General features: G+C 46.5%; 9 protein-coding genes, 1 long non-coding RNA gene, 1 other non-coding gene and 1 pseudogene across 15 annotated transcripts; 4 read left to right on the top strand and 8 right to left on the bottom strand.

Moving 5' to 3' along the window:
* Positions 1–16686: 16686 nt before the first annotated feature.
* On the bottom strand, positions 16687–23455 carry tank (EI24 domain-containing protein tank). The gene is made up of 2 exons (XM_075701538.1): positions 22240–23455; positions 16687–20901 (listed from the first exon to the last, which is right to left on the bottom strand). The coding sequence occupies exons 1-2, from the start codon at positions 23166–23168 to the stop codon at positions 20709–20711; spliced, it is 1122 nt and encodes a 373-aa protein (XP_075557653.1). The 5' UTR covers positions 23169–23455; the 3' UTR covers positions 16687–20708.
* A 164-nt stretch (positions 23456–23619) lies between these two features.
* Sgsh (N-sulfoglucosamine sulfohydrolase) lies at positions 23620–32722 on the top strand. 2 transcript variants are annotated; one of them, XM_075701536.1, is made up of 6 exons: positions 23620–23837; positions 25096–25362; positions 26057–26207; positions 27561–27799; positions 30518–30693; positions 31884–32722. In XM_075701536.1, exons 1-6 carry the CDS (start codon positions 23747–23749, stop codon positions 32493–32495), a joined length of 1536 nt encoding a protein of 511 aa, XP_075557651.1. In that variant the 5' UTR covers positions 23620–23746; the 3' UTR covers positions 32496–32722. The 2 variants fall into 2 exon arrangements, with proteins under 2 accessions (XP_075557651.1, XP_075557652.1); XM_075701537.1 differs by lacking the exon at positions 23620–23837 and adding an exon at positions 24487–25024.
* Positions 32723–35225: 2503 nt separating this feature from the next.
* Positions 35226–75964, bottom strand: LOC142589881 ((E3-independent) E2 ubiquitin-conjugating enzyme UBE2O). Of its 3 annotated transcripts, none has more exons than XM_075701532.1 (25): positions 75696–75964; positions 75171–75344; positions 70640–70737; positions 69571–69631; positions 69160–69312; positions 68688–68806; positions 65077–65230; positions 61659–61887; positions 59372–59541; positions 58034–58136; positions 57281–57425; positions 56419–56524; positions 53222–53457; positions 51104–51388; positions 50044–50257; positions 48920–49135; positions 46097–46292; positions 44797–44900; positions 42261–42323; positions 41247–41450; positions 40759–40819; positions 39663–39864; positions 38207–38313; positions 37608–37858; positions 35226–36527 (listed from the first exon to the last, which is right to left on the bottom strand). In XM_075701532.1, the coding sequence occupies exons 1-24, from the start codon at positions 75915–75917 to the stop codon at positions 37686–37688; spliced, it is 3795 nt and encodes a 1264-aa protein (XP_075557647.1). In that variant the 5' UTR covers positions 75918–75964; the 3' UTR covers positions 35226–36527; positions 37608–37685. The 3 variants fall into 3 exon arrangements, with proteins under 3 accessions (XP_075557647.1, XP_075557648.1, XP_075557649.1); XM_075701533.1 differs by having other exon boundaries at positions 48920–49132; positions 75696–75963; XM_075701534.1 differs by having other exon boundaries at positions 57281–57386; positions 75696–75963.
* A 770-nt stretch (positions 75965–76734) lies between these two features.
* Positions 76735–77371, top strand: LOC142589882 (essential MCU regulator, mitochondrial-like). The gene has a single exon (XM_075701535.1). The coding sequence runs from the start codon at positions 76768–76770 to the stop codon at positions 77056–77058; it is 291 nt and encodes a 96-aa protein (XP_075557650.1). The 5' UTR covers positions 76735–76767; the 3' UTR covers positions 77059–77371.
* Positions 77372–77384: 13 nt separating this feature from the next.
* On the bottom strand, positions 77385–133626 carry fliI (FLII actin remodeling protein). 2 transcript variants are annotated; one of them, XM_075701530.1, is made up of 30 exons: positions 133557–133625; positions 132584–132610; positions 130278–130388; positions 128558–128710; positions 127074–127159; positions 126489–126565; positions 125797–125881; positions 123928–124031; positions 123156–123275; positions 121362–121420; positions 119688–119845; positions 117380–117621; positions 114028–114190; positions 111141–111223; positions 110413–110463; positions 108977–109089; positions 107428–107613; positions 105226–105401; positions 102491–102717; positions 98047–98248; positions 96191–96299; positions 95098–95181; positions 94201–94297; positions 93019–93320; positions 92056–92208; positions 91143–91180; positions 87835–87964; positions 85100–85189; positions 83430–83636; positions 77385–81684 (listed from the first exon to the last, which is right to left on the bottom strand). In XM_075701530.1, exons 1-30 carry the CDS (start codon positions 133617–133619, stop codon positions 81550–81552), a joined length of 3831 nt encoding a protein of 1276 aa, XP_075557645.1. In that variant the 5' UTR covers positions 133620–133625; the 3' UTR covers positions 77385–81549. The 2 variants fall into 2 exon arrangements, with proteins under 2 accessions (XP_075557645.1, XP_075557646.1); XM_075701531.1 differs by lacking the exon at positions 132584–132610 and having other exon boundaries at positions 133557–133626.
* Positions 133627–133871: 245 nt separating this feature from the next.
* On the top strand, positions 133872–134541 carry Dad1 (dolichyl-diphosphooligosaccharide--protein glycosyltransferase subunit). Its single transcript, XM_075701529.1, has one exon. It carries the CDS (start codon positions 134034–134036, stop codon positions 134376–134378), a length of 345 nt encoding a protein of 114 aa, XP_075557644.1. The 5' UTR covers positions 133872–134033; the 3' UTR covers positions 134379–134541.
* An 818-nt stretch (positions 134542–135359) lies between these two features.
* Positions 135360–139868, bottom strand: LOC142589877 (uncharacterized). Its single transcript, XM_075701527.1, has one exon. It carries the CDS (start codon positions 139490–139492, stop codon positions 135593–135595), a length of 3900 nt encoding a protein of 1299 aa, XP_075557642.1. The 5' UTR covers positions 139493–139868; the 3' UTR covers positions 135360–135592.
* A 131-nt stretch (positions 139869–139999) lies between these two features.
* Positions 140000–143075, top strand: ND-B14 (NADH dehydrogenase (ubiquinone) B14 subunit). Its single transcript, XM_075701528.1, has 3 exons — positions 140000–140158; positions 140699–140814; positions 142806–143075. The coding sequence occupies exons 1-3, from the start codon at positions 140032–140034 to the stop codon at positions 142929–142931; spliced, it is 369 nt and encodes a 122-aa protein (XP_075557643.1). The 5' UTR covers positions 140000–140031; the 3' UTR covers positions 142932–143075.
* A 7346-nt stretch (positions 143076–150421) lies between these two features.
* On the bottom strand, positions 150422–185679 carry LOC142590742 (uncharacterized). The gene is made up of 10 exons (XM_075703170.1): positions 185596–185679; positions 182733–183204; positions 179181–179333; positions 177651–177795; positions 173687–173849; positions 167953–168074; positions 163401–163542; positions 160142–160312; positions 157539–157700; positions 150422–150975 (listed from the first exon to the last, which is right to left on the bottom strand). Exons 1-10 carry the CDS (start codon positions 185677–185679, stop codon positions 150784–150786), a joined length of 1806 nt encoding a protein of 601 aa, XP_075559285.1. The 3' UTR covers positions 150422–150783.
* LOC142591791 (U2 spliceosomal RNA) lies at positions 155765–155938 on the bottom strand (annotated as a pseudogene).
* A 1549-nt stretch (positions 185680–187228) lies between the features above and the next one.
* Positions 187229–196882, bottom strand: LOC142590971 (uncharacterized). The gene is made up of 4 exons (XR_012830296.1): positions 196861–196882; positions 191025–191060; positions 190410–190448; positions 187229–187289 (listed from the first exon to the last, which is right to left on the bottom strand). It is a non-coding gene; the product is annotated as an uncharacterized LOC142590971 (long non-coding RNA).
* Positions 196883–219815: 22933 nt separating this feature from the next.
* On the bottom strand, positions 219816–219889 carry TRNAT-CGU (transfer RNA threonine (anticodon CGU)). Its single transcript has one exon. It is a non-coding gene; the product is annotated as a tRNA-Thr (tRNA).
* Between the last annotated feature and the right edge of the window lie 15441 nt (positions 219890–235330).

Raw genomic sequence — 235330 nt, 5'->3', positions numbered from 1 at the left:
CAGCGTTCGCCCCAAGCGTTTCCCAGTAAAGATTACGGTTGCATAAGCTGCACATGCGGGGAAGCTATTTTGTATCCCTCCCCGCCACCATAAGCCGCCTTATTTTTCGCATTTCGCAAACATTCAACAAAAAATGAAACGCCACCAAAAAAATATAATATGTATTATTTATTCAGTAATCGCTTGTCACATGCACTGCTGCTTTATTTTAATGCGCTATAGGCTGTCGTACAATGTATATTTTGTCCATGGCTTATTTTAAATGATCTCCAACCAGGCACCAGCCACTATACGATACACGCTTGCACAAAGAAACAACATTAACGGCTTTTTGTATAAGAAAATACGCAAGGTATTCATCGTGGCGTAGTCATAAATATGTGTAGGTTTCTTTTCAGGACGCTACTTTTATCGCAGAAACAAAGACGCTTAAAAAGTTACATCTTCCTAGAAATGAAAATCAACCTCCACACAAAAAAGTTGTCCTTTTCAAGGTAGTATAGGCATCAACGACTCGGAATGCTAACACACACGAATAATCTGAATAACGGTAGTAGCCCATACCCATACTGTAGTCGCTGACCTATATAAAGTAAAAGTTTGTATTATTTGAGCAAATGCCGAATGATCGAAACATATCTAATAGTCCAATTAAAATAGCACAATTAAAATTAAATTCTGAGGTTTTACATGCCAAATTATGAGGCACGCCGTAGTGGGGAACTCCGGATGAATCTCGACAAGCTGAGGCCTCTGACGCGTCCCCAATGTGCGGTACACGGGCGTTTTTCCATTTCGTCGCTATCGAAATGCGACCGCCGCGGCCGGAATTTGATCCCACGACCTCGTAGCACAGCGCCAAAGGCACTACGCCATCATGGCGGGTGACAGCGCGATGCAACAAAAGGGGAAAAAATATGGAGGACGCTTAAGCATCGCCTTTAAGAGTGGAATGTACGCGATAGCATTCAATGATCCCTGACCGCTTCTAAGGCTTCCCGGCAACTGCAGCGTATGTAACCGTAATGTGTTGTAGGCAGAGTGACGGAGACGATCCAAGAGCACGTACCGCACTGTTTTATTTCAGTGACAGCGAACTATATATATAGGCTGCTTGCCTATGACGTAACAAAAGAAGAACGAATCATGTTTGACACGTGTGGCACAGCACTTCATATCATGATGGTTACCGGGAAACGCTGGCCATGGACGATATGCACGAAGGCGGGTTTTCTTGTAGAAACACGGCCTCTTGCGTGGGCCACGATGCGGTGGAGGCGAGCGCCGTGTGGAGGTTTTGCAAGGAACCTGGCGCGTCGCTCCGTGGCCCCCGAGATACTCACGCGCCGGCGCGCGCAAATGGCGGACGCCGTGGCCGGTCTATGAATGGTAGAAACACTGGAAAACGTGGTTTCTTTGAGTTTTCGCGTAACAGAATTACGTTTTCTTGTATAGTCGGATTACAATCCAGCGTTATCATGTCTGTAGGTTGTGTGTAAGTCGTATTCTACGATTTTTCTACGCATTTTAGCTTGAGAAATTCAATTAGTTAAGTAGCTTCCTTGCGCGACATGGCCTGGGTATGGGTGGTTCGAAAACCTTTTTGCCGAAGCGATGTCCGACACCGCATTTTCAGCGACACGGGGCCCTTAACCCTATCGCGTTAACATCGTGAGCCCTTCCACTCTGTGAAGGTGGGTGACCAGCGAAGCGGCTTAGCACACGACACAGATGTGACATAAAAGTTTGAACAAAAGCACGTCGTCGTGACGATGGGTACGCATTATTATTAAATGCCTCTGTCACGTACACGTGAGACAATGAATGACTCATATATAGACCCTTAGGCAATGATTCATGCCACCGTAAATTAAAAAAAAAAGATTAACACGGCCTGCCCATTACGACGACAGAAAATTAACTTCTACGCTGGAATTATGAGCGGCAACGGAGCCAGCAGTGGAAGACGCAGATGCTCGAGCCATTGCTGATAATGATAGTTGACGATGACGACGACAACGATAGTTTCCTCTTGCTACTAATGAATGGCTCTTACCCCCTTATGGGAGGATAAGCGGCAACGGAGCCAGCTGTGGAAGGAGACGAAGAGGACGACGAACGCGTGAGCAGTGGCACCAGCGGCGGTTGCGCCGAGGGTCGCCGACGAGGTAGTTTGCGAGTTGTTCGCGAACGACGGAAATGCCCTGGCCACATGCAGCTTCGCTTTAAAAAAATCAGCATACACGGAAGGATGCTCATATGGGACACGGTACTAATGTATGCGCACTCGATTTGGGCCCGTTCTGTTGGAAGTAGTCGCGGCCGTTGTGTTGCATAAACATAAACGACGTAACTTCATTGTCAGCGGTGCAGCCTGTAAACGTAATAAAACCGCCGAAGATACTGATGCACTGTGAAGATGATGCCTAGAGCCGCGGCTGCTCACTTCGCCACGGTGCGCGCACACGGTTCTTTCGCACGAACCGCGATTGAAAGAGCGCTGCAATACGATAGCGCATGAGCGCAGTCACGTGGTTTTAGTTCACGTTTCGCGGGCTTTCTTTAAACGCAAAAAAAAAATCGCCACGCAGCATATACGTTGGCACAAAAAAATTGGATCGGTCGTTTCTGAAACCCCTCTACAACGCAACGAAACGCATTTGGCCCTAAAGTGAATATTAAAAATTGTGCATAATAGTTAATTAACTAAATAATCGGAACATAGAAAAATACATGACGGCAAACCATATGCCGTTGGTAGTATTCACTTTTTTTAAATTCTTGGCACAAGTGACGTGAAACACCCTGTATACGTATAACGTGTCAATAACAAGCCGAAACCGAGCGTGTAGCTATATTAAGGCGAAGGCCTTAAAGGGCCCCTCGCCAGGCCCCATAGCAAATTTTCGTTATAAGCTGGAAGTTGTTACATGTCCTCTGGAGCGTTCTGCCGCAAAAAAAAAAAAACAGCGCAACGTTAAGGTGAGCTGCTTGGTAGCAGGAATGGGCGGAGTTTCATTCCATCAAACTATACCTAATTCATATTCGGTGCGGTAGTTTTTCCATGTTTGCTCCTCCCTTGTGTAAATACCCCAACAGGAGCCTTTAAGGCGTACCCAATGAGTGGCCTTTAAGGGGTACCCAAGAGGCACCTTTAAGAGACACCGAACAGGGACCTTTAAAGGGCCCCTCACCAGGCCCCATAGCAAATTTTGGTTAAACGCTGGAAGTTGTTACATGTCCTCTAGGGAGCGTTCTGCCGCAAAAAATTTTAAATATCGGCTCATTAATAGCCGAGATAGAAATATTTCAGAGCCGCGAACCCATGATTCCAGCAGGCGGGCTCCGCTGCCAAGTGAGACACTCTCTCCACTCGCCCCGCGTCTAGCCTCCGAAAGTGTAATTCCTTCCCTGCGTTCTGCCATACCGGACCTCGAGGATCGCGTGACGCATACGTCACGGCCCCGCCTTAATTATCTTTCTCCTCGCTTCTTTTTTTTGCGACGCTACACACTTTTGCTGACGGCGTTTCGCGCAGCGCACGATTTTGCGCGCTGTGCACAAGGACGCACATGTCTAGCGGTACAATACAGTGCTACACGAATACTGAGGCAGAACAAGCGGATCGCAGAGCATGATCACGCGCCAGAACACGGTAGAAAATGGCGCAGTTTCGGTACCTTCGCACGTGACTGCACGACCTTGGGAACAAGCAGACGAAGCGGAAGTACATCTCTCTTGCTTCGGTGCGAAGCAAACAAAAACACGCAGACATGCCATTTGTGTGTTTTATCATTTCTCTAAACTTCAATTCGTCAATTCAAGCAACAGATATCGCACAAATAACAGACGTTGCCTTGAATAATTCTCGAAGCCACGTGTCACCACGAGCGACGTCACACTGCGGACACGAGTACGTAGGCGTAGGGACACGTGTACGTCACCGTCAAGCTTGGAGCGCGGTCGCCGCGAGGGTGATTCTTTGCAAACACGGTCGTTAGCGCGCATTGTATGTTCTGCGCTCGTCAGCTCAAGATGGCTAGACCGGGTGCGGGGCCCTTGAAGTGGATCGTTGCGCGATGGCCTTGAAAAACATATACTTGCAATCGCACTGAAATGCGGCATCTAGTCGAGGGGTACAAAAAAACCACGTGACCTTCTCCGAGCGAGAGGCGGGTCGAGAAGGGAACGAGCGGCGCGCGCAGACAGAAAAACAGGTGTCGCGTCGCTGACGTCACGCGGCGGCGGCAGCGGTTGTGGCGACAGTCGACTGTGAAGCGAGCGACGGCGATGGAGGACGCTCGCCCGAGGCCTAGCAGGTTGCGCGGTAGGGCTCGGAAGCACGCTACGGCCGAGTATGCTCGCCAAGCGAGAAACGAGGTGCGACGTGCGAAGCGGCGGGAGCAAGGCGTCCGACCGCGAGTGCTGCTTTCCTTTGCTGAGAGGGTGCAACGTAATTGTGTTTGGCTTGGGTTACACATTTGTCACACTTACTGGCGACAAGCATGCTGCACCTTTAGTTGAGTGCTCGCGTGTGTCGTTGAGGAGGTCGACCTAAAGCGCCACACGTGTACTTCGCACACCCCTCCGATCGTATAACTTAATGCATTACCAAGCGTGCAGCACGCTTTCTCCTTCACGTGTTACAGGAGTGTGACATGCAAACGAACTCATTATTTAGCCCCTAATTAAATCATACATTTCACAATTTTCCTGTGTATCACCAATTCTGCCTCAAAATCTAAATTCCGTGAGGGATTCTTTTTGACGCACTAATAGCTCCACTGTAATATGGAGGCGCATTAAATCAGTAAGAAGGGAACTTGGCGTTGAAAAAAAACAAGGTGTACGCAATGACAGAGAAGCAAGGCAATGTCAACAGTAAAGGCAGCTGTGGAGTACTCAAGCAGCCATGCTACCGTAACTGGGTATGGTGATGAACAGCAAAAGATGTTCCATGCGAAACTTGCGATGATACTGGAACGGCTTCGCAAAACAAGTACAGTAAAAAAGCGGCAGGAGAATACCAGCCTATTTCATCGAAGATGAAAGACAGGCACTCGAAAAGCTTGCGATCCTTTATTCACCCCAAATGCCCCAAAACTTAATGTCTTTGAAGAATTGGAAGAATACCAACATTATACTAATCAGTAAGACGGGTGGCGATAAATAGAATGGAATAATTAAAGGCCCACTAGCTTTCTTTCAATATCGTACACGATATTCACCGCATGGTAATTTCATGTAGAATCAAAGCAACACTTGACTTCAGTCATCCCGAAGAACAGGCTGGCTTCAGGACGGGTATCCAATAAAAAATCACGTCCCTGTCAACAATCACGAAATTTGAAAATCTGCCAAGTACAACCAAGCTTTCTGTACGGCTTTTAAATTTATTTCGAAAACGCACTTAACTATAGAGATACTGCCGCAGTCATGGATAGCGTAGTCAAGGACTAAATGAATACATTAGCAAATATCTATAAAAATTGCAGGGCTAACTTAATTCTTAACACGAAGAGCGGAAAGATACTGATGAAAAAAAGGGGTCAGGCAAGGCGACACAATCCCTCCAATACTTTTCACTGCATGCTTAACGCGAATTCAAGCCGTTGTCAAACTGAGAAAGATTAGAAGTGAGAATCAATGGGAAGCATCTCAGGCAGTACCACATGCAGATGACATTCCCCTGTAACACAAAAATGGAGATGACTTGCATTATGTGATTGAGTACCTTGGGCGATAAAGTGTGAGAGTAAGTGTCAAACTCTTACGTAAATATTACATGATTTATCGTATACCACTCCCTCTAAAAGGGACCGATACAGTTTTTATACCAAGATTGCGCTATCTAGGTTGTAACTCTAATTTGTTTAAAAAAAAGGCACCAAACTTACACCCTTTTAGATGTAGCTTGGTTTTCCTTTAGCTGATGACACATCACCACAACGACCCTAGTTGTCGGTATTGTGCACGGCTCCTTTCTGTAACATTTTCGCGACATTTCTGTAACACCCATATTCCTCCATGTGCGCCGACTATTTCTGTGTCGGTATAGGGCTAAGCGCGTCCTTTACATGAAAGCGCCAGCTAGTACTTGAACACGCTCAAATGAATGATGCCGACTTTTGGGAGACAATTACACCGTAAAGGGTGTATGTATGTACTTAAGGTGTGATTATGCGGCCGTGCTTAAATCGCTGTTGGGCTGTGCTGGCGTAAATTTGGCGCATTGTGAAAACAATGCCTATCGGAGGTCCCTTTGGGTCAGAATTACATCTTGAAGGGTGCAACTGTTGACGGAGTCAGGAGGCGAAGGATCCGCAATCGCTTCGTTGGATTTTGCGGGCGTATTTGGCGCACTGCGAGAATAATGCCGACTGTGGGTCACTTTGAGTCAGGATTATACATTAAAGGGTGCAACTGTTGAGGGAGTGAGGATGCGACGGTGCCGCAATCGCTTCGTTGGATTGTACATGTGTATTTGTTGCATTACGAGAATGACTTGAGCAGAAACAGCCCAAAGAAACAGGACGTAAGGAAGGCCGAGAACAACGGCGCTTCCTTTCGTGCTGTTTCTTCGCACGGTTTCTGCTCAAGCCGCGAACCAGCCAGCCCAAATGCGTACGTTACCACGAGGACATGACGTCGACTGTTGTTGTGTGAAAGAATTGCAAGAGTGTGGCTATTTAGGGGAGTGAAGTTTGTGGGGTCTCTCACACCCGTGCTCTTGGGACAAAGGAACGACAACACAGTAGTGCAAACAATCACAAGGGCATTTATTGCACCTTTCATAAATCAATGCCTGCTAGCCGAGCTGCTATCCACAAAACATGCCGATGGGCGCGCGACAAATCTAGAAGTCTGACTCACCGCGACTGGAAGCGAGCGAATATGTTCGCCCCATGCTGGATCCCAAGGCCTGGTCGTTCGCGTGTATGGTCACGCGAATCGTGGCGCGTTCGAGGGCGGCCACGCGAAGCGGTCTCGCAGAAGCATGGGTCGGCGCGCACGCGGGAGACGTCCCCGCCGCGCGCCGACCGGGCAAGAGGGTCGCTTCACGTGCGGCACGACCGTCCCGCTTCCTGTCTCGAACCCCACAGCCCCCAGAGCCCGCGCCTTGTCTCCCGACGCCCGAGTAACCCCGCAGCGGCGCGACGCTCGCGCCATCTCTCGCACCGCGCTTGTACCACTCCAAGCGCCGCGGGCGCCAGGCCACGCGGCGGGCGAAGCCGCCCTGCAGGAGACGAGCCATGCGGGAAAACTAGATCTCAGGGGAGGCGTGAGAGTCACGCATCCCCACATCCCCCCAACCTTAAATCACTACATATTCCGGCGAGACATGTGACACGGTCTAACATCAAACTGTGCTTCGCAAACAAGGTAGAACATTAAACAGTGGTCGCGCCGAAGAAATGTCCACGCTGTCCATAGCATGCGAGCCGACATTGTCCTTGGGTGCACCGCTGGCGTCCGCCGGTCACAGCGGCAGCTTTGCAGACTCGACGGCACGATGCCAGGCCAGGACTCCGGAGACGACGACGCAGTAGTCGGTACGAACAAGCGTCGCTCGCGCCGACGCGCCCTGCTGGGAAGAGCCGCCGTAGCTGTCGGTGACCGCCGGCTCTTTTGTCCGCCACCGAGGGTTGTGAGCTGGATGCAGGAGGCCGCCGAAGTCGCCGCGCCGAACTGGCCACAGCATCACCATCGCCCGGGGTGGCTCGATCGTAGTCCGGGGCAGCAGCAGACGATGTGCAGGTGACGGCAAACCAGGGGTGACTCCAATCACGCTGCGTAAACTCAACACACTCGGCAAACACTAAAGTAGTGCAAGGGAGAGGAATTATGCATGCGCATCGCCCACGTGGTACGATGTTCAACTCGGCTAGCAAAAGATCGGGCAGCTACTCAGATGCTAAGTTCACGTGAACGAAGCTCGCTTTCTTGAGTCGAACGAGTAATTTCAGTTCGTGCGAGGCTAAATAGAATGAGGGAAGCGAATTGCAACACCTCAACGCCACGGTCCACCAGGTTGTGTCCCTCCACGTGCGACAGGCAGCTTCGTAAAGCCTTAGGCCTAAAGCGTCGCTACCCTGACAACAACCGGCATCCAAAAACAACACCCAAAATGGGCGCAAAACAGGCAGCCGCGAGGAGACGTTAGCTCTGTGAGGTGGTCCTACTCCGCTCGGTGCACAAAGCATCCGAGTTGGCGGCGCCCACCGTCCCAGACGGTGTCGGAGCGCCCGGTGCCAGGCCGCAATACCAGTCAGCCCGTAGTGGCACCCGTGGCCCGCGGCCACCCGGCTCCCAGAGCCGCGACTTCATCCGAGTCAAAGAGATAGAAGAAGCTATTTACATAAGAAATTCGGATCACCCACGAGGCTTCCGTACTCACTCGCTTCAGGCTTGCCACTGCTCTGCGGGCGCTCAGCCTCGCTCTCCCAGGATGCAGACCACGTGGCTCTCGTACCGACGAATGCCATTAAGAAAAAACACTTGCGAAAAGGCTTAGCATGTTGACATGTTCAAACACACTACCGCCACCATCACCTCGCTCAAGAAAGCACGCCGCCGACGCTAGCGATCAAAATTCACGCTAGGCCTACGCTTCGGTTCAAACAAAGGTCTCGAACGAAGCAAACTGTTAAAACTATCGTCCGATGCCCCAAGAGTCCCACGTTGGGCAGCCAGATGTGGGGTCTCTCACACCCGTGCTCTTGGGACAAAGGAACGACAACACAGTAGTGCAAACAATCACAAGGGCATTTATTGCACCTTTCATAAATCAATGCCTGCTAGCCGAGCTGCTATCCACAAAACATGCCGATGGGCGCGCGACAAATCTAGAAGTCTGACTCACCGCGACCGGAAGCGAGCGAATATGTTCGCCCCATGCTGGATCCCAAGGCCTGGTCGTTCGCGTGTATGGTCACGCGAATCGTGGCGCGTTCGAGGGCGGCCACGCGAGGCGGTCTCGCAGAAGCATGGGTCGGCGCGCACGCGGGAGACGTCCCCGCCGCGCGCCGACCGGGCAAGAGGGTCGCTTCACGTGCGGCACGACCGTCCCGCTTCCTGTCTCGAACCCCACAGCCCCCAGAGCCCGCGCCTTGTCTCCCGACGCCCGAGTAACCCCGCAGCGGCGCGACGCTCGCGCCATCTCTCGCACCGCGCTTGTACCACTCCAAGCGCCGCGGGCGCCAGGCCACGCGGCGGGCGAAGCCGCCCTGCAGGAGACGAGCCATGCGGGAAAACTAGATCTCAGGGGAGGCGTGAGAGTCACGCATCCCCACAAGTTACGGTGGTATTGGCTATATCACCGTTGCAGTGGACTCTTTCAAAAGTTTGCCCCCTCTGGGACTTACTTGGCTTATACCTTGCCCCCAAACAACAATCGTCATATCGCCCTGTGCTTGTAGTCAGGAACAGCACGCGCGTTATCAGCGTGAACTAGCGATCTTGACAGGAAAGTAAATAGCGCAGATGTTTAAACAAAGGAAAAGCAAGCAAGACCGTTGACGATTGCTTTGTTCAGGGACAAGATACGGGCCAGAGGCTTGTTTAGCGTATGTGTGCTGTAGCGCCTAAGCCACAAATGCCTCTGCAATGTACGAATTGGGTCCTAATGTCTAAGTCCAAGCCGACATCTGCTAGACGTCACAGGCAGTTAGTTACATTTTTGCCAGAAAAATGCAGGACGTCTACAGTATATGTTGCTTTAAAATTTACTTAATAGAGAGACGACCTATAAATTTTATTGCATTATCTCTAATGCATGTTGTAACAACTTCTGATACAGACCCTTTTTTTTTTATCCAGACAGCAATATTTGTTCTCCAGGAGGCTTTGTTTTCCCGTTTCTCCATGACAGAATTATGTTTTCTCCTCTGTTCAAATTACAACCCGAAACTCTTAGGTAATGTGTACACTTTGATTAATATTTTATACAATTCATTTTTACGACATCCGTTAATTCAATATGCTACTTGTACTTGACGGAAGGCCGTGAAGAATGAGTATACTGTACTTCTTTGTGCGGGCGCATGTGCACATGCGTGTGCACACTATTGTACCTGATCTTACTGTGTTGACGTTCTGCTCATTGCATCTGTCCCACAGCGTCTGCTGCAAACGTAATACTTATTATACCGAACTCTTCATAAAAGGCCCTGATATGCGGGCAGTCAAGTATGTGCGTGAAAGTCGCAGCATATGCAATGTAAATCTCATATGTCTGCCCTATACAGGGCATCTATAGTACGTCTCAAATTTCCAATTGTTACATATGGGCAACATTTCTGCAATACTATTTACACGACCTTTCCGGCGGTTGTGGAAACTTTGATATTTTTAGTTAAATGGATAAAAAATAACATATCGTGGAAGTTAATGCAACGCAGGTGGTTGGCTGGGATTTTCAGCGCATTAAGGCAAGCCCTATAGAAATGAGTTTCGCCGAAATGCTATACATATTCTTTCGATTTGTCGCGACCTTCGTGAACTATTTCGTTACACTTATTTTACACTTACACTATTTCGTTAACTCTTCTGTGCTCGTTCATGAGTCGGACCGGAACCGCCCGTGCACGAGTCCTGCAGTATACAATGTAAAACAATTTACATCTTCAAAAGTAAACGAGGATGTAATTCTGTCTATAACACCCACCTTTAAATCCAGAAACGCTGACTTACAGTCTTTCATCATTCACTCTTAAAAATATTTACACCCTTTGAGGCTTATCTTGTCCCACAACAATAATCCTTTGTCTTGCCCGTATTTCCTTTAACTCTGCGAGCCCGGTACTTCCAAGCCACGAACGGCTTGTTTGTTATCAGCGTGACACAGCATTCTCGACAGGAAAGCAGGGAGCGTTGAGTTTCTTAAGAAAGGAAATGCAAGCAAGGCAGATAAACTCCAAAGGGTGCATGCAACTGTTTTAAGAGTATGTACAACCTTAAAAGTGAAAGGGGGTGTAAATCTGTTTTATCTCACACCTCTACAACCAGAAAGGGTATAAGGGGGTGACTATAGACACATTTGCACCCCGATTCACTTGTAGGGGTGTAGATGTGTCTATAAGTCACACCCTTACATAATTTCCGGGTGAAAGGGTGTGGTCGAGTTATAGACGCATTTACACTCTTAAAAGTCAAAGAGGGCGTAAATCTGCTCATAGCTCACACCTTTACACCCAGAAAGGGTATGAGTTATAGACACATTTACACTTCCACTAACTTTTAAGGACGCAAATTGTTTTACAGCGTACGCGTCTCCCGCAGATGCAGCAAATGCTGTGAACTCGTTCTGCGCGAAACCTGCACAGTATTCTGCAGACAGACCGCGGTGTACCGGCGAATCGAATAGCCATCGATGTGCAGCTCGCCCCTCCCGGAGTATTAGTACATACAAAAAAAGTTAGGACGCACTGGGCATATCTTGCCCCCCCCCCCCCCCCGAGCAATAATCTTTATCTGTCTTAATTGCTTGTGCTTCCGTTCATGTAAATTCAGCGCCCGTTACTTCCCTGTCAGCAATGATATGTGACGCTGATAACGCGTATACCCTTAGGGACGTGCAAGTAGGGGGCGCGCAGTGTTGAAGCAAGGAAAAGGGCACGCAAGATTGATGACGAATATTGTTTGGGGACGAGATAAGCCCCAGAGGGTTCAAGCTTTCTTTTTTTAACCGGCACGAGGATCGAGTGACACTCTTGCTTCTTGCGCAGCACTTCCGGTTCACCTCCCAAGAGAATCGGGGACGAAATTTAAAATAAATTAGAAAACGCAGAAAAATAATAGAGTACAAAATTCATGGGCTTCATGATGATATATCAGAGCCCAAGCTTAGTTGCAAGTTGAGTTATTGAAGTGTCTGGAATATTTAGAATTAATTAGAAATCACTTATTACCGCTCACCAAAGCACAGAATCGTAGACTTAAGAAACCCGCTACGTCAGCACGACTTTGGCGAAAGTCCTGGTAACCCGGAAGTAGAAAGCATAAGTAATGACGTCACTAATGACGTCACGCACAAGGTGGCATATTTAACCGGCTAATTAATGGAAAACACTTGCCTGTGGTAAAATGAACATCTGCCTAGCAGAGCGGATGTGACGTCACTCCCTCCTCTCTCGCTTTTTAAGGTTGTGACGTCACTCCATTCTCACGCTTAAGGTGCGCTGTTCGCCAGGTGGCGCGTGCTGCCCTTCCTCCTCGCCCTCCCTCGCCCGCATGTCGTGCCAGGGAAAAAGCGTTTGCTGCCTTAACCCATAAAACAACGCCGAGGCGCGAGTGCCCCAAGTCAAAGATTAGGGTCGCCTATAATTTTTCCAGCATGTCGTTCAGGAAATGCGCGCCCCCTCCCCCGGCTGCGTAGTCCTGATTTACACCGTGTTTCCAGTAAGTCACAGACATGCTGTGACTTACGAAATGGTCACTCCTAAATCTTTCCCTCGGTTTTTGTCAGGAAAGCAGCTGTAGCTGATACGATGCGTTAGATATAATTTCTATGCATTAAGTATAGTGACGTTCACGTAAGGCTCTCATGCGTTCGTACGCGCGCCCGAGGACATGATTATAGGGGTGAGGAGGATGGGGCGATTTCGTAATATTTCCTTCTCCCCATTTCCAATCCTTCCGGTCGGGTGTCCGACCGGCAGGATGGCTGCACTCTGTGGCACTGGAGGGGCGAACCGGTCCGCCAGAAGTTCCGCGAGGGCCTCTTCGCTGATTCTTAGCGAGATGGCCACAGCGAGGACGGGTTGACGGCTCGTCCTCTTGCCGGTGAGTGACTTGAGTAGTCGCCAAGCTAGGGGGCCCCTCGAGCGGTCCTTGATGCTGGAGCACAGGCTCACCCAGCTCTGGTTCCTCCTGCGCCGGGCCCTGTCGTGGCGCTGCCCCCACCCCACCTACGGAAACTAGAGCTGCAGCACCGGTCAGCAATACGGCTCTGTCTTGGTGTTCCCCGAACCTCACAAGTGGCCGCCACTTTGGCTGAGGCAGGTGCCTGGCCACTGACATTACTCTTCCTGCAACAGGGGCTACGACACATTGATCGTCTACACCATGCCGCAGATGGTCAAGCACTCCTGACCCGCCTACGCTCCCAGCCAGCATTACACATGGGACGGCTGTGTGGCCTCTATAAGGAGGTCATAGGGGACACGCCTGCAAACGCTGTACAGCCTCGCCCACCACATCGACCACCAATCCCTATCTCGACGGAGCTGCCAGGTGTCTCGAAGAACAGTTCCCCAACATGTGCCCTACAGCAGACGGCAGCCTCTCTCCTCCAAGAGAGACTTGGTGGGGACCACCTTCACATCTTCGTCGATGGATCCGTGATATCGGAGACGGGCTCATCCACAGCAGCCTGCGTTGCGCCGGCCCTGCAAAAGAGCAAGCTGTGCCGTCTCCCGGGGCATGCAAGCTCTATCGCAGCAGAGCTACCAGTGACCTCGGCGGCCATCTTCTGCGACTCCAAGGCGGCGCTGCTCTGCCTGTAGAACCCTGACAGGGCTAGCCTTGGGGTTGCGCTGCTCTCTTCAAGACTGACGGCCCTTCAGAACGCAGGATGTTCACTATCCCATGCATTGGATACCGGCACACGTGGGGATCCCGGGCCATGAAGAGGCGGACACTTTTGCAAAAAGTGCCCACCACTCGAGCGTCCCTCTCAGCCCTGCTGTAACGGCCGCAGACTCGTCGAGACACAAGCTGCGCCGGCACATCATCGCCTGCCACCCGGACAAACGGGTACCGTGGTCCGGCCTCCACGGCCTCCTACGAAGGGATGCCTCGTCGCTGCTCCGACTGCGAGTTGGCTGCTACTGGACGGCAGCCCGCCGGCACCGCCTTGGGAAAGCCACATCGCCAGCCTGTGCCTCCTGTGGTGAACCAGAGACTCTGGAGCACCTCCTGCTCGCCTGCCCTGCTCACCTGCAACACCGTGGCCGACTTCTGCAAGAGTTCCACCGCCTGGGGCTCCCGTGTTCACGACAGGAAGATATCCTCTTCCCCTGTCGCAATCAGCTGCCAGCCTTCCGAAGTGCCGTCGAGTACCTCGACTCGTCGGGGCTCTCGGCGAGACTATAGGAGATTTCTAAAAAGACGGATGCCCTAACGGCCATCCCACCACCTCGGGCTTCCTGATTCGCCACTACTTCGCTTCTACTGGGCCACCTCCTCTACGGTCTATCTCCAGCCTACTCCTCCGGTCGAACCCACTGTCGAACCCTCCCTGTCTGGCTGCTCTGATGCTGCTAGGACGACCTTCTACCTTTCTCCCTCCTACCCTCTCTCTTTTTTTAATCCCATTTCCTCACCCTGCTGGCGCTGAGCCGTGCTCCCGCATGGGTTCCAGAAAATAGTGCTAGCATTTCCTCCTTCCCCACAAGAACCACTTCTCTCTCTCTCTTCCTTATCGCTTCCCTCTTGACCAAGTGGCGAAACCGGCCCAGCCATGCTTTGAAACGCGCAGTTCTGTTAACAGAAACTCTCGTTGTGCTCTATACCACTGTCGCCATAAGGGCCAGATTAGGAATGACCAGCACAACAGGACTTGGAAGAGGATATAGATATATTGACCTAGGGAAAGGGGTCAAAATTAGTGAGGTTGTTATTCAAAAATTTTGCACGCATTCAGAAAAAGCAAAAAACAAAAAGAAAGAAAAGGAAAAAAAAGACAGCAGTTAGAACCTCAAAGCACGGCTGTTTGTGTTCACTGCGTTCACTGCATTTTATTCCAATCAAAGCAGTTGGCCGTTAACACGAACTGAACGGAACAATCTAAGCGCAAACGAGACAATGAGAATAAACGCGCACCCAAAAAGTTGCCTTTTGTAGTTTGGTGCCGTTTACATATCGTTCACGGAAGAACATACTCGTGTCGCCCATACTTGTTCGTGAGCGTTTTGAAAAGTGCCGTACGCTCGTTTTTCCATTAGTGGGGGGGGGGGGGGGGAATACGAATACATATGAGGTATATATTCGCGGCCATCCAAACCTAAAACATTTATTTCGTCTACTGCGAGGACGTGCTGTAAATTGAACATGAACAATAATACAGTGATATATCCCAAACCGCTATCCCGTATCCCAAATTGAATGTGAAGTATAGCATACATTGCCACGCCCACCCCTTCCCCACCCCAACAGAAAGATGATGTCACCACCATTTTATAACCTGATTCGCGAAGAGGCCAAACTGGTTACAAGAGCTATGTAATTTGTTTGTGTACACACAAGAGGAAAGAAAATACTCATAACTGGCTCGTACATTGTTTGTAATACTTTAGTTCTGCAAAAAGTGGCAGTTTCGCCCGAAAGGCGAAGCATCGATTGCGACAGTAAATTAGTGGACAGCTGTACGAAGCAAGGATAGTAGGTTTATCGGCGGCATAAACTTGTAAACAAATGCATATATTAACTAAACGAACAAGCATGATGTCACGCGTGCACAAGCAAACACGAACGCAGCTCACTTGATGACCGCAGAAACTCGCTGTCAAGGCGATGGAATGAGGAAGTGCGGCAGCTGCAGCGAGCGAATCGACCTTCGTGCTGCGTCTCGCATCAGCGCGAATTAAGCCGCGAAAACACAGCGCGCGGCGGACTCGGCCATTGTCGCACATGGCTTTCAAAATACTGCGGTCCGGGCAGGCGCGCGCCCTCTCCCTACCCTCTTCCCGCAGTCTTGCGCGCGACGGAAGACGGCACGCATCCTCCCCGCTTTCTTCCCTTGAGTGCGCAAGATGGTGCCGCGATAGGCGGCTCACCCTCGCGCGCTTTACTCGTACATACGGCGCGCGGCGACATTATCGCCCTTGGACTTTATACGGAACCTAACGGCCACGCCGATGGCAGAAATGTCATCCGTAACGTCACGTGCTTAAATATCATAGCTGTTCGGTAATCCTGTGTACGATTTTGGGCGTACATTAAATGGACACGACGGAGACGCTACATCAGTTTAAACTAGCAAAGCATTCATTCATTTTCGTTAATTTCATGGCAAGAGCTTGATCACGAATAACAAAAAAAAAGCCAAATGACCATTTCTGGGATTTCCCACCGAAGCACATCACTCACGCACATCAGCCTGCACATCAGTCATGAATTTAGAGGGTTTTTTTTCGCACTTAAAGCCTTTGCGGTGCAGTAAAATTCATCGAAACCTGCCAATTTCAGTCTTTGGCTCATTTAAAATGCAATTTAAGCCATCTTTACAGACAAAAAATAATAACTAGACCCGAGCAGACGCCCTCGAAATTCGCGACGTCACGGCTGGCTAGTGTGGAAGCTTCGAGGCGGCATCACTACGTCTATGGTCTTTCATAGCGTACAGAGCTTCCTTTCATGGCAAAAGTGACCTTCTCGGTATTGTAGAAGCCTAATCTACCGATAAAGCTAAACGCTTGTGTTTCTTTAGTATCCTTTTTAGGAACCCCAACGTGGTCAAAACTGATCCGTTGACTCCTCACCACAGCACCTTTCATAGTCATCGGTTGCTTTCAAATGTTAAATCCCACTATGCTTTCTTTTGTGTGCGTGTGCTAATTTACATGCTAGGTTCAATTCTTTTACGCGACAAGTGATTAAACTTTCATTTCAAATTGTTTCTCCTAAAATACCAAAAGTGGGCATCACTGCTTGAATGTGAAAGAGAGAATCACAAAGAAACAAAAATGTGCACAAAGCTTCAGACATATTTATTTGCATCCCAAGTAGTGTGCTTTTACAAAGCCAAATGTGTGGCAGCAATGGTTAAGGGTGTTGTACTTAGCAAGATTAGCGACACCCAAGCATTGCACTAAGAAAACAAAAAGTGACATACTAGGCAACAAAACAAGCAGTCATCTAAAAACAATAAAACTTGCTCATCCCAGACAGTATACAATACAAACACACACACAGTACACGAACCCATATCCAGGCTTCCTCGTCCAAACAAGCAAGTCATTTGTATCAGTATGTATATATTTGGTTCTATCTTAAGAAAGTCATGCACCACTGCGACACACAAAAAAAAGGTCTTATATTTACATACTGATTTACATGATCACAGGCTCTCAGCATTTAAATAATACCAGCACCAATACACTCATATCACGTTCGAAGCACTGTCCAGCACACAGAAGGCTTTGCTTGCAGTGTCTATAAAACCCTATGTTGCACAAATGCAGCACGAGCTTGAAGTAAAAGCAAAGTCCTCATAAAAAACAAAAAAAATAAAGGCTATATTGGTGGCTCCTTGCCTCTTTGGAACACCCATGTGTAACTGCATTGGGGAATTAGTACAGACTTCCATTTGAGTATATATTCCCCTTGTGATTCACACCACTTTGTTGTCACGTGAGCGATAAATGACAAAGGTTCAAAATAAGTTCCCCAAGTAATTACTGACAACAGTCAGGTTTGCTCTTCAACACCCTTTTTGCATCAGAGCTAGTAAAGTAAGCATGGCATTCTACAATGGCCAATAGTTCTATTATTCACAGTTGGTATCCGCCAGGAGCAGATAGAAGGTAGCCTCCAGGGGGGAAGGAAGGCTCATCAAAGCATATATATTCTGGATTCACCAGTGCTATCAGCTAATAATAAATACTGAAAGTGGCAAAGCTTCGTTCGTAAAGACTGTGCCTACGAGGTTGAATAAGCTGTCCCAGAGTGAACGAGAAGTAAAAATGAAACCTGAAGACAGAAGTGCTCCTCTTGTTTAATCCTTCAAGTTTCTTGCGGCCTTGTAAGCCCACATACACAAAAGGAAATTCAGCATACTGCGCATTACTTTCGTGGACCCTAAGACTTCAGCTTCCACTTCCAGGCATATACAAGTGACTTCTGTCCACTAACTGCATGCACGCATATATATGCAGAGAGAAACAATCAAACTGTTCCTAAGGCATTTTCATATTGTTTGCTTAACAGTAACTACAAGAGTAATGGAAATGACAAGTGAGCACTACGAAATTCTTCGTGTCCTGCTCTTTTTTACCCAGACAGACTCATATAAAACTAAAATGCACAGTGCGTGGAGACACTGCTACCAGTTTAATCATGGAGGTACACCTGAATAGGACCAGGAAACGAAATAGAGGGGATGTAGTGGAACAGGAAACATTCTGTGCTGCTTACACGTACTATATTTAACACTCTAGCCCAACTGGGATGAACAGTGGTGCCACACAGAGACAAGGACAGAAGATTTAAGGACCAAAATTATTGCAACAGTACGTGTTGTGCTACACTGACCATCTTGCTTACTAGCCGAGCTGAGTTTTTCTTTGCTTTACCACAAGCTATTCAACATTATGTGAAACCACTTCTAGCAGCAGCATTGTGGAAACCCTAGACTGCAATAGTTAGTTGGGAAAGCTGTAAAAGTATCTATATTGCACATAAAAATGACATCAACAAGCTCACGCAGACTGAAACGTTAAATGTGCATTTCAATGGTCTCTTTTCTTTATCGGTGGCTGAAGAGCCTTACAAGATGCGTTCTTAGAACACTGAAGGTGTGCCTCCCCACAGCACCCCCAAAGATTGTACACATGATGGTTATGGTTCGCTGTGTGTGTCCATACCTAATGTTTATACATTGCATGTTTTCCTTCAGTGTTTGCCTGTTGAAATAAACTTCAGATTAGTTTGCACTTCCCCTGGCCAGCAGCCCATACTGGCCTAGTACATTTCTTGAATTTGTGACAATGGGGGTCTCAGAACAGTGCCTTTCCTGCACTCATCCGAGAGGTAGTGCAGGGCTTGTGTATGTCGTGCCGTGCCGGTTCTGCATCAGCAAGGACTCGCAATGGACTGGTGGGAACTATTTCACTAAGTGCAGGGCAAATCGAATGGAAGCCGAAGTTGTTTTACTACCCTCTTAGCATTGACAGAAAGCAGCGCCAATGTCCCACAAACTTCTCCCTACCAGCTCTGCAAATTCTTCACAAAAGAAAAAGAAAGAGGGGATTACGTTAAATGCACGAGCCTTGGGCATGTGCAATAATGTACCGCAAGCTTTTGCGACAGATAAGGCAGATGGAAAACGTTTCTGCAATACCATACGACCACGTGAAAGTAGAGCTTGCACACGCGAGCTATAGAAGCCATGGTCCCACTCTTCATGCTAGTGTGCTTTAAAGCAGTTTAGCCATAACCAATTAATGCACAGCTGGCATGCAACATTGACAAGCTGATTGGCTGCCGATACTGAGCTTGCCGATATAGGGAGGTCCTTATTGGTCGGGAAGTGTACACAAAACATGTAAAAGACAGTTAAGAGTTATTGACCGTTATACAGTAAGTTAAAGAAATACTAAAGGACATTAGGTCAAGCTAGATTAAAAAATTACACTTCTGTAATAACGAATTCGTCAGTCATAGCAAGAAGAGAGCTTTTGTAAGAGGAAAGGACATGAATGAAAAATTGGAGTGGTGCCATCTGCTGTGGACTGCGGTACCTCTTCTGCGACATTAGTACTGGCTGATTCACACAAAGCAACACAGAGGGAGATCACGTGGACATTATGTCAACTCGTCCATTTTGACGTGGGAGGTTGAAATTGATGAGCAGAATCAGGACCTTCGACAGCAATTTTCCACAAACGAAGTGATGTACTGGCACACAGAAAACAATAATGATCTATTGATCTAGCTTGGCTTAATATTTTCCCCACAGTGTCTCTTTAAGATAGCAGTGCCAGCAAACAACTTTCACCATCATGTTTCTACAATATTTAGCAGCCACAGATAAGAATAGATGATATGCAGGTCTACCACATATGGACTCTGATATCAGGGTTGCTATCAGGGTCTATATGTAGTAGACCTGATAGCTAACATCAGTTCTACAAAGAAATATAGAGTGCTGCTGCTTGCTAGCTAAAATGAAAAGGCATAAGTGATGGCATATGTTGGCAAGAAATTGAGACAGTATGCCTGTGGTGTATTAATTAAGAACCACGACCGTGTGCTCTATCCGTGTACATGCTACGTTAAATTATTAACTTTTATTCAATGGTCCTGCATGACATGGGGCTAAAGGAACAAGGCTTATTCCAATTCAGACCTCCAAAAATATTTTATAAGCTGATTGACACCAATGCGGTGAAAGAGAGAGACTAGCACTGCAACTGAAAACAATAAAACATGCACTTTTATTTCGACATGGTACCTTATAAAAGATGCTTTGTTCAATAGGAACAAAAGAACATAATCTCTATAGCATACTTTATATTATGTGCATGGAACTGTTCACAGCTGTGCCCAGACAGCTCAGGGTGCTCTTGATGCAATGCAGCAGTGACAACCGAGGTGCAACTGTTGGTGACCAAAGTACCGCAATAAACCCTGCACTGCTTTTAAAAAGTTCGTACACGGCAGTCAAGGGCACATCACAAGGTTCTCAAACCTTGACTGACCAGGTCAATAATAATAAAAACTAAAACAGCGATGTGCCCTTGGATATAGCTGGGCATGTCACACAGTCGCTGGAGCAACAGCCATCCAATGATAAATGCTTGCATGCTGCTGCAGCCACCTCGGTCGTGAGACGACCCAATCCTGGTGGCCTTGGCATGTGTTGTATCGATGCTGTGAGGGAGGCCGTCACATTCGTAAACGGTGCGGTTTACGAATGCGACGGTGACTGCTAGACAACCTTGCATGGAGTAAAACCAAGACGTCCACAGCGTGGCTGTGCCGGTCCATCAGCTGGGAGTGGCGGCGGTTCTTGGGCGCAATGCACGGGGAGACAAGGACTGCTTCCGGTGCTCACGGGTGACCGACCGCTTTTGTCGCGAGACTGTGGGACGAATGGGCTTGGTGGTGCAGTTGGCTGTCAACCGATGGAAGATTGCGTTGGAGACCCAGATGGACGGAGAGAAGAGTTGAAGGGGAAACCTGGAAGCACGAGAGGTAGCGCATGGTCACAATACGATATAGATCAAAGTGCAGTGTTAAGAATAAACCCTGCAGGAAAACACACGCACTGTTGCTATTAGTAGCACCTGTGATGACACTTTATAGCTGTGTGGTGGGGTATGCGTCTATGCACAGTTTTCTTTGTAGTTGCGCATTCGCACTGAAGTAATTATAGCCTTAAGCAAGGACCAACTAGTCAATAACATCTTCTCCCAAGATAAGGAAACGGAGGCCCTTCACAATGTGACTTGGCCTTTTAGTGGAATCTACTGATAGCACCAACTAGATTGCACTACTGAGAACTAATGCAAGGACAGAGCAGAGGAGGTCGTGCTGGTCCACGTGCTCAATCTATGTCATGAGCTGCATCAGCAGAACAGCAGTCTTGCGATGCACATGAAAACAAAGCCTCTCAAGCTGAGCCCTGCTAACTTGCATGTGACGCCACACACACAGCTTCTTGTTATGCTCCTGCTCCAATGTGGCAGCTAGGATGACATCAATGCATCATCTTCCTTGTCGTGGTTAACCTGCATCGATGTTATCGCGACACAGTCAGATTGCAGATGGCGTTTATGCCGGAACCACGGGAGAGCCTACAAAATCACAGCGCAAGACGCCAACGGATGCGGGTTCTCACCATGCCAGTTCTTCAGATCAGTGGCTAGGATGACGTCAGTGCAAACCCAGCTATGGCCAACACAAATATAAGCTGGCTATGGTAGCAGATCCCGAAATTGTTTCACCCTCGAAAGAGACAAACCAAACAGGCTCGCCCTACGAAATGCTTGTGTTAGCAGAAAGACAAAGAAGCTGTCCATGTCTAATCAACTAGTAGGGGAAAAGCTGACATGTTCTAGTTGTCACAATCATAGGTCCTTCTGTCACCACTGCAAATCAATGTCGTGGTCAAATAAGTGAGCGCTGCATGTCAAAGTAGCACCAGCACCATTTCCTCTCGTTTAGCATGATCTGAAGTGAAGGCGCTAAAACGACGGTGGACAGAGAAGGAACACACACACACAGGGCGCCTTCTTTTTTTTTTTCCAGGCGTCCTGTGTGTGTTCCTTCTTTGCCCACCGTCGTTTTTAGCGCCTTGACTTCAGATCACGCTTAACCAACACGCCCAACTATCCATCCTCTCATTAAGTCGTTTCTATACCAAGTCACTTTTAGTCATTCGCTGCTGCGCCCACGAAGACAGCTGTCCACTAAGGTGTCGAGCAGCGAGACGAGAATTTCCACACCATTGGGGACTAAGAATGTGCTCCAAGCGAAGCATCATCTGGCCGGCCCGTAGAACACGCGCTTGCTTACCTGGCAGTCCCAGTGGTCGGCGTTACACCGTGGGCGCTCAGGATGTACAGCGGGAAGAGGATCGAGAAGATGGAGCCGCTCATGAAGTACGACGTCGGCCACGAAGTGAGCACGGCCAGCGGCAGGCCGAACCCGATGAAGTACGGCCAGTTGTACTCGATGAACGAGAGCCGCCGGTGCAGCTCCCAGCCGCGGCTGCACCAAACGTACTCGAATGCGTACAGAGAGTACAGCAGCGACAGGTGGATCAGGCTGACGAGCTCACCTATCTTGCCGATGGGCAGCGCGGCTACGAGGTGCGACTGGAACAAAAACAGCGTCTGAACCAGCACGCTGAACAGCACGTCCGAGAGGAAGCGGCTCACGCTGGTCATAAGCGTCGGGCGTCCGCCCGTGATGTAGCGGAACGCGATGTTCGCAATGTCCTGGAACCACAAGCAGTTCACTATCTTGCTTAGCACAAACAGCGGAATCACCCAGAGCGCCTGAAACGTGCAGTTGAGCAGCGGATGCAACCAAGTCCATATGTTGTTCGCCGGCGAACTTTGGTGGTCGCCGAAAAGCAGGTCGATCAGCGACTGGACGGCGGGGAGAAGCATGTAGTTGAAAGAGACTATGCTCAGTCCGAAGACGCCGCCGTTCAGTAGACAGCACTGGAAAATGCGGTACAGAAGCCAAGGCTCCTCCTTAGTCCGTAGCGGGGACGACGGATGCTGCTGTTGAACCGCCGAGGAAGAAGCTCCGAAGGCTAAAGCCTGGACCGCGGCCCTGCGTAGAGCCAGGGCAGTTGCGGGTTGTGACGCCGCGTCCGCGGCTCTCTGAGCAGATTTTCGTTGATTGGCATCCAGGGTTTTGACGACGCCGATGCCCACGATGGAATCGTAAACACCGCGCGCTAGTCCCACCAAACCGCACTTCAAGTCCTCCATCGCTCTCTCTCTCCACTTGTGTCTTGCGACGTGACTGGGGGGAAAAACTTTGTTGTTCCTCTCTCAGCTGACTTGTAGACCAAGAAGACGCAGTTTGCTTGCGCTACAAAGATTCGACAGTCCTAAGATTGCACATTCTCACGCAGTCAGTCACACCCGTCACACGCACAATGGGAGTGGTTACGAATACAAAATTTACAGGATAAAAGCAGCACTCACGATCACAGTCACACATGCACACACACACACGCCACTCGGTTACCAGGGTCTGCGCATTGCTTTGTCTGTGTTGCTTTCCTTATACCCGTTATAGGTGGCGCTATAAAACACGCATATTTCTTTCTGCAAGCTTTGTTTCTTCATTTTTTATATCTTCTTATAATAATACTTTGTATTCTTGTGCGCTCAGTGCTTTCAGCATTTGTCATTGCTAGTAAACTCGCTCGGCTGATCAGACCTTCAAACAGGAACTGAAACCGATAAGAGCGGCGGCAAGTTTATCAGTTTGCTTGGCACTTTCTGATAAGTTTGACTTTCGACATGTGTCAGCGTTGTCGCGCTTTCCGAAGTGAAGCGAAATGATCTGTCGATTTTTTGGAGTCTGTTTGGTGCTAACTGCTCTGCTGATACTGCAGGTCAGCGGACAGAGAAACGTACTCGTTATACTAGGTGAGTACACTCGGAGTACAACGCACCGCGATAAGTTGACTGTTGCACAATTATTTTACGTTAGTGGTTCGGGCTTCCCTGCTTTCCACCGTGCGCGAATAGTAAGTTCAATTATTCACCTTCATATACCATGCAATTGTCCCGTAAGTACATTTAGATGGAATATAAAACTATATATAATATGTGTTCCTGTAGTTTGCTTTAATCGGAATAATGCACGCGCGCTTATTAGCAATTATTATGTAAGAAACACGCACGTTAATATTATGGATTAGATACGGACGTGAGAAAAAATATGTACTTGTTCCGATCCGCCAGCTCCTTGTTTGAACACCTAGCTAGATCCCTCAACTATTTTTATTTTAATCATTCAGCTGGCAATTAGCCGCAGCGGACGTCTTACGTCATACGGTGCGCTTTCGATCTCGATCGAGCGCGATTGATGGAGATCGAATTTCTTGATCACAATCGATCGAAATTGGCAGTGCGACATAAAATAAAATGGATCGTTATATATATGCATGCATGAAGGAGGCGTTTCTCCATGCATGAATGGTGCATTCACGTGCTCCAACTCCAGCTGACGTAATTATCTGGGCGCATGCGCAGTATATGCATATCCGTTCAGGGGCGCAAGCTTCAGAAAGCGAACCTTTGCTTTTTCCATGCTTGTGTCACTATAATGAGTGCGCGTTTCGCAAGCCAGTGGTGAAAGGAGGAGCTAGCTAGAGGACGCGCAGTTAATAGGCGAGAGGGCCGGATGCAGACTTAAAGCAAGCGAGCGTCATGGTCATTTCGCTCGGCTGAAAGCAAGCAATTAAGCGTCATGATCGTTTCGCTCACTGCTATTATCTGTGTTGCAGAACAACCAGACGTGAATAGAAAGATGGCTAAGCTTGAACTGCTGTCTGCATGCACAGATCGAACACACATGTTTGAAACAGAATGATAAATAATTAAGGCACACAATTAAGGTGCACTTAAGTCCTTCAGCAAGTTGGCACGGTCTGCTGTATATTCTTTTGAACGCTTATGCGTGTGGGGGGTGGAGGGGAGTTCTTTCTCTTATCTGTGTCGGTTTCCTGCACATCATTATTAAAAAAAAAAAGCACTGATTATCTGTTTGTACAGACCTGCTCCAGTCTTCACATATCTGTAATGCTGATCCACTATATGCTACATAAAAGGTGCCAAAATATACTTGCAAATTATGCTGTATTTGTTTGCCAATTAATTTCCACTTCTTCCTTGTATGTAGCTGACGATGGAGGTTTTGAGACTGGCGTCTACAACAACACCGCTTGCAAGACACCAAATCTCGTCAAGCTTGCTCAACAGGGAGTTGTGTTCCGGAAGGCCTTCACCGCTGTGAGCAGTTGCTCACCAAGCCGGTCGTGCCTGCTTACTGGTCTTCCAATGCACCAGAATGGCATGTACGGCCTTCACCAAGGCGTGCATGCCTTCCAGTCATTCCCGGAGGTCAAGTCGCTGCCCTTGCTTTTGTCTCAACATGGCATTCGAACTGGTAAGATTAGTAAGCGGGTGTTCTTGCAAAGTTGGTGACAACGGCAAGCCACGATGCACTGACAGAACCTTTTGACATTCGGAAAGATCCCGAAACTTCCACACGGAAACCTGAATCTTTTCCCTAAAATTATTTTAATGAAATTGTGCAGAAACCATTGACAATAATTGTGAATGTGATCCAATAGCCAGAACATACAATAGCGAGTGAGAGCGCGCGAGAAGGTGAACGAACGAACATTTTCCTAGCAGAGTATGACCACTGACCAACGGCAAAAACGAACAAAACATGACCCCACCCCCCCCAAAATAAATCTATTCTTTAAAAGACTTTGCACTTACTGCTGCTCTATTCTCATGCGAATTCCGTAGCAAAATCACATCTTGTGGCCTGCATCATTCAATGTAACGCGACACTACCAACACAGTAAGTGGTCCCCGCCAACCACCAGCAGCAGGCTGACGCCCGCTGCCTCCCTGATCTATTCTATTCGAATGTAACATTTTCCACTGTTAGTTGCCTGGTATGTTAAAAAAAAAAAAGAGGAATGCTTATTTACCATCATCTGTGCGGCTCTCAAGTGTCCACATTTGCCTTCGAATGTGATTAATGGAAACTTACCTCGAAGACCGTGCCATACTGCACTTTGCTGTACTGCAAAGCACCTTCTCCTTTGTCACTTCATTTCTTCCAGGCATTATTGGTAAAAAGCATGTTGGACCCGAAGAGGTGTACCCTTTCGAATTTGCACACACCGAGGAAAACAACTCTATTCTACAAGTTGGACGGAACATTACGAAGATAAAACACCTTGTGCGGAAGTTCCTCTCTACCAATGACACAAGGTAAAAAGAAAATTGTAACAAACATGGCCAGGCCCAAATATATTAGGGACATGCAAATACTATTCGAAATCTTGAATAAGAAGTGAGTAGTCTTTGCTAGTCGATTTGAGAATTCACTGTTCAATATTGTCAAATATTTGTTTCCATTAATAATAATCCTACTTATCGAAGTTTTGAGGGAGACACAGATTGAGACAAGAGAGGACTACTCTGAATGTTTTGTTTTTTTTCACTGCAGGAGAGCTGTGGTCATTGTGCAGAGGCGCCAGTTCCCTGAACAAATACACGGGGAATACAACTTCCACTCTGCAATTTACAGTCATTCAACATGATCGCCTCACTTCTAAGCAGCCTGTATATGAATTTGTTTGTCTCGATTTAGCCAAAGCACTTTATTACTGGGCCACTTTCACCATGTTTGGAACTCGTTAAAAACAGCTTGCGCTGCTGTGTTTTCGCAACTCTCGCCTTCAACGAGGACAACTGTGCCGTTCGGTTATGTGTTCTGAACGTACTTTCCACCGAACTGAATGTATGGCGGGACCAGGTAACGGAAAGCGATTGTTTCTCATCTACAAGCTCCTCAGTTGACTGAGCATTACATCATTACATGCATGTCTGAAATAATGCAAGTGAGCGCCTGTTTTCACCAGACGGACACCATGCAAACATTTATCCATTTAGCTTTGTTAAGAAATAACATATTAAATCATTTGAGGACGTTTGCCTCTAGCATTCATATTTAGTTTGATTACAAAATTTCACTGTTCAAATATGCCTGTTAAGTAACAATTGCATTTTTATTTTGAACTTGTATTGCATCGCTTTCAATGCATCTAATAATAATTATGGGGTTTTACGTGCCAAAACCACTTCCTGATTATGAGGCACGCCGTAGTGGAGGACTCCGGAAATTTCGACCACCCGGGGTTCTTTAACGTGCACCTAAATCTAAGTACACAGGTGTTTTCACATTTCGCCCTCATCGAAATGCGGCCGCTGTGGTCGGGATTCAATCCCGCGACCTTGTGCTCAGCAGCCCAACACCATAGCCACTGAGCAACCACGGCGGGTAGCAACGCATCTTCTTAGATGATAACTCGATTCCAAAGATGACTGCTAGTGAAAGATGGTGTCAAAGATGAGTCGAGACAAATACAAATGTTCCAACTACCAACTGACCTTTATCCGAAGGTACACACATATTTTTGTGTATCCTGCTCACGTATAGCGTACTTGTATTTGTTTTCGTCCCTGTCTTTAGCCCTGCCAAGTGGTTTTGTTATGTATCACGAGCTATCTTAATTCAAGATACTGATTACTAGAAAAATGTGAGGAAATCCACCTTTTCAGGCCATTTTTCCTGTACGTGGCTTTCCATGACCCTCATCGTTGCGGCCACACCCACCCGCAGTACGGCGCATTCTGTGAAAAGTTTGGTGACGGCTCTCCGGGCATGGGACGCATCCCAGACTGGACTCCCGAGCATTACGATCCCAGTCAAGTCATTGTGCCTTCGTTTGTTCCAGACACGCCCGCAGCACGAGAGGACATAGCAGCTCAGTACACAACCGTCGGGCGGCTGGACCAGGGCAAGGATTTTTCTTCGTCATTTTGATGGATTTGTACCGGGTTTTTTAAGGCGAACATTTATTCACAAACTCTCCCGGACTTTCCTGACCGTGGCTGCTGGGTGCTGCTGCTGTCTCCTCAAATAGCTCACACGTAAAAAAGAAAGATAGCAAGAATTTCAATTTTGCACCCGATGGTATGTGGGGTCGAGCATTGGTCCCCCAGCACAGCAACATAGCATGCTCTAACCATTAGGCCACAATCGCATGTATACTTCTATCATGCCAGTGCTAACCAGCTATTTGAGTTGATTGTTGCACATGTCACATTGCACACCATGAGTGCACAAGAGCAGATTCGTGTGTGCCAGCTTCCATTAGGCTAAAGGTGCCGGAATGTAATGGGCATACTTATAGCATTCGATTAGTCGCCTCAGGAAGCTTTGCTTCACATAGATTCGAAGATGTGCACTGGACCTGCACAATTTTTTTCTTTGCTGTAGAGAAGTTTTAATCACCCGTGGAACATAGCGCAATTCCAGTACTCGAGCCGGATTACTTGAAGAGGTGAACATTACTTGTACGAGGAATCAAAATATGTAACTGATTTAATTTACGAAATTCCATTAATTAAGTTAACTGATTTCTCTACTGCACATATTGCAATTTACATATTATAGTAAGCAAGATATGTCCATTTGGAACAAATTCTGGTGATGAAACCAGTTTCGAAATATACGTCCCCCTCCCTCCCCCCCCAAAAGAAAGCAATGTAGATGTTCCTAACTGTTCCTAACTGTTGTTCCTAACTGTTCCTACCCGCCGTGGTTGCTCAGTGGCTATGGTGTTAGGCTGCTGAGCACGAGGTCGCGGGATCGAATCCCGGCCACGGCGGCCGCATTTCGATGGGGGCGAAATGTGAAAACACCCGTGTACTTAGATTTAGGTGCACGTTAAAGAACCCCAGGTGGTCGAAATTTCCGGAGTCCTCCACTACGGCGTGCCTCATAATCAGAAAGTGGTTTTGGCACGTAAAACCACATAATTATATATATATATATAACTGTTCCTAACTTAAATTCCTTAAATTCCTAAATGTTCCTAAATCTGCACCAAAAGCAGCTAGACATTGAAATTTGCTAAACAAAATCTAAAAAGGACCAATATAATACATTAGTTTACAGGCTACACGAGATATTACAACAGTTGAACATCGATATAACGAATTCGGTAAAATCGGCAATTTGCTTCGTTATATCGAAATTTCGTCCAATCGAAATTTGACCTTTTTCTGCAAATGAGTACAGTCGACGATAGATTTTTCTTACACGGGAAGGGGCCATAGAATATTCCAAATCATCGAGCAACCGAGAAAAGCAAATTTGAATGCGAAAACAATTCGTTTCGATAAATTTGGGAGTCGGCGACGAATAATACGGTTTCACGTCACGCACGTCGGCGATATCTTATCGGCGGTACGAGTTAAGCGAAGCCAGCCACGCTTTCACATATGCTCTGCCCCCGCGGCTCATAGCGTCGCGTGCACTGGGAAACGCTATCAGGAAAAGCGCCGGCAGCGGTGTGCGAATGTGTCGTCTGCCTCTCGCTCGAACGAGTCAACGAAACTCGAGATTACGCAACCTCCAATACTAAAAGCGCGGTACAGACAGGTTACACGGTGCCATGCCGTCTCGGCACGCCCGCTCTTCGCACACGCGGCAGATTACCTCTAAAGCAGGATGCGCGGCTGCGTATGCGCTCAGTCGCGCTTACAGCCATGCGCGCCAACCTACCCCCCCCTCTCCTTCCCTCGAGCGCGCTTGATCACGTTACCGAGAGCTCTCTCTCCCCTTCTTTCCCTTTGCTCGCGTCGGAAGGTGGCACTAGTGAAGCCGCCATCTTTCTTGTCTCACTCCCGCACACTTTCACTCGCACCTAAAGCACACAGTGCGCGTGGCCCGATAGGATCTTATCGCACGTGGACTTCATAACGGAGCATGATGCGGCTCCACTTGGGCGGTCGCTCTTGTCGCGCGGCGCGCGATTTGAGAGGTGCCGTTTGCACGCAGCCGCTTGTAAGTCAATCATTTGACTACCTGCGTCTTCGGAAGTTTCCATTTATTGTCTCGGCATTCCTTTGAGGCGGCAGGGAAATTTCGTTATATTGAAATAGCATACAAACAACTTCGTTATATTGAGGTTGTAAAGACAGTTCAGTGGACAAGAGGTTATGAAGTTATACTTCGTTATATCGAAAATTTCGTTAAACTGAATTTCGTTATATCGAGGTTACCCTGTAGTTTATACAGGTCCTATTCAGGAATTAACGGTACGTCGGAATAGTATCAATTTTGTTTGCTTTGCACTTCCTATTTGATGCAGTTCCCAGCATTTGTGACGTGGTAATCCCAGAATTACACGACTGTAAGCTCTATTAGTTCCTTTGAAGTGTTCTAAAATTTGGCAGTTTTGCAAAATATTGTTAAATTAGATAGTCATGAGACCATCCTATGCTCAATTAGCTTGACCTCCTGGCAAACGCACAAGCTTGTTCATCACTTGTGTCGCTCCATACTTGGCTTTCACCGTACTGCACAGATGTGCACGTGCTTGCAAGAGTGGTCTGAATGTGATGCAAGTGCACATTTTGACTCATCCATTACTCATTATTATGCTGGAGTGACTTACTGCATTTGTAGAGAGGGCAATAATGGCAGTGTGCTATCTTGTGTGATGCAGGAGTTGGCCTTGTGTTGGCAGAGCTGGACGCTGCTGGGTTCAGTGACAACACTCTCATTATCTACTCTTCTGACAATGGAATTCCGTTTCCCAATGGACGGACCAACTTATACGAGCCTGGCGTCCAGGAACCCATGATAGTGAGCAACCCAGAAGAACCACGGTCTGCTGGCACGGTAAGGGTGAGACTTCGCTGCTCTAGAACCCGTCATTGTCAAGGCTATAAGGTGTTACAATCTTCACCCTAGCGCTGTCTTTTTTTTGTGAACATTGTTAAAAAAAAAGAAAGCTACAGATTTGGGAGCACTGAGCCAATGACGGCACTAAGCAGTTTCATTGCAATCTACTGCTTCATGTGACCCAGCAACCTGCCATACAACCCAACAAATTTTCATATAGGCAATGTTAAAGATTAGCTGTGCATTTATTGTTTTTGCCCCAAGGGTTCAAGCGTGACATTACATGGATCAATGGACCAACAGAGCACTGCATTAAGCTTAATGACAATCAATTTTTATTTGACATGTACGCAACAGTTAAAGCAGGCAAGTACAAGTTACTTTGAAAGAGTAAGACATGGTACCTGGCTGAAAAGTTAAGAGTACTAATGAACACACTTCTAAAATTACTTGAGTAGGATGCTAAGTGTGGAAAAAGTAACTAATTACTCGCAAATTAGTTTCAAGTTAGATTCTAGTACCATTTTTCTAGAGGACACACTCAAGCGATATCTAAATGGCGTACTGCCCTCAAGAAAAGTATCAGTTTAAAAAAATTCCAATCGCACAGCTTGTTTATGTATCATAGAAACATTGTGGTGGAAGAGATGGGTGCTAGCTTAGACAAGCAACTTACAAGAAGCTTACTTTGCGAGTATGAATAACCACCAAAACGTAATCAATTACCAACTCGCACAATTGGAAGTTACTAAGTAATTAAATTACCTTAACTTTAGTGAACAAAAAGAATGGGAACTGAGAGGCCAAACTATTGTTAGTCACAACCATATGAAGCCAATAGATAACGAAGCCAAGAAAAGCAAAATGGAATACACTTCTCATTTTGAAGAGAACTGTGGGAATGCTGACGTAAAGAAAAATAGAAGTGGGCGAAAAAGCAACTTGCCACCAGCTAAGGCACTGGCTGCCCCCATGTGCACATTCTTGGGTATTTGTGTGTATAAAATCTGACTCTGGGAGCCACTCATGGCCATGATGGTGATTGTAGCACATTCTTTTTAACTTCTGGCAAACTTACGCAGAGTGTTCAAGTTATGTACCTGCCTAAATCAAAGTCTGTGTGATTAACCACAGCAGTGAAACCTCTTCTTCACACTGCACTACTTTTCTTTTCCACCATGCTACAGCATTCAGATGCACTGGTCAGCCTCCTGGACATTGTGCCCACCATTCTAGAGTGGTTCTCCATTCCTGTTCCGCAATACACCATCTTCAAAAAGCCGGTCACGTTCACAGGCTCTTCACTGCTGCGGCTGCTCGCTCCACAAAGATCAGCATCGGCAGAGTCGCGAGATTTTGTTTATGCAAGCCACAGCCTTCACGAGATCACCATGTACTACCCCATGAGAATGATACGCTCCTCGAACTTGAAGCTCGTCCACAACCTCAACTACAAGATGCCGTTCCCAATCGACCAGGACTTCTACGTGTCGCCGACGTTCCAAGATTTGCTGAACCGGACGCAGCGCGGGGAACCACTTTGCTGGAGTAAGACGCTCGACGGTTACTACTACAGGGACGAGTGGGAGCTGTACGATTTGGACAGAGACCCGAACGAGCTGTCCAATGTTGCAAAGAACGAAACCTATGCCCCGGTTCTGTCGCAGCTCCAGCAGCTGCTCTTCAAGTGGCAGCAGACAACACAGGACCCCTGGATCTGTGCGCCGCATTCGGTTCTGGAAGATTCGGGCTCATTCAAAGAGGATCCCAGGTGTCTCCCACTCCTCAACGAACGCTAAGCAGAGTAAATTCTCCGAGAGATGAGTAGAGGTCACAGACGCAGACAGAGCACTAAACGTTTCATGAAGCCATCGCTTCGTCGATGACATACTATGTGTGAAACGATGGTTGACACTGACTGCCGAATCTGCCAATAGCCCAGTGTAATGGGTACATCAGAACCATTTTTCTGCGTTGCAGGAGACACATGGACAAGACAATGAAATTAAGTGTGTTGTATTGCCCATCATTTTGTCTGCTTGCATTCATCACTTCAGTGGTCTACACAGATTGCATTCCTCATCACTGTAATAGTCTATATTGTAGCTGCAGAAGAATACTAGTTGGGCATGAGAAGCAAGTACAGTTAAACCTATATATAATGAACTTCAACATAACGAAATTCTCGATACAGCGAAGTATATTTTTTCTTTTCATAACCTCTTGCCCATAGAACACCATGTATTTAGAACCTCAATATAACGAAATGTGTTTGTATGCGAGTTCAATATAACGAAATTTCACTGCCGCCGCAAAGGAATGTTGAGACAGTGGAAACTTCCGTGGGCGCAGTTGGTCAAGTGATTGAATCACAAGCGGCTGCTTGCAACCGCACCTCTCAAATCGCGCGCTGCGCAACAAAAGCAACCATCGAAGTGAAGCTGCATCATGTTCGGCATAAAGTCCAAGTGTGACAAGATCCTATCGCGCAGCACACTGTGTTTTAGATACGAGGGAAGGCATGTGAAGGTGAGAGAAGATGGTGGCTCCACGAGTACTGCATTCCTGCGCAAGCAAAAGGAAAGGGGTAGGGGAGCATGTTCGCGGTAATGCAATCAAGCGTGCGCGAGGGGGCAGAGTGGGGGAGGTAAGTTGGCGTGCATCTCGGCTGCAGCTGCGCATGCCTGGAAACTGTCAAGCTATATGAATATGCACGTGTCTCATATGTCTTAGGAGGTCCCGATTCTGTCCCAGACTATGGGACCTCCTTCTGTAAAGACAAATTTTTGTAATTCACTTTCGTCATCATCAGCCTGGTTATGCCCACTGCAGGGCAAAGGCCTCGCCCATACTTCTCCAACTACCCTGGTCATGTACTAATTGTGGCCGTGTTGTCCCTGCAAACTTCTTAAACTCATCCGCCCACCTACCTTTCTGCCGCCCCCTGCTACGCTTCCCTTCCCCTGGAATCCAGTCCGTAACCCTTAATGACCGTCGGTTATCTTTTCTCCTCATTACATGTCCTGCCCATGCCCATTTATTTTTCTTGATTTCAACTAAGATGTCATTAACTCCCGTTTGTTCCTTCACCCAATCTGCTCTTTTCTCATGCCTTAACGTTACACCCATCATTCTTCTTTCCATAGCTCGTTGCATCGTCCTCAATTTAAGTAGAACCCTTTTCGTAAGTCTCCAGGTTTCCGCCCCGTACGCGAGTACTGGCAAGACACAGCTGCTATACGCTTTTCTCTTGAGGGATAATGGCAACCTGCTGTTCATGATCTGAGAATGCCTGCCGAACGCACCCCAGCCCATTTTTATTCTTCTGATTATTTCAGTCTCATGATCCAGATCTGCGGTCACTACCCGCCCTAAGTAGATGTATTCCCTTACCACTTCCAGTGCCTCGCTACCCATTGTAAACTGTTCTCTTCCGAGACTGTTAAACATTACTTTGGTTTTCTGCAGATTAATTTTTAGGCCCACTCTTCTGCTTTGCCTCTCCAGGTCATTGAGCATGCATTGCAATTGGTCCCCTGAGTTACTAAGCAAAATGCATTGCCTGTAGTCAAATGTGTGCTAGTGTTTTTTCTGCGAGCACTTACGTTTTGGATCACCAAGTAAACTAGCACGAATACGATCATGCTGAACATTTACCGGCTTGCTGAACTTGCTGTGCTGACCAAACGTCAACAGCAGGTGCTGCAGTTCAGTTGCAGTACCAATGATACTACCTGGATTTTTGTTTCCAAGTACAGTCTCTATTGAACCCGACTAGAATGTGTGGCTTCATGGTGAGTTAAGTGTCCTTGCAATTTGTTCTTACAAAAAAAAAAAAAGATTGATTTTATGTCAGCTGATCGGACCCAGTTCTCAAACGTCGTCACATTATGCCAGAACGTTTTCTGGAATATGCTTAGCCCTTTGCATTTCCACGCAAGGTGATGAACACTTGAAGTCGCAGGCATACACGTGCACACGTTTCCACACACGTAAACGTGTGCATATGCACAATGTACTATTGTGGGCATAACATACATGAACCGGAGATCGCGAAGAACACCTCTTACATTAAAGTTCTCACATTACTGTGTGTCTGGTTGCCAAAAGGTGGCATAGGACCCGAACTTGGCGTACAAGCCAAAATTGTGCCAAAATGACACAAAGTGGTAGAAGGTGGAACAAAAGATGTAGTTAGCCACAATTTGCTTCTATGTCAGTTGTACATAATAGAACGTAAAATTTATGCAAATACAGTCAACCACAAAAGTTTGTGGACCACGAGATCATGGAAAACGTTGAATTTCCTAGCAGCCTGTAACAGTAGTCGGTAAAATCAAACGTCACAATGTTGTTCACATATACTGGCAGAGGCTGTAAATGCAAATACTAGACTGCGTTGTGAAGCTAGCTTGGATATTCAGCTTTTATTGAGATGTTGTGTTCCGTAAAATTTTGTGGTTGATTGCGCCTTTGCAGATAAGATGGCAGATGCAAGGAGGCCGGAGGCTCGAGGAATTCCACAGATGTCCATGTATCAATTGAGGAATTTTAATATTTCTATGTTTCATAACTTAAGCAACACAAACGGACAAGCCTTTTGCAGCTCTGGCAAGTGCCACTATTGCACAGGTGGCCGCTGCTGCTTGCCGCCGCCACTTGTTTGCTCCCTCCGAACACTGGATTCCACCGGGACTCCCCACTCTCAACTCGGAAAGTTCTTGCTTCAAACTTCCTTCCACAGTTCCACAATTGGCAGTTCGTTCTTCAGTCGCAGGCGTCACCACACATGACGATGCACGGCTCTCTTTCGTTGTCGCTGGCAGAGCACTCTCGACGACGACTTGCAGAGACGCTGCCTGCCTCGTAAAAGGCATGCCGCCCCCTCCAAGTCGTTTTCGCAAATCAGCGGCACGTTCTCGAGCTGGCACAATCTAGCAGTTCCTGTGATCAGCCGAGCACACTATAGCAGTTTTGTGATCAGCCGACAGTTAAAGCAGCTTCTCGAGACACTTGCATGCCTACCCCCCTGCACAACTCAGAGAAAAAGAAGGAAAGAAAGACCGTTGTGGCTATGCAGGTATTTCACCGAGCCGGGCGTAAAAGCTGAAAGTGTTTGAGAACAACACCTTAAGAGTTACTGCGAGCGATCACTCGAGTTCTGTGCTTCGGCAGTTAGATCTTTCCGAGAAACTGGATAAATAAAGTAACAAAGGACAGAGGAAGCGGGGGTGGGGGCAAAGGTGCGAGTGTCTCTGGGCTAACTTGTCGCCTATGGGGGGAAAAAAAATTTCTAGCATGGCCTACGGAGACTAGCTGCACTTCCAACTTGCGAGCGAGCAATCGAGCCAGGCATTAGGCTTCAGACCTGGCTTAGAAGCTGTCAAGCGAAAAGGTTAGCGGGCGCAAGCATAGCCGTGCGACGGCACGGCGTAGGAGGAGGGATTGGGGATGGGGTTTATTTCTACTAGAAAGCTCGTCGACAACCGGAGTCGGTTGCACGTTCCGGAGCGAGAGAAGGCTGTTTGTGCTAGAAAAATGCAGCGAGGCACGACTGAGACATGCCGCGTGAAAAAAGAGCAGAGGTGGTGCTTGCGTGGAGGGAAGAAGCATTACTACGGGCGAAAAATGCACGTCGTAGCTCGCTTGCTTGTAGAGAGAGAGAGAGTGAGAACTAGTCTTTCCTAATGAAAAAAGAAAAAGAGGCGCTAGGAAGATTTAAAAAGTGGAGGAAGAGGAAAGTCCTGTCCGTCACGGCTTGGCGGCGGTGCCATGTTCATACGTTGTTCAGCAGTTTTGTTTGCAAAAAACTTTTCAACAGTGCTCAATTTCTGAAAAAGACGAGAGAAAAAAAAAAAAAGAATTATATGAGCAAGGTAAGAATGGAGGATGACACGGTCTACAACAAGTTGCATGCAATTACTCTGCACAGGCAAACAGACATCAACTACTATATTTAAATGTGTTTTCGAGTTAGTTCAGTACGCACCAAAAGAATCCAAGAACTCTTAATTATGACCTGGCTGGGTTGCAAGCTATTCACAAAATTTTGCAATCTGACTCTGCATCAAGGCTGTGCGAAGCACAGCACTGAGAAGCCACATATCAAGGCAAAATGTGCGTTTGCCATCAAATGGCACTTCACCGCAGCGCACATTTCTATGCCATGAAGTTTTGTTGAGTGCCGAGAATAGGTGCCGAGGATAGTTCCGAGCTGCTTTCTAGAAAGATTTTAACACCATTTTGTGATCACGTGCACAGGTTATATATACATCAGGATTCTCCTCAAGAATCTGGACATCTTGTGATGGATGGCGACAGTGGGGGGAGGAGTACACACAAAACTAAGCCTTTCTCTCTCTTTTCTTTTGTGATACGACCACTCCGCCATTTTGAATTGTAAATTCGCCCATTTTGCATTTTGGACAGAATGACAAAACTGAACCAGTGAAGTTGCCGCAATCGACAAACTTCGCAGGGGACAAAAAAATGCAGAGCTCGCTGCTGTGAAAATGCAAAACGCGCACAGAACACGTGCCAGTGATTCAAATTTGTGTTTTTTTACTACATCTTTGTAGAGAGCGAACTAGAGAACTGCGATTTTCTCAACGTTCACGTCACTTTTCCTTCTAACAATTATCCATGTGATAAAGAAACACTCGAGGATGGCGAAAGAAAAGGAGAAGAGAATAGGAAATTTTGACAGGTGAACCAGAGTGGTGGGCAGAACCCTGATATATATTTATATATATATTATACATCTCTATCCCTTTGTATATGAGTGATGGTGCAAGTTGCATGCAAAGGCAGGTTATGCAATAATACAGTATTCCGAAGTATTGCATCTAGCAGGAGCTGCTACAGAAATTTGGTGCAGGATGTAAGCATAATGCCGTGGACTGGACACTCACACAATTTACACACGCTAGCCCCTCAGAGAAGAAGAATAAAAAAAAAAAAAGAGGAAGAGGCAAAGGGGCTAGGCTTGGCTACTGGCCCTGGCCGCTGCCGCTGCTCTCGTCGGCTTGGCAGCCCAGGCCGTGGGCCCTGAGGATCTCCTTGAAAGTGGTCAGCGCCTTGCGCAGGGTCAGGCAGAAGCCCCGGGAAGCCGGCAGCAGCGGGAAGTCCGGGAATGCACTGCTGCCAGCCACACCGTAGTCACCTGGGAGAGAGAGAGACCAGTCCAGGAAATGCAGGCAAAAGTTGAGGCGGCACACGAGGCTAAAGGGCGTGTTCAAATTTTGGTCAGCATCGGAGGCAGTCTGCATAGATGGCTAACAAGACGGCTTCGAGCCCGAGTGATGGAACGCGCCTGGAATCGTCTGCCGGACGTTGCTGCAATGTGACAACCCCTCGCGTCGACAAGAAAAAAAAAAAAAAAAAAAAAAAAAAACATGGTGGAGCTTGAAGATTCACTTTCGGGTGAATACTTGTCCCTACTCTAGAATTTTTTATTTGCTTATCCTAAAGAAACTTGACTTCTTCGGGGACAGTTTGATGCATTACTAACCTTGTTCGGCAAAGGCTTTTAGTGTTTCGGGAGTGGCCAGGGAACCTGGACAGCTCGTATGCCAAGCATCTGACAGCCTGAGCCAGCTCTCCAGCCGATTTACAAACCTGGAACAAAAAAAGGGGGCAGGCCATAGCTAGCGACATACAAAAAGAAAGAGAGAGAGAGAGAGAGAGAGAGAGAGAGAGAGAGAGAGAGAGAGAGAGAGAGAGAGAGAGAGAGAGAGAGAGAGAAAATCTGAATGCAGAAACACAGCATGCAATGCAAGCACTTACTTCCCTAGTTTTTGTAGTGTAAATGACCACGTGACCAATCTTAGATGCTGCCAATTTTCGTATCTTACCGTCTAGTATTATACTCCATTTGCTTGTGTTACAATTGATGATGAGAAAAATTCAACTGACAATCTCCAAGTTACAAGGTGCCCCAAGTTTGCTGCTATAGCAACAAAGCCAGACGAAAATTGTATAAAATGATAACCATTTCATGATGAACTTCCACCTGGAATGAAAATATCTTCATTATATACCATATTTGTTCAAAACATATATAGTCAAACCAATTTATAACAATATTCAAGTGGCACGAAAATTCCATTGTTGTAACCGATAATTGTTATAACTGGGTTGCAAGAAAAAAAAAAAAACCTAAAAAGGGGATGGCGTAGCTGTTTCGAGAAAACTATAATGGCGGGGAGGTCAGTTCTTCTCCCCACCACCTTTCTTCACCCTGCTTCTGATTGTGTTGACTTGTTTAACTCTCCTTCCTGTGCGCCAGGTTTGTTGCCACATTTGTTGCAGTGAGGATATTTAAGTGGTGTTTGTTTCATTGCGTAGAGCACAGAGTAACAGAGCCATTAACCGACACACCCATAGCAACAGCACAGGTGGCTATATATATAAGCCAATTGGTCAGATAATCTATAGTCAGGAACAGCCTAAGAATTCAAAGGTTATATACACACTCTCCGATTCGAACAAAATGTGCATAGATGAGTCAGCGAATCAGATTAGAACCTGACGTCAAGTGGTTTCGCGTGCTTGAACCAACCGTTTTCTCCGTACAGATTGGTCTTTGCATCACTGGTTTCAAGGTGAAAGCTGAACATCAAGGCAAACTTTATGGGCGGACTCCATCATCAGTGCTCAGCCAAAGATGACATTTTAGCTTGAAGCTACCGTAGCTTTTGTTTCCCAATTAGCCTAACATTTACATTAGCAGAGCAAAATCATTAAGCTGCAAGCAGACTTTAGCTGGCTCGGTTCTCGTTGTGAGGCGAAAAGCAGGTGCGCTGCGTTTTTGTGGGCGGAGCTTGTCTGTAATTCTCGGGTGGTACCGACTACGGCGCCCCGCAACTCGTTTGCGCAAGAGCATGTGCCTATTGCATCTGCGCCTTTACATGGGTGGCAGAAGCCATGAGAAACCATCATAACGGGAGTACTACACTAAAGCGCACCTATCTGCAATGTCCCTGAAGTGCTGTTCGATTTCTTCCTTGAAGACCTCGGGAGGGTTTTGGATCATCCGCCCCATAGACTGCACAAGCTTGAGCACGACCATCTCATTGTACATGCGGCTGTTCTCAGACGCCTGTTGGCACCCCCTCTGCTGCTCGTAGCCAGCCTCGTTGTAGTAGGGCTCCGAGACCAGGATCAAACCTGGAAACGTAAACGAAATAGACTTCAGTATGACAGGACACACACACACACACACACACACACACACACACACACACACACACACACACACACGCACACGCACACGCACACGCACACGCACACACACACACACACACACAAAACAACGGCTCATAAATGATGTCAAAATCATTAAGATAAATGGCTGACTTCTGTAAGATACAGTAGAATCTCATTCATACATTAAAAAAAAACACGAGAAAAAAAGCTACTAACCGGGAAAATGTACAATTCGAAGTAACTAAAAAAAAAGTGACAGACTTAACTATTGTTTACATCTACATAATACGAAGCGTCGCACGAATTGTTGCGGCTTGAGACGCCAAAGCGCCTCAAGCTGGTTTGTGCCTGCTAAATTATCGCCTACTAAAAGCGTGCAATACGCTACCAATGGCACTATGTGCCACGTGCTGTAGAACAGATAGGTGAAGATGCTTATCGCTACAGGTTTGGCAGCGATAGCTGCGTGCAATGAACCGGGCAGAGATTTGCTGGTACTGAAATAAACTGTGCATGCAGTCGTTTCCACGTGAGACGGGTGGCTATATACTGTCCTCGATTGTGCGCGCCTCACGCCTTTTGTTCACAGGGGACCTAGCAGCCGGGAAACGTATACGATCCCAGTCTGCAGCAAGGAACGGCAGCGCATTTCGGTTATCACCTATTAAAAGCATGCGCTACACTTCCGATGGCACCATGCACTGTGAATGCCACGCGTGACGGCCCCAGAGAAGATTTGCTGGTACCGAAATGACAAATTGAGTGCGCGCCGGCGTTTTCATGTGAGACGGGTGGACAAGTATTGCGGTGATCTTAGGCAACTTCTCCAAGCAATTTCAAGTGGTACCAACTCACCCTGTATGGAGATAAGCACCTGCAGAAGGCTTGAGGTTTCTGCTGACCACATTTCCGAGCCCTGGAAGGGGAACAACACAGAGAATAGGATTCCTTCAGCCTCTCCTAGCCGAATGCCGCAGTTTTGCGACACACCTATTAAGCCTCTGAATTGGAACAGGACAATCCAAACAGGACAAAGGGTTCCCAGGAAGACAATGATTTAAAGTGATCAACACTTGTCAAGTAAGGGGTGCCTCTGGATGGAGGCAACGTTTTAACAAAGAGCCAGTAGCAGAAATTTCAAGGTGCCATCGCAGCCAGCCTGATACCATATTTTTTTACTCCACCTTCACTCCCCCCCCCCCCCCCACCCCTGCACACACACACATTTATCAGCAGTCAATTATAATTCGTGCCTGAATGGTATACTGAATGGCCTACTTTAATGTTCTTTTATAGACTATGCCTCACGGATGCGAAAAGAAATGCATAGAGTTTGCCCTTGCCTTGCCACTCCACGTGCCCAAAAGGCTGACACAGACTTTGCCGCCCTCGTAGAGGTTCGGGTTGAGCCGGTCGCTGCAGTACGACACGTAGTGGCACTGAGGTGGCGACTGTGGATACTCGGCCGGCAGCTGGAAGTCGAAGAGGAACAGGCCGTCCTCGTAGGGCGTCCGGCGAGGACCCTTGATCAGCACCGAGTACAGGTCCTGCGTTTTTGGCATCCGCATTGAGGAAACGCGCAGAAAGAGATGGCCAGGAGAGAGGGCAAACAAACACAGAAGCAAGAGAGGCAAAGGAGGGCACCCACAGGGAAAAATCTGCATTAATTTAACGCATCATTATGTTAGCCTTATAGGTTAGCCTAATGGGTTTTTGTATTAGTTTTGGTGTGGAAACTATCAAGCTATAGGAATATGATGTTGTCTCATATGCAGTCTTAGGAGGTCCCGATTCAGTCTCTGACCATGAGATCTCCTTCTGTATACACAAATTTTTGTAATTCATTGTATGCCTAAGTAAAACCACTTCTGACAAGGTTGCACACAATGTATAGTACAGTCCAGTTGGAACACCTGAATTGTAATAACTACACTATAACTGCAACATTTATTTGACTGCGTTGTGAAATAGTGACTGACATCGTGCATTAGACAGACATACAAACAAACAAAATTATCTAAAACCCTTTACAGCACGTCTGAGCTGTCTGTAACTTATAACAGAATACTAATTAGGTGTTCCTTTCAATAATTAACCGTACTGTACATACATGGCACTCGTGGCAACACTGTGATCATAGTCACCTATCAGCTCCAGCACTAGCCCAAAAACTATACTAACACAGGCTATTACTCTGCTACTACTAGTCATAGACTAATGCATCAATACAAGTGTCAATAACCAAATAGGCCAATTAGTTGTATTTGAATTTTTGCTAGGGAGAACATTGACCCTTCCGAGTAGCAAGAGGTCTCTGATGCTGCAAGAACAGTGATATCAAACGCAAAGGAACTCACCATACGATCATCGAAGGCCTTTACGTGAATGCCATCAGGTAGGGAGGACGTGAGAAGCTTGATCTGCGACAAGTCAGGGTTTTGATTACAGCACGGTCATTGTGTTTAAAATGAAAATGCAGTACAATTCCCCAAGGGACAAAGGTGAAGCCTTTTTGGTTGGTGAAGCGACACAAGCGAATTCGACTGTCTTTGCAATGAATCAAATCTCTCGTCACTGGGAGAACTCGTGCACAATGCTTGCGAAACAATTCGACCACGATTCGTTCACTACGAACAGCGCAGCGGTCACGGAACAAACTTTTCAGTGAAAGTAGACAGTTGCATCTACTGTGCATCGCAAAAGCCAGATGGTGCAACGCCGCCATCCTCCCCTTAACTTCCATGTATTCTAGGACATTGTTTTCGAATGCAGCACTAGAGTTTCTAGCACGCTCTAGCAATTGCAACAATACTAATGACAATGCTTTCTCCATTTACTTTGTTTTCCCTTGGCTCAGTGGCCAGACGACAAGTAAAATTACCGTATTTACCCGCGTATAACCCGCCCCTGCGTATAACCCGCACCCCTAACTTTGAACTCGGCGGAAAAAAAAAAAAAAAAAACTCGCGTATAACCCGCACGTTTACCTGAAAAAAAAAATTGAGCGCTAGAAAGATGCAACTCACACTCAGTGATCATTTCGTTTTCAGAACATTTATTCAAACGACCGCCACCACGTCACTGGTTATCCGATTCTTAATCGTCGCCGCTCTCACTACTGCCATCCGAGGCTTCATCGCCACTCTCAAAGACGTAGTCGTCCTCGGAACCATCCAGACTATTACTGATCGCACATTTTTTAAAGCTTTTGCGCACCAAATCGGCCGGTATCGCTTTCCACGCATCCACGATCCACTGGCACAGCAATGGAATATCAGGCCTTCGCACGCGTCCCGTCGGTGTGAGGGCGTACATGCCGTCGGCCATCCACTGGGCATACAGCCGCTTCACGTGTGCCTTGAACGGCTTGTTCAGGCACACGTCGAGTGGCTGTAGCATGGACGTCATGCCGCCAGGTATTATGACGAGGTCGGTGCTGGTCTCGGCAAGGCGAGCCTTCACCGCATCAGTGCAGTGGCCTCTGAAGGAATCTAGTACGAGCATCGACCGGCGTGCCAGCAAGGCACCTGGTCTTCGCTCCCAGATTACTCGAAGCCAGTCACCGACTAGGCCACTGTTCATCCACGAATTTTCTTCCGCACGCACAACGATTCCTGGGGGCAGTGGAATGCTAGGTAGCGTCTTGCGTTTGAAAATCACATACGGGCGCAGTTTCGTGCCGTCAGCCAAAGCGCATAGCATGACTGTGCAGCGCAGCTTGGCATTTCCGCCGGTCAGCACGCTGACTGATTTGGAGCCCTTTTTTTCCATGGTCGTGTCCATCGGCATCTCAAAGTACACAGGTGTTTTATCAGCATTTCCCACCTGAGACAGCAAATAGCTGTGCTCCTTCCGAAGTGCGATCACATATCGTTGAAAGTTCAACAACTTTTCCTCGTAAGCTTCAGGAAGCCGCTGGCACATGGTTGTTCGCCGCCGCATAGAAAATCCATGTCTTCGCATGAAGCGCTGAAGCCATCCACGGCTTGCACGAAACTCACGTGGAATGTTCAATTCCCGGGCCAACTTCAGGGCTTCCATTTGCGCCATCTCAGTCGAAACAGCGTGGCCACGACTTCTCTGCTCCTCAATGAACTTCGCAAGCTGCGTCTCGAGGTGGGGGTACGCGCCAGTCTTCGGACCCCGAAACGCTCGCCTGTTCCGGTTCGTTGCTTCGAGACTCTCTTTTTTCTTCCTCCAGTCGCGAATGCACGACTCGTCGACGTCATGCTGTCTCGCAGCAGCTCTGTTGCCGATTTCTTCGGCAGCGGCTATAATCTTTAGCTTCTCTTTCGCTGTGAAACACTGCCGTCGAGTCGCACTCATGATGCCAAAACAAAGCAGGCAAACAGTGCAAACTGGGGTAAGTACACTAAACAGCGCCTAACGCGAGGCTCAACAATGCTGGCCTTTCGTTGGCCCTTCATCGGCTTGACAAGCGTCGATGACGATGGGGATGGCGGACTACACGGGGAGGCCGCCGCACATTGCGGTGAAGCCGACCCCCCCCCCCTCCCAAGGAAAAAATTCGCAGATAACCCGCACCCCCACTTTTTAAACGCGTTTTTTCACATTTTGGTGCGGGTTATACGCGAATAAATACGGTATGCCAAAGAATGCTATATAACTCGAAGAGGCACTTTTCCTCTAATAAAAGGAAAAAAAAAAGGATATATTTGTGTTTACAATAATTATATTGTTGCTCCAATCTCATTTGTAACCGAGTGAAAAACTGCTATAAATTAGCAGAAAGCTTGCTCTAACTAACAAGCCGGAAAACGGACAACAAACCAGTTCAACTGGCCTGCCATGTTCACCCTGTGATTGAATCTCACCCTCAAACCAACACAGAAACCAAAAAACTAGTGAAAACATAACTGGATGCAAGCTCACCTCTTTCTTGACAACCTTGAAGAAGAGCTTGGGATCGTTTGGCTGCAGTATTGACAGCTTGTACTTGTGGCAGTCTGGCACTATGTCCATCATCGAGAACACTCCTGGAGCACAATGGGCAGAAACCAAATTAGTGGTTGAAAAATCGGCAGACTTTCGCGTCTCTGTCGTCTGTGTTTTTCTTTTTCTGATGCACTACGACTCTTGCCTACATCATGGTATATCAACAAGCCCAATGTGCAACTTTAGACAACACCATTCTGCAACACATATTAGACCCTTGCCCATTTTTCTTGCTAAAAAAAGAAAAAAAAAAACACTTGCGTGCTACATTTGTACAGAACAACATTCATTTGGGCTAGATGGTGCATAATTGAACTAGCAAAGAACAGCGCCAACTATAAGACAATCACGAGTGGGAGAACGACGCTTTCCTAGTTGAAGTATGCACCATCTAGCCCAAATAAATGTTGTTCTCAAACATGTTTCGAAAACGCAGGGTCCTTTTTCATGTGAAAGCACTTAGTGCTTGTCCTGTGTCGTTTTCCCGCTCGTGATTGTCTTACTTGGCGCTGTTCTTTCCTAGTTCCAAGTTACATTTGTACTTTGTTTCGGTGCTTTAATGTCATTTCTACATCTCCACTTTGTACACATAAAATGTGGACCCCTTTGATTTGGGGCATCCTAAAATTGGGCAAATACTGCCAATCAATCGGAGTTATGTTCTAGCATTTTTTCCGCATTTTGTTTAATTCAGCCCACCAGATAAATATCTCAATTTCGTCGGCTCTGTCAGGGTCAAATTAATGGAAGTCGAGTGTAGCTGTGAAAGGAGCTTTCCTGTCAACTGTCACTTACGTTGAATTTTAACGTAGAATCACCGACGCTCAACTTCATAAAAACCAATGCACAGTACGGTCCCCTTCTGGGGAGCACCTAGCCAGTACAGTAAGGCCAATGTGATTGAAATACGCTTACTTTATTGAGAGATGGCTGATAAGATGTGTTAGGCTGACATCTATGCACTAAGAAATAGCCTTCATGCCTTCATGCCATATTTTGTTGTAAGTAAAGCACTGAAAACACACTTACTGCACTTCAATTGCAGTATGTCACACCAAGAAGGCCTGATATATACCTTATGTAATTCAGCTGTAATTGCTAGCCAAACGCAAAAAGGGTGCTGCTTTTTAAAACTGAACCACATTTTATACGAAGAAAGAATAGTTAAGCATCAAAGAGCCACTAGCAAACATTCTTTAATCAAGCTTGAGAAGAACAAAAAAAGACTGCGCCATACCTTGACCCTTGCTATCCTGCTCGCCAGCGGCTTCACTAACAACACCCGAGAGGCTTTCCTCGGATTCCTTCGCCGCGGCTTCGACACTGGCTACGGCTTCCAGAGCTTCGTTCACTTTCTCGACATCCACGTCCGGCTCGGAGGCAGCGTCGCTGGCTGCAATCTCAACTTGTGCTGGCGTCATGCCAAATCGAACCTACGTAACATGGCCAATAAAAGGAGAAGGGAAAAAAATAGAAATGTCAACAAACCACCGCCTTCCCACTTAGAACAGTTTCTAAAAAAACAGCAAATGTTGGCGAGATTGTGCTTTGATGCCATAGTACATTGGTAGAAACAAAGATGAAAGCTGAACTAGGAGAAGAATTAGGAGAAGGATTATCATAACCTTTGTGCCCCCCCCCAAAAAAAAAAGAAAGAAAGAAAGGAAGAAAAAAAAAAACCCCTTTCGAGAAGAAGAGAAAAACATGAAATTAGGATGTCATGTGTTTATTGTTAGTCGTCAAAGAACTTTCATTCGCCATTATTATCAGAAGGAGAGCCGAAATTAGTAATTTCTTGGCACATTCATACAACGCTCCTGGTGAGGGTCATTCTGCCATGGTGATGACTGATGACAGCTCGTTAACTGATGACAGCTAAGAGAATGCAACTTGCCCTTCAGGGAACTGTGTGCACACTTTTGCCCAAGAAATATAGTGCATCAAAAGCAAGAGCAATGACGAAAAGAATATTGAGACCCGTAGCACAAACCTGTAGAACACTTATGAATGGACCTGTGCTGGAAACTTTTGTACAGTCGACTCTCGTTACAACGGGCCCTGATATTCTGATAAAAAATGTTCGTTTTATCCTAAGTCCGTAATACCTGAAATGCCTCACTTCTGAAACTTCGGTCACGATGTGCAACAATGTTATTGCAAAGAGTGAATGACGATCGTCAAAAGTAAAAAACAAACAAACAAAGAAAGTCCCAGTTTCACTCAAGAAGCAAGCGAAGCATCGATTACGATAGCAAAATAGTAGACAGCTATGTGAAGTAAGGATAGTAGTTTTATTGGCCGCATAAAGTTTTAAACATTCACTTGCTAACTAAATTAACAAGTACGGTGTCATGCACACATACGTAAACATGAATACACCTCGCTTGATGACTGTGGAAAGTTGCTGTCAAAACGCTGGCGTGAGGAAGCACGGTAGCAGCAGTGAGCAAATTGACCTTCGTGCTGTCTCTCACTTCAACGCAAACTAAACGTCAAAAGCACAGTGCATACGAAACTATCGGCACTGGGCGCACTTTGTCCATATCGCAGATCGCTTTCAAGATACGCCAAAGCAGCATCCGCCGGAGAACCCCCCTCCCCCCCCAGTGCCTCAGGTGCAAAGAAGACGTGATATGCTTCCTCACTGCCTTCCTGCCTCGCACCTGTGATACTGAGCTGCGATCATCAGCTGACCCTCTCAAGCCAGTTGTCAGCCCGTGTCGACATGGCAAAAGTGTTTTATACGCCTGATTTTGACGAAAATTGCTAAATTTGTCTGGTGTAGCACAGCCTGTTAAAAGCGAACTTCATTGCATTAATAAAATAGGTAGAGCAAAATAAGGTTGAAATATGGTCCATTATAAGCGAAAGTCTGTTGTACATGGGTCCGTTGTAATGAGTGTAGACTGTAATACAAGTGAGGTTTCAGTAAAACGAATTGGAAGGCAGACTGCTGGGTGTTGTTTGCTTTCTGCATCAACATGATGTCGTGCAGCAGGTTCACTCCTTACAGTATTTTTCGCAATGTTTCACATCAGGCATACTTATAAAGTGGCTGGACAGGTGCTTTGTAAGTACACTGGACATTAAATGGTTGACGTTCTCGCATCTGATATATTCCCGAAGAGAGTTCTTGCACGGCATTGACATACTGTAAACTTGAAAAAACTCACTGAAGAAGTGGGAAGAAAAAAAAAGGGAAAATAGTTCTGCAGCAGCATGCTTTTCATGATTCTCGAATTGCCAGAACTGTGGCAAAACTACCACATTTGTTCGAATCTAGGCCAATAGTTTTTTTTCAAATAATCATATACCAAATTCTAGGGTCAGCTTAGATTTGAGGATTTTAAGAAAACGTGCCAGTTTGTAATTGAAAATGTTAAATACGGTGCATGGTTAGCGCCGTCTGGAAAAGTCAGTATCGCAACCGCTACTAGCCGAACCATTAGCCAACCCAAGTACACAAGCGACATCGCCATTTTGATATGTGTCATATCGGTATGGTGGCTAAGTATCGGTGTGCGGCGTGGCGTTATTGTAATGGCACTAAACAAGTGATGCCACAAACGAAAAGTTGTGGTAGCCGCAGAGGCATCGTCAAACGTTCAAGCAGGGCGGGACTTCAGCATTGATGAGAAAAACGACCCATTTTGTGTGTGCCGCAACAAAGAGATGATGGCGATAAGAAAGATAAGCATGCAATAACAGAGAGGAGCTATCCAGGAAGATCGTGCCGCGTTTCGGCATGTACAAGCCGTACGAACATGAGTGGGCGCACGGATGCGTTGCGAGGGAAGCAGCAATGATGACTTAGAGTGAGCTCGGCATATTCATATTAAATACAATACTGTTTTCATTTTGTGAGCGCTGTCCTCACTTTGTTGTTCAGCTTACATTCGAGGTAAGTTTTTCATTTTTTTCTGGTTTTGGACATTCGGGGGCCGGGTTAGAATCAGTGCCAGCCTAGATTCGAGTAAATAAGCAAATTTTTTACTCAGCAGAATAATTTGGCACCTAAAGACACGGGGCTGAATGAACTCTACGAATTTGCGCGGCCCACCTGTACGTCCTCGTGAGCCCTCAGCAGCCTGGCCTTGAGGATGGCACACAGCTGCTGGCAGATGTTGCGTGGCTCCAGCGAGCCGACCCCGCTGCCTTCCAGCCGGCAGCTGACGCTCGTGGGCTTCCGCAGCTGCGGGGCCATCGGATACTGTGGCTGGGCAGCGGTCTCTTCCTTGGTTGGCTGTGTTGGCGACAGCGCACCTTCCGATGCCTGCTACGACGTGCAATGTACAGAACAAAAGTATGAGTTGCCCTGTATTGAAGTGGTCCACTTCTGTTGCATCTTTTATGAACATGCAGAGGCGTTAAACTAGCACCCAAAAAAAAAAGGTGGCAAAGACAAGCAAGAAGATAATTTTACAGTGGGAGTAAAAGCAGCGTTTGCTCCACTGAAGAGTTACTACCTAATGTACTGAGTTCAACAGAAATTTGTAGGGTAGAGGAACGATTGCAAAAGAAAAAGCTGCCATATACCTGAAAGCAGATTGCTAGTTTCCTGAAAAACACATTTTGCGGGTGAAGATAAAGCTTGGTCCTGGCCTAGATAAGGGTGCAGCACCAGTGCCTCATCAGTGACTGAAAGTTCAGTTTGGTTGGTTGGTTGACTGACTGACTGATTGATTGGAGGGGGTTAGTGATGCAAGCCAACAAAGAGTCTACGAGAGACATTGCGGGGGAGGGCTGTGAAATAATTCTAACCGCCCGAGGATTGATGTGCAACCCAGAGCACGGAACACAAGGTTATTTTCCTTCACTAAACTCCCACTGGAATGTGGCCAGTGTGAATGGGAATCGAACCTGGAACCTTGTGGTACTCAGCAGCAGAATGCCACTGTTACTAAGCTGCCATGGCAGGTACTGAAAAGCTTCATTTGACAATGCCAAAAAACTGTTGTACCTGCAAGGTAATTTGGCACTTGACAGGAGCCTCCTAGGAACGAAGCCACCTTCCCCAAGGTGTCCCAGCGATCACCGATAGCAAACTTGTTTTGAAAACATTACCTAGCATCAGAATCTTTATGCTAACTGCAGCTCATTGTGGTTGCATTCTGCTGTCTCGTAACATGTCCCCTCTGCCACACGAACTCTGGGGGCAGCACAAAACAAAGTGGCTGCACGCACCTGCAGCTGCTCGTTGATGACATTTTCCTCGGGGATGTCGGGCGTGCCCAGCTCGTCGTGCAAGGCGGCGTCCAGGGAGGCCGAGAAGAGGCGCGTGATCTGCTCGGACATGTGCTGGGGGCTGTTGATGCGGCCCCGCTGCCGGATGCGCTCCACCAGCACGTGCAGGTGCCGCTGCTGGAAGTAGTTGGTTCCCAGCAGCTGGTCGAAGTGCCTGGGTGGGGGAGGCGCCCGAGGAGAAGACGAGAAAGGATAGCAGCCACTCAGTGAGCGTGAATTCTGGATTGAGCTATAGACCGGCTGATTGCCAGCTGGACTGATGGAAAACTTGGCTGACTCATAGATACACTGATCTATGAGTCAACTGACTGAATAACTTGACAGATTGACAGTTAGGCTGACTGACCAACTGATGGACTGGCCAGCTGTTTGAGTTACAAGCCAACTGACTGATTGACAGACGATTTGGAGGATTGCCTAATCAGTTTGCCGATCCACTGATTACCACATTCTGTGATTTACAATGTGATTGCTGGTCTTGCTGAGCATCTGATTTGCTGACCGATTCATCAATTGACTCGCTGATCAACCATTTGGTTGACTGATCATCTGACACATTTGTTGACCGACTGATTGACTGATTGATGTACTCTTCGACAGATCAGGTCATCAACTGACTGACCCATTTGGCGGTTGACTCATTCGCCGATGGTTATTTGCCGAGTGATTCGCACGTTGCTTCAATGACCAAGTGATTGACGAGCTGACTGACTATTGATTTACCAACTGACTGATTGGTAAGCCGGCTGATTTACTGGCTGACTGAGCTAGTGTTACAACACGCTACATTTAGGCCATACACGAAGAGGGCAAGTTCAGGAAACGGGAAAATCTTCAGTTGCCACATATTTAGAGACACCACATGAGAAAAGCTCTGGACAAAATTTCCTGTGCAAGCAACTCTGAGCATGCTAGGGCGAACTTTTACGCCAGCCCGAATCTTTGAGCTCCTCAATGCGCAACGATTACAGGGAGGCCCCTCAAGGTCTTCGCTACTCACTTGCAGTGCCTGTACAGCTCGAGGAGCCTACGGATGACCGAGCACGACTGCTGCCCGGGGTTCTGCGTGAACGTCTCTTCTAGCCGAGCCATGCTGAGCCGCAGGAGCTCAATCTGCCCCTGCATCTTGGTGCGCAGGCTCTGCGGGTCCGAAAGGTCAACCGGAGCTTCAGCCGCAGCCGCGGCTGTGGCCACGGCAGCGGGGGCCTCGTTCTTGGCACCGTCGCCATCGATGGGCGGCGGTTCGATGAGTTCCGATGGGGCATTTGCATCGTCTGGGGACATCCTGTGCAAAAGCCCATTGACAAGACGTTCTTTTTTTTTTTCAAAGAGAGGGGAATGGGGGGGGGAAAGAAGCGGGTGGAGAAGGAAACCAGAAAAGCCTTAAACACAGGCATAAAGCAGGCCAGATATGTACTCTTTTAAATATAAATTGCTCTTTTGCCTCAAATTTTCCACTGGGGGTTGCCTTGACACATGGAACCAGTAAAGTACTAGGCTTCCCAATGTTGTTTATGGTGGCCAGCATAGTTAAAGTTCACTGTGGGATCATGCGGCTACATGTGCTTGTGTTGTTAACTGTTTGCAGCAGCTACTCTATGAATTAAGAGAAGTAGCAGGCGCCATTTAGTGGGCAACAACATCTACTTGCATAGAGCTAATACTTACAATAAAATTAATTGTGCAGCTTTTAACATCCCTCCCCTTCAGTGGAAGGCTCGAATTAATTTTGGTCGCCTAGGGTTTTCTTTTTAATGCACATCCACGGCACGGTAACACAAATGTATTTCTGCATTCCATGCTGATCAAAATGCAGCCGCCACAGGTGGGAGTCGAACCCCTGACCTTGCGCACAGCACCACAATGCCATAGCGACTAAGCGATGGTAGTGCGCACTTAAAAGAGTGAGCTATTACGTGCTGAAGCAGCGATGCCATTATAAGGCACGCCTTAATTGGGGTCTCTGGAGCAATTATCAACACCTGTGGGGGGTTGAAGTATGAAGGGGATGAAGTACACAAGCGTCCTTACGCTTTGCTGTAGAGTTTGTTACTGTCAACAGTTCTTGACAGAACTTCAGTCGTAAGTGAGCGTCTATCCCAATACAAAATGGCGCGCTCAGTCATCAGAGGAAACCAGGCATGCAACAGGGGTTCCAGCCAGTTTCACTGTTCGTGAACGCGCATAATCCAACCGAGGGACGGGGTTTTTTTCTGACTAAACACTTTTTTTTCTCTCTCTTGTGGTGACACAGGGCGGACCATTGTAGCCCACAACATGAACAAGCAGTAAAGTCACAGCAACAGCTTATCGTACGACATACTGTTGCAAGCTAGTAATGGCTTTATGACTGGTCCAAACAGGCTAACTTATTACTTGCTAACTTATTATTAACGTATTACTGGCCTGGCACGTATTGAGCCCAAAGTGAGCAGTGGCACATATTGAGTGCACACATTTTTGAGGTATACACATGCACACAGGCAGTAGAAAACTAGGAACGTCACAAACTGACAAGCAGCGCACTTATTTTTTTTTTGACAGCAGTGACTTTTTCAGCGACTTTGTTGTGCCACTTTCGCCTGCTTCAGGAACTCGTCTGCATCAACTTGCTTGAAGCAGGTGCCCCTCCGGTGTTCTTTCATTAACAGCAGACATCCAAAAGAATGGCGAGGTACTGACGAGTAAAACTTGGCGAAACATCCGTAATAACGTAGAATAAGCTCAGGCTCTTAAACTACGGAAGATTCTGAAGAGACTGCAGGTATGTACACCCAACAATGCCCCTTTCAAACGATTAATAAGGTTTCATGTTCTTAAAGTGAACACGGCGTCAACGAGCATCGTCGTAGCAGAAGGCTCCTGACACCATTTTGCCAATTGACAATTTCTTAACATGCCGCAAAGGCACAGTACTCGAGCGTTTTGGCATTCCACACTTAGCGGAACGCAGTCACTACAACTGGGTATCAAATCCAGGGTGCCGCTTCCTGCAGATGAGCATCACAGCAGTGGCAAACGCAACACCCATTTCAAGCCACTCAGGAGCGCCTCCCGACAGTTATCACGGCAAGCGCCGCAGAAAGGCTGATAGGAAAGTGGTGGCAGGCACACTTACGGGTCCCCGGCCAGCGACTTCTCCGACTGGGTCTCCCAACTGTCGTCGCCCGAGCAGGACTCGTCATCGACCTCCTCGTCCCCGTCGTCCCAGAGGTCGTCCGAGTCGTACTCGCCGATGCGGTACAATTCCTGGGGGTAGCACAGCGACGTCTTGCCGCTCACCCACTGAACCTCCACCTTGCCCGCCGGGTGAACGTCCACCACCTGGCCCGCCGTCGACTCGGACTCCTTGTCCTACGCGGACAGTCGCACAAGCACTCTCAATTGCACCGACACGTTGACAACTGGTGCGGCATTGTTGAGAATGTGTACGTATTCGCAATACAATTCCTATGTATATCAAACCGTTGAGCCATCTACATGCCTCCCTCTAGTCCCTGTAAAATGTCTGAGTCATTTTCTTTTCTTAGTGATTTACAGGAAAGCCTCGTTAATTTGGATTTCACGGGACCAGAAAAAAATTTCGAATTAACTGAATGTCGAAGTACTGAGCATTACAAGAGAACAATAAACAAATGCTTACTACAACAACATGCATTTATTTACTGAATTAATCTGCAAGTCCTGCTTTTATTTTGAACAATTATGCAATTCTTGTCACATCATGACCGATTTGAGAGCTCACGGACAAGATCAGACGAGTCCGAATTATCAGATTCTTTTTAATTAATGAGGATTGAATTAACTATCTTTCACTGTGTCACCGAACCTCTTCAGTAAACTGTGTCACTGTGTGTTATGTGTTATGAACTTGAATTGAATTCTCCTGCTGGACAAATGTGCGGCTCTATGACTCCTTTGGGTGCTGTGTGCACAGTTATGCACGTCAAGATAGTTAATAAAAAAGTGGAAGCACCTATGAAAATAATGACGTTTAAAACATGTCTCATGCACCTTTTAAACACTCCTGACTCGACCTGTGCATTGTGTAATAACACGTCTAAAGCGTTTTAGAAAAACGAGTTGGAAAGCAGACATCTCGGTGTTTTCTCTAGGTCTCGGTATGCAATCATTGTTTGTGCTTTGCTTCTTTCATTCTGTCCGAAGGCAAGGTCTCTTTAGCTGATTTTCAACAGTGTTGGCGTATCTGGGATCCGGCTATCTTGTAACCACTTCCACAAAAGAAGGGTTTGTTACGTGACTTGTAGCTCTGCCTACCTCGTGCATCTACTGCGTTTCCTGAACAGATTAAAGGCTATCTGTTCCTACCAATCACATCTCTATGAGCTTCACACTTTCCTACCAAAATTCAGCTAGAACGCCGTCAACTTGTGCATGTTCTCTAATCTCCATGGATTACATTTGATATGCCTGCCATTTTTTATTTCCTTTGGTAGTTGTGTTGCACTAGAGTTTCCACCAATCCAACTTCTATACTAGCCTTAAAATTTTGGTATGGGTGAAGTGCACCTATTTTTTCCTCCTTGAGCTCTAAATTTTGTTGTTGTTACTGTTGTATTGTGCACTGAAAGTGGAGGAAGAGAGCGAGTTTCCATCTAACCTGTGCTGCTAAATCTGCAATTCCTTATAGTGTGCCATTTTTTTTACCTGTTTATTATGTTATCCTCACCGCTAACCTCCTCCCGTTTAAACGATTGAGCCATCTTTGAGAATAAGATTCACTCATTCTTTCAAGACAACACCATGAACTTCACAAATGGGACACTAAAAACAAAAAACTCTAGTTAAGACTGATAAAGCGTTCTTTGAAAACTATGTTGTCGCCAATTTTGAAATCATAGGTTGACTATTAGAATAGAAAATGCAACTCAAAGTTTCATCCTTTAAACCTTTCGCTGTCATGGACGTACCGGTACGTCTTCGCGCTTCCCCCCCACAGTTTCACTGACGTACCGGTACGTTCTCTATCGTGCATTCAAAATTTCGCGCCTGAGCGCAAAGCTGCCGCTCCTAGACTGGCCACGCTATCTGTTGACTCTTTCTACGAGTTCGTATTTTCGCCTCGACCTGTGTTAGTGCATGTATTGAAGAGTATGGTGCGACTGCCACTCGCCCCTCTCTCTTTGCTGAGTGGCGCGGTAGCTCCGCGTTCGCTGTATCATGCGTCGCGTGCATGCGATTATGCGTTCAAGGGTTGTTCTGCCATCTCCACTAGTTTGAAAGTTTTTATTTTTCTTCCGTTGGCGTGTCTGCTACGGCGCGTCAAGTTCAGAGGCACGCGCCGTTGCCTCTCCGAAAAGAGTAACTCGATTGCTGCTTTCGCTCTCTCGCCGCACCCTCGCTTCCAACTTGCAGCAGTAAACGTAAAGCCCTTCGAACTTTGTTTTAGCCTTTTTCCATCTCCCTCTGTCATCTTGATCACGCAACGTCCCATTTCTCTCCGTTGTGCAGGCGACTGAAAGCGCATCCTCCCTGCGCGCGGTTACTTTCGGATGGCTGAGCGTGCGGACTTTCCTCTGCTCATTGGAGCGGTGGTTCAATTCCGATTCAGAATACGAGCCGAGCTCGGACTCGGACTTGGACAGTCTCAGTCGAGAAAGAGGTGAGTTCCGCATCGTCAGATTCGGATGTTGAATGGATGTTATAGTCAGGCTGATGATGATGATGATGTTTACTAACAACAGCTGCAGAACACCGAAATGTGCAAATTGCATTGACTATGTTGTTTGTATACCAATCATAATCAAAAATAAATTGCTGTGTTCATTCCCTGTTATGCTCGTTCCCTGAAACCAAGCCGACATTGGGGGGGCGTCACGGCCAGAAATGTCCGACAGCGAAAGGGTTAAATTTCGTGCCAAATCACCCAACGCCGGTACATCACTGTGACGTCATCGATTCCAAAGTATTTTTGTCATACTTAGGCTCCATGTTCAACCTTGGGCTTCTTCAGAATAAAATGCAGTCATCTCTACTGCTACAGAATTAACATAGGCCCAGGAAGACGCTGTCAAAATCTATGATGTCACTGGCAAGCTGGCGGGGGAACTTCGAGGAGGCGTCACCATCGATCGTTTGTTATTGCACTTTTTCCGGCTTACCAAGTGGCTTATCGTTGTAAGAGTGGCGTTTTTGACAATGTGGAAGGACAATTTACTGACACACAAGATGTCATTTTTCTCATTAGAGTCCCTCCATGTAGGCACACAAGCATGCACGAACAAAGCAAGTTCTAAGATGAAACACACACACACACAAACCTCACAAGGAGCAAAGGTTGAAGAGGGGACTCACCTCAAAGTTGGCAACCCTGATGACGCAAGAGGCCGGCCTATACTTGAAGTCTGGGTGGTCCTTGATGTCATAGACGCTCACCTCTTCAATACCAAGTTCTTCAGGGCTGAGAGCAGGAAAGAAGTGACAGCAGATCATTGCTTGCAGTGAGTCAAGTTAGCCTTGCAGTATATATATATTTTTTTGCAAGCTGACGACAAGTAGCGCATTGTACGCTGCGGGAGATCACTGTTTATTTTTTTTTAATGTTTGTGCAACCCATGCACTTGATAAAATCTACAATATGGATGAAGACCCCGGACAAAGCCAAGAGATTTGGTTGCCCTATTGTTTAAATGAAGAATAGTACTGACGAAGTACAAATATGTTAAATTAGCAGAAATCCTGTGCTTAGCCCCGGTGATCTGTTTACCACTTATCAGCACTTCATGGTGCTGATAATGAAAGAGAAAAAAAAATTGTCATCTACCTAACTGTAGCCGCAACTGTAGCTATCGAGTGGAGCACTGTGCTAGAGTTGGGTGGACGACAATCTTTCTCGTTTGACCGAACCTTCGCTTGGTATTATTAAAGCTTGCAGCACAGGTCCATTCAGCCGTGTTTTGCAGGTTTATGCTACACATTTAAACATTCTTTTCATCAGTGCTCTTGCTTTTGATGCATCATATTTGTTGGGCACAGTTGAGCGCACAGTGCCTTGAAGGCCAAGTTGTATTCTCTTAGCTGTCATCAGTTGACGAGTCAGTCAGAAGTGTCACCATGGAAACTCCAAATTGCAGGCATACAAAGAATTTAATAGCCATGCACAGTAAGTGGTCTTAAGCGATAAATGCTTGACAAGGTCGTGGGATCATCAACTCACTGGGGGTCTGCACCGGCCATGTAGGTCTTGAACTTTGTCACCACCGCTGTCCTGCCGGAGTGGTCCACCTTTTTGACTACAGCATACTCGTGAGCTGGAGGGGTGTCTGGAAAATGAGAGAGAATGGCCGAGTCGGCCCGAGCGACTACGGGACCATTTTTTGTTTTGTCGGCACCACAACGTTAAAGAATAGGGGGGGGGGAGAGGAGGCTTTCAATAGACACACTATTAGCAGACGACAACCAGGTGTTTATCAGCAGCAGAAGCTGACAATTGAGAAAATGTCAAAACCTTCACATGTCACTTCCAAGTCACTTATGAGCTGCATGGAGTTAAGCAAGGGCAAATGACTGAATCAAAAGCTTACAGGCATCTGCTTACAATCTGCATTCGCAGGCGTCTACCTTTTTGTTTCATTTCTAAGCCTTTCGAGGTGGCTTCTATGTGTGGTTGCATTACAATAATAATAATGCACTCACATTACCTTTTGGCATCTAAGAAATAATGTTGCCTGTTATGTTTCAGCAAATGTGGTACATCAAAATTAGGATGCGAGAAAACAGCTACAAAATGCGAATTTTGCTATGTCAACTAACTAAAGCACCAGCAGATTACGCACACACTTCAACAAAAAGTTTCCATTTCTCGGTCATTTTTGGCCTTGCACCAGCTCTGGAATTATGCAAATATTGACAAAACCAAAACCTTTTTCGCATAAGTCACACTGAATAACAGAAGATGTCGTGAAAATACCTGTGTTTTCCACAACAAAGTCCCCGGGAAAGAATTCGTGGCCATCCAAATGGTGGATGGGGTAGAGGTCTGCAGATGGAATGCCACTTTCCACACTGCCGTCCTGCGATGAAAAAGCAAGCAGAAATGTCCTGTCACTTTTGTGCATGCTTAATATGACTATCAGCTACTCCAGTTTTCAACCTACCCATATAACAGAGGCTGAAGAAAATGTCAAAAATGAAAGAAGAAAAGAAGAAAATTGGCCGATGATTACACTTCTTGGTAATGCGATCTTTGAGTGCAGCTGCTGCCTTATTTCACCAACAGGCAACCACATACGAAACGTGCAATGCCGAATGGAGACGGTTCTGCATTTCGGATTGGGTAGCGCACACCGCGACCCGCTGCTACGAGCCAGCGCTCCGGCAACGCGCCATCTTATAGTAGGCCACCACCGCGGAGAGGGGTGGGGGGGTGAGGGAGGTAGATTAACAATTATTATTTGATGTTTTTTCTGAGGGTGGGATGAGGAAATGGGTGGAGAACAGAGATACTGAGTAGAGGTCACACACTCTTTCAGTTACATACAGGCCTCAATGTGGCCACACAAGGTTGGGGTGGGAAGTAGAAGTAAGGGGACGAAACGCCATAACTGTTTTCGAGTCACCGCAACAGCACTGCGTTAGGTAAGGGGACGTATAGGGCAAGAGTGGAGGCAGGAGAAGGACAGCCGGGCGCAAGCGCTGCCAGAGGCGACAAATGCCACTGAGGAATGCGCCCTGCAAACGGGGAAGCGAGACATGGCTGAGAGCCGTACAAACACGCAATGCGGAGATGGAGGAACGGAGAGCCGTGGATCACGTGAGAGGCTACAAGGGGGCGCCCGCCGCCGGCACTGCAGCTGCGGGAGAAAAGACAGCGAGAGTCGCCGCAACTAGAGTGTACTAGAATGCGTAGTCCAGTACACTCTACAGCAATGGTGCTGCGTGGAGGAAGGGGATGAGAGGATAGGCGAGAACACGTGATCCAGCTTTGGAGGACAAGGGGAGAGCAAGACTCGCGTTGTGCGCGAGATGGCAGCAGGAGCGCGCGCAGCTAGAGCGGCACACGGATGATAACCTTGGTTACGACAAGGCACGACAACGAGGCACGCCGGCGACGCGAAACGGGTGCCATAGAGCTGCACTCTAAAAAGAAAAAAAGAAAACACAGATTTCACGTAACGTGGGAACTGACGATGTGCAAAGCATTTTCATGATGCAAAATACGCAAAGCGCATCCATGATGCAAAATAAAATGAATGGATGAATGAAACTGTGTCCGTAAGTGTGCCAGAGCTGCTTGCTGCCCTCTCACCTGCCAGACGACCTGGGCAGTGGTGTAAGTGGCCAGGGTCTCGGTGACCAGCACGTCACCGGGCTTCATGGAAGGCTGTTCGGCTGGCTGACGCTTGCGTGTCCGCCGCAGTTTGCGCTTTTTCAGCAACTTGGTGGCAAGTGACGGGCCGTGCTTGCCTCGCCGGAATGCTGCGAGACACGATGGCAGGCAGTGATCCCAACAGACACATTGTTGTTATCACAGTACTAGAGCAACTTTCACCACCCACAATCTCACTTGGTGTAAGCATGCTAGGACTGTCACTAGGCTAACCTTTCCGGATGTCATTAAGCTTTCTTGCTCTCTGGTGAGAACACTTAAAGGGACACTAAGGAGAAGCACTAAATCAGTATTAGGCTGATAATGCTTTCTTACAAAACCTTATTTCCCTTAAGTTCGCAGTAAAAGGTTGATTAATAGCAGGAAGAATAAAGGTCAAGGTTTTATTCCATAAAGCTCATGCCAAAACCCAAATTTGTTCTTTGTGGCTTCGAACAACCCCTCACGAGAATGAGGAAGAAACAGCGCCAACTACGATGATCACGAGAGGGAGAACGACACGGGACAAGCGCTTCTCCTGTGTCTTCTACGTCTTGTGATCGTCGTAGTTGGGTATGTTCCTTTTTAATTCAAGTATGCACCATCTAGCCCAAATGAATGTTGTCCCTTACAAGACTAGCCTTAGATTAGCACGGCAGGCACGAAAAAAAAGTTGCACTTGACTAGCGCGCTCACACATCTACGTGGACGGCGAAAAGACAAATGACCTGTGTAATCGGTGCTGGCATACTAATTTGGTGTTCCCTAGATAAGAGTAGACTATACTGTGGATTTTGATTCCTAGGTACCTAAGTTACTGTCAAGATTCCTATGTACCTAAGCGTTCTTGTCATATAATGCTAGCAAGCCTTCCAAGCGTGTGCGGTACTGTTCCCTCTCACAAACTTTGTAAGATAAATTTTCCTGATATTTGATTCAATATTCGACTTTTTCTTGATTCAACTTGATATTCGATTCAAAATTTACTAATTGATATTCACCCCCCCCCTACTAATTTCTATTCGCTTAGACTTCGCTTTGAACCAAAAAATTGATATTCACGCAAGCCTAATTCTTTCGTACCTGGCCCACTGCGGTTGAGTAATAGTTCTTAATATGTGCTAAATTCAGTCTCTGGGTTGTTTAGAATAAAATGTAATCCACCTTTCCAGACGAAAAATTTACTAGGGCGGAGTGAACGCCATCAAAGCACCAGCAACATGGCAAGCTGGTGCAGGAAATTCCAAGGCAGCATTGGCCTTCGCCTGTAGTTCTTGCGTTTTTTCCCTTCGCCTGTTGTTTTTGGGTCTTTTCTGGCTTAGCAGGCCTCTTCTCGTGGTAACAATGGCGTTCTTGGTTTTGTAAAAGGGTAATTAACTAATACAGCTAATATTGCTTTTTCGTTGGTGTCTTTCCAAGCAGCAGCTGACCTTGATGGCTGAGTTGTTCAATTAGACCAATCGAACTTGGCACACCATAGCCTTATCTACTTTAGTGCCAAGAAAGACCTTCCCTCCACAGCACAATAGCGAGCTGCGGAAGTAAGCTCTCATGTCCAGCCGTTGCCTCCTTCGAACCACACGAGCAACAGACACTCCGATACCCGTAGCCTTGTTGTGCCCGATGAAGGCACCCAGTAATTCATCCATCTATCCACAGGTAATGCTACAATTTGTATGCTTCTAAACTATGCTAAAAAGCAACGGTGACGCGCTTAACATAGCTAAACCCACTCGTTATGAACAAATTGTAAGAACAAGTACTGCGGTAAATTATTTAGTGTGCTTTGTATTTTTTTCTGCAGTTTAGAGACTAAAACGTTTTCCTCAAATGCAATGCTTTCTGAGAAACCCCCAGGTTTTCTTTGTAGCTCCGTGCTTTAGTTAAGTGTATGACAATTGTTTTCCCTTTTAGAAAACATTTCACAAGTTTCCTTTCACATTTGGCATTCAGTTAACGAAGAAATTATGATGTCAGTACTCCTTTACTCCCCAATCACACGGGGTGCTTTCAATCGCAGTCTAGAAATTTTTTCATTATCCGGCTTGATTGCGTTCGAAAGTGCCTTGGGCAACCAGGATATTAAATGTAGGCCATGAATTTCTCACAGAAAAGCAATTACACAATATCTTATTGGCCACTACTGCACATATCTCTTGAGAGCAGTTGATCGAGTGTCTAGCCCCAAAGTCACTGCCGTGAAGCACCTCTCCTGAGTGACACTCACCGGGAGTCCGCCTGTGGTGGTGGTCCATGGAGGACGCCGTCGAGGCACTCGTCACAGAGACCGAGTCGGAGCCACTCGCCTCGTCATCCTCGACGTCCTCGTAGTCCGAGTCGCTGCCGTCCTGGCACGGTTTGAAGTCGCGGTTGTTCTCGGAGTCCAGGGTGTCGCCGTGGCTGGCCACCGCGGCGGCTGGCTGCTGCCGGACTCCCTCGTTCTCGGGAGCCTGCGGCTGGCAAAGCGAGATGCACTCTATCACGATCAGTCTGGATCTGGCAAAGTCAACCCATGCAACAAGGGTCCCGAACTGGCACGTTACTGCGGTAGCGAGTGCACGAGCACTCTAGTTATGTTCGCTAAATGCTAAACCTCTTTACTGCTTTCAATGCTTTGCCCTTCGAGCGAAAGTGAGCTGTTTGAAGTGAGAGTTTATCTGATGTGACACATACAACTTGTAGGCGACATGAGGGGACTCGGACAAAGGGCAAATTAGCTTGATTGGATCTGGGACGCCCAAAAAGATTTGCAGATAGATGCATAATGAATACGAACCTATGTACAGTTAAACCTCTCAATGTAACATACTTCACCAAGACGAAATTCTTGATATAACAAAGTATTTAGGCGTCATTTTTTTATTATCTTCCGATTAAATTTAGCTTCTAGATTTCGCGGAGGGATTCTTGAATGTATAAACGTAGTGAAAACGCACTTTTCCGAAAATCGATTTTTTGCCGTTTCAAGACCAGCGCCGCCTCTCCTTAACTTTTTATAAGTTTATATCTATAGAACACCATGTATCTTGAACCTCAATATAACAAAGTGTGCTTATATGAGATTTCAATACACCAAAATTTCACTGCTGCAGCCAGCAGAGGAATACCGAGACAATAAATGGAAACATCCATGGATGCAGATGGCAATGGTTGAATTACATCACACCCCTCCACCTACCAATTTCTATTCGCTTATACTTCTCTTTGAACTAAAAAAACGATATTCATGCAAGCCTAATTCTTTTGTATTTGGCCCGCCGTGGCTGCTAGCGAATGTACCTCTCAAATCGTGTGCGGGCGGAGCAGCGTCATGTTCCATGTGAAGTCCAAGTGTGATAAGATCATATATCGCCCCACGTGCTGCACGGTTTAAAAGTGAGTGAAAGCGAGGGGGAGGGAGGGAATCATGACTGGGCATGACTGTCAGCATGTCTGAGTGCATACGCAGCCAACGTGCCGTTACAGTGATCATGCACGATCATCGTGAATCTATTTTTATGTCCACTTCAGGACAAGGACCTCTTCTACCACTTTGGAATTACCCCAATCTTGCGTAAGCTGCGACCATCCTACACCTAAAGATTCACCAATTTCATCACACCACCTGCAGCTTTCTGCCGTCCTAGACTGTGATTCCGTAATCCCTTGGCACTGACTCTACCTCTGATAGACCAATGGCTACCTGCGCTACGCATTACGTGGCCTGCCCACTCCACTTCTTGCTCTAAGGGTTACTTATGGTTTTTAAGCTGCACTTAAAGACCGAAAATTGGCTCAACACCGTACTTTCAGGTTTTGTCATTTTCATGTTTCCAGACACTTAATTTCCGTATTATCCATTCTGTAAGATTACGGGACCCTTCATATCTATGAGATCTGACAAGTTTTGTCCCAATAAAGATGCTTGAAATGTTTTTCTTGATTTCTCCAACCCACAGTTTTGACACACTCGTAATTTAGGAGAGAAAATAACTTTTCTGGTTAACATCTATCTACAAGTAAGAAAGTTGGCTTTCAAATGTAGCACCAACTAGAAAACATCAGCTACCATCATTTGCTCCTTAATCCGCAACACCGTCGTCCAGTCTCCTAAGGTTAAGCCTAACATTTTTCTTAAAGGAGTGCTGACAAAAAAATTTACGATCTTGCTTTTTCTGCTGCAATAAATAGCTAACGACCCAGTAATCACGGCACGAAACCTTCTCATTTGTGTCAGAGCGCGACATGTAATTATTCACAGTCTTGTTTGTAGCAGCCAGTCTCAGAGAGCGTCAAAAGGAGACAAGAGTATTGTAAACACACCGCTGGACATGTGATCGCACAACTGTGACGTGCACACGCGAGCCTCGCCGGCGCGTGAGCTTCGTTTCCAGCTCGTCTTATATGCCTGCATGTGCTTTGCGATGTCCTCACCATCATCATCGTCCTCGTTTTCATTGCCCAGCAATGACCATTTCCTGCAGGCGGGAGTCGCCGCCGTAGTAAGCGTGGCCAAGCACTTATTTAACTTTTTGAATGGATCAACTACAAAGCAGTGACTCGGAAAGTGCGACCAGCAAAAGCTATTAACATGCATTCGCGCAGCTAAAAGTAGTACAAACCATTCGTCAAATGCGCTTTGGGAATGAAGCATATTCCGGAGCAGGACACAAGGGGGGGGGTGGGGTAAAAGTCGGCACAGCATCAGGCTTGGGGGGTGCAAAGTCTTGGTTGAAGATCATCAGAGTGCTCCAAAAGTTTGGCGGGTTTCGCTTACACCAGGCACGCTTGAAATGACAAGCAAATCTGGCTGCTCTTCAACGGGGTCCATTCTAAGCGTCCAGTGGCGCGCTCGAACTCGGACTACTTCTGCCGTTTATCGACACCGACGGTAGCGAACGCACAAGCCAGGCGAGCTGGCGATCGCTGGGAAACGGTATAGGCCTAGCTCACCGGCCGTCGGATCTGAGGCCGATGGCTCTTGAGACCTGTCCGCAGCTTGTAATAAAAGCACCTATATTCGTCAACACAATCAATGTCTACACATTTATGTCGCTCCTAAGTGACAATACAATTAGTTTGCCTGACGCCGTTGGTAGCGATAGGAAAACACGTTAGCCAGGCAAGCCACTTTGCAGAGACGATTGCTGCGGCGACTGTGCTGACCGCTTGCGAGTCAAAATCATGCCAACGATTTACTATTTCGCTTAACGTTTCATGCCATGCATCCTTTCAAGGTCACTTTGCTCTACGATTTATTTGGTGTCAGAAACAAATTTTACCTGCCGTAAGCGGTGAAAGAGGCTAGCATCACGACCAGGGAGGAAAAAGAAAGCACTAGGACGATCGGAGTGGCGAGAAATTTGCTTGCCAGGCCCGTCCCAATGACAGAGCAAACTCATGATGTAGCATTTTCTCGGTTGTTTACAATCCTCCTTCCTTGACGTTGCGAAGTGCTGTATGTCACGGCTGACAGCCCGCACATACTTTAAAATTGATTTTAAATATGTTCTAAGCTATATTTGCCATTGATATCTTGCAGCCGATGTGTGCGTGCCCATATAAATCAATCTCACAAGTTAACTCGACTTCGAAATTTTGTGTCAGTACTCCTTTAACCTCTAAGTGTCTGTCTCACACCATGCCTCTGAGAAGCATACACTCACACATTCAACGTTGTGCATTGGCGGCGAGTACTTAGAAGCACACTGCCTTTTCCACTCGTCTAGGGTGATGATGTTGTCGGTGGCCTTGAGCGTGTAGTAATTCCGGTCCCCTATCTGCAGGGCACATCGCTCGAATATGTTGATCATTTTCACCCTGCAAGCATCGGCAAAGCAAAGCAGGCCGGTATGGTCATCAGCAGGGTCACGGACAGCATTCGTAACATCACAAGAGTATTCCAGGTGAACTCTATCACACCATATACTTGGTTAGCTTGGCAACCTTCTTCCACTTTCACAGAGACGCAGGGGAACTTCAGGCTAGGCTGACCTTTCCGACAAGATGCGTAAAGTAGGCCCTTCCCTTGTTAGCGCGCAATACGTCTACGTTTGTTTATGTGTTTACATTTGTAGTACCCCAATATGTGCCCGTTCAGCTTGTGTCATAGTGGCAGGTTTGCAGCACTTGAGAAATGAATAAGTGACACAGATTTGAAACATCTCTTTCCAACTATGCCTTAAGAGGTCGCTTGCTCATTGGAGCCAGCTCCAATCTTCCTACCAATACCATATTTACTTGCATAATGATCACACTTTTTTGTCAACAAAATTGACGCAAATTCAGGGGTGCGGTCATTACGCGGGTTAAATTTCCCACGAAACGAAACACTTTCTTTTTTCATCCTGCATTTGCTGCGAGATGACAAGCAGGCAGCTGCCGCTGTCAGTGCGGGACACCAAAACAAAAATGGCGGCCAGCGGAGCAAGCCGAACGCAATTATTTTTCTTCTCGTGAGTACATTACGCTCATTGAAAGTTTGTTCCATATCAGTAATGAATAATATCGTTAATATCAGCAAGTATGCGACAATAACATAGCTATGTCCACTTTGAGGGAACAGAAACAGAGATGGGCGTGCTTAGCTGTAAGTGACATAGAAACACATGGTGGGCATGCTGCGGAAACTGCAACATTTGTCTTCACTGCTATCCTAATAAGGGACGTTTCCGCTATGGGTGGGCGAATATCTTAGCTGTGTTTCAAGTGTCGGCACATGAATAGGGTACACTTCTAACGTATCAGTGTAAACGTGGCCACTATCATTGCCGCTTGCGATTTGTTGCGTGCTCACAAGTGCAGACGAGAAGAATCGAAAGGCGCCTTTATGTTGTTGTTGTTGACCAAAACCGTTATGAAGCCTACAAATAATAAAGCTGAGGCAAGTTTGGTTGTAGCTTTTTTTCATGGAAGTGCAAAAAGTGATGAAAGAAATGAAATGGGGCATCTGCTTAAGAATGTTGGGCGCGTGTGGACCGCTTGGTATGTCTTGAAGAATCGTGTGCGTAGCATTCGACAGATAATAAGCACGATCATCATTACCTAGACTTGGCACACAACATATTGCTGCGACAAGTTCAGGGTGCGATCATTACACGGGAAAGAAACAAAAAATCGAATTTTTATGACAACATTCATGGGTGCGATCATTATGTGAGTAAATACGGTACATTGTTTCAATGTGGTGATCCAAGTACCGTTTCGGTGTGATGCAGGCTGCATCGAAATGCAACTGATCACCTTTTGGAACTGCCTATGCCTGCAGATCACCATCACTACAAGCACGTTCATGGGAAAAGGCTCTGGCCACAAAAGATGAGACAGAAAGATAAGACAAGAACAGATAAGATACCGTATTTATTCGCGTATAACCCGCACCAAAATGTGAAAAAACGCGTTTAAAAAGTGGGGGTGCGGGTTATCTGCGAATTTTTTCCTTGGGAGGGGGGGGGGTCGGCTTCACCGCAATGTGCGGCGGCCTCCCCGTGTAGTCCGCCATCCCCATCGTCATCGACGCTTGTCAAGCCGATGAAGGGCCAACGAAAGGCCAGCATTGTTGAGCCTCGCGTTAGGCGCTGTTTAGTGTACTTACCCCAGTTTGCACTGTTTGCCTGCTTTGTTTTGGCATCATGAGTGCGACTCGACGGCAGTGTTTCACAGCGAAAGAGAAGCTAAAGATTATAGCCGCTGCCGAAGAAATCGACAACAGAGCTGCTGCAAGACAGCATGACGTCGACGAGTCGTGCATTCGCGACTGGAGGAAGAAAAAAAGAGTCTCGAAGCAACGAACCGGAACAGGCGAGCGTTTCGGGGTCCGAAGACTGGCGCGTACCCCCACCTCGAGACGCAGCTTGCGAAGTTCATTGAGGAGCAGAGAAGTCGTGGCCACGCTGTTTCGACTGAGATGGCGCAAATGGAAGCCCTGAAGTTGGCCCGGGAATTGAACATTCCACGTGAGTTTCGTGCAAGCCGTGGATGGCTTCAGCGCTTCATGCGAAGACATGGATTTTCTATGCGGCGGCGAACAACCATGTGCCAGCGGCTTCCTGAAGCCTACGAGGAAAAGTTGTTGAACTTTCAACGATATGTGATCGCACTTCGGAAGGAGCACAGCTATTTGCTGTCTCAGGTGGGAAATGCTGATCAAACACCTGTGTACTTTGAGATGCCGATGGACACGACCATGGAAAAAAAGGGCTCCAAATCAGTCAGCGTGCTGACCGGCGGAAATGCCAAGCTGCGCTGCACAGTCATGCTATGCGCTTTGGCTGACGGCACGAAACTGCGCCCGTATGTGATTTTCAAACGCAAGACGCTACCTAGCATTCCACTGCCCCCAGGAATCGTTGTGCGTGCGGAAGAAAATTCGTGGATGAACAGTGGCCTAGTCGGTGACTGGCTTCGAGTAATCTGGGAGCGAAGACCAGGTGCCTTGCTGGCACGCCGGTCGATGCTCGTACTAGATTCCTTCAGAGGCCACTGCACTGATGCGGTGAAGGCTCGCCTTGCCGAGACCAGCACCGACCTCGTCATAATACCTGGCGGCATGACGTCCATGCTACAGCCACTCGACGTGTGCCTGAACAAGCCGTTCAAGGCACACGTGAAGCGGCTGTATGCCCAGTGGATGGCCGACGGCATGTACGCCCTCACACCGACGGGACGCGTGCGAAGGCCTGATATTCCATTGCTGTGCCAGTGGATCGTGGATGCGTGGAAAGCGATACCGGCCGATTTGGTGCGCAAAAGCTTTAAAAAATGTGCGATCAGTAATAGTCTGGATGGTTCCGAGGACGACTACGTCTTTCAGAGTGGCGATGAAGCCTCGGATGGCAGTAGTGAGAGCGGCGTCGATTAAGAATCGGATAACCAGTGACGTGGTGGCGGTCGTTTGAATAAATGTTCTGAAAACGAAATGATCACTGAGTGTGAGTTGCATCTTTCTAGCGCTCATTTTTTTTTTCAGGTAAACGTGCGGGTTATACGCGAGTTTTTTTTTTTTTTTTCCGCCGAGTTCAAAGTTAGGGGTGCGGGTTATACGCAGGGGCGGGTTATACGCGGGTAAATACGGTATACAGAGAGATTAGATAGATAAGACAGAAAGATTGGATGATAAATATGGAAATTAGATAGATGCACATACTAAACAGATTAACCGATAGAGGTCAGGCAGGTTAATAGATAGGTTAGGCCGACAGAAATTAGACAGATGGACAAATGGAGGGAGGTATGACCAATAAGCAGACAGACAGACAGATTCAGTAGCAGCCCTTACCTATCTAGCGCCTCTCCTTCGATGACGTACTTGATGAGCTCGTCAGTCTGGTTGTTCCCATTGGATGTGTCCTGGTAAGCCTTGCACACACCTTGCACAAACAGGTACACGACCTTCACCTGCAGGCAGCACCGTGTGCACAGAATCACTGATTGGCAGCGGCCATTGGTACGCCCCACAAAGCATTGCGTTTGAAACATAAAGCCTCCGCTTAGCTTAGCGTGTCTACATATGTCACGGACAACGAACCAGCGTTTCTCAGGAGATCAATGGCGTTGCGTGTATCATGTGGTTGTTTAGAGAACATATAAGATTGTGTGCTCGTGGCAAACACACCATGCTGGTAGTTGCACCACGTGCATTTAACCTTCCGTGTTTTGTCCTCGTTTTGTTGTCCAGCTCGCCTCAGCCACGGGCGTCAAAAATCGCACACAAATACACCCAGATTTCCACAATTCTGCACTGCACTCACGTCCTCTACGGTGACCTGGACGTGCTTGTGTGGACGACTCAGCAGGGCGCTGGTCTCCTTGGTGCAGTTGAGCCAGCGGGCTCCCTCGAAGCACCGCATGGGACCGCTCAGCCTCTGGCCCTTGTAGAAGCCTTCCTCCTTAAATTCGGATGACTGCGGAGACCAGGACACGGGTATTTTTTTTTCTTTGGCATAGCTGTTTACAATGTACCTGAACACCAGACACACGGACGGCAGTAGCAACGCTTGAAGTAACACCTTGTGGCAGTTTGTTTAATCAAAAAAAAAAAAAAACCCCGGAAAGGCAGTTGTCAAACAGGCCCAATTTCACACCCTCCTTCCCTCCTTTGTCTAGATAAATGCATTGGAGCCAAGGCATCCCACTGACTTGCAAGAGAGAGAAAAGCTTACCGGCAGCCTCCGGTCTAAAACGTCATCCAGGTCAAGTGCGTCATCCTCTTGAAGTATGCACCTGCAATGTTTGTGATAGCCTGTGAGAATCCAGACCCTAACTCTTGATACACAAGCCAGCAGCAGCTAAAGGCACTTTCTCAACTAACATGCTACCCTACTCTGCTTTCTTGTATAAACCTTACACTTGGTGTCTGTCTAGATTCAAATTCCAAAAATTCAATTTCCCGAAACTAATTATAATTATTGGCCTCAAGGCCCCTGCACCCTATTTAACCAGATAGCATTGGTATAAAAAATTTGTCCTCACTAATCAGCAAATGTGATGATTAGTAAGCACAAATAAAACTATGCTAAGCAAATAAAATAAATTTGTGGAGTTCTACATCCCAAATATGATATGCCATGGAGGGGCGGGGGGGGGGTATTACTGGATTACGTTTTATTACCTGGATTTGTTAGATGCGACCCAATTTCAAGTACACAAGTGGTTTTACAACCATCACTATTGAAACGTCCTCACGGTGGCCAGCAGACAAAATTGTGAACCCATGCTCAGTGGAAGAACGCTACGAGCAACAAGCGCCAAAACTTCACAGGCTCACAGCAGCGCCGTAATGCACAACACCAAAGAAAGTTTTCAGTCGCACATGCTGCGGTTTCGTGTCAGCGAACTAGCCACACATATTGAGGCCCATGTTTTCCAACGTCTGGCCTGGCTGGGCATCAGTGTACGACATACTAGAATGTGGGAGTGTGTGAGCTCCTTGGAACATGCATGGCCATGGAGAGAGCTTTGCTGGATGCATCGGGCATTGGCAAGCATTGACACAGGCATGCGTCTTATCGTTGAACATGTTCCGTCAGTTTTATGGTGTTCCTAACTGGATGACATTGGCATATTTTAGCTGCACACTCAAACTTCATTGGCCCCTCCTGGCCAGTGCTCCGGTTCCGAATAGCCACTGAGGCGCTGCAGGTCTAAGCACAGCGGGTGTAAGCATAGGTGTGGCGGCTACCTGCATTCAGCTACAGTTCTGTTATCCATGTGACTAAGAAACACACTCACGTTGACCCATCGGGAAAGCGGACGGTCAGCTCTGTCTTGAAGCTCTGCACCATACCAACCCAGGAGTCGAGGTATATGGCAACATCTTGGCTAAACCTCTGTGCAACGAGAATTTTTGCAAATATATTAGAAAATGCAAAAGCTGTTGTGATTTGGCTATTGCAAGGAGCGATTTATTGTGCAAAATTCTGACAAGATGTACTCCTGCCAGACAAAGGGCACAAAAGCATGAAATAAATGACAACATGACGAGTTCTAGGTGTCTTCTCACGCTGTTTTTTCCAATAAGGATTGTTTGACATGCCCATCTTTGTAACTTCATCAATGCTATATCAAGATACAAACAGAACAAGCAATGCAACATGTTTTACCATTTTCAGCTAAAGAAAATCATCAGATTTTCTCACTCACTTCAGAGTGGTTTGTCATCAGCTAACCACTCTGAGAAGCACGAAATATAAAGTTAAGAATTTTCACAATACAGGAAAGCTGAAAGGTTCTTGATGTAACCTACTTTCCCTTATTTTGCAATGACCTTCAGGTCTGAGGTAACAGCTCCTAACAACACACTGGTGTTCTACATAGACTAGGGATCCAGAGTTGCTATTTTGCAGCGATGCATTTTTGAATGCTAATGCCCTTCGGTACTTTCCAGTATTTCAGGCATTAGCATAAGGAAAAAACATCGCTATAAAATTGTGCCCCAAATGCCATTATAATGCCATCCTGTCTCGTAAGGAATCTTACAATGCAGGAATTTTTGTCCGGCAGTGCTTAAGAAAGGCTTTTTGAAAAGAAAAAAGAAAACAGTTAAGTGGAACACCAATGCTTTTTGCTTTCACTTTGCAGGCAGATATCTCAATTGAAGCTACTCGTACTAGTCTCGAGATAGCTAGTAAGCAGACACGCCTTAAGCTCTGACCATCGTCAATTCAACACTCACATGTCCCTTGATGATGACAATGAAAAACTTTATTTATCCCTCTTTAAAGGGAAGGGGGCAATGGAATAGAGGGTGGGGGGAGGAACTACTTGAAGTAGGCCTCCTTTATCCTCTCAGCCCACTCCAGGATGGCCTCCTGAAGATCAGGCCTGGAGCTGCGCAAGGCAGCCTCCCACTGCTCCTCACTAGATATTAATTGCTTGAGGAAAGGGGGTGCTTAGGGCACCCCCACATGATGTGGTTTAAGTCTGCTCTGGGAGAGACACAGAATTTACAAGAGGGAGAAAGGTAAATGGCGGGATGAATGCGGTGGAGGAGGTAAGGGGACGGAAAGGTGAGAGTCTGCAGCTGTCGCCACAGAACTTCACACCTACGCGGGGATTTGAATCATCATTGTCATATTCAGCCTATATTAATGCCTACTGAAGGATGAAGGCCTCTTCCAGTGATCTGCAATTACCTGTCCTCCAATCTGGAAAGGCAAATTTCATAATTTCATCACCCCATCTCTATTTTCTGTTGTCCTTAACCACGCTTCCTTTGCCTTGGCAGCCATTCGGCAACTCTAATGGTCCAATAGTTATTGCCCTACTAGAATGTCAGCCATTCCCTTTTGCTCTCTGATTCACAATGCTCTCTTCCGGTCTCTTAACACTGTGCCTAACATTTTTCGTTCCATCACTCTTTGCATGGTCTTTAAGAGGAAGCTTTAGCTCGGGTCCAACTCCGATGTGGCCTTTTCAAATACATGTAAAACGCAAAAACGTTTTTCTGAGATAACCCCTGGACCGATTTTAATGAAATTTGTTGAATTTGAGAAAGTTAACTTCTAGTGACTGTTGGAAGCGGAATTTCGGTTTAGGGCCTGGATTTTGTTTAAAAAATTTTCAAATATTCGACCGTTTGAAAAAAATAGAAGCACGAAGTTTACAAATTCATAGCTCTGCATCAAGAACAGATATCACGGTTCTGCAAACGGCATCCATTAGACCATTTAAAGCAGACAAATTTGATATGTCATTTTACATCTTACGTGAAATTGTTACGTCGGTTAGAAGGGTTCTGCAAAAGCTGTATTTCCATATAACTTAATTTTTTTCATATTCATGTGTAGCATATCAATTTTGTCCACTTTAGATGTACTATTAGATGCAATTCACAGAATTGTATTATCCTTTGTTGTTGTTGAGTTACAGAGTTGTAAACTTGATAGTTCCATTTTTTGAAAATTTCCGATTTTTGCCGATTTTTAATAAATTCACAACCTAACTTAAAAATTCGAAACCAACAGTCACCAGATTTTAAGTTTTTCTTTTATATGCAACAAACCTCGTCAAATTTGGTGCAGTGGTTGCCGATAAAAACGAATTCTGCTTTTACATGTATTTAGATAGGAGCACTCGAGCTAAAGCTTCCTCTTAACTTGTTCACGGGTTTCCTTGTTAACCTCCAAGTTTGTACCCCTTATGTTAACACTGGTAGAAAGCAACGATTGTAAACTTTTCTTTTTAATGACAGTGGTAAGCTCCCAGTCAGGATTTGATAATTCCTGCTGTATGTACTCCAACCCATTTTTATTCTTCTTTAAATTTCTTTCTCACGATCAGGGTCTCCTGCGAGTATAATTGATCAAGATAAGAATACTCCTGCCTCCTGATTAATTAAAGGTTAATTTAATTGTTGTAAGTGCAGTTTTTTTTAAGTTATTCTTATTCTCACAATGTTTGAACTCAAAGGCCAAATTCAACAAAATTCCTCTTTAGATAAATTGTTTATACATGCGTAGTAACAATAGCAGCTTGGCTAAAATTGCTTCAAACTCTTGGCAAAGCTGCAGGGACACTTGTCTAATAACTTTATGAACAGCCTTTTAACAGACTGGGTACGAGGTGATTAGTGGATATGACACAAATCTCAGCATGCCACCCCCGAGCTATTCAGCATGCAGCCTGATCTCGGAGGTCAAGCTCAGGCATCCTGCTGGTTCTCAACTTTCTTGGTTCTGTACCACTTCCCGTGAGCAGTAATGGCAGCATTTTGTTTCAGTTTCAGTATAAAGAACGTCTACATTTGTTAGCTTTTCCTGACACAACTATCTAAATTTCAAACGTTAAATTTTGCATGGAGGTTACTTTGTCTCTACGCTATCTCATACTAAAATTTTCATGCAGCAAAAAAATTTCACTGCAGTTGATTTTCAAGCCTTGCACGAGGGTTAATGGCACAAGGATAATGAGCTTACTGCTCCATTCTAACGTGCAATGATTAATTAGCACCATCTTTCAAGTATCCTAGATTTTATGCAGATTGAGTGCTACTTACACACTGTGTTCAGGAACGCCTGACTTCAAACCTGCTACACTTGATCAATCCTGATGCTTACACTGCACTTGAAACATTAATTGCCTACTGGGCATTTAAGCTGCCTATGTGATAGGTATAAAAGACAATAAAAGTTCATATAGTATGGGAACATGCAAGAAATTATGCCCTAAGAAACACTCTAATTGGCAAAACTAATAACTTAACGATGTCTCTGCCTTTTTTGTCGGTTAATCAGTTGCAAAGACATCAGCCAACAGGGGTACTACATGTGCTTAACCCGAGCACCTCCATTTCATCTAGCTATGCCGCTAGCCATGGTCTTCAATCTATGCACATGTGCTCGGAGCACAAAACAAGTTCGTACTGTTGCACAGTGCTCCAGAGATGTCTATCAGACAGCACTTGTGTCTGCTACACGAGCAAGTTTACAAAACAAAAATTCACCGAAACTTGCAATTCACTGTTTGATAACGCCGATAATTATTTTGATGTAAGCCACTCTATGTACCATGTCCAAGGGAATGCAAAAACTTTTTTTTTTTTTTCTGTGGTGAAGATATGCTCACACAGTCGCAGATACACAGAGAGATGATATACATAAAAAGCGACGCCAGTAGACTCCATTGCGTTTATTATTGTTACTCTCAGTTATTTTGTTGCTGCGCGGATCATTACAAGCTCGATGCTGCGGCTCGGCTTCAGAAGACGAAACGTTCACGCATTTCGAAGGCGTGCGCGAATTTTATAACACGTGCGCAATTACGCATTTGCACGTTACATAACCCGCGAAACGAAGAGCGTTTACTTTAACACTCGAAGGCTGCCCCCCTTTGGAAGCGCAGAAAATAAAACCTCTCGTGCACACACGCCTCACGAAGGTAGTTAAGTAACCCTGAGCAAGACCAGTCCGCTATAGCCCGCACTCCGGTTGGGCCGAAGCTGCAGACAAACGAACGCGCAACCGTGCAGCGCGCGACAATCGGTCGAAGTGTCACGAGCAGTTGCCATTCATTGTGTACTCTTACGACGCAGGAACAGGCGCCAGGTACGGCGGAACAGACGAATAAAAACAACAAAGCAATTGTGCCGTCTGCTTCAACATTCTCTTCGTGGACGTTGCAGTGCGTCGTAAGGGTACCGCATCGACAGGTGTACCGCAGAACGATGAACAGAGCCACGTACGCGTAACACGAGTGTAATCGCCTATGAATGAAAAATGAGGAAAGTAGTAACAGACGGAAAATTCCGCAGCTTCGCACTTGCCTCGAGGGGAACGAGATCGACACTGTTGACGTTGTTAATCACGCAGTTGGTTCCCAGGACTTGGATGGTGGCGAGGACCTCGGTGTTGCGGCAGTAACCCAACTGCGTGTCTTTACCCTTGACCACTTTCCTCACGACGTCGCCCGGCATGAGGGAGCGATCGTGGAGTTTCACCTGCGTCGTGCGAAGCCAAAGAACCTTACGGAAGGAACGCCTCGCCGGCCGGAAAGAAAGAAAAAGAAGAACAAGAAAGCGTGGGAATGCTTCGGAACACACGCGATCAGTTATCGCTGTATCCGATGACGAGCAGGCGACGAAACGAGCCGTCGCTTTCCCTTTTGACAGGTCGGCCGGATTCGGGACCGCTCCAGGTACACCGCCGGGTCCACCGTAACGGTCGCGGTGGGCTCGTGTTCACCTCTCGAGGGACCCCCCCACAAGCTAGCTTTCAAATCTCCGAAACATCGGAGGATCGACTACAAACGGGGCTCATCTCGAAAGCCGTAGAGGAGCGAGCCGTTTTACCTTCTTTTCCGAGACCACTTCTTCGCGACCCTTGGGGTGCCATGCGACCCGTACGTGGCCCCTTTTCATGCGGTCCCATTGGGGTACGTTGGCCGCGACTTCTTCCTCGTCCTCACTGGTCACGTACTCGGCGTTCTCTAGCACCAGCCCGAACTCGATACGTCCCTTGCGAGTGATGCGGTAGACGGAGTCTTCGTCGAAGTATTTACAATTCGATGCCATATTCGACCGTCTGCGCTGGTCGAGAACGCGCAGAATCTCGCGAGATCGCGAGCCCAGCGAGGGCCGCGACGGTGGGAGGAGGTTGAGGGGGAGAGGAGGTTTGGCCTGGTTGCCCCGGCAACAGTGCCGCACCATCATATGATCGGTTGATAGGTCGCCCGCGGCGCCTCCTAAAGCTGTTGACGAAGGCGAAGAAGCGCGCACACGTAATTTATTTACATAATAAGAAGAGATGCCCCGACGTTGACACCTTGTGTAACGGTGCTTTCGTAAATCACAAGTTGCGTGGGCCTGGCGGAGGCGAAATAACGACATAACACGATGTGCTTTCTAGCCAGAATGTCACTATTTTTATGGTACAAATGAGCAGCGGTCTAGAGAATGCCACTGCGTTCAAATCAATTGTTCGAAACTTCTTTGATGCTGTAAGAGACTACTATGCATTCTCATTCCAATCCGAACCTCCTGATGGTAGGAATACACACGAGGAATACACTGGAATACAGAGGAAACTATGTTCCAGTTAAGACGCCAATTCATTAATCTACGAGGCACCCCAAGAGTCGCGAAGAAGTGATCTTTCAGTACGGAGGAAACTAAAGGAAAACATGATCTCCAGAGAGCACTACCGTACGCGACTTTACCAAAGGGTCAAATCATACATTTATTAATTTACCGTTTCGCCCACGCAACATAGTGCAAGAAACTGTATGACCCACAACTACCACAATAAATGGGTTTTTAGTGAGGTGGCGCTGTATACCTACCGCAATCAAGGTTACGGCAATGTTTATCTGCGGCCGTTCCTCCACACCTATCGGTGCACCACCGCATCGGAAAAAAATTTGCAATGGCGGCCGTCGTCCGAAAATTCTTGATTTCTTCGGCGCTACGCCTGCACAAGAGCGCCGCGCCGTCGCTGCAGAAATCGGGGCACGCCATGCGTCAAGTTCGCCACCGCGTCTGCTACAACTCCGGTGCCGTGCTGCCCGAACCGGAGAAGTCTGGCTTCGGCTTCCTGTGGGTGCTTCTGACGGTGCTTCCCGGTCTCTACGTCGGCGCCACCATCAGCAAGGAAGGCGCCGCGTTTTTGGAGGAGAACGATATCTTCGTCCCCGACGACGACGATGACGACGGCTGAAAAATAGACGAGTGACGTTTATCTTGCCGCAGATCTGCGTTGTCGCGAGACGACGCCGTTCTTGCGCCTTCTCTCACTTAGTGCCCTTCGGTGCGCCGTCGAAATTCGACCAGTTCGCCAACGCAAGCAGCTTTTCTCTCCTAGACTAGTCCAGGTTCATGCGGTGTGGACATTTATGGCGAATTCACGAAACTGTTGTCTGCGCTGCTTACGAACGTGAATTACGTTACTATTGTATGTCGTATAAAATAGATACCAAGGTTTACGTACCGTACGTTCTCGTCTAAATAAAGAAAAGGTTAAGGAAAACACACACGAGACAGAAGTGTTGTGGTTGATCGCTCTTTTAATTTATACAGAAAAAAAAAAACGAAATACACTGCAATGTACAAACACGCGCACACGTCATACATAAACACACGCTCCAAGGCACTAAATGTCTTATATTACATTATAAATAAGTTACGAAATCGGCAGCAGTTGCGAGGCTTTGGCGATTTTCTGATCCACACACATACCATGTTGCACAGAAAGACGCAACTCTACAGATTGAGCATGACTTCTGGCGGTGGTCTGTCTTGGTGTGAAAATTGTTTAGTGGATAGTATCACGGTGGCTTTCCCACTATCTCTCTCACCTGTATGCACCACTATCAGTTTGGAATGCCAAAGTGTTCGCTGATGCACTTTCCACTGACGGCACTGGTTAACCGTGAGCAGCCTACAATTTTCGTCCCACACATACACATTTGAGAGCACTACGAACACGCCCCACAAAGTCATTTCAAGTTGCCAATGTAAGTACATAATGTTGCATTGATAAGGGAGCATGTGAAAGTGGCTCTACCAGCCAAACCACTGGATCGTTCGTACTCAAATTTTGCACATAGGTGGCCTTCTGTGATGCATTTTGTTTACTGCCGCGTTCACTGTTAAACACACAGTTAGTATTCTACCATCGATTATTGCTAAGCTGTGGCATAAAAGCTCGCAGACTTACTTTTCATACATAAATGCAAGTCCAGTTGATGAAATCAATGGCTTCTTTCGGATAAAGGTGCAGAAATGTTGCAGTTATGTTGGCTTTATTATTGCTTGTGAGTTCATTTCAACAGTGGTCCATACTGTATATGTCTGCAGCAATGCTGGATGAAGAATGTAGTGTAGATTTTTCTAGCTAAAAGGGATGGTGGCTCCATCTGATGATCATCTGATGATGGGACACAGAAATGCTCACCACGGCAAGATACACAGCGGGGGCAACACTTCTTTCCTCCTCACAACAGATAGCACCACTGCTCCACACAGACAAGTCCACACACTAAACTTCTCATGTGGCACTGCCACCAACGGCACTTCTAATTTCTAAAGATTGAAAGAGGCAGATACTGAATTCAAGTGCTGCAAATGCCACAGCCGAGTGAAATATGAATGCAAATGAGCCAGTGATTTAACCATTAGAGGCCTTTCTACTGGACTCCCTTACTGATGCAACATTTGGTACCTTGCTGGTAACCTTATCAGAAGGCACATATCAAGCACATAAAAAAAAAATGGGAGAGAGAGAGAAGACGATATATTGCTGAGCAGATTTACACAAGTGTGGCAAAACATGGCATTCTGCACAACTACAGTATAGCTTTGGTTCGTGACGGCAAGGCATCGGAACTATGGCACGACCGTGGTTTTGTTCAAACTCGCTGCATTGCGCTCGGCACTTTAAAGCAGGGCAGCAACTTGTTTGCTTTAAGACTATAGTGAGTGATGAGTCAAGAATGCAGGATGGGTCCATTTCTCCAAAAAATGTGTGACACACCAGCTCATTAACCCCTGGCGCATGAGGCAACGGTTCTCTTATAGATGACGCCGGCACGAAAGTGAAAAGTCACTCAGTGTCACCCCCACTTGACAGACAAAGAGGTCCCCCAGCACAGTGAGAAGTTTCACTACAACGAAGCTCGACCAAGGCATGTCATTCAGGCTCATTGGTCTGTTGTACAAGGTCTAAAACAAAAATTTTCTGTAAGTGGCAGCCCCCACAGATCTCTTACCAGCAGAGGCAAAGCCAACGCTTGCCTCTACTTCACCCTTTAAGGAGCGCCGTGCTAGCGCTAGCTGGAGACAAGTCAAAGCTCAACGGCTTTTGCTCATCTAATGCAAATTATAGGCCAGCTGCAAAATAAAAGCTTGTTGCTTCGGGATAAAATACTGCCTTTGACTGAAAAGTGACGTCAGGATCTCCCATGCGATTTGCAAGACATTCAAGTTTCATCCTTAAACCAGGTACACAAAGAGACACTTCGAGCAATATGTATTCATCAAAACTGGCCATCTTAAAGCCGCAAGAGTTAAGGAGAAAATATGTCCTGTTGCCCCACTGTACGCTAACACATCATTCAATTCCTTCAGCAAGATGGCGGCTCTGTTTCACTTTTGGGACATCATGTCCACTCTAGAAAGATTTTTTTAAAACCTCCTTGTGGGAACGTGAGCAGCGCTAAAAGGACAAGGAGGGATGACGCACGTGGACCATCCTTGACTTGATGTAATGCCCTTGTAGCCATGTGTAACGAGGTCCACATACGGTAAATATGTGAATGCCTCTCGAATGCACAGTTATATTGTAACTGCAATTGAAAGTTAGCACTGTGTGCTGTTCTTGTGTCCACCCGTGTCATCAGCAAGCGGCTTGGCAAGTAAGGACAAGAATACAAAGGATAAGGAAGGAAAGTAAGACTAGGACGAGGCAACTTTTGGCTGCACTTGCACACCTTTCTACTCGACAAAAAACAGTCCCGACAAAGATGAGGATGAGAAAAAGAAAAAAGTAAGGTTCACGCGTTTTTGTCCTCGTCTTCATTACCGCTGTCCTTTTTTTGTCAAGTATGAATGTACACCAGCTTGCTTTAAGTTTCCCTGCTACTGCCATACATGTTCCCTCTGAAAAGCACTCAGTGCTGCATTCTTGACCTGTCACTAACTGTGTATAAAGCGTGATATTTGCTTAAAGGAGTACTGACGCATATTTCCAAAGTTGTCAAGTTGTCGAAAGTCTTAACACACACCACGCACTTCTAACACATGAAATGATAACGATATGTAGCGAGTATGAATGCCGGGGAAACAAAGACGTTTTACTTGGATAACTAAAGTTGGTCTCGAAACGTCGGACCTGCCATAATCTACGCTATCGTGACGCCGCGACACAGAGCTAAATTTGCTGACTTCGTGTAGTGATATGGCTAGGTAAACATGATGTTGACCATAAATAATAAAAATAAACGGGAGCGTTGTGTGCATTTCTTCTGGCAGCGCGTGGCAGCCACAACGAGCGTAGCAAAGAAGCGAATGAGTGCATCACGATGCCATGGCACATCAAACTTCTGGGTACAGACACCGAAGCTATACTTCCTTTCAGACAAAGCAGGCAATGCTATGATGTCTTAGAGAGACTGCTCGCTTCTGCGACCGGAAAAATAGCGCCTCACATCTCAAAGAAAGATGCAGGCATGTATTTCGCTGTAAAATTAAGTCGCACAATTTTTACGTAGCAAAACATGATGCATTGATTACACGAAGGGCGTCGGAGATCCGCGCCTATTTGCTGCCACACGAGGGGAGGGACATGTTGCATCGGCCAGTGGCCGTAACGCATTACCTTCGTTCGCGACCAAGACGTAGTACGCCAAACATTACTGGCAGCACAAATGTTCTCAAGTAATACGTGATTTGACGTACACTTGGGTCCACAAGTTGCGGTTGTAACATATGAAATAGTCACTCCGTAGAAAGCGTCGCAGTACAAAAACAAGATCACTGGGAAACATGCAGAGCACGCCTTCAATGACTGCACTATATTTGTGTAGCTTCAGTAGCATTGCCTGCAATGTGTGAAACGCAGTACAAGTTCATGGAAACAACTACTGCAGTAAATTACTTCGGGTGCTCCGACACTTGGTAGTGTTTTCCGCTAAGGTTTAGAGGGCTCGGTTCTTCATTTAATGCAAAAATGTGACAACTTGTATGTGGTCGCACCAGTACCCCTTTAGGAAATCCAAGTCGCACTTGCTTAGAACGGGTCTTTGCGAACTCTCTTAACAGTGTTTCTATTCTACTGAATTTGTGTCCGTTCGGCTATCCCAGGGAATTTGTTAGCAAGCTTTCAGCAACGGTCGATTACGTTCACCGGGAACAAGCATACAATGTCTGCTGCCAACAGACGAGAAAGGTGGTCCAGAGTCCAAGCCTAACACCAGGCGGTGTGGTACAACCTTGTGACCTGCGCGCTTTTGCAGCAGCACCTCAACTCTTTCGCAGCCCGCGCTTCCAAAGTTGTCGACGAGCGTGTACTTAAACCTTTGGCCATGTCACAAGCTTCGGGCTGTCGACGGACAGGCGCTCGCTTCGTCGAGATGCTGCGACGTCTGCGCGGCGTTGTAGGTGTGGTCGGCTCGGCGGATTGTCACTGCTAGACTTGGTGGGTTGACTGCTCCTACTCGGCGACAGTCTTGTAGGCTCCCCAACCGTGGAAGCACTTTGTGAACCGCTTCGACTCTTTCCCCTTGACGGTGAGCATCAGCTTTCGTGGTAGCTCGGGCTGCTTGACCCTCAGGTTTTGCACATACACCTAGAAAGATATACGGGTTAACATGCTCTCAGTGACAGTGTGACCATAGAGCTTTCTGATAAATTTACTAGAGGGAACTCCCGATGCTGAGATTGTTTGGCTATCATGGGAACGATAGGTGCAATGCGGATTTGCTTAATTTCCATGCTTGTGGCTTCAGACGTCTTTGTGGCGTCATTTATATTACGCTTAAATGTTTCAGATCATTGAAGCAATCAAACACAGTGGTTTCCCTTTAAACGGAACTTCAAGGGACCAGGGAAATAAGTTCCGTTTATCATGTTTTCATTCACCGAGAGAGTGAGCTCAAGGGCACACAAGATGCGCTTTTGAAAGGAGCAGACGCTTTATGCCAAACAGCAGATAACAGGTGTACCACATCCGATTACAAAACGGCTTCTTACAAATTTTCTACCTGCATGCAGCCACTGACTAGAGCAAGCAGCATATAATGTAATTACAAAAAAGAAACATTGAGTAAAAAAAAATTGCCGTTTTAGTGATGCAATGGCTCTCGAAAGATTTCGATAAATGATTGTCTCCAGCGTGAGTGCATTGCATTGCGTGGGCATAAGCCACGACCACGGTAGACCCACTGCAACCGTTACACCAACAAGAGCTGGCAAAAACTGCCGTGGCAAAAACATGGAGAGCTGGCGAGAAACCCGAAAAGAAAAGGCAGGAAAGGTGCAAACAGTCCTGAGCATTTCGATGCTGCTGAGACTAGCCGGCCAGTTTAGTTTCCGGTAATAATTATTCTGTTTACCCGGCGTTGGAAAAGGATGTGGCTGTGTGTATCGAAATTTTTTGCATTGCATTAATGCAAAACCAACCAACCATAATGCTGCTGTTCCATTTAAGCGAGTTCAGTCTCCTGCGATTCTCCTTTTTTATACACACGAAGGGCAATAAATCTCTGCACAAATGAATAATCATGGAAAATTGTTGCATTTATAACGTAACATTTCGTTCAAAACTACGAATTTGCAAAGCTTCAAAGTCTTTTGTAACCAGGAGGATAAGGTTAAGGCAAACCCACATATACTGCACTATTCCCTAGCTGGCCAAACTAAAAAAAAAAAATCAAATTATGGGGTTTTACGAGCCAAAACCACTTTCTGATTATGAGGCACGCCGCATTGGAGGACTCTGGAAATTTACGACACCTGGGGTTCTTTAACGTGCACTTAAATCTAAGTACACAGGTGTTTTCGCATTTTGCCCCCCATCGACATGCGGTCGCCGTGGCCGGGATTTGATCCCGCGACCTTGTGCTCAGCAGCCTAACACCATAGCCACTGAGCAACAGCTGGCCAAACTGCCAAACCTACAGCTTCCTTAGGGTTCCCTATAGGGCCAGGGTTCCCTATAGTGATAGTTTCTAGGAAACTCATAAATGTGACAGACTGGATAAGATGGGGTGTGCAAACATTTCTTTCCCATGAACATCTCCCACTTCCTTTTGAGTCACAACTTCAACACTGATCCACGCTTTAATAATAATATTTGGGGTTTTACGTGCCAAAACCACTTTCTGATTATGAGGCACGCCGTAGTGGAGGACTCCGGAAATTTTGACCACCTGGGGTTCTTTAAAGTGCACCTAAATCTAAGCACACGGGTGTTTTCGCATTTCGCCCCCATCGAAATGCGGCCGCCGTGGCCGGGATTCGATCCCGCGACCTCGTGCTCAGCAGCCCAAGATCCACGCTTTACCAGAGCACCATTATGGTTGGCACGCCCACCTGAGCGCTCTTGTAGGCCAGCTTGACTTCTACCTCGCTGCAGCGCGACCCGACCCAGATGAAGACCTGCGCCCCGTTGTCGAGGATCATGATGTCATCGTCCGCCAGGTCGTCCTGGCAGAAGTCAGCGCACTTCTCCGAAATGGCAAAGTAGCCCTTCTCGTTGGAGCACCGGAAGAGACGCGCGTGCTGCAAGAAGTCCGCCTCCTGCAAGCGAGAAATGAGGCACCGAAAACGTCATGTGAGCGCCCTTTGTTTCCCCAGTTGGGGCCATGTATGGACTGGAAGAATTGGTAGCATTGTGCTACAACAATAATACAGGAGCGACGTGCGGAAAGGTAGGAACATTTAAAAAAGGACATAAAGAGGAAAAAAAATTGATAATAATAAAATAACGTGAAAAAAAAGACCATCAACGTAAAAGAGATAAAGAGAGCAAAAGAAAGCTGATAGAGATGAGAGAGTTGATGCAGGCATCAATCAGGCTGCCAATTGCTCAGATACCCCGTTCTATGGGAACTGATATTATGAGAAGCACTTTGCAGGTACCTGGCTATCCAGAAATCGTTTAGGGTTCAATTGGTCACCAGATGGACCAACGTGTCAGTGTCAGCGTAGAGCAAGCAATGGTGCATGTGACAAGAGCATGTGACAAGAGCATGTGACAATAGCATGTGTGGTGACAGCAGCAAGACAATGATGACGCTACAACTTTCTTTTCTTTTTTTTTTTTTTTACTTTGGCAAAGAAACATTACGAGCTGTTCTTTTATGACACGGCCTGATCCTGAGGGTGGTTGAATGTCGCACAGCGTATTCGTTGTGCTGTCTACTAAGAGGAAAGTAATGGGGTACCTGAGCCAATCCCGAAGGTGGTGTTGTCTAACACGGCATATTAAAGTGCTAGCTGCCAAGATGTAAGAACTCGTGATGCACGGGAAAGGCAGAGGTAGGTTCTGTGACTGCAACTAAACAGGTGCGCGCACCTTCTCTCCGCCGTGCTAGGTGACATCACGCACACTCCAGCCGTCTCAAACAGCTGGCTGGCATTGAAATGAGAGAAGGCGCACTTCAGGTATAACACAAGGTACCATGCTACGCCCTCTTCTTTTCTTAGTATACATTAATGACCTTTCCCTGAATGTTTTCTATCAAATTCGTATGTTTACCAACAACTGTGTTATTTGCCAACCAGTTACTAATGTTAATGATACCTTTGCAGGATGACCTACATAACATCCCAAACTGGAGTAATCGTTGGCTAATTATTTCAAAACCAGACAAATCCAAAGCAATATCAATTTCTACTTGTCGTAACACACTCAACCTTTCCTACATAGTCGCTGATTTGCTCATAGAAGCTGCCAATTTTTACAAGTACCTAGGCCTCTAAGTCACTGCGGCAGTTATTTTGTAGGAATTACATCTGCCAACAATTGCAAGAGGTGTAGAAATGTTAAGACAGACGAGGAAAACTAGACAGGAAAGCCAGTTACTCCTTCAATCTAACTTCTTTTTTCCTTTTTCTCTCGCAACGCCTGCCTGCGCAGTTTATTATTTTCCTACAAGGGCAGAACCTGACAGGCTGCATAACACTAATGACATCCTATTATGCGGGGATTCCAAATCCATCCACTGCGAGCACGCAAAAAGCAGCACTTTAGCACTTACCTCATCGTATGGTGCTTTTCCTCCAAGACCAACCCAGAAGAAATTTTCCGGTTCTTCTCCCTCGTCGACGGTCACTATGGAATACTCCATCTGTGGAGTGTAGAAAAAAAAGGCTATGACAAATGTTTCTCAATGTGCTTGCCTTGATATTGCAAGAGCAGTTAGTACAGTCATGTGGGTGGAGAAGAAAAGAAGCACACTGTAAGTACTGCACACAACTGTGCAGTTTGTGTGCCTCCACATTTCATAAAATTTGTTTTTGTAGATAAGAAACCAAGCAGTGTACAGTCAACACCGACTATAACGAACTCAAGCACAGTGACTTATGCCCTATGCCAAATATGGAAAAAACTTATTTAGCGATACATTTGTGCAAAACAAGTTTTTCAAAACGAATTGGGCATTGGATGTATTCAACCCGTGCTATAAAATCACTTGCAGTGGGTTTCTTGCTGCGTGCGCCTTCGGAGCACGCTTTCTTTTTTTCCCCGATCATGTGGCTGAGCCTGCCTGGCTGCATGTTCGGACATCACAAACAACATGGCACATAACTCAACAGAGAGCTAGATACAGTGAAATCCCAGTAATTCGAAATCTCTTCATTTGAATTGACGGATAATTCAAACTGCTCTATTGGTTCCAGCAAAGTCCTGTGTATTTGAGTAGAGAAAAACTCCCGCGAATTTGAAGTCTGAAAATCGCGTAAAGGTTAATTCAAGCAAAATTTCTCACTACCATAGACCACTTTTCGGACAAACCCAAGCCGAAGGCGAAAATTTGATGCATCACTAGCTACCGCAATGTCACGTGCTGCAACAATGACGAGGAAAGGTATGTGGCAAGCTGAGACCGAACCAGAGCCAGCAGAGCAGCACAGGAAAGAGAACCCAGCGCACGCTTGATCACGTCACTGATCGCTCGATCATGTCATCTCCAACGCTGGGCAATCGGGAGGACGGTGCGCATCAAGCTGCCATCCTTCCCTGCTCACCCTCGCACATTTTCTTTCTCACTCACAGCAAACGACGTGCGAGGCACAATCTTATCGCACTGGGACTTTATACATAGTATGCATGTGACGTCACATCCGCTGCTTCCGCTACCTTCTGCCATCTTGGGGTACCTTATCAACAGGCACTGGCCTATAGGTTCCCCAAGATGGCGCTGCCATAAACCGGAAGCCGCGGAGTATCATTGAATCGCGTACATGCATACTGTGTATATGAAACCTAGGCATCTTCTGGCACATATTAGCACGTGCTGATGGAGAAAAGATAAGACTTTCAGTGCAAGCCCACTGACGTTTTTGGGTTTGTGCACTGTAATGCACAAATGGTCAGGTGCTATATTTACCATATTTACTCGCATAATGATTGCACTTTCCTGTCAGAAAAATTGATGCAAAATCAGGGGTGCGATCATTACGCGGGTTAAATTTCCCGCGAAAAGAAAAAAAAAAATTTGTCCTGTGTTTGCTGCGGGAGACCAAAATAAAAATGGCGGCCGGCGGAGCAAGCCGAACGCACCGAACGCGGTCTTTTTTTTCTTCTCTGAGTACATTACGTGCATTGAAACAGTTTCTTCCGTATCAGTAATGAATAATATCGTAACTATCGGAAAGTCTGCTACAATAACGTAGCCGTGTCCACTTTGAGGGGACAGAAACGGAGGTGGGTGCGCTTAGCTGCCAGTGACGTAGAAACACATGGTGGGAATTCTGCAGAAACTGCAACATTTGTCTTCACTGCTATTCTAATATGGCACGTTTCCGCTAAGGGTGGGCAAATAGCTGGGTTACAAGCGTCGGCGTATGAATAGGGTACACTTCTAACGTATCAGTGTAAACGTGGCTACTATCGTTGCCGCTCGCGATTTGTTACGTGCCCACAAGTGCAAATGAGAAGAATCGAAAGGCGCCTTTTTTGTTGTTGACCACAACCATTATAAAGCCTACACATAATAAAGGCAAGTTTGGTTCCAGCTTTTTTTTAGTCATGGAAGTGCGGGAAGTGATGAAAGTAATGAAATGAGACATCTACTTAATGCGTGCAGACCGCTTGGTTTGTCTTGAAGAGTCGTTCGCGTAGCATTCGATAGATGGCAAGTGCGATCAATATTAGCTTGACTTGGCACATGACATATCGCTGCGGCAAGTTCGGGGTGCGATCATTACACGGGAAATTAAAAAGAAAATCGCATTTTCACGACAAAATTCAGGGGTGCAATCATTACGCGAATGCGATCATTATGCGAGTAAATACGGTAAAGGGGGCTCTTCTTAGTACGAACTCCATTTTATTCGAATAAATTTCTGGTCCCCTTGGAGTTTAAAATAATGGGAGTTTCCTGTACTATCGTTTTGCTGGGTTGCTTATATGGTGCTGCTGCTGCTAAGTTGGGCCACCATGGGGTGCTCTTAGCACTGTCACGCAGCTTTGTTCTATCCATGCATAATGAACTCAGCATAACAGTTCATCATGCTCGGGTCTGGATATGTCAAATGAATTAATTATGAATATATTTGACCATTTTCAGTGCACAAACCAGTTCATTAAAACCAGGTTTGATCGTAGCATAAGAACAATTATGACGGAAACTAAAACGAAATATTCGTGAAAGAAAGATGCTGGAATGTAATGATTTTGCTAAATAATGAGAGAGAGAGAGAAATGTTTTCATCATTAACTGCATTAAACCAACAAAGTAAAGGAGAGTAGAAGCAAAGTTATGCTTACCGCACCATAGAGAGATCGCGCCAGTTCTTCCGCTAACCGTACGTCGTCTTCATTGGCCTTACTGCCGATCCAGACGTAGACCATGCCGTCCTCCTCGCCATCTTGCTCGAAAGGCACTTTCAGAATGTAACTGCGTAAACAAGAACAAGGCGAGTTACTCAAAAGTCACACTGAAGAATTATAACGCAGACTTTCTTTTTTAAAGCATGGAACTAGTAGCATAGATAGCCCAATGCTGCTCTCCGCTTGAGAGTAGCGTTGCACTAATTTTTACACCTTTGGATTGAAATTAAATTAAATTAAACTGTGGTGTTTTACATGATGAAACCACAATCTGATTTCTGACCACCAAGAGATTCTTTAACGTACACCAAAACCTAATTGCATGAGCATCCTTGCATTGCACTGCCGTTGCAATGTGGCTGCCGCAGCTGGAGTTGAACTTGCAACTTAAAGCTCCGCAGCACAAGCCATAGCTACCAGGCTATCATGGCAAGTCCTTGCAGATTTCCACAAAAGTGATCTGCCAATTTTGTGTCCAAACTTGCCAGTTAATTTTGGCATCGCTCAGCAGTTCGCTAGCCACCTGATTAGCTGAAGTGGTAGAATGACTGCCCCAGAAAGGCGTTTATGCTGGGTTCAATTCCCGTATTAGGGCAATTCTTTTTCCAACTGCCAAGCTTTCTTTTTTTTATTTGAAACCCGTATTGGGGGTTTCCTATGAAGCTCCCATGCTACTTTCAGAAGGACGACAATTATTCCCTTTCATGACCCTTCCTCCTAAGAACTGATCTGTTTTTCAGGCCATTTCCATGGAACTGATTTGCCAAGCTTTTCCTCCTAGTACAGCAGGAACAGCCAACCCTACATTATGTGTGGTAGACTTACCCACACAGCGAAAATGCAATGTGGTGTAGCATCAGATATTAAACAAGGAGTTTCCTACAATAATGATCAGAGGAAGCTCTGGCGTTAGTGTCTAAGGCAGCTGTAGGTAGGTGTAGTGGGGTTCAGTCAACACGAGAATGACGTACAGTACACGAATTCGTCCGAAATTTCGTGCTTTTGGCTTCAAATGGCCCTGTGACTCTGCGATATTGATAATTGTCAACGAAATGTCGTGCTAGGTGCAGTCCAAATCCACACCTCAGTGGTGGATAACAAACGCAGATCTTTGAGGCTATCCTTTTGCTGGTTGCATGTGGTGGAAGTGATTGTGGGAGCTGGAAACGCATCACACACATCGGGTTTTGCACACCGCCTTGCCAACCGATAATTCGGACTCGATGGGGACTGCCAAAAGGTCCGAATAACTGGGAGTCCGAAATACTGGATTTGCACAAAAATAAGTGACTTCATTCCACAAGCGGGCAAGAAAAGGCCTGCCGCATTGTTGGATCATCACTTTCGGGGATACCTCCAACTTCCCGTGATTATAGCGGCATCTGCAAGTGACTGCATTCTTGGCAAAGTGCCAAGCACGCTTTTTTGAGTGACCAGATCAAGATGCATCTGTGTCTGTAAGCGGCAAGGATTCCTGGCATAGAGCCAAGCACGGTATCTTATCAATGCAGAAACGTAGCCGCTCGTTGACGCATCTGGTTCCAGTCAAGTGAAAGATTGCAAGAAGGAAAGCACCTTCAAAAGTAATTGCCCAAAAATACAGCCCAAGCTTGTCAATGCACTACTGCCCACACATAAGTTTGCTTTTGGTCTACACATTCTGTGGCCGCGATTTTCTAGCAATGCCTTTAACAGCGCTCCTTTCCACGCTTTTGCACTTCGTTAGTGGTCAGAGCTATGTTCTGCATGCGTTATCAACAGGATCAGTTGGCCATGAGTGGTAGGTGATAAGAGTGGCAGAGAATGAAGCAGAATGCATCACTACAATATCGTGGCCCTATCTCGACCAATGTAATTATGTTGCACAAATAAACGAAAGTACAGTCTATGTACGCGCGGAATTCTCATCACCGACTACTAGATCAACTAGGTAGTTTCAGTTCTGAGGCAGAGCGGGCAACATGGCCAATGACCATGCCGACAACTATGTCGGCAATGTATCAAAAACGAAGATATCGCTATTTATTTCTGCTAGGCTTGGTGGCCAAATTAGCACACAGTCGTGCAGTTGTAGTCCAAATTATTGCACGGCACACTGCAAGGGGTCCGAAATTTTGAACGTCCTTGTACATTAAGTTTAAGGGGCTAGTGGTGATGCCACGGAGCTGTTCGAACAATCAAGCATGTCTGATTTACATGTGTCAACAGAGACTAATTGCCTTGCTTTGTTTGGAAAAGTATGGGTGCATGGAATTTTAGAAAGATAGAGCCCAATAAATAATGTGACAAGGATGTTTGCAGCCAGAGGCATGAAGACTAGATGAATCCACGTAATAACTATCATTCCAATGGCAACTGAACAACCGCATTGCCAGAGTTCCCTCGGTTAATTCTCATAGGAAACTTATGATATCAAAGACAGGGGGACAGCGACACTAATTTCCAGACGTCTCCTTCAATTGGAACTGATTGTACGTGGTTAGGAAGAGTTAAGTAGAAAGAATGGTTAAAGCATATCGCTTGCAATGTCTATCTATTAATTACATGTGCACATGACCACTGCTTTTTTAACCCTCTGGCTATTGTTGTTATGTGCAACATCAGATCCCACTGCAATCATGCAGTGGAATCTGATGTACAATAGTGCTGTGATGCCCAAAAATGTGCGCGTTCACATTCCATTTGCGAAAGCGTCATAATCGTGCAAATATGATATGTCACAAGAGTTGCAGCTTGAGCAAGCCGGTAATTCACCCTGCGTTAAAAATTAGTGCCAACACGGCAAGGACGAAAAAGAAATGGCTGCCTGTGTGCTTCAGCGTCTGCTTTTTTCGCCTTTGTCAAGTTAGGACCAGATTTTTTTTAACAGAATGGTATTTTACTTGAGTCAAGTGTTGTCACATTCTACGTCCAAGAGGTAAAACGAGCTGCCAAAGTTATGATTTGTTGTCACAAAATACAGCTTTCTACAGTGATCCAATTTTCACAAAACCACAACTTTTGTGATTTCCCAAAATGGCCTTTAGGTCTACGAAATATATTGGCCTCTATCAACAATTCAAGGCGGTAACATCTTCCTTTCTTTTTTTCAGCAGCACCACTCTAACTCGTGTGTCATGTCTTGTAGCTGTCTTGTGAAATTTGCTGTCCACGACACATTCAAAAATTTTCAATAGAAGACGCACACCCCATAAATTGAGCCTGTGAAAAGCACGTTAATAGTACACATAAGACAGCGAACTCACCAAAAAGCAGAATTGAGGTTACTTGCTGTGGGAGGAATCTGCAAGAACCAACATACACAAGATGCTGCTTAAACAAACAAACAAACAAACAAACAAACAAACAAACAAAAGAGGCAGGAAAGATGCACGCAAGTGCCAAGAATAAAGACCTTTATCTGTGTGTCAGCATTTCCATATAAAGAAAATTAGTCTTACACAAAGTGTAAAGCAGTGACAGCTATCACTATCAAAGTAGTAGCTGTCACTGCAATACTGTCACTGTGCTGTCCCAAAGTGTCGAGAATAACATTTTTACGCAAACTGTAAAACAGTGACAGCTACTGCCGTGACTACTGTGACGGTTGCAGTGACAACTATCGCTAAACACATTGATAGCGCTCGCTGCAGTACTAGCTGCCACTGTGCCATCCCAAACAGAGCAGCACCAATACATAAAGAAAATCAGTTTTGCACAAACTGTAAAGCAGTGACAGCTATTGTTGTGGCCACTGCCATGACTGTTGCTGTGAAAGCTGTCACTGTGCTGTCCCAAGCATAGCAGTGTCAATGCATGAAATAGAAGTCAGTTGCACAAACTGTAAAACAGTGACAGGTATTGCTGTCGCCACTACCATGACTACTGCTGTGACAACTAACACTGTTGACAGCGATGACTGTCACTGTGCCGTCCCAAAGTGTGCAGCCATGAATGCATAAAAGGAAATCACAGTTTTGTGCAACTTGCGAAGCTGTGAGAACTATTGCTGTGATTACAGTGACAGCTGCCGCCACTATCCCAGTGGCAGCTATCACTGTAGAACAAACACTGCAAAAATAGCCTGCCAGTCAACCATTACAGGTCCAGTTTGCGATCCACAAGTTAGTGAAGTATCAGCCCACTTCCAGGACAACTGCATGCGCTTCTTGTGCTCACCTGAACACATCGCGTACAGATGGGGCTGCCATTTGCACGTAGGTGGAACAGCTCGACGGCATTGTTCTCTTCCATCTGTGACTTCTTGCGGCTGCCCGTGTGGATGATGAACTTGCGCTTGAAGTGTGACAGGAACTTGAGATTCTCTTGTTGCTGCACAAGCGGTGAAATTGGTTATTTACTTGTTTGCTGATTCACTATACAAGGCAAATGCTGCGCAACATCGATCAGAGTGAGCAATCAAAAAAAAAAAAAAAAAAAAAATCAGCAGTGACAACATTAGACCAACATTACACTGAAAAAGCCTGCAGCGTTCAAGAAATGCCATTCAGTTATTGTCCTCAAACAGCATGAGAAAAAAAGAAGTTTAGAGGTGACGATGCAATGAAAGATATTTTCATTACTTATGAAACTTAGTTGATGAAGGCTGGGACAACGTAAAGCAATTCCAATTTGTTTTTATTCCAAATCCGTCATTAGCCCTCCGTGATAGGTAAAAATGACTTGAGCCCCTCCCACATGGGTAGGTCATGAGCCATTCTGATTCAAGCAGGCTAGGTGACTATTTGTCACTGCCCTGTTATATGAAGGGGATGCGAATAAATGATCATCATCATCATCATAAATTGCAGTCATTCAATAGAAACACCAGTAGATAGTTGTCCAGCTCCTGTTGTCGATCCCTTCCTTCTCGTCTGTGCACTTCGTGCGAAAACTCACAGCAGGGATCGGCCCCAACTCGCCCAGCTTTTCAGTTCCTCTGTCGCACCTGCCCGCGTTCCCTGTAGCTACCGCCTCCCAACTTTACACAAAACCTAGGTGCCTTCTGGCACCTACCATCTAGCCCTGATGGAGGAAAGATAAGACTTTCAGTGCAAGCCCAGTGACGGTTTTGGGTTTGCACACTGTAATGCACACTTGGTCAGGTGCTGCATTTGAAGGGGCTCTCCTCCGTCCACGCACCTGATGCGTCCTGAGCACCTGCAACTTGTCCCCGAACAGGGCCTCAAACTTCTTCTGCAGGCTGAAGGTGAACGTGAGCCAGCCCATGTTGCCCGCGTCCCGGCCCTGCCAGAAGTACACCACGCAGGTGTAGTCGTCCTCCACGGTCTCCTCCTCTTCCTCCATCTCCTCGTCCTCGTCGCCGGCGCCGCCGTCGGGGCCGTTCTTAATGGCTGGCTCGTCTCCTTCGCCCTCCCCGGGCGCCTCCGCGGGCACCCAGTAGCGGCACAGGAACACGTAGCAGTCCGCGCTGTAGAAGTGACCTGTTGGAGAGGACGAGAAAACGCACGTCGTCAGTTTTCCTTACAAATGATCAAATCAAATCAAATAATGGGGTTTAATCGTCCCATGGCAACGCATAGGCTATGCAAGGCGCCGCAACGGATGAACACCCGATCAATTTCGACTACCAGGGTTTTCCGACTAACTTAATGAAGGCTTTTTTTGCTTTTTTCTTACTGTTTTTTCATTTGATATGTTTCAATATCATGGTAAAGACACAAACATGACTAGAAGCAGTATGGGAAAATCACATTCTGTAAATAAGTGATAATGATAGATTGTTTACAGCCACCTTTGCCAAGAAGAGAAACAAAACACCGTTAGACGTTCTCTGCACGTAAGAAACTGTTCAGAAAGTGGTGAAATATGCATGACGAGGTGGGCTCGACATCAAGCCAAAAAGTGGCAATCGCTCATGATGAGCCGAGGTCGTCTGGATGCATCAAGGAGTTAGCATGCGCCGACATCTAAATAGAAGAGCAGTTTTGCATTTCGCCCATGTCGGGATGCAGCAACCATGGCTGGCAAATGAACGCTGCTACCTAGAGCTCGTTAGCGGAATGCCATAATTACAGTGGGGGAAAAAAAAAGCTGGGGTTTTACATGCCAAAAGCCTAGATCTGATTATGAGGCATGCCATAGTGGGGTAGTCTTGATTAATATTGAACAGCTGGGGTCCTTTAACGTGCACTGAAACCTAAGTATATGGGCAGTTTTACATTTCGACTCCTTCGAAATCTGGCCGCCATGGCCGGCATAGAACCTGTGACCCTGTGTCAATGTGGCAGGCATTCTGTTATGAGTAGCGTGGCTGTGCTCGATGCGGTGTCATGGTAAATGGGAAAGACTTTGCAGACTCACCCAATTCCTCTTCTGGAAGCTTGACAAACTTCTTGCCTTCCAGCACAAATGCTTCCATGGCTTCCAAGTCCTCATTCCATTCCTCCATGAGTTGCGTCTGCGTATGTGACAGTGACACGCGTATTGCAACATCCTGCTCAAACACCACACCCACGCACGAACAATACATGCCGCTGTAACAACAGAAAGCTTTTTTCTTTTTTCTTCTCACTGATACCGAAACAGCTTCCTAATAACATACCAGCCAAGCATAACATGCTAATAAAATTACGCTGGCAGAATATGCACTTGTTAACAACAACACGGTTCTTTCGATAGCAAAGCCATGAATAAGAGCTTTCACGAACATAACCCAATAAGATCCTCAGCGATCAAGGCAGAAAGCTGGGCTAGTTGGCGTGTCATCGCTAATCAAAAGACTAGCGCAAATAACAAGGATGAAGATCCTCAGATTTGTGACATTGTTTGTTGGCATTTTCAGAAACTACTGCATCAGAACCGTGAGTTAACGACAACTACTTTAACAAAATTACTCAATCCTTCGATTAGTTGTGGCTATTTAAAAACTGGCCAAAATCCATTCAGTGCCAACTGTCAAGCCTCTTGCCTTGAGCTCCACTAGCAAAACTAAAAAAATAAAGAGAAAAATAAAAGAGGGAATCTGATTTGCCCTGCCTGAAATGTTGCTGCATCTGAATGTGTTATAAGTGCTAACTGTAGTACAAGTTTGACTTGACCACACTGCTGATGCATATTCAGTACAACACACCAGCAAAGCATTAGCGTGGCAGGCAATAGCAAAAACGTTTTAAACAAGTTAGGCTGGAAAGATGCGAAAACGAGAGAGAGAGAGAAGAAAAAAGAAACTTTCACAAAACGTAGTCGTGCCATACTAACCGCTTCCTCTTTAGACATGGCAGGCTGACGTGGCATAAACAAGGCAGACAGGTCTGTTTTTGTCTTTTGGGTGGACATCCATTTCTTGAGTTCCAAGGTGCATGAAGGGAAATACATTCACTCGTAAGCAACACTTGCTGGCCACATAAACTTTCCATAAAGTCACAATTAACTAGCAATGTTGCTCACCAACACGTCCCAGAACATTTAAGAGACACAACTATGTTCAAGACAGTGCTGAACATATTCTTGTTTACGATAAAAATAAACACATAAGTATGAATTCTCACCAACAGAAATTTTTCTCGCAAAATAACAAACAGAACTGTCTAAACGAGAATGAAGCAATATGAATTGCATTCCAAGAGAACACAGTAAAAAAATGTGTCCCTAACGTCACACCAGTCACACGGCAACAAATTTGATGATTCAGGAACCAATTTTCGTTGCAAGTCCTAGAGCAGGATGTAACACAAGTGAACTAACCAGAGCTTCTTACTACTGTGCAAACTAGCCAAGCGATTTTAGTAAGCAGCATTTGGTAAAAAACTCGTTTTACATCTATACTTTTATAGCATAATGAATAATTTTTTTAGCGCACTAGAGAGGAAAAATTAAGAGAGAAGACGACACGACTATCTTCGTTTTTCATCTTTCGTACGCTAGATGCAAGTAAACCGATTGGCCCAGTTGTCCATTCTGCTAAACTATATTTTCATAGGTCTGTAAAACAGAATAAAACTGTTAGGCAGGACACAAGTGGCTACGTTGTGTCTCTTCAGCCCTGTCCTTGAAGGACACAAGAACACTATGTTTTATCCTTGAAGGACACAGCATAAGCATTATGTTATGCGATCCTTGTGTTCTTGAATGGCACAGTAGAAGCGCTATGTTTTGTCTTCGCAGGACTTAAATGCATATGTTGCGTCCTCATGTCCTTGAAGGACGTGTAGGCATTTATGTGTCATTTCTGTCAGTCTGTGGTTCTGTGCTGCAAACCTACAAAAATGTCACAACAAAAAGGACAAACTGCCAACCTTATCTGCATCAACACTCAGTTTGTTGTGTGGCAATCTAATACTGTATGACTTACTTGAAGGTCAGCCCCAGTTCTCGCAACAGATTCTGCTGTCCGTGTGAAATCGACCGCAATGACGTCATCCCAGCCAACGAATTTGGATTTGAACACCATTGTCTCCGTCCTGCATGCAAAGCGATTTTCCTCAAGACAAGAAGAAACAAGGGGGGACAAGAAAAAAAAAATGAACTATGTGACAATTCTCGGAGAATATTTAGCCGAGAACAGGCAACAAATGGAAAGCAATGCCTTGTCCAGCATGCACTGCTACATGGCCCGGCAAAATGGTTTTTCCAATATAATACGCGGATGAAGGAAGGTTGGTACAGGACCCACGAAGCTCTTTGTGTGTTAAAATTAACGAGATTTGAGTGTAAAAGTGGCAATTTGAGCAAGTTGGTCATGCATTGTGAAATGGTTTTTTGCACTAAAAGACACGGACAAAGACACTGACAGGGAAATTCAAATGGGGAAGCATTTGCAACGGCTAATTCGAACATACCACGCTACGACAATGCTCTCACCAGCGCGCCAAATTACACGGCAGCGCATGGTAGAAATTTCACCCTCTCTCAAATGGCAAGGTCGCCGTTCCTGTGTCGTGCTGTAATGCCCCAGCCACACTAGTGGCAAAATGCGTGCCGCAGAAGGGATCGGTCCTGGGCCATTTTTTTGTGGCTCGCTGGGGCGGCAAGGGAGCCGCAAGCGGAGGAGACCAATAAGAGTGGCTCCTACAGTGACGTACGTGCAAGAAACTGGTATCATGTGGACCCACCCGACCGCTCTATGTGTACTCGTGCCAGGTTCAGCCGGACTGCTTGTTTCGCACTATCATCTGTTCGCATCAGCTCTCGCTTGCGCTTGTTTTGGTTGGCTTGGTTTGGTCTCGTTCGCACTTGTTTTTTTTACAATGATGCGTCTAAACCAAGATGTCCCGATGAAAAGGCTTGTTGGAGACAGTGCGCCATATCCGATTCTGTACAACAAGGCAGACCCTGAATACAAGGACGCAAAGGCGACACTCAGTACCTCCTCCTCCTTGCCTTTTGAATGCGGCGACGCCGCAACAGAAGGGAGCACACCAACATGATTATAATTAGTGGCAACGACTTTGTCATCTCTATAAGACATGACTCTCGTTAAGAATGCAGGACAAAGAAGGAAAACAGCGCCAATCTGTCAGCAGACAAAAACATGCGAGCATGCAGAGGGAAGCAGCAGCAGAGGCCCAGGCCGGCCTCGGCAACTCCACTGCTTCGGTGGCTGTAGATGGCATAGATAATCAGCACCATCAAGCTAGATGGCGGGAGAGCAAATCCACTTCCCTCCCACCCTTCCTTGCAACTATGCTCCCGTCGCCCTCCCTCTCAACTCCCTCATTTTCGACGGTCGCTGTGCCGGCACTGGTGCTGCCACCCCACCGGCCCGGCGCCAGCTTAGCCCTCTCCTTAGAGTTTAGTCTTCTGCTGTTTTGGGGAAGTGACCATTGGCTGACTTGGGCCATCTCACGGTCCTCGCTCGCTGTGTACTTTCATGCCAAGATATTTCATGACTTGCACCATTTGTGCATCGTGCTATCGTATACGAATACTTCAAGAACAAGTCCTTCTTTTAATTCGAAATTCTTTTAATTTGAACAAATTTTTGGGTCCCTTTGAGTTCGAATGATCGAGATGCGACTGCGTGGGTAAATGAGTGAGTTAATGAATGAATGAACAGGTCAGTCAGTGACCAAACAAGCGAGTGAATAAAATAACCACATGGATGATAGAACGTATGGGTGAGTCAGTGAACGTACAAGTAGACGAACAAACAAACAAGTGAGTCGATAAAACAAACACATGGGTGAGTGAACAAATGAACGTGCTAACCCTTCCTGGCAGCGGTTGACGATGGCGTGACTTGGCCGGTGAATCATGCAAAGTAGCTCCTGGCAAAGCTTGAGTGCCGCTGCCCGCACGAGGCGTGTTGACCGCTTGCCTAGCCAGACGAACAGGTCCGAGTTGCAGTCCAGGATGTAGACATTCTTGGTGTCCAACAGGGATTGCACCAGCTTGCCCTCGGGCACCTCCACTGTAGATTACAGAAAAGCACGCAGTAGGCGTTATATTGAACTTATAGATGTTTGATGAAAGCATTCTGCTTTCATTGAAATGTGGCCACTGAGGCTGGGACTCGAAGCCGCAACCTCACACTATGCACAGGGACCCTACAACATTAGTATTTTCAAATCCTCAGATTTTTTCCAGGTTTTCCCTTACTGTTTTTGCAAGAATTTTCGGGCAGCCAATAACGTTGATGTTCATCATCAGCATATTTTATCTCCACTGCAGGACGAAGGCCTCTCCCTGCGATCTCCAATTACCCCTGTCCTGCACCAACTGATTCCAACTCGTGCCCCAACATTGATATTACAATGTAATAAAAAACAGAAAGAAAAAAAATTCGTTTATATCTTGCAGCCTTGTACAAGTTACAGAAAAAGAAGTAACTGATTACAATTACAATTACTCCATTCAAATTTGCAACTGATTACAGTGACCAACTACCTACTGCCCCACGGAAGTAGCTGAGCAATTACTAAAAAGCAATCAATTACTTTTACGTTACTTTCTTCCGAACGTTTATCAACTTTGCACAAATACCATTCATTCCTTTGTTACCCACATCCAATGTATTCAATTCTCATCAAAAAATTTTGCCACTGCTAATAATTGTGTAAAATTTTGTGTCATCCTCGTAAACAAAACGTGTTTGCGTACCCACTACTGCAACAAGGCAGCCCCGGCTCTTTCAGTGCTTCCGCTGCAGCTCTTCCACATGTTTATATTCACTAACAATTGCTTTTCGAAGGTTTTGTTGGCCGTTCACCATCGTTTTCTTGTGAAGGAATCAGCAGCGAGATTGGAAAGTCGCTGCGGTGTACGAACACCTTGCGCATAAAATTGTGGTGACTCAGTACCGTGATGCTCGCGCCCGAGTCCTCTATGGAGTGCAGCGCTTCATTGCCGTTGGTGCTAGGGGAAGGCACTCCCGAGAAGGCAGATAAAGAACAGAAAAATTATCCTTAGGTGATCCCCTGGCGTCAACGTGCGAAGTGGTCATTGCTATCAAGCCATAAAAGCGCCGTTTCAATTTGTTGGCCAACATTTGGCAAACCTCTTCCCGGCACCTTTTGTTCGTTAGCCTTTTATATTTAAATGACTAATTGTAAAGGACATTCCTCGAAAAGCTGGCTGAATATGTAATGTATTTAGAGTAAAGCTGCATTTTATTCAGTCCTAATGATACTGTTCGCATGTTACAATTGCAAAAATAGGTGTACATGAGTCACGAACCAGATAGATAAAAACGGACAGGAACTTCCACGTCAGAGAAGTCGTAGGCTATTGGCGGCGAGGAGTTACGGAGTCGCCATCTATCGGAAGCGCCTTGCTGGCGTAGTATGAGGGATCACGTGGCGCGCTCCTCGTAGGTTTTGCTGTCGGCGCTCACTGAAAACACCACGCGCGAGCTCTCCCGGACATTTCTGTAAGTACTTTCGAAACGAGAGAAGTTTCTTACTGTCTAAATAATAATCTTGGGCAAACTGAAAGCACACAATCGTTTACAGACGCTATATCTTTTTACCGAATACGTACAGTGAACGCCACTGCGCGCGGTCGCCGCGATGGAGTCTCCCGAACCGGCTTCTTGCGTGAAAGGTAGGTAAATGCACAGAGCAAACTATCTGAAATATGTTCTTATAGTGTTTGTATAACTAAATGGAGCGTAATAGAATGAAGCCTCAATGCAGCGATCGCGCAGATTCGCAGCGACCGACTGCGCGTCTGCATGCTTGTCCGCGCACTGTTTCGCTTTCTCCGCGTGCGTGTTTTCGCACCGTGCCATGAGCTTTAGGCCGCAGAATATGAGCATTCGACAGCATACAAGCAACCATTGTAGCGTGGGCGCTATCAGAGCTGTTCAAAAATAATTTCATTGTAGAAATTTTGACGCCTACGGGGATGTGCCGTCGCGACGATTCAATATTTTCTTTTTCTTCTAAATTCTTGGACATTTCAATACTATTTCTCGAGTTGCGTCACGCTGTATGTTTATCGGTGTTCTCAGCGTGCGATTTCCCGCTGCTTCTTTTTTGTAATCCAGTGCATTAATTCATAACAGAAACATGACCATATGCCATGCTTTTTTTTTTATGTGCTTCTTACCGCTCCCTTTCCACTCCAGTGAACTTGCCAGTATCTATAGCATCGACAAGTTCATAGACCAAACCGTCATGACATTAGTCGGGCAGCGGACTCGGGCGAGCGTCTCAGCGCGCGTTTTCAGAACATCGCAGACCGGGCGCCGTAGCAGAAATCTTCCTCGCGTCTGTGCTTGCTGCATACCTGAGTTGTAGCCGATGACTGTTTGCCGGTTTTATGTTTCGCGAGCCAAGCTTCACACAGCTTCTTGTCCTGCAGCTACGTGTGAATAAGGCTGACACCTATGGCTGACACCGTGCTCCGTTGCGTGCGTCCGGCACTGCGGCACCGAGCAGTAGCCTACCATGTTGTGCGCCTTCAAAGGCAGCCACTACCTATTGTAGTGCTTTCAAGCGTTGTAAAGGAGACCCTCGAAGCGGGAAAATCTCGCCACTAAATGAGGACTGCAGCGCACGAGGGAATTTAAACTCGTTTTCAGCTCGCTTCAGCGCGCCCGAAGCAGCCGACGCGGCCGCTATGTCCACGTGATCCCTCCTAGCACGTCACGCCGACGGTGGCGCCAGCTTTTCCAGTGGTGGAGCTCGAGGCCAATACTAAGTGAAGAAGAATTGAGCAGCAGCTCTTATCACCTATGAAGGCCGCTTAAAAGAGTTTCCAAGAGAGAGAGAGAGAGAGAGAACTTTATTAGGCTATGAGAAAAGCTGAGAGGTCAGACTTCCAAGAGAGGTGCGCAAATCTGCAAGCCTGCCACGTGGAGATGATCGAGGCATATCTGCAGGACAATGTTTGTAGGGAGGAGGTACAGCATGTACGCGTTATCCCTTCGGACGATGTCACTTGCAGACCGCGGGCATTCTACTGTAGTTCCCACCAAAAGCAAGTGCTCAAAACTGTGTCACTTGTTCCAGCTTGTTTTGCCAATAAAGTAACTTGTTACTGAAAAATGTAATTGAATTACAGTGAGCGTTAGCGAGTAAACAAAGCAATCATGAAATGGCAAAACCACCAAAAAATTTTATTATGAGTAATTAATTACATGTATAATTCGTTACGTACTAGTCTAATATGTTGCCAAGTTATTATGTCGGCCCATAATTTTCAGGTACTACTAAGATGTAAATAAGGGGGGATGCATTACGGTTTGACTGAGTCATGCACTTCACGATAGTCCAACCACCCTGCCAGGCTCACATTTGCGAAACCAGCAAAAGACACCGTTATATCTGTGAAATGCATAAGTTCAGTTGAAAACTTCACTTCTTTCTCGCATACTGCTAGTTTCGTGACAACTATAGTAGGTAACCATTTATTGGTTCAAAGAAACAACTGTGAGATTCTGTTCTCTCCCCCCCCCCCCCCCCCCCCGGGATTTTGCAGAACTGACAAATTCCTGCCTGCAATGCTAGTTTATATGTGCAACAAAGTAGGGTAATTTTTTGAAGTCCTACTGTATTGCGATTTCAACAAGACAGGTACAGTATATATACTGTAAAATCACGACAGATGCCCCTCCCTCGAAAGATAACCCACCCCTGTTTCTGGCAAGATTTTCTAGTTTTATAAAACAACAAGTGCTGGTTCCTGTACGTACACTGAAAGTTAGCCCAACTCATATTTTCACTAGATTTTAGGTGGGCTATCTCTCGGGATTTTACGGTAGCTGCCTGACTAATGTGACTGCCAATACGGGTAGAGGTACTGCGAATGGTTAGGGCCTACAGCAGAACTGGAACACGAACAGAAAAAGACTGTGTAACAAGAACATGCTGTTAGGCATTGTAAAAAATAAAATCTCGTCTATTTAATGTTACCCTTTAAAACATTAAAACAACAAGCAAAAGTTGGGACATTTGGCCGTCTCGGCTAGGGCAAGTCGGACCTGTCCCGCTTAATTCAGGATGGTTGACGACCCTACATTTTTACGACGTAAAAGTGCTAAACCTGGTGTTACACTGAAGCAACTGATGTGTACCTGCACTATTTCATGGCAGTGAATGAAAGCAGCCAAAGAAGTGCCTCCAGCTTTCGTAGTGTTGCTTTCCACTATGCGCAAGGATGGGAGTATCGCGAGCACACACTGCACGGAACTAAACTTTCAATCCTTTACCTTGAGGCAGTTCGAGGTAGCCCATGCCAAGGCCAACTTTGTACAGGCAGGGGTGGGCGGGTGCGAAGTTCTCTGGCACGTGCTCGACCGGCTCGAAGTCTTCAAGCTCGCTGGGATCCGTGCAGCCGAGGGCGTTCCAGAAGTCCTCCTCCTCTTCGGACTGGGCGCATGTGATGACCTCCGAGTAGTTCTTCCGCTCGTTCTTGTTGATCTTTTCAGCCAAAAGCCTGAAAACAGACAGCCATGCCTCTTTGCACCACAAAGAAATGTGTTAAGCGTATGTATTTATTAATGAATTTTTAATACAGTTCAGCCCCTATATTCGTTTACTTCAAGGCTACCCAAAAAGCCCTCTTGCAAGAGTATGACATAGGGGAGGATAGTAAATAAAATACCATTATATCAACATGTTGTTAAAGCAACATGGGCATTTAGTTAGTTACAGGTCAATGAAGAAAATCACAATCAAAAACAATTCAATTACACAATATTCAATAGTTGTAATCATATAATGGATCATCAGATGTAATGAAGTAATCTGAAGTTTGGTTGACCATGCATTATTTAAACAAATGCTTCACCGCTGTAACGAAAATGAAAAACCATGATCTGAGGAAGTGTAGAAAACTGCAACAAAGAAAAAAGAAATGGTTTATTGCACCAAACCAAGCAAATATTTGGTTGCTTGCATCTCAATACATGCCTTCTTGTGGCAAAGATGGTCAAACACCTAGTAAGAGAAACTTGAAATGACACATTCTATATACACGCATGCCCGTTTTCCCCAGTGGCTTGGCATGGCTAGTCCGTGGCCAGGAAGCCGTCACGCTGATCCCATGTGATCACCTTCACTGCCTGGTTGCATATTAACAATAGCGTGGAGTGCGTTTATAATTTAGCTTTGTTCATGTGCCACATATCAGGATGATAACTTGCTGATGGGCCATCAAAATTGACAGCAGATCCTTTGCTGGCCTGTTAGAGGCATTCTGCTTGCATTTGTTTCAGACAGCCCTGCTTACACTTCAGGCGGCAGCAGCTGAAACTTTTCACTGTTATCCTCCATTGATATATTTGCTGCCAGATTATTCCAGTTAATGCTTTTCTGGGGTAGCAATCAATAGTTAGACTTTCGCATATTAAAGGGACACTAAAGTGAATAATGATTTCTTCTGCATCAGTAAATTACTGTTCTACAACACCAAAAACACCACTCTTACAACGATAAGACATTTGGTAAGCCAGAAAAAGCGCAAGAACAAAATACAGGTGGCGACGCCTACTTGAGTTCCCGCATTTGGAGGCTGTGACGTCTTGGATATTGATGGCATCTTCTAGGGCCTACTAATTATATACATAGTGGTAAAGATTGACTACATTGTGTTCTAAAGGAACCAAATATTAAACATGGCAAGTTTCGGGAAGCTTTACTCAGCCAACGCGACCCGAGTGCGAAAACACACTTTAGAATCCCTGACGTCACGCTGACGTACCGGCGCTGGGGTTTCGGTGCGAAATTCAAATACTGATACTTGGACCTTCATTTTCACATCTAATAATCAAACTACTTTTTTGAAATGACTGCCTGCAGGGTTCTCAAACAATGCGTCATTAGTCTAAACTGATTTATTGTTTCGCTTTAGTGTCCCTTTAATAAGGAACTTAATGTGTAAGGGCGTAGGTGCCTGGCAGCATGACTTTATGAAAACTGAACACGGTTCAAATGTAATGTGAGCTGCTTTCGCAAGCTGATGGCTAACACATGCAATCACACACACGTGCGTGTACACTAGAAAGAAAGAAAAAAAAGAGAGCGAAAACTGCCACCATCTTAAGAAAACAACTTATCTGCAATGTGCACAACGTAATCCTTATATACTACAGTACTGCCTGCTGTGGCTTCCCAAATACATGCACAGACGTCGTGCCACCCTCAATACCTGTGGCGTGCGTCCCTCTTGGCACAACTTACTATGCGCCAAAGTTATGCAGCAGCACTGTGGTTAGTTCATCCAGCTCCCAACTGCATATTGCTGCAGGTGCATGAGGTTGAAATCACGGCCGGGCAAAGTTTTTATTTTATTTATTTACAAATGCTGCTGTCTTCATGCTAGACATAGCAGGAGCCGGTACAGATAATGAATGCAATTCTAATACAGGATACAACAAAGTGGATGCACAATGTTTAACTAATGTCTAACTTGTAACACGGTTAGGTAAAAGATTAACAAGACTATAGAACGCTATGTTACGCAAAGAACCGTCTAACTAATTTAAAGTATTCCTCACTCTATGGCAACAGTGAAACCGAGGTTGAAGAGGCAGCCTGGCGATAACGTCGTAAATTGGCATGACGAAAAGAACAAATGGACCGGCAACACAGCAAACTTAGTTTCGGGCTTTTAACTGCTGCCACAGTAAAAAGACAGAACTTTCTACTGTATTGTAGCATCATCATCACCATCCATCATCATCATCAAGCGTCACAGTCCCCACCAACGAAATTCGGGCAGCTTGGCTCATGAGCCACGAGTATTACAACGCTCTATCGTTCTCTCACCAGGGCTGGAAGCCCCAGCCGCCACTCCGTGCTTAACCTTCCTTAATAAATGCGGGGATGATGGCTCATCAAGTGAGCTGCTGCCACATTGTCCTGCAGTATTTGTACAAACACGGCACTTTTCGAGGCCCTGCCTCAGGCTGTCGTGAGAGAAAGACCCCCGAGTCGCACTCACCTCCCCTTGGAGACCATGGTGTTTTGTGAGACCCTGCCGCTCCAGACAAAGAGTTTCCGGCCGGCGTCGAGCACAAAGACGTACCGCGGGTCTAGGGAACTGGGGTCTACCGCCACCGACTCGACGTGCAGCAGGCGATTTCGGGAGTGCAGACGGTACAGGCGAACCACATACTCCTGCGCCAATAAAAGAAGCGCAAGTCACAAACTGATAATTAGATGACAATCGCTAATGGACGAGTTTGTAAAGTCATAGATAAGATTTCTAAAACCAACAAAACACAAGACGCTACTGCACGATTTGCAAGCATACCTCCCAATTCTGGTAACCGGAAATAAAGTGAAACCTGCAGAGTTAACCTTGAGAGAATAGAAATTGATCTACGTTTAATGTCTGCCATCATCACTCTCAGGCTAAGTGTCTATGGATCACAATGTGTCACCTTCCCCGTGGTCCATTGCGATTAAAATTCCCTGTTTCTGAAAGCAGTCTGCTGCTACAATTGCAAACAAAATGGTTGCTCGCGCCTATAACAACCTCTTTGCCAATTTGTCCCGTTAAGCAAGCAGGTCTTAGGAGCACCAAAAACTTGTTACGTTAGTGTGTTGCTGCTAGTATAACATGTAAATGAACTTCTGAACGATCTTTCGTAACCAAAGATGAAAAGCAGTGTGTCATTGTCCTGCTACACAGAAACTTGTCCTGTCACCATCTTGTGATGACCATGGCTTAAAAGACGGCTCAGACAGTGCGCTATTGCCAAAACTGTAAACATGGTCTTGGTTTCAGAACAGATTTTAATGCACAAGCAATATACTCAGGCCAATTTCTCGAAAAGAAGCGCGCATTAGAATTGGTGAATATGGTAATCATTTACTGTCAGCTGTCATTTTCATTTTGAGATTTACTGAAGGCAAGTTGAAAACTGGCGCTTTCGGTGGGGGTTGATGGATATTCAACACATTCACTCTCACCTAGCACCACCAAGACAGACCACAGCAGCCATAGGGCCCACGATTGGGGTCACCATTGGGGTCAGGTGCATGCGTATTGACCAATCAATTTGAATTACCTGGTGGAAGCCAATTTCAGGATTGAAATAACAAAAATTTTGGCCCATAGAAATGTGTGGGTGCTTGCCGAGACCTTCAGACAGGACTGAATTAACCAAAAAAAAATATAACTAGTGAAATCAATCAAAATACTGGAACTGTACTGTATCTGGCAGGCTGATACTGGTGGGATAACTGATTTCTGAGCGGGACAACAGGTATAGGATATCTTTAGTACATCTATGCTGCAGGGAGCCAGTGTTAAAGCTTTCTATGTTCGACACCATAGCGCACAAGACTAATGAAAGGTGTAACTGTAGCTTGTATTTTGGTATTTCAATACCATCAGCCACAGCTTATCTGAAGGCATGCATCTCAAGCTTAGCTGATCGTAGACTTCTAGATGCCTTGTGCAAGTAGGGGCAGACATACTTGAACATGCAGTGTGCAGGCTCCACGTGGTTGCCAATGGAAGTGTGTGCTGTTATACAGCGTGAATGGGCACGTGGGACTAGTGTCTCTGTCATCCATGAACACCTACAGATCGTGTCATGTCTCAGGCCTTACTTACCAGAGTGGTTTCTTCAAACGGATCACGCTATACGACAAATGTCTCAATGTCGGTGGTGACTATGTGAAAAAATAGTGCAAGGTGTATGGTTCGTGATGCCGTGGTGTATTTTTTGGGCAACAAAGTTTCCATGTGAAAATAAATGACGAAAGGTACTCTCAGAACGTCCCTCATACGTAACGCCAATGGAAGCAGAGTTGCACAAAAGTTCACATACCTATGCACCAAATGAACCCTGGCTACAAGGAAAAGCCCCACTTCATGCTAGCAGCTACACAACGCCTGATTTATCTGGCATATGCAAGCACAGCTGTTTGCAAACTTAAATCTGTCTGAACAATGGCAGTAGCTCAATTTTCTCTGGAAAAGAAAAAAAAAAAGGATTATCCTGTCGCAGTACGTCGTGCACGAGCTCCTCCACGGTATACCTCACGTCATTGCACGTGTTAGAAAGCACATCGTAGAAAGCCCGGAGCCCGGTTACTGGACTCTCTGCTCTGTACGATGTGCAGGATGAAAGAGCTGGCACTAAATGAAGCAGATAAAGCTTGCTAAGGCCCGTCCGGTTTTCTCACTCACCACTTCTTCGACATTGTAGAAGCCACTCGACGCCCTGTTCCCCTTGCGATAGTTGATGTGGCCTCCAAACAGCTGCAGGAACTCGGGGCTCTCATCTGCTTGCTCCTCCCGCACAGTCCGGCAGTGGGCACCCAGAAAGTTTCGCAGGTTCACAGCATGGATGGCTGCGCATGCCTTCTTGTCCAGCTGCAAAGGTCACAGGTGCCACCGATTAACTGAAGGTCACACAATGAAAGACGGCTGCCCTGTATCAAAACTGCCATGCGTTCGCCAGCGCGAACAGAGAGGTTGAGCAGAGTTCGTCTTCAACTGTGAAGGAGGGGTCTCACGACAGCAAGCTCACATCTCTCTCGCGCACAAATACTCCCCCCTCCCTAAAAGATAAAAATAGCAATTCCACTGATGACCATGCTGCTATTAATCAGTCACTGCTTCAACCAGACGTTGAGAAACTTTGGCTAGCAAGGCACAAATATTGCGCGCCTTGGTGAAGCCTCTGTGTTAACTACGGCACGGTATTGCGGCACTACACCGCATGCACTCGGTGAATGACAGCTGTCGCATCCGAGATGAAGGTGCCCGACTTTGAGCATTTTTCTCACCTTTTCTGTTGTTGCGTTTTTGTTTTCTGTCTGGTTAGACATATGACACAAGCGGCTTCAAACAAGATGACACGAACAGCAAGCACTAAGCATATTTTGCTATCGCAAGTAAAATTTTGCATAATTACACAACTTGGAAACAAGTCAGAAATTTCTGTCACGAGGCTTCAGAAACCAGGGAAAACATTGAGTACAACTTGTTATACTGCAAGTAAAAAAAATTTTGCATTGGGACTTTCATGAAATGGCGTAGTTCATATTATGACGTACAACTGTGCAAAGCAACCTAAGCATGTACAGGTGTTCATAGAGGTTTTGGATCCCCCATCACGCTGCTCTATTTTTTCTGATACGCACTGAACAAAGGCACACGAAAAAAGGGGGAATCAGTGGAAGAAACACTGATTAAAAACGAAAAGGGGGTATTTGGCTGTATGGCCTCTTGCGAAGCTAGCTTGTAGGTAGGTGGCTTCTGTTGGGAAAACAGACAATCGAGATGTGCTCAAATGAGAAATGGGGCAGCTACGTTAGCGCAGTGAGGCTGCATAAATGTGCATTAGCTGTACCAGATCGGGCCACTGACCCCAAAAATTGCAATGACTAAGCTCTCTTACTGTAGGTGACATTTTTTGCATGCCATGCCACAATCCCAAGTTTTACCATAACAGTGGCAGATGGTGCCCCTGTTTCCTTCGCTGAAGGAGGTCTACAGTTTCCGTCTACCATTGTTGCAGATGACGTGCAGTTCCGATTAAGCCTGGACAAAACAGGTGATAAGTGTGCTGCATTTAAATGTGGTACTCGACAAATGCAGTGCAAAATTTGGGTGCAACTGAGCCAGCAGTTCAGCCAGAGGAGCCACTGATACGTTGCTTCTTTTACTTTTGCGACAATTGGTACAGTCACCTTTGCTCCAACACCAAAGACCGAGCCCGTGCACTACTGACCGTGGTTTCAGCGCCAATCCAGTAGTAGATGAGCCAGTTGAGATTCTGCGTCTCCTCGATGAACGTTTTCAGCACAATGTAACAGTCACCCTCATGGAACTTGCCCACCAGAGCTGCAAAGTTGACAGCGCAAACTACGTAAACACTATGCTGTATACAATTTTAATTTGTTTATTCAGGTACCTCACGGGCTCCAACTGGAGCATTGTGTGAGGAGTGTTTACAAATCTGTGTGCGAACAGAAGCAGTTTGAACACTGTTATTTAAACATAGTTATATGGTAGTAAATAAGTAAACAAACTGGAAAATGGAACTGCAAAATGCCCCATATTTCTTCTTTGAAGATAACGGGGTCAGAGATGTGAACAATGTTGTCCGGGAGATCATCCTAACAAATGATAGCATGTGGCAAGGCTGATGAGCTGAATGCAATGGCTTTTTCCAAAAGACGTTTGAAACTGAGATGATCATGCAATCGATACGGTGTGCGATTCGGCTGAGTAAGAGGCAGGGCAAATGAATGACGGCTATAAACAAGTTTACGGAAGAGACAAACAAGTGCGATTATTGTGCGAGATTCTAATGAATTTTACAACATATTTGCACTCAGCACCATGGCAAACACAACAAACTGTTTGTGGACACTTATACCAATAAAAAAATTAATTATTATGAGTCCCAAGAGTACAGAGCCCCGCCTATTCAATTGATGCATAAGTGGCAAGAAAGAGAGACGGCTTGATACGTCAAAGGTAGCTCTGACGCCAAAGTCTTTCAGAATACTTTTCCTTTTTTTTTTTCAACTTGCAGCGCATGCTTAATTGGACATCATTGATGTGAAACAAATGTGATGATCCCCAAACAAAGCAACCTAACTGTTATGGCAAGTTTTACTTTGATTCCCACATGCTTATTTGATGATATTACCAAAGATAGTTGCACTGAAACATTTCCTTGGTTTGAAGCGCGAAAATGCACACACATCTATCTTGGAGGTTTGGTTATAGCTTATGTGAAATGGCTGCTTTGTTTACATAATTTCAAACGTCCAATCAATCAACTTGCTGCGTTTTTTTGGAGCAACATATAATACATAAACTATGCTCACTTGAGCCATCCTGAATACCCGTTTACAGAACTGAGATACCTGTTCTCATTGTAAAGTCAGGGTTACCTAAATTTCTGAATTATTTTTTCTCAAATTTATAAACTCTGCTTCTGTCAGCAGGACCTAAGCTCTTCTTTTAAAAATGCAGCAATTTTGATTTACAGTATACTGATCACGCAGTTACCTTGAGAGTGTTCGTCTTTCACATGTACGTATATGCAGAAAACGAGGGTGAGAGTGAAAGCTTCCATTCAACACAAGCACACAATTTGCTAGTTAAAAACAGTTAACAAATCAAACACATTGGTCAAACCGATGCGGTACTTACACTCATCAAGAGGGTTTGGAAGGAAGTTGTCAATTTCCCAAACAAACGTCCCTGTGGAAAGAAAAGTTCAATGCTGGTAAACTACAAATAAGCGGAGACTGCTGCACAGAAAAAAAAGTATGTCCACATTAATTTCAAGGAAAATGAATACATGTACTTTATTTTTTAGAGAAAAGACGGATAAGGAAGGTTTGTATAGAAAAACTAAGTTTGTGCCCTCACATAAATTTTAAAATCCATAATAGGCAGCATCAACTGAACAACGTCACTCAGAACAAGTTTTTCCGCCACTTTGCGCATAACATTGTTCACAGGTGCTAAGGATGGAAGAAAATAACGCTGCTTTCAGGGTAGCTTGACTGTCAGGATAAGAACAAAACATATAACTTTCATATTAGAATCTGAACAATACAAAAAAAGGAAATCGCTACAGTATAAAGTAGTAGTGCTCTAGACACTTGAGTATTATAATTACGTGTCCAGTGCAGAATCTCTAACGCATTTGAAATCTTATTCAGAAGGCACATCTGACACACATGTGCCTTCTGTTGTCCATGTCAAGCTTGCGCTATAACAAAATAAGATATGCCGTACCAACAAGCCCCTATTGCTATCCCCATGTGAAAGCACCTTAGAATCTGAAGAATGATCTCATAAAGTTGTAAGTTAATTCAATGCTTATGGAGCAACAACATGCATGAACGCTTAGGAAAATAAAAAAGCTGTACCCGGCATCTGACCAACATCCTCTTCGAAGATCTCACTGTAGTCTATGGGTGGCTTCTCCAGGGCCTCGTCCCAGCGCTTTGGCCTGTGTACGGGCCGGAGAATAAGATAACAGTCACTGCAAGTACTTTCAGGTTGCAGCAAGACAGACAGTAAGTGTGGATCTCAAGTTGTTGATCAACCCTTCCAAAAGTGTTATATTGGTAGAGTGCCATTCTACATCGAGACAATATATATTCATAAGCAATTTGAGTGCAAAAACTGAATCTATTTTAAAGCAATGACCACTCGCAATGTGTCGATTCGAAGAACCTAACAGTCATTGCAAGTACTTTCAGACGTACCAAGCTAATAAGTGCCAATCATAAACACCTTGTTAATGGCTTCTTTCTAAGGTGCAATTCAGATTTAGCAGAGCGTATGTTGACGGTCTGATTGAGACTACTGCGGCACTGGCAAAAACAAGGCAGCTACAAAAGGTGATTAATCCTGACACGCCATTAAGCAAAAGTCACCAATACTACATGCTATTTGTACTCCTTAGTAGTATGCACACTTTGTAAAAACACCCCAAGAAATGAGAAGCTATGATTTTAGCCAGCTTAAAGGGGTCCTGAAACACTTTTTGAACATACGAAAAAAAAAAAGCTTGTTCGTTAACCAGGCTCCTGTGAACATATGAGCCAAATATCGCACTGCATGCAGAAGGGAACTTAAAATTCGCTGTCAAAAGCAGTGAATAGTTGCTTGCTCTCGCATTCACAATGCCATCATCGAAAACAAAACAGTTGGCCCAAGAACGCTACTGCTTGATTTTGTGATTACGAGAACATTCTCAGTAATACATAATTGCTAATTCTGAGTTAAATAAATGAAAAAAAGAAGAATATATATACGTGTGTGTGTGTGTGCAATTCCAAAAAAAAAAAAGAAGGAAAAGTTATTTGATCTTTGCACTGTGTGTGTCCTTCGAGATAGCAGCGGCATGCTGCATAGAGTAATCCACCGAGGCTGCCAAGGGGTACTGTAACGAGCTCTTTTGCCACCGCGACGCTCAACTTTCGGCCAGGGCTTTGCTCTCTTGGCTTCACCGCCGTGCAGCTTCCAGCTCGCTAGCAGAGACGAAAAGAGAGAGAAACCTGGATACGATAACTCCACTAATACTTGAAGGATTCAAATGTTTTTTGCTATGATTAGTTAGAAAAGTATTTCCAGGCTCCCTCAACTTAAGGGACCAGATCTGCAATGCAAATTTTATCCAAATGAAAGATTTACAAAGGATGTTCTATTTTCTGTAGCGCTACTTCTTTCTGATCAGTTAGTCAGTGACAACTACCTCGAGGGCTAGTTTGTCGTGCGGCTGATTACGCACTCCACGCAGAGACGCCAACTATAGCTGCCCGTAATCACGGTTTCACCGGTAACGGGTTCACAATATACACCGCAAGGTCGTAAGTGGCAAAATCACTCAATATACCAAACAGAAAACAGAGAAAACACAGTCAGAAACACAAATCGAAAGAATAAGGAATACACTGAGATTTCAATATATATATATATATATTAAATGCATGCAAGATTCAAATAAAATCCCACATTCAAGTTTTGGGAAAAGACACAAGAAAAACACACTAACCAGAAAAGCATACAATCCCAATTCACAAAAAAAATTTGGCAGACTTGACTGCTGGATGTCTACGTAATGCAAAGTGTTAAGTGAACCGCTGCAGCATGAGACACTGATGTGCGCCGATTTGGTGAGGTCTGAGCGGCCCAAGATGTGCACTGAAATTCTTACGGCTTCGGCAAGTTTACATTCGCATTCCTCAAATTTGGCCTGGGTCAGCAGCTTCTTAGGGAGGGGCGTTTCGATGGAAAGCTTTGACGTGCCCCCTGGCGAGAATCGTGGTCACAAGACCTCAACATGCGTCGAGCTCGCGGGGCTCAAGCAAGCTGAGACACGCATTATCATTTTAAGATGGTGATGGAAAACCGAAACAAAATTGAGTTGGTGGGCAATGTCGGAATCCGACGCCACGATGCTGCGAGAGTGAAACGGGAAATTCATTTCGTGCTGCCTGCAGCACGGAACGGCAGCGAGTTTGGGTTATCACCTATTAAAACCGTACAGTACGCCTCCAACGGCACTATGCCACACACGCTGTGAAACAGATAGGTGCAGACGCTTATCGCACTCGGTTGGCGGTGACAGCTGTGAATGGCGATGTGCGACAACCCATGAGATTTGCTGTTACCAGAATAGGAAACCCAGTTCTTTGCATCGATTTCACATGGGCAGGTGAGTACTGCAGGGAAGCTGTGGGGAAGCTGTGTGACAGGCGCCTACTGCTCTCTACTGCTCCAGCCTCGCACTTTTTCTTGTTTAGATGAAATTTAGCGTCCAGAAAACATATCACAAGATTGCAATTCGGTGATACACTGAACATTGGTGCCAATAGATCACATTTACCGGGAATGTGAACTGGTAAAAAAAAAGCATACTATCTGCATTGGGTCGTTTCTTGCGTTCCTGATCCCGAACGTTGGCGCTGGGAAATCGAAAACACTTGGCATCATTTCTTGCCTAGTTTATCCAGATTGTAGGAATGCCAGTGCCGCTCCGTCTTGTTGGTGTCTTTTTTGCACTATTTTATTTTAGAGTGACTTCCAATATAACAACTATTTTGTTATAGTTGTATTTACTATATCTAAACATTTATTGTACCTACGCTCATCGAATTGAAATTCGATTTATTAATGAAAATTAAACACCGTGTACCCAAATTGTAAGCTTAACCAGGGGTATACAGCATTTATGAACCCTACAAAACTGCACACAATAGACAATGAAAAAGCTCGGCAGCAGTGCACATAAGAGAATTCACATACTTGAGAGAGTCCACACGGTCTTCGGCTCCTGACCGGCCATTACGGTCTTTCTCCATGGCCACATCAGTCATACCCTTGAGAATCTTTGCTTGGTCACTGTCAGCCTCGCCTTCCCGCCGCCGCCGAAGCCGCATCTTGCGCGCGATTGGGTCCTTCACGGGGGCTGCAACCATACCAGCAGCTAGGATGAAATGTACGAACGAACCAGACAGCGAACGACGCTTCGGCGTAGACACTCATGTAAGACAGATGACTTCTATAGAATTCTGTAACACAGATGCTGTTCCAGTCATTGTGCAGTGAAAGACTGAGATAGCATGCATCTGTGACAAGACCACCTCTGACTACTTGAGACTAACTGCAATGTGATGTTTCATGACTGCTTCTTTTGTCATTACAGTGAAATCTCAATACTGTATTTACTCGAATCTAATGCGCACTTTCTTTCACAATAAAACAGGTCCAAAAATAGCATGTGCATTAGAATCGAGTACGACCCTATAACTGCGTAACCATATCACCATCGGCATTTCAATATGGCCACCTCATACATGCTTCGAGCCTAGCTGCTGTAGCTTCCTCCATGTGCTGTGGTATGTGTGCTTAGGTTAGTACACCGTCCGTCTCCCCGTTTTCTGCGTTTGCTCTGTCAGCATGGAAGCGCCGACTGCGAAGGCATGCGATGCCGCAATTAAAAGGAAAGTGATCATGTGTGCCGAAATGGACGGAAATCGTGCCGCATCACGGGCGTTCTGAGCGCCCGAAACTTGCGTGCAGGACTGGCGCAAACAAAAGAGATGTTCTACTCCAGTAGCTGCTGCTCCAGTAGCTGCTGCTCCAGTAGCTGCTGCTCCAGTAGCTGCTGCTCCAGTAGCTACTGCTCCAGTAGCCCATGTCCCCTGTCTTGAAACCGATTTGCGATGGAGACAGAGTCTACGCATCTAGGTGCAACGCGCTGTGTTCTCGTCGCTTAGTTCGCATTGAAGCGAGAGGCCGCACAAAGATCAATTCGCTCGCTCCTGCTACAGCACTTTCTCACTCCAGCATTTTCATAAAAGAGTTTCTGCAGTGACTGAGTGAGACGTGTTCATGTTTGCTCGTGCGTGCGTGACACCATGCTTGCTAATTTAGTTAGTAAGCTTTAACACTTTATATGGCCGATAATACTATCCTTACTTTTCATATAGCTGTCTACTAATTTGCTATTGCAATCGATGCTTTGCATTCTGGGTAAAACTGCAATTTTTTCTATTTATCACAACTTTAGTGCACTGGGAGCAAATCTTTGTTTTTCCAAATGAGAGAAAGTTGTATTTCTGCATGAAAGAATCAGGTGTGCAGTACTGTAAAGGACTTTTCTTTTCTTAAATCATGGCAAACGGGTGTGCATTACAATCCAAGGCGTTTTTTTCCCTTCTTTTGGGGGTCATGGAATACGGGTGCACGTTACAATCGAGGGCATGTTAGAATCTAGTACTAAATATGGTATATAAGAACTTCAAGAGAGTGCGGCAAATTGTTTGTTATTCTGAAAGGTCGTTATAGTGAAAGCCCCAAAATTAACCATTTCACCCATCAACCCATAAGTTTATCAGTTGTCACCATATGAACTATCCACGGAAAGGCTAGTGTTGGCTTCCGGCTCGCTCTGTTGATATGTTCCACGGATTTTTCCACCACGCACCCCTGGTACATGCAAGAGATGCCAACGCTGGGAAAACCACCAACAAGGAAGTTCCGTGTCGCCTATGAAGCATAATGTTTCCTTCTGCATGTTTGTTGTTCACATTTCTTGCCCGTGGACACCACAAATGTCTCGCTCAAAAGGGACACCTGAACTATTCCAAAGTGTAAGTGCATGTAAATGACACCGTCCAGAAAGTGCGACTGTGTGGCAACCCTGCGAGCACGAGGATTACATTCCTTTGCGTGCACAGCTGGTACAGCTGGAAAAAAAGAAGAGGCGTGCATAGAAAGAAGGGCAAAAAAAAGGAAGAGACGCACCTCCATTGCTAGCTAGGTGCCACTTGTTTGGACGGAGCATCGGCTAACAAAACCTGATGCAGTGTCCCTCCACAGTAAAAATATAAAAAAGAGAGAGAAAAGGAAAGAAGTAAAAAAAGAAAAGTAAAGACGAAAAGCTCCTGGTTCATTTTTTTCACCATTGCCGCGCCTGGGGGTTTCGGAACCCATGCACTGCAGTGTCTGCTTCTTGCGCCTGCCTTGTTGAATGCTAGCCTATGGTTCCGGCTGCCGTAAAGGATACACGGAAATCTAAGAATCCCCAGATTTGTGTATATTGGTTCGCAGAACTGAGGCATTGTTAACATTCCCTGGAAACTGGACAACGATCGTTATTCTGAAGTTTGTAGTACTGAAATAGTTAAACATCGAAACTATAAACAGTCAGCAGGAGATTTTTGAAAAATTCGTTAATCTGAAAAGTTTGTTAGTGTGGTGTTCGTAGTAATGAGGTTTCACAGTATATTCTTCCGCCAACTGCTTCTTGTTTAACTTATCTCCCATCTTATTTTTCCTTTTGTGCTTCTGTTGGCACTCATAAATGCTATCATTATTATTACTATTAACAACTGTAGAAACAAAACATCTGAACACAGTTTAGCAATTGCTTCTGGAAGGGGCTTAGTGCCTGTCTACCTAGGAAAGCAGGTACACAGAGAAGGTGCAGGAAAGAGTATAGGGTGTAAAAAATGCCACTGCATACAACCACATTCAAAGGTCTTCTAATGCACACAAATAAAGCCCCTGTAACAGCTCGGAAGAGCTATTGCTTTAACTACTGCTAACAGCCATGTAGCTATTCCTGTAGCTATCGCTGAAACATGTTACAGCTATCAATGTAGCTATTCCTAACAGCAAATGCTATAGCTATCATTGTAGCTGTTGCTTACAGCCATGGTTAGAGCTATTGCTAACTGCCATGGCTATAGTTATGGCTGTAAAATATCATGTCGGACCTTACCATGTTCTGCGCATGATGCAAAAATGAGATTTTGTTAATGACACTGAAGTAATTTGTTTCTCCAGTGACCAATATTGTACATGTCTCTTAACTGAAGCCTCATCATTTGAACATAGATTTAACAACCTAAGACACATTGAGACAGTGCTTCTGCTGTCAGGAGTTAGTGTCACGTAGTGGGCTGTACCAAGGTAAAAAGATCCAATACATAGAAGACGATAAAGTAGCGCCAACACCAGTCTTATTGGTACTCATAGCAGCCCTGACTGCAATCTCACAATCGTAGACACATTTTATCTGTAAACACATATTGTAAATGCTCATCCCTGCAGCAACATCAAAGGCAAAAACGAAATGCTGCGTGCTCACTCGGTGCCGGGATTTGCGCAGTTGGTGTAGCCCCAGCAAGCCTCAGCTGTTCGCTGAGCGAGAAGTCGACATTGTAGAACTCGGCGCCGGCGCCCCGCTGGCACTCGAGCGGCTTGGGGGGCATCACCAGGTCTGGGTTGTCCTTGAGGTCAAGCACCTCAAGGTCGGTGAGCAGGTGGATTGCTTCAGGTAGTGTGATGAGACGGTTGTGGCACAGCACCAGCTTTTTCAGTCGTCCACAGCTGCATAAGGTTACGAAGATGCTGTCAGGTGCTACGCCTCCTTGGATCTAAGAAAGGCCTAGTGACACGGTAAAACTTCATTAATTCGACCCCGATTGATGTGGAAATTCGGATGCACAGAGTATTCTGCACATTTAAGGCTATAGTTTAACAGGCATGTTTTGTTGCTGGCAATGACACAATAGTCTGACACAAAGCAGTATCAATTTTCTTCAAAATCAGTGGCAACAAGATGACTAAACTACTAGTACAGTGTTGATTTACAGTGTCGTATGCATCTGGCTTTGCATTACAGCACAATTTTCTCGTCCATTGCTTCTATATTAATTTATAAAAGGATAAAAGCCAATGTGTGAGGGTGTACATAACATATGAGAAGGAGCTTCCAGTGGAACTTCCCATGCAGCATCAGATGACAACAAAGCCCAATGAGCAGATGCTTGTAGTAGAATTTGTTGCATTAGTGTGAGGAAACCTACAATATTTGTGAGGCAGCAGCTAGTGTGACATAACACACATGAGAAAGGCGGACAAGACAAGCAGTTGTCCTGCCCGTCTTTCATGCGTATACATTGCTTCATGCTCTAACATTTCTCAAAGATCAACTGATTAGCCAAGCAATGAGCAAAGTTAACAAAGTGCTAATTTCGGCCAGTGCGTTCATCATCGATAATGAAAACCATGCTTTCCAATAAGACAAAAGTCAGACGACACACATGGTCAGCGACTAGCAAGTGTAATATTTAGCATACGTGTGCGACCATGTACAAAAATGTCGATGTACAAAATGTACAAAATAATTTCTAAAAAAAATTATGTTGCTGTATCTTCAGAGTGATTTGTCAGCTTCAAAGGGCCCCTGACCAGGCCCCATAGCACGTACTGGTTATACGCTGGAAGTTGTTACTTGTCCTCTAGGGAGTGTTCTGCCACAAAAATGTTTCAAATCGGCTCATTAATAGCCGAGACAGAAACATTTCAGTGCCGCGAACCCATGATTTCAGCAGGCAAGCTCCACTGCCAAGTGAGACACTCTCTTTACTCACCCCATCTAGCCTCCATAAGCAAAATTCTCTCCCTGCGTCCTCCCATATCGGATCTCGAGGATCATGCGACACATATGTCACAGGCCCTGCCTTCATTGTTTTTCTCGTTTTTTTTCAGCACTGCGCACTTACACTGACAGCGTTGTTGACGGCACTGAAGGCGAGCTGTTGCGATTGTCGCGCTGCACAATTTTGCACGCTGTGCACAAGGACACGTGACTAGTGGTATAATTCAGTGCTACACAAATACTGAGGCAGAACAAGCAGATTGCTGAGCATGATCACATGCTGGAACACGGTAGCAAATGGCACAGTTTCGGTACCTGCGCATGTGACTGCACGACTGCGGGAACAAGCAGACGAAGCGGAAGTACATCTCTCTTGCTTCGGTGTGAAGTAAAACAAAGAACATGCATACATTCCGTTTGTGAGTTTTATTATTTCTCAAAACTTCAATTCGTCAATTCAAGCAACAGATTGCACAGATAACAGATGTTGTCTTGAATAATTCTCGAAGTCACGTGTCACCTAGAGCGACGTCACACTGCGGACTCGAGTACGTAGGCGCAGGGACGCGAGTACGTCATCCTCCGGCTTGGAGTGCGGTGGATGCGAGGAAAAGGAAAAACAGCATTTGGTTTGAAATTTCAGATCTTTTTGCGGCGCGTAGCGATGTAATACTTTCCGGACACGATCGGGATTGCGCAATGTATGCTCTGCGCTTGTCAGCTCAAAATGGCCAGACCTGGTGAGGTGCCCTTCAAGATCAGGTAGCACACATATATGCACTGCAATATGTTTTTGAACCATAGCAGAGTGTGGCAGTTTCGGGTCACTTGGTGAGAGTCACTAGCTCCAACTTGGCAATGCCAAGCTGGAGCTTGAGCTTCTGCTCCCAATGTCTTTTTGCTTCAAGATTGTTAGTAACCAGCTATACCAATACTATTCACAGGCCTGATAACCACTTATCGAAAGTAGCCAAGGCCAAAGGCTCGCCAGTCGTGGCAATGGGGAGCTTACCGTACAACACCTTCGGGGATCATCTCCAGGTTGTTGTAAGCCGCCATGAATACCACCAGATTGTGGAGCTTGCCTATTCCCGATGGAATGCCCTCGAAGTCGAGCAAGTTGTCATTGAGGTACAGGTGGGTTAGCGTGGTGAGCCTGCACAGTGCTGCCTAAAGGACGTGAATGCATAAAAAAGATGCACAGTTAAACATTGATCTAACGAAGTCGGCAAAATCGGCGATTTCCTTTGTTATATCAAAATTTCACTATACTGAAATTCAAGCTTTTATGCAAAATAAGTAGAGTCGTCGATGGATTTTTTTTTTTACATGTAAGGGGCAAGAAAAATTTCCGAATCACTGGCGATTAAAAAAAAAGGCAAACCTGAATGAAACAAAATAATTTTGCTGCATATATGAGTTCAGGACGGAAGATACTGTGTTATGCCGTGCCGACGATATCTCCACAGCGGTGGCGTACGGCAAAGCCACCCACGTATTCGCGTCCTATCGTCCCCCGTGGCTGACAGCCACGTGCAGTCACGTCTGCGCTAGAAGAGGAGAGGCATGTCAACCTGCCCCGCACTTCCCTCCCCCCTCCCCCTACCCTCGCACATGCTTGATCGTATTACCGCGAGCTCACTCTCCTTTCCCCTTGCTTGCACGAGAAGCCAGAGCCATCATCCTTCTGTCTCACCCTCACACGCTTTCGCTTGCACCCAAAGCATACAGTGCATGGGGCGCGATAGGCTCTTATCGCTCATGCACATTATATGGAATGTTACACTTCTCTGCTTCAGCGGTTGCTCTTGCTCATGTGGCACATGATTTGAGAGGTGCATTGGCAAGCAGCTACTTGTAATTCACCCATCTGATCACCTGTGTCCGCAAAAGTTTCCATTTATTGTCTCGCTATTCCTTTACAACGGAAGTGAAATTTTGTTATACTGAAATCGTGTATAAACACACTTTGTTAAATTTGGGTTCTGACATCATTCTGACGTTCTGACATGATTCTGAGGTTCTGACATATGTCTGACACTGGATAATGACACGCAAGCACAAGCAATGAAGCTGGGCATTTCTAGAGGCATTAACGCAATACAAAGGTGCTGAAGAAAGTGTTTACTTATGCCAGGAGGAGGTTCTGTCGAGTCCAGACAGTCTCGCCAGTGACAAATTCCAATACAAAGGACCTGCTCTCACAAATATGTGAATCGAAGCTGCTGATCAGACTCGTTCACAAAAACTAGACTTAGATTTGCTTGAGCTTACTGAAAGTCGGCCACTTTGCACAGTATGCGTGCTCTGCCATCAATCGTGCATCTACTCAGCCACACATGGCATCCCCAAACTTAACAGAGCACAAGGCTAAGGCATAACTTCGGTGTCTGCAAAGCTGGATGAACCTAATGAAAAAAAAAGGAAAGAAAAGAAAATGCAATGCAGAGTGCACCTTTAAGATCACGTTGATATTGCTGTGCCTAGATTTTTGTCATTTGAAACCCTAACAGAAGTTTTAACATATATTGAATACAAACTTCAAAGAGCGGGAAGAAAACAACTGCCTCCTTTAGAACGCAACATGTAAGCCACGAGACTGGTAATTTAAAATAGAAGGCCAACAAGCAGAAATCTTAACCTCCTACAAGTAAAGGCTACAAGGTAGTGCGAATGCATGACTTACAGGCAGCGATGTCAGCTTGTTTCGGGACAGATTGAGGCTGCGGATGTTCTTCCACACATCTGCGAGGAGACGCCACAAGATATGGTCGGCTACCTTGGCGTTTCTTTCTTTCTGATATTTTTCATGCTCCAACGAATTTCAATGTAACGAGGTTCCAAATTCCAATAATGTAAACACAACAAGCATGAAAACATAATGAGACTCTATGTTAATATTCATGCAGATAGCATAAGCACAAAATAGTAAATACTACAAGGTTGAGTTAACCACAATCCATACTCTGACTATTCTAAAATTTCTGCTGGCTCTGCCACCTTATAAGTGCACTCATTATCAGATTGCTCTATCCCAAGTTTGCAGTTGCGCTGGTTTTAGCCCAGCTGAAGATGCAGCGCAGATAACGGTGGCAGCCCCCACTCGCAATTTACATAAAACAAGGGAAGTGTGCAGCGATTTGTTCTTGTTATTTGACAGCCCATCTTTGCACTGATATTTTCAGAAAAAAAAAAAATCTGCAAAGTACAGATGAAAGTTTTGTAACTGAGAATGTGCTTGAATTCATAGAGGGCATGAAGCAGGGTAGCAGAAATGTCAGATACAGTAGAACCCTGCTGTTACGTTCCTCACTGCTGCGTTTTCCCGGCTGCTACGTCGTTTTCATCCGGTCCCGGCATAGCTTCCATAGGATCCAATGTATAAGGAACCCCGCTGTTACGTCGTAGCTGTGAAAACGTTCCCGCATGATACGTCGCAACTTAGCCCCCCGAACCCGCCTGTGCTAAAGTAGGCAACGCGCTCCAACCGCCATTTTGGCTTTTGACGAGTTTTGGCCGGGCTTGGCTATGGAACTGGCTGCAAGAAGCCGCACGCCAGTTCGAGAGGCCGCCATCGAATTGGCGTGCGGCTTCTTGCAGCCAGCTACATAGCCAAGCCCGGCCAAAACTCGCCAAAAGCCAAAATGGCGGTCACATACGACGACTACGTCGCCGTGGATGTTGTTGTCGGGACGTCAGAGTGTCAGAGCATCGCCGAGATCGTTGGGATCTCGGTCGCGAGTGAAGTCGCAGACTGCGATGCACGAGCCGCATGATGCCGGGGAGTTGCCAAATCGTAGCTTTCGAAAAGCCGTTGCGGCTCTGGACCTCCTCCGCAGGTACGTCGCACCTCACAGCGACGCTGACAGCAATGCGGCCTTCCAGGCTATTGAGAAACGTGTGGTGATTTCTAGCGAGCGAAAGAAATGGCAAGCCACAATTCTGGACTTTTTTTTAGGTCCTAAGCGCACTCTGTGGAAATAAATTGTCTATAGTTGAAGCTGCACTTTTTTTCATTCATTTTCGGAGCTTTCCTCACTGTTGCGTTTTCCCGGCTGTTACGTTTTTTTTCCCCGGTCCGGTGAAAAACGTATGAACGGGGTTCCACTGTATTTGGAGGAAACCGGACACTGGGGAAAACACTCACGACAGATGATAACACTGAGCATACGCATGATTTGATTCCGTTGCGTTCAAGCCGCAGCACATAATGACAGTTAACATAAGAACATTACAAATGTTATCGTGCTTGTTATTAACATTCTCATATTTGCCGAACGCAGTCAAATGCTAAAAGCGCTGTGTTCTTCCCCCCATTTTTGTCTCTTTTCCTTGATGCACCGCTTCGATATGCCTAATCAAAGAGCCCATCAACCAGTGCCAATTCTGTCAGATTCTGCTTAATGACAGACAGACATTGTGCGTTGGAAAATCTAGTGCATTAAGCTAAACACACATAGTTCGCTGTGAGAACACTTACCTCCGATGACGGGAGACACTTCTGTGATGGCATTGTCGCTCAGGTTGAGCCGACGAAGCGTCGGCAATGTGTAGAGGACGTCAGGAATTCTCGGCAGCGCATTTTGGGAGAAGTCCACGTCTGGGCAGATGATCCCACCAAGTGGGAATCGTTCAAAACAACAGAAGGGACGACAATGTCAGCTGCCACCAAGTACGGCTGCCTTATGACACAAGCTAGCCATCGTGAGAGGGGCAGATATCTCTAGCATTCATTCATTAGGACGTCAACTTACAAATACAGAAGGACCTCGTTGACATGTTCCTGTTTTCCTGCATTCAAGCTCAGACAATTAAACGTCCCAGTTAATTCAAACAAATCTCAAGACTTTGATCGGCCCGCTGTACTGTTTTAAATAATTTTGACAACTCTGGTAAGGAAAGTGTAAATATTAGAAATTATGAATACTATACTACAAACCAAGTATTCCTGCTTCAAAGTGAAGATGCGGATTTACCTCCTTTGGATAGTTGATTACGGGTGAGTGTACGGGATGACAGCGATTTACGGAGCCTGTGTGCCAAGTATGGAAGAACCTACATGTCTGCTCCACAGGAAGAAGTGCAGGCCAACAGTGGGCGCTGCCTTTGGCGACACAGATGCTGATAGAGACACAGATAACACAGGTGCCCGTCATAAACTCAGGAGAGCATCCGAACCGGCTCACAGCTCTAGTCAATACAAGCTCTAACGAGCTGCTGAGCTTAAAAAAAGTGAATTGTTGGTGGCTCACCAGAAAGCACGGCTGATGAATCGAGCGAGACGGGAGTGTTGATGACCGTCCGCTGCGTGTTGCGCATGTGCAATACTTGCAGCGACGTCAGCGCTGGTAGCTGCCTGCATTCGCCAACAGTGAGGCGAGAGTCATCAAGGATGGCAGGACACTAACCAAGGTCGGCAAGATGCCTGTCAAGAATAGGCAACTGAGATTCCCAGGTGGCCTCACTAATGCAATGTTGCACAGCGGTGTTTGCGTCTGACACCGTGGTCCAGATGAGAAGCAGTGATCTGGGCCTTACAGCTGAAATTCCCATTAAGTCTCTCCCGACTGAATGAGTTGAGCTTGCCCAGAGTTTTCGTACAGCTGAAATCGATTTGAGGGCCTTCACTTTAGGCTTAAACAAGCTGGATTAAAGTGTCACAACGCTGACTTCATCAGAAGACCAAGTCACTATCAACCCAAAATAGGCCTATTTGTCCTGCTTTTTTCGTGCAAATGTGATCAACTTAATATTTTTCCAGACTGTAATGCTTCCAACTCCCAGACTCAGAAAGAGCAGAGTTCATTGATGCCAACTCAAGTGCCTAGGTTCTAATGAAGTGCATCGGCACGTGATCACTAGTGAATACGCGCTACGTGTCCCAAGATTTCAGTCCATGTTGTTGCACAGCACGGACATGATTTAAAGAGTGATTCTTTTATTCCATTCTAAGAGGATGAAAGGACTGGGGCAGCCTACAGAAGCACTACAGCAAATCCAACTCTCAATTAAATTTTTGTAACCATTCCCAGCATGACGGTGTGAAGCAAATCTTTATACTAACTTATTTTTATTTCACATTATTTCAGGCCTCATATGAGCAGACAAACTGAAAGCCATAGGTGCTTGACAAGGCCTCATGCTTCCTCAGTTTGCAACAAGTGTAGTATGAAAACTAAGACGTAATCATAAAACAGACTTGCGCATCAGATAATATCGATGCTAACAAATGTTTCTTCCCAAAATCTCGGAATGGAGACTCGTGTGTTAGCACCGTATTTAGTCAAATCATGCTTGCGCTTTTTCCCGGAGAGAACGGATGCAAAAGTGGAGGGCGAGACGTGGGGAAAATTTTTACGGGTGAGATGATTAGAAAAGATTACGAATTTTGATGGACGACGTGGAGAGCAGTATACGAGTGCGAGCAGTCTGCGAGTAAGTAAAGTAAATGTCGGAATTTATGTTGTTTCTTCACATAAAGCAAGCAGAGCGGTGCGTGCCCTCCTTTCCCATCCAGCTTACAAAGGGCAGGAAGGAACCCCCTGGGGCTTGATCACGTTATCGTGCGCTCACCTGCGTGACATTAGGTTGGGCATGCGGGAAGGCAGCGTGCATCAAGCCACTATCCCTCTCAGCTCATCTTTACATGCTTTCCCTTGCACCTACAGAAAACAGTGTGCAAGCCACAATCTCATTGCACTTAGACTTTATACGGAGCCTAGGCTTCTTCCAGCACAGGTCGTCATGCACTGACGGATGAAAGATAACTTTTCCAATGCGAGCCCAGTGATGAATTGGTTGTGCTGTATTGCACAAGTGGTCGGGCACTATAACTAAAAGCGTTCTCCTTCGCTCAAACTTCATTTTATCTAAATACTACATTTCCGATTCCCTTGAATTTCAAGTTAACCAGATTCTACTGCACTGGCCTTCATCGCAAATGAAAACCTCGGTGTCCGCCCGACGCATGCTATCAATGGCCATGTGAAGTAGCTTTAAGAGTATGAAGGTTAAGGCCACAATGTTTTAATGAACCAAACTGGCATCTCAAATGAATGAAGGTGGCATCTAAGATGAAGTGGTACTGAAGTTCCTGCCCGCTTGGCAAATCAGGTGCATACCTTAACTGGTAGTGGCCGAGGGGGTTGTCATTCAGCACTAGGGTCTGCAGACTGACCAGGCGTCGCATCTGAGGTGGCAGAGTCTCTGCAATGCAGCAGGGTTTTGGAAACAAGAAACGGCTTTTGAAAATGCATCCTTCATAAAGAAGTGAAAGAATGCAATTGTTTATGAAATGTATGATCTAGCTCTACTGCAGCTCTAGCTTATGACCTAGGTAGCTCTGCTGAAGGGGATAAAGAAAACACACAAGAAAAGCAAAGAAATATTGCCACTAAACACAGCAGCCACTTACGTAGTGTTAAAACCTACCAGCAGATTCAATGTCTGCAGTGGCCTGGTGAAAACTTGGGTGCTATCAGTACAGTGCATACATGTACAGTGCTCAGTGATTTAAACATGACACTCTGACTGCATGGCAGCCGGTACTTTCTGCGCCACCCTTGAGCGATCACCAAGGGGCCGAATGCAGTCACAAGGCATTACAAAAGTTGTCACTTTCATGCGATACAAAAATGCATCAGTTCTACATCTCTAGCGCACACTAGTGGCGCAAAAAGTGCTGGCAGCACGCTACCCCACAAGTATCGCGTTTCGATCACTGAGCACAGTACAACACGTAAAGGCATGACGGTGAATCTATACTGCAGAATATGCGCGCTCGTACATAAATCTGGCTGTTCAGACAACTCACCAAGCTGGTTGCCGCTCAGGTCGAGATGAATCAAGTCGACCAGGCTGACAAAGAGCTGGTGTGGGATCGTTTCGATTCTGCCGGAAAATAGAAAACAAGAGAGGCACAAGAGGTGCAAGTCATTTCAGAAACTGGGACTGAGTTTTGCACCACTCTTTCCGAACAACAAACTGCCTCTCAGCATCAACCCAGACATTCGTCCACCAGTTATACATATCGCCACTCATCAGACTATGTCACATTAGTGCTGTAGAGGCAGTGCACTTATAGACGCATGTACTAGTAACACCGAAAAAGGCAAGCACAGGCGCTGGTTACGTCACACTGCTAGATAGGCCTCTCAGAGGATTACTAAACAAATGCAATCAATGCCCTGATTTATCCCAACTCAGTACTGTCTGCATGCAATCCCTCACTCTTGCCAATGTCAGCCGGCAATCAAAACCAGCAAATGAATAGATTTTTGACCTGCAAGTCTCTAGTTTCCTCGGCACTTGCTTATCGCTTAGTGTATTGTTACCATTGCCACTTTTTTCCCTGGGCCCAAAAGCGGATCTGCAGTGGACATTTTGAATCAATAAGTACCTGTTGTATGCGAGGTTGAGCACGAGCAGGCCCCGAGCATGCTCCAGGTTGGTGGGGATTTCTCGCAGGTCGTTGTAGCTCAGGTCCTGGAATCAGGTCACAAAGGCATGTGATCCCGTCGCCTTAAACACACTAATGTTAATGCTACACGTTAGAAGAATGTGGGACACTTATGCAACATGTTACTTCAGGCTTTTTAATATTGGAAGTCAATGCCCCAACTGGTGTTTCAAGTGAACTACACTCTGCGTAAGGGTACCAAGATTTTCATTAACTGAAGCTTCTCAGACTAAGATACAAAGAGAAGTCCAAGAGCACACAGCTGGACTAGCTGGTTTACATTCAACATGGCATACAGCGCAGACATGTGTGGACATGTGTTAAAAATTATTGGGTTTTACATGCTAAAACTCTGGTATGATCACGAGGCAGGCCATAGTGTGAGACTCTGTAATAATTTTGAGCCCCTTGGGTTCTTTACAACATCCTCCCAATGCACAATACATGAGAATTTTTGCATCTTGCCACCATCAAAATGCAGCTGCCTTGGCCAGGAATGGAACCCGCGACCTTGTGCTTAGCAATGTAATGCCAAAGACACTAGCCCACCAAAGTTGGTGTGTGAACATGTGTGGGCGTGTGCGACATGACATGTCTCTGGCTTAATTGTCTTTTTCTTTATATGGTTGTGACTAACACAAAATCGCTAGGGGGCTCTTTCCTGCTCTTCTTTAAGCCAGGGTGGGTGACATTATGGTAGCTAGCAATGCATCGAACATTTGCCTTTGGCTCAGATTTGTCCAGAAAATGGTGCACGGGATAAAGAAATTTTGCTTGAAATTACCATTGCGCCGTTTTTGTAGTTCAAGTTCGCTGGAGTATTTCTCTATTCAAGTACTTAGGACTTTGCCAGTACCAACACAGCAGCTCAATTTGTCCATCAATTCGAATTATGAGTTTTCAAATTATTGTTATTTCACTCTACTACATGAGAAAAGGTTTAACAGCACAACCAAACAAACAAACAAGAGAGAGAGAGAGAGAGAGAGATCTTGAATTGTGTGTTCTTGGCAAAATCTGTTCATATCTCTCAAGCGCTGTGGCAAGGAGTTGTCCTTGACAGCCAATAATGTTATGCTGCTGCCTTTTGAAAGCCAAATACCTTCCTTCCACAACAAGCAACTGCACGTAAGTTCCAGTGGGACTCCCTGCATAAAGTAGGAAAACACTTTTCGTGTGAACAATCTCTTCAGCTGGCCCACCGCAATCGTCTTGTGCCATCCATGTACTTGCAGCCATGACATTAATTTTGCAAGGTGGTGTTTTTTAAAACTACAGTAAGAATTTAAAAACACCACACCCACTTGCCCCTTTGCCTGTCTGTCTTCTTTAGCTTGAGGACAAGGGAACACCTCAACGTCATTGTGTGAGAGGTCTGTCTCAAACTAAACAATAATTCACACCCAAACTATGGCATTTCTCACCACAACAAAGAGGTCTTCGAGGTCGAACACGTCAGGCGGTATGCCCGAATTCTTCAGCCGGTTGTGGCGGCAGTTGAGGGAGCGCAGGCACGGCAGCTGCGGGACTTCGCCGTGCAGCGTCACCAGGTTGTTGCGCACCAGAGACAGCGTCTCCTGCAAAACAAAACCACCAAATGTTATGTATGGTAACGACCATAATGAAAGGAAGCTCTGTTCATTAACACAACGTTTAAGATGCAACTCGACAGGACAAGTGAACTGCACAGGGGTTCCAAGCTGGCCTAGTTGCTTTATGCTCACAATGGTGAAACAGCGCATTGTGTCGTCTGTTTTACCCATCCCGTCGTCTGTGCTATTTCGCCACAATCAACACGAGAGTTCGCTGTTGGGCTAGTCGGTATATCTTAAGATGAAAAAAACAAAAATAAATGGGATAATAAGGTATCATCTTTGCGCTGTTAACATTCCCAGTTCAATAGATGCAACAATCTGCAGAGGAGCAAGCACATTTGGTTATCACGAGGATGGCTGTGCACGAATGACTGTCAGAACTGGGCTTCACTTGTCGGTCAATTTCAGTGTAGGCATGTTGTGTTTGGGCCCTCAGGCCCCATTATGCCTTGGCTTGGTTACTTTTTTCATTCCATAGTGGGTGTTTAATTGCTTCGTTTCCCAAGTGTATGGTGCCCAGCCAGTGTCCCATGTACATCGGCATGTTCGTGTGCAATCTATTTCGATGAAAACTACAGAAGTGATAAGCTGGATGCCGTGCTGTGTACTTATTAGGCTTCAAGGTCCCAGTCGTGCATCATAAGAGACGCATTTTTGCCTCACTTGTGAGAGCAGAGACAACTGTAACAGCGTTTGTACCTACTGCGATAGTGTGTGGCTTTAGGAGTCGGCACCGCTGCAAATTTAGCCTTTTGCCTATTTCTCAATAATTAAGCTGAAGTGCCATCATATTTCAATTAACATTTGTTCACTAATTCATTGTTCTTGTGTTTATTTTTATGTCTAAAGGAAGCAAATAAACAAAGAAGCAAACAAACATACAAATGAACAAACAAATGAATGAATGAATAAATAAATAATAACTTATTCGGCGGTTTACACTTCTCCCAATATTGTGCCCTCCATTAACTATAATTAAAGCTTACCAGTAAGTTCAAGAAAAGCTTTTCTTGGAGACTAAGTTTCATCGTTCAATATTTTCGTGAATATGAATGCTAAACTGTGCATGCAATGTAACTCTTCTAACTGAGACATCACAAAAATTTTGGAGGAAGAACAAAACATTTGGAAACTGCAATACACTTCCTTTTCTTGTTTGCATAAAATTGTGGAGTTTAAGGCATTAACTTTTACTTCAGGTACATGTTTTACACCAGGAACATTTTTCAAGTGACTGTATGGGTGCTTTAAGAGACACTAAAATCTTTAAAAGACATTAAATAGTTGTTGTCCTCAATTCCGACATTCCTGTGGTGAATCTCGCAAGGAGTCCACATTCAGTAAACTTGAAAAAATTCAATGAATAACTGAAAAATCAGTTATGCAACTATACGGTTTCCCAATTCTGATGATGCAAGAAATGTGGCGAAGCTAAATTTTCAATGTACAGAATCAAAAGGCCATCCAAAGGGAATAAAATATAAATTTCAGGAACAACTTTTATGAACAAGACTAAGCATACTTATGCGCCAGCAGGCTGATTACGTACAAGTTTCTTGAGGCTCTGGAGTTCATCCGGGATCCAGTCAATCTTGGTCCTGTTTAGCCGTAGCCATCGCAGGCCGGTCATGTCACCGACTGCTTTGGGAAAGTAGTCCTCCTATGACAGAAAGCAGTACAGCAGTTACTAATTAGGAAATAATTGAAATTAATCTCTGACTGCAATAAGTTAATGGTGGTACATTTACTACCATACCACAAAGCACTTGACAGTCCACCCTATCGAAATTCAAAGTACTATTGTGCATGACTGAAACGTGGGCGGGAAAGTTTAAAGTAAAGAATGTATTGTGACAGATAACTCAACAGCGTGATTTTGCAAAACTAAGGCATTCTTCTTAATAAATTCATGGGAATGCCTCGTACAGGTATAGAACAAAAAGACACGCCCATTCATTAACAGCCCTTAGATCCCCCCCCCCCCCCCACACACACATTTCAAACACACTGGGTACTGAAAGCATTGCCAGAAACATTGCAGTGGCAAAGAGATATTTGTTCAGCAGGGCAAATTCAAGACGAACCTGCTGGCTAGTCTCAATGTTAACTAATGGTTAGCTAATGAATCATGTTATGAAATCAACGAAGGTATCTGCAATGACTCCCTGTCTTCAGACTGTGCAACAAGGAAAAGTAGTTTTTGCCAATCTTTTCACAAATAGGAATTACAGTAGTAATTATAACAGCCCCAGCACTTTACCCTGTAAATACCCAATAAATCCCACATGTATGCTGCACAATAGGCAGCAGGTGGTATCGGTAACAGTAGAACCTAACGTAACCTGCAGTAGTTCTATGCTAAAATACATTACTGACCATCATTTTGAAGAAAAGACTGGCAAAACCACCAAACCACTCTCATATACAGTTCATTCTAAATGGTCAGCAACGAAAAGATTGCAGCGAATGATTGCTGAGCAGAATTAAAGTGCTTGACATTTACACTTATTACCACAGTGATATCACTTCCACTGCCAAGAAAAATCTGAAAATTTCGTTTGCATGTTACAAGAAATGTCACACAAGAAAAGAGATCTACGTTACTCGGATCCTTCTTCGTTTTCCTGTCTGATATGGAAGAGAGCAATTTGTGCATTAGTCCACAAGAACCGATTGTCACTTGTAAGCCTATGTAACAAAAATGTATTTTTATTTATTCACTACAAGAGGCTTTACAACTTAACGTTACAAAGGAGAGCGAATCAGCAAGCTGAAAGAATTACAATTGCAATTAGAATCAGAAATCATTTCAGAAATGCTGGTTAACATGGACCATCAAAGTGGGCCTCATATTGCTGTTTGCTCAAATTATTCATGTGCGCATTTAAGATGTTTTGATAATTTTCAATAACACATTTGAGGAATGTACTTCGTTTCATACATAGCAGGCAACACTACGATGGCTGGAGAGAGTTACCTCACTGCTTGTACTTATGAACAAATAAAGTAGTGCATCTCATTTGAAAGAAAGATACAGGTATGCATCTCGCGAACTGATGTAACATTTAGTCCCTAACTGGCTTGTCTTAAAATATGACGTTACTACTACATGGAGAGCATCACAGATCTTAACTCGTTCACCACTGAACGGGCGGGGCAAGATATTCCACAACCATCAGCCACAGCACTCTGCTTGCCCCAGTGACCATAACACAGCACAGTAAAAACCTTGTCATAACAAACTTGAAGCGGGAACCAAAGTTACATTGTTGTGTCCATTACCTCGTTACATACATCAGTGCATGCACTGGAATATGAACCTCAGTGGAGGTTTCAGGGGGAATTTCACTTACTTCATTATATCCATTATTTCGCTATATCGAGTTTCGTTATAACAAGGTTCGACTGTACGATGCACACTGCAAGCAGAGAGGCGCATGAATGATAAGCGAGTCAGCGTTAACCTTTCGCCCACAAGCTGTAGCGGTAATATGTGGAGCGGTTACTCCCTACAAAGTGCTGCTGGTCAAAAAAGAACTGCGATGCGAAATGCGCAGGGTAATTACTTCTAAGACCGTACTAACGTGAGGAGACTGCACAGTGTTGCCTGTTAAGTATGAAATGGAGTATCAAACAGATATGTTTTGTTTCCTTTCTTTGAAGTATTGAAGGTGGATAAGTTAGAGTTAATGGGCTATGCAATACACTTGCACCGAAGGATAATCAATTTAGTCGTCTTGAGGCATTCAAAATCAAGAGAACCAGCACCTCCACCAGAGTATGCATACATAGAATAGTTTTTTTTTTTTTTTTTGCAGGAGATAATATACACGTGTTGGGATGAGGCGTGCTTACGTATTTATCATAGCTCCAAGCTCGCCACTGAAACAAAATACAAAATGGAAAAACACAAAAGTGCGGAACAGATTTAGAATACGGTTTCGCATTTCTGGCAGAAAAGAATAAAAATGGAAAAGGAAAGTCCCGCTGTACTTTTGTGGACTTACGCTTCTAGTCATAACCAATTTGGCAGAGATGAATTAGCACACAAAACTGACACGCAACAGAAGGGTGCCGGTGACGCATATTTCGCTTAAGGAACAAGCAGGGCACCCATTCAATAAACCACTACAGAAAGCTTGCATACACCAAAAGGAACTTTGTATTTGAAAAAAAAAAAGTAAGTTAGGATACCAAACAGATTACTAGTTTTCTGCGCCCGTAAACATTGCAGCGTTTCCTTAAAAAAAATTTTGCAATAACTACTGCTTCGGAAACGTTTCATGGGTACAAAGTTTACGAAGACATTCGAAAGCAGTCGATGGAAACCAATATTAGCGCGATCGCTAGACTATTACACTTTACTTAAACCAACAAGACAGTGCGCTGCGTTGAGCTCGTCATTTATTGGCCACAATTATTTTTTTTTTTACTGTTCATAAGTATTAGTAACCATTCGACAAGCCAAGCCGTTGCCGCAACGCTCTTGCGAGATCCCAGCAAGAGAATACTAACAATAGTTCCACTGCACACAACTTGTCAAGGCCTCTTTAGTTTTAAAAGGCGTTTGTTTTGCGCCCATCAATTGTTCCGGCTTCCGTCACGAGACGCGCGAAAATGCAAGCACTACAAAAAGGTCAAAATAAAAGCCGCAAGAGAGACCAACGTGCAATGGGTCTCTGGGGATCATCTTGGGTTACACCTCCCGAAAGGAGGCGAGTTATCAATGTGAGCAAGAAAGGCTACGCGACAGGACAGCGCAACCGATCAGTAGATTAGTGACTGCTGCGCTAGTCTGCTGCATTCATACAAGCGAAATGTTCCGTACTTGGAAGTCATTTCGAGTAAAATCGATGCCCCGGACGAAGGGCAGCACACCAGTAGCCGCCATCTTGAACTTTACGATACTCGTAGCGCTACCTAGGCGGGCGCGAACGAAATTGAAAATAACGGCAAATACAGCCTCAACACAAGGTCAACCTTAGTCAACGTGCGGTACCGTAAAAAAAAACGGGTCAATTAGTTCTTAGTTATGCAAGTCTGAGCTTATGTTGTTGTTGTCGGCTAAGCTGAAATTTTAGAAATTAACTGCGCTCGGACTAAGTCATCATCATCATCACCAGTGTCCACATCATCATCGGCTCAAATCGCAAGCCAGGCGGATAGCCAGCCACCAACGCCGACGCGCTTTGCTATCTGCCGGTGTGTGAACACGTCGAACGAAAAAAAGAGAACTGTCTCGTGGCATAGCAGAGCCAGCGTTTGATTGTTTACTCATCGTAAGCGCCGGTGAAAACAAGAAGCCATGGCCTCCGCGACAATCTGGGACGTGGTGAAGCGGTTCCTGGACGAGTATTCGGCCACGACGCCCAAGAAGCTGAAGATCATCGACTCGTATCTGGTCTACGTCATGCTCACGGGGATAGTGCAGTTCGTGTACTGCTGCATCGTGGGCACGTTCCCGTTCAACTCGTTCCTGTCCGGTTTCATCACCTGCGTGGCGTCGTTCGTGCTGGGTGTCTGCCTACGGCTTCAGGCGAACCCACAGAACAAGTCGCAGTTCTTCGGCATCAGCCCCGAAAGAGCGTACGCCGACTTCGTGTTCGCGCACATCATCCTGCATCTGGTCGTCATCAACTTCATCGGTTGACGAAATTCTCGCTCCGTCTCGAGGAAGAGCGGACGTTCGTGGGGGAAGAACTGTTTTGGAACGAAGTTCTGTTATTGCGTTCACTGGGTCTCACGGGATTTTTTTTTTTTTCCTCAGCTGCCTTTATCGCCCCCTTTTCTAATAAACTACTGGTGTGAGCAAGTGCCCGTCTTTTATTTGCGCAGACCATTTGCCGGCAATGTGGCATTTGTCTGTTAGAGCAGGGTTCTTAACTATTGTATGAAACACATAAAACAATTTAAGCTCCAACGCATGTTAAACTAGTTCAAGTTCGTTAATGGCCGAAGTACAGAGGGGGGAGAGAGAAAAAAATTACGTTTATAGAAACAATGTGTTTATTCAACCCAAACATTCCAAACAAGCACTGGAAGCACAGATGACACTTTAAATTAGCTTGAAAAAACAAATATGGAGTGCATTACTCCAGCCATTTGCTCCTGTGTTTCATAAATGTGCCTTAACTGGAAGCCCATGCTTGACTTGGTCAAAGCAATGCTTGATGTAAACACATAGAAGGAAAAGCAATGTCTTGACTACAGCCACGCTAGGCGTCGTCTAATCTAAGTAAAGCATGGGCTTTATGTTGATGCACATTATGAATATGGAGGTTATGTACATAAGCTGAAAGTGATTAAGATGACCTGCTACAGAAATAGGCAATGGTTGTAATTACTGTTTCAATCCGATTTAACCTTTAAGTGGGACATTCAGAGCACGTAAAAATGCTCATACATTGCACAGTGTAGGTAACGAAGGTGAAGCTAGAAACAAACAGCACTTGGGTTTGTGTTTCGCAACAATCTTAGGTTGCTATTGGCAGATTCTGCCGGTAACGGCTGCATGGTGGAATCTAAGCCGATTAAGATCATAAAGAATGGAACAAGAAGTAGGTCATTTTAAAACACGGCCCAGCAGACCTCTTTCAGCACTTTTCTTTTTGACCACAAAATCACACACAGATCACAGAAATAACACCATGGTGTAATGCTGCAGCGCAAAGATTCTTTCAACAATGCCAGCAATGGCTTTTGTTAGCAGTTTATCAAAAGCACGACATGCACAACACTTCAGGGCATGTTGCACAAAGTTATGGAATGCACCGCATGGGTATAAAATGAAAGGATTGAAATTAAGGACAGTTGAAATAGGGGGAGAAAAAAACTGCAAACAAGTCGTTGTTCAAAGCAGCAAGCTCAAAAGATTGTCTTCTTCCAATCACGAATGCAAACATAGGCTTCGATATTCACAACTTGTGCAAGGTCCGACACCGGAAGTCTCATGCCCGTCGTCTCGTCCGTGACATACGTGCGGTCAATTCCCTGCACTGGCTCATAATCCTGGTTGTAGAAAGAGTAGTAGCATTCGTCCATCTCGTCATCCAGCTCCTCTCCCGATGAACTGTATGACCCATTACCGATGTCATAGTCGATGGTGATCTCCCTGAAGAAAAACTTCCTCTTTGAGGACCTCTTAACCACATCTACGTGAAAGACGGATGACGGCCGCCTGCATGCGCGGCTCCGGCAGTGCCGCACAAAGTGTTCCTTTGTGTCGAAACCTCGGTAGCAGCGGGAACAGAAGTAAGCACAGCCATGCTGAGTGAAGCCATGGCTTAGCAGTCGCTCCAAGTACATAAAGCTCACACTACAGTGCATGCAGTAATATGCTGGGACATCTTCATCTTCCTCGGTAGTCAAGCTGCCCTTTTCGGACCTGTCACTGCTGGCTTGAAGTGCAGGCACTGAACTTTCTGTTAGGGAGCATTTTTCCCTGTGCGCTACGATGTATGACTGGCTGAACGTTTGAAAGCCGCATCGCTGGCAGGTGTGGAGAGCGCACACAATGGCCTGGCGCGCAATCTCTGCTTCGATGTTTGCATCCATGCCTTCAGCAGGGCCCGACCCGCCGTGGACAGCTTTCATGTGGCACTCCTTGGCCCGGATCCCACGAAATGACTGGCCGCACATCTTGCATATTGTCGGGTAGTATGTGTAGTGACGCAGGAAGTGGCTCCGGAAGGTCGACACCACCCGGAAAACCTGCGCACAGTGGCGGCAGGTGAAGCGCTGAAACTTGAATGGCAGGTTCTGCAGCACCCATGAGAGTAGCGGCCTGGTGTCGCATACAAGCAGTGTTGCGGTCGCAGAGCAGCGCTCATTGTCAATGTGCTTTTGCCAGGACAACTGGTCATCGAAGCCGCCAAGGCAGGACGAGCAGACGTAGGCCGTGGCGCGAAGCTCTTGCTTCAACACATGCTGCTGCAGACGGCCAACGTCATCGATGGAAAAGGAGCAGAATGGGCAGTGGCCGTGTTTCACTGCCTCTATGTAGTCGTACGACATGAAGAGCTTGTCGGCGAGCTCTTGTACGGAGAGGGAGAGACTATGCTTACTCGACGTATGCCTTTGAAAGTCTTCAAAGCCAGAGACCAATGCCGGGCAGAAGCAGCAGCGCTGCTGAAAAGTCAAGTGGCTTAGGTCATAAGAGGTCTCGTACTTGATGCCCCTGTCAGAAGAAGTGATAAGCTCCTTGCCGAGGTTGTCGCTTCTGACCCGAAACATGGTCATCTGGCTCGAGTGGCAGTAGCAGGCATGGAGCATCATGGCGCCGGTGCTTGCCGTTCCGAAGCTGCAGTAGCCACACTCAATGTCGGCAAAACCATGGTCTTGAAAGTGTTCAACGAGTGCCGTTACAGATTGGCAACTCTTACTGCACCTTCCGCAGGGAAATGAGTCTGCATCGACATGACACTCTTCAAAGTGCTTTTCAAACTCACATCGTTTCCTGTTTCTAAACATACATCCTGGAAACCCGCACACATATGGATCGAACTCTTTGATCTGTACAGAGGAAGTGGACGCAGCAGGGTCCCCACGGCTGGACAGGGAAATGGATGTAACCGAATCCTGTGGGTGAGCTTGAGGAAAATGAACACTGAAATGCATATTGCGGGCAGTTCGGTACAAGCACTTGCAGCACTGGAACCGCAGATCACTGTGGTCTTCTTCGAGATGAGTCAGCAGGGCTCCTGGACTGGCAACACTAGCACCACAATACAGGCAGAAGACATCAGTGAGATCGTGATTCTTCAGGTGATTTTCAAAATCCGAAGCGCTGTCCGTGCTGAAGCCACAAGTAAAAGCACTACACTTGAACTCGTGGCTTATGTTGGCCACCAATTGGTGGAAAGCACGAACAGACTTGGGGCAACGGTAACCATAGTAGACACAGCGTGAAATGGTGTCCATAATCTCTGGCTCGTAGCAATCTGTCGTCTCCTCACTGGTTGAGGACAGAAGTCTCTGCCTTTTCCGCCGCCACTGCATGGAATCAAACTGCTCACTTGAGGAATTGTGTGCAGAAGATTGTTGCGAGGAGTTTCTCAGGGGCCTTTTCTGAACGGCTCGTTGACGGTGCCTTGCAGGATGTCGGACGGGCTTGCGAGCAAAACTTGCATTTTCAGTGACATCATTCTCTTCACTCTCATCCGAGTCAACACTGTTAACCGTCACCAACCTGAGCCCGTCGAGTGTGTGATAACTGAACGGGAGCCGGCGATGCTCTCGTTGGTGATGGAGCTGCAAAAGGTCACATCGCTTCGCACCGCGGAAGCAGTAGGTGCAGAAAAATGACATCCTGTGCAATTTGCTCATGTGAACTGCAAGACTCAACTTGGAGACGAACCTCTCCCGGCACTTCTCGCAAGACACGCGAAACATTTCATTATCTACACTGCCACTGGAAGACGACTCCTCCTCCTCCTCCTCTTGAAGTGTCTCCTCACCCGATAGCTCACTCGGATGCCAGCTGACATCGGCTTCCGACGGCGCGCTCTTCGCGGCAGTGCTGGAGCTATCTTCGTCGTCGGATTCCAGGCTACTCTTGTCGCTGCAAACGAAGCCGTCGTGCTGGTAGCCGTGCGCCGTGAAGCTCCTGTTGGCACGATTGGCACGACTACCGTTCGACGACTGCCTCGACTCGGATCTAGCTGTCGTCTTGCTGTGCGACACTTGTCTCGCCTTGGCGGCTGACGACTTCTGTTTCGTACCTTCGCTGCGCGGTTCGTGAAACGGTTTCCCGTCGTGCTCGGACACGTGGTGCAGGCGAAGCTCCAGAAGCGTGGCGCAGGTGAAGTTGCAACTCGGGCACGCGATCTCGAGCTTTCCTCGCCCTAACGTCCCATCGTTTCCTTTCTTGCCGCGCGAGTGAGCACCGCCCGCTACAGAGGGAACGACCGCCTCGCTAATATTGTCGCCATGCGATCCCGTAGCGAGATCGGGGCTCTCGGCCCGGGAGGAGGGTCCGCTGACACTTTCGGTGTCCCGATCCGCGAAACTGTCCCGAGAGCAGCTCTCGATGCCATGCGCCGCCGGCTCAACTTCGGCAGCAGGTGTTTCCGGGAGCAAGAGTTTCGCGTACTCGCCCTTGTCGTGCATCTCGAGGTGGTGCTGCTTCAGTCGCGACACGCTCAGCGACGACCACGTACAGTGGGCGCAGCCGAACGCGCCGTTCGAATCCTGCGGGTGGTTCTGGGACAGCTGGCATATGCTGCAGTCCACTTGGGCGGGCGATGCGGTCGGCAAGTCGTCGACATTGGCGCTCTCCGCCACGCTCGCCGGCTCGCTTGCGCAGCACGCTTCGAGAGACGAGGAGGGGGACGACAAAGACGACGCGTCCGTGCCGCAGGACAGCGCATTTCTCGCTCGCGCGGCGTCGTGCATGTTCCTGCAGTGAGACTTCAGCGCAGCCTCGTTGGCGAACAGGCGACCGCAGGAGGGGCAGACGCGCCGAGAATGAGCGTGAGTGATGTGTGCCGAAACCTCGACCCAGGAGGTCGCTCTCTGATCGCACAGAAGACAGTTGAAGTCGGTCGTCTGCGGCGCCCGGGAGGGAGTCGACGACGCCGGTCCGTAGCATCGCTCGGCGGAGTTCCAGTTCTCCACGGCCATGAGCTTGAGTCCATGCTGGCGCCGGTGGTGGTGCCCCAATTCGTCCTCGTCGACGAAGCGCAGTTTGCAGTGAGCACAGCGGTGAGGAGCATTGAAGCCCCACATGTACTGTTGATTTGGCGATTGTTTGGCGAGCCGAGACATCGTGACACCTCATACAAGACATGATCCAAACTTTCCGAAGGATCTACTGAGCGCCATCTTAGCGTTGGAGGCTAAAGGCCGCAGCGTGCCTTTTCTTTTGTTTCTTCAGCGTCGTTCGCACACGGAAGGAATAAGCGAGCGACGAACATAATCGGGAGAACGCTTTGCGCGACTGTCACAGGGACATTTCCTTACAACTGCGGGCCGCCGACATAAAGCCACACCAGACTGTTCTATCTGCACGCCAATCACGGTCCGAAGTTGGCGCACAATCAAAACAAGCGCACTGTCAACGGAAGTAGTGGAGGAAGAGGAAGCTGCGGAAGCAGAATCACGGCTTGCTTTTTGAGCAAATCGTACCCAAGCAATTTGAAAAAATTTTTTAACGGTACCACAACAGTGCTTGATTTCATCAAAATCGTTAGCTGCAATTGTCGACTTGTAGCATCCGCCCATTGATTAGCACGTTCTGCCGTGCAAGTCGTGCTCTAGTCGTTGCTCTAGTAAGTAACACACGAGGACGCCACCGTTCTCGCAAAATGGCGTCCAACTTGGTGAAATCGACGGCTCGAACTGTAAAACCTTTGCTTTCCCTCGATCAGAGTGAAGCAAGGCGAAGGGCACTGAACCTGTACAAGGCGTGGTATCGCCAGATGCCTCAAATTGGTAAGCAGCGAAGACATTCGTTCTTGGCGAGCCGCTTGGCATGTGTACCGAAGGGAACAGTCCAACCCACTGGTCATCTCAGCTGTGCGTGACCTCTGCTGCGCTTCGGTGTCACCGGCTGCATAAGAAGCTGCTGTTGTCGGAAATCCAAACCGGCCGACTTGCTTTGCACATGCTCGTGACTGACCACGCCGTCCTCTCACGATCGATGTCATGTCTCCGGCGAAGTTTATGCAGCTAGACACTTTGTTCGTGCCGCACATTTCCTGCTCAACAGACGTGATACCGGCGTCACACGGCCACTTTCGATCGCCATCGAGCCCGGTAGGGGCCGAAATTCTCGACCGCGATTGGCTTGATCACGCTCAAAGGTGCGCCTTGTGACACCCGTATGAGGCGAGGATTCTGCGGCGCCGATTGCTTGAGGAGTTTGCATGCACACAACTTTCGAAGCGACGTTCTTGCAACTAGCCCCTCTTTTAGATCACGCTTTTGCTGGCGCGTGTGACGATTTCGGTTGGCTCTGTTGTCGCTTTGCAGTGAAACTCTACGACATACCGGTGTCAGCGGAGCAGGCAAGGGCCAAGCTGCGGGAAGAGTACCTCAAAAACAAGCATGTTCGTGATATTCGGGCCATCGATCTTCTAGTTATCAAGGTAACGACCTCGACAATACTGCTGCCGCTCTGAAAATAGTATGTTATCGTGGCTCCTTGCATCACTGTCGCCAGCAGCAGGTAATGCTGTTGTCTTCGGTAAACCCTGTCGCTTAAAGTAAGTCGCGCAGTTTCATAAATTTTTATGGCGTACCGTGTGACAGTTGCGCGGCCCAGCAGCCAGCCGGCTTTGTGCTTACTATTGAGAAAGTGTTGTAAGGAACGAAACAAAAGCGTTAGCTCCTGGCCATCGAGAGCGTCTGGTGCTCGCTAAATTCGCAGATCCGCTGCCAGCAGTTCAAATTGTAGTGGTGTCTTGCTTCAGCTGGGCTTTAGTTTTACAAGATTTACCAATGCCCCCATAAATAGGTAACGTGCAATCAGCGATGCGTTTGCCATTGCACAATTTCTTCTATAAAAGACGAATGTGTGTAGAGGTTCCTCTTTGTCTTGCATGTGTACTTTGAAATGCCTAGCAAGCTTTTGTCATCTTGCTGCACGACCATACACATGAAGCTTGGGGATCGCTACAGAGAGTTTAAAAAGACATTGTGGTGTCTTCATTGAGTGGCGGGTGTATTGGAGCCAACAAACAGATGCACGCATCTGATAAACATCTTGGCGATAGAGCAGACAGGATGAAAAGCAGCGCGGGCGCTGCTCAGTAGCAGACAGTCTTTACCTTGGTAGCAGAATCCATCGCACATGCATTTGGCAGCAGCAGCAGTCTTTGTGTCGCGAGAATGACATGGATTCTTACCTGGCAGTCTGTTATGTAAACACAAGCTCACGCCGGGCACTAGTGGTGTGATAGTGCAAGTTATTTGTTATTAGTGGTAGTAGTGCTGTGTAATCCATTGCCAGCTATAGAAAAAAATATCAGGTAGGCTCTATCAGGAACGCAGCCACAGTGGGCCACATGAAACGCACCGCTCTTCTTTAGGGGGCTGGCTAGTGCATTGAATGCCCTCAGCTGAAGCCACCACAAGTGAGCTGCCTTGTGACGGAAGTTGGCATTTCGCTACTCTGCAGCGACACTTCACCTACACGAGAGCTTGGCATCATTTCTTTTTATTTCGTTCCTGTGAAATACCAGCCTGTTGTGCCATAAAATATCGAAGCAAGCCAGATTGGATTGGATTGGAGTGAACTTTATTCATGCCTGCAGTTGGGCGCTTGTGCGCCCCAACGAGGGCCTACGTCATCTACGAAGTTACTCGGCGCTTCCGTTAGATGCGATCCGTTACTTCCGATAGATGGCGACTCCGTAACTCCTCGCTGCCAATAGGTGCTCATCATTGAGTGTGTGGCACACACACACATGCACACACACACATGCACATACACAGGGTTTTGAGTCACAAGGGCAAAGTGTGTTCTCACTGGGTAATGTGCTTCATGAACATGAGCACATGCTGGCAGTCTGGGAGGGGTTGGCAACTGATACACAAAGTGGTGAATGAACGTGGATGTGCACACAGTTTTTTTAGTGTATGATAAATTAGTCACTGTCATTATCTGGCATATGCATACATATTCTCTTTTGAGACATTCATTTGCAAAATCATTCTAAGGTTCTGACTGTATGTTTCGAACCTTGTGGCTCATTTTCAGTTTGAATGTAGGAGCTAATTAGCTGAAAGTATAGTTTCAGCACCACAAGGATTTTTTCAGTTGCGTACGGCCACCATCAAACTTGAGCCGAACACACTTTAAACACCTTTTTGTTGCTTCTGTGGATGATGCCAGAGCTTTCTGGTAGGGAGTGGTGCCAGCTTAATGCGCATTCCTTCCAATCCGTTCACCTTACAACCTCTTAAAATTATGGTGCTTTAGATGTGTCTGCATTCTGTTGGTTGTCTGATGGTGCCTGTACATTATGCAGAAGTCACAATTTTGTGTAATCATGATACTTTGGCATAATACAAACCTTGTAGTAATTGTGCTCAAGAAGTTGTGTTATGCCTTTTACTCTGTGTTATTCAACCGCAGGGTCAAATGGAGCTTGTGGAAACACTCAGCATCTTCAAGCAGAAGTCCCATGTTATGAACTACTTCAAGCAAACAGTCAACCCGAAGCCTGCAGACTTTATGTCAAAGTTTCTTGCTGGTTACTAGGAGCCTGCGGTTGCCAGAGGCTGCTACCTTGACCACCTTGGCAGGCCTCTTGAGCTTGAAACTGCCACTTGTTGCAAGCAAAAACTAGCTGTTGAACTGTACATAAAGCACCTTAGCAGTCAATAAACAATGTTTGAAAACGAAGCTGTATGCTTCATTGTTCAGTCACTCGGAGCTGTGCTAGTAATCTTGTAAGAATTAAGATAGGCATCAACTCTCGAACCAAGGGCAGGATTGGAGTATAGTTGAACCTCCTTCTAAAGGGACACTAAAGGCAAATATTAAGTCAAGCTAAAGTGATAGATTAGTGCTCGAGAATCTCTAAGGTGTCAATGTTATCGCGAACAGAGCCTTTATAACCGAGAAATTGAGGTAAATGCAGGAAATGATTAGAGACTCCCCCGGGAAATTCAAGTGCTTGCCCGATGACAAAAGCACTCCTCAGTTAAATTCTGTCACTAGTACTTCAACTACTACTCGTTGCAGAGAACGTCCTTGCATTGTATTATAAGGTGAAATAAAATGCTACTTGTCCAGTTTTGTTTCATGTTTAGACAAACAAACTCAGTGAAATTACCTTTGACAACGACGCAGGCGGTCGAACGGTTTTGTTTTTTTCTCGACTCAACGTCACCTACGCTTTCGCATTTCAGTAATTATCGCGTAGTACTGTGTTGGTTTTGCTGACTCGCAAAAACTGCAAGTAGCAGAGAATTCAACTTCCATGTGATGTCACGGGATGCCCGAATGGGCTACATCACTTGGCTAAAAAGCAGCTGCAGCGGTGGATCTGCCGTTCTGTCTTGGCTTGGTACCGCCGTCTGTCGGTAGCCGTTTTACTCACCGACGGCAGCAAAGGGTGGCGATGTCGTTTGCAACGTCACCACTCCTCTGGTTGGGTTGCAGGAGATTTGAATTTTAAAAAAAAAGGTATTCGGACCCTTCAGGTGCAATTTTCTCGTAAAGTTAGTCTTTTCTTGGCACGAAACAAGCGTTGAAAGGTTTCTGGAATGGTATTTAAACATTCAGCGTCGACATAGTATTAGCCTTTAGTGTCCCTTTAACGAAGTCAAGTCTACCACGAGAATACCTTTGTTGTATTCGATAGTCGTTACATAAACTACACACTATCGGCGAAAAAAGTAATGACTTTTATAGTTTGTTACATATGATAGTTTGTTATACACGAGAATATACATATTCTTTATATTGAGGTTAGACTTGCCTTGGGTAGCCAGAGGCTGCTACCTTGACCACCCTGGCAAGCCTTTTGAGCTTAAAACTGCCAAGTGTTGCAAGCAAGAACTAGTTGTTGAAGTGTACATAAAGCACCTTAGCAGTCAATAAAATATGTTTGAAAACAAAGCTTCATGCTTCATTATTCAGTCAGCCTGAGCAAATTAATAAATTAGTCTTTGAATAAGCTGCTGTGCTTGTAATCTTGCAAGTTTGCTGTAACTGGTAATTTGATTTCGACCTGAGAGGGGTGCTATCATGGTGTCATTACTTGAGGAATTACGCAAAAAAAAAACATTTAAGTTTTTTTGAAATCCAAATGCGACAAAGAGGTCACTGTGCTGTAGAGGTTAGATATTGACCTGAGAAGGTGCCAACGTAGTGTCCTTACAAGATAGACGTCACAGAAAGCATTCTCGAGCAAACTTGTGTTCAGTCAACAAAAACCTCAATGTAAAGCCTACATTTTGAAGAAAGACATGACTTTTGACAGACATGACATGAAATTACCCTTCTACAACAACAACAACAAAAAAAAAAACACCTGCAGCGAGAAGACGCTTGGTACACCAGAAAAAGCGCAATAACAAAACACGGGTGGTGCCGCCGCCTTGATGTCACAGACTTGCAGTTTGCTCAGGCCTAGCTAAATACCTATCGGTAAAAAAAAAATTCACTACATTGTATTTTAATATAGCCAAAGGCTGAACACAGGGAGTTTTCAAGAACTTATGCTGAACCACAATGACCAGTGACTGACCATCATTTTTCGCTTCTCTTCAACATATTGGATTTCAGTGCAAATTCTTCAAAAATGCTTATCAATCTAAACTGATTCACCATTTCTCTCTAGGGTCCCTTTAACAAAGGGACTTGGTTTTGTCAAGGGATTGTTGAAACATTGGCTCCAGGCTGAGACTTCCCTTCTTGCCCATTGTTTAATTATTAAAGGAAAGTATTAAGCTAGATTGAAAGATTAGGCATCTGTAATTACAAATTTGTAATTCGTAGGAAGAACAGGGCTTCCACTCTGTAAGCAAGAAAATGAAAAGGAGAGAGAGAAAAACTAAGAAAATGACGAAAATAAAAAATTGAGTGGCGCCACCTATTTCAGTCTAATATCTCGTGCAGCGTCAGCACTGGCCGATTATCAAAAGCAGCAGAGAGGGGGGTCACGTGGAAATTACGTCTGCTCGGCACGTTTTAATACGGGCGATTCAAATTAGGGAGAAGAAATGGGACCTTCAGCGGCAATTTTTTTTATAAGTGAAGCTTGTATTGGGGCTCACAAGTGGCATTGTCATGGTTACGCAAAAAATAAAAAGCCAGTTGCCATCAGAGCAGAGCAGCTGCGGGAAAGGGCGGTTTGATGAGTTGACAGCGCCGCCGGAGCGCGAGTGATTAGCAAGGATTCCAGCTGCATAGGCGCGCGCTCACTCCACGCGCGCAACCAGTCAGAGCCGTTTCGCTTCCACTGGGGAGGGAAAAGGCAGGACAGGGTTTCGCACGCGCTGCGCCGGCTTCGTTTCTGTTCAGTCTCGGAAAGCGAATGGGACGGCGACGCGCGTTGTGCGTCCCCCCGAGGAACGGGCAGCCTTCGACGAGCGGCGGCGAAACCTCGGCCGTGAAAGGGCTCGCCGTAGGCGCGCCGAGCCGCCCGAGCCCAAGCGATAAGACAGCAACGAGATGATCATCCTGGGCTCAGGGAGCGGGAGGCCGAAGCAATCCGGCACCTGGGCTACTTAACCGTTACGAAGGTCAGATGCACGCAGGACAAGCTTCGCTTACGCCCATTTTCCGGTAGGAGAAGGGTTCGTCATTTTTATGCAACCAAATTATCTATTGGCACACAAAACGTAGCTAGATTTCTCCAATAAACTATCGATGTAGCTCGACCACCTTCAGATTTTCTTTCAGTATCCCTTTAATGTTTGTTTAGCATGCTCCTCAGAGGCACAGTACAACATTATGTAAATTGTACCGAGGCCTGTTTATAGTGGTTCATCAGACACGACATGCCATTCCTGCTTCAGTGCTCGATTTAATATTAGAATCAACTCTAGAACGAAGGGCAGGATTAAAGTATAGTCGAACCTCGTTTTAAAGAAGTCGCATCCACCAAGAGAATACCATTGTTATATCCAATATTCATTAGACTACGCTTTATGGACAAAAATGTGTCGCAACTTTTATAGTTTGTTATACCCGATTTCTTATTACATATTCTTTATATCGAGGTACGACTTGCCGTGCAAGCGTCTTGCCATAACACTGTTCAACTGCACGAGCCCGTATTCTGGCAATGTTGCTTTACGAACAGAAAGATGCAGCCTCTCTTAGCTTGGAGGATCGAAGATGGTGGCTGCAGGCGGGCCTAGCCTTGCAAGAGACGCCGGCCGTTGCACGTCCATATGCTCCCTCATTTAATTCATTTCCTTCCTCCATGGTTGCCGTTGAAACTGTGGCGTCACGGAAATGAGCGAACGTAATTGGATGACGCAATCATACACTTGCCGAGCTTCACAGCGGGTATACATACTTGCCACTGGATTCTTATAGGGTGGCACAGCTAGAGGATGACGTGACATCAATAGAGTTGGGACTGTAGATATATCTAGTAGGAAGCTTGATCAGTGGATGATCCTTCTGCAGAACTGCAAATATGCGTCATTCTTGCTGCAGCTGCAGGCTTCGGAATGCCGGAGAGTATGCAAGAACGGTAGACGTGTGGCAGGGTTGCCAGCTTCGAAATTTTGTTCAGCTTGGCGTCAGGTCACAAGTCTTAGCAATGGCTATAACCGGCGCCAGTCAACTGTTTACGAGTAAACATAAGCACGCTGCGTTCGAAAATAAACAATAGACCCCAGGTTTCGTACACCTTCTTGAAATGCTTGAAGAGTCTCGAGTTTGAGAAAAAAAAATATTTAGGGGCCCTTACAACTCCTTCAAAATAAATGTTCTCTAGTTCCTTGAAAACGGGTGTTGAAGGCTAATTCTGAACTTTGCACAACCACTAACTGTTTAAATTGACGTTGCCATCGTGGAGCTGGACAAATCCAGATGAAGCGACTAAGCCGTGCCACCATTTTGTTGTTTTGCTAAGTGGTTCACACCGCAGCCATCATACGTATATACGGCTCCGTTTTAGAGCCGAAGGCTCGAGAAGTACCTGGCGGAAAGTAAGTTTCAGCCATCTGGCTTTAACACGTACGACGAGAATCTCTGGGTAAAGTCAGGCACTATGCTAACAGACGTGCTAAAAGGTGACTTACATCAATACAATGGGGAAGACAGCTTAGAACAGTGACCTTAGGAGCTTGAAGCGTGTGTAAAACTCGGAAGCTGCTTAGCTGCGACAAAATGCAGCTAAAGTGATTTCACTACATTTCAGGGTATGTGCATGCACCAACAAGGTTTGTTCCCTCCTCGAATGTCGGCCTTCGGCATCCTTTAAATCCTTGAATTTTGAGTCAGGTGTTCTTTACGAACCCTGAAACCCAATGCCTCGCAGCTTGCACGCGACATTCAAAATGCACACGTTTTCTTCAGTAAAGGCAAAACGCAGTCTAGCGCGTTCCTGAGTATCTAAATAGTGTAACAAATTACAGCTTCTAGGACTTAACCACGGAAAAAAGGAATTCACTTGAGTGTTATTCTGGGCGTTGTCAAATTTCGCCACGTTGTCAAACTCGCCATTTCATCTGCTCCGATTGTCCTCTGCAACTGGTTCAAAACATCGTCATTGCAAAATTTCACAAAATATAGGCTCTATTCTGAGCGGCCTTCTTGATTCTGAAGTTCTCGACACGCATGGCGGCTGCTCACGGAGGAAGGAAACTAAGGAGAGGCCCTACCCCCTCCGCGCGCTAGGAGAAAAGTGTGGCGGAAATGACGTAGTAGGTTCTCATTTTTTTGCTACTTTTTTATTTTTTTTGTTGTATGGCCACGCCTTTTGGGCCACAATGGCGGCGTTGTTCTGATTTTGAGCGCTCACACGTGTTGCTCTGGTAGGTTTCGTGCCGTGGCAAAGGCGCTGTGTGGACGGGTTTGCGTTAGTCACCGTGTCTTGTTGCGCTGTGTTACCTGCACCGTGCTCTGCCGGATGTTGCGCGAGCGTGCGCGAAACCACGCGCAGCGCGTCGTGGTTTCGCGAAAGATGTAAACAAGAGAGGAGGGTGGCACAAAAGGCGGAGCATCGCGATGAGCAACGCCAACTTCCGGCTTCACTTTTGCTTCACAAAGAGTGACGTCAGGGCCTCTCCTTAGTTTCCTTCCTCCGTGGCGGCTGCTAGTACGGTCGCCATTATCCGCCACACTGGCTCTCTGATTGGCTTTAGAGAGGTCACGTGTTTTGAAATTTGTGCCGGGAAGCGGAAGTTTTGCAAAACGCAATTTAGCGTTTTCACCAAGATGACGAAGCGTCACGCGGAGCTGCATAGTTTCTCAATTAAAGCCTTCTTTTTTTTTGTTCTGGTCCTTGGCAGCTGTACCGCGACATGTTAGCCACTTCAGAAATATATAAAATAAAAGTTAGCGTACAGAAGCCCGTGCAGTGAATCTGCAATTTCGCGAATTTGTGGCCTATGGTATAGCCGCCATGACAGCTTGCTGATTGGCTGAAAAAAATATCACGTGAGGAGCGTCGCAGCTTCGTAAACGTGAATTCGACGTCGCGTGACATTACGCTGGGCCGCCATTGCACAGTTTTCCGGCCATAATTTTTGGTGCGACGAGCCGCGCGAATTATCATAATGAGTGGCCATGTGGAATGGAAGAGAAGAGGCATGTGGATCGTTGCATTTTCACCGTCGTTTGGGGCCGTGAAAATCGGAGTTGGCATTTGTGTTTCGAGCCATTGTTATTTTAAAAGATTAATTTCTTTGGAATAATATTGGTTGAACACTATAAATCTTCTGCGACATTTTGTACTTCTCCCATATCCATGTAATTCGTACGTAAATATCTGCCTTGATGGAACTTGCACTTGCGCCATGCGGGCTAGTCGAAAGTATACTATGGAGCATATTGCCATGGGGCAGGATAAAATGGACTGCGTCAAACCGGTTCGCGAACCGTTACGAGTCCTATCCGAGACTGAACCGGTATTCTTTTTGGTTCGACATCCTGAATCTTTGTAGCTTTTATGCAACACCTTCGCCTGAAAGAGTCTCCTTGCAGAGGTAAGGTACCGTGGCCGGAATATGGCAAAAACACAAATTGTTGCAAGTTATCGGCCGGAGTGGTGCTCTGCTTACATTTACCGCCATAATTGGCCTATTGAATGAGCACTGAATATAAAGCAGTAACGCCGCACGGTTAAGTTGTATAGAAACTCGGCCTCATGATTCCCGCATGTAAGAGAATTGCAGCAATTGCGGATACACCCAATGCATCATACGGGAAACCTAATGCAACCCATAGTTGCAATTTTATATGCTGGAGTGAAGTTTCAGCTGTGGATAGTTTAACAAACCACTTACGAATTAATTAATCAGTAACTTAGCTATAACAAAAACATTTCTTAGTTCTTTTTTTACTTATGTACTTCCATGGTTAATAGTATATGCATGTTTGTTCCAGTTTCCCTTGATGTGGATATGTTTTTGGGCGTTACGCGGCTAATTTGACTCTAGAAGAAAGGTTAAAACTGCGCGAAAAAGAAAAAAAAACGAGGACAAGCAGAAGGAACACAAAACAGGCCACGTGCTTGTCCTCGTTTTTTCGCGCACTTCTAAACTTCCTTCAAACAGGCACCAACTAGCCTTCAAGAACGTCCCACTGACTAGAGCTCGCGTTGAAGTACCAGGTCTGGGATGATGTTGTGGACAATGTCAAATATCCGCCATATCGTCGAATTCGGCATCTCGTCAGCTACGACTGGCCCAGAAGGCTGCTATATACGCCCTCTCCGATTGACTCAAAATGTCGTCATTGCTGAATTTGACATTATGGCGGAATTTGACTATGTACAGAATCAACGCTGATGCAGAACAATGCTTCTGGCGTCGCCCTTGTTATTCCGATGTCACGGGAGCGAAATTCGTTAATGTCGTGCAACAATTAACGCCAGGTATGATGATGTTGATAAAAAAGAAAGACAAGGCCGCTGCACGCGCTTCTTTTGACTACGCTCGCGTGTGGCAGCTGCAGCGAGCGCAGAACAGAGCGAGCGAGTGCATCGTGACGTCATATGACGCAGTCTTCAAGCGAGTGCCGAAACTGGTTCTTACAGAAATAGTTTTTGCTGTTGGGCTAGTAATACGAAACAAGGAAGAGCCCAGCGTGTGGTGCAGTGTTAAGGGCGCTTCGATGCTTGGTAGTGTTGCTTCAATGTTGAAAATGCTTGGACCGTAGCCTCCGAGATCGCACCAGTTTGATCTCGGAGGCCACGGTTTGTACCGGCGTATCGACGAGTCGAAAATTTGATTTCATTAAATCGCGCCCTGGGTATATGTAATCTCTGTCACTATATGTATATCTTTTTTTTCTGGAAGTCGCAATACTTGAGGCGTTGATCGCCCAACGCACAGAGTCCCAGCCCCTTCGGGCTACACGACGATCGCGTCGGTTGGCGTCTTTCTCGGCGCGCACCACCAGGACGCGCCCGCTGAGCACCCTAATAATATTTCGGCGGGAACGCCATGCCGTATCTTTGCACCATGGCGCTCGCGATGACCTGGAGCAACTCGTACTTCTTGAAGGCCACCGTCTGACCGTTGTGTTTGAAGCTAGCCTCCCACACGTCGTCTCCGAGGTCGTCGAACACGACGCATCGGTCGTCCGGGTAGGCGTTCAGTAGCTCCTTCATCTGCGAACGCCGCCAGCGCGGGAAAAACGCGCCCGTCCGCTTAGCGGGGTGGCACCCACATGACGCGAGTACTTGGGACCCGCGCCGCGACGCGTCCGTACCACGCGGCGCGAGATTCTCCCGTACTTCTTTGGCGCGTTCGCAAGTGCGCCACAATTTGCCATAAATTATGTTAATGGGAGTTAGGCCAGCAACAACGCAATACCTAAAGTTAACATAGACAAATAAATTTATACGCTAACGACACGTGCGCAACACTTACAATGCAAATAGTACGCATTGCCACACATTTATGAGTAACCGACACCTATGTTGCCTTGTATACTCCAAAACGTTTATAGGTAACCAACCGGCCCCCACATCATGGTAGTGCTAACGTCAGGCGTCAAGTAATGCGAAGCCTATAGTTAACTCATAGCAGACCAACTTTCTATAAATGGCGCACGTACACCTGAACAACAAAAGCTTAACCGGCACCTTGTCAGGAAGTACAAGTTGGCTACTAACCAGCTTGATACAGCTTGAACAGGCTAGAAACAGCTAGAGCTACGTCAAGCTATAGTTCAGACATCTTCAAGATGGCTAGCAATTGATGTCCGCAAGGCATACGCTTCTAGTCAGTGTAGACAATTACTTCAAAAAAAGTGTCGAAATTTTGAAGGCGTTGCCAAGGAGGATCCAGGGAAGCCTCAACGAATTAGAAGGGGGGGGGGCTTGCCAATGCATAGAGTGAACGGGGTGGGGGGGGGGCGACACGGCCAATTTTGTAAGCGCAGAAGATGCCGTCGTGCTTCGGAAAAGGTGAGGCGATAGTTGCATTGACAGGGCATATGAATCCCCTTGTAGCACGATCGGCGCCACAAATGGAGCGCGGGGAAACGGATTCTTCGTAGATTTCCTACGCACGTCTTGAAGCGCGCGCGCTCACCGGTTCAAAATCTGGCGCCACATTGATACGTGCTGCGAATTGGTGCCCGCAAAGGAAGGAAGCGAGCAATTTAATATGAGCGTAAAGAGCGAGTAGAAAAATAAAATGTACACCGTTCAAAAAACAAATAAGCTGTGGCTAAAAGTTGTTTTATGAGGAAGCTTTAGCTCGGGCGCTCCTATCTAAATACATGTAAAAAGAGAATTCGTTTTTCTCAGCAACGACTGCAGCGAATTTGATGAGGTTTGTTGCATTTAAAAGAAAAACTTAATATCTAGTGGGTGTTGGTTTAGAATTTACGATTTATGTCCTCAATTTTTGATAAAGAATTGGCAAAAACCGAAAATTTTTGAAACACGAAACTATCAAGTTTACAACTCTGTAATTCAACAACGAGAAACGATAATACAATTCTGTGAATTGCATCTAATAGCCCATCTAAAGCGGACAAAATTGATGCGTTACACATGAATTTAAAAAAAATTTAGCAATATGAAAATACAACTTTTGCAGAACCCGTATGAACAACGTAACAAATTCACCTAAGATATAAAATGACGTATCGAATTTGTCCGCTTTTAACGATCTAGTAGGTGCCGTTTACACAACCGCGATATCTGTTCTTGATGCAGAGATATGAATTTGTAAACTTCGTGCTTCTATTTCTTTCAAACTTCCGAATTTTTGAAAATTATTTTAACAAAAATAATGACCTAAATCGAAATTCCGCTTCCAACAGTCACTAGAATTTAACTTTCTCTCTCAAATGCAACAAATATAATTAAAATCGGCCCAGAGGTTATCTCAGAAAAACGGTCTTAATTGCGTTTTACATGTATTTGAATAGGCCGCGTCGGAGTTGGGCTCGAGCTAAAGCTTCCTCTTAAATCGAAAATATGTAATCGTGAGAAAAAATTACAGTTTCATCCTAGGGGACGCCACATGCAATGGTGGCGCCCCGCGCTCCTTTTTTTGCCGATTTTGAAACTTTTGGCAGCAGTGGCGGCGGTTAATTGGCGGTTCTGTCGTGATACGAGTTTCCGAGTGGAGAACTTTGGATCGTGTTTGCAAGAGCGGCAGCAACAATGCCGCTTTATTTCGGTTCGGTAAGCGACTCTATTGTATCGCTGAAGGGTTCCTACGTTTCTGGAAATCGTGTTCCACGATTTGAACGGCACGAACGTCAGTGAACGTTTCGGATTGTCGCGTTCGTGCAGTCATTGGTGGAGGCTGTTTCAGATTGCGAGCTTTTTTTTTTTTTAGGTTAGCAGCATTTTTTTTCTTTTGCCTCTTTGCAACTTGAATGTGGTACTGGCTCCGAGGCTACGACGGGAGGTGCGTAGTTCCGTTACCAACTCGATGTGCGGTTGCGACACTGTACTCATCACTGTGCATGCACTGTATTAAAACGTGATCGCGTAATTAACACTCGCAGGTTGCCACTGCGGACGAAAAATAAGCGAAGCCACAAAAATATCGCTATCGCTGAAAGTCGCATCAACACAGTTCGTTGACCTCCCAAATCGGGAAAAAAACTGCTAATGGCCCCACATATACATAGTATGCACGTACGTCATTCAACGATACTCCGCGACTTCCGGTTTACGGCAGCGCCATGTTGGGGAACCTATAGGCCTAGGCGCGCGCCTGTTGATAAGGTACCCCAAGATGGCGGAAGGTAGCGAAAGCAGACGACAGCAGCGGATGTGACGTCACGTGCATACTATGTATAGGTTACGGAAGTGTGCCCACATCACTGTTAGGCATGAATGCAATGCAAATAATACCAACGGCAGGCAGCAAACAAGTGCGGTCACCGTAGGTAACTGCCGCCTGCAGCTAAAGCCCATTTTGTACAATTATGAAAATGAAGAGCAGAAGTTTATGATGATGTTTCAAGGGAAGCCATACGGGAGTAAAACAAGATCATCAGCGGTTCATGAGCATAAATATGCAGCATTTCATGAAAATTGAACTATTCATGTGGTTCAAAAATCTGGCACTGCATCACTTTTTGAGTGCAAAAAAATACCACCTTTACACATTAGCTAAACGAAACTCGCAATTTCGTGGTTAAGAAATTTAGTGCTGCTTGACTCGTTTCATTGTTCCTGTGTGAAATGTAAAAAAAAAAAGCCCATCCGCAAATCACGGTGAACTTTAAATTACTTTTGCGTATAATGTTTTGGTTGAATGCGTATAATTTATTTAAAATTCTTTCTTTTAAAGTAAAATACCTTAACCATCAGTTGGCCTCTTATTCTGTTTTTACCGAATGGTTTCTGCGCTGCACTGTCTCACGAGACTGTCAAGACAGCTGTGTCGCTTGCACTGCTGTCACAGAGTATTGTGCAGTTAATATAGTCTGCATCTTTTTTCGTTGTTGTTGTTCCGAGCATATGCACCTTTCACGTTTTTTCTTGGGGCGTCTGCCTTCACTCGGAGGTCTCATTTGAATTTCTGTGTAAGCTGTCACTGTTCATATGACATTCTACCTTTCTCACTGCAAGGGGAAAACCTTGGATGAAGCGATTCGTAGCTGTCACGGAATGTTAACTTGAAGTAACGTCGGGTTAATTTGGCTCGAGAGAGAAAGCAACGACAACAAATTTGAGACAAGAGACGAGGTGAAAATAAGGTCCATTTTGTTTGTTGAAACGTGAGCTATCAAACTTGAACTGCTTTCTTTTTTTACATAAGCCAGTCCAGCTTAAGGCTTTCGATAGCCAATGTGGTATTATTTTGCTATTCTAACTTAAGTAGTCGTTTGTGCGACATACATCAGCTGATCCACGTTTTCTGAATTTCATAGGTGGCTAGGAACGACCACACGCGAGCTAACATGCTGTCACACTTTATCAAAACAGTGACAGACCGGCTGACAAAACTGCTGTTTGAGCATCATCCGCGACTCAAAGGTAACTATGACGCATTTTGTAACCTTAATTACATAGAATTCTTACTGTGTCTTCCGGCATATATGAAAGCGAGCTATGTCTGCATTTATTGGTGGGGACCTCTAGCCATGTTAATTTTTGTTATAAACACAAGTCTGAACTCTAGCTTTCGAAAATTGCGATTCGGAAATGTTCGAATATTCAGTTGGATACGAATATTCGGATCAAATCGAATATATTGCTAGCTGTTCGGCAGCAAACACGGTTCTTAGCATTTGTTTCTATCTAATCTAATAATTTTGGGGCGATATTGTGCCAAATTTTGCAACGATTTCGTGCTGCTAGCAAAATTTTGCCTGTAAAGCACACTTAGCCACTGAACGATACCCTTTGAGGGAAAGTCAGCTTATCAATAGCAAGGGCACGGGTTTGTAAACGAGGGCGCACTTTTTTTTTTTTTTTTTTGCAGCGCCACTTTTAATTTTGCTTGACAGCAAGTATGATGAGTGAAGACTTGCGCAGGGTCAAATGCCTCGGATGTTACGGGCATTTGATGCGGTATGATATAAAGGCACAGGCTGGCAAGGACAGCTAGTCAAATTACTAAATTTTCCAAGTTAACACGAGCCAAATGCACAATGCTTTAGTATAACGGCTTAGTTGTCTAGTTTATTTTTAACGTTGTCAACGTTACTTGCAATGTTCCAAAATGACAAATCATCCCAACTCGCTAATAAATGCACGTGCGTATAATTATTCGATATTCGATTCGATATTCGAAGCTAAGTATTCGACTCGTATTTGAAAATTTTTTATATTCGCACACCCCTACAGTCGGAACCCTTTGAAGTGCCACCCTTTGTCTTCAAACAATAATCGTCATCTAGGTATAGCGTGGCTTTCGTTATACAGCGAAGCTGGTTATGGCTAGGGTTCCGGGCATTTTTGTTCTACATGTAAAAAAGAACCGTGGACCGATCCCAGATAGTGCAGTACCGGGCCGGACCGCGGCGCAGTTGAAGCAGGCTTCAAGCACTCCGCCAACTTGCAAAAGTTTAGTATCTTCGGTCCGAATAGAATCCATATGATGTATTAAGCTGATAAGAACAGATAGTACGCTTTGATCCGCGTCGGCCATGTCTACGTTCGCACAGCCCTCTCTCTCTCTCTCGGCGTTCCAAGCGCTTGCGTAGTTACGTTCCTTTCCTTCCCCTCTCCCGTGGGGGGCGGTCCGGTCGAAACGTCCCGCGTGTTTAGTATAGTCGACATTTGGGCACCGGTTGAACATCCTAGGGGCAGTGCACGACAACAATCACAGAAAGCAGGAAAGGCACAGGACAGCGTGCTGAACTCGCAACAACCTTTATTACAAAGTGTACGCATAGTTAGGTGTACGCACCCGCGAGCCTCTCCCGTCGATGGCGCCATTGTCAGTGCGAAGACAAACAGCCAAGATAAATAGCAAAGAAAAGAAAGGCAGGGAGGTCAACCAAACGAGCTTGCGGTTTGCTGCCCTACACTGGGGTTGAGGGAAAGGGGGAATAGAAAGGAGAGGAAGGAACTGATGAGTGTGCGCAGTGAAGCACCGTGACACCAAAGTGGAGTTCCATAGGTGGGGATCTGCGTTGATCACATCTGGGGCGACCAAAGGGCCAGTGGTCGTTGCACGAATAGGAGGCTGCGGGGTGAGCTATGGGGCTTACTTAAACTTACTTAAACAGCCATACCCTGTAACTTAATGATATGCTACGAAATCGAGAGCACGTGGGTGTAGGTGGTAATACTCAAGTAGGTCTACACGCTTTGCAATAAAGGTAGTTGTGAGTTCAGCGCTGTCCCGTGTCTTTCCTGCTTTCTGTCTTTTTTTGCCGTCTTGCGCTGCTCCTTCAAGGCGTCACCTCCGGCTCCTCGGGGCGGCGGTCCAGTCCTCCACGGGAATGTATATAAAAATCACGGTACGTGATTTCGTACCTTTGTTCAAAATGCTGCGTCACCTCTGTGTCGTGTGCTAAAGAGCTTCGCTGGTCATCGGCGTTCACAGAGTGGATTGGCTCGTGATTTTTTTTTTTAACACTGCGCACCCAGTAAAATTTTAGGTCACGATCGGCAAGCGCGTTATCAGCGCATGGCAAGCTCTACTGACAGGAAAATAGCAAGCGGACAGTCTTCGAGATAGGAAAACGCGAGCAACACGGATGACGATTATTGTTTAGGGACAAGGCATGCCGCGAAGGGCGCAATTTTTTTTTATGGTGGAGGTTTTGTATGTTATACAGGTAGTGCAGAAATTCAGCGCCCAGCGACCAGTTCCTTGGAGTAACCGAAACGGATCTCAAAGCCGATGCTTTTGCGGACTGGACGCGCCGGAAGCAATCGCAGGACCGGACATACGTCTTTAGCCGCCATTTTTTGGAGGTCACCTATTTCCGCAAACGACACGTTCAGAAACGTCTATAAACCGCTATAGACCAAAGGGAACGTTCGATGTTTTTTTTCCCGCAGCGCATTAGACAAGGACGACAGGAGAGGACACGCTTAGAGCTGTGTGCGTCCTTTTTCTGTCGTCCTTCTCCGATGCCCTGCAGAAAAAGAAACCATCTATTGTATGCAGCGCCACCTAGCCCAACGCTCAAGCTTGGCAAAGAGAATGCAATCGATGAAGAGTTAGCTTAGAGCTTGCTCTAAATGCGAGCACTTATCCGACCGAACGTGTAGCCAGCGTGTTGTAGACGGCATACCTTGTAACCGAGCGTGCTGGCGTCGTCGTAAGCGAAGAACCCTTTCAGGTTGTCCCCGACGCGCACATTCCAAAAGTGCGTGTGGGTGGGGTTATTGAACTCGTACTTGAAGTCGAACTCTTGCAACGGGTATTCCTTCGTGCGGCTGTCTTTGGTAGTGAACTGCTGACGCAGCGCAGGAGGCGCCGCGAGAAGTGGAACAGAAAATGACACAACGCAGCGTTATCAGACTCCGAAAACAAACAAACAAACAAACAAACAAACAAACAAACAAACAAACGAAGGACACGTTTAGTTGAAATTATAAATTAGTAGTAACAAAAAACGTCTTTGAAATAGTAGTATCTCTATCGCGCCCTTTCGTGTGCGATTAGGATGACACCTGGTGACTACGAAAGTAGAAATGTATAAGACATTTTAATTTCACACTAAAGCCGGTATCGAAATGCAGGACCTAGAGGGATCGACATTATCGTGACGTCATTACGCAGCACGGTTTTCTGACGCCGCGAAACAATAAGGCTAGCTATGGTGGCGTTGCTCAGTAAGAATAAACCAGATGACTGTAAGCGTGTCTACATACCGTGCTCTGACTATCATCATCATCACCACCAGCAGCATATATTTAAGTCCACTGCAGGCCTGCAAATTTCTTAATATCATCACCCCACCTAATTTTCTGCCGTCCTCGACTGCACTTCCGTTCCCTTTGCACCCATTCTGTGACTGCAATGGTCCAGCGGTTATCTGATCTACCTGTTACATGGCCTGTCCAGCTCCATTTCTTTTTCACTTAATGTCGCCTTGAATATCGGCTATCCCCATTTGCTCTCTGATCCACACCGCTCTCTTCCTGTCTCTTGGCGTCACGCCTAACATTTTTCGTTCCATCGTTCTTTGCGCGGTCCTTAACATGTCCTCAAGCTTCTTTGTTACCCTCCAGGTTTGTGCCCCATATGTTAGCACCGGTAGAATGCAATGGCTGTACACTTTTCTGCTGCCGGTCATGATTTGGTGATGCCTGCCCTGCATGCTCCAACCTATTTTTATTCACCTGTAAATTGTCTTCTCAGGACCAGGGTCCCCTGCGAGTAAGTGACTTAGGTAAATGTACGCCTGCACAATTTTTATAGCTGACTGGTGACCATGAATGCTTGTTCCCTTGCACGGCTATTGAACATTGTCTTTTGCACATTAATCTTCAACCATACTTCGACATTTTCTCGGTGAAGAACATCAACCATTTGGCGCAATTCATCCCCAGCGTTGTTGAACAGGAAAGTGTCGTCTGCAAAGCGAAGTTTGTTGTGATATTTGCCGTTGAGCCTCACTTATCCTTCTCAGCCTAATAGCTTGAATACGTATTCTAAACTTGAGGTGAATAGCACTGGAGAGATGGTCTCATTGTCTGACCCCTTTTTTCGTAGGTATTACTCCACTTTTCTTGTGGAGAATTAAGACAGCTGTGGAGTCTTTTGCTTCCTGTACTCCTTGATTACGCAAAGCGTCGCGACTGTTGGTATCTCTACTGAATCAAACGCCTCTTCATAATTTATGAGATGCATATAGAGAGGTTGGTTGTACTCCGCATATCGCTCAATTACGTGACTGATGGCATGCATGTGATCCATTGTTGAATACCCTGTCTTGAAGCCACACTGTTCTCTTGGTTGATTGAAGCCGAGTGTCGCCTTGATTCTATTGAAAATTACCTTGGTGAAAAATCTATACAATGCAGGAAGCAAGCTCATAGGCCTGTAATTATTCAATTCTTTAACGTCTCCCGTCTTATAAAGAGCTACAATGTATAACGCCGTCCTAATCGAACACAATTTTCATAGACAACAAGAAAACTTATTCACCCGTAGGCACGCGTATAACTGTATCAAATATAACGTATCGCACATGCAACACATCGTACTCGATATAATCAATGCAGATGAGCAAACAAAATAGTGCACGGTGTCTGCTTGACACCGTGCACTATTTGACACTTGATAAACCGCTATTACGGTGCACACGCAAAAGCACCATTGTCAGCCTCGACTTCATGAATGACACTGCGCCATGCCAATTATAGGTTTGCTCACTCGCCAGATGCCAAGTTGTTCATCGCATTTTAAACAACAGTCTTGTGCGTGCAGATAGGTCTTTGTGCCAGTGGTTTCAGGCTGAAACCGGAACGTCAAGGGCAAATTTTACAGGCGATCTTGATGTCACAACGCCGGCATAGTTAACGCTTTAGGCTGGAACTACCACCTTTTATTTTGCAATTGGCCTAGCGTGTACATTATCAGGGCAAACTCGTTAAGGTGCGAGCAGACTCCAGCTGACTATGCTCCCTTTGAGAGGAGAAGGGCAAGTGCATAGCGTTTTGTGTCTGTGTGTGTGTGTGTGTGCGTGTGCGTGTGCGTGTGCGTGTGTGCGTGTGCGTGTGCGTGTGTGTGTGCGTGTGTGTGCGTGTGTGTGTGCGTGCGTGTGTGTGTGTGTGTGTGCTTGTGTGTGTGTGCGTGTGTGTGCGCGCGCGCGTGCGCGGGTCGTAGGAGCTTGTTTCGAGCATGCAGAATTTCGGAACCCCGCTTTGAGCGTGCTGCTGGGCTCACCCTATATCGAGAGAATCGGATGACGCTCTCATCCTTGTCCTCCATGTCCACCCTGAAGTCGATGTTCCGGTGGAGGTTCTTGGCGTAGTTTATCGACGAGGAGACCGAGAAACATAGCTTGTTTTTGTTCAGGACTTGCTTCCAGCGGGGGAATTCCTGCAGCATGCCCAACTGGGAGAACGCGCAGTGATAACTGAGCGTGAGTCGGGGGGGACTTCGCGAAGCGCGAGCCTGCTGGAACGCAGCAGCTCGAAATTGGACACGCAGTCTAGCGCCCTTCTCCAACGAGCGAAGCGCCTTTGTACAACGAAATGACCTGTACAACGAAGGAATGATTCTGTCCCGGTTCTACGGTGAGCTGCGCACTGCAAAATATTCACTTTAAAGGCCGCTGGTGAATTACTTCGTAGTGTGCTATGCGCGCGACCTTTAGAACGAAGTAACCTGTATAGCGAATTCCTCCGGACGCCTCAAGCACTTCGCTGTAAAGGCGTTCGGCTGTAGTACACATCCAACTTGGCTGTATTGAACACATGCGTTATAAATAGGGTTCCGCGTTTTTCCGTATTTGTCTTTTTTTTTTTCAAATTCAGGGGTTATATATTTAAGGGTGTTTATTTCTTCCTCTTTGAATCCGTGTTTTCTTTTTCGGTGTCTAATATCAATACCGAAGAGAAATCGCTGTTTATAGAGGATTGTGTTGTAAACGCACTGTATAGCTTCAGGAGAAAAATGTAACGCACCTGGCATCGCACAACTTTATTTAACACATAACAAACACTCTACGCCACTAGTTAATGCATTAACGAGTGAAATTAACAACAGAGACGCGACGCTTTCAGGAGCATGAAGTTAATGTTCCTAAATACTTGGAAAGATCAAATACTTAGAAACCATCATGGTGGTACAGATAGGAGAAGGCAAGGGGGCAAGTAATGTGGTTTCAATACACACGAACGATCCCAAGGACACTTCAATGTGGCTGTATTCCCAGTCAACGAGAAAAACAAAACAAGCAGGGTAGATGTAGGGTTGAAGTAGGGTACAGGTAAGATAAGCAAGATAGAAGAGTAGGGTAGAAGTACAAATTCGGGCTTTCTGAGTTCTCACCGATCCAGAGAAAACCGCCTCGGGGGTTAACTTTCGGTGTGTATCGACATACGCCGAAAAGACGGAACCTCACTTATAGCCATACCTGTCAACCTTCGAACTTGAGAATTCGTAAAAATCCCATGGATATTACCTCCCGAGTCTCACTGGATGGGGGGGGGGGGGGGAGTAAGGGTAACACGTTAAAAAAAACTTGCTCTGATCACGCACCTTCGGTGGGATGCATACACATTTTAATAATGGTGATCTAAATTTAGACGCAGCACAAAGGCAGCTGCAAACTTGATCGAAAATTGTTTTGAGAGCAGTGACTTTTTCAGCTGCCTATGCTGCTTCAAATTTCGCCTGCTTCAGGAACTTGTCTGAATAAGCTTGCTCGAAGCAGGTATAGCCCTCTGTTATTAGGCGGCTATAACTTATTAGGCTGCTACGGAAGGATGGCGCAGGTAGGATCGTAATTTAATTTTACGTAATTTTTTTTCCAATTTTATGCTGCTTTATTGTAAGCAACCCTACAACTCGAACAGAGCTTCTTGTTCGTAAAACTTAATGCAATCTTCGGAAAATTGTAGAACGAAGGTAAATATGCAAACTTTATACGAAAAAAATTATTGCGAGAGTTGAGAGGCATAGGTTTACAACGGTGTCACAAGAGGACACTTTCGATCGTGATCAGAACTTATCCTTCGTTTTGAACGCGACCGATTCCGTTCGGGATCGAACCTCGCGATCACGATTGGCTCGTTTTCGCAAGCCGCGAGAGGGAGACAGCGGCGACTGAGAAATTCGATCTCGATCGTGATCGAAAGTGACGTACCATGACGTTAACTTTACAAACATGATTGTAATTATAACAGTGAGTGAACAAAAGAAACCTCGCGGTCGTATAGTTAATGTTTACATCGCGTTATGGTTGATAAGAGCGTCGCGCGATGTCGCCGCCAAAGCTTCTGGCCACGTCTTTAGATACTATTCGCTAAAGCTCCCTAATCAGACATTTGGCACAGCGTAGACGCACACACGTACGCCTGTGCCGGATGACCCATTCGAATTCAGCGCCGGCGACGCTTTAGCTTGTTTCATTATAAATAAATAATAATAATAATAATGTGTTGTGCGCGATCACTCTCTATACTTCTTAGCACTTCTACTTTCTCACCATCACAGCTAATCCTTCCTTTTGTCGCCTTACTTTTTCGTACCTATTTACTTACTCTCCTCGCCACTGAGAGGGAGTGAACAGATATGAAGATTGTCAAGGAGAAGAGTTGTTGCCCTGACCAAGACTTACGTGTACTCTTGTCGAAATGTTGGCTATGTAGGCAAAGGTTTTTCTTGTTTGTCACTTCGTCTCTATCTTCCTGTGACCGGTCACTTTGTCTTGACAAGTGAAACAGTGTCGCCAGAAATCGCCACCAGAGTCACGCTGTTTGGCGTCTACATCTTCCGGTGGTTCAACACCCACTACGCTAAAACCCTCTATTGAGAGTTTCAGCTTGTCCCCAAACTTCTTGCCGATTGTGGATTTGCAAGATTACTGGAGACGTGAATGTGAATGACCTGGTTTTTGGCGCCACCTGATATCGCAGAGCTCAACCAGAGTGTACACAGGGCTACAATTGCAGTACCCAAGTGTATTCTACTTTACTGCTGGTGGCAATTTCCGGCAGCGGCGTAATTGTGAAAACATCTCCAGTTAATTGTATGTTCGACAAAAACACTCACGCAACGGCCTAAACCATTGTCGTTAGACGCGGCGTCACAAGATGTCGCCACCGGCGTTGCTGCTGGCGGGTTTACCTCTCCGGTAAACCGGTTGTTTACCGGACTTTCATCTCCGGTAAACCCGGTAAACCGCAAACGCTAACAAGATTGCGGACACGCTAAAATAATGTGTTAGACACAAGATAGCTTTAGCTTGTCCGTGAAATTATTGCAGTTTACGGAATACCGCCTTACGGTAGCCGTGGAAGACAGTAGAAATGCTGGTATCTTGTGGCGCTTTGTCCATCCGCAATGAGTTGGAAACGGGTGCTCTCTTCGAAGAAACAACGACGATGACGACAACAACAACTAAGTAAGATACTGCATGTAAACGATTACGTTTCCGTTATCGGAGCGGCCGAAACCAATCGGCGAGAGCACTGACCATGCCTCGAATGCCGGGGAGAATTCCACGAATCGGGTTCGGAGGCGATGCCCAAAGGAAACGGGGGCTGGCACCCACGAACTGCACCGTGTTGGGCTCATCGGTGGTGTTGCTCGTGCTGAGGCCCACGATGTCAGGGACGCTGCGATTGGGAGTAAACTCAGGAGAGAGGGAAAGAGAGAGAGAGACAGAAAAAACTCAGCCCAAAGGTCGCCATTTCGGCCCGATTGTTCAAATCGAGCTCGAATCGCAGAAGGGTGTTCGACTCGTTCCGGAAAGCAGACTTCCGGGACACATTCGCAAAGGGTAAGGAACGCCAAGCGCCGTGTCGCAGTACAAAGGGACCACTTCGAAGACGAAAGCGTTTCAATGTGCACCAAAAATAAATTATTTCGCAAATTATTCAAAGCAGAGCTAGTCTCAAAACTTTTCGATACCACCTCGTTTCAAGCATCGGGTGCAAGAATTAAACTGGAGTCCTGCATTCTACGGTGTCTCTCAAGGCCACATTGTAACTTCAAGACGTTAAACAACATAATTTTACTTATACTGTGCGCAAGTCTATGACACCGACTACGGACGCAGTACACTTTTTGCTCGCGATATAATCCGATTCAGGCTGCAATTGGTTTGATGGAGGGACGTGATTAGGAAATTTACAGGTATGAAATAGGATTGTCAAACTAGAGAACACCGGGGCAAGAGGTCGACACAAGCACACCCACGTGTGCAGACACAAAAAACACATGCAGAAACACATAAACAAACAGACAGGTGTACACACAAGAAAAAACGAGCACGAACGCACGCACATGTATAAAATACGCACGCCAATTCACACGCACGTACAAATTCACACACAAACACTACACAGTCGCACACGCCAACACACACAAACACACGCAGTTATATATGTTGATGTAAGTACTCAAATCGAAATTTTCCGCTTTATTTCCCTGCCGTCTAATACCTGTTTCAACAAAATAGATTCACAGTTGATTCAATAGATTCATCTCATTGGTGTATGGTTCAGTGAGGCTTTATGTTCGAAGGAACATGTTCCTCAAATTGTGTTGGTTTTCTGTACAAAATTGGTGATCCGGTACCGTTACCATTGAAGGTACATTTGACTTACGCTCTATTTTACTGCGAACTGTCATACTGTACTTTAGTCTGGGGTACAACGTTCTCGAATAAGGCCGCCAAAATTAGTTACTCTACAAATATAGCGCTGCGTGCAATTGAAGGATAACACGATCCAAACTCGGGACTTTCGCCCAAACAACCGTTATTTAAGAAATACCAATTTCTCACAGCCAATCAGGTGTTTTACTTTTCATTTACTACAGTATTAAGCATGGCACCAAAATCAACTGCCAGTGACGATTCTCACATCGTTTCCCCACAAAATACCCATTATATGGAGACAGAGAGAAACTAGTTCCTAAAACACTTAAGAATTGCGGCAGACAAAAATGGAGTTACCTGGCCACCACAGTTCTAAATAGCCATATTCTCGATCAATTGTAATTTTGATATTTCCATGTGAAGACTCATAAGGGATAATAAAAAAATAAAAAAGAATAATCCACAACGACTTAACAATTACAGCCATATAGCATTCTATAACTATGGACATAGCATTTGGTACATAGTTTGGATTGCGGTATTCTGAAAGCAAATGTCGCAATTGTATCACTCATTTGTACACCGCCAAATGGCTAGTCGTGTTTGCTGATGTGTTATTTCACGTGTGATAGAATTATGTTTATCTGTTTTATGTTGTTAACAAATATTCGATTTATTATTTCAGTCTAGTGCACGTTCAAACCTCGTATCATCGGTCACTCGCAATACTACTGACACTGCAACACTCTTGGCGTAGTATATCACGTACACCCTCCGATGACAATTGCTGTGATACTATCATCAGGTGTCAGTGATCACCCATTACAAGAAAGAATTGAAAGCATGAACGTATTGAGCTCCTATAGACATATAAACCTACAGACGCTGAATTCGTCCCTGATCTTTCTACAGGATATTAACTGGGAAGAAGCCGTAAATGAAGTAGATGTCAACAGAGCGCATATATATATATATATATATATATATATATATATATATATATATATATATATATATATATATATATATATATATTCCCATTAATTTATTTCATTTATTAAGCACAAGTAATTTCCCCTATGCTGTCCTTGGTGTCAGTGGTTGTTGGCTTCTTAAGATATGACTATATATATATATATATATATATATATATATATATATATATATATATATATAGTGGGGTTCTCCTCCTCCTCCTCCCGTGCTCTTGGGACAAAGGAACGACAACACAGTAGTGCAAACAATCACAAGGGCATTTATTGCACCTTTCATAGATCAATGCCTATACTAGCCGAGTTGCTATCCACAAAACATGCCGATGGGCGCGCGACAAATCTAGAAGTCCGACTCACCGCGACCGGATAGCGAGCGAATGCGTTCGCCCCATGCTGGATCCCAACGCCTGGTCGTTCGCGCGTACGGTCACGCGAACGGTGGTGCGTTCGAAGGCAGGCCACGCGAGGCGGTCTCGCAGAAGCATGGATCGGCGCCCGCGCGGGACGTCCGCGCCGCTTGACGATCTCGAACCAAAGAGCTAGCGCCTTGTCTTTCGTAAATAAAACAAAATATGCTATTTTAGTGCCAGTCATCAAGCCTTCGAAGGAAAACAATTTTGAATGGCACTAAGATAGAGGAGGTAGAGGTACAGAAATTCTTAGGTGTCTCGTTTCAGAAAGACCTGCCTCGGTATACACCTGCAGAAAAATTACCGTCAGAGCTAGGCAGAGCTGTAGGATCAGAGAGGGATCGCATGGTCAGTTACCAGGAAATAACTCAGCACTACAGGTTAGCCAGGGCAGTGTACCCGCCAGCACACAAATCGCTTAACAAGCGGCAAGAAGTAGCTTGGAGACGACTTCAGACGAACACCTACCCCAACCCCGTAGCCTATCAATACTGCTGCCCGGACCAATACCCTAATACATGTAAACATTGTAAGAAAAAATGCGGATCTGTTCCATATTATGTGGTCGAGCCCAGCCGAAGATCACACAAATCACGAAATGAGTAATACTGAGCGGTGGGAGGCCGTGTTGCTTAGCTCCGACCCTGACCTGCCGGCCAAAGTCATCAAGAGAGCTGAAGAAGCCGCCCGGGCCCAGGGGCTCGTGGCTGCCTAACAACAAGGTCATCCGTCAATACCTTGTTTTCAAATAAAATCTTTACTCACTCACTCACTCACTTGAAAACTATCACGGACGACTACAGGAGTTACACACTCATTAACTGTTTCTTTAGCAAGAAGTAACTACGGTATAAGCTTTCAAACTAATACAGCATGCTAAAAATAATAACCTACATCAGGTCGCGACACCTAAATCCTGAACCCAATATTGTCTGCGCAGAGACATCATAAGGACGCCACGAATTGGAGCTCATTATGGCAGACACCATGTAAGCAAACAAATTCCAATTTTTTTTAACTGGACTAGGGCGGAAAACTTGATTTCAAGAAACGTTAAACAAAAAGCACCTTAGAAAATTGATGTCGGAATATGAAACTGTGCATGACTGAGGGTTTCTTTTACGTTTCTTCGGGAACTTCTATTCTTCATTTATTTTATATATCTACAATAACTCTGTGTGCCTGAATGGACCCACTGTTGGCTCTATATGTTAAATATATGTGTAACGAATTCCTTTTTTATTGATACTGCTCTTTCGAATAAACTGTAAAATTTGCGACTGAAATTGCATTGCCCGTAACAGTGCACTTTCTCCGCTCGAAATGCCGACTGGAGCAGGAGCCTTTATCGGGCTTTGTGCCTTTAGCTCTTGATCCGCTTCCTTCCTTATTGAAAGTATCAATCAATCAATCAATCAATCAATCAATCAATCAATCAATCAATCAATCAATCAATCAATCAATCAATCAATCAATCAATCAATCAATCAATCAATCAATCAATCAAAAATCACTGTAACAGGCATTAACACCTCGCGTCGTGCGTGCTGATACGTTTTAAAATATTGTTTTGCCAGTCATTGTCAGCTGTATTTAGGGTGTCCAATGCTAAATCAGGGTCCATCCGCCTTTTGCTTCAGTTTCCCTCTTTCTTTCAAGAAAAAAAAAATAAGCTTCACTTTACAAACACAACGAACGTGAGTCGTCTTTCCCCCTCCTCTCCCGTTCCTCCTGCTCATAAGACGGGAACAGGGGACGATGTCTCGGTGTCTAAGCTGAAGCTAAGACGAGAGTTAAAAAAAAAAAAGAAAACATACCGGAGGAAGATAACGTACCGATATGAGCGAAAAACACCAGTTCGCGGAGTATTACGTTTTCTTAATATTTGCCGCCTCAATGAAGCCGTCGGGTAGTAATCGCGCCAGGTAGGTTCAGAACTTTGCCGGCTTGTATTTTTGAGTGCTAGTAGAACATGCAAAATTATGAACGCAGCTAGAATTCTACAAGTAGGCAAACTACCTGAGGATGTTTCTGACGTGATTCTCGATGACGTCATCCGCATCCGGCCACACGGCGCCGGTGTGTAAGTAGGTCCAGCCAGGCGGTACGATTGGATTCACTTGGCCTCGGAAGATGCCCCACTGGAAAGATTAAAGAAAAAAAAAAAAACGTCGGACAAGGTCTCATTTCTTGGAACACATTCTCCGAGAAATAAATGTTAAAGGGAAACTAAAGGCAAATACTAAGTCGACGTGGACTGTTTAAATATCATTCCAGAAACCTCGCAACGCTTGTTTCGCACCAAGAACAGACTTAGTTTACGAGAAAATTGCATCCGAAGGGTCAGAATGCCTTTTTCGAAATTCATATGTGTTTCCAGATTAAAATTCTTTTTTTCAGCTAATGAATGGCCACTACCATATTGATACCTCGCACATCTTATCACCTTTAACTGGTAATGCTAGGCATCATAAACACTCCCTAGCAGTAACCCCGTTAACACCGCACAACAACTGCTTCAAGTACTCTTATTTTACCAGAAGAATAGTTGATTGGAATAAACTTCCTTATGAAGTCGTTACACAAAATTCTTTATCCCGTTTGCAGGCGCACCTGCGCTCATGACTGAACCGCACATAGTTTATTTGCTCCTTTTTTTCATGCATTCCGTCCTTTTGTCATGTTGAATTCAAGCGTCGGCATGATTGCTTGAACTGTATGTTTGCGTGAATGTACAGGCGCCGACAAAAGTGGTATACTCCACGCAGTCCAAGCAGCGGGAGCCGGAGCAACGGCAAACTAGGGTGCCTCGATGCGCGGCGGAGGGGAGCGCACGCATCGAGGCACCCTACGGCAAACTAAAGCCCCTTGATACTGAAAGTAGCGCCATTCTGTGAACTTTGCCGCCGCGCCGCCAACCCTCGCACATCCTCCTCGCCCGCCTCTCCACTCGGCGCTTTTCTGACCGATGATTGGCCGCTCCGGCCGGCCCCAGCCGTCGCCTTGGAAACGCGCGCGAAAGCGTCGCTTTGCTTGTGTTGTTGTTTTTCTTCGGCGCCATGGGCAGGCCGTGTTCCTTTATTCAGCTAATTCGAACTCTGCATTTCGCACCGCGTTATGCCGGGTTGCTGCGCATTTCAGTGCACAAGCCGGCGTGAAAAAATAGCTTCATGCTTTTCACGATTCCTCGAGGGAAGAACGACATCAGCCGCAGAATAAAGTGGATTCACAACATCGGACGCATATCGTCTGGAGAATAACACCATGCAATGTTTCATGTTACTGGGTTCGAGCTTATGCTACTTCTAACCGGCGGTTTATATAAATATTTTTATTTTCCGAAGTGTGTGCCATCCTGGATGTTTTGTGTGTTTTCCGTGTAACGTTTCAGGAGTCACCTGCAATAAAAATTGCATCTGGCCAGATATGTGCTGGTGTGTCACAGTGGCTGTGTATTCTATGCTCCAGACCTGTACTCTGCGTCTGAAATTTGTGTTGGGGTGGCACGATGTTTTCAGTAAGTAGCTGAAAAAACTGACAAAACCCTGCATGCCGCCCTCTCAGATCTATGGTAATGGCTGCGGCTGGCAGCTTTTCCAGCTCTTACGAAACAGCTTTATTGGCAAATTGCAAAAGGAATGACATCTGGGAGAGTCATTAATGCCACAGATTGGAAGAATAATGTGCAAAGGAGGACCAAAACTTCGCGCAAATAAGCTTTGAGCATCTTCTTGCCTGCTATGGATCTTTAGAGCGATGAAGGCCTTTGTGTGACCGCCGCGACTGTGAAAGTCTACCGCGATTCCGAGGTCTAGCGGCACGTGAGGAGCGAGTCAGCAGAGATGCCTTTTAAGGCTGACTTTCATTCGCCATAGGTGAAATCTTTACAATTTATATTTAGTTATGCTATCAAAATAACGTCAGATTCTTAAGCTCTGTGTTTCTAAAATAGTACGAATTGTTTCCTTGAAACCGACCCAGTCACAGAAGGGCTAAATCCTATCTTATCGTCCTTTACAGCGCTGAATATTGCATCACCACGGGCGTCTGAGGCACTAATTGAATGCATTCGATGGGCTACACTGAATAAGTCACAGAGACAGCATCCCCTTCCCATCTCTTAATCTAGTCGTCCGTTGCCGTCAGCAATCATTCATAAATTTCAAGCCAACCCATGGCTACGCTCACTTCTACAGTAGTCAATAAAAATATATCTCTCTTGAGAGCACGAAAAACTAGAAAAAATTTTTTCTCTTTCAAGCAGGAATGAAATTTCTATAGCCCAGGTATTAAATGCGCGGCATATGCATTACACCGAGGCCCCGAGCCTTTTAGGACTGAACCCCTCCCACCCTGCCCCCCCCCAAAAAAAAAAATCCATAATCACTTTATAGCAAATTTCGCATCATTTTTGCGGCCACTGTCCTGCTTCTGAAGCTTCACGCACGCAATGACGTCCAACTAAATTACCGCAATCTCTGCCTGGCTCGACTGCAAAAATATAGTGTCATAAAAAGTACTTCCGCGAAAATGCAGCACTAGTTGAAATTGCATTTAATTGCATTCACTGTGTCGCAAAATATTAAAGAATGTACAAATTTAAATTAAATACTGCGCTAATTAAAGCTCTGCCCTGTTGAAGTGACCAGTATAAAGATATCAAAGCCAATGTGGGCTATATACAATACGCTGCGATTGTTAATTCATGCCGCAAACGCGCACGTTTAGCGCTTTCATTGCTCAAACGAGGTGATAAATGTGGGTCATGGTAGAGTCAAGCACATTGCATCCCTATCTAGTGCTTTCGTTTAATAATAGAGCGAGAAAAAAATCCCCAAGTTAGGTGCGATCACGGGTGCCAGCTGATGCATCAAGCCGGCGAGCGCGCGATGGCCTGCGAAGCGTGCCGTGCGCAGCGCGCACAGCCGGCGGGCGAGGAGAATCGAGGAGGAAAGCGCGGGAGTGGAGGAGAGTGTCGCTACTTTAAAATTATTAAGGGGTTTTACGGCAAACTGCATCACAACGCCATCTACAGGTAGCATATGGGATCATGTCTGCCGATAATAAAGGGCACCCATTGGCTGTCTCGATCCCAGATGCCGCCTGTAGATGGCGTCGCGATACAGTGTGCCGTTGCTCCGGCTCCCGCTGCATGGACTGCGTGGAGCATACCACTTTTGTCGGCGCCTGTACTTGTATGTTCCCACCCTGCTAAAATATTGTAAAAGATCGCAGTATAAATAAATAAATAAATAAACAAAATCTCCCCCAACCCAACCGGGAGAGTGGTGACGTTGCATGCGTCATCAACACCCTTTGCTGCCGTCGGTGAGTAAAACCCCGCCCGACAGACGGCGCATACCGAGCCAAGACAGAGCGGTGGACTCGCCGCTGCAGCTGCTTTTTGGTCAGGTGGCGTAGACCGTTCCGGTATCGCGGGACATCACGTGGAACTTGAATTCTCTGCTACTCGCAGTTTGTGCGAATTTCGCGAACAAAAACCAAAACCAGCGCAGCGCTACGCGATAACGAAACTAGTGAAACGCGAAAGCGTGGGCGGCGCGGAGTTGAGCGAAAGCGGAACCTTTCTACCGCCCGCGTCGTGTCAAGGGTAATTTCAATTAGTTCTTTTTTTTAAAAAAATGAGATAAAACTGGACAAGTAGCATTTTATTTCGTCTCATAATACAATACAAGGATATCGTTTGCATCGCCCGGTTGAGTACTAGTGACAGAATTTAACCGAGGAGTGCTGTCGTCATCGGGCAAGTGCTTGAATGTCCCGGGGGAGTCTCTAACGATGCCCTGCATTTAGCTCGATTTCTCGATTATTAAGGCTCTGTTCGCGGTAATATTGACGCCTTAGAGATTGTTGAGCCCTAATATATCACTTTAGCTTGACTTAATATTTGCCTTTAAGTGTCCCTTTAAGCACGAATATTACTACCTACACAGCGAGCAAGCTAGTACAATCCCAAGCAATCTTGCAGGCTTTAATTCTCGCCAAATTTGTCGAAATACATTACGTTGGCTCATTTTTGGACCATGTTGGCTACGCATATGTGGTAGCGTTGGAGCTACATCGGGCGTACATTAGCATCGCTATTATTAGTGCATATAGTGAGCGCACCGATATTCTAAGTATACGTATGCAAGTACAGTCGCGTTGTACGTATGTCGCATATATAGTACGCATATAATAGTGTGTTATAGGGTTGTATGGTAGCTTGTAACGTTCGCTATATGTAGTGTCTACCATGCCATTTTGCTGTACGTGCGTGGCCACACGAATAATTAAAGCAGGGATATTTGTTTTCACCTAGAGAGAGCGAGTGTAACCTCCTCACTTTGATACAAAACGGAATGTGAAACGGACACTATCTGCAAAATCAACTACTCTGTCATCACGGTCTCGAAAATATTACATCTTCCATTTGCAATCAATCAATCAATCAATCAATCAATCAATCAATCAATCAATCAATCAATCAATCAATCAATCAATCAATCAATCAATCAATCAATCAATCAATCAATCAATCAATCAATCAACAAATCAATGTAACATGCATTAACACTTCGCATAATGTGTACTACTATGCTTTAAAATGTTGTTTTGGAAATCATTGCCAGCTGTATTGTAGGGTGGACAATGCTACGTCAGGGCCCCCATCCGCCTATCGCTTCTGTTTCCCTCTTTCTTTCAAGGAAGAAAATAAACTTCCCAATTCACTCCCCCCTCTCCCCCCTCTCCCCCCCCAAAAAAAATATGTCTGTGCGAAAGGCGTCGAAGTCCGTCGAGGTCGATGCCTTTCGCGGTGTTTTTCTGGTACAGATGTAGTTTTTTTTTCAGTATCGTTAAAAATAACAATGAAAAAAAAATCGCCCATGTCATATAGGACACTTCTACACTTCGTGAACTGGACACACAACGCTGAAAGGTGAACATTATTTCCACGTTCGAAACGGATTAGTTTTGACCAGCTGGGGTTCTTCCAACGTGCACCTAAATCTACTCGCCAGGGCATTTATGCATTTCGCCCCGCCCTCTCGCAATGCGGATGACGCGGCAGGGATCGAACCCGCGACCTCGAGCACATCAGCGCAACGCCGCAGCCACTAAACCGCCACGGCGGGTGCGACTCTAACACAAATACTTGGGGGCCCCAACGCCTTGCGCCCCACTATAATCTAAAACTCTCTATTGCCTTTAACAGCTGGACGTCGGGGTCAACTGAGAGACATGGCAATGTGAGACGACGGAAAGGCGAGCCATCTCTGGTTCACAAACGACCAAGACACAAATGGATTAAAGATACACTAAATAGAAACACCGAATCAATTTAGACTGACGAAGTAGCCTATAAAAAACCCTGTTTTCGTCAAATTCACACTAGTGTAGTAAACTAACGTAAGTAGATTATTAGAAAGAAAATGCTGAAATTTTCTTTTTTTTTTCCGCTCGAAAATTTTGTGCCGGGGCAGCAGCGCCGGTACGTCAGCGTGACCTTTCAGAATCGAACCGACCAGCTCCTCTTCAGCATCCCGTGTCCTCCGAGATCACAGGGACAGCGGCACGATCTCGGAGGCCGTTGGCAGTGACAGTGACAAGAACTTTACTAGAGTGTCCTGAGGAACTTGATTGGGGGGAACCGAAGGCTCCCCGATCAAGTTGGTGGCTCCGTTGGCAGCCCCGAGAATTTCGGGGGTTCCTCCGCGCGAAGCCATCTGTTGGCTCGAAACGTATTACTTGCCTTGAAGTGTTCTTCGATCAGAGCGTCTCCTCGATCGTTCTGGATTATCGTGTTGATTATCGCAAATCCGGTGAACCGGGTCGTGTTGATCGGGCCGAAATAGGGCCGACGCGTAAAGTTGTGAAGGGCGTCTCGTATAATGCCGGTCTGCCAAAAGCTTGACCTGCGAGGACCAAGGGAAGCAACATCAAAGTTACGATGCTCGCGATTTCGTTTCGTTTCATTTACTTTTTTGAAAGTTTTATCTATAGAGTTTCTCACTGTATTACGTAGAGGGAAATCTGGCGCTGCTGCGCTGTGGTATGCCTGGGAATGCCCACCGTTACGTTGGGAATGCCGGTATATTGTGGCTTCGGATCGGCATCGTTCTCGGAGAGCCAGGCAAGCACCGTTCCGTCTGTCGCAATGATTAATTTTCTACTAAAACAGCACGTAAAAATCCGTTTTAGCTTTATTACTACACAAAAACATGTTTTGTTTAACCATGAGAACTTGTTGCTGCATGTACAACTATATGAAACGTAGTAAGTATCAGCGGGCCGCTAAAGCTGGAGGACGGACGACAAGATTCGTGCTCACTTTGGAAATGCTTGTCGTCTGTTCTTGCCTTTCTTCGCTTAGTTATGCATAGTGAGTAAACTTCACTGGAACATGTGATATGCGTGACTGGAAACATTTTGTGAAGATTTTGCTTTAAGAACGCGTCATTTGTGTAGTCATATCCACGTTTTAGACGAAGCTTCTTACAACACCAGCCAACGCAAGCCTCGCAGACAATATACCGTCATTCCCATACATGGAGGAAGGAAACTAAGGAGAGGCCCTACCCCCTCCGCGCGCTAGGAGAAAAGTGTGGAGGAAGTGACGTAGTAGGTTCTCCTTTTTTTGCTGATTTTTTATTTCTTTGTTGTAGCGGCCACGCCTTTCGGGCCACAATGGCGGCTTTGTTTTGGTTCGTGTGCTCACACGTGTGGCTCCGTAGGTTTCGTACCGTGGCAAAGGCGCCGTGCGGGCAGGTTTGCGTTGGTCTTCGTGTTTTGTTGCGCTGAGTTATCTGGACCGTGCTCTTCCCGATGTTGCTGTGGCCAGGTGGGACAAGAGGAACTAAAGTTCGTGAAATGAACGCGCATGCAACGCTGTACGCAATGTACCGCGCCACGGCAATGGCAACGGACGAAGGAATATCCGCGGGTAATTTTGCCCTTTTTCGCGGAATCATGCTAACGTGCTAACGATTGCTTAGTATCGCTGCGGAGCGCCGCGGGTCCGAGCAGCACGGTTGCGCGCAGCGCGGCGTGGTTTCGCGAGAAATGTAAACAAGTGAGGAGAGCTGGCCCGATAGGCGGAGCAACGCCATGAGCAACGCCAACTTCCGGCTTCACTTTAGTTTCACAAAGAGTGACGTCAGGGCCTCTCCTTAGTTTCCTTCCTCCGTGTTCCCACGTCATTCCCATGACGGCACAGCGCCCATTAGGAAACTCCCATAGACGGTGGCGCCAGACTTCCCTCTAGGTGTTATAATGAGAAACACTATGGCTTTATCTTGGCAGCTCGCATCCTCGTAAAATTGACGCATAGTATTCGATTGTTTTCTCGACAAAAAGTGATGCATACAGTGATTCAAATGCGAATCACATTCTTTTTCTTTTCTTTTTACGCAGCTCAGCGAAAAAGCTGAAGGTCGCGAAGATGTGCGACCAACTTCTGTGTACCAAAAAAAAAAAAAAAGAGCAAGCTCGACGTCAGCGACGTGGTTCCGGCTCCGGCGCAACAAGCGCTTCCGCCGCATATCATGGCCTCCGAGATTTACCCCGACGCGAAACTGCGCGCCGCGGCAGATCTCAGAGGCCATGCGCACACAGCCAGCCTTCGACGTCCGTTATCCAGATGCCGCCACCACAACTGGGGTTCAGATGTGGACACCGCCTACGTATATTTTCTTTTAGGTTTATTCGGTTCAAACCCAGTTTCTCTGCACCTTTTTTTTTTGTTGTTGCAACTGTATTAACGGTGCACTGCCCTCAGGGTTTCGATTCCCCGAGGTACTACGGCAATGCACTCCAGTGCAACCCCGCTACAGTGTACTTACTACCCGGCCGCGCTCGATTTGCGCGGGGTGCAAGGGCAAGGTGTCGCCACGGTGCCACGGCACCTTTTAACCTTGCATTAAGTGGGCGCAGCCCGGCAGTCCACAAATGGAATCAACTGCGCCTTTTCATTCGTAGTGTGCACCTTTTTCTCTGAATCGAATAAAGGCAGTGTATTTTTCCGCCGGCCTAGCACACTAAACGCAACTAAATAAAGGCGAATGAAAGTCCAGCATGATTGATATTACGACTTTCATAAAGTGCGTAACTATATTGTAACTATATTGTAAATCGTTTTGCTTGGCATATCCACTTTACGGAATGTGATGAGGGTGTTGAATTTACGTCAAAAAATATAATCTCACGCCAGTGAATATATATATATATATATATATATATATATATATATATATATATATATATATATATATATATATATATATATATATATATAACTTCTTGTTACAGGATTTGCCCGGTAGGGAGACATTTAAAAAAAAAGCCCGCAAACAAGCTTAAGCATCAAGTTAGCAGTTCTAACTTGGCAATAAATTTAAATAAAAGGAAAGCGATTTCACATTTCAGTAAACGTGCATGCCTTCAAGCATCTAAAGCTTGCTTGCACAGCACTCTGGAATGTAACTAATTTGTAACTAATTGCAACTAATATGTAACTAATCAATGTACTGTACGTGCTTCACGCTAGCCTGTGAATTAATGCTCATCATCTTTCCCGCCCGACATATCCAGTTCGCCGTTTGTTCGATTATCTCTGCACCAGTGCATTATGACGCCGCGTAGAAAATATATTGCTTCATCTTTTTTTTAAAAATGTTAGCTGTTTGGTGACAATTTCCGCAAAAGCTTTGAAACCCTAAGCCACAACCAAGAGCAGTTAGCTCTTTGTTGCAGACAGCAGTATATCTAATAACTAATTCAAATCGCTCCACTGGTTGTATAATTAGGATATTTCTGCATTTCGCGCGTATTGCAGTAGAGAACTAGTCAGAGATGTGAAATAAAAACGACTTTCTTTTCCATCTCATTTTGCCTTTATATTTTCAGAATAATAAATAAATAAATAACTTGGTATTCAAATGACGTTCGAAACCGATTCGAAAACAATTCTGCAATATTTTAAACTGATTTAAAAAACATTCCTATTTTCTGAAACACTCACTCTAGAGGTATGCAGGGAGCAATATCCGGTATTCATCTCAAAATTCGAAACGCGTAGTACTGTAGTATCCAGGACCGATGAGAAAATTGTTTTATCCGATTTTTTTTATTTTCGAGCAAACTCCCAATCGTAAATTATTTTTTGTATTCACGTTATTCTGACAATACACGACGTAAATTTCGCGATTAACATGACGCTGCAGATAAAAAGGCAATGAAGTATACAAGCCCGACTGGCAACACCGAGCACAAACCGAGATTTAATTTTTTTTATATTCGAAACTCAACTATTCTAAACAAATGAGGAAAATCACGCCTTTTCGAGCATCATCCTTGCGCCGTATAGAGTCGAATAGTCGTCATTCATTCGTATACTGAAATTTGAAATCCGCGTAACTCGAACAATCGTAATCGATTTCGTATTCGGTATTCGCCCCGGTATTCGGAACACTTAGGGCTCGAATATTCGTAAACGATACGAAAAAATCTCCCCTTTTCGGGCAACACGCTGCTTCCTAAATTCGTAAGAAGCGTTATTAGGGGGCCGTGGATATGCGGTATTCGTTCCGAAATTCGAAAATCACGGTCCTCGTACATTCGGAACCAACTCGAAAACTTCGTTCACGAAAAAACAACAACAGAAAAAAAAAAGAAATACAAAGAACGAAAACCGGAAAAGCCCGCCTCTTGAAACTCACACGAGGCGCATGTAGACGGCTCCCCACATGCCGAGGTACCAGTCGGCGTGAGTAAACCGGCGCATGGCACGGTTCACCCTCTGGTCCGCCAGGGTCAGATTCTGCCAGTAGTACTGGTCGTCGTAGTACAGTGTGTGAGTATTCCCTGAAAGAGACGGGAGGAGGAAACAGGAAATAGTCAGAGGACTGGTTCTCATGCAGTCTCTGCATGCGGCTTAGAGCACTATATACAGACAATACGCGCAAACAACAACAACAACAACAACAACAACAACAACAACAACAACAACAACAACAACAACAACAACAACAACAACAACAACAACAACAACAACAACAACAACAACAACAACAACAACAACATATGAGTATTCCCTAAAAGACAGGAGGAGGAAGAAAATAATCATAGGACTGTTCTTATGCAGTCTGCATGCGGCTTAGCACTATATACGGACAATACACGCAAGTAACAACAACAACAACAACAACAACAACAACAACAACAACAACAACAACAACATGTGAGTATTCCCTGAAAGACAGGAGGAGGAAGAGAATAATCATAGGACTGTTCTTATGCAGTCTGCATGCGGCTTAGCACTATATACGGACAATACACGCAAGTAACAACAACAACAACGTTTCATACTGTGTATCCGCCTCACTCGGTGTTCGCATTTCGGCACAGGTTGTGAGCGTTATTGTATTACACAGACACAAGAATTGCCCGACAATAATGTTTCGATCTTTTGCGGCCGATAAACGGCACACATTTCGTGAGGTTACACGTTGCACAGCACTGAAAGTAAACAAAATCGCGCGCAAAACCTAACCTAAACTAACCCAATCAAAAGAATTTATTTACCCGCTTCCCTAAAGTTTCGCGTCACATACATTGCAACGCGTGCGTGTGATCTGCATGTCTTTTACTGCTGTGTCAAACAGTTGGAAACGTCATGCTTCAGTTACGTTGAACTTTTCTTTCTATTTCGAACGGTTCTCTTTAAATGGTGGCCTAAACAAAAATCAGCTTCACACAGTCGGTAGACCTAAACTTGTTCTTTCGAACGCAACGACACTTGTCAAATTAGGTGCAGTGGAAGTCTAGCAAAACGATTTCGTCGCTCCCACGTATTTAAATAAGAGCTCCTGAATTTATAGGCTTCCTTCTTAAGCCCACACAGATTTAAATAGAGGCTCCTGAATTTATAAGCTTCCTTAAGCCCATACAGATTTAAATATGAGCTCCCGAATTTATCGGCTTTCTTCTTAAGCCCATACAGATGTCTACAGACGCTTTATAGACGCCGCACAAAATTCATGGGTCAGTAAAATTTTCGTGAAAGTGGAGCATAAGCGGAGCCGGTTTCCCGCGCGATATACTTGGCAATACGTCTAACAATCGTAGTTCGATTTCGGCAAGACAGGATGTAGTGTTTTTTTATATTAGTATTAGGCTGATATACGTCGCATTCATTGTACTCAAGCGTCTTCGCGGGTTTTTTGCCACTAAACTCTACGCGTCCTTACGCATCAACGTCTTCTTGTCAAAAATGAGCGGCTCATGGTTGACTTTGATGGCGTAGTAGAATGCCCGGATGTAGACGTAGTCGGTGCACTGATCCGTCTTGCTCCAGAGCTCCACCGTGATGTACTCGAAGACGCAGATCAGGGTGAAGTTGCCTGCGCGGAGAGCCGCGGACACAGGTGGGTGACCGACATAGGCCTTTCAATGGGGCATTTTATGGGACAGTAGCCGGGCTTTTGTTCATTGCCTCCGAGATCGGCATTCAGTTGCGTGGGTGGTCAAACCCTTATACCAGTGGGTCCTGAACCGCCCACGACTGCCCGAGACAGTGCATGCATGCGCGCCAAAGCCCAGTGGCTGAAAGCGGCGCCTGAGGCAGTGTCGGGCAGTCCAGGGTGACAAGTCGAAGACATCCAGTGCAAAATCTCCGTCCTACCTCAAGGGTTTCAATTAGATTTATGATGTGGATCGACCTCGGAGGCAGTTCGACTAAATGCATGGCTGGGCCGATCCTGAATCGCACGGTGTTATGCCCTTGCGGGTGTCGTAACGCGACAGTGGCACCAAGAACGATTAATAGTGGTAAATAAATACTTCTATTTTTGTATATTGTTGGTCTTCTGTTAGTTTTCTTTGTATTACGACGCTCTTGCGTGGTTTTCGGAGTGCAGTGTGTTCTAAACAAATAAACATCAACCCGTGTTTAAAACGACGCGTTCTGCGCATAGAACTACACTTTGACCTAGTAGTTCTGCGGAAGCCCGCAAGGTGGAGAGAAGTAATTAATAAAGGGAAAGTCGGACATCCACCCGTTCGTAGCAATTGCTACAAAGGAAACCCATACGGGTTCCTCGAAAGAAAAGCCTCAAAGTTGAAGAAAAATTCGTCCTGGTCCGGGACTCGAACCCGGGACGTAGTGTTTCCGGAGTGCCTTTCCGGAGCAGCCGCTCTACCATCTGAGCTAACCAGGCGGCTAGCAGATGGCAGGGCGAAGTCGAATTTGTCGACAACACGAAGCAAAGACAAGTGTTTGACCTAGTAGTTCTGCGGAAGCCCGCAAGGTGATGCGCCTGGCGATAAGACAGACCCAGTCAGTGCCAGGAGCCGCCAATACGAACGCGCAACACCGTTGAACAACTTTTTTTTAGTCCTACCGTTTCGTGATTTTCAACAAGAAAGCTGTAGTATCGTCGCCTGAGTAGCACGGCTACCAATACAGATAGAGGTACCACGAACGGTTGGGGCCTACAACAGAACTAGAACGACGCCAAAAACGCTATCGCCTTGATGCTTACGACAATGCAACAAAACACAAAAAAGAAAGATTGTGCAAACGAGCCGTCAGGAACATATAAAGGAGATCTGGTCTACTTTTGCCATACAGTTAAAATGAAATAAAAAGAAAGCAACAACCGGGACACCCGGCCGCCCGGCCGACTGGGTCAAGTAAGGACACAGGCCATGTAATCAAAAGTCGGGATCGTCCCAACGAATTCAGGACGGTTGGCAACCCTATACGGCAGTGGTTTGAAAGGACACTTTACCACAATGGCGGATGAATTAGAGGAAATCAAGATCCGTCTTCTCGAATTTTGTGGTCGCTACACCTCAGAGACGACGAAAAGTTGGAGGACGCTTAAGTTTCGCCTTTAAGAGTGGAACGCGATAGCACCCAAAGATCCCTGACTGCTTCTCAGGCTTCCCGGCAACTGCAGCGTATGTAATCGTAATGTTTACGGGAAACGCTCGAGGCGAACGCTATGCACGAAGGTGGGCTTTCTGATAGAGATGCGGCCTCTTGCAAGGGCCGCGATGTGGCGGAGGCGCGCGCCATCTGGAAGTGTTTCAAGGAAGCACGCGCGCTGCTCCGTGGACTCTGAGATATTTACGCGCCGGCATGAGCAAATGGCGGACGCAGTCTCCGGTCTATGCATTGTAGAAACGCTGGAAAAGGGGTTTGACTTTCCGCGGGACAGAATCACGTTTTCTCGTATATTCAAATTGCAATCTGAGAGCTATCATGTCTGTAAGTTGTGTGTAAGTCGGAGTTTACGATTTCTCCAAGCATTTTAGCTTGAGAAATTCAGTTATTTCAGTCGATTCCTTACGCCACATGAAAGGCCTGGGTATGCGTGATTCGAGAATGCTTTTCCCGCAACGACGTCCGACGCCATACGCGGTACGCCGACGCCGAATTTTCAGACACGGGCTCCTTAACGGTATCGCGTTAAAACGAAAGTGTGACATAGCCAATTTCCCCGTTTCCTTCCCCTCTCTGTGCGGATAAAATCCGCAGATGTTGCCAAGGTGCAGACTCTGCATGTGCTACACTCCTTGCCGGAAATTAAGCCTGTCTACTGTTACAGCCCAGAAGGCAGCTACAATAGCAAGTATAGATAGTTTGAACGTGACGTCACGGACGCTCCTTTTCGCCATGATGGTTTTCCAATATGGCGTCTAGAATGGTGTTGCTTGTAGTTCTATACAATGAATATGTAACTGAAAGCTAACTTAACTTGCTTTGGTCTTTTTCAAAGTAGCGTGCTACCAGCTGTGAGCTTACTTTAGCGGAGTCTGCGCCTAGCTTGCATTACAAAAAAGGAAAAAAAGGGGAAAAAAAAAGATGACGTCTCCACAATCGCCAAACGAGGTCTGCCAACAACCGGCTAAACGCCTTAAATGAAAGAGAAAATCTGCATTATTTCAGCACGTTCATCGATTCTCTCTCATTAAGCTAGTTATCTATGGGAATCTGTCGGGAAACAACGAATTCAAACTGAAAAGTCATTAGCAAGTGCTTACGAGGTGGTTTTCCTGGCCGAGGCGCTGAAAGAAAAAGAAAACGTAAACAAAGGAATTAGCGTATAATTTCATCTGCACGAAGCCGGTGTGCCACTGAGACCGGCGCGAGTGCTAGTGAATGCGCCTTTCGAGCGTTACTTGAATGAGCGTTATTCTTCCAAACACAGAGTTGCTCAAGGGGGCAAAAAAAAAGGCCATTCAGAGCTGTTTTTCTAAGCCGCTCTCGTGAAAGTTCGGGACAGTGCGGGTGGAGCTGCCGGGACTGACCCGAGCACTGGCGAGTGCCACTCTTGGGCACTTATCGGTGCTCCCGCGTGTTCAAAAAACGGGTTGCACGAGTGAGCGAGCGTGGGCACTCGAGCTGTCGTTTAGCTCGGAAGAGATCGCATCGGCTCAAGACGTGTGAACCGGCCGGGTGCTCGCGCTACCGCGGTGCTGCCGAGATCAGTCTCGCCGAAGTTTCAGTTCTGTGCTGCAAATTAGTAGGCGTTTATACGAACGTATGCGGTACTTTAAACGCAATTTCATTCGTGGTTTAAATGAAGGAGCCGAACGAGAAACGTTTAAACGTTCAGTCAGAATACGCCCTTGTAGATTATACAACATCCTGCGGGGGCAATCAACCAGACAATACGGTTGCCTAATACTCACATGTTACAATAGGGTCCGACCTCATGCCGATCGAACTCCGTAGGTCATTGAACAGCTTGGCTAGCGTTAACTGGGACACAGGGTATATTGCACTTACTGACGTCGTACGGTAGTGTTGTCGGCGGCCCAGGCGTAGTGGATGGAGACGAGGGCGGTGGCTGCGTAGTCACCGGTGTTGGAGTTGTAGGCGGTGACGGCGTTGGAGTCGGCGGCCTTGTGGTAGCAGGCCTTTGTGTCGGTGGCATCGGAGGTGGAGGCCTTGGGGTTGGCGGCCTCGCGGTAGTAGGCCTTGGCGTCGGTGGCCTCTGAGGCGTAGGCCTTGGCGTCGGTGGCCTCTGAGGCGTAGGCCTTGGCGTTGGTGGCCTTCGAGGCGTAGGTCTTGGCGTCGGCGGCCTCAGAGGCGTAGGCTTTGGCGTTGGTGGCCTTCGAGGCGTAGGCCTTGGCGTCGGCGGCCTCGCGGGAGTAGGCCTTGGCGTCGGCGGCCTCGCGGGAGTAGGCCTTGGCGTCGGTGGCCTTCGAGGCGTAGGCCTTGGCGTCGGTGGCCTTCGAGGCGTAGACGTTGGCGTCGGTGGCCTTCGAAATTAGAACATACAATCGAAAAATGAAGAAAAAGATAGCGCTCAGCATTTCTTGAGTTGGTGGCCTCACGCTAAAACAATTCAAGACAGTTCTGAAAAATACAAACAAAAACGAGTATGCTGATGAAGTGTCGGCTGGCAGCCGTAATGCTTTTGGTCTTTTGATCTCCCAATGCCTTGGTCAGCGGTTAATAGACATAACGAGGTGAAGATATACACTATTTTACCGGACGTTCAATACAAATTATTGAGAGAATTGAGAGAACGCTTCCGCAGAAACAAAAGAAAAAAGCGGCGGTATTAGGAAAATGAAATGCGATACCGTGGACGTTGTACTGCTTAACGCTCACTACAGTGCCAGTGGAAGAATATGCCACCGTAAAGTGCATGACCTAGGATCGACCAACCCAGCAGCTTATGAGTGTCTAAAAGGTTGTGTTGTAAAATATTTAACTATCCTAGGAATCTAGGTGCCTTGTGGCCATGCTACTGGGATTTAACCGAATATTCCGGTGGGTCTCTATGTATATCCCCGAGTTCGATAACGAATTTTGTTCTTGATACGATTTCTTTTCTATTGTTTAATCGGTTACGGTGGGGCGCGCGTACGCCGCCGAAAGATGGCGCGACGAGCAGACGTCCCGAATTCCTGACCTTGATTGCATACGATGATGTCCAGTTTTTCAAGAAAAGTACTAGCCCATATTAGAAGGTAATGGAAGGGAGCCTTCAAATATAGTGCGCCATTTGCTTGAGAGGTCTTCTGGCTGTTTTACAGACACCCATGATCTGACGTGACGTGCAGAACCTTTGTTTAGTTTTGTGTTTATTGTTTTAGTATGCAGAGCAGTAGTGCGCTCAGTATAGCTGACGGCCGGTTATAGTGTGTCCTATTGGGTGAGGAACCTAAAAAATCGGGGGCGTAACGCTTAAGAACTAACTCGGAAAAGTTATATAAAAATTACTCCAATCAATTCGACCGTTGCGAGACCTCCCCATTTGTTCTAATTATCCGAAAGGTCGATTCAAGAAACGGCTACAACTCGAACGAAGTGAAATATTTTTTACTGATCGAGGCAGTTTCTAATGTTCTTACGTTTCTTGATTTTGGAGCGCGACTCAGCCAGCAACGGGGCAACGAGTGACGACATGTTTAAACGATGCGTCAGTGTAGAACTTTTAGCAAAAGTAAGGTACTGAAAATAGAAGTAAAGTAGATGCAAAGCAGCAGAAGGGTTGAAATCTGGGCCAGTTGGTACATACTTGAACGAAAAAACCAGTCAAAAACACAAAGGACAAGATGAGAGGTTCACACCACAACGACTGGACTATCAACTGAGGTTTATTAGGATCGGTGTAGTCCCAGCAAGGCCAGCAGAGCATGCGCAACTGCATCATCGCTAATCACATAGCATGAAAAGACAGCTTCAGGCAGCTTCAGGCCTTCAGGCAAAAGACAGCTTCAGGCCTAGCGAAGCAGTGGCTCCATCTGCTGACTTTCTCGTTTCGCAAACCTTAGGAGCCGCTGCGTTCATGAGCGGACGCCGACGGGGGGATCGAATTAACCGAAGTAGCATTATTCACCGTTCGCACTAAACGAGTTTTTCTTCTATAGTTATGAGATTTCTCTCCAGGACTTTCCTATGCATTCGAATTAAGCAAAAAGTCGAATTGACAGGTCGAATTAACGAGAGCCGACTTATAATGCAGAAATTTAGTATTCGTTTCATCTATAAATTGTACATGGATGAACATGCTTTTTCCTAACTTAAGAAGGGTTGTAAAGCATTCTCATTTTGTATAAAGTAGTATGGTGTGAAGTCGCCTTCTGGAGCTCAAAGAGGATCGTGAGGACGTTTTTTCTACACATAGCGACACAACTATATAATCTTCTAAAATCAAGTTCTTGTTAGGATAGGAAGAACAAATTACGGCTCTTGGTTATTAGAATGGCAAGTTCCCAATTTATTAAATATACATACTTCGCTAATCGGCGTCTTAAAACAAGCTTTCTTGTTACTTACATTTAAGAGGCAATCAAAATTTTATTTTCTACATTGTTTGTAATCTTGTGCTATTGCCTGGCTCAATATTTTGTATATATACGATGCAGTGTACTAGTACAGTGTACCAGAGTGCGGAAATGCATAATTTTATTGCGATGGCAATTATATTGGCACTCGAGACACATTTCCGCCGTCGCCGTCGCCGTGATGTTCCGCATAAAGTCCAATGGCGATAACACCGTCTCCGATGTACGTGCGAGCGAAAGCGTGCGAGGGCCGCCGACGATCGCGGTTCAATCTTGCCCGCGTGAAAGCGAAGAAAGCGGGGAGGAAGCGCGCCGTGTTCCGTCGCGCGCGAGACACCCAACGTTACGAAGCACCGGAGGTAGGTGGGCGGAGTGGGCGGCGTTCTTCTCCTGCTGCAAGTGCGCGTGTGGCGGCTGTGCGCGGTCGCGCGTCCGCATCTTGATAGCGATCTGCGTCGGGGCACAGTCTAGGTGCGTTGGCTGCTCGTAGCCTTGCGCGTGCCGTGTGTCTTGGGCGCTCAGTTTAAGCTGAAGCGATAGACAGCACGAAGGTCACTTCGCTCGATGCTCCTGCCGCGTTTCCTCATGCCGGCGTTTTGACAGCGAGTGTCCGCGGTCATCGAGTGTGATGCGCTCATAAGGTGCGCGCTGACACCGTGCTTGTTAATTTAGTTAGCGAGCGAATGTTTACAAGTTGATACGGTCGATAAAACTACTATCCTTACTTCGTATGGATGTCCGCTAATTTGCTATGGCAATGGATGCTTCGCCTTTTGGGCGAAACTGCGGCTTTCTTTTTTTATTGTAAAATGTGTCGATCCGTCGCGGTCTCTTATTAATTGTATGCGAAGTACTTCATTTACCGCTTGCTATGTGCCATATATTCTTCGTTTATATATACTTTTAAATTTCTGTCTTTGTGTTATCACAACGCTGTAAGCCGTGTCAGACTTTTTTTTTTGCATTCAGTTCCAGCGCCGTGGGTATCATAAAATGTCATGCAAGAATAAATTAAATGAATAAATAAAGAAACCCACGTGAAATCGCGAGAAAGGCTGGCGAAGTAATAAAAAAAAGCAACAATATTTACCTGGGTGGTGTCCTCCCCGGTGTTGGACGTAACACAGAGCCCGGTCTAGGACTCAAGGGGCTCCCAGTCGGTGGGAAGGGGAAAATGGTCCGAGGTCTTGGCGTAGGACCAACCCCTGCGGGTCCGGGTCCAACAGGAGCGGCGCCGGGAATACCAGGACGGATGGGTACGGAAGCACCGGGACGTCCGGATACAGGACCACCAGGATGAAGAGGACCACCAGGTCGTCCCGATGCAGGTACACCAGGCCGTCCCGATGGAGGACCACCAGGCCGTCCCGATGGAGGACCACCAGGCCGTCCCGATGGAGGACCACCAGGCCGTCCCGATGGAGGACCACCAGGCCGTCCCGACGGAGGACCACCAGGCCGTCCCGACGGTGGACCGCCAGGTCGTCCCGATGGCGGACCGCCAGGTCGTCCCGACGGTGGACCGCCAGGTTGTCCCGATGGAGGACCACCAGGCCGTCCCGACGGAGGACCGCCAGGCCGTCCCGACGGAGGACCGCCAGGCCGTCCCGACGGAGGACCGCCAGGCCGTCCCGACGGAGGACCGCCAGGTCGTCCCGATGGCGGACCGACAGGTTGTCCCGATGGAGGACCACCAGGTCGTCCCGATGGAGGACCCCCAGGTTGTCCCGATGAAGGCCCACCAGGACGTCCCGATGGAGGACCGCCAGGACGTCCCGATGGAGGACCGCCAGGACGTCCCGATGGAGGACCACCAGGATGTCCCGACGGGGGACCACCAGGATGTCCCGACGGGGGACCACCAGGACGTCCCGACGGAAGACCGCCAGGGCTTCCCGACGGAGGACCTCCAGGACTCCCCGACGGAGGACCGCCAGGATATCCCGACGGACGACGGCCAGGACGTCCCGATGGAGGACCACCGGAATGTCCCGTTACTGTACCACCAGGATATCCCGATACACTACCACCGGGACCAGGGATGTGCGCTGCGGGTTGGAGCCCCGCAAAGTAGGTCTCGAGACGTTATGAGTGCGACGTTGGAGAATTATATCGTCATCGTTCACACGACGATTCTCAATCGCCTCTATATCAGAGTCAGACATGACTATTAGATGTTTAGCAGTGTTACAAGTATTTAGTATCAAGAAGGAAGCTGCCCAATTTAACATTGTATCGGGACCTCCCTAACAAAAAAATTTGTGATAGATAACAATTCAAAGCAATACACAGTCGGCGAACAACAATGTAGTATGTGCCAATAAAAATGATAAAAAACAAAAACACATGATTGATTTCAAAGAATAACAAGGTTTTAGCGTATCTCATAATTGCAAAAATGTTGGGCGTAAGTTAAGAAACAGGAAGAGTGATGTGGATCAATGAGCAAAGGGCGAGAGGCGATATTCTAGTTGACATTAAGAGAAAAAATGGAACTGGGAAGGCTATGTAATGCATGGATCAGATAACCTGTGAATCATTAGAGTAACAGAATGGGTGCCAAGGGAAGGGAAGCGCAGTCGAAGATGGCAGAAAATTAGGTTACGTGATGAAATTAGTAAATATGCAACACCACTTTGCAATGCGGCGAATGCGGTTCAGGTCACGGATCCAGGTCGTTGAAGAGGTGCGACGCAACGCTAACGCATTTCTCTCGCATTTACCCTGAATTCGGCACTGCATTTTCCTTTTTTGGCAATGGGGGCCATATTAGAGGTCGCTTGTGCAGAAACCTTAGAAGTTCCTGGCCTGATTATATAATTTTGGCAAATGATTACAGAATGCTCGTTTCATTCCTATTTACATGCGTTCTACATACAAGGTTCGTGGCAGGTTATCTCGTTGTGCCCGGTGAGTTGTGCGAGACAGCCTGCTTGTATTTGGTGAAAGTAAGAGCAGGCACAGGTCATGAGTAGGCGGCGATGTTCAAAGTGTGCAGGCTAACTGTAGCCTGTGCAGTACATTGTGCAGTAATCGCAAGCGCTACGCCGCGCATCATTGCTGCGCGTTTTAGGGAACGCCGAAGAACTCAGCCCGCGGGCTTTCCTGAAAAAAAAAGAAGGCCATGGCTGTCAACTAGATCGAATTTAGTGACAAGAAAGAGGGGGGGGGGAGAGGGAAAATTGTGTGCGATGCGTGCGCGAATTCAGTTAAACGTGTGCGGATAAATTAGAGCTTTTGAAAAAAAAATCCCTTAGGAAGTGTTTTGGATGTTTATAAAGCCGTTATCTACTGCCTCTCATTGTCCCGAGAGCATAAGTACCACGTCACATCGAGTTTAGGCAAGGTGAAAATGGAGGTCATGTTAAGAGGAAGCTTTAGCTCGGGCCCAACTCCGACGCGGCCTATTCAAATACATGTAAAACGCAAAAACGCTTTTCTGAGATAACCCCTGGACTGATTTTAATGAAATTTGTTGCATTTAAGAGAGGAAGTTAAGTGCTAGTGACTGTTTGAAGCGGAATTTCTATTAGGGCTCGAATTTTGTTAAAAAATTTTCAAAAATTCTGCGGTGTGAAAAAAAATAAAAGCACGAAGTTTACAAATTCATAGCTCTGCATCAAGAACAGATATCGCGGTTCTGTAAACGGCATCCATTAGATAATTCAAAGCGGACAAATTCGATATGTCATTTTACATCTTACGCGAATTTGTTACGTTGGTTACAAGGGTTCTGCAATAGCTGTATTTCCATATTACTAAATTTTTTTTATGTTCATGTGTAAGACATCAACTTCGTCCGCTTTAGATGTACTATTAGATGCAATCCATAGAATTGGATTACCTTTTTTCATTGTTGAGTTATAGAGTTGTAAACTTGATAGTTTCGCTTTTCGAAAATTTTAATAAAAATTGACGACCTAACTAAAAATTGGAAACTAACAGTCACTAGATTTTAAGCTTTTCTTTTAAATGTAAAAGACCTCGTCAAATTTGGTGCAGTGGTTGCCGAGGAAAACGAATTCTCCTTTTACATGTATTTAGATAGGAGCACCGGAGCTAAAGCTTCCTCTTAAGTGTAATGTGTGGCGACGCTTTTAAGTTTCTGTAATAATTGTGAGTTTTGTAGATGATTGCTGAACCGTCGTGTTACCCACATTTTCGTGCAGTATACTAGGGTCACTTCGCCTGCATATCGTAGAAACAGGTGGCCGGTTATGCTTATGGCTAACGTGGCGGTAAAGTTGAAAGTCTGTCGGTCAGTTCCGGTCTTTTCTGTACGTTAATCGCGGATCGTAAGCGTCCTAAGTGTGCGCTTAATAACGGCGTATAACTACGCGCAGTGAGTCAGCTATGTGAATGGACGAACACACACGATTGCTAGCCCATCTTATACGCAACGTGTGCCACTAACCTTCACATCTGAAACCCTGTGAACGAGACTAATTGTCAAAGTGCACTTACCAAAGGAGACACTTAAAATAGCCCGTCTGAGCGAGAGAGCTATAGAACGCAAGCTAGGCGCACATCTCGGATGCACCTATGACACATGAGAGGCTTCAGACAACAGGCCTCAGTAACCGGTGCGAAAAACTTATTACCTGCAATCGCAAGTAAACTGAAGCCCCATACCAATGTGTGGAATTGTGAAACAAGCTTCACAGGAAGCGAAAAAATGTCTGCCGGCCCGAGAAATGACGTCGGTGTAAGCGTTGAACCGAACGGAACTATAAGCCGCCGGCAAATGGCATGTGTGGGGGCCAGAAAACAGAGAATCCTACAAGGGAGGTTTGAAAGTAGGAACAAGGCACGCGCCAAGGCTACTATAATCTGTGCTGTGCTGCTTTCTAAACGAGTCCGCTTTCATCTTAACTTGGCTTTACTTGGCTTTACTTTATGCATCTTTTAACGGCAATTTATTAATTGTAACACGAACATCCACCGCTGAGACTGCCCAGCTCCACACAAGAGCCTCTGGCTTAAACGTAATGAATTGGTTTGGCGCAAAGATTAGAACAGAAATTGATGTCTTTGCGTACGAAAGAAAATATTCCGGTCCAGTTGCTTACTTCGGTGAACAACGTCCCATGACATTATACTGTTCTTACATTCAGGAAATTATTTGAAAAATCGAAGTTTCTTCTGACCCCGACAGTGCAGCCACTCACCTGTAGTTGAAATGGTCGTCGTGGTAGCGGGTGGTGGTGCTTGGTTGCGTGAAATTGAAAAAAAAAAAGAAAATACGAAGCTTATCAACAAACCCTTTCTGCCCGATTTCATTGCGTGAAGAACCAACTCGTGTTTCACGCTCAATCTGACTCTAACTGAAAACTTTCTTTTTCTCCTCTTTTTTTTTCTTGCTTTAGGTTCGCGCAGAAACGCGAGCCCTGGTACGCATGCGAGTCTGACGTCACCGATTCGTGTTTAGCATTCGGGACGTTGCGACGCAGTAAATGTTTTCGAAATTTGTTAAAGGCAATCTTTGGCTGATCTAGAATCTGTAGGATACTACTTACTCCGTATCTAACCCGAGCTGACGTCATCGAAATCTGTGACGTCAAGGCGAGCTGGTTGCGGGAAAGACGGCGTCGCTATAAGCGTCCTTTTTGTTTTTGTTGCATGGTAAGCAAAATGCTTATCATGCATTTTCTCACGCTAATTAGGCGGTCCTTCCTTTATTGCAGAAGCGTAATCAACTCACACAAGCACGACCTAATTTTCTCTTTAGGAGTTACCTTGAGCCTAGTCTTAGCTACAGAGAGAAATAAAAGCTCGGGACTCACTGATTTTAACTTTCCTGTACGTCGCGCTCGCCGTATCTGCAGAAAAGGAAACAGTCAAAGCACGTTATAACAAAACTGGATATAACGAAATACTGGATATAATGAAGTAATATAGATATAACGAATTATTTCTGGCTCCCTCTTCAGCCTTGTCATCACGAGTTTTTACTGCAGAAGCGTGGTAACAAAAGCAAAAGTTAGCCGCCGGGAATGCACGCGAAGTGATAGAATTGAACTGCGGTAAGGTTTGCGTCACGTGATGCCTCAGCGGCCTCAGCTCTGCGACGGCTTTTCCATCATCTCGCGAATATTAGCGTTTGCGGACTGCCGGGTTGCTGGAGCCGTGGACGGCCGTACACTGTAAAGCAATTCGCACCCTTAAGGTTCCTTAAATTAAACGTTGCCTACTTGTAGAGACTGCTGTGAACGCGTGAGCCAAATATTACTGCACCGTATGCAGCAGGGAATTTACAATTTTCGTGACAAGAACAGCGAAAAATCGCTTGCTCTCGCTTCCGCAATGCCGCCATGCAGCAGCAGCGAAAGCAGCTGGGTCATCAAGAGAGAGCATTCTCGGTAATACAAAATCCATAATTAATTTTGAGTTAAATGTATGAAAAAGGTATATGTCTGCGATCTCAAAACGGCGATTAACCGATGATTAGGTATCTTCTAACGCGAAATTTGATCGCAGTTGATTAGGTGTTTTTAATTCGCGATATACGGAGGCAAAGAATTTGAATCTGAACGGCAGGGTTCACTCGTTGGCGGCGCTGAGCCTCTGCTAGGGCAGCTCGTTTAGCAGCAGCGGCAGACGAATCGCTCATTGGTCGGAAAGAAATCGTGAACATGGGAATGCGTGGATAGCGCGGAGCGCATTCTCTAGCGGTGGAGGCGCAGGCGAAGCAGCGCATGCGTTAGCGAGTCCGAAGCCCACGCCGGCGCTTTGTACCGGTAGACCCGCTCGAGCCGCATGACTTAGTAACGACGTCATCGGCGCGGAGCGCATCGCGTGCGGCACTCCACTCTCTTCTTTAACCTTTCGCCATGCTCTCCTCCTCCGCTTTCCTCCTCATGCTTCCGCTGTGACCTCCTCCTCCACTTTTCTTCTCGCGCTTTCTTCGCTTTTCGCCGGCTTTCCTCCTCTCTTTTTATCCTTCGGTGCGCTCGTTTGTTTCGCCGGTTACGCCGACGCGAAACGCAGCAGCGATGTTCACTCGAGAGCTGCGCTCTAAAACTGTGAAAAAGGGATTTCGTATTTGGACTGCGCGTGGTCCCCGAGATGGCAGCGACTTGCTGCGTAGCGTAGTCGACCACTGCCGCCACGGCGTGTCGCGATGAGCCCTTTTGCCGCCGCGACACTCCATTTCTGGGCGGGGCTTTGCCCCCTTGGCTCCTCTGCTGTGCAGAGCAACGGCATATGGCTCCGAGACGAATACAGTGACTCTACCGCTGTATATCTTCCAGCGCGCTAGCGGAGGCGAAGAGAGAGAAAGCCGGGTATCGGTGCGATAACTCCACTTACATTTGAAGTATTCGAAAAATGTTTGCGGCATGAAATTCGTGAGACGACGTGCTATAATATAATATAATATAATATATATATATATATTATATATATATTTAATATATATAATATAATATAATATAATATAATATAATATAATATAGTATAGAAGAGTGTTCCAGGGACCTTTTAACAAAAGGGTGTAAATCCGTTAAAAGTACAGCAACCCTGGTAGAGAGATAAACTACGAAAAGACAACACGGGCGCTTTTATAGACATCCGGTGACGCTTTGCCCGACCACGACTTGGAAGCATGTTAGTCGTCGAAGGAAAATAAAAAAACATATGGCAAAACCATCCTCGATGATTATATATAAGTCAATGCGAAGTATTTCTCCCCTTGCACTTGGCGCAAAGCCCGCGCGAGCGAACTCCCGTCCTCCAGGGAAAACGCTCACTCGGAGGTCTGCCCCGTGCGTGGGCCGTGCGATCGGAACCGGAAGCCGGACGTAGAGGCTTCACGCTGCACCGAATTCGTGTTCGACAAAGTGCTTTTGAAAGTACGCGTCTGCGACCCGCAAGTGGCGGCCCTCCGACCGTGCGCCGCTTGGGCTCGGCCATAGAGTTTCTCATTATAACACCTAGAGGGTAATCTGGCGCCACCGTCTATGTGAGTTTCTTAAGAGGGCACCGTGCCGTCATGGGAATGACGGTATATGTGTCTGCGAGGCTCGTGTTGGCTGGTGTTGTAAGAGGCTTCGTCTAAAACGTGGATATGGCTACGCAAATAACGCGTTCTCAAAGTAAAATCTTCATAAAATGTTTCCATTCACGCATATTACATCTTTACTCACACACAATGCATGACCAAGCGAAGAAAAGCAAGAACAGACGACCAACTGTTTCAAAGCGAGCGCGAACCTTGTCGTCTGTCCTCCAACTTTAGCGGCCCGCTGATACCTTTTACGTAACATGTAGTCGTACACACAATAACAAGTTCTCATAGTTAAACAAAACATCTTTTCGCGTAATAATAAAGCTAAAACAGCTTTTCACGTGCTGTTCTAGTAGAAAATGAATCATTGTGACAGACGGAACGGTACCTGCCAAGCGCGTTTTCAAGGTGTCCTGTCTCTACGAGAACGATGCCAATCCGAATCCACAATATACCGGCATTCCCATGCATACCACAGCGCAGCAGCGCCAGATTTCCCTCTAGGTAATGTAGTGAGAAACTCTATGGTCTCGGCGACCCGTTCAATGGCCGTTCGCTTGGCGTGACTCTGTTTTTCGGCTGCGCGTAGCTTCCGTTGTTGCTCACGCTCATCGGGCGAGGAGGATAGGGCGCGCGGAGGGCCTTTCCTCCTCTCTGGCTTGGGCGATCCGGCGCGGCGCGGCGCTGCTTGAAAGTATTGCTGCTGTCGCGTGCTGCGGAACGATTTCGAGATGTTTTAGATCGTACTTTGTGAAATTTACGCCATGTTGTTTCATATAAGGTCGTCAGGGAAGCCTTTCGGTGCACCGGTAACTACTGTAGGCAGAAACATGTCTTGGGCGGTGCAAAAATGTGGCGCGTACAATCAGTGTACGCGCATGATCAGTCGCGGTGCGTGTATGTGTTGTTTGCTATTTCGCTTCTATCGATTTTAATTAAACAAAGAAAACCGGCGTCTCCGTATTACCAGCATTAAATGGTAAATCAGCTGACTGTCTGATCGATTGGCGTAGGGAGTAAAACGTAAGAGCGCATGCTCGTGCACGGCCAACCTAAGGCAACCACGAAACAACTGAGCGGCAGGCGCTATCAAATATTTGTGATTCACTGGCATCGTTCTCACGCATTTCAAGTCTAGTATGCTTGAAATTACCATATGTCTACGCTAGCCTTGCTGCATGAGGCCCATGGCGCTGATCAACACAGCGATCACTGCGGTTGGTGAGCCAGCACGATACATATATAAGCTGTGTGCTTCGGCATTGCCTTTTTGGCCTCTATACAGCCATAATATATGAGAGGGTTCGCATAAAAAGAATGCGATGGCTATTTTTGAGCGCAAAATTTCCGCAATACGTGTGAGTGCGTCGTAGAGAGCTGAACGAACACAACCGAAAAAAAAATCGGTTATAGGTTATCTCGTTCTCTAAAAAGCAAGAGAAAACGTGCTAACGCCGCACAACGTTTATAAATATATAACCGCTGATGCCGTGTGCATGCTTCGACCATGCGCTATATAGAACAAAAATATCTGTAATCCAGCACCTACTACTGATTAGGACGCTCGCGCAGTTCGTAAACGGTCGCTTTGCTGGAGAATCTTAATTCAGACTGGAAGGTATGCTGCTATTACTAGCCAAAACTATTTTATTCGTGGGTGGAAACCTCATCCATCCAACCAAGCAGTCACGCAATATAACCTGCAGCGAACAGTTTGAACGCTTGTCAAAGTATAACAGCACAGCTCCTATCGTAGCAGAACGGGACCCACGCTGTTACGATCGTCGCGTTATGTTTCATGGCTCCTAAAGCGCAGCTTAGAAATAGAGGATAATACTGCAATAGGTCACATTAGTGATAAGAAGCATTCGGAAATACGCAATTTATCTCCGAGGCTGATTGTAGGCTCAAATATGCGCGCACACATCGCGCTGCGTGTTCCGTCCACCTCTAAGCCAGCAGAAATTCCGGCCATGACGCCTTAAACCACTTCAGCACGTCTCACAGAACGGTTTACCACGTGGAAGACGCACGTCATACTAAACAGACCGCACGACCGCGAAAACAAACGCCAGAACCTACCGCCGAGCGTATACCTGCCGAGCAAAAGACACCAGGCGCAAAAGACCGCTTTTACCCAAGCCAGTATGGCGCTGCTCATAGGCGGCGCCACTGCGTTCACAATATGGCGGCGCCTACGACGTATTTTGTCGCCCCGTCGCTTCGCCTCCTGCTTCGCCGCTTTGCCGCTGTGCCTCCTGCTTCGCCTCCTGCATCGCCGCTTTGCCTTCTGCTTCGCCGCTTCGGTGTGCATCGCACACCGCTGTAGTCTCCGCAGAGCCTTTGCATTCTTCCGCTCCTCTCGATACCACTTGATACTTTCGAGGGCCCGTTGTTGTATTTGCAACTAGCGGCCTACGCACAACACAGCGCAGCTAGCACAATCGAGACGCGTCTGTTTGTGGCGCGCACACCCGTACCGGCGAATGGAACAAGGAGAGGAGGCGTCAAGCCAGTGGCGATGGGCCAGCTTGGGGTGCGCGCACCGGCGACAAAAACTCTGTGACCGTGAACGGCCTCGCGTTTGACCTAGGCTCCGACAAGGCAAAGAAATGCTTCGAATCAAAGACAAAGAAGATTCCGTGGTAAGTTGTGGGGTTGAAAGTAAGGAAACAACACAGCGGGCTTATGAGGTACACTGCATAATAAAAGAGCCACAGAATATTGTCGACAAAGTTGGGTACTCATACATATTCTTTTGCTCTTGGGCACGGCGTAAGAAGTACTATACGCTTTTGGACAATACGCAACACCTAAGGGACTACAACGGCAGCGCCTGCATATGCGCGATCGTGCACCGGTAATTTCATTAGAAAACAATTTCCACCACGCATTTCCAAACCTCAAGATCCACTCTCTATAGCAGGGCTGGATAACCTTTGAGTGACGCGCGCAAATCGTGAGTACCCGACGTCACGCAGTTCACGTGAATCGATAAAGCGTTGACGGCGACGACGACGAACTCGTCCGTAGCACGTGCACGTTTACGTGCACGTTTAGCACGTTACGTTCAGCACGTGCACCCAACGTTCTTCGACGCCGGATTTAGGTGGGAGATGCGCACTTTCGCCTGCGGCCATGTTTCAATAAACGCACGTGCGTTGTGTTCGCTCAGCTCTCTACGACGCACTCACACGTATTGCGGAAATTTTGCGCTCAAAAATAGCCATCGCATTCTTTTTATGCGAACCCTGTTATATATTATGGCTGTATACAGGCCAAAAAGGCAATGCCGAAGCACACAGCTTATACATGTATCGTGTTGGCTCACCAACCGCAGTGATCGCTGTGTTGATCAGCGCCATGGGCCTCATGCGTCGCCAGCACACCATCTTTACCGTCACGCTCTCTTCTACTCTCAAGAATGACGTTTTATAATGACGGTTATCGCGACGAGTTCGGGGCTATTAAACTCGGCCGCAATATTTCGGCGATGTCTCTTCCCAATGCTAATGCATTACTACGCGTTTAGCGATGTCAGTTTTGATGCTAAAGCGCGCGCGCGCGCACGCGCACACACGCAAGGAGAACGCAAGCTTAAATGTATAGCTTACCAGCGCCGTCGTCGTAGTCGGCTGAAAGAGGTCGAAGGCAACAGTGCGGTTAGTTCAATTGGTCTCGTAAGACGAACGTTACATATTAGGTCGAATTTGAGTACCAGGGCGGAATGTGCTCTTTAAGTACGTTTCGAGGAGGTACAGTTATTACCCGACCATCACAATGCGCAATAGCTTTCTCGACATAGCGAAACTTTTCTGCGGAGCCAAAGAGTTCCTCGACACAGATTGTTCCTTTGGCAGTTGAGAGTCTCTGATCGCCGAAAACAAGATCACGTTCTCTCTCTCTCTCTCTCTTTTTAAAATTCGAACCAACTGCGACTATTTTTACCGTGCGCGTAAATCGAAGTACGTCCGAGTTATTGCATTCCGCGCTCCAGGACGAAAACCCCGCGACAAGGACTCACGAGCCTGGAAGCTCGTCTTCGCCAGCAGAACGACACATTCACCGGGCCACCGCGGTCTCTATATCATTAAAACTTCTTTCTGGGTGAGCTGGTGCATACTTGAATTGAAAACTGTAACAGCGCTAACACATGCACCCACAAAGTAACAAGGTGTGTCAGCGCTTATGTCTGGTCCTCGTTACTTTGTGGGTGCATCTGTTAGTGCTGTTACAATTTTCAAGGGAAAAAAAGAAAACTGCCTGTATATGCCACGGTGAAAGGATTAAAACTGCAAGGAACGAGCTTGCGGCGGCACATTGGCGTCGGCCGACGTCAGCCGGCTTTCGTGCTTTGCTGTATAGGCACTTCGGGCGTCACCGCTGTGACCTGACATGGGCAGGCTTACCTCCTCTACCGCATTCATCCCTCCATTTACCTTTCTCTCGTAAATTCTGTGTCTCAACCAAAGCAGACTTAAACCACATCGTGTGGGGGTGCCCTAAGCACCCCCTTCCCCCTTTCCTCAAGCAATTATTATCTATGTAGTAAGGAGCAGTGGGAGGCTGCCTTGCGCAGCTCGAAGCCAGACCTTCAGGAGGCCATCCTGGAGTGGGCTGAGAGGATAGAGGAGGCCTACTTCAAGTAGTTCCTCCCTCCACCCTCTATTCTGTTGCCCCGTTCCCTTTAAAGAGGGAAGGGGGCAAAAAAGTTAAAAAGTTTTTCTTCTTCTTCTTCTTCATCATCATCATCATCATCATCATCATCATCATCATCGTCGTCGTCGTCGTCGTCGTCGTCGTGCCCGAGCGTCGCCTCCTCCAGCGTCCCACGCGTTCTCGATGATGGCGAGCAGCCATCGAAAAAAAACTTGCTCCTCGTAGTTTTGTAAAGGAGCGCCAGCACACATTGACGAACAGTTGCAGAAACTATATACCGCACGCTAAGCGCGCGCAAGAAGGACGACCCTTAACAAACGTTAAGCCCTTGAAGGACACATTTGACGCTAAATTTGCTCTACGAAAGAGCCAGACGTGGCGTCATTGACATTGTCCAGACGCCGCGACTCCTCGGAGCAAGCAGACGAACTGGGAAAGGAAGTATCGAGTAACAAAACTGCAACAAAACTGAAGCCAAGAAAAGTCGGCCCAACACGTGATCACGTCGCGAAGGAGTTTGTCCTGCACCGGCCGTGTGGAAGCAAACGCTCGTCCGACGAGGCGAAGGGCGAAGCTGCCGCACGCTGCAACTAAAAAACGACAAGCGTATGCTTTGCAACAAACGACCGAAGTTTCACAAGCGCATCGGAACAAAACGTGTAAATCTAGGCAGTGCAGCCCCCACCCCCGCCCCCTCCCCCCGTGTGCAAGGGCGCCGGGGTACATGCCCGGTGACATGATATCGTTCATTTATTAGCGCTCAGTCGCACAGTTGTTAACCTTATAGACAAGCTTCTTTAACTGCGATTAAGCGTGTAATAAATATGAGCTGAATAAAAAATTCCTTCCTGCTGTCGGTAATTGTTAGCGTTTTCCCTTTAAATGCAAACAATCTTTGTCAAATTGAGTGCAGTTTGTGTCAAGCAACCGCTTTCTTCGAATTCACACGCATTTATCAATAATTAAACTAACTAACTAACTAACTAACTAACTAACTAACTAACTAACTAACTAACTAACTAACTAACTAACTAACTAACTAACTAACTAACTAACTAACTAACTAACTAACTAAATAAATCGATCAATGACTAAGTCAACAAACGAATAAATAAACCAATAGATAATCAATGAATCAGTCAGTGTAGTAGGATAGTAAATCTTCCTCTTAGATATATGCTAGGCGAGGTCGAGAGGCGGACGGGCCTGTGTCGGAAACGTAGCTATTCGTTCAGCACGGCCGACTTACTGACATACACGTCGGAGATAAGTATGAGGAGAATAATCATGATGATGAACAGGACCAGGATGCAGCAGCAGATGATGGGGATGACCTCATCGGGGTAGTCGTCGTCGCTGCTCTCTTCACTGGAAAAGAGAGAGAGAATGGGGCCCAAGAGGAGCAAGTAAGGTACGCAGTGGTCATGTTCAGTAAGTGAACAAAGGCGAGCAAACTGTGCAAAGTAATCGGAATAAGTAATGTAAGTAGCCGTTAAGAGGAAGCTTTAGCTCGGGCCCAACTCCTACGCGGTCTATTCAAATGGATGTAAAACGAAAAAAACGTTTTTCCGAGATTACCCCTGGGCCGATTTTAATTACATTTGTTGCATTGGAGACAGAAAGATGAATTCTAGTGACTGTTGGAAGCGGAATTTCGATTTAGGTCCTGTATTTTGTTAAAAAGATTTTCAAAAATTCGATACCTTGAAAAAAATCTGCATCAAGAACAGACATCGCGGTTCCGTAAACGGCATCCATTAGATCATTGAAAGCGGACAGATTCGGTATGCGATTTTATATGTTACGTGAATTCGTTACGTTGTGTACGAGGGTTCTGCAAAAGCTATATTACCATATTACTGAAGTTTTCTTAGATTCATGTCATCATCATCATCATCATCATCATCATCATCATCATCATCCTGGTTACGCCCATTGCAGGGCAAAGGCCTCTACCATACTTCTCCAACTACACCGGTCATGTACTAATTGTGCCCACGTTTCCCCTGCAAACTTTATAATCTCATCCGCCCACCTAACTTTCTGCCGCCCCCTGCTACGCTTCCCTTCCCTTGGAATCCACTCCGTAACCCTTAGTGACCATCGGTTATCTTCCCTCCTCATTACATGTCCTACCCATGCCCCCCCATTTTTTTTTCTTGATTTCAACTAAGATGTCATTAACTCGCGTTTTTTCCCTCACCCAATCTGCTCTTTTCTTATCCCTTAACGTTACACCTATAATTCTTCTTTCCATAGCTCGTTGCGTCGTCGTAAACTTAAATAGAACCATTTTCGTAAGCCGCCAGGTTTCTGCCCCATACGTGAATACTGAGTACTGAGTAGATACATGTATGACATATGAATTCTGTCCGCTTTAGATGTACTATTAGATGCAATTCACACAATTGTATTACCATTTTTCGTTGTCGAGTTACTGAGTTGTAAATTTGATAGTTTCGTTATTCGAAAATTTTCGATTTTCGCCAATTTTTAATAAAGAATTGACGACCTAACTCAGAAATTCAAAACCAACAGTCACTAGATTTTCATTTTTTCTTTTAATTGCAACAAACCTCATGAAATTTGGTGCAGTGGTTGCCGAGAAAAACGAATTCTCCTTTTACGTGTATTTAGATAGGAGCACCCGAGCTAAAGCTTCCTCGGGCCCAACTCCGACGCGGCCTATTCAAATACATATAAAACGCAAAAACGATTTTCTGATGTAACCCCTCGACCGATTTCAATGAAATTTGTTGCATCTGAGAGAGAAAGTTAAATTGTAGTGACTGTTGGAGGCGGAATTTCGGTCTAGGGCCTGAATTTCGTGAAAAGGATTTTCAAATATCTTAAAGTTCGGAAAAGAATAGACGCACGAAGTTTATAAATTAATAGCTCTGCATCAAAAACAGATATCCCGGTTCTGTAAACGGAATCCATTAGATCATTGAAAGCGGACAAATTCGATACGTCATTTTATATATTAAGTGAATTTTTTACGTTGTTGACAAGGGTTCTGCAAAAGCTGTATTTCCATATTATAAAATTTCTTGCGATTCATCTGTAACATATCAATTTTGTCCGCTTTATATGTACTATTAATCGTATTGTCAATTTTTGTTGCTGAGTTACAGAGTTGTTAACTTGATAGTTTCGTTTTTTGAAAATTTTGGATTTTTGCCAATATTTAAAGAAATTGACGACCTAAATCAAAAATCCGAAACAAACAATTTTAAGTTTTTCTTTTAAATGCAACAAACCTTGTCATATTTGGTGCAACGGTTGCCGAGAAAAACGAATTCTCCTTTTACATGCATTTAGATAGGAGCACCCGAGCTAAAGCTTCCTTTTAAAGGGACACTAAAGGTTAATATTAAGTCAACGTGGACTGTTGAAATACCATCCCAGAAACCTCGAAACGCTTGTTTAATGCGAAGAAGGAACTTATTTTAAGAGAAATGAGTTTTGAAGCGTCCGCGTACCTCTAGTGCAGTTCAAATAGCCCGCCCTCTGATCGAGGAGTGGTGACGTCATGGTCTCCTAGTGACGTTGCGCCGTCGGTGAGTAAAACGGCGAACGCAGGCGGCGCTACGGCTTTTCTGCGCAAGACGCAAACGCGCGGCCAGAAACAGAGCCAAGACAGAGCCGACAGCAGCGCGAAAGCGGAACTATGGTGGCTAGCGGAAGGGAAGGCGCGCGACGATAAGCTGGTTCTTTATTTTATGACGCCAACTTTGACGCTCGTTGCAATGGACGACCCTGACAACGACACATTAGCTCGCGATGCTGGGCTCGAGTTCAGCGATTTAAGCACTGATGAACGTCACCTGCTGCTGAGGGCTCGCGCTGCCGGCGTCGTTGCGTACTACTACTACGGCAACTGTATGTCATGGCTGTACGTATTCACACATTCGCAGCTTTTCCTTCGCGAAAACCAAATGCCGCACTCACCGCCCCGTCTTCGACCTGCAGTTGTTCTTGCGATTCGGAGAAGGCAGGCAAGACCGACGGAACAGCGCTACGGGAAAGCATTGCTTTGAAAGGCACGCCACACGGCTTCAGTTAAGTCGGCGTTGCACTCGTAATCCTCTGGACTAAAGTGCAGCGAGCACACTATGCGATTTTTCGGCTCTTTGCCAACGCGCTGTGGCCGAGGTACGGCACTAAACTACTTCGAACGGAGAGGTTCATTCGTTGGCACACAGTGATAAGTAACGTTGGATTCGCCGCTGAAAATGCCCTTGGCCAAGTTCCGCGGACCGTTCAGGCATTCCACGACATCACATGGACGTGGAATTCTCGCTGCCTGTTCCAAATGCAAGTTTCGCGAGCCAGCAGAACCAGCGCAGCACGACGCGATAACGAAACAACTGAAACGCCAAAGCGCGCGCGGCGCATAGTCGAGCGAAAACGAAACCTTTCGACCACCCATACCACTCAAAGGTAACGTCAAAATGTTATTTTTTCTTGGAATCGAACAGAAGTAGACAAGCAGCATTTTCATCCATCTTATAACCTAATGAAATGGTCTTTTTAATACAAGTAGTTGAGTACTAGTCACATAAATTATGATGAGGAGTGCCTTCGTCATCGGGCTAGTAGCCGAATGTCGCTGGGGGGTCTCAAATCGTGTCATGCATTTACCTCAATTTCTCGGTTACTAAAGCTCTGTTCGCGATTATATTAACGCCTTAGACGTTCTAGAGCATTGCTTTATCCCTTTAACTTGACTTCATAGTAACCTTTAGTGTCGCTTTAAGCCCTGGTCCGGTCCGGTCGGGTCGGTCGGTCAGTAAATAAATAAATAAATAAATAAATAAATAAATAAATAAATAAATAATTTAGCCAAGGAGGTATATTGATCCGTAAGCAAAGCCATGTTGAGTGTAAGATGAAATAGAAGCAAGGAACTAATGTGAAGTAAACTTAAAAGCATGCAAATAAAGGATATCCTAAATAAGAGGGAGCAGCTAAGAAAAAAGAACAGTAAATTTTCTTGAGTAAATGAGCGTATCAAATAATCAGTAAATAATCGCTCAGTACTCTTAACCTACGTCACTATCAGCATAAAAGAAGACAGACGTGTTCCGAGTGTCCGCAACACCAAATTAGTCAATTAATGGCGTAGGAAGGCATCAATGTGACTATTGATCGAGCGATTCATTGATGCTGAGCAGAATGAAGGCGTCTACTACGCCTTCGTAAAGCGTAGGTCTGCTCCTTCAGTGGCGGTCCAATTAAGTTCTGGTCTCATGAGTTATTTTGCCTACAAAAAAGCAATTCACAACGACAAACTTGCCTCAACTCATATTCACAAGAATATGAAAATTCCCACAGCCGATGTATACATTACATAAAATGAACGAGTTCTAGAGCAACAACGTAAGCATCCGATCATGTAGTGGTCAAGGAGCTGTTGGCTTCATGGTTGGCCAATAAGAAACTCGGACAAGACACGGTCAAGCCACCGGCTTAGGCTGTGGCTACCGGTAGAGCTACTCGTTCGAGCAAGAGCTACATACGGCTGTATCGTGTAGCATTTGCCAGTGTAACAGTTGACACAGTTTGAGATAGGATGGTCACAACACAGATTTCACTGTGGGCGCTAATCTGGACATCGTCGAATTCCGCCATGTTGTTAAATTTTGAGCCAATCAGAGAGGCGGTAGCAGCCCCCCTGGGCCAATCACAGCTTCCCAAGATGGCGAAGTCGACAAAAATGGCCGCTGAACCTTGTCATTGTCCAGAATGGACAATGTCCAGAATGGAATGCTTAGTGTTACTTCAGAGTTTGGACTCTTGTTATTGTAATTCGAGATCAGCGTTCGCACTTTCGTCGCGTCATCCGCGCGATTTCGCCATCAACGCCGATTCTCAGTTCTGCGTCACACATACGTCATCAAAAAATGCAATGCACGCCGCTGAATACGCGAGCAGCCTTACGCGGTGCTGGTGCCTTGACTGCTGAAACTTGGCCCATCGCTCATGATGAGACTCTCCTCTCCGCCTGGAATGTGACGTAGCAACAAAAAGAGGAGGCTCAATGCTTTTCGCGTAGTCACGTGGTAATCCCCCGGGCCAGAACTCACGGTGACGTCACGGATGTCGGTGACGTCTGCTCGGGTCTAGTTAGGTCGGTGTTGGCATGCATTGGAGGGTACCCTCGTAAAGAGGCGAAACTAAATTGAGCGAATTTCAGTGACATTCACTGAACCACAATGGCCTAAAAACGAACAAGAAAACAAAACAAATTGAAATCCGTGACGTCACGTTGAGGCAGCGATGCTGGGGTGACGAAATGAAAAAAAAAATAATACATGCAAGCTCTGTCTTCAATTTCTCTCCTAATAATCAACATATTACCGTGAAATAGCGAACGTGAAGGTTTTTTAAAAAGAAGTACGTTATCAGTCTAAACTGACTTTGTTTTTGTTTCTCTTTAGGGTCCCCTTAAATTTTCGACAGTGAAATCGCTGTAAGCAGCTGCATGATGATTAATGTGTTTATATATATGCGAGGGCGAATCACAAAGTCCTTGCCCCTATCTTTTATTAACCAAAATAGGAGGAAGCATACCACAACACGATTGAAGCCAAACCTGTAGGCACAATACGTGAGCGCATGTCAAAGTCCGCGGTTGGTTTCAGTGTTTCCAGCGCGCACCGAATGAAAACTACTGGCATACTGACTGAAACCAATCGCGCACTTTGACGTGCGCTCACGTGTTGGGCCTACAGGATTGGCTTCAATCGTGTTGTGGTATGCTTCCTCCTACCTTTTTTCTTCGCCCATGGGCCGAGTACTGCATGAAGTACCGTAAACCCAACCGTAAACCCAAGTATTCTGCGCATACTCAGGTAAGCCTATGTGTTACAGTACACATTGGGTATACTGTGGTCAAGTTAAATCAAAACTTCTATTTACCACAAACCATCTGAATGGACTCCGGGGCTAGAAGCTGCAATCAGAAGCACGACATAAGCCCAGGAGCCACAGATACGTGACAGCAACAGCAAGAAAAGCTTCGCATTTGAAAGAATTACCGCGTGATGGATACGCTCATATACAAGTGAGCACAATATTTTTACCACAAAAAATTTGCACTGTAATAAACAAAGTAACACAGTACCTATGTTTGCCAACAGGAATTTCAAAGGGAATAGCTTTCTTTGGCACATTCTTTGAAATCGACACTGCTTCCAGTGGCGGAGTCGCCAGACTTCGGTGATAGTGACTGTATTGGTAGGTGATCTTGCCATTCGTTGCAGAGCAGCTACACCGACATAGACATAGAAGGCAAATTAGCGCTGTGCCTTCTATGTCCGTGCAGGTGTGCCTGCGGTATGCAGCCAATTAGATTATGACCCACACCTGATTTACTGTGTACGAAGGCGGGGGAGGAGGGGGGAGGGTAAGCATCGCCTGCAAGCGCAGTATTAAACTTCGCGCAAACGATCTGCGCAAAACTTAAGCGCGAACGAGCCCAGCAGTTTAGCAGTGAGAATCTTACATGTCCGCCGCTCCTACTTCTGCAACGCTCAATAGATTGCCGTCTCAACGAAGCCGTGCCAAATTGCAGGAGAATACGTACGTCTATAATACGCATTATTACCACGGTGACCTAGCCGTATGGTTTCGTACGAGAAAATGCTGGAAAGAACTCTGGCGCTGCCATCGCTCTGCTCTACCACGGAAATGATGATTAGTACGTGGATTTGTCTAATCTTCGTGCTTCTGGCTTCAGACGTTCTTGTGACGTCAAGAGTCGCCTCTACATAGTAACGCGCTAAGTAACCGAGTGGCTGCGGCGTTGCTTTGCCAATTTCACGCCGTGAGGGCCGCATTCCAATGAAGGCAAAACGCAAAAAAAAGAAAGAAAAAAGAAACGGTCGTTTGTTGAGAATTGGGTGCACGTCAAAGAAAATCCAGGTGGTCCCAAAATGATTCCCCCACTAAAAAGTGTCTCACAATCGGATCGTGTTTTTTTTTTTTGGCACGTAAAACGCCAAATTTCTTTTTCCCACGAGTAATTTGTTTTTGCAGGTGACCTCATATGGACTGAACGTCACGCAGTGCAAGACTTCCCTCTAGTAATCTCTAGTAGAAAAGCTTTCAGGTAAAGCTGCTTCCCGATCTACCAGCGAAATTCACGTGCTTTTAAGAAAGAGGCTCGCGAAGGAAGCCCACAATGTTGAATGCTGGAGCTACTGTAGTGCAAAGCGCGTTTTAGCAGGGCTCACCGCTCATGATGGCTCGAGATCTGCTCGGGATACTGGCTGGCAGCAAGCCGTGGTCCAGGACCTCCGGTCTTCTTCTAGTGCCGTGACCGTGCGCTTTCATGTATCGCTCGTGCTGCTCGCGCTTGCGCGTTTTCTACTTCTTCGCAAATTTTCATTCCGGCGAACACTGCCTCTTCTTCTTCTTTTCTTCTTTTTTTGCTGCAGCATACTCATATAGGTATGGATGTTTGCTTATAAGTAAAAGCTCGGATGCCCTAGCTTCTCGCGTAGAAATTGTCGAAGTGGCTCGGCGAACTAATCGTCCACGTCTGTCTGGTTCCTTCCCTGCTTGGCAGACGTCGGTTCCGTCTCTGGAGCAGCATTCGGGCCTGGGCACAGGAGGAGGAAAACTGGCGGTGCTCCATTCCTTTAGAGATGAACGGAGACTATATGGCTATTATAGCAATCTGTCTTATGTTCAGTGCGCAATTCTTGATGATATGTTTGATTATAAATGATTTTATGTTACGATGTCTGCGCGCGGTGATAATGCGGGCTGAGGAGATGGGCGCACGATACAGTACGCTTGTGTACGTGTAGATTAAGATGCTGCCATGGGCAGAGCGACAGCAGATGGGGAAAGCCCGCTGCAGAAGCAATCCAATTTGGGAAGTCGCGCTGGGTCTTCGGGTGCCGGACCCCGGGCCCCCCGCGGCGTAAGGTGGAGAAAAGTGTGACAGCGGCCTGCGTGCAGCGTGTAAAACGTATAAAATAACTTTATTGTACGCACATCGATCGTCGTGTATATAAGGGCACACGACGATCGAGATAACAAAGCAAGGCAAAAAAAAAAAAATGCAGCATAATGTATGGCGGTATAAGGCGCGGCACAAATATGATACTAATTATAGCGTACGAGACGTCGTCTATATAGTATCGTTCATACAGTGCCTCAAGCTCAAAAGAACGAGTATAATTACGGAGATCTTGCAGAAAGAAGCTTGGCCAACTGCACGACATTGCAACTGCAGGTGAAGCAGACGGCGCTGCAGCTCCGTCGAAGCAGACGGTGCCGCAGGGTGCAGTCGCTATCTCCGTGGTGTATTTCTGTCGTCTGGAATGTGACCTCCGTTAAAGAAGACACACTTACCGGCATTCAGAGACGACAAAGACGGCTGCAGCGATTTCGGAACCAACCATAGCAGGCGACAGACAACCGCCAACGTGCTTGGCTCCGCTGCCGCCCTCTGCCGTTCCCGCAGTCCCCCCGCCATCATCATCATCATCATAACAAGAACATGGCGGCCGCGTACGGGCGCTGCAAATTCTGGTGTCATGGATGTCTGGTATTCTTGGCGCGACGACAGCTGGATGGAAGTAACAGTTCCCTGTCAGCTACGAAAGGCCCTACAACGCTGATCGTGACTTAGAGCGCCGCCGGTGATGTTACAGACGTCGCACATGGACGGTGCACGGGATGAGAACGACGGTAGAAACCGACGGCTTTCGGAAAAACGCGCCAAGCGATCTCCGCGTGCTGGCTTGAGTGCGGTACATCTTTAAGAACGGGTCTATTCCATTCCTTGAGGCGTGCGTTGAATTTCAATACCACGAAATTTTAACGCACCTCTCCTTGTATCGAAACAGAACGGCGATAGCGAAAAATTCGCCTGGCGTGTCCATATAATTGCCATCGTGAAAAAAACAAAAACAAAATAACAAACGAGCGAACAAGATAACACGGCTCGGGGCAAGTTCCTGGATTTTACGTGAGGCAAAAACCATCTGATAACGAAGCACGCCATAGTGGAGCCGGGACTCCAGAATAACTTTGACCACCCGGGTTTCTTCAACGTGCACGAAGACGCAAAGTACACGCGAGTTTTATTTTTGTTTTTTGCATTACGCCCTCATTGGACTGCGGCCCACCCGCAGCCGGTATCGAACCCGTTACCTCGTAGTCAGCATCAACAACGTTATAACTCCCGATCTACCGGGGCACATTGCCCAATGCAGCATGCAGTCAACGAAAGTACAGAGATTCCTTATGTGAATGAGTCACAGTTGAGAGAGGCGCAGTTCCGAGAACAGCTCGCAACATTGTGTAAACTTGTGATCGAAGTATGACCTCAACGCAATAGAGCAAACATTAGCATTAGTCCAGGATTGCGCAGACCGCCGACGAAGAAGGTTAATTACACTCACCGCGATGGCCATTAATTCATCCCACCGTGTCGCCTAAATGAGAACACAGGTCGTTTTCCACGATGGGTGTACAGAATGCGCACTGCGACTTGCCGTGCCCTGCATGCGGCGACCGAACGCCGATGCCACAAACTCGTACATGCAAATTGCAAGAACGAGCCCCGTGAACGAGGAACGCTTTAATTCGGTGGCAGCATCGACAGCCACCTGAAACGTGCTGCATATATAGTATATAAGCCGCCACAAACACTGCACCTGGAGCGCACGGAGAGTATAGGCTGCAGTTCATTGCAAGTTGTCGTCGACGTGTGCGGTGACGGCACAACGCTCCACTGCGCCAGACCTTCTCAGGTTGGAAGTAAAGGAAACTTATTGTACACTGGTAGAGCTTGTAGACAGAATTGTGACACTCAGAAACAAAATAGCAAACGAACGCGAAGGAATTACCACGGTTCACGGTTACTCCAAGAGACGTATGCCATTGCTAGGCCTATATATGTCAAAGCTTTCAGCGCAGTAAAACACTCTTGCGCCCGTAAGGATGCCGGTTCCTCCCATGAGTAACACTCTCACTCTTTTAAGGAGTATATTCTAAAAAAAAAATAATGTTTCCATCCTTTGGGGTGCGAAGTTTTGGGGAGAGAAAGCCTTCGGAAATCGCAGCACCGCTTTTGGCTGCCTTCTGCAGCCGTACAGAAAACGAAGGTTCGCTTCAAAATGTTTCCGACAGCGCTGGTGTTGCTCGCTGGTCTTAGTGCGAGGCCAGACGCGTATGGCCAGACGACAGACGCACACTTGGACAAAAGCTTATGCATCTTTCATCACGTGTCCATCTAGTCCGTCTCGCGCTAGCAATCTGTGAACGATTGAACGCGTTTCTTCAGTTGATACTCTGTCGCGATTGAGTCGGCGCCCTCCTGGAACGCAGCGACCAGACGAAAGCCGTCTGCTTCAAGCTCGCCTGAACGCAAACGATTTATAAGCTCCGATTTCCCGCATCTATTATCCATAGCATAAAGCCACTAGGCTAATGCGCGTACCCGAATATGTCTCGAAGACTGTTGTTCCGAAGCCGCCGTATAGTATAGTAAAGCCGTGTAGGTTGTACCGTCAACAAGAACCTCGCTATTCCGAAGCACCGGCATACAGCTATTCTAAGACAATCAGCTGAACGTCCCCACGCATTCGGCCTCGAACAACAGAAAGGCTGTACGGGGGAGCCACACGCATTCGCTGCATCGACCGGCCAAGCGAACCTAACGGCGAGAGAACCGGAAAACAAAAATAACAAATAAGAACGGGACGAAATAGTCAACAGACAAAGCGAACGCGTTGCCATCCGTTTCGCCATAAAAGCTGGCCTTGGAACCGTTTCACCGTACGCATCAATGGACGCCTACCTGATGGCACGCCACAATGCGGACGCCCATAATGGGTCTGTCTAACCCCCCACCCCCCCTTCTCACCTAATCAATATCACTTTCCTAAGCGCTTCGTGAAAGACAGGCCGACCTGAACGCTCGAGGATCGTTACGTGGACCGAGGTGTGACGCAGGGGCGAAGAACGGAAGCGAGGTAAACAGGAGGATTGAAGTCTTCCACCACCAGACGGCGCGCTTGACGTGGGCACGTCGATAAGTAAAAATCAGAAGGGCAGAACCTGCAAGATAACGCAAAAAGAGCGGTGCCTTGTTATTTGAGGCTCGAGCTGGTTGACCAAGGACAAAAAACAAAAAAAAACCGTACCGAATCAAAAAAATATTCGCAGACAGGACGGGACACGCGCCCGCCTGCTGCAGCAAAAGAAGGCGGACACAACTCGGCACATCTTGGTCGAATGCGAAGGTATTCGACTGGAGAGACCCGTAGGTAACGCCCACTTTTCCAGGAGCGCTGGGAACGACAGCGAATGGAAGCATTAATTAACCAGTGAGCAGTCGATACGTTTAGAGTATTGGTGGAGAAAAAGAAAAAAAAAGAAAGCCGGGATGGAATTCATACGACCGACCGGATCCGTTACATACATAGGTAGCGGTACAAAGTAGATATAGTTGCTTTAAGGAAGAAAGGAAAAAAAATTAAGTCTGTCTAGACAAAATCCTAGGCTGATAAGCACGTATAGCACACCTAGCTATAGCTCAGGGAGACTAGAAGACTGTGTGTCCCCGCCCCGTTTCACAGGGGACGCTAACAACAACAACAACAACAACAACAACAACAACAACAACAACAACAACAACAACAACAACAACAACAACAACAACAACAACAACAACAACAACAACAACAACAACAACAACAACAACAACAACAACAACAACAACAACAACAACAACAACAACAACAACAACAACAACAACAACAACAACAACAACAACAACAACAACAACAACAACAACAACAACAACAACAATAATAATAATAATAATAATAATAATAATAATAATCGGCGTGTGTACTACATAGGGAGGAGATACTTGCAATGCGTTCCAGAAGGGCGCGCTTGAGCATTCTCCACCCGGCCGTTAAACAAACGATAAATTAATGGGAATTAAAGTGGATGAAAAAACAACAGTTGTTTTTTCATCCACTTTAATTCCCATTAATTTATCGTTTGTTTATTTTATTTATTAAGCACAAGTAATGCCCCCTATGTTGTCCTTGGTGTCAGTGTTTGTTGGCTACTTAGGATATGACTCATGAAAATCGGGCCCCTCGGTTAACCCCCCTCTCTTCTCGTTTATTACATAACGAGGGTCTCGAATCCGGCTACATTGATGCCTTCAGGCAGCCTATGTGGGTTTATTGACCAGTCGCCTTCACCCAAAAAGATCCCGTTCTCGTGACGCCTGCGGCAAAAAAGGACGTTCCACGTCCGCCGCCAAGGTCTGTGAGTGGTGGCGCTGGCTAACACTCCCAGGGTTCTACTAGGACATATAAATACCCAAGAAAGTGGATGGGGAAACAGCGCCGCGGTAGCTCAATTGGTAGAGCATCGCACGCGAAATGCGAAGGTTGTAGGTTTGGTTACCACCTGCGGCAAGTTGTTTTTTCATCCACTTCAATTCCCATTAATTTATCGTTTCTTTATTTCATTTATTAAGCACAAGCAGTTCCCCCTATGTTGTCCTTGGTGCCAGTGTTTGTTGGCTTCTTATCATATGACTAGTATATATATATATATATATATATATATGGTGTTAGGCGGCTGAGCACAAGGTCGCGGGACCGAATCCCGGCCACGGCGGCCACATTTCGATGGGGGCGAAATTCGAAAACACCCGTGTACTTAGATTTAGGTGCACGTTAAAGAACCCCAGGAGGTCGAAATTTCCGGAGTCCTCCACTACGGTGTGCCTCATCATCAGAAAGTGGTTTTGGCACGTAAAACTCCATAATTTACCATATATATATATATATATATATATATATATATATATATATATATATATATATATATATATATATATATATATATATATATATATATATAAGGAACACGCATTGCAGAAGCCAAAGGGGCAAACATTATGTACAAATATACAGAAAAGGGGCACCCCTGGCGACAGTTGGCTGTCGCCAGGGGCGCCAGCGTTGGCTGTCGGAGCCACTGATCTGGTGGCCAATCGGAGAGCGTGCAGTAGCCCTGTGAGCCAATCAGAGATGGCAAAATGGCGAACTAGACACTGCGTCGGAATTGGATACTGCCCGGAGTAGCAACATGAACTCACGATATCTCACTGATACAACTTCCGACTTATTCAATAACAACACGACGATGGGAGTCTCTGATTATACAGTCCAGACTTGAGAACGTGTTCTGACGAGCCAAAAAGAAAAATCGGCTCAAAGCGCAGCTGCTATGTAAACGAAATTCGCCAGCACTGTTTTAATATGTGCACGTCTTCCGGAAACATGGATTTGAAAGCAAATCGAACGCAATCATGCAGATTATTCTCGAAACGTTTGGCCATGACGTGTTAACTAAAAAAAAGTTGAGTAGTGAGGGTAGCACTTGCCTAGAAAAGAACTTGGCAGGAATAGATTATACGGTGGCATGTACGAAATGGATCTGTGACATTTCAAAGGGCCTCGAGTATGTTTGTTCGAAAGTAATGCAATGCACTCACATTTCTGCCACTTTATTCCTTTTGTTCCTATGTGGAGAGACAAAATTCCAGCCCAAAGTTAGCACCCCAGGGTCTCACGTGATGTAGATGTCTCCAGAATGGCGTAAAAGCCAGTAAAACACGAAAATCTAAACAAAAAGGAAAAGTTTGCGCAACCTTGCCGGCCTGTCAATATTTGCACACCGGCCGCGCTGCTCGCGTGACAAGCGAGAATTGGGATATGCAAATGGCTTCTAGCGATCCGCCGCCAAGTGTCGCATGCGTGCGAGCGAATGACACCGCGTGGGACACTTCTGGGAACGCATTTTTGCACGGCATTTGCCCGCAAATTGTGCTTTGCTGCTGACGCAGCCTTCCCGCTATGCGCCGGGATGGTACAGTGACGACACAGCACGCAAAAGTGGCCTCTCTAGATGTAACCATCATGGCGTCGTCAACTCGGCGTTCCAGAAGGCAGTGAGAGTGCCTCACCAGACAGCACACCGGAAAGAGTCGTCTGTTCTAGATTCGGCGCAGTGACTCGAGCAAGTGACTTCTGCTCCGACTATTTTAATGCATCCGGATCGTGCCTCGACGACGTGCCAGCATTTTCTGGAAAAGTGGCCGTTTTAAGGGGATCCGTCGCAGATTCTTCCGTCATCTGTGCTCCAGACGATCCTGACAGCAGACGACTATAGAGTACCAGAAAAGGAAGAAACGTCAATACATTAGGATGATGCTGCTGGCTCGCCACCTGGAAAAATGGCTTCCCGCCGTTTTAACGTCCACAGTGTGTCGTAATTCATTGTGAGTGCCGTGTCAAAGCGACAACAACATGGGGACAGGTTGCGGCCGGTGCTTGGAAGAATATAATGTGAGCGACACGCAAAGTGAAGATCGCTGGGCAGCGGTCAGGGAAACAGCCGGCATCGTTCACGGGGTGTTTATCACCCGCAAGCCACCATTAACGTGGCTATTTAAATTATGTCCCTCTCGCGATGAGTGACTCAGTGAACGTGGAGCACAAATGCCTCTGTCGTTGGCCATACGTGTCGTTTGGTAGTCTAGATGCCTCATGGAGTTGGCAAGTGGCGTCGAAGTGCCGAATCCTCAAGTGATCCTGTCGTCTGCTATGTGCCACTTGCGCATATCTGCCGCTACTAGAAGTTGGGAGCAAATCGTCTTGAATATGCTGCGTACCGCCCGGAAAACCTAACTATTCCAGAGAGACGCGGTGGTTGCCACTGACACCATGACAGCTGGCTCAACGTTTGTGAGTTTCTGCGGAGGTTAATCTCGACTGGTAGGTTGCCGCCATGCAGTGTGCATTGACAACCTGAATTCCTCATAATTGAGATGCGACGAAGTGATTACAAATTCTGGCCACAACGAGTACTACACGAGCGTTTTGGCGTGTAAAAGAACGTTTTCTTTTCGGTAGGTTCAAAGCGACAGCCGCAGAAAAAGGTCCCCTAGATTTATCGGCGATAAGCATCGAGGACATCACCTTAATGATAACTACAGTTGATGAAGGCATCGACTCCATCTTTGTGTGGACTGCGAAGTTGGATGGGACACCAGCTCTGTATGTGAGGGGTTAGTACAGGCCAAAATATTCAGTGGGCTCTCTTGAATACTACTTTGGTTAGTAACTCAGATATACAGGCGCTGACGGAAGTCAGCCAATGTACCACCCTTCTGTCGTGCTATAAGCTAAACTAATGCTCGTCAGCTTTCCGACGTCTGCCTTTCTAATACTTTTCTAGTGTCTGCCTACCCATTTGTATAGCAGTGTGTGTACATGACTCTCTGTCAATCTGGAAGGTTGTTTATCTATCTATCTATCTATCTATCTATCTATCTATCTATCTATCTATCTATCTATCTATCTATCTATCTATCTATCTATCTATCTATCTATCTATCTATCTATCTATCTATCTATCTATCTATCTATCTATCTATCTATCTATCTATCTATCTATCTATCTATCTATCTATCTATCTATCTATCTATCTATCTATCTATCTATCTATCTATCTATCTATCTATCTATCTATCTATCTATCTATCTATCTATCTATCTATCTGCCTATCTGTCTGTCTATCTGCCTGTCTGTCTGCCTATCTGTCTGTCTGTCTGTCTGTCTGTCTGTCTGTCTGTCTGTCTGTCTGTCTGTCTGTCTGTCTGTCTGTCTGTCTGTCTGTCTGTCTGTCTGTCTGTCTTTTCCTTTTATATTCCGCCTTTCTCGTCCCCGTGCTTCAAGCGCTTGACGCCAAAGAACGACCCTTAAATTTTGCTTCGTTCTATCCTACGATTCCCCAAGGAAATGTTGGCTGTAACGAGTTTCGGTGGGGTAGTGATCCAGAGCACCCTCGACTTCATCCTGGTCCGGTTCTCGCCCGCAGGTGATGACGTTCCTCCATGAGAGTTTCAACGTATTCCAGAGTTCGCGCGCTGCTGGAGGCGGCAACCGCGGCCGCAACCCTGGCGGCGTGGCTTCGACCAGCGTCTGGGGATCGCTCTTCACGCAGCGAAGCAACCGACCCGTGCTCGTGATCGGCGGCCGCTCGTCGAGGCAGGCGCCGCTGCCGAGCGTAGCCGAGACTCTCTTTAGACAGGGTGAGCCCATGGAAGCAGCAGCAGTGTCTTGTCTTGTCTTGCCTTAGAATTAGAATTAGAATTAGAATTAAAACAAAAAAACTAAATTTGCATAGCAGAGCGTGGGTTAATGAAATATATTTGAAAAATTAGAAAAAAATATATTGTTAAGAATTTTGAGACGTCGTAATTTAACCCCAACAAGTGCAATAATAGGGATAATTGATTATAGAAATTCAGCAAGGTACTCCTTCTGTGTCTCTAATAACATTGTGAACTTCGCGAAAAGCGTCCCTGTGGCTGGATACCCGTGAAGTTGCCCCAAAAGAAAGAATTGTTGGAGAGGTAAGCGTTTTGCACAGCAGTGTTCGCGACGTCATCATCATCATTGCCATCATCATCAAATCGTCTTTGTCATGCCCTTATTCACAGACAGATATATAGAGATAAGTCTAAAGCATTACTGACATAACAAACTAGAGTTTTTATTTTTCTTTCTTCTTTTGTTGCATGAAGTGACGGTCCCCTAACTCGAAGCCTCAGAGGTTGCGCTGGCGTAAGCGCCATGTTGGTGAACCAGCACGGTGAGCAAGCTGCGTCTGTTGGCAACTCGCGCCGCTTCAACGCTACCCAAAACAGCCTGCAGGGCAGGGGTCTATCCTAAACTGTCCTTCCTCCATGGAAGCAGGTTACCCACGGCAGTGAATATGGCGCACTGACGTCATCTAGGCTCCATCTTGGAGAACCACCACGGTGAGAATCTGCGTCCATGTGACGTCACGTGCAAGGGACCTAAAGTACGCTTTCTACTTACAAGTTTCGGTTGCGTTTCCCAGGAAGTGCATGTGTCGTGACGTCATGACACAGGTGGTCACGTGGTAGCAGAACATCGCGACGTTTTGGCCCTAGCTCCGGCTCGCTCGGCGGTCTGTTTTGCTGCTACCACGGGCCGCGCAAACTCGGAGCTCTCTGGCCCGAGCCAGGCCCTGGCCCACGCCAAACTTGTTGAAGTGGGCTCGGAATCCCCAGTGAGCAACTTTTTTTTTCCTAGCGAGAATATTCCGTACTCTGCCCCTAAGTGGTTGAATGAAAAAGATGCTGTGACTGGTAAAGAGACTTAAAAAAAAAGAGTTCCCGCAGAAACTCCTCTGGGAGTTGTCCAAGTATGCGTAAGCGTTGTGCCAATTGCTCATCTCCACGCAGTCCGGTGTCATCACCTATGTTATGAAACTTGATACGGCGAGTGCAAACGACAGCGCTGCGGCGACAGAAGCTGGTATGGACGGCACCGCAAGGTGCATTGGTGACGCAAGCAAAGTACTGCAGGTGAAGGTGCCAGGCGCGCTGATGACGTTCCGATCATTACAAGCCGTTATCGCACTTCAGCGCCTTATCCGTCCGCGTCGAACCATTATGTACCGTGACCAAACGTACCCGGGAGGCGGCTTCGTATGGCACCGCCACGCGGACCGTACCTTGAAAGCGATCTGCGATGCCGACAAAGAGTACCGACTGCTGATAGCTTCGTGCACTGTGTTCTCGCCGCTTACTTAGCGTCGAAGATAGACGCGTGGGCGCGTATGTTGAATTGATCTGCGAAAGTGGCAGTGTGCCGCGTTTGCTGAAAGTTCCGTGGGCGCTTTGTTCTCGTCGCTTCGTTGGCATTGAAGTGAAAGGCGGCACGAAGGTGAATTCACTCGCTGCTGCAGGCGCCATCTTGAAAGCGGTCCTCTTACAGGACAGAATGACGGAGGGACGGTTTTCTCTTGGGTAAGTATAGAAATACTTACGCATTAAAAAAAAGAAATCCCCGAATGCAACTTCCATTTGCAGGGTGCAAGGGTAACCCTCCCCCACAATCATTACTGACAGCTCCCTCCGAGAAGAGTTGTAACCAGCTGCTGACAAGAGCAGACAAGAAAATCTCCTTGGTAATATGTAACACGCCCGTGTTCGGCTGGGAACGGCTGACCTTATACTTTTAAGAGCTTTAACGCTACTTTTGCTCCACGGAACTGTGCAGTAAACAAAAAGAGGAAAGGATGAAGAAGGTAAAAAGAAAGAAAGGAAAAGGGAAGGAAAGAAAGCGATAACACTCAGTTATCGGCGCGCTTGAGCTGTCAGCTGCATCGGGACACTGTGACCCCAGTTCGAAACAGATTCTAGCCGAAATCTTATATCAGAGCCTGACCGCCTTTCAATGAATTCCTATAGTGACCCTTCCCCCTTCCTCCCATTCTCCTGCTGAAGTATAAGTGGCTTTCGTTTGGAAATTCCGCCCCAGAACAGCGAATACGGCCACAGGGCCATTTCCCGCTGAGTTAAGGAAGAAAGAAGGAAAAAACGAATGAACGAATGAACGAACACTCAGAAAAGTATAGTGAATGTTCAATAATATATACATCGTGCTCTGTGATCACTAGTTTGACTAGAGTCGCTTGAAGCAGAAGAACGAAAACTAAATGAGTAACTGCGACCTGTGGACTACTTCAGATACGGTTCTTCTTATCAGTCCAAAAAAGCTAGCTTCGCCGCAGTTACACTTATGCTGTGGAGAAGCCATCCTTTAGCGAAAGGAAGCGGAAGAGCAATTCAAGGATCAATAGTAACAATCAGGCGCTTTCCGCTCTCTACCGAATAAAACTCAATGTCATTCGGAAAATGGCCTCAAAATGGGATTAAAAGAATAGAGTGGCAGTGTAAAACATCTGCTTGTCTGAAGCCGTGTGCTGATAATGAAAACAAGAAAGGACGCAGGTTATCCTGGGGAAAGATGGCGTAAACCCAAGATAATCCAATCTCACCCGAACTTTAACGCAAAGACGTCACGTACACCATTACAGCAGTGATGCCGTCGTGCGTGTTGGTGACCCTTTTTCTACAGGTCATGAAATGTCGCACGACCTTTACGAATGATTGCGTTTACGATGCTTCTGCACGGGTCACAATATGTGTCACGTGCGCTCTCTGCCTCTCCGCGCAGACACCGAAACATCACATGCCGTTTTTCAAACATGTGCCGATCCCAAAACGACGTGCGAGTTTTTGACATGGGTAGGAGGAGGAGGAGGAGGAGGAGGAGGAGGAGGCGGAGGAGGAATAAACTTTTATTTTTGAAACAGTATCCCGGGGTAAGCCCCGGTTCTACTCTCGGTGGGAGGTCTCCTCATTCCAGGAACCCTCTGGTCTTCGCTGCCGCCTTGGCCCCGGCGACAAGGCGTCGTTGTTGTTCCAGATTCTCGGAGACGAGCTTGGCCTCCCGCGTTTCTATGAAGTCTTCGCTTTCTTGTCTGGCGTTACAACAGTCTCTCGGTGGAGGCAATGCGTCTTTGTCTAGATGCCGTGGACATTCGAGGATCAGGTGCGCTAAGGTGTCCGGTACGCGTTGGGCAGTGGTATCCTTGTAGCGTTGGGTATAGTCTATGCATGAGGATTCCGTGGATGTAAGTATTACTTTGCAGTCTCCTGTGTGCAGTGCTTTTTTCGTTGTTGAGCTTTGGGTGAGGTGGTGGGTACACCCTGCGTTCCAACCTGGGATGTTGAAGGATCCCCGAGTAGGTGATGGGTACGGTCTCTGCCTCCGCTGACGCAGACCGGGCGTCCCGAGAGTAGGATGGTCGGTGAGTCGTTTTAACTAATAATGCTTTTATTTCGCTGAACGGCATTTCGCCTGACCTGGCAATTCGAATGCAGCTTTGTGCGCACAGACGGCGAAATCGTTCTCTGGAACTCTAAATTGCGTGGTTGTGCATTTTGTAGAAAGCAGAGGCCAGGGTGACCATAGAATAGATGAGCAAAAAAAAAAAGCGATCAAACTTGAAAATTTGACTTTTTGGTGGGTCACATCGAAAGCGATCCTTGCATAGCGCAACTTACAGGTTGACAGAACTAACATTGCTTCCGGAATAAAAGCGGTATTTATACCTCCGGCACGTTAAGAAACAGAACATATACCCAGTGAAAACTGTGAAGACACCGTTGTCATGAAAAAAGAAAGAAACGAACTGATTCAAGTAATCATAGAATGTGCTCACAGTGAGGCACACGGTGATGCATTCGTTAGTAAGTCAGGACGTGCGATTGTACGAAAATTCTGAAAAACGAATCGAACATAGGTCTATTACCGTAGGTGGCCTAATGGAATAGTTAATATAGGAAACACCGAATATTTATCGAACATCTTTCGAATAATTAGCGCCGACGTGCAAGCACTAGAGCAAGGAAAAACTAAAACAGCGAGCGGTTCATTTCTCTAGTTTCCATTTTCGGACTATATCAGGCCAGATCCAAACTTTTACCACCGTGGACAGATCGTGTGATCTCGGAACGATCCCGCTTAACGCTCGTGAGACGCCAATCCTCGTGCGCCATTAATATTATTATCCTATGATTAAGGTCTTGGTTTATATAACGCATTTTGTCGCGGTGCGTTCTATCAATCATGGTCTTGGCGGCTCTCTGGTATTCTCGCTTCGTTCATGAGGCTATTGTTTTGCTAAATCCGTTGTTGAATCTTAATGTCCGAGTTTTATGTAAGAAACTGTGACAAAATAGCACCTTGAATACTGTAGCCACTGCTGTATAAAGCTTATTTCTGTGCACAGAGTTATGATTGTATATTGTTATTGGTCAAAATTTATTAATGTCCTAATCGTATCACAAGAAGCCAACAAAGACAGACACCAAGGAAAACACAGGGGAAATAACTTGTGCTTACTAATTCAAATAAAGAAATTATACATTAATGGAACAGAAAACGGGTGAAAAAGCAACTTGCCGCAGGTGGGAAACGATCCCACGTCCTTCGCATTACGCGTGCGATGCTCCACCAATTGAGCTACCGCCGGCGCCGTTTTCCCATCCACTTTCTTGGGTATTTATGTGTCACTACTAGAACTGACACTGGGAGTGTTAGCCAGCGCCACCACTCACAAACCATGGCGGCGGAGATCCGCCGCCAAGTCGCTTGTCGCCAAGATCCGCCGGTTGTCGCTACTCTGTACGGTGCGGTGGGCGAGGAAGACATCGAGGCACCCTAGCATACGCCGGAGAAGAACGGCCCTCCTCCTCGCGTGCCACCAACGCCACCTAGACTGGTGCCACACGAGAGGGCAGGCACCCGGGCCGCGTTCGTCGTGCGCTCCTCTCCTTCTCCCCCGCTAGGCTCCAGCCACCCTCGCCGCGTCGCTATGCGGCGCGGTGCTATTTTTATTCTCCGCTTTCGCTCTCTGTCAGCTCTCTCTCCCTCAGATCGGCGAAGCTGCAGACGTCAAGAGAAACACTGCGAGGGTCTAACAGCTCCACTGTGAAAAGGGGTCATATTGGCGTAATAAGAACGCCGTTCAGCACGTATGCCATGAGCGTTAAACCCGTTTCACATGCTGCGACTGGGGCGACGGAAATTGGTGCAGTCACACGCGTCACAATGTGGTTTTTAAAGAGTGCGACCGAGCGGTTGATCGTAGCGATCGGTGCGTTTTTGGATGCTAGCATAGAAAAAAAAAAAGGAGTGAGGAAGGTGCGTCAAAATTGCGGCGAGAGCTATTTCGCGGGTTGTTTTGGTTATGAACGCTGTTAGGAATCCTCTGTCGTTCAACCAATTCAGAAGCCTGCAACTAATTCAGTGGAGCCGTGGATTTCACGAGTGGTACTACACCATTAGCACCGATACGCGAACAAGGCGGATAAACACTCGTAGTTCAGATTCGGCTCTGATTTCTACACGTTGTTACGTCTCAACAGCACCAAGGGTGTTAATCAAACGTTTTCCACGTGTCAAACCCTCCATCTCCTAATCCAAACGACAACGTGGCGTGGACAATGACTAAAACGCGCTCCCTCCACCCTTATCTGGCAACTTGAGCAGAGGATGAAAACGAGGGAACCACGATCGCCAAAGTAAGAAGCGCAGTCAATTAGAAGAGTCGAATCACCACCCATCGCAGGGTACTTATCCAGCCGTCAAGACAGCGTGTACGCCGGCTGCTGCAGGATTCCAAGAAAGGCCCTCCGCCGGCCTTTCACCTTGCAAATGGGTATAGGCGATATTCTAATTGACATTAAGAGAAGGAATCCGAGGACACCTTAGCAATTTTTATGAGTTGTGAATGCGAAAGCAGTATTGTCCACTTGAACGCTTCTGAGTGGTCCTTCGACTTACGAACTCGACGCGGCCCAACTAGCGCGTTGAGACGCTTGGTCAACACCTCCTGATAGCACAAGGGCGGTGCACATCGATCCGTGACGTCATGCTACTATGCCCGATTGACATACAATCTCAAGGGGACGCTCCCGAGTAAGCCGCGGTGTTTTCGACGTCACCGCTTGCGTCACGCCGGGCTTGACAATTGAAATCTCGGTCCAAGTAGCATCAAGTTTTTTTTTAAATTACGGGGTTTTACGTGCCAAAACCACTTTCTTATTATGAGGCACGCCATAGTGGAGGACTCCGGAAATTTCGACCACCGGGGGTTCTTTAACGTGCACCTAAATCTTAAAAAATTATATTATGGGGTTTTACGTGCCAAAACCACTTTCTTATTATGAGGCACGCCGTAAGTGGAGGATTCCGGAAATTTCGACCACCTGGGGTTCTTTAACGTGCACCTAAATCTAAGTACACGGGTGTTTTCGCATTTCACCCCCATCCAAATGCGGCCGCCGTGGCCGGGATTCGATCCCGCGACCTCGTGCTCAGCAGCCCAACACTTAAATCTAAGTACACGGGTGTTCTCGCATTTCGCCCCCATCGAAATTCGGCCACCATGACCGGGATTCGATCCCGCGACTTGGTGCTCAGCAGCCCAACACCACATCCACTGAGCAACCACGGCGGGTTAGCATGAAGTCATAAAGCGGAGTGCACAGGCGTGCGAGGAGGCGCTGGTTTAGCCCAATGGGTAAGACACTCGGCTTCTGAGCGCGGGGTCGTAGGCTCGAAACCGAGTACCGCGAACGTTTCTGGTTCCGAGTTTATTGTTCCTTATAGATTAATTCATATTCTAGCGATTACCGAAGCGAAGCTAGAAGGCAGGCGCGAGCTTGCGCGGACAAGGAACGCGCGGATAGCACAGGTTTCCGAGGTCGAGGGTGACGTGGCGTCGCGGCGATGCCCTCACGTGACACCTGGCGCGCCAGTGCTGAAGCAGGCGTTTCCTCTCGCCCGCCCCACTCTGTGGAGGCACGTACGTGACGCGGCGTCGCCGCCAATGGGGAATGCAGGGTGTAGGCCACGGCGTCGGACGGACGCCGTGGCACGCGCCAATAAAAAGTCGACTTTGCCCCAATTTCTAAAATTGAGTTCGTCCACTTTCAGAACCGACCTGGCCCACTCCCAAATTTGACCTGTCCCGCCTCGGAAATTTCGGTGGCCCGACCCCGGAATTGACTTTGCCCAGTTCGAGCACGTGACTAAGTGAAAAGTGGCGCGCGGAAGAGTTAAAATGCTTTCGCATTTACTGCACGTACGGAGACTTGAGTGCCTCTAACTTTTCGCTCAATGAGCCATTTGATGCTCTCGCATCAAAACTACTGCGATGCATCGGGCTGAAATTCATGTGAACTAAAGCGGGATCGGAATACCAATTCACACTGTGATTCCGCAGTAATGGACAGCCAAATACTAACTATGCTTTCCGATTATAGATGGGCTGTACTGCGCATCCACCTACCATAGCAATTCTCACGAGAAAGCAAGTGCACTCACAGCCTACGGCGACTGTTCTCTTTATTGGCGGCGAGGAGTTACGGAGTCGCCATCTATCGGAAGCGCCTCGCTGGCGTAGTATGAGGGATCACGTGGCGCGCTCCTCATAGGTTTTACTGTCAGCGCTGACAGAAAACACCACGCGCGAGCTCTCCTGGAAATTTCTGTAAGCACTTTCGGGAGGAGGAGGAGGAGGAGGAAGAACTTTATTAAAAACACCCGTCAATGAACGTCAGGAGAGAAATGCTTCTCCCCCGTCGCCCCTAGCCGTCGGCCGGAATACCGTGAGACACAGCAGCAGCAAGGGCTTGACCGATGAGGTCCCGCTGGACGTTGGGGTCTGGGCTGCGGAGCAAAGCCTCCCAGGATTCTAGAGTGCGCGAGCTATCATTCTTAGCCGGACATGTCCACACCATGTGAACCAGATTTGCTGCCTCATCACAGAATTTGCACTTTGACCTGAATACTCCTGGATGCCACTTGCTGTAGAGTACGGGGTTTGGAAAAACCCCCATCTGTAATTTCCTCCACATAACCTCATCTTTCTTGCTGAGCGTTCTGTCCGCTCCCGGGTAAATTTGGCGATTTAGTCTGTAGTATGCTATGATTTCCTGGTATGCGCGCATATCCTCTCTTCTGTTTATAGTTTCGGTGGTTTGGGAGCTTCCGGGGGTCGACCGGTAAGTGAGACCTCGGGCGACCGAATGAGCCTCCTCGTTCCCTCTAAGTCCCTGGTGAGCTGGTGCCCAAACGAGCAGAACAAGCTGCCTGGGTCCTCCTTCCCTGTTTAATATACGGATGGCAGTTTCCGTCACCCTCCCCGATTCGTAATTTCTCACAGCGTTTTTGGAGTCGCTGATGACCACATTTACCCCCCTTTGGCTGAGGGCCAAGGCTATGGCTACTTCCTCAGCTTCAACCGTCTCGACGCCACTGACTGTGCAGCACGCCACCGGTGTTCCGTCTTCTCTAACCGCCACGGCCGCGTGTGCCGCTTTGCTTTCATATTCCGCAGCGTCCGTATATAGGACGTCCTGTCGACAAGTGTATCTAGCTTGTAATGCCTCTGCCCTGTCTTTACGCCTGCCGTCGTGAAAGGCAGGGTTCATGTTTCTGGGTAGCGGAGGTATTTTTATCTTGTCCCTGATATGTCTGGGTATGTCGCCTGAGCGCACTTGCTCATGTTTGGGCTCGTAGCCTAATTTCTCTAGAATTTTCCTGCCTGTTTTAGATCCAAGTAGCCTTTGGTGCTGCGCGGTAACGGCAGCCTCAATCAGTTCCTCGAGAGTGTTCGACACACCCAGCTTCATAAGTTTGCCGGTGGGCGTGTTCGAGGGGAGTCCGAGCGCGACCTTGACACTTTTCCTAATAATGATTTCGAGCTTGTTCCGTTCTACAGAACTGAGCTTGAGGTAGGGTGCCACGTACACTATCCTACTGATTACGAAGGCTTGTGCTAGCCTCAGGAGATTCGCCTCCTTCATCCCAGCGTGCCTGTTCGCTATTCGTCTGATAAGACGACACGTTTGATTTGAACTGGCTTCTAACCTAGCAAGCGTTTCATAATTTTTCCGGTTGGCCTGAATCCTCAGCCCGAGGACGCGGATACTGTCGACCGCAGGGATCTCGGCGCCGTTGACGTACAGGTGTATGCCCGCCTCACGCTTTTGGTGAAGCCGCCGTTTCCGGGGGGCATCAGGAACAGCACTTCCGACTTTTCGGCCGAACATTTAAGTCCTTTGGGTTTCAGGTACTCCTCGATAATGTCAATTGCATTTTGCAGGGAGCTTTCAATTTGCCCATCACTGCCCTTGTTTATCCATAGTGTTAAGTCATCCGCGTATATGGTGTGGTTTAGATTCTCAATTTCCCCCAACCGTTCAGGGAGTTTCAACATAGCAATGTTGAAGAGGGTAGGTGATAAAACCGAGCCCTGCGGCGTCCCCACGTTACCCAGGTCAATGCTCTTTATAGATTCTTCCCCTATCTTGAGAGTGGCTTTCCTGTTGGTAAGAAAGTCCTTGATGTAATCGTACACTCTCTTCCCGACATTGAGTGAGTTCAAATTCTCCAAGATGGATGCGTGCCTCACGTTGTCGAATGCCTTTGCCACATCTAACCCCACAATCACTTTCGTGTCTCGCGTTTGCTTATCTATAATTTGGTCTTTGAGCTGCAGCATCACGTCGCATGCCGACAGCTTTGGTCGAAAACCGATCATGGTGTCCGGATACAATCCATTTTCCTCCATGTACCTATTGAGCCGCGTCAGAACAACGTGCTCCATAAGCTTACCCACGCACGAGGTGAGCGATATAGGCCTGAGGTTCTCGAAGCCTAGTTTTTTACCCGGCTTGGGAATGAAAATGAGGTTGGCGAGTTTCCACTCCTGCGGTATCGTCCCCTTCTCCCAGCACTCCTGCATGTACGTTGCGAGGTTGGTGATTGAGCTGTCGTCTAAATTACGGAGCATTTTGTTGCTCACTCTGTCCGGCCCTGCCGCTGACTTAGTCCGTAGCCGATTAATCTCCGCTCTGACCTCAGCCAGGGTGATGGGGGCGTCTAATTCCGAATTCTCTCCCCCTCCGTAGTCCGGGAGGGGTTCAGGTCCAGCGGGATTGATGTACCTATTCCTAACTACTTCTAAGAGTTCCTTCTTAGTGCCATCAAACTGATGTGCCATTCTTTCCAGCTGTTGTTTGGACGCTGACATTGTGCTATCCGGATCTAAGAGGTGGCGAAGAAGTCGCCACGTCCCCGCGGTACTCATATTCCTCTCCATCTGATCGCAGACGTTCCCCCAATTTTGCTTCGTGAGCGTGATTGCGTGCTCTTCAATTTCCTTGTTTAAAGCCGCTATCTGTTTCCTGATATTTCGATCCCATCTCTTCTGTTGAAGTCGGTCCTCCAGCCTTTTCTTTTTCCTCCAGAGATTAACTAATCTCCTGTCTACCGCTTCGCTGTCCCCCTCAGTTTCCACCACTTCGGTGGCCTCTTTAACAGTGCGCACTACGCCATCGCTCCACTCTGCAATATTAGAGATGGGAGCCGGGTCTCCCCTGAGTGCCCTGAAAGAGTCCCAATTTACGGCCTCCACCCTCCTTTTCCGGGAGGTTGTCGGGCCTCCTTCTACCACCACTTCTATGATTTTGTGATCGCTGCCTAAGTCTTCGTTTGTATTGCACCACGTGGCTTTAGTGCCGTTCCCCGTCAAGGTGAGATCGGGTGTCGTATCACACGCGACACTATTTCCCTTCCTCGTAGGCTGCATCGGGTCGGTTATTAAATCCAGATTATGAGTTTGTATGTCGTCCCACAATTTCCTACCTTTGATCGAAGTCTGCTTATATCCCCATGCCGTGTGGTGAGCGTTAAAGTCCCCCACGATCAACAGCGGGTTGTTCTTAATTTTACGTAGCGTCGTCGCGAAGAGATCCCCGAAGTCGCATTTTCTTTGTCTGGGAGAGCTGTACACATTTAATACAAACAAGCTACAGTCTTTCTTTCTTCGCGGTATCAGTTCTACGAGGACGTGGTCGATTTGTGCATTCCCGGTGTCATGCTGCACCGCCGTGACGTTGCGCCTGATTAGGGCGGCCACCTGCGTGCTTTCGCCTTCGCCGAGATAGGATTTGTACCCCGACAATTTTGCCTTTCTGCCGCATTCCTGTAGTGCAATTAGCTCCGGTCGATCCCCGTTCCTCAGGAATTCCTGTAGGACCGCACGCTTGCGCGTGAAGCCTCTACAGTTCCATTGCCAAACGGTGTTTTTACTGGATCTGTGAGCCATGACTGCCAACTAGCTGAGTTCCTAATACTTGCTGGGTGAGCTGCTCATATGCCCGGTCTCTCTTCGCAAATTCTGCCTTAAGTTCTTCAGTGAGTTTGTTATCCCTCTGATGCAGTCGCTCTGTGAGATTGTTATCTCGCTGATGCAACTGCTGTGTCAGATTTTGGAACATCCCCAACATGCGTTCCTCGAAGGCCTTGCGCCATTCATCGTCCTGACCAGACTTGGTCTCAAATTTTTCCTCCAGTTTCGCTATCTTAATGTCTATCACTGCCTCTATGTCCTTATCTATCACGTGCTTCTCCATTTCCTTCGCCCTCTTTTTAGCAGGAGGCGGAGACGCTATCTGCTCATCTGATCCTTCTGTATTTGGCTTTTGCGACACTTGCAGTTGTTTAACATGTGCTGAATTAGGCTTAAGCGCTATCTTAAGCTCCTCCATTTGCCTATTAATGGCGGCTAGCTGTTCTTTAAGCATGCGATTCTCTTCCTTAATCTGAAACATTTCCTCATCGCGTTTATCCTGGGAGGCCCTGCCTGCCCAACCCACCTTTCTGTTCGGAGACGTGGATCTCGCTGGATTGTTGACGTCAGCGCTGCCGGAGGTCCCCGTATTCCCGCGCCCGGCCTTCTGTTGCGTCTCCCCTTCCTGCCGTTGCGGCAGTCGCGGAAAGGAATCCGACCTCCCTCTCGACATGCTCCGCTGTCTTGACGGACTCCTGGATCTGCCTTGATTCTTTTCCCATCTGCTCCTTCCTACTTCAGCCTCCTTCGCCTTCCGCTCTTCCTCCTCCAAGCGCAGCTTGGCCTGCCATTGCCTCTTCTTTATGGTATAAGGGGTCCTGAAAGCTTCCTTGCATTGCCGGTCTGCCGTTAAATGACCTTTGCCGCACAACTTACACTTGGGCTTACATGCGTGATCCTCAGGTGGAGACGTCATTCCGCATCCCCGACATTGAACTTGTTCGCTGACACATACGTCCGATCTGTGTCCTAGCTCACCACACTGGTAGCACACCTCGTAGCGTTTCTTGTAGAGCACACACTTCAGAGGTACGCCATAACAGTACATCCACCTCGGCACTGTCTCGTTTTTGAAGGTGACGATTGCCGAGCTGGAGTTGCCCATCTTCCTGACTCCAAGTATCGGCGGGTTCCTCGGGTTACCGAAGGCCTCAGTCAGTTCCTCTATTGTCAATCTCGGGTCGATGCCGTGCACCACACCCCGCCCGTTGTCTTCGTGCGGAGCAAGGTACGCCGTGACTTCGTAGTCCTTGTTTTCTATCTTGATAGACTTAACCTTGGTCACCTTCCAGACAGTGTCCATGTCTGGGGTGCTGAAAATCAGGGTGCCTTGCTTGTCGTTAACAATAAGCACGTCCTTTTCTTGTCCCTTAACCCAGGGAATTTGCGCTGCCATGCGCACCGCCGCACTCAGCCTGGTAGTCGGAACTTTTGCGAGCGCCAGCCCGCGCTTCGGCCGAAGGATGATCTTGTAGTCGTTCGGCGGTAATCGCGGAAGGTGCGACGCAATTGAACGCTCCGCGATCTTCTGTCCCAGCTGCTTATACGCGGCGTTCGCCGCTGCCGCCTTCTTGCCTTCCCCGAACGCGGTTCCGCGTTCCGTCCGCTCGCCGTTGTTTTGGCTTTCTCGCCGTTCGCCTCTCGCAAGGTCCTGCAGCTCCTTGACATGTTTTCCCACTTTCGTGATCCAATCCGCTGTTCTCAGTTCTTCGGGGGTAATTTCTGTACCCTCTACGGTGACCTCCATGGTCCTCGTGCCTCTACAGCGGGGTTCCGAAGCGGGTGCCGGGGGCTTCGGCTGCCGCCGAGCCGCCGCGTTTGTTCAACGCTAGCTTTACCCTTAGCTAGGTGGGAGACGCGGTCGACATAAAAGTGGCCGTAAAACATCCAAAAGTCCACTTACAGTCATAAAATTGTAATCCAGGTGATCCTTGGGTCTTCCGATAGGCGATCACATCACTTATTTCTATAAATCGGCACTGTTTCCACCAGACAAAGCAACTTTCCACGGAGCCGACTTGAACCACGTCCGCACTCCCTGGCCCCCTGGCGGCTCTTCCCGCACTTTCGGGACGAGAGAAGTTTCTTGCTGTTTAAATAATAATCTTGGGCGAACTGAAAGCACACAATCGTTTACAGACGCTATCTCTTTACCGAATACGTACAGTGAACGCCACTGCGCGCGGTCGCCGCGATGGAGTCTCCCGAACCGGCTTCTTGCGTGAAAGGTAGGTAAACGCTGAGAGCAAACTATGTGAAATATGTTCTTTTAGCGTTTGTATAACTAAACGGAGCGTAATAGAACGAAGCCTCAATGCAGCGATCGCGCAGATTCGCAGCGACCGACTGCGCGTCTGCATGCTTGTCCGCGTACTGTTTCGCTTTCTCCGCGCGCGCGTTTTCGCCCCGTGCCATGACCTTTAGGCCGCAGAATATGAGCATTTGACAGTATACAAGCAACCATTGTTGCGTGGGCGCTGTCAGAGCTGTTCAAAAATAATTTCATTGTAGAGACTTCGACGCCTACGGGGACTGTGATGCGCCGTCGCGACGATTCCATTTTTTTCTTCTAAATTCTTTGACCTTTCAATACTATTTCTCGAGTTGCGTCGCACTGTATGTTTATCGGTGTTCTCAGCGTGCAATTTCCCGCTGCTCCTTTTAACGCGATAGCGTTAAGGAGCTCGTGTCGCAGAAAAGCCGGTGTCGTCGGCGTCGGCGTCGGTGTCGGCGTCGGCGTCCGCGGCGTTGGCCGTGAGCGATAAATCACGGCAGGCACTTCATAAATAAAAAGCAACTTCCAAGATGGGCTGGGTGGGAATCGAACCAGGGTCTCCGGAGTGTGAGACGGAGACGTTACCACTGAGCCACTCCTTTTTTGTAATCCAGTGCATTAATTCATAACACAAACATGACCATATGCCATGCTTTTTTTAAATGTGCTTCTTACCGCTGCCTTTCCACTCCACTGAACTTGCCAGTATCTATAGCATTGACAAGTTCATAGACCAAACCGCCATGACATTAGTCGGGCAGCGGACTCGGGCGAGCGTCTCAGTGCGCGTTTTTAGAACATCGCAGACCGGGCGCCGTAGCAGAAATCTTCCTCGCGTCTGTGCTTGCTGCATACCCGGAGTTGTAGCCGATGACTGTTTGCCGGTTTTATGTTTCGCGAGCCAAGCTTCACGCAGCTTCTGGTCCTGCGGCTACGTGTGAATAAGGCTGACACCGGCCTCCGTTACGTGCTTCCGGCCCTGCGGCACCGAGCAGTAGCCTACCATGTTGCGCGCCTTCAAAGGCAGCCACTACCTATTGTAGTGCTTTCAAGCGCTCTAAAGGAGACACTCGAAGCGGTAAAATTTCGCTACTGAATGAGGACCGCAGCGTACGAGGGAATTTAAACTCGTTTTCAGCTCGCTTCGGCGCGCCCGAATCAGCCGACGCGGCCGCTATGTCCACGTGATCCCTCCTAACACGTCACGCCGACGGTGGCGCCAGCTTTTCCAGTGGTGGAGCTCGAGGCCAATATAACGCTATTACCTACCTCTCTCGTTTTTCTTTCGTTTCTTTTTGTGTAATGCACTGCTAGGCCACCGCGAAGACAATGGGGAATTCGGCGAATGATGACATTACCAATACACGTCGTCAGGAGTTCGAAGAATGTGTGTGTGTGTGGGGGGGGGGGAAGCAGGGGGTAATCGGGATTGTCTTTCTCGTATTTAGTCGTCCCGGTTTGTTCTCTCTTCATCACCGGCAATATCTATCCGCGCCATCGTCCCTGTAATGAAAGTATTTTTGTCTGGCTCTTGATTTCGCCAAGCTCGCCCGACGGTTGTCGCGAAGAGCTCAAGCCAAAGGAAGAACGCTGCGACGGCCGCAGGCTCAGACCTTGAGGCTCGCCTCGACTTTCTTTTGTTTGCGAAATTATTTTTTCCTTTCTTCATTCATTCATACAGTCATTTCTCCCTTCGCTCGTTCAGCTCATCTTTCGTTGTTTCCTTTGTTCGTTCATTCCTTCCTTCATCCATTCACTCATTCCCTCCTTAATTCGTTCAGTCATTTCTTCTTTTTTTTCTTCATTGAGTCCGTTCCTTCTTCGTTCATTCACTCATTCATTCAGTCGTTTCTTACTTTTTTGAAGAGAGAAGGAAGAGTTCCTCGGAACGCGAGCCGGGACACCTTCGCGATGGTGACGTAGTGTCGGCAAACATTTCAGGGTTAAATAAATAAATAAATAAATAAATAAATAAATAAATAAATAAATAAATAAATAAACATTCCATATACTAAACATTCAGCATGGATCAGGCAAACAGAACTGCTCGGCGAATATTCAAAACGAGCGAGAAGTCGCGATCCACGATCCAACAAAACAGTCTGTCGTTCGTTCGGTCGGCTTTGAGTGGCCGAGGTTCAAGAAGGCGGCGGTTATTTAGCTCGAGGCAACTGTGGTTGACACAATAAGGCGCGTGCGAGTCCAGTCGGTTTTTGAGAGAGCGCATCAGCTCCTACACTGCAAAAATAATTTACGCCCTTAAAAGTGATGAAGTGCGTAAATGTGTCTATAACTCACACCCTGAGGGTGTCCGTTATATAAATCGCGTTATAGACACATTTACACCCCTTTTCTCTTATAAGGGTGTAAATTATTACGCAGTGTAGGGGCAACTTGTGCGCGGGAAGAATTCACAAGGTGGTGCGCAGAAACGTAAATGTCCTTTTCCCGCGAGTTAAACTTCGTAAAATAACTCGACCGAACAATATCTCTCTTTTTTTTTAGAAAATGTGAAAACGAGGTCCCCTATAAGCACGACCGCCGCTTTCACGCGTAACGGAGACAGCTCAAGGAGACCAACAGTGGCGGCGGAATGCGTACGACTGAAAGCAAATGAGCCAACGTCACGAATAAACTTTCAAAATGCGAGCATCGGCCGAACGTTACCAAAGCGTATCGATCGAACGATTGAATTTGAACGGAGCGGTAGAATCGCGGGCAACCTGCTTTCGTTGGGCATTTTGCGCAATGCTCAAGTTGCATATGCCAACGGAAAGAAAAATTACCCGGCAAGAGGGGGTTTAGCCACTGGCCTGGGCGGTTTCAAGATACTGCAGAAAATGTGCAAGGAAAATGACGGAAAGTTTTGAAAGAGCATGAGCCAGAAAACAAGGAAAGACACTGAAAGAAAACAATGAGGGTCTTGCAACTTCATAAATATACCCGCTACTTCGTAATATACCTGTAAGTGAAATAAGAAAGAGAAAGAAATGGTTCAGGAAAGGTATACCGACTGCTGACAGTGTTATGACGAATAGAACGTTTTACGAGAAACACATCAACAGAATGTTAACGGCTACGCAATGTTTAAAGATAGACGTTTCGCAACGTGGCACAAAGCTCTCGCATAAAAAAAAAAAACTGTGTGCAGTGAATGTAAGGTACAGAAGAGGCTGACTTGGAGGCCTCCCGAAACTTTTCTGTCAGATAGCTGGTACACGCGTCCAAACTTATGCAAGTGCGCAAGAACACCCCGAAAGTTATTTTCTTTTTCTTCTGTGTTTGTCCCTACAGTCGAGCCAAGCCAAACGGTGATGCAGCTTCGATTCATACTCCGATTCCCACTGACACATAGCAGGCTATGTATGCTGGAAACTCCGCACTTCGATGGGGGCGAAATGCAAGAACGCTCATGTACCGTGCATTGGGCGCCCGTTTAAGGAACCCCAGGGGTCAAAGTTGAACCGGAGACCCTCACTATACAGTGTGCCTCATGGTCAAAGCATGGTTCTGGCGCCTAAAACTCCAGAATTTGTTAGAGCGCCGCTCCTAGGCGCTCGTTCCTGCGGCGAGCGTCGGCGTAACCGAGCGAACGAGGACAGCGAAGGATGAAAGAGCGAACGCGGAGCGCAGCGTTGGGATGAGAGACGAGAGGAAGAAATCGGAGGAGGAGGGTGTGGCCAAAGCGTGAGCAGAAAAGCGTAGTGCGGCGACGATCGCTACGAGATGGCGCCAGAGTAGCGCGCGTCGTCTGCGAGGTCTGTCTGCGGCAGCTGCTGTGAATCGCACCCACGCGTCACCCACGCGCTGCCTCTCGCCATCTCCAGATAAGCGAGGCAGTCGCAGCCCACTTTGCTCCGTTTGCAACGTACTGCACGAAATAGAATATACGCGAGATGTAGAGACATACAGAGCTGCGCTCAAATTTCCCATTAGGGAGTATCGTAATCGTGCGTGCATCCTTTTATCATTAAGGCTAGGGAGGCATCTCTCAGTTCTCCGATGCGCGACCAACTACTACTGCGTCACATAAGAAAGACGTTGGCATGCGTTACGTAACTCAAAGTAACCTTCAGCCTCGTAGTTTCATTTCGCAATGTACGACGTTAGTACTTCAAGGAGGACACCGACATCCCATGCGACATGTACAGCTGAGGCTTCCCATGCAGAGACCGTCGCATCGACGATGGTCTCGGGACCATTCCCCGTATAGGGACAACAACGTCGAAGAATTGGGCCTTCGAGGAAGTCGACGACACAGTAGGCGCCATGGTGTGAGAAGTGAGCCTCCCTGACGCGAAACACACAGGGACGTTTAGCAGAAACCCTCGTAGTAGTCCGTCACCACGAATGGCAGAAAAAGTCCGGCGTCGGACGTCGACATGAGGCGCGTTTACACGAGTGCGACAACTGGCGCGTCGCATCGCGTCACGTCAGCTTTCCAGCACATCGCGTCCACGCAAACGAGGCTAATGCGCTATAGGAAAGAGCGTCAAATTGATTGCGCCAGACAGGGTTGGATTGAGACGAGTAAGTCGACTTTCGCAGTGCGTGTATGAACGCGATCGCATCGCATTAGGAATTCTGGGAAATGGAATTTGCTGCACACCTTCTGCGCTCGCCAAGCTGACTGTGTGGCGTGGCGCATGGACGCGCTTGGAAGCGTTGCTTTGCCTTCGACGTGCGACACCGTTTGCCGCCACCATCGCACCGTGGGTGACCTGCTACATGCAAATGGTGGCGCATCGCATTACACGTACAGCGCTAGAAAAATGCGATGCGCTGCTGTCGCATTCTGTCGCATTCATGTAAACGCGGCTGTGAGGTGTAGACTTCCGTCACCTGCGTGGTGGGAACAGGCTTCCCAAATGACTTCCCGTGCGTTTAGAAAAAAAGTTTATTTCAACAAGAGACGACACGAACACTGCGATGCGCTGCTGTCGCATTCTGTCGCATTCATGTAAACGCGGCTGTGAGGTGTAGACTTCCGTCACCTGCGTGGTGGGAACAGGCTTCCCAAATGACTTCCCGTGCGTTTAGAAAAAAAGTTTATTTCAACAAGAGACGACACGAACACTGAGTCACAATCATGGCACAATTACACCACGACGATAACATATACAAAGTACGAAGCATTGTTTACATGGCACGTTTTCAAAGTAGTGTGCGAGTCCTCACTCACTAACATGTAACCACATAGATCCATGGAAAGGTACTGTTACATATAAACTGCCACATGTATAAAATGATGTTCCATATACACAGAGTACACAATGGTCATGTACAATGGCGATGTGACAGAGACACTATGCATAATTTTGAAGTGATGTGCTATGAGATGTGTATATGTGTTTAAAAAAAAGTTGATTTCAACAAAAGACGATACGAACACTGAGTCACAATGACGGGACAGTTCCACCAGGACGATAGCATCTACAAAGTACGAAGTAATATTGTATACATGGAACGTTTTGGAAGAAGTATCTGAGTCCACGCTCGCCAACATATAACCACATAGACCGGCGGAAACGCACGGTTACGTATGAACTAATCATTGCATTAAAGAAAATTATGTTCAATATATACGGTGTAAACAATGGTTGTGTACAATGATGAAGTGACTTTACGTAGTTTTGTAGCGATGCTATGAGATGTGTATGTACAAAGATGATCACGCATACGAGAGCACACAGGAATCACGGGCACTTGCATACATGTATATTCAGTGAATACTTTTGATGGCTTGGCTACAAGGACCAGGCTGGTCGAAAATTAAGCCATACGCGTCCATCAGCCACTGACAGGAAACAGCGTGACCAGGGTGGAAGGAACTCCTGTTCCCCAAGAAAGAACAACTCCTCTGACAGTAGCTCAGAGTAGAGCCTCTCCAGAAGCGGAAACAGAGCGCGGCGACGATGTCCCGCGGTAACTGCCTCGTAACGGTTATGCCATAGACAAAAAGTTCCCGCAGCAATCAAAAGCCGCGCACAGCGGCCACGTGAGCAGCGATCAGATGTAATAAGGCGTCGACTACAAGGCCACGAAACCTAGAATGGACGGCCCTACACATTACCCTAGCAACGACGCATTGATGCAGCTGCTTCTTATTGAGTTCTTGAAGGGGGCAATCGGGACGAAACGAACGTGGTACTATGCGAACATTAGCCGGAGGAAAGGATCAACACTGAAATTGGAGACGTCACCGATTGCGCGAGGAAGTGATGGACTAAAATACAAGCCCTCAACTTATTACCGGTTTTCATTTTTACTACCAAGTAAATTTCATAATTAGTTTTTTTTGTGAAGTCATTAGGATGCCTTAAGTGCGCGTACTTGTGGCGTGCACGTATTTCTGTTATCTGAAAATCTAAAGAAAATTGCAAATCCTAGCTATACCACACTTAGGAAATGCTCAGTTCTTGTTCGACAATCTCGTCTCGGAATACACGAGCATGGCGGCATGACGGCGCATGCTAATTGAGCGACGTGAAGACG

The sequence above is a fragment of the Dermacentor variabilis genome, chromosome 8 (assembly GCF_050947875.1).
Source record: "Dermacentor variabilis isolate Ectoservices chromosome 8, ASM5094787v1, whole genome shotgun sequence".
NCBI lineage: Eukaryota > Metazoa > Arthropoda > Arachnida > Ixodida > Ixodidae > Dermacentor > Dermacentor variabilis.
The sequence above is the reverse complement of the archived record's forward strand: the minus strand, read 5'-3'. Positions and strand labels throughout refer to the sequence as shown.

Coding starts and splice junctions, on each gene's coding strand:
- tank (XM_075701538.1), bottom strand. CDS start 23,168: ATGGAGGACTTGAAGTGCGGTTTGGTGGGACTAGCGCGCGGTGTTTAC. Junction 20,902..22,239: donor CCGACCACTGGGACTGCCAG/GTAAGCAAGCGC, acceptor TCGTGCTTCCAG/GTTTCCCCTTCAACTCTTCT.
- Sgsh (XM_075701536.1), top strand. CDS start 23,747: ATGATCTGTCGATTTTTTGGAGTCTGTTTGGTGCTAACTGCTCTGCTG. Junction 25,363..26,056: donor TCAACATGGCATTCGAACTG/GTAAGATTAGTA, acceptor CATTTCTTCCAG/GCATTATTGGTAAAAAGCAT. Junction 30,694..31,883: donor AACCACGGTCTGCTGGCACG/GTAAGGGTGAGA, acceptor ACCATGCTACAG/CATTCAGATGCACTGGTCAG.
- LOC142589881 (XM_075701532.1), bottom strand. CDS start 75,917: ATGGCATCGAATTGTAAATACTTCGACGAAGACTCCGTCTACCGCATC. Junction 69,313..69,570: donor TTTTAGACCGGAGGCTGCCG/GTAAGCTTTTCT, acceptor TGGTCTCCGCAG/TCATCCGAATTTAAGGAGGA. Junction 50,258..51,103: donor GAGCTGTACAGGCACTGCAA/GTGAGTAGCGAA, acceptor TCCCCCACCCAG/GCACTTCGACCAGCTGCTGG.
- LOC142589882 (XM_075701535.1), top strand. CDS start 76,768: ATGGCGGCCGTCGTCCGAAAATTCTTGATTTCTTCGGCGCTACGCCTG.
- fliI (XM_075701530.1), bottom strand. CDS start 133,619: ATGGCGGCTACTGGTGTGCTGCCCTTCGTCCGGGGCATCGATTTTACT. Junction 114,191..117,379: donor TGCGCAAATCCCGGCACCGA/GTGAGCACGCAG, acceptor GTATGGTTGCAG/CCCCCGTGAAGGACCCAATC. Junction 91,181..92,055: donor TCTGTACGCGATGTGTTCAG/GTGAGCACAAGA, acceptor TGGTTCTTGCAG/ATTCCTCCCACAGCAAGTAA.
- Dad1 (XM_075701529.1), top strand. CDS start 134,034: ATGGCCTCCGCGACAATCTGGGACGTGGTGAAGCGGTTCCTGGACGAG.
- LOC142589877 (XM_075701527.1), bottom strand. CDS start 139,492: ATGTCTCGGCTCGCCAAACAATCGCCAAATCAACAGTACATGTGGGGC.
- ND-B14 (XM_075701528.1), top strand. CDS start 140,032: ATGGCGTCCAACTTGGTGAAATCGACGGCTCGAACTGTAAAACCTTTG. Junction 140,159..140,698: donor TCGCCAGATGCCTCAAATTG/GTAAGCAGCGAA, acceptor GTCGCTTTGCAG/TGAAACTCTACGACATACCG. Junction 140,815..142,805: donor TCGATCTTCTAGTTATCAAG/GTAACGACCTCG, acceptor ATTCAACCGCAG/GGTCAAATGGAGCTTGTGGA.
- LOC142590742 (XM_075703170.1), bottom strand. CDS start 185,679: ATGCGGACGCGCGACCGCGCACAGCCGCCACACGCGCACTTGCAGCAG. Junction 177,796..179,180: donor TGACAAGAAGACGTTGATGC/GTAAGGACGCGT, acceptor CGTCTCTTTCAG/GGAATACTCACACACTGTAC. Junction 168,075..173,686: donor TGATCGAAGAACACTTCAAG/GCAAGTAATACG, acceptor TAATCTTTCCAG/TGGGGCATCTTCCGAGGCCA.